The sequence below is a fragment of the Zosterops lateralis genome (assembly GCF_965231275.1).
Source record: "Zosterops lateralis genome assembly, chromosome: 4".
NCBI classification, from domain to species: domain Eukaryota; kingdom Metazoa; phylum Chordata; class Aves; order Passeriformes; family Zosteropidae; genus Zosterops; species Zosterops lateralis.
The window spans coordinates 1,029,250-1,240,000 of record NC_139765.1 but is presented as its reverse complement, the minus strand read 5'-3'; the positions used below and the strand labels follow the sequence as shown (position 1 = coordinate 1,240,000).

General features: G+C 46.8%; 4 protein-coding genes and 1 pseudogene across 10 annotated transcripts; 1 reads left to right on the top strand and 4 right to left on the bottom strand.

Moving 5' to 3' along the window:
- Nucleotides 1-2,285: 2,285 nt before the first annotated feature.
- CACNA2D4 (calcium voltage-gated channel auxiliary subunit alpha2delta 4) lies at nt 2,286-125,248 on the top strand (the record flags this gene model as incomplete). Its single annotated transcript, XM_083860114.1, has 40 exons — nt 2,286-2,398; nt 8,045-8,126; nt 12,021-12,137; nt 13,568-13,627; nt 15,518-15,680; nt 17,527-17,658; nt 18,195-18,255; nt 19,679-19,829; nt 21,766-21,840; nt 22,676-22,765; nt 30,145-30,258; nt 31,357-31,435; nt 33,529-33,662; nt 34,530-34,547; nt 36,690-36,767; nt 38,576-38,656; nt 42,205-42,279; nt 43,089-43,175; nt 46,219-46,290; nt 50,365-50,426; nt 50,911-50,978; nt 51,077-51,122; nt 52,543-52,640; nt 54,612-54,705; nt 55,670-55,765; nt 58,345-58,472; nt 61,934-62,014; nt 101,575-101,636; nt 102,735-102,749; nt 105,039-105,083; nt 105,968-106,030; nt 111,217-111,287; nt 112,109-112,184; nt 113,821-113,873; nt 114,772-114,827; nt 115,999-116,019; nt 120,981-121,098; nt 123,425-123,554; nt 124,174-124,239; nt 125,162-125,248. 40 exons carry the CDS (start codon nt 2,286-2,288, stop codon nt 125,246-125,248), a joined length of 3,318 nt encoding a protein of 1,105 aa, XP_083716240.1.
- Nucleotides 78,010-86,718, bottom strand: LRTM2 (leucine rich repeats and transmembrane domains 2). The gene is made up of 4 exons (XM_083858936.1): nt 86,636-86,718; nt 85,073-85,228; nt 80,623-81,213; nt 78,010-78,544 (listed from the first exon to the last, which is right to left on the bottom strand). Exons 2-4 carry the CDS (start codon nt 85,137-85,139, stop codon nt 78,090-78,092), a joined length of 1,113 nt encoding a protein of 370 aa, XP_083715062.1. The 5' UTR covers nt 85,140-85,228; nt 86,636-86,718; the 3' UTR covers nt 78,010-78,089.
- Nucleotides 116,404-117,816, bottom strand: LOC310908180 (annotated as a pseudogene). Its single transcript has 3 exons — nt 117,169-117,816; nt 116,830-116,897; nt 116,404-116,617 (listed from the first exon to the last, which is right to left on the bottom strand). The product of its transcript is annotated as an uncharacterized misc_RNA (transcript).
- A 4,583-nt stretch (nt 125,249-129,831) lies between the features above and the next one.
- On the bottom strand, nt 129,832-174,499 carry ADIPOR2 (adiponectin receptor 2). Of its 6 annotated transcripts, XM_083859748.1 has the most exons (9): nt 174,385-174,401; nt 165,288-165,351; nt 152,094-152,333; nt 139,367-139,486; nt 137,377-137,548; nt 136,761-136,947; nt 135,512-135,699; nt 134,127-134,320; nt 129,832-132,591 (listed from the first exon to the last, which is right to left on the bottom strand). In XM_083859748.1, the coding sequence occupies exons 3-9, from the start codon at nt 152,262-152,264 to the stop codon at nt 132,460-132,462; spliced, it is 1,164 nt and encodes a 387-aa protein (XP_083715874.1). In that variant the 5' UTR covers nt 152,265-152,333; nt 165,288-165,351; nt 174,385-174,401; the 3' UTR covers nt 129,832-132,459. The 6 variants fall into 6 exon arrangements, with proteins under 6 accessions (XP_083715874.1, XP_083715873.1, XP_083715875.1 ...); XM_083859747.1 differs by lacking the exon at nt 165,288-165,351 and having other exon boundaries at nt 174,385-174,499; XM_083859749.1 differs by lacking the exons at nt 165,288-165,351; nt 174,385-174,401 and adding an exon at nt 168,924-169,058.
- A 9,692-nt stretch (nt 174,500-184,191) lies between these two features.
- WNT5B (Wnt family member 5B) lies at nt 184,192-202,608 on the bottom strand. Its single transcript, XM_083860455.1, has 4 exons — nt 202,421-202,608; nt 201,187-201,434; nt 192,961-193,253; nt 184,192-184,756 (listed from the first exon to the last, which is right to left on the bottom strand). The coding sequence occupies exons 1-4, from the start codon at nt 202,498-202,500 to the stop codon at nt 184,298-184,300; spliced, it is 1,080 nt and encodes a 359-aa protein (XP_083716581.1). The 5' UTR covers nt 202,501-202,608; the 3' UTR covers nt 184,192-184,297.
- Between the last annotated feature and the right edge of the window lie 8,143 nt (nt 202,609-210,751).

Genomic DNA, 210,751 nt, shown 5'->3' with positions numbered 1-210,751 from the left:
TATTTGCATTTTACATTAAAATTTTGCATTTTACATTAAACCTTTGCATTTCACATTAAACATTTGCATTTTACATTGTGTTTTACATTAAATCAGCCATTTATAAACATGCAAAAGATGATTGGAAGGCACTGGAATAAATGGGTTAATTCACAGCCATGTAGCCAAGCTGTCCAACAGGTAGAGCAGTAATTCCTGCTCTCTCTGCTGCCCCATCTGTAGTTATTTATAATTCATGCTCCTCACGATGATAATGAGTTTCCTCACCCGAGTTTGACTCCTGCCATCCATCAGGTTCAGCAATTGGCCCCTTTGATCCCTGGCTCTCCAGACACAGCCCAGGGGATGGCAGCCTCAAGTGGATGTTGGCCAAACTGAAGGGCTGCCTATGAATAAATGATCACCCACGTTTGGAGGCCACCAGCTGAAACTGGCAGAGTCCTTTTCTTTTGTGTAACTTTTGCTTTCCACTGGTCGTTTTCCCTCCTCTCCCCTGGACAGAGACACAGAGAGGTGGTTTGGGGGGAGATTGCCTTGGCATTGCTGTCCTGGGTGCTGCCAAGGCTCATCAGCCCTGTGCAAAGCATCCCTGAGCCTCCCTGAGCCTTCCTGAGCATCCCTCAGCCTCCCTGAGCATCCCTGAGCATCCCTGAGCATCCCTGAGCATCCTTGAGCCTCCCTGAGCATCCCTCAGCCTCCCTGAGCATCCCTGAGCCTTCCTGAGCATCCCTCAGCCTCCCTGAGCATCCCTCAGCCTCCCTGAGCATCCCTGAGCCTCCCTGAGCATCCCTGAGCATCCTTGAGCCTCCCTGAGCATCCCTCAGCCTCCCTGAGCATCCCTGAGCCTTCCTGAGCATCCCTCAGCCTCCCTGAGCATCCCTGAGCCTTCCTGAGCATCCCTCAGCCTCCCTGAGCCTCCCTGAGCATCCCTGAGCATCCCTGAGCATCCCTGAGCATCCCTGAGCATCCCTCAGCCTCCCTGAGCATCCCTGAGCCTCCCTGAGCATCCCTGAGCATCCCTGAGCATCCCTCAGCCTCCCTGAGCATCCCTCAGCCTCCCTGAGCATCCCTGAGCATCCCTGAGCATCCCTGAGCCTACCTGAGCATCCCTGAGCCTTCCTGAGCATCCCTGAGCCTCCCTGAGCATCCCTGAGCATCCCTGAGCATCCCTCAGCCTCCCTGAGCATCCCTGAGCATCCCTGAGCATCCCTCAGCCTCCCTGAGCATCCCTCAGCATCCCTCAGCCTCCCTGAGCATCCCTGAGCATCCCTGAGCATCCCTCATCCTCCCTGATCATCCCTCAGCCTCCCTGAGCATCCCTCAGCCTTCTTCAGCCTCCCTGAGCATCCCTCAGCCTCCCTCAGCCTCCCTGAGCATCCCTGAGCCTCCCTGAGCCTCCCTGAGCATCCCTGAGCATCCCTGAGCATCCCTCAGCATCCCTGAGCCTCCTTGAGCATCCCTCAGCCTTGGGCAGGGGCCAAGTTGTCCTCACTGTCCCCAGGCTGCTGGTGCCACCCCCTGTCCCCTCCGGACAGGAGATAACGGGGGACAACCTGCCCCAGGGACAGGAGATAACGGGGACAATCTGCCCCAGGGACAGGAGATAACGGGGGACAACCTGCCCCAGGTACCCCCCAGCATCCCGCAGCTCTGGGCGGCGCCGCCGGGCACAGCTCAAAGCTCAGGTAAGCGTTTTTTGGGGGATACAGACGCGAGACCCCATTAAAGCACGGCCTGACCTCCGGCTGGAGGAGCCAAGAGCCGTCTTCAGAAATCAGAGTAATCCCGGGTGATTTTATCCCACTCCACTTCCCTAAATCTGCGGCTGCTGCTGCTCGGCCGGGGGATTAAGGGCTGGCAGGGGATTACGGAGCCTCTGCAGCTCCGGGCCAGGGGAGCTCCGTCCTGAGCGGCCACCGGGAGCTCCGCACACCCCTGGGCAGGGCACGGAGAGGAGCCCAGCACCCCTGGGTGCTCATCCTTGGACAGGGCACGGAGAAATCTGCACATCCTTGGCCAGGGCACGGAGAGGAGCTCAGCACCCCTGGGTGCGCATCCTTGGCCAGAGCACGGAAAACTCCGCACATCCCTGGGTGCGCATCCCTGGCCAAGGCACGGAGGGCTCAGCACCCCTGGGTGCTCACCCCGCCGCCCACAGCCCGGACAGCCCCGCGGCGCTCCCGCAGCATGGCCATGGCCGGGGCCTGGGGGGAGCCCCCCCGGGGCTGCAGGAAGCGAGGGAAGCCCCCGCAGGCCGGCAGGAGCCCCTGCTGATGGGCCGCAGGATGGGGCCCGCCGCCCTGCCCTGGAGGAGGAGGATGAGGATGATGATGGTGATGCTCTGGCTGCTCTGCGTCCCGCCCTGCGCCAGGGCCCAGATGAAGATCCCGCTGGAGACGTGAGTGTTTCTGGGGCTGTTGGTGATGCCGAGGGCAGGGACAGGAGGGTGGGGACATTATTCCAGGGGGGTGGCATTTCCCTGCCCTGGCAGAGGACTCAGACACAGGAACCGGGAATTTTGTGTCCAGATCTAGACTAGGATGCAACACGTCTCCTCAAGCACAGCAGTATTTAAAAAAAAAAAAAAAAAAAAAAAAAATTATGCTCATCTCCTTTAGTTAAATATTTTGACATCTATTAATGCTCTGCATAATGCACTGGGCAAAAGCAGTTTAAGACATATTTGTAAAACCCTCATACTGATGCTGCTGCAGCTTCAGGGGTCTCACAGTGGAGGCAGACAGGAGAGGCCCCAGTTTGGCATCTCCCAGAGGGGTTCCAGCAGAGGCTGCTGGGTCTCAGTGTGCCAGGAGCACCCGAGGGATGCACAGCACTGGGCAGGCTCTGGCTGTGGAGGGCTCAGACACCCTTTGATTTGTGTCTCTGCCATACACAAAACCCAGAGTGGGTTTGCAGCTCTGCTCCCAGCTCTGCTCTGGATGGTAACTGGCTGAAAAGGGTGTGTGGCTGGGAGAGGAGGGGAGAGAGAGAGGAGTCTGAATAGAGGAGAGAGGCCTCAGCACTTCTGCCTTGTGCTTGCTCCACCTCTCTCCAGAAAGGCCCTTCCCAGAGCTCTGGAGAGGAGCAATGAGAAGCTGAGCTGCAGCACAAGGCACACCCAGCCATGGTTTGTGCATGCACTGCACCTGCAGGGACTCTGATCCATTTTTGGGGTGTGGGTTTGCAGGGGCTCCCCCAGCACCAGCCCCCCCAGAGCCCAGCACCCCTCAGCAGCCCCAGTTTATAACAACTTCACCTCCTTAAGCGGATTTGGACAAGTTAAATCCTGGAAGGATTAAAAATGTCAGCGGTGCCGTGGGTAAAAGTTGTAGTGGGGCAGTTTCTGGGGTGCAGGGCAGCAGCTTGGGCTGGAGAGGAGACAGCACTGCCAGGCAGATCCAGAAGGAGAAAAGTCTGAAATATCAGCTCAGGTCAGCTTAAGCCCATTCCTGCATTTGGAGAAATGGTTTTCAGATCCAGAAGGAGATATGTCTGAAATATCAACACAGGTCAGCTTAAGTTGAATTTCCTACATTTGGGGAAATGTTTTTTATTCCAAAATTGCCAATAACACCCTCAGAAATGTGTCACCAGTGCAGCCCATCCTGACATCACCCACAGGGGTCTCAGGACACTTTGCCACCAATTCTATTCCTGCACTGTCCAGCCCTTCCCCAGCAAAAGTGCTGCTGATTTGCTGTTGGATTTCCATTCACAGAAAGGGCACAGGGGTTACACAGGATAAAATCCAACTTCTGCCAACTTCCAACCGTGCCAGCCAAGGTTCCATGTCCAGGATAAATAAATGCTGCAGGGGAATGAATACCTTTCAGCATTGTGGCATTCAGGAGCCAGCCTGTCCTTTCTGCTGTTCTTGCCACTGAATACAAGAGCAGGGATTAGAGGCAGGCAATCTCTGCCCAAATCCTTTTCTGATGTGTTTTGTTACAATGTGATAGCCCTTTACTACTGAAAAAATAAATATATTTATATGTACGTCACTTTGCACAATTTGGAACTTATTCCTGTACAAGAATGAAGAATAAACAATAGAAAAAGAGCTTTTCTCCTCTGGCACTAAAACCAGACCAAGGGCTAAATTAATCCCTGGTGTTTCAAATCCACTCACAAATTTAACCAAAACACAAAAGTCGCCCTTTTGAAATGAAATTTCAGTAGAGAAATACAGAGGCCCAGAGGGGGAGCAAATCAGCAGAAAGTGGCTGTGTTTGGTGGGTTACACGGGGACATTTTGGGGACACAAAAGCAGAGCCCTTCCAGCAGCAGCAGCTGGGTCTGGTCAGGGTGAGGTGACACAAGGCTCAGTCAGGCTCTGCTGTGTCCTGCCTGGATCACTGCCAGCTCATCCTCACCCAGCCCCAGCAGGGCACAGATCTGCTCAGTCACATCAGCACACAGAGCAGCTCTTCTTCTTCCTCTTCTTCTTCTTCTTCTTCTTCTTCTTCTTCTTCTTCTTCTTCTTATTCTTATTCTTATTCTTCTTATTCTTATTCTTCTTATTCTTCTTATTCTTCTTATTCTTCTTATTCTTCTTATTATTCTTATTCTTCTTATTATTCTTCTTATTCTTATTATTCTTATTCTTATTCTTACTCTTATTCTTACTCTTATTCTTATTCTTATTCTTATTCTTATTCTTATTCTTATTCTTATTCTTATTATTATTCTTATTCTTATTTCTATTCTTATTCCTATTATTATTATTATTATTATTATTCCTATTCCTATTCTTATTCTTATTCTTATTCTTATTCCTCTTCTTCTGCTGCTTCTTCATCTTCTTCTTCTGCTTCTTCCTCTTCTTCTTCTGCTTCTTCCTCTTCTTCTTCTGCTTGTTCTTCTTCTTTTCTTCCTCTTCTTTTTTTTCTTTTTCTTTTTCTTTTTCTTCCTCTTCCTCTTCCTCTTCCTCTTCCTCTTCCTCTTCCTCTTCTTCTTCTTCTTCTTCTCCTTCTCCTCCTCCTCCTCCTTCTCCTCCTTCTTCTCCTCCTCCTTCTCCTCCTCCTTCTCCTCCTTCTTCTCCTCCTCCTTCTCCTCCTTCTTCTTCCCTGGAAGTGCTGCTGGGAGAGGCAAAGATCCACCTGCTGTGGCCTCTTCAGGCTGCTCCTGTTGCCTTTATCCATCTGCTCCTGAGCTGGGCAGAGCCAGAGACCTTGGGAGAAATTCCTCTGCCACCTGATGAATTTCAGACTGATCTTTTCTCTCCCTTGTTTATGAAAAAAAAAAAAAAAATTAAGGAAACCTATTTAAGTTCAGCAGGCTGTCTTTAATTTCCCAGCCTTCTAAGGCTGCTCATTTCCCTGGCAAATAATTGTCTTTTAAATATATAAATGCCAGTGTATTTCTGCCTCTTCACTTTGCTACTTTTTGACTTCCATTAAATGCCAGGAGGTATTTTTAGATTTCTAGTGACACAACCTTTAGCCCTGTGACACAGGGACTGGAGACCTTTGTGCCCCCTCTGTGCCCTTTAACCTTCCAAAGCTGCCAGTCTCTGGTTCTGTCTTTGGTCTTTATTCCTCATCCCTCCTCTGCTTTGAGACCAGAAGAAATACCAGTCCCTGAGCCAGAGCAGACACCTCAAAACTACACAAATCCCATTTTTTATTCAAGTTCTGCTGTTGCTGAAAGTCTCAAGAACTTTCAAGAAGATGCTCAACTGCATCCACTAATCAGGAATTGACACCACAGACTCTCACCCTGCTGGGTGGGAAAATATTGAGGGCTGGGAGGAGAAAATGAAATGAAATTAAATGAAATTACATGAAACAGAGGTGAGGGGAGGGAAATGGGGTAAAAATAAACATCCCTGCTAAAATTACCATCCCTTCCTGTTTAGGTTCAATGAAAGGCAAGGAGAGTGGAGGATATTAGTTAAATTCAGCACAAAACATCTTGTACATAAAACTCCTGAAGCAGATGGGCATCAGGTTAAATGTTGATCCAGGGATCCTCATGCCTAAGGGAATGCATTAGTCACTACCACAACAAACAGGAAATCATCCCATGGGATCCCTGTCCCTTATTTCTTCTTTTATTCCAGGCTTGCTGGGATAACTCTGATACAGCCCAATAAATCCTAGTCTCTTGGAAAATACCTGAATTCCCTTTTTTCTCTCTAAGGATGAAATGATGAGATAAAAGCTCTGGCTCTCAAAATAAGACGCAGAGCACAATGCAAAAAAAAAAAAAAAAAAAAAAAAAAAAAAAAAAAAAAAAAAAAAAGAAATTGACTTTAGCTGAATGCCTCATTGCCAATTAAGGATTGATTTCAAAAGGCACCCACTCTCTCATGCTTTTTTTATAGCAATGGGGAGAGGTGCAGTGCAGAGCTGCAGCTCCAGATCATCCCCTGTGTGCAGGAGGGGAGGCTCAGCAGCCTCTCCTGGGCTGGAGGGAGCTCTGTGATTATTCCCCCATTTCTGGGGCTGCCTTTATTTCCCAGCCCATCTCTGTCTGGGTGTGTTATTTGTGCTCTGGGGAATCAGGGTAAAACCTGCTTGGGACCCCAAGAACTCCACTGGGAGCTGTAGGTAAAACTCTGCACATCATAAATGAGGATTCTGGTCAGTGGAGGAGGCCACTTAGTGCATTAAATAAATCTCTGAGGGAGATGTACCCTCACTTTTTTTTTCATGAGATTGAAAATAAAATAAAAAGTTTTTAAAACCCCTCTCAGCTGCCCCATCTCTGGGTCAGAAAAGGGCATCATCTGACACTTTGCAGTGACAATGTGCATAACGTGGCTTGTGGAGCAGCTTTGTGATGAATGCTCTGTCCATTTTGGGAGCCATCTGTCTGGATTTGGAGGGTTCAGTGCTCAGGATGCTCCTCAACATCCAGATTTTCCCCATGTGGGATCACTGCTCTCCATCATTTCCAGGATGGCACAAGGGTGAGGGTGATTTAATGTGGGGAATAGATTTGATTTGACAACATGGATTTGATTTGTTTCACTGTGCACAGCAAATGGTGAACAAGGCCACCAAAAAAGTCTTTTCCATTCAAGAGGGAATGGAAAATGGATTTGTAGGGAATTCTCAGAGCCCAAACAGAAGGCTCACACTGTATGGATCTGTGTGCAAACATGGAAATAAAAAATGCTGATTTAGAAATGCCACAGGATAGGTCAGACATTGATGAGAGAGAAATGAAACTGGAAACAAGTTTTAAAGGGTGGCCTTGCAAATAAGACTGGATCCTTTGGAGAAATAGAATTATGAAAGGTGCACTGTGGCAGGACCCATGAGGGGTAATTTTAGATGATTGGCTTTTAAGGCATTAACAGCAAAAGCTGATGGGCCAAAAAATGCTTATAATGTATTATAATTAGGAAATAATTTGGCTTCTGATTGTGATGGAGTGAATTGTAACATCTGTACTGTCTCACCCTTCACATGAGACTGAAAATAACATAAAATAAAAGTTTTTAAAACACCTCTCAGCTGCCCCATCTCTGGGTCAGAAAAGGGAATAATCTGACACTTTGCAATGACAATGTGCATAATCTGCTGTGGCATTATCCAGCAGCACCAGGGAGAGCAGAGAATTCCTCTGGCCTGCTCTGCTGAATGCAAGGGGTGGATGTGACACCTTCTCCAAGTCCTGACACTTATTTCTCTTCAGCAGATCTGGTGTCTGGCCCTTCACCCCAGGGCCTGTCAGGGAAGACAAATTGCTGTCTGCAGAAAGCAATTTATTTCTCTTGGCCAGCAACAGAAGGAGCTGGGCTGCTGTCTGAGAGCAAATCTGTGTATCTAAAGTGAGGTGGGACAAATGCAGCTCCGAGCTCAGTGACTGGGACCAGCAGGACTGACCAGTGTCCTGGGGGGAATGTCCAAGGGCAGCACTGTCTCCTGCCTCCCTGCTGGTCTGGCTGCAGTCTGGGGACAAAGCACTGCCCCTGTGGAAGAGCGGCTTAGAGAAAAGGAGGGGTTTGTTCTTGGGAAAATTGAGTTTTACCTGTCTGAAGATGTAACCAGGAATTACTAACATCGATTTTCCTTCTTTTGGCCCCTTTTTTCAGGGTGAAGTCCTGGGCAGACGCCTTTGGTGGGGAGCTGTACTCCATTGTCACTAAGTACTCAGGCTCTCTCCTGTTGCAGAAGGTGGGCAGAACCCCTGAGGGCTCCCTTGGCTCTGTGTCCCCTCCCCATGTGCCCCCCAAGGTTTGCCCAGGGTGGAGGAAAGGATGAGACACTGGTGTAACTGCCTTTTAAACCATGGAACCAAAACCATGGAACCAAAACCATCCCAAAAACCATCCCTGTGGCCATTCTCCAGGAGCTGGGGAGGGAGATCCATCCCATGACTTCCCTGCTTTCACCACCTTCACTGGACCCCTTTTTTGTGAAAAATGCTTTTTAACAGCACCCCTCGTGTTTCCCCTCTGATGATCACTCCCTGCTCTCCCAGGCTGACCTTTCATCCCTCCTATTTTAATTCCCTCAGCTACTCATCACTCACCTCCTCATCCTGCATCTCTCTAGCTGACACTAATTTTTTTTTTTTTTTTTTTTTTTTTTGCTTTCTCATCTGTATTCACCCAGTTGTTTATCAGCTCTTTGCATTTTGCCCTTAAGACTCTGCTTCAGGCAGAAAGGCAGAGCTTTGCTTGCCTTGCTCACCATGTAAACTCCCTGCCAGCATTCCAGGGTGAAGCTCCTTTAACAAATCTAAACAAATTGCAGATTTGCAGCTGTATGGAAGTATTCATGGTGGTGAATGGCTGCTCCTCTTCCAGACCTGGGCATCTCTGCCCTGCACCTCCCAAGTGCTGCTCTGGGGGGCTGCTGGCTGCATCCAGAGGAATTCAGGCTCCACTTTGTGCCCATCCACTTCATTTTTCCTTTACTCCTTCTCTGATTCTCCAGCTCAAGCCATGAGTTGTCCCTTGCACCTCCTGGGTGTCTGATTTCTGTCCTCACATTAGAAATTATCCCAGTGCAAAACACAGGGTTTGGGTCTCAATCCTATCAGGCTGTATCATTCCCAGAGCTGCCATCCCCTGCATCCCTCATCCCCAGAGCTGCCAGACATCCCCAGACTCCCCAAGGGCAGGTTTTTACCCTGCATCAGAGCTTTGCCCTGCTGTTATTAGAAAGCCCAAAAAAAAAAAAAAAAAAAAAATGGCAAGGAGCAGACAAACTTGAGAAGTTCAGTCAAGACGTTTTCCTGGGTGAAGAGGAAAGGAATGTCTTTCACACTCTCAATTTAGTTCCACTAGCAGTGAGTAATGCAGCCCCGTGCCCTTCAATAGGCTGGATTTTTATGGAGGTGGGGACAGGAATATCTCTCTGGTGACATCTCTCTGCTCGCAGATAAAACTCAGGATCCCGAATTTCTGGAGATTCTACTTTTAAATCCCCCACCCCCGTGCCTGCAGGAGGGGAATCTTAATGAATTGCTCCTGCTGTTTGCAGGGAATGCAAAGTGCTGCATGAATAAGGCAAGGCTTTCTGCTAGAGATGAGCTCACTTTTTGGCCTCTTTTCAACACCAGATCCTTTCAGGCAGTTCTCCCAGGCCTCACTCCTGTTCTGGAATTTATAATAATCTGATGGCCTGAACCCTAAGCACAGGTGGGACAGGATAATTTTGGCCAGCTCTGTGCACCTGAGCTGATTTCAGCATTGAAATCACAACTTTGCTGCCCATCATTGGGAAATCTTGGATGAACAATCATCAACATCAGAGATTTCCATGGCAGGAATGCAGGCATGCAGTGGTTTGAATTTGTTATATTTTTTTTTTAGTGCAGTTAGGGATTGTAAGTTTCTATATAAATTGCAAGTTTCTATATAAAGCTGTTTTAAGAATGAGAAGTTCTTTAGACACAACGATTTATTCCAAGGGTGAAAAATAAGTGCACCTGTAACAACAAGAGATTTGTGTCATGAGAATTAGTAAAGGAAAAGAAAAAGAGCTCAAATAGGATTTGAGCTCAAACTTGATGTATTCCTCAGCAATCTGGAACTTTGAAGAAAAGTTGGTGTTTTTTGGTGTTGGGGTTTTTTTCTTCCCATTTCTGGCTGGATCTCAGGCCTGATGTGTGTGCCACTAGAAACTCCTTGTGATTCCTCATGATTCCTTTTAATAATTGTGATTCCTCGTGATTCCTTTTAATAATTGTGATTCTTCAGGATTCCTTTTAATAATTGTGATTTCCTCAGGATTCCTTTTAATAATTGTGATTTCCTCAGGAGTCCTTTTAATATTTGTGATTCCTTGTGATTCCTTTTAATATTTGTGACTCCTGTGTTTCTAATTCCTGTATTAAAAGGATTCGTGTTAATAATTGTGATTCCTCGTGATTACCCAGTAACATCTACTTGTGAGGATGTCAAAAGCACATTAAAAAATAATAATAATAATAATAATTTTAAAAAAAAATTAAAAAAAAATCCCTCCTCCTCCTGCAGCCTGTCCCTGCTCCCCAGGCCTGGCGTTTTTTAATCCAGTAAAAGCCTTTGCTGATAATCGTGCCAGGCAGAGGGAGCAGCCTCCCTCCCTGCCATGCCTGCTGGGGCTGGGTGATGCTGCTGCTGCTATTTCTGGCTGACCTCCTCAGCCTGCCCCATGCTCTGGGCATTCCCTGGGCTCAGCCTCCTCCTGGATGGTCATGGAGCTTCTTGGACCAAAGGGGTTCACCCTAAAGATGTGCAAAGTCTTTTTTCTCCTAATTCAAAGGATTTGCCATCTCCTTGCCCTTTTCACCACCTCATTTTTTTTTTCTATTTATTTTTTCCCCAGCACAAGAAAGTGCCCCAAAAGCTTTTTCCCTGGCTGAGATGGCTGCAGTGCTGGGGATGGAATGGGCTGTAAACACTGCAGGCAGAACTGACACTGAGGGACCAGGGAATTGCAGTTTGCTTGCCTTGGTGTTTCCAAAATGCTCAGGGGATAAAGCTCTGTCTTTTCTGAGATAAGTTCATCATCCTGTGTCCTTTCCCAGGTTTCTTTATTCCTTCTTTCTGTTAGCTGTGGGATTTTTTTTTATTATTATTTTTAAGAAATAAAGCCCATTATTGTATCCAGTCTTAAAAGTGCAGATTGAAGGAGGCAGATTACACAATTTAGATGTACTCTTGGGTTTTTTCAATTCCTGAGTTACATGGTAAAGGACAGCCCCTGCCCTGCCAGCACATTTCCCTGGGTTTTGGGATGGTTATGACACATAAAAGTTTAGAAGGCTCTTTTATTATTGGCTGCATGCTGGTTTTTATACAGTTTTTACAAACTTTGAGGGCAACTTTTAATTGATCAATAGCTTTTTTGTTAATTATTCTGTTGGTTAGTTAAAGATGTTTTACTTGTCCATTAAATCCATTTATTCTTGGATCATGTACACAGTTTCTTTACTAATTCCAATGAGACAAATCTCTCATTGTTACAAATGCACTTATTTTTCACCTTTCATTGTGTTAAAAGAACTTCTCATTCTTAAAACAGCTTTATATAGAAACTCACAATTTATATAGAAACTTACAATTATTAACTGCACTAAAAAAAAAATTAAAAAAAAAAAAAAAAAAAAAAAAAAAAAAAAAAAAAAAAAAAAAAAAAAAAAGCTTTTTACCCTATTCCTACACCTCCCCACCTGAGCAAATGTGACACAGGGAGAGCTGCAATTCTCCATCTCCTGGCTCTTCCCTCTGCCTTGGGTGAGCTGGAGGTGTGTGATGTGTATAATCTGCTGTGGATGTCACCACAGGGCAAGGTTTTGGCTTTTTAAATGTTGGCTTTCTGCTTCTCTCTCTGATTTATGGGCACTAACAGCTTCAGGTGCATGGCTGCTTTCAACAACTCACAGTTGGATCAGTTGTTTCTGCTTGGTCAAAGTGCTTTGAGTTGTGGCCACTGATGTGAATTATGGGGTGGAAAAGGGGGTAAAATCAGAGCAGTGGTTCCAACACCAAGACAATGCCAAACAAGCACCAACAAACCCACCCCTGCCCCTGAGGACCCCCTGCTCAGCAGGATTTTCCTCTTTCCCTCGAGCAGAAGTACAAGGACGTGGAGCCAACGCTGAAGATCAAGGAGGTGGATGGGCTGGAGCTGGTGAAGAAATTCTCGGAGCAGATGGAGAGCATGCTCCGCAGGAAGGTGGAGGCTGTTGAGGTACAACCCCTGGGCTTTTGGGGCAGGAATTTGAGCCCTGCCAGCCCCAGAGCAGCAGGCACAGACCCCCCTGCCTGCCCCAGCATTGTGTGGGAGCAGGGGTTGTGTGAGGACTCCCTGCCCAGGCTGCTGGTGCCGCTGGCTGCTCACGCCGAGCTTTAAGCAGACACCGGTGGGAGGCTGTGGGCGTTCAGACAGGGGGATGCTGGCTTCTCCCTGCTCTTAAATTAGAAAAGAAGGCAAAAACAAAGTCTAGGAATAAAGATGAGGGAATGAGCGCTGTTTTAGGAGACAAGCTGTTGAGTGAAAAAATCCAGCTCATCCTCCCATTAATGCTCTCTGGCCACTGAGGAGTGGGGACTGGTTTCAGCTCTGTGTGTGTGGGTGGCTCAGGGGGAATTTCTGCAGGCAAGGTGCTGGGATTTCCAGCTGTGTACATGGGGAAGTGTGCAGGAGGTGCCAAAAGGGCCCTGTGGCTGCTGCAGTGTGGGAGATCAGAGCAGGTAATGGTCCTGGCCTCTCTCGCTTCCTGCTCCGAAGGGTTTATCATATTCCCAGTTATTTACCCACCATGAAAAGCACATTTCTGTACTCACAGAGCCTTGACTGTTTAAGGCTCCTAATGTGGAAAAGCCATCCAGAAACACATCATTTTGAACCTCCAAGTGAAATGTGGGGCCTGTTTAGTCCCCGAGCTTTGGCCCATTAACGTTAAGCTCTTAGCCAGACTTTTCCAGTGTTTGGATTCCCTCTCTCCTTCATGAAGGAGCAAAATGTATTTTTGCTGAGGCTGCAGCTGATTGTGCAGCCCTGAGAACACGTATGTGCTTAGCTGGATCCCTTCCCAGTCCGCACCAATGCAGAATTAGTGACCTGAAGCATCATACTGGAGAAAACTGGCTGCTTTTATTGCCTTCCATAAATGGGAAGAGCTTAGAAATGGCCACAGCAGTGCTGAGCCCTTTAGGAAACCCAGCCATGGTCTTTGTCTCAGTAACAACACCAGACTGAGACTCCCACAAGGCCTTTTCCTTTGATGAGACACTGACATCAAGCTGGGCCTGAAATGCCTTTCCCATGGCTTTTTTTGGAAGGGTTCATGGAAAATTAAATTAAAATTGTCTGTTGTTTCTCTATATTGACCTGTTTCTGTTTGTCTGTGTCCTGTGATATCTAAAATTGCTCAGGGGTGTAGCAGGGACTCTGGAGTGAGTAGGTGTGAACACACTTGGCAATAAATACCTGCCAATGATGTGCCTTCCAAGATGGAAAATTGTAGCCCAGAATGAGCAGGTCAGCAGGGAAGGAGGGAAGTTTATAACCCCAGACTTGGCTGTGGTGAGGGAGGCAGCCACTGACACAGCTGGAAGAACATCTGGGGGGCTTTGCCACAGCCCCCACTCACCCTCCTCTCCCTGTGCTTGCTCTAGAGGTTGGTGGAGGCAGCAGAAGATGCAGACCTGAACCATGAGTACAACTCCTCCCTGGAGGTGAGTTCACCCTGCTCAGGGACAAAAGGTGGCACATCCTCAGGGCAGGCACAGCCAGGAGCCCACCCCTCAAATTCCAGGAATTCCCTTTGTCTGCAGCACCCTCATCTTGTCCAGAGACTGCTGTGAGTCAGAGACATCCTTGGCACATCCCAAACCAAACAGATTTGTCCCTTTGCCTCTGGGAGGGGAAGGATTTGGGCAGACATTGGGCTGCACGACACTCTTGGCGTGACTTTTACTGCACAGCCAAGTTATGTCACATTTTAGTGCAAATTATCTGGCACTTTGTGGGTTACTTGACTGGAAAACGAGCTAAAAACCTAAATACCCACAGCAAATCTGTTAATCCAAATTACCTTGAATTTCTCACCATCTTTCTTACACAGCTCCCATCATCTTTTCTGTACCAGGCAGACATCCACTGGTCAGGCCTTCCCTCAAGGTGAAAGTCTGGTGCTGTCCAAGCAATTTGGCTAATTGGCTTTCTGTTAATGACTGTTTGTTGTGGCCAAGCTGTGGGATTACTGCTGGGGAGGGGAGCTGCAGTGAAAAGACTGTGGAATATTCTCTGTCTACAGCACAAGCACAGAGAGCTGAGCAGGAGGACAGGCTGAAAATACATGTCTCAGTGTCAGGAAAAATGGAAACACTCCTGGAAATCGAGCCAGTTACTGATTTCATCTCACTATTTTTATTTTTCCCCTTTTTTTTTTTTTTTTTTTAATAAAAAGAATCCCATTAGTCTTGGTAGGTGGGTCAGCTGGAGTTGAGGTGCAGGAGTCTGGATCTGCCCACTCCATTTGCACCCTCCGAGCACTAATCCTCACATAACCCCTGGCTCAGATAAAGTCAGCAAAACCATCTTAAAAACCCGGGTTATCCCAGGACAGAGAATGCCCTGGATGTGCCTGTGGATGGTAAATCCTCAGTGACCTTCAGGGGTGTGGGGGACACTGCCCTGTCCTTGAGCACCTTCTGCTGGGTGCTTGGCTCTCCCTGTGAGTGTCTACTCCTTGGAGTGACGGGGTGAGGGGACAGTCCTGCCCGGTGTCCCCCAGGGGTTGTAGCTCAGCAGGTGACACTGCACACACAGGGTGGGTGAGGTCAGCACTGGAGAACCCAGAACAGACAGACAGACAGACACTGTGAGACACCTCACCTTTCCAGGTGATCCCCCAAACACCCTGTGGGGATACAGGGGGCTCTTCCCTGTCCCTATGGGACACCTCACCTTTCCAGGTGATCCCCCAAACACTCTCTGGGGGGCATAGGAGGGGCCCCCATCCCCTGTGGGACACCAGCTGATCCCTAGACCCCTCTGCAGGATACAGGAGGGTCCCCCCATCCCCTGTGGGACACTTCACCTTTCTAGGTGATCCCCAAACCCCTCTGAAGGGCACAGAAGGTTCTCCCCTGCCCCTATGGGACACCTCACCTTTCCAGCTGATCCCTAAACCCCTCTGAGGGAACACAGGAAGGTTCCTCCTGCCCCTGTGGGACACTTCACCTTTCCAGCTGATCCCCCAAACACTCTGTGGGGCACAGGAGGGTCCCCCCATCCCCTGTGGGACATCCCACCTTTCCAGCTGATCCCTAAACCCCTCCATAGGGCACAGGAGTGTCCCCTTTGCCCCTTGAGTGACTCTTCAGCAATGCTCCTGGCACTGGCAGTGCTTTGGGTCGTATGGGCACAGAACAGCACCAACCTGACCAGGAACCATCATTTGGGCAGCTCAGCACTTGCAGTTGGCAATAAAAGCCTCTTTGTGGCTCCTTTTGAGGTCTGACTCTCCATATGTCCCCTCTTTGTGTTAAAGGGTGTTTTTCCCAGCAGTGCTGGTAACAGTCTGTCTCATTGTTTCTCTTCCCCATTGTCTCCATCGCCAGTTTGATTACTACAACTCTCTCCTGATTAATGACAAGGATGAAAATGACAATTACGTGGAGCTGGGGGATGAGTTCATTCTGGAGCCAAATGAGCATTTCAATAACCTGCTGGTGAACACAACCTACAGTGATATCCAGCTGCCCACCAATGTCTACAACAAAGGTAAATGGCCTCTGCTTCCTCACTGCTGGGAGCTTGGCCTGGAAATTATCAGCAGTAATTTAAAAAAAATAGAAAAAAAATTTTAAAAACTAAAATTAAAAAAATTAAATTAAAAATTAAAAAAAAAATAGAATCTTTTTTTAAAAAATTAAAAATAGAAAATAAAAAATATATAAAAATAAATACAAAGTACAAAAATTATTAACAAACATGTAAATAAATAATAAATAGATAAATAGATAAAAATTAATAATAGATATAAATAAATATACAGATAAATAATATAAAAACAAACAGTAAAATATTTAAATAAATAATAACAAACATATATATAAATGAATAATAAACCTATAAAAATAATAGACATATAGATATATATAAAATAAATTATAGTTATTAAAATAAGCACTAAGTATATAGATAAATATATCTATATATATTTATCTATATTTATTTATTTATTTCTATAAATAAGTAATAAATATATGAATAAGTAATATATAAATAAATAATACATTAAAATAGTAAATATATCGATAACTGTTATATAAATAAACAATAAAAATATAGATATAAATAATATATCTATATATAATATAGATATAAATAATATATAAATAAATAAATAATATATAAATTAATTTTATAGAAATAAATAATAAGTATTTTAAAAACCAATATAAATAAATAAATAAAATAGATAAATAATATATAAATAAATAAAAAGAATATATAATTAGATAGTATATAAATAAACCTATAAATAAACAATAAACATATAGATAATTAATAATATAAATAATTAATTCATATATAAATATGTAATAATTATATAAATAAATAATATCTAAAGTGACTAAAGAGGAAATGGAAGGTGAGAGCCCCACCCTTCCCAGCCCCAATACAGTTAATCCTACAATGGCCAGATTCTCATGATTCCCTGCTGCTGCTGCTGCTCTCTTTGCTCTCCTGAGCCAGCCCAGACACCAAATTCCTCTGCCTCCTGGGAGTTCCTGCAATCTGCAGCTTCCTATTGATCCTGAGGAGATGGGCCATGGTGGGACAGCCCAGGGAAAAGGGCAGGCAGAGGAGGAAAGAAATATTTGGTGAGGAAAAGAGCAGAGAGAACACAACTGTGTAAATCCTGCCTTAGGAAATGACACCCACCATCAATTCAGCCAGTCCTTGTAGTGAGGCTGTCAGGGCTGCATCAGGATCCTCAAGAGCCACAGGTTCCCTGAGCCCTGCCCAGGGGTGTTCCAGCTGTGCCCCAGGGGTGTCCCAGCTGTGCCCCAGGGGTGTTCCAGCTGTGCTCAGCACTGTGATTCCTCCCTGGGGCTCTGACAGCATTATTCCATATTATTTAGGATGATAAATAACCTTCCAGTATCTGAACAGTACCTACGGGGAAGGTGGACTCTTCATGAAAATTTGCAGCCTCAGGACAAGAGGAAACAGATCCTAACTGAAAGAGGGGAGACTTCAGCTGGATACTAAAATATTAAGATGATACTATATGTATTTTATATGTATATATACATATAAATATATTATATATACATATACATATATGCAAGACATTCTTTGGTGTGAGGGTGGTGAGGGCTCGAGGGCAGGCAAGGCTGGGGAGAGAAATGGGGTTAAGAGTGTATGACCAAGCTGAGATCACCTCTGTGAGCAGTGCTGGTGGTGGCCTCCAGCATTCACTTGGATGCATCAGTGTCCAAAAGCTTTGCACAAGGATTTTTTTCCACTCCTCCTGCAGCTGCCTGTGTTCCCACCCCTCTCCTCCATCAGGGGTTCTGGATGTCCTCCCTTTTTTCACACCCACTTTTCTCTTCCCCAGACCCTGCCATCCTCAATGGAGTTTACATGTCAGAAGCCCTGAATCCCATTTTTGTGGATAACTTTGAAAGGGACCCCACGCTGACCTGGCAGTACTTTGGCAGCTCCACTGGATTCTTCAGGCTGTACCCAGGTAAAGGAGCAGAGATTTTGTGGTTCTGTGCCTGAGACATTTTTGTTTTCTGAAATTCTTTTCCCAGGGAATTCTCTGTAAACAGGAGAAATGTTTTTGTAACTGTAATTTTGTTATTCATTCATTTTCCTAAGAGGGACTTCTTGCTGTCCCTCTGCTCTGACCAATGTGAGTGAAGAGGTTTTGCCTTTTTGTCACCAATCAAATTGGTCTGTGTGAAATGGTATGAAAGGGAGACACATCCCAAAAACAAAGGAGTCCTTTTCAGCCTTCCCTTGGGGTAGGGGAGCAGCAGCAGGGGCAGGTTCCTGCCTGCCTGTGGGTGCTGATTGCTGCTCTGGCATCAAATAGGTCTAGAATGGCATCAAATAGCTCTAGAATGGCATAAAATAGGTATAGAAAGGCATAAAATAGGTAGAAAAGGGTAAAAAATAGGTCTAGAAAGGTACAATGCTCCATGCTGTTAGAACACCCACTCAGGACATGAAGCCATTTAGTGAATTTTCCCCCTTTCTTTCCCCATTTTTCTCCTGCAGGGATCAAGTGGTTGCCAGATGAGAACGGGGTCATCTCCTTTGACTGCAGAAACCGGGGCTGGTAAGTCTGGGGGAGTTTTGGAGCCCAAAGCACCTTCCATCCTCCCTCCTTCCCTCTTCTCCAAGGTGCTGAGTTGGTGATCAGTGATTAATGTCCTGTGCTGCTCCTGCAAGAACTGGGGTGATGTGAAAAATGAGGTTGATTTTTTTCTTTTTTGGTCAGTTTTAAGAAATAGGTTTAATAAATAAAATAAATTAAATAAGGCAATTAGGAGACAGGAAAAAAGAAAAATAGGAGTAGGCTGGGTGACTTGGCAAGTGCACAGCCTGTTATTTTTAGGGTTTTTTTTGAATACTTTTTTATTGTCTTAGTTTGTTGTATATTCGATTTTTTTACAAATTAGTTTTTATATTTTAGGAACTGTTTAGTATGGGGTGTGTTTTTGAGGGTTTGTTTTTTTAGAGCATGCCTGTTTTTTGGTTGTGTTTTTGTTGTTATTTTTAGTTTGGGCTTTGGTTTTTTACTTTTTATACACCGTTGGTGTTGATAGTTGGCATGTTTGTAGCAGGGTTTCTATTATACATTAAATGGATGTTATTTTAACTAAACAAGTTGTCTAGTTATAAGCATAACTCCACATCAGCTATCTTGCTATTAAGTTTTGCTAAGAGCAGAAATAAAAACTATACATGGAGTATTTACTTTAATATTTGCAAGAAGTCAACCTTATATATTTATATAACACTATATATATAACTATATATAACACTGTATATATATTTATAATACACTGTATTAATACAACATAATTTTCTATATGTCTATATTTATAACACACTGTATTAATACAACATAATATTCTAATTATATAATTTTAATATAAAATACATATAGTATACATACAATTCTATATATATACATACATATATAATGCATATATTTATATGTATATATACATATAAAATACATATTGTATTCATCTTAATATTTACGAAAAGCCAATTCCACAATATGTATTTATAACAAGGTACATGAACAAAGGTTAGGAAGCCCTGCTAGCAATTTTCCCCATCTAATATGTGGCAAGTGGGAATTACACTTGTGTGACTGGGGATATTTAAATTTCACAACTATGGTGTGTTTATTCAGCCTGCTCAGCATGGCTAAAGCAGAAAAAATTGTCACTCTGGGGTGTGTGTGTGCAGCAGGAATTTGCATCTGGATTTGCACACTCCATTTGCACCCTCTGAGTGCTGCTGGTGCTTGAACTCTAATCCTTTCATAACCCTTGACTCAAATAAAGTCAGTAAAACAATCCAAAAAAAATGAGTTATTCAAGGACAAAAATGGCCTGAAGGTACCAGAGTGAGGTGTGGATGTCCCAGTGAGGGGCTGGGGACAGCTGTGGGCATGGTGACAGCAGCACGTCCAGCATTCCTCCTCCCTGGCTCTCACCTGCCTCCTCCTGCTCTTCCCTGTGCAGGTACATCCAGGCTGCCACCTCTCCCAAGGACATTGTCATCATCGTGGATGTCAGTGGCAGCATGAAGGGGCTGAGGATGACCATTGCCAAGCACACCATTGTCACCATTTTGGACACCCTGGGGGAAAATGACTTTGTCAACATCATTGCAGTATGTCTGCCTCCATCCATCCATCCATCCATCCATCCATCCATCCATCCATCCATCCATCCATCCATCCATCCATCCACCCATCCATCCATCCATCCATCCATCCACCCATCCATCCATCCATCCCTCCATCCATCCATCCATCCATCCATCCATCCATCCATCCATCCCTCCATCCATCCCTCCATCCATCCATCCATCCATCCATCCATCCATCCATCCATCCACATCCATCCATCCATCCATCCCTCCATCCATCCATCCCTGTGCTGAGCTGCCTCACACCCTCCTCCTCCTCCTCCGCCTCAGCAAACCCCAGTGACCTACCTACAGCAGCACCTGGTCTGGAGGGGATTAACCCAAATTTCCCTGGGGAAGGCTGCTTTGTGTGCTCAGCAGGGTGGCTGCCAGCTCATTTCATCTCTCCTCCACAGGGGAGGATGTTGGCTGCATCTTTTGGCTTGTTTTTTAGGGATGTGACTGCAGCAGATAACAAAGGGCAGCAGGGAGACACCTGGGCTAGCAGGGACCTGAACTAATAATTCACCTGGCTTGCCATAACACTGTTTTTGGGTCCAGCAGCAGCAGTGTAATCCTCAGGATAATGTTTCCAGGCTAGAAAACTCCCACCTTGTGCCTTTTTATGCACCGGCGCCCTGCAGGGCTGCCCTTGCAGTTCTGAGTCCATCAGCTGGGCCTGCAGGAAGGCTCAGGGTTCCTCTGCTCCTTTCTGAGCCCTGGCAGAGTGAGGATGGGCTGGTTTCCCACAGAGAACCAGCACCACTGACCACAGAAAGCAAAACTCCTTCCCATGACTCACAGCAAGACTGGTGCCACGTTAAAGCCTCCTCACCTTCTCATTTTCAAAGCTAATTCAAACGCCATCTCCTTCCCCAGGCTTCTTTCTATGAGAGCTTGCCAGGGCACAGCCACTGAGATATAAATTCCACTTTTTGTTGATAGCTTCTTATGTTAGCTAATTAAGAAACTCCAGTGGCAACAATTCTGTCTTTATGTGACTGGACAGATGGAAGAGTGAACAGTGTTGGCAGAAAAAATGGAAGGGGAGTCATTAAGGAGTTTGAAATATCATCTGTTCTTCAAAAACAATTCCAGAAATACCATGTTATATATAAATATATATATATATTTTATTTTTTTTTAACTGCACTCACACCAAGAACCTGCTGGCTCAGAGACATTAAACCTGCCCTGAGCTCTTATTGATCAGCTGAGCATCTTAAGGAATTGCCCTCTCCTGAACCTTGCAGGAAAAGGTTCACAGGGGCCTTACCCATCTTTACCCCACATGTACCAGCCTGGAATCATCCACATCCACTAATTATCCCAGCCCAGTGAATGTGTGCTCACTGCTTTGTTTTTGCTCACCAGAGCCTTCCAACCTCAGCCTGCAAGGTTCAGCTGCTGCCTGGGGACTCACTGAGTTTCCAGAAGTCAAAACTGTGTGCAAAAAGTGCCAGAAGCAAGGCCAGGGATAAAAGTTCATAAATTGGAAGTAAAAACTTTGTGGTGAGAGTGGGGAAGAAAGGAAAAAAAAAAAAAAAACAACTTTGTATGTGTAGATATGCTCAGCTAGAACTCAGCAAAACACTGTAATTAAAGTGTTATTCAAACAAACAGATGGTTCATCAAAATATTGTTTTGCCATGATCCCTATAAAAATATTTAAGGGAAATAGCTGTAGAATGGCATAAAATAGGTATAGAATGGCATAAAATAGGTATAGAATGGTATAAAATAGTTACAGAATGGTATAAAATAGGCATAGAATGGTATAAAATAGTTATAGAATGGCATAAAATAGTTATAGAATGGCACAATGTTCCAAGCTGTTAGAATATCCACCCAGGACATGAAGCCAGTTTGTGAATTTTCCCCCATGACAAGCCCCTTTGTTTCCCTTTTCTCTTTGCAGTACAATGATTATGTTCACTTTGTGGAGCCCTGTTTTAAGGGTATCCTGGTGCAAGCAGACAGAGATAACAGAGAGGTGAGTACAGCCCCTCTCAGAGTGACTCAGGGAGTTCTGTGCATGGAGGCAGAGCTGGGTTGGGATGCTGAGGTGTGAAATTGCAGGGAATACGGTGAATACCTTCTCAGCCTGATCCTTCAGCAGTAAGTCCTCTCTGAGGAGGGTTTTGCTGCTCTGATCCAGGAGGGTTCAGCAGCCCTGAGGTGGCCCAGCCTGTGCCCAGCTGCTCCACCACCCTCCAGGCTGACTGGTATTTTTAGCTTCTCTCCCTGATTTGTTTTATTTTTTTCCCCTTCCCCTTTCAATTTGTTTGGTTTGTATTTCTACATCCCTGTGTGCCTCCAACAACCAGAGTTTGTTTTTTTTTTTTCCCAGATTATCCCTAGGTCACAGGGTAGGACTGCATAGGGTGATTCCGTCTGCAGGGTTTCCCAAAGGATTCCCAAACAAACCAGACACTCCTTTGCAGAGAGGGTTTAATTTAAGCTCATCAGTGCTGCTTAAATCATAGACAAGCATTTAATTTTATTTTTTTTCCCCATCCTGTTGCTTGTGAGTGCACAAGATGTTTTGGTTTTTTGGGGTTTGGGTTTTTTTGTTGTTGTTTTGGGTTTGTTTGTTTGGGGTTTTTTTCCTGAAAGATCAGATAAGGGGAAAGTCACATTTCCAGTAGTTGTGCCCCTTCCATGATGTTACATGGATTGTGAGTGGCTCAGAGTGCAGAGCCTGAGAAATGCAGTCCTGCCCTGCAGAGCCTTTTCTGGGCTACCCTTTCCTCCCCTGCTCAGAGGGAACATCCTGCCTGCAACTCATCCCTGGGTTTTGGGGTCTTTTTTCCCTCTCTCCTTGCCAGCACTTCAAGCAGCTGGTGGAGGAACTGCAGGCAAAAGGAGTGGGGACTGTGAACAAGGCTTTGACTGAGTCCTTCAAAATCCTGAGAGAGGTAAGAGTTGGTGCTTGTGTGGGGCACGAGTGTCCCTTGGCCACCTCTGTGTGGGTTTCTTACTTTATTTTCTTCTGTTAGAGGCAGGATTAAATCACAGGAGTCACAGTTTCATGTTTGGACTCAGATTTTATTAATTCTTATCCATAGTACAGTCTCATGAGTTGTGAGCTTGAATTTACAAAGTAGAAAATGAATCTGTCTCTAACCCTTTCCAAGGTCTTTTAAGCATAAATTGTCCAATAATGAGATGACACCTAAATTATTTTTACTGTTAACCCAATAACCAACCACCCTTATTCCACAATTTGGATTTTTCTACCCAATTACAAAACATCACCCAGCCCATGGAGAAGAAGGCGAAAAAAGACTTATTCTTCACCCTAAATTATCCATATTGCTTTAAATATATATATTTTATTTATATATAGACACATACATATATGTCTATATAATATATATATATTTATTATATATGTTATATTATATATACCATATTATATTGTATTGCATTATATTATATTATATTATATTATATTATATTATATTATATTATATTATATTATATTATACTGTATTACACTATACTGTATTATACTATACTGTATTATATTATATATATTATATAATATATATTACGTTATATTCTATATTTTTATATGTATATATATGTTTATATATGTTAATATATATATAATATATATAGAGAGAGAAAATATGTACTAAAACCTTAAATCCTAAATTTTCCACCCTGTGATATCACACAGGGCAGAAGATTTGCTACACAGGTTTCCACCTCTTTGACCTCGTAGGTGAACATCACCATCAATCACATTTCTCCTCGCGGAGGAGAAATATGCAAACAAAATAGATAATTCTAAATATATACATAATTTATGTATATAAAGCTGTGTGAGAATCTCCACTACAAAATTGCAAACACTCAAAAGGCAAGAAAATTTAGGGTGAGGTGGCCTCAGGAGTTTTCTTAATGCCACAACTGGGCATTGCCCAGCCACCTTTACAGATAAATATAAAATACACCACAATTCTGGCTGTAAAGAACATTATTAGTGAGCAGTGATGATAATGAAGACATGCAAGATCACTCTGCAGATTTATCTCAATGTCACTTTGCTGATTAGCAGTGCTGGGGGAGGAAATCACAGGTACAGGGGAATTAATCCCTCTGATAAGAGCCATAAATGATTCATTGCCTCGTGTGACTGGGAAATTCAGTAGCCTGGGGGTAAATATGCAGTTTAATTCTGTTTCTCAAGGAATGGTGAAAAAACATCTCCAGGGACAGAGTGTTGCCCCTGCACCCCAGTGGACTAAGGTGATTCCACTGCAGTAACAGAGAAATAACTCCTTGATGGATAAAAAAAATCTTTTTTTTTTCTCTCTATTTAGCATTAAAAAATGCACCAAACAATTTCAGTAGTCATCTCTTATCTTGATTCTTGTTGATTCTCTCTTGCTTAACGAGCTCTAGACAGCTCTGAGATTGCTCTTGGACAGTGCAGCACCCAGTGGTGATAAAACCTTCTGCTGATGAGGAAAGGCATCATTTCTGTGCCTTGGACATAACACGGACCTGGAGTACCCCAGGCTCTGCCAGTGCCACAGCTCAAGGCAAAAGGGAGTCCCCTGCCAGGTGCTGGTGTGGTTTAAGGGCTCTCTGAAATAATTTCCTCGAGTTTCTGACAGTTGTATCATTAATAGCAAAGGAAAAGGGTTTTCATCAAAATCTGTGCAGTCACAGCCTGCAGAAAGGGGAACTTGGGTGGTGATGCCTTGGGAAGGATGAGACAGAGACTGGGCAGAGCCAGAGAATAAAGTAGGGATTTATTCAAAGACCTCCAGGATCCACCTTGGGCAGGACAAGAGCCTGGCCAGGGCTACACCCAAGGTGGACCCAAAATGGGCACAAAATGGACAAATGGTCACAAAGTCTCACATTTTTATAAGTTTTGGTCCATTTGCACATTGGGGTTTAATTGTCCAATTCCATCTCCAGGCTGTGAGGTCCCATCCTTCTTGTTCCTCCCTCCAGCCCAGCCTTGTTTGTGCTTTTGGGGCTGAGAGTTGTCCTTGGTGTGCAGCAGGAAAAGGGTTTGTTTTGTGTCCCTGCTGTGTGCAGAGCTGAGTGACACTGACTGTGAGCTCAGAGCTGCACCCCTGGGCACCGCAGAACCTGAAATACATGGAAAATAAAACTTGAGGCATCAGTGGGATTGCCCACCCCCTCCTCATCAGCCAGAATTCCCCCTCTCAGCTGTTGCTCACACGCAGGAGGATGAGAACTGCCACATCACACTGATGAAACAGCCTTTGCTGATTACAATAGGCAGCCTGGAATAATATCTGTAAATGAAAGTGGCTGCAAAATTTCCCCGGTAATTTTCCCCAGTCCAATTGCTCACAGAATTAACAGCCCAGCAGAGACCCACTCGATGAGGTGTGAGTAGCAAAGAGGGGTTGAAGAGGAGCACAAACCTCTCAGTGTCTTTGTGTTCCTCCATTATCCTCAAGGGGAGACAGGGCATGTTTTAATCAGGGATGCAATTTTCAGATCAGTGTCAGGAGAACAGTTAGCCAGGGTCCCCCTGTCCCTCCCTGCCATGCTCAATAAACCACTTGAACTCTCCATTTCAATTCAGCCACAAACCACTAAAATCTGCATCCCAGGGAAACCATGGACTTAAACACACGTTTATGAAGTGCTTCAAAACCCTTTGGTGTGAAGTGCTGTCTTTTGATGCCCTTTCTTATTTATTAAGTTTTAATCTGAAGTGCTGTCTTTTGAGCTCTTCTCTTATTTATTAATTTTTAATCCATTTCTCCGGCTCCCTTCTCTTCCTTGCTCTCTCCCTTTTTTCCTGCAGGGTTTGTACCCCTTTGTCCTGCCTGCCCTGAACACACCACCCTCCCAGCGTGTGAGTGCTGCAGCTGAGAGCTATCAGGTGCTAAGCAGAGCAGAAAAATCGCTTTCCCTGTTTTACACACCGTGCTCCTCTTTAACAGGACTCAGACAACAGCTCCGCTGTTTTTTCCAGGCGCTGTCACATTGTTAATTCCTCTCCAGATGATGTGTCTCCCTCCCCAGGCAGCATCCACCCTCCTCCTCCTCCTCCTCCTCCTCTGTGTTCCAGCCACTGTGATGTGTGTGTGTCCTCCTTTCTCAGGAGACACTCAGGACAAGCATTTTGGAAGATGTTGCTTTTCCCCACCCCGTGGAGGACAGGAAAAGCCAAGTTCTGCTTTCCCAAGGCCACCTTGGAGTGATGTTTGCTCTTAATCAGAAGTCACAGACACCTTGGGGTTAATTGGGGGGGTCATTCCAGGATGGCTATAGGTAGAGAAAAAAATTATGAAACTGGTGACAAACTGGATTTCAGTGAGACATAAAATTCTGAGCAAACTGGTGCCATACAAAGGATGAACCTGGGTGCTGAATTAAGTAAATAAAGGCTTGTGGCCCCTCGTGTCTCACTGGTGTGTATTACATTTACACACTCACCAGATCCATGTGTCACTAGCTTTTCTAGCAGCATGCTGGATGTTTAGGGACAGTTTATCCACCCATTTTCTGTGTCTTCTGTTGATTCCCTCTTCATCCTTTGGGATTTGTATAGTCCCAGTCAAGTCTCAGCCCATGAGGCAAGGAGTTCAGCTACACCTTCTGCAATTCTTTCCCTTCAAATTATTCAAATGCTTTTAATTGTTGTTTTTTTCTTTAACCCTACCTCTTTGTGACCCTGCCTCTAATTGGTTTATTCTTTTCTTATTTTTGTATCATTCCAGCAGATGCCCAACCATTGCAATATTTTCCTTTTGATGATAAAGGATGGAGGCTCCAAAGCATCTCTGCCTCACCATCTCCCTCTGCTTTTTATCACATTATTTTTACTCCCTTTCCTGCTTCTTCTCTGAACACTTAGACATTATTTCTCGATTCCAGTCACATTTTTATGGACCTGGATCCTACAGAGTATTTTGCAGGATATGCAAAGCTCAGAATTTCCTGTTTACCAGTTCCTACTCTTTTGCTTGGTGCCCTTTCTCATTTCTCCTTCGCTGACTTTATTTTCTTGCCTATTGCTGATTTTCTCTCCATGAGAGGCTTTGCACCGAGTTTGAATTTTCAGTAGTTCTGGAGGCCATTCCAGAGGCAGGTCTGCATAACAATAGGACAGAAGGAGATGTGGAGGGTCTCTCAGTGCTCTGGCCAGGCCTGCACACCATCAGCACGGTGCCTGCACATCTCTGGGCGATGCTGATGGTTCCTGTGCCTGCCCTGGGAGCTCTGAGCCAGCCTGGAACTGCAGAGTGAAAGGCACTGAGCAAAGCAGGGAGTACAAGAGACTGTGACCCTGAATTAATTAGATTGTGCCTGTTAGTGCTGGCAACGTGACTGGAGTTATGCAGGAGCACACACAGCCCTGTGCCTCCTCCACTGACCCAGCTCTAGCCTGAATTCCTCCAGACATCTCTGCTGTGGCCAGTGTTATCCCTCATCTCCCCTTCTTTCACGCTCCCGAGACTTCAGTCAGAGCAGGGAATTATGCTCAGAGCTCGCTGTGAATGCTGTCAGATCATTTGCCACAGCTGCAGCCAGTCACAAAGGACCTAAAAACCAGGGATTACCTCTCGTTGGTTTGTTTTCTAAATCTGTCCTTTTAATCTCCATTTCTATGACACTGATGATCTCATTTTCCCTGCTGAAAATATCATCTACTCCTGTAATTAGGAGATTGCTGGTTCTGATACAGCATCTAATTTCTCAGTATCTCAGTATTATGAGGTCTGAAGTAAAGCTTCATGAAGAGATCTTGGGTAGTTTGATGAAACGGGGACCTTCATTAATTGTTAATTTAATAATATTCTACACAGACATACTGTAGATTGCAACAGTTTGGAATAAGCTGCTTTTGTAACCACAAGGTTCCTATATCTGTGATCTGGGCCTCACTCTGACAGCACCTCCTGCAGCCTGAGCCTCCCTGGTGGGCACTCACACTGTTCTCTCTGCTAATCTGCACCCAGTTGATCTCTGTCCTAGAAATACCTCACTCGAGGCTCTGGTTTTTTTCCTACTTGCTGGTCTTTGGTACAACTAGTTAGAAATGTTCCCATTACAGCCCCCTTATTGTTGGAGCCTGGGGGCTGAGAATTTTGGGATTTTTGTGTTAAAAGGTGCTGACCCTCAAACAAGCACCACATTTGACCTGATGCTGTGGAAAAGGCTTTGAAAATTGAGTGACAGCACTGAGATTGTGGGTGTGGAGTTTGGATAGAAGTGTGTGATATCACAGGGTAAAAAACTTAGATTTAAAGGTTTTAGTATATAGTGATATATATGGGGAAAGATGGAGGATTTGGGGAGTTGTCTAAGTCCTTCTTCTTCACCATCTTCTTCTTGATTTTGTTTTTTTCTAACTGGGTGAAAAAGGTGCACATTGCAGACCTTGGGTAATCATAATTGGGTTAAAAGTATAAATAATATAAGTGTCATCTCATTATTGGGTAATTAGTGGTTAAATAACCTTGGAAAGAGTTAGAGACATCCATTTTTAACCTCCATTTTCTACCTTGTTAGTAGAGCTCACATTCATGAGACTGTGCCATAGATAAGAATTAATAAACACTGAGTTCAAACAGAAAACTGAGACTCCTGTGTATTAATCCCAGCTCTTAGAAGAAAAGAAGATAAAAAACACCCACACCTCAGTCTGCTCATCTGTCCTGGCTCTGGTCAGTGACACCAGCAGGGGCACAGCCAGGGAGGGGATTGTGCCTGTGCTCACTCAGCTGTGGAGTTCCTGCAGCAGAGCTCCAGGCACTGTGTAAAGCTGGGGGCAGGACTGATAACACAGGCTGATAACACAGGCTGATAACACAGGCTGATAACACAGATGGTGGCACAAGGTGATGGTATGGTGACATTGGCACTGAACCCCGTAATTTCATAATAAGGGACAATCACAACATAATTGTGGGAGTGGTGAAATTACTGGGGAGATCTGGGCTTGGAGCTGGCTTTGAGGTTTCCATGGTCATGGTGTTAATCTGCAGTGGAGCCACAGGACCAGCCACGCTGGTAAAGGCATTTGTCTGTGGTAACAAAGTGTTACCAAACCCCAAAGGAGCTGGGAATTGAACCCTAAAACATCTAAAAACTCCCAGTGCACTGCCTGTTCTCTTGTTCTCCCATCCTGGCATTTCATTCTATGCAATTAATCTTGCCACTTGGATACTTTTTTTTTTCTCATTTATAAGATATAACCATCGTCTCCAGTTTAAAATTGCTGCTGTTTGATGTAACCTCAGTCACCCCTCAGTTGGTCTCCTGGACACTCTTCATCTCGTGCTATTGCCTCTCATTAATCTTTGTTAGCAGCAGACCTGTCGTCTTCTCTCCTTCTTCCCATCATTTTTTTAGCTCTGCATCAGTTTCTGTGCCCTCCTCTGCTGATCAGACTTTTCCCTGCACACAAGGAGAAGCACAGGGTGGCACAGACCAAGTGGCTGCTCATTTCTGTCCCTGGGATGTCCCCAGCTGCCTCTGCTGCTGGCTTTGGCACCGTGGTGGTGCTGCATGAGGCTCTCAGCTCCCTGGAGCAGGTACCTGAGGCATGGGGAGCACAGGGAGCAGGAGACAGGCAGCATTCCAAGGCTGTTCTCCCTGGCTGGACAGGCAGGCTCTGGCTCCAATGTAGGAGCACATCTGTCCAACACCTCTGCAGGTGCCCTTGGGAGCAGGTCAGTGTTTGTCCCAGAGTCCTGGTGCACCTCTGCTCTGCCTTAAATATCATTTCTGCACAGATAGCAGGTCATCTGTCATGTCAGTGCATGGCCTCTCTATCTGGCACATCCATAACCTTTCCCAGCTCAAATGGCAGTAGCCTTCTTTTTTTTGCATATGCTCCCTGCCTTTCTTTGCTGTTCTTTGGCAGATTGATGGATTCACCCTGAAATAATGAGTCTGATTTCCCACTCCTCTCACATTTCCTGACACAAGAAGTGACAGTGCTGTCAATTCAGAATTGCCATGTTTATGGTCAGCCTGTGGTTGTTTTGCATAAACTAATGCGACTGTGCAAGATGGGAAGCAGCAGGGAATCGCACCCTCCCTCCACAGCACTTATTTTCTCCTCATTATTTTTACTTTCTGCAAAGCCTCCTGTGTCTGCATGTGCCAGGCTGGGCTGTATAAATCAAAAAATCTCCATGCAGCATGGAGAACACACAATCCTCTTTCCGAGCAGTGTGAGGTGTGTGAGTGGAAGTCAGAATGTGGCCCACTGTGAATAAATAGAGTTCCTCAGAAATAGTCTGGGCTGGGATAAGCAGCTCTCTCCCTCTCTGCTTTGCAGTTCAGAGAAGCTGGCCAGGGGGGTCTGTGTAACCAGGCCATCATGCTGATCACTGATGGAGCCGTGGAGGATTACGAAGCTGTGTTTGAAAAATACAACTGGCCCGATCGGAAGGTTTGTCTGGGAAGGGATGGGCAGAAAGGGGGGGGAAAGGTGCTGCTCTGCTGTGCTGGGAGTGAAAGAGCACGAGCCAGGAAAAGCCCAGCATTCACATATTCCACCCTGAACACCCATGGGCACCTACCTGAGTGTAAATGCAAAGGAAACAGCCAGGCAGGAGCCTGCTGTGGTGATTTTTGAGATGAGAGGATTACAAATGCGCATCTCTAGATCAGAGAAGCTTTTCCTTTTCATACACTTTGTTTTCTAAAGGTGTGGGCAATCAAAACATCCTCCTGATAAGATTAGAAAGACTGAGCTGAGTATTTCCAAATTAAAAACCAACTTTTGCTGAGAGTTTGAATCTCACGCAGGACTGTTTATAATTGGTCCTGGTTGGAAAGGTTTGGCTGTTCTGAGTTCTTTTGGTGGCCAGGGGAATGATCCAGACAGCCTCTCCAGGTGCCTTCCAGCCCTGTTTACTCTGATGTCTGTGACTACAGGCTGGCACTGGCAGAGCTGGCTGTGAAAGTGGAATAGACCACTGCTCATCCTAAACCCGCCTGATTTATTTGTTTGCCTCATCCCAGCCTGTGCAGCCATGCACAGGGAGGGAAGGGAGAGAAGGGCCATGCAAAGGGAGAGAAGCAGCCTACTGAGAGACCAGAGCAGGGGGCTGTTAAAAGAGCTTATTTCAGGATTGGCTCCTTTGTTGGTGGTCAAACAGGAGAAATGGTAAGGCTGTCTCTGAATGATTCATGTGGCCAGCTGTTCCCCTGGGTAAAGGATTCCTGGGAGCTATAAATCTCTCTGCATGTGGTTTCTGACTGCCTGGCAGAGCTGCTATCATAAAATCAAACAGAGTTTGCACTTTTTGCTTTGTTATTCAGATGAACCCGGGTGCTACTTGGCTTTCTGGGTTATTGTAATTGGAAATTCAGTTCCAGGCCACAAAACAGGAGACAAATGGCACAAGAGGCTCCTGCCTCTGTGTGAAGGCAGAGCTATTGCCCTCACCACATCCACACCAGTGGAGAAGGGGATGCCAAACGCCAACCAGGTGGATTTGGCAACACATTCCAGCCTAATTCTCCTGCCTTTGCCTCCTCCCAGGTGCGGGTGTTCACCTACCTCATCGGACGGGAGGTCACCTTCGCCCCCAACGTGAAATGGATCGCCTGCAACAACAAAGGTGCTATGCAGGAACCCCGCAGTTCAGGGTGGCTCATGTAATGACACACACAACTCTGATTTCTTCAGAGGGCTCATAGCAAAGTTTATTGTAAGACACATTATTTTATATATTCTTTTATTGGGTACAATGAATAGGATTGGTCCTTTGGACACCACCTTTTTGTGAACATCTCTACCAAGTTGGAGAAACACCAGGTATCAGGAGGATGGTATCTACAAGATTGTTTTGGGTTCCTCCTCACAATTTCCCAGGCCAGACTGAGAGAGTTTTGTCCTTGGTTTTCCCCCAGGCTTCAAGGCACTGCCTGGAGCCTGAGAATCCACGTTCTGACCACTGTCAGCCCCCACATGCCTGTGTCCAGCTAACACAAGTCCTCCATGCTGAGCCACCACGTTGTGCTGTCACCGTGCCAAGGGACACCGTGACCGAGATCCAGGCTGGCTGTGATCCACCTAAGTCCCCTGTGCTCATTGTGTCCCAGTTGCTGGCTTTTGACAATCTGTCTAAAGCTCTGTCAGAGAGCCGGACATCTTTTGGCTGAGTTGTAAAACAAACATTGTTACTCTAAAGATTTGACAGCGATTTTTTGCAAGGTTCTGCAGGTTAACCCCCGTGTCCTGGCCAAATTCTTTGTGTGTAAGTGATTTTCACTGAGGTACCAAAATAGCTTGTTAATCCCACCCCAAACCCACTGTTCTCTCTAACTGGCATGAAATTAGGTGAATGAGAAAATCCATCCACAGTAGGTGAGTCACCTCTGTGCATTTGGAGGCAGTTAAAAAGTCAAGTTAGCACTGTCAGGGTCTGCAAGAGTAAAGGAAGAAAGGGAAGGGGGAAAAAAGCCATTTATGTTTGGGCATGACCTGGCCTTTGGAGACATCAGTGTCCTGTTTGAACAGGGAAAGGAAGGGGAAACTGAAGCTGGGTATTGGATACAAACTGTTTGCAGTGAAATTCATTTGCTGCTGAAGAGAGTTGACAGGAGAGTTGCTGGCCTGTAGAATGTCTGTGAGCCGGGGATGCTCAAGGCTCAACATTCATCTAATTAGCACTGTGAATTGCACATAATATTTTGAAACCCCTGGGTTTCAGATCCTATATTCAGCCAGGAGATCAGTGACAGAGAATTCACAGTACTGTTGGTTCACCATAAAATGTCAGAATGCTTTCTCCTGAATAACCAGGTAACCAAAATGTGCTCTTTGCACTTGCTTTCTCACTTACCAGATTTGAGCTCTGCAGAGGGCTCCTCCCTGGTTTTGGTCCTTCTGTTTCAATGCACTGTAGAACTCTTTTCATCCTTGTTTTCGAGCACATTAAATCTGTTTTCACACCACAAAGCTTATCAGAACATGAGCCCTTTCACAGGACAGTATTTTCCCGGTGATAGGAAAGTTTTCCATCTATCTGGCATATTACATCCTGTACCAAGTACAGCCAATGCCTGTGGTGAGAAGCAGGACACAAGAACCCCCATGACATTACTCTGTGTTAGCACTTCTGAGGACCTTTTGGTAACTTGGCAACATCTTTCCCCTGTACTCCCTGTTGCAGTTTTAGGCTGCTGTGGGTCCAGCTGCAGGGACAAAGTTTGGAAACAGGGAACTTGCACTTTTTTTATTCTGCTTCCAATGCGTAGATGGAAGCAGTTGCCATCCTTGGATGTAAAGCTAGGCAGACTGAAGAATGCTGGAAAAAATCTGGGAGAGGAGGTGGGAATTTTGGAATTTGGTCTTAATATAAAATTGAGTAGGGCAAGTGGGTAACCTGGTGAAAAACTTCACTAAAGGCAATCTGATTAGTGGAAGGTTTTTCCCGAGACCCAAAGCAACATTTTGCATCTGCTTTGCAAAAATGTGGTTACATAAAGACTCTCATCTTGCACTTTGCTCCAGAATTTTCAGAAGAACAGAAGCACTGCTTTGAAACTCTAGATTTCCACAGGTCCAATGTCCAGGCCCATTTTCCAAAGAGCAGATTTCCCACCTAGGCAGATATTTGACATGCAGTGTTCTGTGAGCTTCACACTCATTTAGGAGCAGGGGAGATGCGTCAGCAGAGTGGCTCACACCTCTGTTTCTCTCATGAAGGCTACTACACCCAGATCTCCACGCTGGCAGACGTCCAGGAGAACGTCATGGAGTACCTGCACGTGCTGAGCAGGCCCATGGTCATAAACCACGACCACGACATCATCTGGACCGAGGCTTACATGGACAGCGCGGTGAGCACCAGCCAAAACCCAAACTAAGCCCTCACACCCAGCTAAAACAAGCCAGGAGCTGATGGGTTGATAGAAATCACTGCTCTCTGCCTCTGCTGACACAGACAATATTCCTTTTCTGCTCACTCCTGGAGCTCAGGGGTGTGTGCAGACTCAGACGTGGAGTGAGCATCACTCACTTCTCGTGAGTGCCCTTATCTGCAGTGACTCCAGTGCCCAGGACTGATCACACAGCCACAACATCACCTGAGATGTGCTTCTGTGCAAGCTGGTCACCTTCTAAAGGATTATTCACACAATAACTCATGGCTCAGGGCAGGGTCACAGAGGCTGATTCCCTCCAGCCCAGCAGCTAACTGCAAATTGCTCCTCAAAGATACACGTTTCAGCAGAGGCAGCAGGCTCACTCTTTCCTTCCTTAAACCAGCAAGACCTCACTCACCACAGTGGTCCTGCCCTGTGGGCAAAGGATACAATGCAAAGGACACATTGCAAAGGACACATTGCAAACTCCTTTGTTTTATTCCTGTGGGAAGACACTTGGCTCTGTGAGGAATATCTTCTGCTGCATGAGCTGTACCAGATGAGGGCTGGGACATGGTATTTGATTGTACTAATCAAAGCCTTCAGAAATGCCACTAATTACCCAGGAAGTTTATTTTACCAGCAGACTGGCCACCTCTGGCTCTGGTGTGCAGGGTCACACTCCCCAAGGCAGCCACAGGCATCTGTTTGCTGCACATTTTATTTCTGCGTCTTGTGTCTTGTCTCTTGTCTTGTTCTCTTCCTCTGTCCCAACCTCTCCTGTCCTCGGTTCATTCCTCCATTCATGTATTCATTTGTGTGTTCATCCATGTCTCTCACCAGCTGCCCCAGTCTGAGGAGGTAACTGCAGCCTGTGTTTTGTGCTTGTGCTGTTTCCCTTGTGCCAATGCCAGCCCTCACAGCCACAGCTGGCCTGTACATCTGGAGGGGGTGGGAGAGGGTGTTGCAGCACTCAGAGTCCTCTTGCACTGGCAAGAAGAGGAGAGGGAAGTGCTGGATGTACTGGAGAGCTGTGCTGTGGGTTCAGAGTAGGTAGGGCTGTCTGTGTTGTGCAGTAGTTTGATTTACCTGATCTCTTTCTCCAAATGTCCAATAAGTGGAAGGGACGTTTACTTGCTGTGTGTTAGTGTGAGTGCTGCTGCGAATGGGAAGATTCCACAAAAAAAAACATCCAGAGAAGTAACTCAAGCTAGCAAGTCCAAATCTCCACCAAGTGACTGGATTGTTGACTTGCCCCTCAGTGGCTCCCAGCCTGCTCTGTAACAGGGACAGGAGGTCATTTCCTGCCTTGCTCCTCATCTCACCAAATGAGAAGTGGAAGGAGTGATGCTGCTGGCAACAAAGGATTAGAATCTTTTGATAGCTAGGCATGTTTGGGAGACTCCTTTGTATATGGCTTGTCTGTTTTACCTCCTCTCATGTGCTATTAGACCATCTGTCCTCTGTGGATTTGGGAACACCTCATCCCATGACACATGCATGTCCTGTATCCCTCATAGAGAAAACTCTCTATGGTGTATCTGTTTGGATCATGATTTTGTCTCTTTTTCCTGAGCTTAGATGGTTGAGTGACAAGTGTATATAAGTAGGCTTTGTGTGTATTTGTGTCATTTAAATATTTGTCTGTGGTGTTTCTCATTTGTGGTATTCAGTATAGATGATGCCTTGTGATTTTGTTTGTATTTGTGTTGCTTTTCTCTGTTCTGTGCTGCTTGTGTTGATGGGTTTTGCATTCATTGTGTAAATGTTCACACTCATGAAGAGTGGTGGGTATAAATTGTGCCACCACTTCTACAGGTTCCTGTCCCTTCATTAAAACAACTCTTCAATGCTTTTCACTGGCTTCCATCCCATCCTCACCACCCCACATGAGCAAGCATCCATCCATCCACATGCATCCATCCATCCATCCCTCCATCCATCCATCCATCCATCCCTCCATCCATCCCTCCATCCATCCATCCATCCATCCATCCCTCCATCCATCCATCCCTCCATCCATCCATCCACATGCATCCATCCATCCATCCCTCCATCCATCCATCCATCCATCCCTCCATCCATCCCTCCATCCATCCATCCATCCATCCATCCCTCCATCCATCCATCCCTCCATCCATCCCTCCATCCATCCATCCATCCATCCATCCATCATCCATCCATCCATGCATCCATCCACCCATCCATCCATCCGTCCATCCATGCATCCATCCCTCCATCCATCCCTCCATCATCCATCCATCCATCCATCCATCCATCCATCCATCCATCCATCCGTCCATCCCTCCATCCACCCATCCATCCATCCATCCATCCATCCATCCATCCATCCATCCACCCATCCATCCATCCATCTATCCATCCATCCATCCATCCATCCATCCATCCATCCATCCACCCATCCATCCATCCATCCATCCATCCCTCCATCCATCCATCCATCCATCCATCCATCCATCCATCCATCCACCCATCCATCCATCCATCCATCCATCCATCCCTCCACCCATCCATCCATCCATCCATCCATCCATCCATCCATCCATCCCACAACCTCTTGGACACAGAGTATTTAGAAGCACTGCCATCTGTTTCCTGAGAAGTGCGGGAGGCCAGTTGCAGTTCACATCTGGGATCTTGGGAGTTCCAATGACTGCACTGGGGCTCCCTGGGCAGAAGATACAGATCATGTGCTGCTCAGGGGTTAAGTATGGGGTCAGTGGGCAAAGAAACCTATAGAGAGGTCTGGGGGATGAACAACTGGGGAGGGCAGGGTTAATGAAGGAAGCAATCCAAGATAGATTTGCAGTAATTCTGCAAGACACCATGAGGGAAGTCTTCTCTTTCACCCTAGGCAGGGAACTCCATGGTAAATCTTCCCAGAGTGAAGCCTGGAAGTTTCCCTGTGGGGGTTTTTAGGGTTCTCACACCCCAGGGTGCTGCCCTTGCTAACAGCCTGCCCTTGCTCTTGTTCTGTGGCAGCTCTTTGCATCGCAGGCACAGAGCCTGCTGCTCATGACCACGGTGGCCATGCCAGTCTTCAGCAAGAAGAACGAGACGGTGAGTGAGGCTTGGGAGGGAGCTGTGACCCTCTGCCCCACAGGGGACAGCAATGAGACTTGGTGGGGTTCTGTTATTTTTATCTTCTTTATAGAGCTGGGATTAAATGTGCGAGATGATGTTTCTTATTTGGATGTTTATTAATTCTTATCTACATTAGAGTATCATAAACCGTGAGTTTTACAGCACTTCTAGCTCACAAACTAAAAATGTAGCTGTCTCTATCTCTCTACAAGGCTTTTTAAGGATAAATTGTCCAATTAAGAAATGACACTTAAATTATTTTTACTTTTAACCCAATAACCAACCACCCCTGGCCTGCAATGGGGATTTTTCTACCCAATAACAAAACACCACCCAGACCATGAAGAAGAAGGTGAAAAAGAAGGACTCAGCCTCTGCCCTAAGTCCTCCACCTTGCTTTATATATATTACTATATTCTAAACCCTTAAACTCTAAGTTTTGCACCATGTGATATCACACACTTCTATCCAAACTCCACACCCACAATCCCAGTGCTGTCACTCAATTTTGGGAGCCTTTTCCACAGCCTCAGGTCAATGCAGTGTTTTCTTGGGGGTCAGTGCCTGTCAGCACAGAAAGTCTAAAATTCCAAAATTCCAACAGGGTTCTAAAGCCAAAGGGTCTCTGAACCAACATCCAGCCCTTAGGGAAGGCAGCAGACCTTGGGCAGGGTGAATGGGTGATAATTTATCTGTCAGAATGACAGTCTGTCATTTCTTTTAAATACCCCTTAAATATGACACTTCTCCTTGGTTTATCCCTTCCATTTTCAAACCCAGCCTGGTTTACACACTCTGAAATTTCAGGCTGGAAGAGATCATTACCTTGTCTAGTCTGCATTTTATTGCAGACCTTTACATCTCACAGTGATGAGCCAAATACTCTGCTTTTGGCAGAAGTTTGGCAGAAGTCATTGAAGAAAAGCATCCAGGATCAAGCTCCCTCCATTGTGGTTTCTAACTCTTCGTGAACAACTGGTGTCTAAATTCTGCTTTTAATTAGTCTGACCTCACCTTCCTGTCATAATGCCTTCCTCAGATTAAAAAGCCTGTACCCTTTAGCAAGTTCTCATGGGAAGCATCTTCTACACTGCCATAAAATCAAACCTACCCTGATAAGATTAAAAAGGTTGAATTATTTAGACGGTTTGATAAGGGCATTTCCTCTGGGGTCTGAAACCCTTTAGACACTCTTTTCTGTAGCATTTCTAATTTCTCAGCATCCTTTTAAAATGGAGAATGGCACCTTAGCAGTGCTGTACAAGGGATAAACTCTTCATCCAGGTCCTACAAACGATTTTCTGCCTGCTCCACCTGGGGCTGGCTGTAACACACTGCAGTGTGTGTAATTTTTTTTCCACAGTGCTCTCCAGATGCTTATTGAACAACCAGATCCCCATGTCATGGAAAGGAGGGGAATTTCCTTTTTTCTAGGTTAACAGTTTTGTTAACCTGGATTTTGATTTAGTTGGCCCAATTTATCGACCCATTCATGTCGGTTTGCATTATTTTCTTGACCTTATTGATATTTACATACTGAATGCAGGGTTTGCCCTCAAAACTTGTTTTCAGTGATTTTATGTTTCTTCTGAATCACAGCAGTAAATATTCCATAATCACTGGAATAACCTCTTGGGACTTTATGAAGTATGGAAATTAATTTTGAATAACCAATTTCACATAAGCCTAGAGGGTGAGAGGCAACTAGGAGGACAATGATGTGTTTTCAGGTAGAAAACGACCCAGGTTTTGCCTCTGAAAATGGACTCTCCTTTGTTTTAAAGCGATCCCATGGCATTCTCCTGGGTGTGGTGGGCTCTGATGTACCCCTGAGGGAGTTGTTAAAACTTGCTCCACGCTACAAGGTAAGAAGAATGAGATAATTCAGTTAGTTCCTTAACACACAGCAGAGTCACTGCTCACACTTCCATGGGCTTGACTGAAAAATCTTTTTTTTGCTCTGCAGGAAAAGCTATGAGCACAAGGGAGGAGGTTTTGGATGTGGTGGTGTGTGGTTTCATTCACTACCACAAGCTTTTATGCTGCTCCAGCAACACAAGGACTGGGTGATCCAGTGGGCTGGCAAAAGGTCATGGAGCCTTTACATCCTGATGGTCACCAGCCTTGATCCCTCAGAGATGGCAGCGATTTCATTCTTCTTTATATTGGAAGAATTAAAGTTTTATATCCACGTCCCAGTGGACAAGAGTTGCCATGCCAGCTGGCAAAAAAAAAAAAAAAAAAAAAAAAAAAAAAAAAAAAAAAAAAAAAAAAAATTGCACTCGTTTCACTGTCAATATTCTTAGCAGAAAAACCCAAGGGCTGAATGGATTGTGGAGAGCCAATTCTCCTGTCATGCCTGGAGGTTCCTTTCTCCAGATCAGCCTGATGGTTTCTTGGCAGGACAGAGTACAGAAAGTTGGCTCTCACTCTCTTTGTGCTGTACCTGGAGAGAGCATTTGCTCTCCAGAATTGTTAATCAAAAAACTTTCCATTAGCTCTGTGTTCAATGTATCTTAAAAAAAAAAATGTTCATCCATAGGAAATTGCCCCAGAGATGCTCTGTTTGGTTTGGTTCCTGCTGGAAATTCCAGGCAGTGATCCTTTTTTCAGTCAGGCTGCACAGCAGGGGACAATGAGCACATCCAGGGACCACCATGAAATCTTGGCAACTCCAGCCAACGTTTCAGGTCTTTGGTTTCTCTTAAATAACTATCAGACAGCTACTACCAGCGAGGCAGTGGTCCAAAATCTGATGGCTGAAGACTCACAGGACTGAAAGTGCTGTCAGGAGCTGTGAATTTCTGTGGCACTTCCAGACATGGATGCAGGGCAGCCATAGGAAATTATCCTGCAGAAAACCCTGGAATGGGTCAATTTTTATATTATTTTCTGCATAAGAATAATGCCTTTTCATCTCCCTTTCTCTATGTCAGTCAAACAACAGATATACAATAGTTTTTTTTCTTCTGGGCTATGAGGGTCACTGTTGTTTCCTTCAAGCAGCGCCAGGAAAGGAGGGGAAAAAAAATTTGGATTTCATTATATCAGTGGCAGGACTCATCTTCTCAGTAACTCCTCCAGCTCCAGACCAGTTTGGAAATTCAGGATCCTCAACTTGAATTCCCTGGCATTTGGGCTCCAAAATGACCAGTTCCAGCATTCCAGACCTCTGGAGCTTCTGTATTAGTGATTGTGCTTTTTACTGGGCTGGGAAATTTCAGCTTCAATAGGCCAAAAAAGAAATTTGCTGATCCAGTGTCTTGGTTTCAGCCTTGCCACACTGACTTGAGCCAAGTGTGTTTTTCAAAAAACTGCTTCACACAGAGACAGTCCAAGGCTTTGGTCTGGGATGTGTGAAATACAGAATTGATTTCCTGACTGCACAGACAGATTGTAAATGACTTACCTCCTCACCTCCCTACTGGTATCCCTCAGGATTGAGAAAATAGAGTTGCAAAATTTTTTTTTTTTTGAAGATAGAAACTTTATCCGTGGTTGTTTTCCTTGAGACACCTCTTGTTTTGGCAAGCACGGGCTATCTGCAGGTTGGTGTAGCTGGAATTTGCATTATCCGTGGGCTTGAGCTGAGTAATTGCTCTCTCAGAAATCCCTCCCAGATCAGGTCAGCCAGTGTCTGCTCTCCTTAGACTGTGCTACTCCTTAAAAAGCATTTTAAGACTCCAGGCTTGTAGAGCTGGCCTGGGTTAGGTCTGGTCCTGCCAGCACTGAAATATAACACAGAGCTCCTCTGCAGCCTGTTCCAGGGGAGCATCTGTGAGGTTGCTGCTCACTGTTCACTCACTGCTCTGCAGGGCACACAGGGCTGTCACCACTGCTCCTGAGCTCTGTGCAGCCTCCCCCAGCACTGCCCACTGCCTGCAGCTCTGCTGTGAAAAACAGAGCTCACTTTCCTGGGAAATTTTAAGGAATAGGTTTAATAATAAAAGAATAAGACAATTAGGGAACAGATTAAGCAAAAGAAAGTCTGGCCAGTGGGATGACTTGTCATTCAGCCAAGTCCACACCCTGCTATATCAGAGACATCCTTTAAACACCCTTTCCATTGGATCAATCTGTTGAATATTCACATTTTTCCACAAACTAGTTTCCATATTCCAGGAACTGTTTTGCATGGGCCCTCCTTGGGTCTGCCTTTTTAGAGCCTGTTGTTTCTGGGCTGTGTCTTCATTATCACCTCCAGCTTGGGCTCCATACTGTCTTCAGATGGGAGATGCTGATAGTTGGTGTATCAATAGCAGAGTCTTCTTTACATGTTCACTGGGTGTTATCCCAACCAACCAGACAGTTTAAGCAGACTTACATTAACTACTACCACTATACCTAATTTTCTTTACTAACAGCAGAAATAAAAGCTTATATCCTTACCACAACATTATTAATCATATAGCACACATCTTGCAAAAAGCCAACTTTATAATACACATTTATAACAAGGCTCAGTCTGCCTCTGGGTGTTAACTGTCCACAGTGACAATCAGACTGTAGGAGGGTGTATTTTTGTGAATATGGACACAAACCTTCTGCCTGCACATCCTTTTGTGCACCCAAGCACAGACAGAGCAGGCAGGAACCCACTCTGGGATGGATTCCATTTTCTGCTGGTCAATACCTTTAAATGTGTGAAAAACGAGGTCCACTCTCTTAGAAAAATTTATAAATTTAATAAAAATAAAAACAGGCAATTAGGAGATAGAGAAGCAAAAGTTCCAGTTGGGAAAGCACACACTTCTCTTTCAAATATTGTGTTTTAAAAATCGCTGTGTTATATATTCAATAGACCCTAATGCATGATTCAAACATTCTCTTCGAGTTTAATCTGTTTCAAATACCCCTAATCATTTTATCTGGTAGATTCAACTGTGGGTGGCTCCACTCTGTCTGGTAACACGGGTCTCATAGATCTTTCTGCAGAGGTTTTTTGGTTATCCTCATTTGGATAAGAAACAAAAAGTCAGCAGCCTTTATGCAGGGATACAAGGTGACTCCCCCCATACCTTCTGGTTTGGTCAGTTTAGATGTTACAAAGAGAAAAAAAAACACAGGGTTTTTACTGTTAACTCTCTGGTACAATCAAAAAATATACATTTATTAACTTTCTAAACTCTATCAATAAAACACAATACAGCACAATTATATATATATATAATATATATATTATATATTATATATATTATATATATATTATAATATTATATAATATAGATATAGTTATATATAATTATTTGCCAATAATTAAATAATTTGCCAATTAATAAATGCCAACTTTATAACATGCATTTATAACAAAAGAAAAATATTTCTCAGCATTGGTGGTGACTGCAGCACCCATCACACAGCAGTGCTTGTATCTAAAGCACAATTCTGACTATTCTGATGCCTCTCTCTCCAGCTGGGTGTCCATGGCTACGCCTTCCTGAACACCAACAACGGCTACATCCTCTCCCACCCCGACCTGCGTCCTTTGGTAGGTACAGCTGTGCACCTGAGAGCCTTTGCTGAACTGATTTTTGGGGGTTTTTGGGGCAGTGAGGACCACCAGCCTCTGACACACAGGCACCAAAGAGCAGGAGGGCCAGCTGGCCTTTTGCTGGGATGCTCATGATGATTTTACATTTCAGCACCAATCCAGCAGCTCACAGCTGTGGTCAGCATTGCTGTGGTCACCGCAAGAGAAAGCTGCCATGGTCTTCAAAAAGGGCAGCTTTGCTCAGGGAGATCACAGGAACCAGGAGTTACTGGAGTTGTGTGAAGAGAAGGGACACGCTGTGTCTCCAGGGATGGACAAGGCAAAGCCAGGCCAGGGCTCTGCTTTATTGACCTCTCCCAGCAGGATTGATGCCTTCTCCTCACCCCAGGGATTAGTGGAATTGCCCTCCTGCGTCAATTAGCTGTAGGTGAAAAGCCTTCCTCAAAGCCTGACTCCCACCAGAAAAGATCTCCTGCTGGTATTATGATGGTAATGGGATTATACTCTTAGCTGCAGAGAAAACCTGATTTCCTGCAGGTGAGGGTGTTGCACTGATCTGTTTATGAGAAGGAGGCCACAGCCTTTACCTGTAAGTTCACCTGTGTCCCTGCCTGTCCCACGGGAACTCCCCTAGAAATACATGACATGGGACCAAGAAGAACTCACACAAACTCTGCCTTCTTAGTCAGAGGAGAAATGAGACACCCCTGTATTTCAAATTACACACCAATTCTTACAGGGTTAGTTTAGGAAGTGATCTACCCACTTACTTGATTTTTTTTTTTTTTTTTTTTTTTTCATGCCAGTACAAAGAAGGAAAGAAACTGAAGCCAAAGCCCAACTACAACAGCGTGGATCTCTCAGAGGTGGAGTGGGAAGACCAGGATGAAATAGTGAGTGTCAGAAAGTGGACTCAGCCATCCTTGTAGCTTTGTGTGCCTGTGTGGAAGGCGTGGGGGGCCCTCCTGTTGTTTTCCTGTGCCTGACTGGCTCTGACTAACAGAGATGGGCGGTTCACAAGAGGGCAGAGCATGAAGCTCCCCTGCCAAGTGCTTGTCTTCTTCCCAGTGTGAGTCAATAACTGACCAGAAGGAAAAGATTTTAAAAAACCCTTAAACTCTTTTCTACTGTCTTTTGAGCAAAATGATGAACAAGTGATAAAGAAGGAATAACATGCACCTTTAACAGCTGCACAGTGCTGCTTTCACATCCAGGACCGCAAATAAAATGAGAAGATAGACAGGTTCCTCTGTGGCTGGTGTTATTTTACTCAGAACTAGGAGGAAACAGATCCTTAAATTACTGAGATAAGTAATTTGGAGTAAGATAGAATTAGCTGTGAGACACCTGCTTCTGGATTACAGGGGAGACTGCTGAGATAAAGGGATCTGATGCTATAGATATCCACTTAAACAGGTAGGACAAACAGAGCAGCAAGAGGATCAAAGTAGCTACTGCTACTAGTGTAGGCCAAGTATAAAGGTGACATCAAAGGAATTTAGAGGTGGAAGAGTGGCAAATTGTGAAAGGGAACACAGCAGAACTATGTAACGTGGAAAGCAAGACAAAAACAAGAGGTTTTACATGCAGTGGAACCACCAGGATGCAAGTTGTCAGTGTCTTTGTGTAGGTTCACTGGTCTCTTATAGGACTTTGCTCCCATTGTAGTTTTCTCTCTCACTGGAGCCACTTTTAGAGCTATTCCTCTTTGCCTAGTTTGCTATTAAAAAACAAAATAATAATCCAGGAAATGAAAGAAATTTGCTTTGCTCCTATATCTATTTGGCCAATGAGTTCCTGTCTGACCATCTGACACTGACACCTGAGTGCAAATACAACACCAAGTGTAAGGTTTCTGTCCATGGGCTATCAGAGTAAAACTATCCAGAGAGGGAGGAAAAAAAAAATAAATCATGAAACCATCATGAGAAACAAAAGCCACTTTGTGTTCCTGCCCTGCATCTTCCAGAAGAAAGGAAGGTTGCAGTGACAGAGGGGTGCAGAGACATTCGGTGACGTGAGCGATATCTGCAGTGTGACTTCAGCAAGTCTAGAGGCTCTCAAGATACACCCACTGCAGCAGAAAGCTGCCAACATTTCAGCACTCATATTTGTAGCTGTGCTATTAGATCAGTGACAGACTCAACAGCAGTTGCAGTATAATCTCAGCAACACTGATAAGCAGCACATTTCAGGCTGGGAAAAAAAAAAAAATATATATATATATATATATTCCCAAAGTGTTAATGATGTGTAATGCAGCCTTGCTGCCAAGAAAAACCAGGGAGAGGGAAGTTGGTTGGCATGGTCTGAAAAAAAAAACAACTGATGCACAGTGGTGTAACCTGCAGCCAGGCAGCAGCAAGGGTTTGGAGCACAGGGATGTTCTCAGTGGGAGGGGGAAAAGGGGAAAAAGTGGAAAAAGTGGGAAAAGGGGAAAAAGGGGGAAAAGGGGGAAAAGGGGGAAAAGGGGGAAAAGGGTTAAGGGTCTGGAGGGGAAGCCATACAAGGAGTGGCTGAGGTCACTTGGTCTGCTCAGCCTGGAGGAGACTGAGGGCAGAGCTCATAGTGGATATTCAATTTCCCTGAGGGGGGAAGGGGGGCAGGCACTGCTCTGTTCTCCCTGGTGACCTGTGACCCCAGGGGATGTCCCGGGGCTGTGCCAGGGCAGGGTCAGGTCGGGAATCAGGGAAAGGTTTTTCCCCCCAGAGGGTGTCTGGGCACTGGAACAGCTCCCCAGGGCTGTGGGCACAGCACCAGCTACCAGAGCTCAACAAGTGTTTGGACAATTCTCTCAGGTTTATGATGTGACTCTTGGGATGGTCCAGGAGCTGGACTTGATGATCCTTGTTTCCAATTCAGGATATTCTATGATTCTAAACCCAGAACTCATAGCAAATCCTGCAGGCTGTCAGACCAGAGCAGAGAGTTTTGCTGAGGCTCTGGAAGGAGGTCAAACACTCTTAGCCAAGAAGGAGTAATAGTACCAGTCAATGTTTTCATTTCCAAGATGTGGGCCTTGGGAAACATGAGCTCCATATTCCAGGTCTGTAAATAACCCACATCAAAGAGCCATAATAAACAACACCGTGGCCTTGTAGAGCCAGTGCAGTTGGGACTGGCCAGCACCTGAATGGAGCCCTGTCTCTGCAAGTAAGGAAACAATTTGTGAATGACTAAGTGACTTCCCACCTTTTTTTTTTTTTTTTTTTTTTTTTTTCTATCCAGCCTGAAGCAATAGACTTGATATGCTCTGGCAGGGCTGGATGTGAAGTGGAAGCCTCTGTACTCATGGAAAAAAATTTCCTGGATCTTTCTTGCAAGAGGCTGGGAGTCACTGTGAAAATTACATTTTGCCTTTGGAACCTTGGGTTGAATAAAGTGGTCTCCTCACTGCCTGCCCTGCTCTCATACAGATTTGCTTTGCTGGGCTAAAGGGCTGCTTTGCTGCCCCTCAGAAGTGATGCTGAATGCAGCCTGTGATTTATAAATCAGTTTTTAAAATGTCAAAGAGCTTTAGATTCAGTCTGAGGGAGTTGGTGGGTTTCTCAGTTTTCTCCTCTTCCAGGCTCTCAAAGCACTGTGCTAATGAATTTCTGGCTGCCAAACAGTGAAATCTGTAACTGGGACTGGCAATTTCATAGATTCCAGATACTTTCTTTTTTTTTTTTTTTTTCTAAATGACATATCAACAAGCTTTCAGGATAAACTATTACTATTCTGTATCACTTATCAGCACGACTGTCCAAGGATTCTGATCACTGCAAAGATGATTTCTGTTTAAAAGAATCCAAGGCAGAGCTGGGGAGGAGAGGGAACCAGCAGTGACTCTTTCTGCCAGCCCCTGTGTGCTAATGACAAGTGGCTCTGTTAATTCCTGCTGTGCCCTAATTCCTGCTTTGGAGACACTAACACCAAACTTATTCACCTCTGCAGCTGAGGAGTGCAATGATCAATGGGGAAACAGGCTACCTCTCCATGGATGTCAAGGTCCCTGTGGACAAAGGGGTAAGGAATTATCCTTCTGCTCACACAGGGGAGTTGATGGGAAGTAAATGCTGAAAACCCACAAAGGATGTGGTTTTTAATGTTCCTGAGTGTGATGAGGATTTTATTGTTTCACCACATATATAACACAGGAGAGCATCATTAGAAGTGCTCGTTACACTTACCAGGATTTCTGCTGGAAATGTCTCTCAGCTCCCTGCTTTGTCCAGGCAAAGCCAAAAAACACCTTGTTCCTTGCTTGTAGGGCTGTGAAATGAATCAGAGATCTTCAAGAGTTAGAATAGGGGAAGACTCTGCTGAACTGACTTAGACAGAAGATTTGGAGGCTGTTTTGCCACCCTCTTTTCCCTACCCAAAACCACTCGTGAAAACTTTGTCAGAATGAGATTCCCTTTATCCAGGTCCAGGATTAGATTTCTATGCAAATATTTGCAGACGTTTTATGAAAAGTCCCAGTGAAATGGAGACTTTTGAACACTCCCCACCAGCTCCAGGGCAGGGTTATACATCTTCCTTTGGAACCAGCGCAAAACTATCTCGCGCATTTATGTTCACTGGTACTTTTTCATTCATGTTTATTTAACTCTCTTGAAGATTTTTGGCTTTCATCATTTCCTGTTAGGAAGTATTCCAGAGTCCTGCAAGTTACACTGCCCAGAAGTCTTCTATATTTCAGGAAAATTTTCCATCCTTCATGGAGAGCATTTTTATTTTTTATTCTTTTTTTTCAGTGGCTGGCTGAGCTGCTCCCATGCTCAGCCACAGTCAATACCAATTCCAACAAACCAAATGCTCACAGTCACTGCTGAAATGGGGACATTTCCTAATGGGGACACCCCTCTGCTTCCTCTGAATGGTGTGTCCTGCTAGATCTTGTCACTAGATGTTTTAGATCTTGTCACTAGATTTTTTTAGATCTTGTCACTACATTTTCTAGATCTTGTCATTAGAATTTTTAATTCTTGTCACTACATTTTTTCTCCCTGTTCTTGGTGTTTGCAACTCCCTATTGACAGCTCTGCTTTTCTTCTCCTGGGCATTGCTAACACCTGCATTTGAAATATTTGCACACTTTTCAGCTCTTATGGTTATTCCTGTTGGCTCTTCTATCATTTCTGGTGCCCAAGTGCCAGGGCTTCACTGAATTATGTCTGTGTTTCCCTGTGTTGTTCTGCACAGAGCAGCAATTCTCTGCAATAAGATATTTCTAAATAGGGAGCCTCCAATCTCCTTTCTGCTGTCCCTTCAATTTTTATTTTTTTTTTCTCCCTCTCTAATTTTAAGGGCTGTTGAGACACTTTTTTCAGTGTGCAGAGAAATGTTCTATTTTGTCTTACAGATAGATGCCTGTGCAGAAAGGCTGCTAAGGCAGAGTCTGTTCCTCCCATTGGATTTTCTTCCCTCGACAGCCTGTTGTTTATGTTGATTTTGTTTACAGCTCTGCAGCTGGTTCTCTCTCCATATCTTATTTAAGCCCACTTTAACTGATTATTTGGAATAAAAGTTCTTGAAGAGCTGTTTCAAGTAGTTTATATAAACCCAGACATATTGCCTGTTCCTTTATTTCCCTTCATCCATTACCTTAGTTATTCTATCAGAGAAGTAATCAAGATTTCAGAGAAAAATCTATTATTTGTAGGTCTAGATTGCTTTTTTTGCCAGCTTAACCCCTTTGTGCCCCCTCAATAACACTTCATCTGAGTCATCCTATGGTATCTTTCAGTTCAATATTTTAGAGACATCCTTCTGCTTCCCTCACCCAGGAGAAAAAAAGAAGATAACAAAAAGTTGCTTTGGTAAAGAGATATTTGTTTGATTCTGCAGCTCTGGAAACCTTATGAAGCACAGCAGGGGAGTGAGGCTGAGTCTGTGACAGTTTCACTATTATCAGAATACACACGGAGTAGAAATGAAGCTCAGTAATTCCCACTAGTACTCTGATGAGGCAGAGCAGCACTGAAACAAAGGAAGTGCTGACAGAGCCTTGAAACAAAGAGAATGAGGCAGCCAGACTGTGGGGTGAAGGCCTGAGTGAAGGGGACAGAAATTATCCTGTCAGCTACATAAATGTCAATACCCCACATCGATTTCAGGAAGGTGTTGAGGACAGAGTGAAACAGAGAGGAAAAAAATAAGGAATAAAGACAGGAAGAAGCTGTTAGGGAGTTCTGGGGGCAGAAATGCCTTTGCTTGCAGCTGGAGTACAGAAGGGCTGTGAATGTGAAAGCAAAAGAGAGAGGACATGGGTAGAAGTTGTGGGAGACCTCTGGTCTGGATGGGAATCCAGTGTGGAAATGCAGGTGTCCCCAGGCTGCAGGGGGTGGCAGTCAGTGACATCCTGTCACTGTGCCAATGTCCCCATGGCTCTCCTCCCTCCATCCCTACCAAGTCCTGCCTGAGCATCCTCAGCCCCACTTGGCTCAGGGGTGTCTCTGCTGCTTTTCCATCCCATGGATAAGTGGTGGTACCTCCAGCTGTCTTGGGGATGGCTGAGCACTCACCAGAAAAAGGGCAGATCGGGGGAAAAAGGAGGAGCAGAGCAAGCCCTGCTAAAGGAAAGGGTGGCCACATCTTTTCTGTGCCTTCATCATCAGATCAGACAGGCAGGAAAAGGGAGGGTCAATACCTTTTGTACCACCCACAGCCACCAAAACCCCACCAAGGGATATTCCTTGGGGGTATCACAGCCCTTGGGAAGATCTTGCACGTTAAGAGAAATAACTTCATGGAAAGGGTTGTTTAAAAACTGCAATGGACCCCCCAGGGAGGTGGTGGAGTCACCACCCCTAGAGGTGTTCAAGAAATGACTGGAGGTGGCACTTGGTGCTGTGGTCTGCTTGACAAGGTGGTGAGAGGTCCAAGGATGGGTTGGGTGATCTCAGAGAGATCTTTTCCAACCTGTGTGGTCCTGGCCCAGCAGAAGCCCCTGTTGCCATGTGTGGAGAGAGAGGGGAGGAAAGGGGTTAAGCCACCTGCCACCTCCTCCCCTGACAATATCCTGAATCCCCATCACACCTAATGACACCCCCCATCCCTGTCAGCACCGAGAGCACAGACTTGGTGGAGCTGGAGCCCTCTGAGCCCTGTTCCACTCCCAGGGCTGCCCAGCTCCAGCAGCTTAGAACAGGCACCACTTTCCTTGGGGAACATTGACTTTTCTCACTCCCCCTGTCTCCCACACACATCCTCTCACCTCGTTCTCACACTGGGTCCAGGATTTTAAACATATTAGGGTTCATATACTGGCATAAGGCTTGGATAGAAACTTTCCAGAAACTTTTCTCTTTTGGAAAAGCGTTCCACTGAAATCAACACTTTCCTACAGGAAAAAGGCCAGTCTGGCAAACAGATGAAGTTCTGAAGCAGCTTTCAATAATCTGAAATGTCTTCAGTTGAAATGTCAGTCTGAAAAAGATATTTGTGTGCGAATCAAAATGGCTTGGATTTGAAACAGCACTTTTTTTTTTTTCTTTTTTCCAATTTGAAAATGTAAATTTTTTAAAGTGATTTTTTATAACAAAATTGCAAGATGCTAATGTTTTGTCCCTACTTTGGCACGAAAGCAAATGTCAGGAATATCAGCGTTTCCTACAGGAGTGGGGAGACTTGGCCCTGGCTGCCCACCCACACAGAGCACAGAGGATGGGTTTGCCATTCTGCCTCTCCCTCAACTCCACCTCTCCTTCCTTATCTGCCCCTGAGCCCTCCTCCTGCTGGAGATAATGATGATGATGATGATGTCAGGGTTGCTGTAGAAGAGCAGCAGGACCCCAGCAGTGCTTGGAGGGGGTGAGAGGGAGGGCAGCTTCCCCCCTCCCCTTCCTGCAGCCAGTGCAGGAGCCCTGGAACAAAGAAAGGTTTATCTGAAGCCCTTGTTGGAAAGATAGAGTGGCTGCCTGGATCCTGAAAGTCTCGAGGTGCTGGATATGCTGAATGGTGCACATTGATCCAGCCTCGAGCCAGCCCAGCAGGGTGTGGGGTGGTGGCTTTGCTCAGCCTTGGGGACATTACCCCAGTCCCCATCACCGCTGTGCCTTTGCTCTGTCAGATCTCTTGTTCATTCTCTTATTTCAGAAACGAGTTCTCTTCCTCACCAATGATTATTTCTTCACGGATATCAGTGGCACACCCTTCAGGTGAGCAAGGACTCCCAGGGACAGCAGATCAGTCCCTTCTCCCCATAAATCTTGCCACAAGTAATGAGTAGAGCAGTAGGAATAACTGACTTCTTTGTTCCTATTGCCATTCAAATATTATTTTGGGTCCATTCAAAAGGAATATTATGATTTACCTGAAATTCAGAGTCCAAAAGCTATACCTTAGGTAAAGGATGTTGTTTCATTTCAGAGAAGTGAGACAGCTTGAGTTTTCATTTCCACTGAATGTGGTACATGGTTCTGGTGTATGGATTTTAAAAAACCCCAACATTGTTATACACTGAAAATTACAAAACAACAAATGAAGCAAATGGGGGGGTGTGGGAGGGAGGGGGTGTTGGTTTTATTCCCCCAACTGAAATGGTTTGAAACTGGCAGAGATTTGAGAAATGTTATGGTTGACCTGAACCTATGGTTGACCTTTCTTTGCTGACAAACCCTGTGTGTTCCTTCTTCCCGGCAGCCTGGGCGTGGTGCTGTCCAGGGGACACGGGGAGTACATCCTGCTGGGGAACACCTCAGTGGAAGAAGGTAGGTTAACCTAAAATGGACAACCAAGCCATCTGGATGTCACCATGTCCCCTTCAAAGCCTGTGAGCGTTTCCTCACTGAACACTCTCTGCTTCCAGGTTTGCACGACCTGCTCCAGCCAGACCTGTCCTTAGCAAACGAATGGTGAGTGGGGGAAATCCTGTCAGTGACACGGGGCTTTGTCATGATGTTTGGGCAAAGCTCCCAGAGATCTGGTTTGTGTTCACCACCCTCTGTTCAGGTGCTGGACCTGATTGTCTCCAAGCAAATGAGTTTCACCTCTTCCTCTGGGAGATCCCACCAAGGGCAGGCACATTCCTCTCCTAAGAAACAGCTGAGATTTATCCTCAATCTCCTCTGCTCAGATTTACTTTGTTCCTCCTGGTGTTGCTCAGAATTGTCTTACAAAACCTACACCATGTCAGACCTGTTAGGGAATTTAGTTGCAAGCCTGGTGAGAGATTGAAATGCTTTTTTTAAACTCCCTAGTTTATTTTTGGTTGGCATCCTTCTGAACTGAGCCTAGACCTAACTTCTAGTGAGATTTATGAGCCCTGCTTCAATAGCAAGCAGAACTTAGGGTTTTGCTTGGATTGGATATGAAACAGGGTGAAGCACGGCACTTTCCATTTATTGCTGTGAGGTTTGGGGTTTTCATGAGCCCAACATTCAGTCCCACTCAGTCACATGAGCCCAGGCTGTATGGGAGCCAAAATAACTATATTGGAGCAGCCCTGCAGCCCTTCTCACCTCTCATTACACTGTCAAGTTTCACAGGCAGCACATTTGAGACACAAACAGCGACTTCTCCTTCTTCTACTCCTGACTTCAGGTGTCAGCTTACCACACTTTACATATTCATTTCTCTTAGACTTTTCTCATAAATCACTCCTTTCAGCCCCTTTATGAGTTTTAACTCTCTCTTATAACCCCTTCCTCTCCCTTGTCCTGACAACGGAGCAGTCAAAATTGGAAGCAGGATTGGAAGACTGGTTTCCTTTATAGCACAGAGCATTTCTAATACATTCTAATACATTCTTCCACTTCTCCCCAAACTGTGTTCTCCTGCAGTTGTGTCCCCGTGGGACAGCTTTTGTTGTCACCATATCACACTGCAAGATAGATCATTCCTCATCTCACACTTTGTTCCTCTGTCTCTTGTTTTTTTCTGCTCCTGCTCTGGTCTCACGTTGCACATCACCCTCTGCTTGTCAGGTCTCTCCATCACAGAGTTATTGTCTGTACAGGCACAGAGACACACCTTACACACCACAGCACAGGAAAGTGCTGGCAGGATTTGGAACAGCTCTGTTGCATTGTGAGCTCATGCTGGAGAGCCCTGCTGAGCACAGTGGTCAGGTTAATTGGTGTTGGGTTCAGTGCTGGGGTTTGGCTCACAGCCACACTGTTAGATTTAGAGTGGGCACAACACGCAGCATTGGTAAAGATTTTGCAGACCAAAGTTTCTTGCTGATTTCCTTTTTGCAGTTATTATCATCCAGGAGCATTTGTCTGACTGTGGTTTCTCTTTGCCCTTTGGGGTTTCTCCTCCCCTTCCCACCAGGATTTACTGCATCACAGACATCGATCCCGACCACAGGAAGCTCAGCCAGCTGGAGGCTGTGATCCGTTTCCTCACTGGAGAGGAGCCTGACCTGGAATGTGAGTCCCAGGCACTGAGAGTGCCCTGCTGGGGCTTTTCCTGTGCCCATCACAGGGGAGAGGGGACTGTGACAAACTGATTGGTGTCACACTGAGCCCCTGTGGCACCTGCTTACACAGGCAGGACTGAGCCCAAGCCCAGATTAATTCACAAGTGGAAATGAGCTGAGGATCCACCTCCTTGTCTCCACCAGAGGATTTTTTTTTTTTTTTCCATTTCAATGCTGACACATAACTCAGCCTTGCTGGAGGTCTCAGCATAGGAAATAGTGGAAAGTGGAAGTCTTGAATGGAGCTTGGCAGGGGCTGTACAGCAGGATTAGGACAGACTGGCTGACTGGCCTAGAGGGGGCAGTGGCAGGAAAAGCTCAGTTTCCCAGGGACACAGGCATCATCCTCCAAGGGCTCTCTCAGTGCCCTCTGGAGGGATGGGTTCTTTCAGAACAAAGATTATTAATTTTGTTTTCCAAACACAACCGGTGACAGATCCAGGAGGAAAAAATGGTTACAGGATTATTATCTTTCCTGCTCCCCCTGCTGCTCATCCCTGGCACCAGGTCCCATTGTCCTGCAGCTGATCCAGCACCACTGAAGAGTGGGATCTCCTTCAGGGGGCAGAGATGGGCAGCTGTGCATGGGAATTCCCTACAGCAATTTGATTTTAGGGTGTCCTTCAGCCCCATTAGTTCTGCTAAAAACAAGCTTTTGCATGTAATGCTGCACCTCAGAGGCACAAACCTTTGGCATGAGGATGGGAATCTCTTAAAAATAAAATCAACTGTAACCCAGTAATCCTTCCTCTCTTGCACAATGTGAGCAGACCCCTCCTGGCTGTCCTTGGAGTGGGCTGGAAAGAGGAGATGTGTGAGCTGAAGAGGCCAGGGAGGAGGAAAGTTACAGCACAGCTGACTTGGAGAAATATGCAGGCTTGGAAGTGCTGTAGAGGAAAAGCAAATATGATTTGAACACATGAATCCTGGACATGGGGGGCCTGAAGAGGGAAAGACCTCGTGGTGGGCTCTGATTTCAAGGCCTCAATAACAACTATGGAGAGAAAGATCCTGAGATCTGTGACAAAGAAATTTAAGGGACACCTGGAACATCAACCCAAAAAGTTTCAGAGCCAGAAATATTGAAATGGTGGGGTGGCTCCATCTAGAACAGCACTGAAAGGGGCATTTCTGCACCATGATGGTGACAATGTTCTCACAGATTAGTGCAAGCAGGGCAGCACAGAAACAAAGCAGGTCAAAGAAATGGGGTTCTGGGCCACGTCATTTAGCACATGATGATACCTTGAACTTTCCTAATCTCTTCTTAGCTCCAGTCCAAAGTGGATTAGACTGGTAGCCCGGACTGGCTTGAGCATCTGGTGAAAAGCAGGACAGGAAACTCACAGGAAGGAAGGAGGGCTGACAGAGAAGCCAGTGAGCAAAGGGACACAATAGAGGCTGTAAAAAAAAAAAAAAAAAAAAAAAAAAAAAAAAAAAAAAAAGTCTCTAGTGGCTTTGAAGGAAGCTACTTGAGTGGAAGGTGTTGGCAGGGGAACTGGTCTGATGGTTGTGAACATTAGGAAGAAATTCTTCACAGCAAAGGGGGATGAGTTCTTGGAACAGCTGCCCAGGGAGGTGGTGGAGTCACTGTCCCTGGAGGTGTTTAAGGGAAGGCTGGAAGTGGCACTCAGTGCCCGGGTTTGGTTGACACGGTGGTGTTGGGTCACAGGATGATCTCAGAGGTCTTTCCCAGCCTCATTGATTCTGTAATTCTGTGATCTGGGCTGTACCATCTGCTGCTGTGTTTTCCACCACCCAAGGCTTTAGGACTTCCTCTCTGCCCTGTAATGGGAAGACTCTTTTTTGTGCCACATTGATCCCTTCTCCTGGACAGACAGATGCTCCTTTCCATCTCTAAAACATCTAGGGAGAAACATGCCTTTCTCTCCTGATCTTTGTTCTTCCTTTTTCTCCCTAGGTGATGAGGAGTTGGTGCAGGAAGTGCTGTTTGATGCAGTGGTCACTGCCCCCATGGAGGCCTACTGGACAACACTAGCCCTCAACATGTCCTTGTAAGTGCAGGAGACATAAATATAGATAAAACACCACTGAAGATGCATCTCCAGGTGCTGTGGGTTTATGCAGTGCCTGAAATAGTCACAAACTTTTGCACAGCACACAGGAAACTGTAGAAATAGCTCAAAAAGTTGATATAAGCTGGGCCTCCTTGGGAGAGTCTTTACTTTGGTGAGGGTTTTTCTAGTAGATAAAAGGAGTTTGGTCATGTCTCTAGTGGTGGTGCATTTAAATTGAACCTCAGGAAGATGGTGGACAGGCCAGCTTCAGTAAATAGCTTTGTATTTTATTACTTCCAGTAATAAAATATTACCTGTTGCTTGTGGTGTCTTGTATCCTGTCACACAGATCTTCTTCCAGCAGACAACATGTTACCTACAGATAAACATGGCCACTGGACTCCTGTCCCCATTTCAGCTCCTTGTATCCCTACACTAACAGGAGCTGAGCCAGTGACAATCCTGCTGGGACACCCAGTTATCAGCACAGCTTTAAATAGCTACACCAACACACCACATCCTGCTACCCTGGCCGTTCTCTGCATCCCTGATCCAGCCATTCTCCTGCTGCAGCTCCTCTCCTGCACTTCAGCCCCATGAGAGTAGCTTGGAGCAGAGCTAGCAGGGGCAGAGGAGCTTATGGCCTACTTAAAAGAGACTGAAATAAGCAGAATTCAAAGGTTTAAATCTGAGCACAAGTCCTAAACCTGCCAGTTGCCATTAGCAGGGAGGAGCTGGTATCACCCCTGGTGTAAATGGGTTATATTGGAAATGAAAATGGGTTATATTGCAAATGAAAATGGGTTATATTGCAAATGAAAATGGGTTATATTGCAAATGAACTTGGGAGCAGGTCTCCAGATGTGGCTTCAAGTTTTAAAAGCCCTCATCCTGGGGCAGGGATTGTGGCTGTTCTCCTGACAACTGTTTGTTTCTGCTCTGTGTTGTTTGTGTTCCACAGGGACAGTGAGGCAGGCATTGAGATGGCATTTCTGGGCACTCGGGCTGGGCTCATGAGGAGTGCCCTGTATGTGGGCTCCGAGAAGATTTCCAACAAGTAAGTCCCTAAAACTGCATTAAGGGCTTTCTGTCAGTGTCTCTGAAGGGGCAGCAGAGATCACCACCAGCCTTAGAAATGCATTTGGGGAGACAGAATGGAAAGAAGCAACACCTCGATGGCATTAATGCTGATTCACAAATCAGAGTAGGGAGGCTTTGTCTTCCTCTGGTCCTTTAGAGATTTTTTTTTTTTAAATCCTGTCCCAAAGTGCATTCATCTGAATGAAACCCCTCAACCATTCCCTGACACAGAAAATGCCCACAGTCACTACATACCCCCAGGATTATTCTGCAGTGCAAAGGCTCTGCACTCCAATGCCCCAGTGCCATTCCAGCTTGGCCGTGTTTGATCTTTCTGTCTCAACTCCTCTCCCAGATTTCTGCTGCTCTGCCTCTCACACGGCAGTGAGGCATTAAGTGATGTGACTGACATCTGTCACATCCCATCCCCTGCCCTGTCCTCTCCCCCAGGGCAGGAGTGTGTGTGCACTGAAGGGTTTTGACGTGGAAAGGGTAGTTTGCATTCTGCTGCAGTTTGGATAGGCAGGCTGGTGCAGGGAAGGACAGGTCACACCAGCAGATGGAACAGAAAGGGACCATGTGGTGGTGGTCATTGGCTTCCTGGCAGCTGTTTCACTGTCCCCAAGTCCCCCAAACATGAGCCCTACACTGCTGTGCCTGAAAAGTGACACTCCTCACGTGTTTGAAGCAGTCTGAGCAATTCTGGCGACAAGGGAGAAATGCCGTGTGCTGCAGGAGGCTGATGTGCTGATTCCTCATTCCCCACTGCTCATCAGCAGCACTGCTCAATGCTCTAAACAGCCACAGCCACCACACTGCAGAGAGACCCCCACACATCCCACAGGAGGAGCTTCTGCAATGCCCTGAAAGGAAGGAATTACCATTACGTCAAAATACACAACAAAACAAGAGCCTGAAAACAAAGGGATTTGCCAGGGAAGCTGCATGAACCCCCAGGGAAGGAAATGACCTGATTTTCAGGAGGTCTCTCCTGCACACCCACTGCCTGCCTTGCCCTGCTCCCAGGACACATCCTCTTGCCTTCAGAAGCACCTCTTTGCTCAAGCACTTCAGTTCCTGCCTCTCTAGGAATCACAGAAATTTTTAAGGGGTTGGAATGGAGCTTAAAGATCATCTGTTCCCAACCCAGTGTGCCTTGGGGAGGAACACCTCCCACTAGACTAAGCTGCTTAAGGCTTTACCCAACCTGGCCCTGAACACTGCCAGGGTTAGGGCACCCACAGCCTCCTGTTCCAGCTTCTCACCAGCCTCACAGTAAAAGATTTCTTACCTAATTTTCCCCTCTTTCAATCCATACCCATTTCTTCTTGTCCTATCACTACAGTTCCTAACAGAGTCCCTGTCCATCTCCCCAGTATCCCCCCTTCAGATACTGGGAGGCTGCTATGGGGTCTCTGCTCTGAGCATCTCCTGAGATGAGGACTTTACACACAGTTGCATGACCTCGCCTTTGGGGCAGGTGGTTTATTTTTGTAGAATGCCTAACCCCATTTTCTCCAGTGCTCCCCATGCCCTGCAATAACAAATTGGCCAGAAGGCAACCTGTGCTTCCCTTGCCCACCTGCCCACCCTCGGGCTGCCTGTGGGGTGTCATTTCCAGTAACCCTGACAGCCTGCCTGGTCCCCTGCCATCCTGCCCGGTAACCCTGCCCGGTGTCCCCCCTCTGTCCCCCTGTGTCCCCCTGTGTCCCCATTGTCCCCCTGTGTCCCCCCCCGTCCCCCGCTGTCCCCGCCGCCCATCCCGGGTCCTGGGCCGGGCCAACAGCGGCACCTGGCGGCGGGTGCGGGGAGCGCGGCCGCCCCTGCCCCGAGGGGACACAGGGGACAGTGGGGGACAGCGGGACAATGGGGGACAGCGGGACAGTGGGACACCGGGGGACAGCAGGACAGCGAGGGAAAGCAGGGGACAGAGGGGGACAGTGGGGGACAGTGGGGGACACTAGGGGACACTGGGGGACACTGGGGGACAGAGGGACAGCGGGGGACAGGAGGACAACGAGGGGACAGAGGAGGGACAGAGGGACAGTGGGGAACACTGGGGGGACAGTGGGACAGCGGGGGACACTGAGGGACAGGGGGACAGTGGGGGGACAGCAGGGAACAGTGAGGGTCAGTGGGACAGCGGGGGACAGTGGGGAACAATGCGGGACACAGGGGGACACAGGGGGACAATGGGGGACAGCAGGACAATGGGACAGCGGGGGACAGCGGGGGACACAGGGACAGAGGGGGACAGAGGGGGACACCAGGGACAGCAGGGGACACTGGGGGACACAGGAGGACACAGGGGGACAGCAGGGCAGCGGGGACAGCGGGGGGACAGCGGGGGACAGCAGGGGACAGCGGGGGACACTGGGGAACACTGGGGGACACTGGGGACAGTGGGATAGCAGGGAACAGCGGGGACACCGGGGGACACCAGGGGACAGCAGGACAGTGGCACACCGCCTGCCCTCGCCCGTGGAAAAGCCCCGGTGCCCCAAGGAGGGCTGCAGCTCCTCCACCCCGCAGACAACGTGTTGTCTCCCCCGGCAGGAAATTCCTGACCCAGAAGGACAAGGAGAGCATCTTCACCATGGACCACTTCCCGCTGTGGTACCGCAGGGCGGCCGAGCATCCCCCCGGCAGCTTCATCTACAGCATCGTCTCCGAGGACGAGTCAGGTAACCCCAGCACAGGGTGGGCAAAGAGGGGGGGAAAAAAGGCTTTTCACACCTCCCATCCCACACCTCCCTCCATCTCTGCCTGGTGGGAAGTGCTGAGACCTGCCTGCTCAATGTTACCTTTGCAAGAGTGAGGGGCACAGAGATATGGCCAAGATATGGATCACAGCGGAGAGATGGAGATACGAGGGGTGGGGAAGGCAGCCAGGAGTGAGGAATGGCAGGGCTACAGAGCAGGAGGAGGATGGGAATGGGAATGGGAATGGGAATGGAAATGGAAATGGGAATGGAGAAATGGAAATGGGAATTGGAATGTAAATGGCGAAATGGAAATGGGAATGGGAATGGGAAGGGAAATGGAAATGGGAATGGGAATGGGAATGGGAATGGGAATAAGAATGGAAATGGGAATGGGAATGGGAATGGGAAGGGAAATGGGAATGGAAATGGAAATGAAAATGGGAATGGGAATGGGAATGGGAAGGGAAATGGAAATGGGAATGGGAATGGGAATGGGAATGGGAATGGGAATAAGAATGGAAATGGGAATGGGAATGGGAATGGAAATGGGAATGGAAATGGGAATGGGAAGGGAAATGGGAATGGAAATGGAAATGCAGGGCTTGGGTAGATGGAAAGGTTTAGGGAGGCAGGAGAACACAAGGTACTTGTAGGGCTGGAATACATGTGAAAGGTGAGAAGGGAACAGGGTTAGGGTTAGGGAAATGGGAATGGGAACGGGAATGGGAATGGAAATGGAAATAGAAATGGAAATGGGAATGCAGGGCTTGGGTAGATGGAAAGGTTTAAGGAGGTGGAGGAACACAAGGTACTTGTGAGGCTGGAATACACATGAAACGTGGGAAGGGAACAGGAAAGCTATTGCAGAAGGAATGACACACGTAGGGATGGGCAGGCTTGGGAGGGAACAACATCAGCCCTGCTGGAGGACAGTAACCGCTGGCACTGGTGAGGGACCAGCAAACAGCCAGGAAGTTCAGAGGGTGTCATTTTTTCCATCACAGGAAAGGATGGGTTTGTTATGGAAGGTGGTGGAGGAAAAGGGTGAGGGGAAAGCTTTTCCATAGCATTGGTGTCCTCCATCCCTCTAATTCTAGAATATGACATCCCCTGCTCAGCAAAGAAGTTCAAACACCATAGGAAAGCAAGGAATGCCTTTTCAATATCTCTTGCTTAGGGTTGTTGGCTCCTGTGAGTATGCAAGGCCAGCCAGGACCTTCTCAAAGGCTGGAAGAGAGCAGAAGAGCCTAAAAACAAACAAGCAAAACAAAATATTCGTGTGAGACTCCTCCACAGAAGGCAGAAATCCCCTCTGTGCTCCTCCCTGGCCCCTAGCTCTCCCTCTCTGTCACAGAGCTCAGCACTGGAGCTGTTAAAGCTTTTTGTGGCACAGTGGTGGGAGTCTGGTGGGTGGGGAAGCAAGTAGCAAAGAGAAGAAAACCAGCCTGAGAGGCAAGAGATGAACCAGGATGTGAAGGGAAAGGAATGGAAAGAGAAAATACTCAAAACCTACAAAAGCCTTTCTCTCCCCAACACCCTTAAATCTCACTTAAAAGGCAAGTGTGGAGAGATGACGGGAGGGACCTTTTACTCCCCTGCAAGCCACGGCATCTTCTCTTGAAAACAGAAAACCAGGAAAAGCAGGCAGTGACACCCTGTGAGACTTCCCAGGGCAGCCATTAGCCAGGCCACAGTGGCCACTGCTGGCTCAACACTGGGGCTGTGGCTTGCTGTGTCACAGCTGGCTTTGCATAAACACAGAAGACAAATAGCTGGCACTGTTCTTTGTTTTACATGGGTCAGAAGCTTCAATCAAGTCCAGGACCCCACCTGGACACCCTGCAGGCACCTTGTAAGAAGCAGCACTTGGCCCTGCAGACCTTGTGCCCAAAAGTGTAAGGGAGATTATTAATATTTAGGCATGAGCAGCTCTGCTCTGAGAGACTGCGATCCATGGGATCACACAATATGCCTGGAAAGGGTCAGGAAAACATACCCAGTGCTTCTGAGAGAGTGGGTCACTGCAAAGCAGAGTCCAGGCCTTTTCCTTGACATCTGATGAAGCAGGGCTGCCCCACATTTAAGTCAAAAATAGGCCACCCAGTTTCTTATTAAATTCCCTCAGATGCTGAAGTCTCCTTTTTCATGTTTTTTCACAAGTCCCCTGCTGTGACAGGAGGTTTTCGTGGCAGATGGGCTTCTAATCATCTAAGAAGGGAAACCCCCAAGAGCTCTCTGTTGGGGAGGAAACCTGCAGGAAATGTCTGCAGGTCATCAGAATCATTTATGCACAGCACCTCCTTCCAGTGTCCAGAAGCCTCAGAAATAAAAGGAGAGCAGGGAAGCCTCTGCATGTCAAGTAGTACTGTTCTTGTAACCCAGATTTTTCATGTGTTGGGTGGGATTTTCTAGAGATCCTAAGTGTATTTTGCTTTTTTATCCTATCCTTGAAATTCAAGACATTTGGGGTTCACCATGAAGGCAGGATCATGCTCAAGGCGTGTGAGTTGTGTATTTATTTCACAAAGGTTTTAACTGCTTTTGACACACTCGGGCAGGTTAATCTGGCTTCCATCAAAAAAAAAAAAAAAAAAAAAAAAAAAAAAGGGAGCCTCCAAGCTACACTGTGGTAGGCACTGAACTCTGCTCTGAGCACACCCAGAATGATGAAGGCAGACATGGGAAGCATGGGAGCTCAGAGATCAGCACAGGGATGGCAGATGTGTCACAGAATCTACAGGACACTTAAAGCAGCAGCTCAGGGATAGTTGGGAGACCCCGGGGCATAAGGGAGTTTAGGCAACAAAGTCCCAGAAGAGTTTGTTTCTGAAATGGAGTGTGCTCTGGGAGCACCTGGAGGTGCTGTGTCTGCAGTCTGTAGTGCTGGCCTGGCTTGGATAAGATTTAGACATAATTCTGGTCTTTGCTAAGTGTTGTCAGAATTACCTGTCCTGCTTCTCCTGTCCCCAGAGTTTAGATGGTGCATTGAGCAGAGCATCTCTCTGGCCTCAGAGAAGCTCTACATGCCCAAAATCGAGGAGGCCAATCCTTTATATTTTATCCCAGAATCATGGAACGTTTTGGGCTTAAAGGTCACTTAGTTCCACACCCCTTGCCTTGGGCAGGGATGTCTTCCATGAGACCAGGTTGCTCAAACCCTTTCCCCCATCCAGACTTGGACACTTCCTTTGTGCTGAGGATGCCACTTTCATCACGAACCCTAGAGAAGAGAAAAAAATAAAATAAAATAAAATCTACATCCCATTAGGCTGCTTTTGTGTCTTGAAAGATGAAGCCCTCAAAATTCTGGGATGTTTCAGAGTCGAGGCATATGTACACACTGTCCTGGATGGGGAAATGTGTGGGCAAGCTGCTCCTGCTGCATTTTATTCCTCTCTGGGGGTAAGCTAACCAAGCCTGCTGTGTTTGTGTCTCGACAGAGGGGGGTGGCCTGCCAAAAGTGGTGACAGTGAGCACGGCTGTGTCTGTGTCTGTGGATGGCAAGATGGGAATTGCTGCAGGTAGGACATCCTGGTTTCTCTTTTTTTTTTTTTTTTTCTCTTGAATGAAATGGCTGCATCTTGCATGGAGTGTGGGAGCTGAGAGCTGTTAGCTTGTCATTCAAGGGGAGTGACAGGAGTCACAATAGCTTGTGGTATTGAGAACTAGGCTAAACAGGGAATAATGGAACAGGTACTGAATGGCTGACAGGCTTCTGAAAGGGAAATGGGCTCTTTGAATGGATCTTCCCATCTCCAGTGCTGGTGGATTTGTGGCTTGAGATCCTTTCTCTGGAGCAAGAGTGGGTTGGGAAGTCCATGCAGGTTTAAAACTTTGCAGGAAACGCTTTTGGCTTTGGAACAGCATCATGTTTATGCATTTCCACTGTTATCTCAAATGGAAAATAATTTCTGCTGGTGGAATGGGCGTGTTGCTAGACCTCCAACTCAGACCTATAGATTGCCAAACTTACTGCTGTATCTGAGCTTTAAATTTCTTTTGGCAGCCCTTCACTAGGCTGCATCTTCTTTTGGAAAATTCATGCAGCACATTATTTCCAACAGAACCCCAAAGCTTTTGAAGATTTACCATTTTCTGTTCTAATTTCTTCAACCCTTATGGAAGTACAGTGAACTCAGAGGCCATTTTACAAAACAAAGCAGCATTATCAGTAACCCTGGCACCATATCCCACTTAGCATAGGAGGACTGGGCTAAGAGAAGATGTAGCTCCATGGAAATGGTTTTAGGCCTGGAAAAAGTCACTAAAGGAAGAGGCTGATGGAGTAATTAAATGCTGTGATGCAAAGCTTCTTGGGAAAGAATGGTTAGTACTAATGGAGCCTTGCCTGGTGGGAGGAATGACTGATAGAATGGACACTCAACAGCAGAAATCCATGGAAGTTGAGGCACAGAAATGAATTTTTAATTGGCTTTTGTTCCTCAAAGGTACCATGGTGTCTGTCCCTAGCAGGTACATTAGGTGACCTCACCACAAGCATCTTCTGCTATCTCACACATGGTGGGTGTTCTACATTCCTGGCTTTTTACTCTGTGTTGAGAACAGCCCATCTCTGATCCACAGGATGGGTGGGATAAATTATAGCATCAGGACAATCACTATCACCCAAAGGGTCCAGAGCTTTTCATGTCCCCAGCTGTAGCCTGCACTGACTTCAGCAGGAGTGCAAGGGTTTGCTGAGGCAAGTTCCATGTCCTGGCTTGGGTGTCAGTTTACACCATGTTTGGGGGGTTCAGGGAGGAAAAAAGTGCTATATTACCATTTTCTCTGTTTCCAGTAGTGACAAGGTTCATCATCTGACTCTTTCATATTAATAGTCATTTTTTTTAAAAGGGCAATAACTAGTGGTCACACTACCAATAGAAATATTTTTTTTTTCTTGAGGATGTCAGCTTAGAGAGTAAGGATGTAGATCTCACTTCATTTCCCCTCACAGTAATATTATCATCCTGAATGGTTAGATCCTGATTCTGATTCTAGGGGACTGTGGGGGGCTGGAGCAGAAATAATCCTGGGCAGAGCTGCCACACCATCCTGAGTCCAGGAGAAGGGTGAAGGAAGGGGAGGGAGTGTGGAGGCACACAAGAGGCAATCAGAGCAGAATGGGATACAGATTGTTATTCTTGTTATTCTGATGGCATCAGCCCTTGCTAGGATTGATACCATGGTAATTTAGTTATGAAACTACCAGAAGTTTGGTACCCAGCACTGGTTCCCAGAAAGCCAAATATCAGGGTAGACTTGTAGTTCCTGAATAAAAGCAGCCACAGTTCTGTAAAAGGGAAACAACAGAGACTTTTTAAGTGCCCCTATAAAAGAACAAGTGGTATGAACTGGCCTGTCATTCTGCCACTGATCATTACTGTCACTTGTTTGACTTGATGGTGCTTGAGGGGATTTGTGAGCACTTTGAAATGTTCACTGTGCATGCAGTGAAGAATTAAGCCCCAGGATTTACAGCCGTGCTCGTGGGGAGGGAGCACCCCCAGAGCCCCCACGGGGGAAATGCCACTGACAGGGACCATTGGGCCCCTTTTCTTCTGGCAGATGAATGGCAGTCCCCAGCCAGGGCAGAGTAAGGCAAACTGGTCAAATCAAATGCCCAGGAAGATGAGAGAGGCCTGGCTGCTGTCAGGGAGTGAGGGAGCAGTCAGATGGGATTAGAGAGCTGCACAGTCTGGAGGGCTGAGAGAAGGGATGGAGGAGGAACCATAAGGGCCTCTTCCTCCCATTTCAGTCTGTGTTAGCTCAGTGGGAAATCCCAGTGGGTTTGAGGGGGAGTCCAAGCTGCTCCTCTTGCCATTAGAGATGCTCCTCCATGCTCCAGGTGGAGAGGTGGCCAAATTCAGGAGGGAAAGGAAGTGTCCTTTGCCCTGCCCTATCCTCACCCCTTTTCATCCCTCCCTCTCATTCCCCCATGGGGCTGGGAGGGGAGCACAGGGGTGCACACAGATTTCCTGGAGGATGTGGTGGAGCTAAGGCAGAGTTTACTTTTGTGAGTTGAGTGGGAAGCCACACAGGCAACCCTGCCTTGACTATACCTGTTCCTTGGAATGAATCCTATCTACCTGCTGTATTGTGCCTTGGCACTTCAAAGCAGTATGCAAGCATTAAGTAATGGCTGGATGATTAATTATAATTAATTAGAAGGCAGCTCTTCTCCTGGGATGTCAGTCCAGTACCTTTCACGCACACTAACTCCGCTGGAAAGGAGAAATAAGGGATGGTGATGGCACTCTCCCCAAGCCATGTCCTGCCCCAGATAGCACTGTCATCTGCTCCCTCCCGTGAGTCAGTGGCCTGGGGCTTCCTCATCCTCAGGCTGCAAGGCAGAAATCACATGGAGCTGCTGACAGAAGCTTTCAGTGATTTAAAGGCTCAGTGAAACCGCTGGAATCTGTGCAGGAGTTCAGCTGTCACTTTGGGCTGTGGATGGCATCTCTTCCACTGCCTGACCTTCTGGGGCTGCCAGAACCAGCAGGGACAGGTAGAGTTGGGTTCAATAGACAATGGGGCATGCATGTGGTGCCCAAGGAAAATAACCCAAATGGGCACTTGGGAGATGAGGGTTTATTTTATACAACACTTCTCTCCTCTCTTGGTATTGGAAGTAGCTGTTCTCACCAGCAGTTATTGGAAATCATTATCCCGTGGCACCAGCAATTCATGCAGATGGATTTAGGGAGAGCCCTGAGCAAGCTCAAGCCAGGGGCAGAAAAGAGAAATGTTGTCTCTGTTTTAAAGACAGAGTTTTGGACACTGAGTTATCAAGACCAGTATTTTCAGAAAAGCTCTGTACTCACAGCAGGAGCAGATTTAATTTTTATTTTTTTTTTTTTTCAAAAGTATTTGAAATCAATCAGTCCGAAAAGTAGGAAGTGGGGAGTATTTTTGCCATTTTACCTCTGGTTAAAATCCAGCCTCTGTCAGTCTGATGGAAGCTCTTCATTTGAAAAGCAATTCCTGGCCAGCTTGATGTCTCTCCATCTCTCCCTTGGTCTCCAATTTTGGCTACCTGCTGTCTGCTGCCAGCAAGCAGGAACAGGAGGTACAGGTGGCTTTTTCAGCAGGACTGTTGCTGTGGCATCTTTTCAAGCTAATCTGCACACAATTCCATATCCCTCCAGTTTTGTTGTTTGGATGGATAAAAACATTTCATAAAACCTTTTTTCTGGAAAATGACAGTAGCATCAGGAGAAGCTGTTAAAATGGACAGAAATAAGCTCTAATAGCATAAGCACCTTTTCCATGGAAATAGCTGCATATAAACTGGAGAATTAAAATTATTTCACTAGGCTGGTTCAGAAAGCAGCATTAAGATGCCCGTATAAAATATGAGGGTGGCTGATCTCTTGAATGTGTGCTGCAGTATTCAGAATGAATGCTGCCCCTCTTTTCATGCACAAGGTCGTGCCAAAGTTGTCTCAGTGCAGAGACTTCTGTGAGTCCCTGAGGCATCACCAGGTGCCTTTATGGAAATCGTGGTCCCCCCAGCATGCTGTGATAGGAGGGACAACTCATTTTCAGCCCCTTCTGGCAATCCCCAAAGCTTCTCCCACATCCATTTGATCCAACAAAATCAGAGACATCTGAAGGGGCCGTGCCCTGGAAATGAGTCATGGAAAAGTGTTGGGGGCACTCAGGAAGCAGAAATGCTGCTGATTTTAGTGCTATCAGCAGCTCTGCCTTCTCCAGCTCTCAGGACATCTGTCTGGAGGCTGGACCAGGGGGCACACACTTGGCTGGCCCATGTCACAGTGTCCCCATGACATATTAGAGTGCCAAAACCAGTGTCTCCTGCATCCTCCATCCCCTCATCTGCCTGTCTGCCCCCCATTGCATTGTGCTCACACACTGAGCCTTGGGGGACACCTGTGAGCACCCAGGCTGCTTTTTTTGGGGTGTTTCATACCAGACAAAAGGGAGGTGGTTGGGTTATTTTGTGCTGGCTCTGGTCTCACAAACTTTGCCTTTTTGTCAAGCTTTGCCATCAGTGCTGGGGCCACATGGTTCCCTTTCCAGAGCTGTTGATCCTCCAGCCAGGTCAGTGAACAGGAGACAGCAACATCTGCCTGCGGAGCTCCACATAGATGTCTCCATGCATAGACAGTAACCGGGGACAAGAGGGACAAATAAGTCTATTTTGACCTCAAAAGAATGCTAAAAATATCCATGTGAGGCATCTTTCATAGCATTCTGCTCACCCTGGCTAGACCTTAGCCATCTCCTTTTCTCCCATGGTGTTTGTGCTGTCTGCATAGGCTGTGAGATCTCCAGCACAGGGACTGTGTGTGCAGACATTGTCTATTGCCTTGGGATGAGGAAAAACCGAAGACAATAGCCAATTCTGCAGAGTAAATATTTCTTTGTTGTCTCTGCTGAGTGCCTGACTCTGCACACTGCATCACTTACCAGGGAAAAGGCTCTAAGGGGGTGAGCCCTGCCTTCCTCAGGCCCTGTGGGCAGGTTCCTGCCCTCACCAGCATTTCAGGGAATTTTCTCTGTGGGACCCCAACAAAAAAAAATTGTGAGTTTTCCCATTTGGGCTCTGATGAGGCATTTGATATCCCAGGATATCCTCAGCCCTGGAGGCTGTCCCAGGCTGGAGCTCCAGCCCAGGAGCCCGTTCTTGCCCTGTGCATGGCAGAAATCTCCTGGCCTGAGGTTATCCATCACAGCTCCTCTGATTGCCGTGGCTGTCACTCTCAGAGCAAAAAGAGCCCTTGACACTGACTCAGGAGAGACTTGCACATAGCTGGATTTTTTAGATTGGCACCCAGCGCCTTCGCTTGTGAATTATTTGATATCATTTTAATTCTGAGCCGAATTAGAGCAGCGCACGGGTTGCCATAGCAACCATTACCTTGTGCCTTTTGCTCTGACTCATTGCAGACAATTACTCTCGGCGCTCCAGGATTCACAGATGTGATAGGAGAAGAATCATGTGCTGGGCTTTCAACTTTTTTTATATTTTTTTTTCTTATAATTTCCTTCCTGGTGTCTCTCCCATTAACTCCTGCCCAGCCAGCCCCAGCAGGGATGTGTATCCCCACCCGTGGGAGTGGGTGGGAGGTGTGGATAAAGGATGTGTGAGGTATTTTGTGTCTGCATACACAAACAGCTGCTCTGCAGCGTGCTGTGACATCCCTGGGTGTGTGCACAGCTCACTGGGGACGTGCACAGACACTCAGGGCCACAGAGCAATGTGCACTTCTGCTGCCTGTGGTGTTTGCCAGGAAGGTACAGGATTGATCCCTGTGGTGTGCAGGGGCTGTCAGTGAGCACTGGGATTTTAGGGGGAATGACAAAGTGCAAGGGTCAGGAATGGTGCAGGACCTTCCATATGAAGCTGTGTAAAGACCCACAGGCTTCCCTGACACCCCTGACATCACCTAAATCTCTGTGTGAATGCAAGGCTGGTTCATTACCCTGCTCACACCTATCCCCCCAGTGTCCCATGTCTTCTATCCAAAGTGCATGGGGTAAGGTGCTGTTGTCTGTAGGCTCAGCACAGGTAACAGTGATGTCCTGAGCGCTGTTAGCACCTGGAGTTCAGCACAGGAGCAAAGCCACCTGAGAAGATGCTGAGAAGGATCACATCAGCAGTCTGTAGATGTGAGGATGAGGGTGGTAAATGTCACAGCAAAGGAGGTTATAGGAAATGTCTTGGTTTAGCTTAAATTCAGCCAAGGCAGAAAGAAGGAGACAAGTTTTGCAAGGTGAGAAGCACAGAAAATTAACAGATCTGGGTACACCTCCAGCCTCCTCCTAAAACACATTCTTTTAGCCACCAAACTCATCCTGAATTCTTTTTCTCCTGCCCCACGTATCACCTAAGGCACAAATCTCCCTATCCTAAGGCTTTGTAATGGGACTCTGGCTGCCATCCCCTTTCCCTTCACAAGACCTTTTCCTTCTCTTCCTCTCCCTGGGACACAGAAACCCCACTGACAGGATCACAGATAATTCTGGTGAGATGGCACCTCTACAACTCTGCTGCCCAGTGTGTGGAGGGTGTTCTGCTGCTGACTCAGGCACAGGCAGCAGTGCAAACTCTGGATTGTGGTGGAGGGAGCAGTTGAGCTTTTGGGGACAGTGTGAAGCACACATTTCTGTCAGGATCCTGACTCTCTTGCCCTCCATCTGTCTGTGATGACAAGCAGCTGCTTAAGCTGGCTCTGCAAGACAGCAAAGAAGGCTGCCCTGCCCTGCCCAGCCCTGCCCTGCCCTGCCCTCCCTTAGAGGTCAGAATTGCAGGGATAAAGTGAGGATTGCTTACACATCAAGCTGAGCTAGACCTTGCAAAGGAGGTTAGAACAAACAGCATAATATTCTTTGGCTATTTGGGGAATAAAAAAATAAAAAAAGGAATAAGTAGGGCCACTTCTGGTCAATAAGAGTGAAGTTGGGATCAAGGAGTCCATAATCTGAGCAAAAACTAAAGAAGACTCAGTGCCCAAGTTATTGATAAGGACAGAAATCTCATCCCTGGGGAAAGAAACAAGCTGAGTGCTGTGAATAAGCAGCTCAAGCTGATTAGTGCACTCACAGTGCTGGGCCTGGGTGCTCTGTGGCCCTGGGAGAGCAGTGTGGAAACACACAGAGCAAAGGGCTTTTTTCCACTCTGCACACAGTGGTGACACCATGCAGCCTGCAAAAGGGACAGTTCAGCAGCCAGGATTAGAGAAGGAAGAGAAATAAATTTGTCAGTCTCAGAATTTTAAGCGTGACCTCTGCACTTTAGAGGAGATCTTCAAGGAAAGGATGATTATTACCAAGCAGATAGGGGGAAATTGGGAGTCAGGCAATGTGAGTTTATCAGTGCTGGGTAACACCAGGCCGAGCCAACATCTTTCCTTCAGATGATTGTTTTCCTGGAAGGCAAAATTTCAAAGGTATTTCAGTAAAGCATTGATAGGTGCCACATCAGAAACAATTAGACTGGAGAGGATTAAGTGAGGCAGAGGAGTTGTAAGGGGCAGGGAGGGAGAAGGCAATCAGGGAACACAGCAGCAGCAAGATCACCTATCAAAATCTAGCAAAATGTTACTTGTTACACTGTCCATGGTCACCCATGGGATTGCTGATATTAACCCAAGACCCTGACTCAGATAACTGTGAGAGGGAGGGAGTGTCCTGAGGATTCAACACTAGAAGGCATTCCTAGTGCAGGGAAGGACCAGGATGTTGGAGAGGAAGCCTTATTTGACCTTGGCAGGAGCAGCAGAACCAGAATGGATTTCAGTAGTACGACAGACAAGGTCATATGCCTGACGACTAATAATAGAAATCTTCTGTTAGCTGGGAACTCTGAGAGATCTGGCAGAGAGCACAGCAAGCAGGACTGGAGGCAGTCCTTGTCTTCTGGGAACTGTTGAGCCAATTTTGCCAAGTCTCAGTGAGGATCCTCAGTGTGGATCATCAGGGTAAGCTCTACTGCTCCCTGATGCCCACCTTAAAATCAGGGAACCATTGTCATCTGCTGAAATCTGTCCTGAGACCTTTGCTGAAAGGCAGCTGGATAGATTTAGTGGTAAACATATCCTGAGAAAGCTCAGAGAAAAAAAAAATGCTGGGATCTTCTATATCAGGTGGTGGTGGCATGATGGTGAGTCACAGCATGATGCACTTGTGGACAAAGCAAATGCTGTTCTAGTGCTTAGGGGGCTGTTCCCAGTGGCAAAATACATTGATGCTGCCACCCCAAGCCCTGTGAGGCCTCTCCTCTGGTCTGTGTTACACTTTTGGTCAAAGGAATACAGGCTGAGACAGGATGGGCAGATGATGAGAGGAAAGAGGAGTCTGACTGTGAGAGGAACCTGGGAGCAGCCAGCTTGTTTAACCACGGGCAACCAAGGGCAAGGCAGACAGGATTGCTGTCATGAATGCACCACATTTAAACTAAACCCCATGGTTGGTATGGAGATGATGTAGTACAGACAGCCCAGCAAAATACTTCAGGTGCAAAACTAGAAGTGGATTTCCTATCTGTTAGGGTAATACAGACAGGGCAGCAAAATATTTCAGGTGCAAAACTAGAAATGGTTTCTATGTGTTAGGGTAATGCAGCTTTCCCCAGAATGTGAAGTGTAAAGACAAGGGATTTAAGCTGCAGCTTGAAAAGTGTGTAAGAAAGTGGTGGTGTCTTGGATAGGAAGAACTGAGACTCTGTTGGCCTGTAGTCCCTTGACCAGGGAACAGCTGAAGTCCCTGGTCTCACCATGTCACTGAAGAAAAACCAGCAACAAGCAAGGTAAACACTCAGGGAACTTTCCATTCCCTGCAATATTCCCCTCAGACTGGGCATTCTTACCCTACACTTCACACACTCCATGATTTTAGTCATGACTGAATAATAAAAAAATAAGCTCGTTAATGCAGCTAAAAACCACAGCACAGCACCTGAGAGTCCAAAAGCTTGGGCTGACCTAAACCCCTCTCTCAGCCTTTGACATTGTGGTGGCTTCTCTCGATTGCTTTGGGTTTTGCGAAGTAAAGACCAGTGAGTAGAAAAACCCCAATTTAGGATGACAAACCCTTTAAAAGCAGATGGGGATGTGGGGGCTGGTGTGGTTTGTGGTTTGTGACAGCTGAGTAGACCAGAGCAGGGAGAATCTGAGAAGCAGCTGGTCAGAGGCACTCATTGGAAAGGGGATGATCAGTCACAAGAAGACAAAAATAATGGAGAGAAAGAATAACTGGGGGATCCAAGAAAGACATTTATGTCCAGTGAGAGATATGTGAAAAATAACCATATGAGGCTGTGAGGGATGAAAAAGTGGAAAACGCTGGAAAGGGATCATCCTTTTAAATAAAGGGCTGGATTTTCTCTTGTCAAGACTTGTATAAATCTGGAGGCTCGTGTTTAAAATGCACTGAATTTTTACTGCTGTAAAGGTAGGCTCAGAACCACTTCCCCATAATCTGCCTCCCTCAAAATTACTTGTTAGGGTTTTGTCCTAACATTTACATTTGCCTCCATCTTTAAAGCAGGAACAATGTTGACACAGCCTAGTGAGTGTGCTGTGAGACATTCTTTGGTGGGAGGGAGTAGAGAAAAATGGCAAAAAGTCGTGCAGTGTCTGCAATATAGAGCACAGATACTGCTGGAAGAGGAGAATACTCCTAGAAGGAGGAGGAAAAGCTGGAAGCAGTGTGACAATAGGCTCCAGTGCTGTCCCAGAGGTGAGAAAATGTTGTCAGTGAAAGACTTAATGAACTCAATCTACCTATTGTACCTATAAGAGATTATTTGATTTTGAGCATAAAGTGCCTCCACAGAGACAGCTGCTGGTTACTGGAGGTTTGTTGGGTTTTTTTTGTTTTTTTTTTTTTAATCTAGGGGAGAGAATAACAAAAACTGTGACAGAAAAACCCAACAGATTCAAATGAGTTAGTAAGCATGAGTGCTAACAATGAGAATGAATAGGTTTTGTCAGAAGATACCAAGGGAAACAATATTTTCCCCTTCCTTAAGTGTTTTTTCAAATCAAAGGTAGGTGCCTTCCTGGCAGATTCAACATAGCTGCATGGAAATACTCACTGTTGGTCTTTCTAGCGGATAGCTTCTCCAATTTCTGTTTCATAAGCCAAACAGATTGGGCTCTTTCAGCCTTTCACAGGAAGGCATTTTCTGCCACCCCCAAATAATGCTGGTGGTTCTTTTCTACACGATCTCCAAGTAGCGTGCGATACACAGAAGGTCAGCCTGGATGATCCAAAGTCCCTTCTGGCCTTTATGTTCTCTGAATCTCTGCCTCTGTGAATTCATTAATGTTTGCAAGCTCCCAGAGAGCTGCCAAAGGCAGGCACTATAGAAATGCAAAGCATTGTTGTTGCTCTGCATATTTCCCTGGAGCTGGTTGAATATGGTCTGTGTGTATTCTCCCCAAATGAAATACCTGCATTCCTCACTCCTGCAGTGCCCTTTCCCGAGTTGATTTTTCTGCAGCTGTGCTAACAAACAAGTTTATTCCCAGGTCAGGACTTAGAAAAGGCAAATGTGAGGGGGTAAATCTCTGCCTGGAGCCCCAAGCAAAGGGCACCGTGTTGTTGTCCTGGCTCAGAACCTCCATGCCAGGCAGAATTGTTATTATTAGCATCATGCTTGGCTTTCTCCTTGGCTCCAGGTGCCCTGCACATGGCCTCTGCATGGCTACAGCACAGCAGAACTCTGGGAAAGACAGATCTGGCCCTTGTTGGGTGCTTTTCCCCCATTCTCTAAAGGGAGAAGGGCTCTGAGGATGCTGCCTTGTCCTCAGGGCTGTGACAGATGTGGAGAGCACCCCAGAATGACACAGGAAGTGTTGATTTACTCACATTTCATCCTGTTACTGTATTCATTGGTGAATGCTTGTTGTACTGCCCATTATTCTTGGAGGGAAGTTTTTTTGCTCTCATAAATTCCATGCTAGGACTTGATTTATCTGGTCAGAGGATGGAAGCTCTGACCTGTGCTTCCAATCAGTGCTAGCAAAAATTCTTCAAGCCAGCAGCATACTGAGGAGGAACCCTATTTTCTCTATTTTACCTGTTATATGTACAGAAATACATGGTTATTATATAGAGTGTTACATGTGTGCATGAGTAGGTATGTAAGCAGGACAAATACATTGGTCAATATCAACTAGGAATCAAATTATAATAAATCAAATCGCAGAAAATCTCAGCCCACTCCCTGATAGTTCATGAACTGAAAAAAAGCCTAGAGTCATCAGATGAGTGTGTTGGCTTTGCTTTTTTTTTTTCCCTGCTCTGTGTTTCTGGTATTACATGAAGTGCTGAGTCGTATCTGTGTGCACTCCCCTACCTACCTGGCAAAATGAGATTAAACTATGTGTCATAGACACCGTGCTATTAAACAATAATGGTGATTCTCCTGCAGCACACAGAGCAGCTGCCTCAGCTGGGAGAGGATTAAGAGGAGCTGGGTTCTGCTCCCAGCTTCTCTCTGAAGAGCAGGCTGAGCACAGCAGTGTGAGCAGGGTGGCACAAGGTGGTGGGGTTTAACATCCTCTGTGGTTCCATATGCGTCAGGATGAGCTTATTATTCTTACAGCAAAGGGACTGTGGTGAGCTGTGTACTGAAAGTGGCCAAGTGGGGAATTTAAACTTCTTAGCTGTGTGTGATAGACCCAGCCAGGGAACAGCTGGTGGAGGGACTCTTTTAGCTCCAGGGGTGACAGCTTGTGTACTTGGGGGTGCAATAGGATTAGACAGCAATTTCCATCCGTTTCGAAATAACCTTGCACAAGAGGGTCAGGAATCTGGAGGAGATGTAGGAACCCATAGCTCCCTATTTGTTACATTATGTTCTAATTAAAAAAAAAAAAAAAAAAAAAAAAAAAGAAAAAAGCTTTTGGAATCAATTTTGACCTGAATATAACTCCGTTGGCTCCTGCGTTCTTACACTAGGGATTAATTTGGCCCTTTCCACTTTTATGTAATGAGCTGATTGCCACAGTATCTTATCCTTGTTACACAATCACCCTTGTCTGGCTGTGCCCCTGGAGCATTGTGTGTGTGTGTGTGTGTTTCTAGATCTGGGGTCTCACCTTCACTGGCTGTGTGTTTAGTCCTAGAGCCTCACCCTGATTTGCACTGATATATTGTGTGCACATTTACTCCAGCTTCAAAAAGTGTGTAGAGACAAGAATTTATCTCTGGGAATTGAGGGACTTTCTCCTTTCTGTGTCCCTGTGCTGTTTGCTTCTGCAGGGGATAGGGAAAGAGTGAGTGCTGCTATCAGAGATCTCATTTAAACAAGAAGGAGCATAGGAAAATACATTCTTTATTATTATTCTGTAACAACAAGCCAGAAATATAATATACCTTTAAAAATTTTCTGTCTCATGCCAAAGAAACCTCCATTCAATCATTTTAGAAAATCTTGTCTCTCTCCCTCGAACGGTAACAAAAAAAAGAAAAAGGAATTACAGGTGCCATCAGTTCCCTGCAAGGGATGTGCCTGCCTGTCCCACATGGGGAAGGGGAGCAGGAGGGGTGTTCCTGGTGGCCCTACAAGCCCCTTTCCTGAGGGCAGGCACCTGCATGTGGCACTGGAGCAGCTGCCTGCAGCAAAGGTTGCACCCAGGGGGATGGATGCAAAGGGTGCATTCCCCAGCACACCTGCAGGGACACCTGGACAGGTGTCCCCAGTCCCTGCAGGGACACCAGGAGCTGCTGCTGTCCCCACACAGCAGAGGAACCCACTGGCTGGGCACACAAGGAGCCGCTTTGGGTCTCACTCTGTATCCATTATCCCGTTCTGTATCCAGCCCTGTTCCTGCTGCTGGGGATGCTGTGGTTCCTGCAGGGCCTGTGGGCAGGGCACAGCTCAGCCTGGCTGCCAAGTGTGCTGGGGAACACAGAAAGAGCCTGTGCACAAACAGTGCCATGAGGAGGGCACTTCCCAGTGAGCCCTGTGTGCAAAGGGACAGCTCCTCATCCTGCCAAACTGAGAATTTGCTTTCCAGCAGGACTCCTCATAGGCAGCCTTCGTGTTTCCCAGCAACACTCAGCTCTCCCCTTTCCCGTCTTCTCCTTTCCTGGGTGGGTTTCTAAACATAGCAGTCCCTTGTCTAGGGTTGAGATAAATCCAGACTTTCTGCTGTATAAATTAAAACAAAAAAAAAAAAAAAAATGGAAAGGATGGGCAAGGTCATCACCAGCCCCACGACACAGGATATAGAAAATATTATTAGCAACAAAGAAAAATTGGTCAGGGCAGGAGGAAGTCACAGGGAAGGTGCAGGGGAAGGAGGATTTCACACCCTCAACCCCTGCATTGTCCCCTACCTTCTTCCCATTCGTTTCACCTCTAGTCTGTTCCCTTAAAAACAGTCTCTCTCTTACCACACACACACACACACACACACACATATATAGATCCCATTTTTTTTGTGCAATATGTCACCATTATTTGATGCAAGTAAAATATAGATCTATAAATATACCGCTCTGACTCAAGTCCCATTTCAAGTATGATTGCGGAGTCCAGTGTGGTGAAGGGAGAGGTTCCCCTGAGAGGGAGGCTGGGAAGGGTTTGGATCCAGCAGGCAGAGCCTGGTCCTGGCTTGCTGGGAATGTGGAGCAGCAGTAACACGCACATGGAGTCTGCAGTGCACCAGTTCTGCCCTTCAGAGCAGATGGGATGGTTGGAGTGGCTGTACAGTACATGGGGGAAGAGTCCTTCCTCCTCACATCTCACCAGCCCCCCTCCTTCTCTTCCTCTTCCCCACAGTGTGCTGGGAGCGAGGGGAAAGTGTGTGCCACACTGGTGAGTGGGCTGGCTGCTTCTCCCAGTCCTTCCTCCATGGCAGCCTGGTCTTCTGCTTCCCTGAAGAACATCCTCCTCTGCCCCGTGCATCCCCAGCTGGAAGGGAAGTCATGTTAAAACAGTGTCTCCTTGGCTCTGGTGACCCTGGCTGGAGCAGGAGGGGTTTGGCCACTCCAGGCTGTGATTAATGATGTCGTGGTCAGTAGAACCACCTGTGTGGGGCCAGAAGGAGTGAGGAGCCAATGTGCATTGCATCCACAGGGATCCAGTCACAGGAGGGCTGCGAGGTGTCCGACAGCACTGGGATTCAGGTGGAGCAGGTAGAAGAGGTGCTGTGCCCCAGCAGGATCCACCTGCAGAGCAGGCAGGGCTCTGAGCACAGGTTGCTGGCTGAACACCCTGCAAAGCTGGGCTGGCTGCCAGTTTGCTGATGGCAGGGATCACACCATGCACAGGCACCGTGGATGCACGACCTCCGGTGTCATCCTCCTCGCCCAGGAATACCCACTGTGACGGGTTAGAGCAGGTTACCATGGCAATGTGCGCTCTCCCCTGGAGACAGCATTTTATCCCACTTCCAGTGATACAAAATGAGTCCTTATGTTGAGTTCCTTTCATATTTTTTTTCCCCCTCTCTCACTTTTTTTTTTTTTTTTTTTTCTTCCCTGTCAGGTCAGAATGAGCTAAGACTAATAGGAGGCACTGCAGTCTGAGGGCTTTAAAATCTGCTTGGGGGAAGTCACCCTACGTGACAGTGGCAGTGTGTGGGCACACTGGGGTGCAGCTGTGGGTGTCACTGGACACCCCAGTGATGGTGAAGGGAGTGCATGTGGGCTCTGCTGCCTCCCGTGCCAGACCCTGCCTGGGCTCTCCCAGCTTCCAGCCTTCACCTCAAGACCCTCCAGAACTCTGCCCACTCTTTTTCGGTGACCCCAGCTGCATCACCCTGTTCCACACACCGTGCTGGCCCCTGTGCCAGCCATGGCAGCTCCTGGCTTGTGTGACTCTTCCCCTGACACCTTTCCCTAGGCTCACACTTCCCAGCACGGCTTACACTCGTGGTAAGCCACCTCCTCCTCCTCCTCTAGTCTTTCCTGATGACCCACTTCTGATCTGCCAATCAAACATTTCTAAATGGAGGCTTGATATCCTTACCCTCTCCATTTATTAGAGAAGACATAAAATAGATAAGAACACACCTTCTTTTTTTTTTTTTTTCCACAGACTGGTGCTGTAATCTCAATAACTTTGCCTCTCTCCATCCTCTCCTTCCAGTTCCCACTGGCTCTGCACTATGGCTGAGATGTTTTTGTTACTCCTCAGTAGCGTGTGCATGGTTTGTTTTTTTTTGTCTGAAGCAGAAGGTGATAAGCACTACTATGATGAGGGAAAGTGGCTGGATGTGTCCATGGCTGCATGCAGAGGGCAGGTCAGCATGGGCATCAGTGACAGCTCTGCATGTGCAGGTGGAGTGCCTGGATGCCTGGAAGTGGGACTGGCTCTGTGTGTGTGTGTTGGGATCAGGATGAGTCAGTGTGTGTGTGTGTGTGTGTGTGTGTGTGTGTGTGTGCAGGAGGATGACTCTGTGCCTGTGCACCTGCAGCAGACCACACGTGTGTCAGCTCAAAGGTTTGGCCTTGGCCAGGAGCAAAAAGAGGGACACTGTGCTGCTCCCTGGCAGTGTGTCAGGGTGGTACAGGTATCCTTCCACCTCTGAAAGTAAGAAGGGAAATCTCCCACCGACTATTGCCCTACCACAGGGACCTTGCCTCCCTTCTGATGTAATCTTGGCAGCACTGATTTGTAGGGTAGGCAGCAACTTGGTGTCACACCACAGCAGTGACCTAACAGTGAGCCATGGACACTTCCGGGGTCCTGCTCCCACAAAAGGTTTCCCCCAGCTGCTCTCTGTTTGCAGAGAACTCTGGACAGGATACAGGACGACTCAGGACCGAAGCTGAGAGGGTGACACAGGTTCCCAGAAGGTGCCAGCTGCCTTTGCAGCAGGCGTGTGGGGGAAGCTCTGTGCAAGGGCATGAGGCACAGCAAGCACTCGAGGTCTGACTCTACTTTATTGGTCTGGGAGGGCCCAAGGGTGAAAGGGCACAGAATGGGCCTGGGGCAGAGGAAAAGAAATCGAGCCAGGCGCCCTGACCCCCCAGAAGCATGTTGTACTACTTGGGTGAGTGGAGCAATAGCACAGTCTGTCTGGGAAGATGTATTTTTGGGAGGACCCCATGCTTGACTGCTCTCAGGTACCTTTTCTCATCGTTGTCCCTTCCTTCCTAGAACAGTTTTCACGCCACGGACGAGATTTGTTTTTGTTCTTCGTGTTCCCCTTCCGTGTCACCCATGAGTGGCTGCCTCTTCTTCAGCTCCCGGTGGTACTTGGCCATGAGGGAGGCATAGATGCAACCATAGGCAGCTGCCACCACCATCATGATGCAAACGATGCCACAGACCACCCCTGCAATGATCACAGTGCCAATGGCCCGGCGCACGCTCACGGGCCGGTACCGCTGTTTCTGAGGGCATCCCACACTGGGCTCCACTTCTGTTTCTGGGCCTGATTTAGATTTGGAAGGAGCAGGGCTTCCTTTAGTGCAAGGCGGGCCAGTATTGTCCAGCACTGTGGAGCTGTTCTCGTCGTCCAGCTGGGAGCAGTAGTTGAACATCTCCATGGGCACCATTCGCATGTCCTTTCCTTTCAGCTCCTTGGGCAAGGTGCAGGCCAGCTGGTCGATTTTCCCACCTGTGCCAACAGAGATCACAGGAGTCAGTCACAGCTCCATCCCCATACAGAGACAGCAGCCTTAAATCCTCACCTGGGGTGAGTCCAATCATACTTTTCCTTGCAGAAGCTTCAACCATATCAGCTACCAACCTCTGCCTGGGTTGGGTTTGACACTAGAACTCCTGGTGCATGTTATCTGCATATCCCAAGACTTGGAAGCCCTCTGAAACCATTTAAGTCAGCCTCACACTGTTTAGTGAGTTATATAAGTCTCAGTAGAACCACTTTAGAAAAGGAGAAATTAAAGCAAAAAGATAGGACCGGGCTGTGCCTTCTCAAAAAAAAAAACCCACAACAGATACACATCCCATCTTCTGACAACTAATCCATCTCTGTGAAAATAATGACAGATGTTGAAACAAATGCTTGAGTGAGTTTGGGCAGCTTCCTTGGAAGGGGAGGAAAAAAAGCAAAATGATGTCTGCCTGCTTTGCACTGACTTTGTGATATGGTAGTTAAGAAAGAAAAACAAATCAAAAAAAAAAAAAAAAAAGTGGAAAGTGGCACTCGTGTGCTTGTTTGATTCTGCTCACACAAATGCATATTTCAGACTGCAGTGTAGCCATGGGCAGAGATAATCTCCTTGCAGCATGGCTGTGATCAGCAGGGATGTGACAGCTGACTGTTGCTATCCGCATGATTTGAGACCCTTTCCTACTCACTGGCTCCAGAAACAGAAGGTCAGGCCTTCACTCCTCACTCCTGCAAAATGTGCCATATCTTTCTTTGAGCTGCAGCTCCTGAAAGCATGTCATCCCATCAGCATTCCTGATAGGTGACATTGTACCTTCCCTAGTCTTCTGTGTTTCAAGGAAAATCTGGAAATGCAAACTTGTCAAAATGCTCGGTTTGAAATGATGATTTTACAGCCAGTCTGACTTGGGGCCTGCCTTGTTAATTTGAGCTGTAGGTTGGGTTCTCCAATATGAGTTGCAGTGTTTTTCCTAACTGTCACTGTTTCCTAAGATTTATTTTTTTTTTGGCAGCAAACTTGATGCTTTACAGCCAAATCTGACTTCTAATTCTCTCAGCTTAAGAAAGAGAATAGAATGGTTATTTCCAAGTGTGAAAAGCACTTCTTCCCTTTAGACAGAAAGAGTGAGGTGAATTCACAATCCTAAAATTTTTAATGTTAGTTGAGGAAAATTCTTTCTTGTCTCAAGATTAAAAAAAAAAAAACAACCAGGTAATAGAGAAACAAAACAAGGAAATAGGAAATTTAGGGCTGCTGGGGACTCCACAGCCTGGCAGTGTTGCCCTATGAAGGTGCAGTGGCACTAATGGTAGCAGGGTCCTCACCATGCTCTTCGGCTGAGAGCTGTCCTTGAGGTCAGCCTGACCTGCCAGTTGTACCTGCCCCTGTCTCTTCCCTGCCTACCCTTTGCTTGCCTTCCCTGGAGGAGCAGCACTCCTCCACCTGCAGCACGAGCACCTGTAGGAGCATCCATGGACAGCAGGGAGAGGGAACTCTGCAGGCCTGAGATGTTCTAGAATACATGGGTTTATTGCAAGGGTTGTGGGTAAAAAGGGCTTTGCCTTCAGCCCCCAGCCTGGGCTGGAGGGAACCCCCAAAGAGAGAGGGGGAGAGAGGGGGTGAGGTGAGGGAGATAGCAGGGGTAAGGGAGGTAAGAGAGTTAAGACCTTGTTACAATCCATTCTATCTCCTTTTGTGTTGAATATTCTAATTTACAATGACCAACTGGCACGAGATACAAAACCTACAGACTTTACTTGCAGCCTATAAGAACTACTATATTTACATATCATCCTGTATTCTAAACTCTAAAGACTACTTTCTTATCCACCTTTTCCCTGATGCCTTGGCAGGGTGGAGAGGAGCTGCACCCTTGGGTCCTTTTGTTTTCTGTCCTTCCACCCATCTCCAGCTCATCCCCGTCTTCCTGCCTGCCATGATCACACCCCAAAGCTGTCCTTCATTTCTATTTCACTCATAGGTTTTACATCTCCAGTATTCCTTGCCAGGCAATCCTATTTGTAGAACTTTTCCTGTCCCATCTTTCCCAACGAGCACCCACCTCGGTAGGAGAACCACTCCATCCAGTGCTTGAAGTCTCGCAGGTTGCAGTCGCATTCCCAGGGGTTGTCCCCGACCTGGAGCTGCTGCAGGCTGGTCAGGGGCTCGAAGGTGACCCTGTCCAGGCTCTGCAGGCGGTTGGACCTGAGGGAGAGGGAGCGGAGAGCAGGCAGATCATCAAAGAGCCCCGAGGGGATGTGGGCCAGGCCATTGATGGAGAGGTCCAGCTGGCGCAGCAGGGCCGTGTGCTGGAGCAGGTCCTTGTCCAAAGCCCTGATGCTGTTGTTCCTCAGCTGCAGCTCCGTGAGGTTCCCCAGGTCGCTGAAGATGTTCTGGGGCAGCTGGTCCAAGAAGTTGTTGGATAGGTCCAGCCTCTGCAGGGCGGAGAGGTTGGAGAACACTGCTCCCGGCAGGATGCTGAGTTTGTTGTTGAGAAAGAGGAAGGTCCTGGTGTTTGTGGGGATGTCTGAGGGGATGGAGGAGAGGCCCAAGCCACTGCAGTCCACTTCCAGGTTGCCGCTGTTACACTTGCAGGAGGAAGGACAGGCAAAGAAGGACTCAGCAGCACACAGGGAGAGCCAGCAGCCAAGCACTGGAAGGTGAAAAGCAGGGAAGGAAGAGGGCAGGGATTAGATCAGTGCTTTCCCATCCTCACCCACCACCAACTACAGCACAACCTTCACAGCAGGGCCCTTCACTGCATTGCCCTGCAGTGAAATGAGTTTCCTCACAGCTCCATCCCATTACTGCTGGCCTGCATCCTGACAGCATCACTTTTCTCTTAGCCTGTTTTTTTTATATGAACAAGCAAGTAAATATCCTTCCAGTTTCACCACAAAGGCAGAACAGAGCATCCCAGTGGGCTTTGCCAACAGATACTGGTCCCTGTCAGAGGAGAATGGAGCAGAGAGTGGTGGGAGGCGTCACCTCTGACAAAGGACAGCTCTTTCTAAACCAGGGTTTAGAAAGGTCAGGGTAGAGTCAGGGCAGTTTTAGGGTCAGGGTAGAGAGGGAGGGCCAAGTATATTTAAGAAGTTCCAATTTTTCAGGAACAGATATCTTATCAAAAAGCTTTTAAGAAAAATTAAAATAGCCTACATTTCAGTTTGAATCCTAATATTTGTGACAGATAAGACTCAGATCCAAGACTCTAAATCAGGGCATCGTTTGCTTGCCATATTCACAGTGTGTCATATGGGCCTTGTGTCCACTTTTTAATGAATTACATTACAAAGGGATGACCAAGACAACTGCTGAAAAGTAACAAGGAGTCCCTAAATCACTAGACACCTGGTACTTTGCCAAAACTCTCAAAACAGTTTTTAAATCCCATAGCAACAGCCCCAAAAGTATCTCTGAGTGGCCAGTGACCATTCCCACCCAGAGGTGGTAACTGAGTGCAGATCCAGCAATTGTTCTTATTAAGAATTTTGGATATATTCTGGACAGTCCTATGCAAATCATGGGGCAAACCCTGAATCATGGTTGCCAGACATGTAAAAATCAGTTTAAACCACATCTGACCAAAATTGCCCACAACAATGGAATGAGGAAAATAAGTGTATGTTGGTAACTGACAAAAGCAGTGTCAGGAAAAGGGTTAACACACACACCCCCTTTCTCCTACATTATCTCAAGGTTGGACAAACCACAAATCAGCATTTTTTAGAGCTGCTCTGGATTCCAGACATGGATCCAGATCCTGCCAGTGGCACCAGGGCTGCAGTTACCAACCTTCCCTGGGAGCCAGTGGCTTTTGAAGCTCTCATTTTTATGACAAAAAAGCATTTTCGACAAGAAAGCAAGCTTTGTGCCTCGTCATTAGAGGAGTGGGAGTTATGTTTAAGCAGACTATGTAAAACATTTGCATCCTTCATCTTAGCTCCTTTTGTAGAATTGAGGTGGCACAATGAATTCCACTATTCTCCAATGTGGGAAGCAAATTCAGCTCCCTCGCAGTTTTTGAGGTGACGAGTTTGAGCATTTGACTAAAACTGAAGCAGGTTTGTCTGTACATCAAGCCCGTCCTCTGCCTTTCTCACTTTTCTTCAGAGAAGGCAGTCACTTGGGCTGGTAGAGTCTTTTGAGGGGTGAGTGGTGGCTAAAGGAGATGCATTTATTGTCTGGCCCTCCTGAAGTGGCAATCAGGTTCTTCTGTCCTGCTTCTCTTCGAGGAACCAACAAGCAGGTGTTTTACTTCTTAATCCTGAAGGAATTGTGAAAGAGAGGGAGCCAAGAAGAGAAGAGAGAAGCTCTGCCTGGAGCAGCTTTGCAGTCAGCCATGCTCTTCCTCTCTTGCCTTGTGCCACTCTCTGGAGTTTAATCTGACCCACAGCCCATTTTTTTACAGCCCATTTCTTTGCTTCTGTCAGCGTTGTGCCTTCATACTCCAGCCCTGTCATCCTGCACAGGGCAGGGTTTGTGTTCCCAGTGATCCTTGTGAGAATTGGCAGATTTGTGGATTGCTAGTCTAAGGAGAACTATCCCCTTTGAATCCTAAGCTATATGACTTTATTAAGGACCAAGGGATAAATGTTCAGGGATAACACATCCATTCTCTCTCCTTTCATCTGTCTTTCACAATTCTTCAATAATTTTTTACTGTCCTACAGTTGAGATGTCAGGTGTGCATCAGCCCAGGCCATGGCAATAAATGTGCCCTTTTAAGGAGCGTTATGGATCCTCATGGTGAAATGCAAGACAGATCTTTACCCAGAGCACCTCTGTGCTTTCTTATCATGCAGAGGCTGGGACACACAGCAGAAATTGCCATGAAAGGAGATCACAGCCTGTGGAGTACCGCAGTACAGGTACTGACTGCCTGGCTGACATTTAATTCTGTCCAGAATATGTCACACTCTTGTCGTAAGGGAGAGAATAAAGAAAGAATGGGAGCTATAGTGGGGAAGGGAAAGAGCCATGAGTCATTCGAGTGACCCCCCTGTCTTTTCCTGGCCCGCTTTAACAAAAGCCCAGCATTAATAATAGATTGGCAGCTGTGATGATGAGATAACAGCTGCTTTGTACACCAAGAAAGGCAAGAGCAGGCCGTGTGTAATGCTATCCAGGTGGCATTCTGCTCAGGGCTTATCTCAGAATTCCTGGCTGGGTGGCTCTGGGCTTCCACCAGTGTGTGTGTGTGTGTGTTCTGGCAGTGGCTGGCAGCAACAAAGTCTCAGGCAGCTGGCTGTGGTTATGTTGAGGAAATGGATCCGTGCCAAGCTTCTGCAGCCATGTAGGATATGCCAAAAAACGTCTTGTTGTCACCCATACATTGCTGTATGCTTTTGGAAATATTTTACTGAAGTCGTACAGAAAAGAGATTTCGGTTTCGTTCCCCTGCAAGAAGTACATCCATGAGGATGTGAGCTGGGGCCAGGGAATTCCTTGTGTTGGTTGAGATGCAGCTCTACAGGAAAGAGAGGCAGGGAAGCAATAGACAGGACTTGAAGCCGTTTTCTTGCCCTACAGAAGGAGGGATAAAAAGTGGTTTTGTGTTTGGGGAAGATCAAGTTACTTTGTTGGGTGTTTGGTGACTCTGGTAGGTAGCAGAAAGCTGATCCAGGTATATCAGATGAAGTCAAGACTCAGAAGCACTCCTTATAAATAATTTACACAGTCTAGTCTGTGAGGATGGATTACAAAGATGTTTGTTTTCTGGAGAAGGAACTAATTCCCCCAGCTCCTTACAGCTGCAGCTCCAAATGTGACCAGGAGGGCTGGAACAAGGGAAACCACAGCCCTGCCTGGTGTCTGGGCATGCAGTAGTGAGGGACACTCTCCAAGTGTCCCCTTTACTCTGCTGTGGTCCCCAGATGCTCCTCTGGGATGCAGATAAATTCCCAGGAGCCCCATATCACCCTGGCAATGCCTGCTCTGCACTCAGGGGTACCATGGCAGCTGCCCCAGCCCACTGGGAACATGCACAGGCTGAACGTTTACAATTTAATTTGAAAGAGAGCTTCTTTATTTACTCCTTGATTTTCACTCCATGTGGCAGTGCCCAGTAGGAGAATTCTGCCTTCACATCCTGCACTTCCTTCTAAAATCTGTTATGACTTTTGCTGTGAGGGGCTGGGAGCCTTGCTCAGCTGCCTGTGTCTAAAGGCCAGGCACAGAGAGGAGTCTGCAGCTCACGGGATACTGATCTGAGAGATGCTCAGGGTGGATCTTTGTGCAGTGGTGTCTGTGGTGCTGTTCCTCACCTGCCAGGCCCGCTGGAATTCAGAGGCAATCATCACTGGCTGTCCCACTTTAAGCCCATCTTCAGCTTTAGAATATCACTCTCCCTCCCAGCTAGCCTGGCCTCTAAAGGAATCAGGAATTAGTTCAAACATCTCCATTCTTAGCTGTCCCTCTCCCCTGTTCTTAACCCTGAAGTGACCTATTTTCTTCCCTCTCCCTTGACAAGCAGGGATGGTGTAGCTGCCACCTGAGCAGGCATTACTTACGACAAGCCTCCTGCCACCTCATGGGGAACCTGCTCCTCCACCGGTGGCCAGCACTTGCAGGCAGCATCCTGGTCTTCTCCAGCTCTTCACATCCACCAGCCAGCCTGGCACACGGCCCCAGAGGGAGAAGTGACCTTGTAACCTGCCTGCCAGGTCCTGGAAGGGGAAAGCAGAACAGAGAGGATGAGCTTCACCTCCCTGGGCTGAGCTCAGTGCTGTCCTTTCCCCTCCCCAGTTAGCATTTTGCCTTGGAGGCACTAGCTCTGTTTTGGAGGAGAAATGGAGGATGTTTCAGGAGGTGCATCGTGCTGAAGCCACAACATTAATTCATTCTGAACCTCAGGGCACAGAGACAAAATCCCGTTCACCCAAGTGCCAGGGAGAAGTTTGTGCTCCAATAACCTGCTGTGGTACCTACATCAGCCTCACGCTCAAGGTTAACCTGATGAATTGCTAAGGTGACCCTGGCAGGGCAGCTCATCTCTGTCACCTCCTGGCAGGCTGGTGCCACCTGTGCATCCTCCGCCTGATGCACGGCTGGGCTGGCTGAGATCTGGGTACCACCTCCTCATCCTCATCCTCATCCTCATCCTCCCGGCTCCACCACACCCCCTCCCCATGCTGTATTCCCTACCAGCCTGTCTGGTTTAAGGTAAAATGGATGTGGTGGCTGGAGCAGCCTGGGGATTTCCCACTGCAGCCACTGCAGGAGATGAAGAACGAGAGAGCCTCGGAGGAGAGGGAGAAGGAAGGACCCGAGGCGGGGGAGACTGAGTGGGAGTGTTGAAAAGAGAGGGATTGCATCTTAATTAGTAGAAGGGGAAAAAAAAAAATCCTCAGTCTAATTAGAAACCCAAAGACCATAAACTCTCCCCTGGCAATAAGTGACTGACAACAGGTTTCAACTTCCCTCCCGCTTCCCTTTTGGATACGGGGAGGCAGGAAAAAAATGAAAACACCACAAAACCCTTCTGTACTCTCTGACGTGCCACCCACAGTGACAGCAGCAGTTCGATGGACACATTTCAGGCAGAGGACAGAAATGAGCCGTTCTCCATCCCCTCCGAGGGGCTCTGACCACATCCACAGGAGATATTTTATCTGGGAGCTGCTCTGCCACCAGGACACTGTCCCCACACCCCTGCCAGGTGCTGCCCTCCCCAAGGCTCCCACACTGATTTATTTTACATGGGAGTGCAAACCACCGGGAAATATTAAAACCAGCATCCTGATGAAAATGATGAGCAGGTTCAGCGTCTAGACCAGCACATTTACGAGGCTATTTAGATCATTTATCTAAATGCCAATGCACCAAACACCTCTCGTGGTACAGAAAGCAATTTAACCTTCATCCTCTGCAGCCCCCCTCTCCCCAAACTGAGCTGGAGCCTTTTCCCTGCAGTCCCCACCAAAGGAGAAGCTGCAACAAATAGCTGTCCTCATTTGGTGCCTGTGCTAGACCTGACCCATAGAAACCTCTCTCCATCCTAAATGCCACCCCTGCAGCCTCCTGTCCCCGCCTGTCCCTGTGCAAAAGGAGGATGAAAAGCTGCAGGCACTTACCTGGAGGGGCTCTGCCTGCAGCCACTTCCAACCGGCCACTGCCCAATTCCAGCCTCTTCCTTCCCTCTCCCTCCTTGACTTTCACTCCCCGGCAGCAGGGCTTTTTCCGTGTGCTCTATTTAACTCCCTACAGCACTGGAATGGAATAAACGGCGGAGTTAAGCTGACAGCCACAGAGCCTTATCTGCCTGCTGGATAGCGCCAGTCGATCAGCTCCAAATCCCGCTGCCAAACCATCACGTCCTTGCTCTCAGCATCAGGGGCAGCCTCCTGCGGTGCTCTGCCTTTTCCCCCTTCCCCACCTTCCCTCCATCCAACTTTGTCAGGGTTATAGATAGCTCTGTTCCTTGTGCTCCTGCCTTTTGGCTCTGTTTTGTAACACCCCATCTGTATCAGCTGGCTTGCTTCCAATTAGGGGGGGCTAAGCAATTAAAAAAGAAAAAAAAAAAAATCCCTAAAAGCTTGGGTGGTTTGTGACTCAGTTTCCCTCTGCAGTGCCCCCTCAGCCCAGGATCCCACTGGGGCTGTGCACTGGTGTCTGTCCCACTGTGCTCTGTGCAATTCATGCACAGTGTCTGTCCCCAGGCAGCAATGGGGGCTGGCACCCCCAGCTGTGAGGATGGGACAGGGTCAGGGCTTCCACCACTTTCTGCTCCAGCAGGGCAAGTCCAGCTCCTGCACTCATTTCTGGTCCCTCACGGGCGCCTCTTTCCCTCAGGCAGCACCAAGGCTCAAGCAGAGAGCGCAGGGTGGGAGGAGCAGCCATGTATAAATAAGCCTTTTCCCTATGTTTAGAATTTATTACAGTGCATAGTGATTAACACCTGTTCAGGCTTTAATGCTGTCTCCTGCACTGCAACATGCACTGAGATGGAGGGGCCTTGATAAACCCAGGATTATTTTAAAGCATGTCACATATATGCCACACTCCCCAGTCCATAGATAGCAGCCACCCTGTGTGCACCCATACACGTGTTCCCAAGACTCAAAAGCAGCCACCTTCATGTACAAATGCACAGAGTCACCAGCCTAGCTTACATTTACAAATGTGTGCACCGAGCTGGGCTTGCACATGGGCTGGGGACTCTTCTGTAACCCATATTTATTAACCTCCATGTCTTCCACAAAGCTGCCTGCTTCTCCAAGCACACCATATGCCCAGGTGGCAGAGCAGTGGATTTGGAATGCATAGAAAGGTGAGGGTCAATGAGCTTCTGCATTTACACTTGGAAGAAATATGTTCATGGAGAAATTTGAATTCCAAAGATCCCAGTTTCTCCCACGCATCTACTGCCCATAAGAACATTATACCCTTTAGTGATTAATATTCCACAGTCAGGAGAGAGCAAGGAGGCAGAGAGGATTTTTGGGAGGCAGAGAGGATTTTTGAGAGTTTCTTTTTTAAAGGTTTCCTCTGACTTGTCTTGGATTCTGACTTAATTAGCAGCTTTCTTGTGGCCCAAGAGATGCCTTCTGCTCTGCAGAGCACCAAGCCAACTGCACCCACTGCCAGTGCAGCACTGGGGATGTGTGATCCTGGGGCAAATAACACCTGCCCACACCTCCAGCCTCTCCAGAGCAGCACCAGAGGTGTCTGGCTGCTTTCAGCAGGGGATTTTTCCAGCAGTGAACACTCTGCCAGACCTGGGAGTGCTCCCTGTATGCCCCCAACTCAACAGGAGAGGCACAGTGCCATCTGTTCTGAGCTTGCCTGGCAGTGCTCAGGTTTGGGGGCTCAGCACTGCTGGAGCTCTGAATGCTTTGAAGGCACCCAAGGGCTCCACAAAGCAGGCTTTAGTCTTTCTCATGGGTTTTCTAGATGCTTCCTTCTCCCCAGAGCAACATGTCAGCTGAATGCCCTGTGGTCCATTGGGGCAACAGTGGTCAGGGCTTTCTTTCATGTGCTTGGGGTTGAATGTCTTTGCACATTCTGGAGGAAACAGGGTGGCCCGTGGGGCTGGTGATGGCCTTTTCTTATTACTGTTTCAAATAGGACAGTAAAAGACAACTTTTTTAGTTTCAGCTCAAAGCAACGAAATGAAATCATCCATTTCTGGCCCATGGGCTCCAGTGGCCAAAAATACACCGAGCTGAAGTGCCACTTGGACATTTGGCCTGCTGTCAGACTCTAGAGGACTCTCTAATGAGGATTCCCCTAATTAGATTGAACAGCCAACCTTACTGCTGGGGGCAGGGGGAGGGAAAGAAGGGGGGGATGCAGAGAGGGTTGTAATGACTCTGCAGCACTTGCCAGGGCCTGGAAACTACAGCAGGCACTGTGCCTGCTCCTCTGTGCCCAGACACCAGCAATGTTTGCAGTACACCTCCAAACTTTGTGGGGAGGGTCCCAAGGAGCGTGCTAGGGGAGCAGGGAGGGTTTCAGTTTATTGTAGCCACATACTGGCTTAGTAACTCTTCCCAGTTCTGTGTCACCTTCTGGCCAAAGTCTGCCGTGGGCTCCATGAATGGCTCTTCCCATAACTCTTACCACCACCATAAGGTGGTGTTATTTTGTGTTTCATGACCCCCAGGAGGAAGGCTGAGGTAAGAGCCAGTGATGCTCCTGCTCTGGGTAGGTGGAGAAACCTATCCCATTCTCCAGGCAGCAGCACTGAGGCTGGAGGCACAGGTGACTGTGTCACTGGGATGAGGCACACTCAGAAGGAGAGCCCAGCAACCTCTGATTATCTCTCCAAGTCCCTTGGATCATGGCTGAGGGATCAGACTCCGTTAACAGCCTGGCTTATGAGCACTGGCAGGGCATGTGGGTGACCCATATTGCACAAGGGTAGGTAGCAAAGACTGCAACAGATGCCAGCAATAAATTATCAGAAAGTATGCACAGACTTTCATCCCTCCCCCACACTCTCCTTGATGGCAAAGTCCCTTTCCCCTTTCCAATGCTGAATTGCTTTAGCCTTTATCAGAAAAGCAGCAGCATGAGGGAGGGCATGGAGGACGCTTTAAGGAGATTATCTTCTTTCCTTCCCCTTTCCTTGGTGCTTTTAGGATTCATGTTTTATTGCTATCACCCCTTAATGGATGGGGACAGTGGTGCTCCAGCATTTAGTGACTAAATCATGTTGTTCTGTGCGTGTCCCTTCATCTGCCCTTGGCAGGACAAGTGGCAGCAGAGACACATAATCTGTGTCTCATAATCTGACTACCACACCTCGAGTGGCTTTAAATGGCCTGGAGATCTCCCCCATTCTTGGTCCCCCAACAGGACTGCTAATTGTGCAAATCATTGATCCCAAGAGGTCACATTGTCTCAGGGGCAGCCCCTCTTTGTCAAGCACTCAGAGGGGGCAGAGAAGCTGAGCAGTGCTGTAGAAACATCCAGTGTGTGTCACTGCCCCAGCTGAAGAGCTGGGGGCTTCACTGGCAGCACTTGCTGATTTATTAACACGTGTGTTCGAGATTCATTAGTGCTGTGCTGCCACAATCAATGGAAAGCACATTTTAAATTCGTACAAGAAGCCCAGCTGCAGAGGAAATAGTGCCCTCTGACTTGCAGTGATCAGTCACAGCTTAGGGAAACACCTCACACAGAAAGCTGGAAAGGGAGGAGAAAAAGTGTAAAACCCACTTGGATTTGAAAGGGACTCTGCCACATTCCTGGCCTGGTGTGAATAAAAACCTCACCCTTTTCTCTGTGATGTGAAAAGGTCAAAAAGATTCTGATTTTTTAGATTGGCAATGAAGGCACCTCTGAAACGCAAATGTGTTGATGGTAAAAAATGTTTCCTCCAAGAAAGATCAACTTTATCCTCATTTCATGGAGGAGTAAACTATGATGCAGGTAAAGCTGGCTGCTGATTTTGGCTGGCTGAAATTCCAGCTGCCTTGCTTTTGATACTTCACTGTTAGACCACATCAGTTCCCCACTCGCTCAGGATGTTCAAAGTGCAGCGTTTGCACCTGGGCTTGTCAATGCTCTCCTGTCCTGCAGAGAGTATTTGTAGTCCTTATCAAAGTTACACAGAATAAAGGGCTTTTGGCCAGGTTTTCCCAAAGTTTCCTGACAGGCCTGTGGCAAAGACAGGAGAGAAGCCAGTTTTCTGGATTCCTCATTTCCTCAAGCAGAAAACACTATTGGCATTCCAATCCTCCCTGACCAATGCACAATAATGAGACTGGGAAATTCTGGAAGAGCTGGAAATACCAAGAGCACAAAGCCTCAGCAAATCCTCTGAGAAATTACAGAGGCTGGGAAGGGGAGACAGGGAGGGGGTAGCACTGCTGGGAAAGACCCAGATTGCTGTGGAGATGTGGAAATTCCTGGGGAAGCTGCGGCAGCAGGTGGAGAGAGAACGGGATATCCAGCCAGGAGTGACAGGAAAGTCCCAGCACAGCCAGAGCGCGGCATATGGAGGAGGCCCAGAGCAGCAGCAGGAGGAGAGCTGAGGGGGCAGTTGACAGGAAGGAATCCAGCCATGTGTGTGCCAGCATCTTCTCCAAGTCCTGCCGAACGCGCCAGACCACGTGCGCCTTTCCTGCCTGCACAAGGGAGGCAGCTGAGAAGGGAAGCGGGTGAGGGAGTGGGAGAAGGGGCTCAGAGGAGGGACACGTGAGCTGACTACCCAGTTTCCTCCTCTCATTCTCTTGCCACGGGGTGATGTTTTCCTTCTTCTCGCACTGTTGGCAAAAATTGGTAACCAAGCGAGATGTGGAGGGGGGTTCTACATGGAGGTTGAGATAACATTTTCTGATCCAGCCGGGAACAGTTGGCTGTGGGTGGTGGCTTGTCACCAGCCCTGCCAGCTCTAATCCAGATCCCAGGTTTTTTTTCTCATTCTCTCAGCTGTGGAGTGAAGAGCCTTCCCTACAACTTTAATTTCCTGCAGGGGTTAATCCCGTGGTCAGTGGTAGCTCAGGCCCTTAATCCTTTTGCACAGTCCCTTGACAGAAGGGCTGCAGCAGCTCCTGCCCTGGCAGGTCTGACAACCCTTCTGCTCCCAGTTCCTCCTCTCCACCCCACGAGCATCCTGCAGCTCACTGGCATTTAAAATGCTGCTCCCCCCTTCCTGGCAAGCCTACCCCGGGGGTGTGGGTGGGTGGTACAGCCAGGGAAAGGTTGCAGGCAGAGAAGACAGCTTGGTGGGAGAGTCCTGGTGCTCTGGTCCTCATTCCCATCACTGCTGTGCTCGCAGGTATTCTCTGCACTTCTTGGCTGGACAGTGCTCTGAGTCCCAAAGTATTCTCTTCCTTAGTTTTATTCAGGTGGTGTTCAAGAAGGAAGGTGTGTATGGGCCCACAGTTTTGAAGGATTCTTTGCTGGGTCAAAAATTTTACCTTTCCCTGGGTCTCCTACTTAAGAGTCAAAGGATACAGCAGATCTTTAAGAGGGAAGGTGCCAACCTGTCTGAGATAAGAGATACATTTACATGCACAGAGTAGTAGATGGAGGTGCATGCATTTAGCAGCAAGATAGGAAAATGTAAGTTTTTAATCAATATAAGCTCTGTCCCTGGAGCACTAGGCCAGATGTCTGTTAATCAGCATGACCAGACTGCCAAATCAAGGGGCTTCCACATCAATATTCTGGTACATCTTATGGGGGTCAAAGCACTTCAGCCATGATCCTTTCTCCTTGTGATTTCTCATTCCAAAAATGAGACAAGCTTTTGCAAGCCTGCGTGATGCCTTGCACACAAAATGTCCCACACTTGTTTGTTTCCCATCATTCATTTCTGCATTAGCCCAAAAACTGGTTTTGCTCTTTTCATTGCCAGCATTTTGAGATACATTGGGCCGTTGAGCTCACTGGGCTTCCTTATCCTTGACTTGTTATTCTTTCTTCTGGTAGAGAAGACAATGTGGTGAAGAACTGCTGCTCCCCCTTTTCCTCACTCCCCTCATTGTCTGTGCTTCCCTTGGTGTCAGCCTCCCAAAATGAGCTGTAAGGGTGGTGCCTTGTCACTTTGGCAGCTGGAGCAGGAGGAGAGAGAAGATGTAGATAACACTGGAAAAATGGAAGAATTTAACTGAGGCTGTGCCCTGGGCACGTCCAGAGGGGCAGGGACCATCCATGGCTGCACAGTGGTGGGGCAGAGCACGAGATGCTGGCAGGAAAAATCCCCTCAGCTCTTATCATAAGGGATCAGTGACCCAGCATGCACAGAGCTCCCGGCAAACCTCCTGGGAGAGAGGCTGACTCCCACATCATTCCCACACAGTGCATTTGTGCTGGGCTCTGAAGGAGACCTTTCTCTGCCTTAGTGAGCTGTAGAGATCTGTCTCACTTGGTTGCCACTGTGGCAGGAGGTTGCTGGTGCTGCCTGTGAGAGCCTGGAGCTGCTCTATGCTGCCCCATCACCTTCCCAGAGCATCCCAGAGGGGCAACTCTGCAAAGTCCACACAAACTGCATGGGATCTGGGCTGCTGCCTTCAGCTCCAGGGGTGCCTGTGAACCTCTGGGACACATTTGTGCTTTTTACAAGCTGGGAACATTGCCCATAGCTCGACGAGATGTGGTGACAGCTCTCCCAAGCCAGAGCTCCAGCCAGGATCTTGGGATGCATGTGGGTTAGCACACAGATCACAGCCCCATGCTGCAGAGCTTGCCCAGGCTGAGGAAGGGCTGCAGATTTGATGTGACTTTAGTTTCACACAGGGTTTGCAGCCACAGAAGAGATGCCTTTATGGCAAAGTTGACATCCCATGGAAATTCCTGGGAGGGGTCCACCTTCAGCCTCTCTGCCCCCACCCAGCAAAGTCACACCATGCTTTGGGCAGCACTGACTCCAGGGACTCTCACCAGGAGAGGAAAGGCAGCCCAAGACATGAGTTCCAAGCCAAATTGCCTTTAACAGCTCATCTCCAGACTCAGGGTGAGCTCTGGCTTTTTGATCCATTGTGTGAGAATATGTTTCATGGGGAAGGACTCTTCCCAGCCTGCTTGGAGTGAGGAGGAGTGTGGTAGCAGGGTATCTCTCCCAAATAACAGCCTTTTCTTGCAGTCAGTTGAGAAGTTCTGGCTTGTGTGCCTTTGCTGTAAATGTAAGTCTCAGTCCTCCCTGTGATGGGCGTGGGGCATCGCAGTGCATAAATAATTGACAGCCTCTTGTTTTCCCCATTCATAAAAATATAACGGGGAAATTGTCGTTTTCATTAAAAGAAGAAAAAAAAAATTGCCATATGATAAAACAGGCTTGCAAAGCCAAGGACTTAGATGTGAGATTATACTTGCCCAGCCTTCATTCAGGCACTTGCAGGGATGCAGCACAGCACTGCCTTTGCTTTCCCAACCAAGTGCTATTTCTTTTTCTCACAGCACCTTATCCCTTACCCAGTGCAAAGGACACATGATACTCCAGCTAACAATGAGGGCGTTGTAATAAATAAGGCCGTTTTTATATGGTCAGAATTAAATATTAAACCACAGTTTTGTCAGGAGGCCACAGTCTGTACATTCCTAATTTTGTGGGTGCCCAACACGAGACCCCAGGGGCCATTTTGCAGAGCTGCTGAACACTCACAGCTGTTTTCCAAGATGCTGGCAGCTCAGCCAGCAAACTGGTACAATCTCCAGGACTCAATAGCACTGAGAGCCAAGAGGTCCCAAGCTCTGACCCTGCACCTGCTGCTCCTTCCCCATGTGGTTAAAAGGGGAAAACTCTTTTCCCTTCCAAAGCCAGGAAAACAACCAGCTCCCTCTTGCCTCCTCATCAGGAGCATAAATGCTCTATCATCAGCTACAAGGCAAGTGTAGCTGCAAACATCTTCAGAGCACCACAAGACAATGAATAGTGATGTATTGCCTGCAGGGCTTGCTTGGCAGGCAGTAAACAAACAAAACAGGCACACATTTTGCAGTACCCAAAAAATAAAATAATATTAAAAAAAAAAAAAAATGACAGCCCCCTGCTTCACTCCTTGAGCACCATGTAGCCAAGTGCCCTGAATGAAGCAGCTCATGAAAATACAGGATGTGATCCTACCAGTCAGGGCTGCAACAAAGTGCAAGTGGCACACTGCCTCCAGTACCAGTATTTCCCAACTTTCAGCTGCTTGTTTTTGCAACATGAATTATATATTTCACACAATCCAACCCCTCGCAGGTGAAGCAACATTTTCTTCCATCTCTTGAGTCTGGAATTCAACTAGTTTATAGAAAAAAAAATATATAATGCACATTTTCTTGCTGTTATCGTACCCTCAATCCTTTTTGTGAGGCAGCATTTTGGTGAGGCCACAGCAGGAATAAGGTGTGTGTGACAAGGTATTTCCCTGCAGCAGGAGGAACATCCCAGAACTTCCACTCCCTGTCCTCTCCACTGAGAACTGAGCGTGTAGCACACTGAGGCATCACCCAGCTGGCAGGAGCATCCCAGTATGGGCATCTGAGTTATGGGTTGAGGCACCCGGGGCTGGGACACTTGTCAAGCAGTGTGAGCAGCTGCTCCTAACCAAACATGGCAAGTGAAGGAAGCTGACTGCTCTGGCTTTTGACTCAGCAACAGGCAAGAGCTGGAGAGTCACTGAAAACTGCCCAGAAATGCCTGAGCCTCTCCCCATCCTGTTCCAGCCTCTGTTGCGCCCTGAATGCTCCTGTCCAGGTATCCCTGTGGATATCCCCTGTGCTGCTGCTGACCTTCCCAGCCCTGCTGAGACACAGCTCTGCCTTCATCAGGCTTCTGTGGTGCAGAAGAGCCTAGAAAATCCTCTCTGCATCAGGCTTAAAAAAAAAAAACAAATAATAATAATTAAAAAAAAGCCAGAGGAAGGGCAGGAAGCTGGAGTAACTCTTAGAGGTATCTGAGCTGAGAGTCACTTTGCTGGAGGAAAGGGTAAAGCTGTGATCTGGTATAGAAATTACATAAGAAGGCTTCCCCCCTTTCCCTTTGCTGCTCAGCCCCTTTGCTGAGGGTTTACCATCATTCCTCCAAGTGGACAGGAGGCACTAACAGAGGCAGAGCTGATGTCTGACAGGGAGACAACTCCCGCAAGCCTCTCGCTCATGTGGAATAATTCCCTTGCAAATGTTGTTTGCCCACAGCAGTCAGAGGAAGATCCACCCCCTCCACACACCCCCCCAACAGACCTGAGCAGCAAAGCTCAGAAGAAAAATGGTCTGCAGCTCTGGGAAGGCTCCCTTCTCCTCACTGCTTTGGGACAAGGCTCTGTCTGTGTTTAAGGGCTCCCCTGTGTTTTTAGGGTTTCCTTCACCCATAATAGCAGCTGCTCCAGTCCTTCCCCAAATGAGATCTTAATTTCTCTCTCTCCATCCCTGAGTGGCAGTGCTGTATCCTGCCATTCCCATCAGGGCTGTGCTGGATGTGGCACATTCAGGTTACCTGGCAGTCCATGTGCTGGGCCTGGGGCCCTGCTTGGTCATTTGGAGCAACAGCTTCAAATCCCCTCTCTCCCCAAATCAGGAGAGCTCCAGTCTAACACGTCTCTCTCAATTAGCAGGAGATGATTATTATTAGCAGGAGAGATTATTATTATTACTGTCCCAGTAATAACAATCAGTATTATTATAATAATAATAATATTAGTATTATAAACAGTAATAAAGTGGCCAGGCAGAGGGAGGAGGAGGAGGAGGGGGCAGGATGCTCAGTGTGGGATGTGTGTGTGTGCACGTGTCTGTGCACATGTGTGTATGAACACACACACAGGCTCACACTGACATATAAACAGCCCTGTCCATAGTGTGCTTCACTCGGCTCATTTGGGACCTCAGCCTTGTCCTCTCCCCCCCATCAGGGCTGGAAAAGGCTGGGAAGCTTCTCTGGGCTGTGTTTCACCCAAAAGTTCAGGAATCCTGAGATGCTGAGAGCAACTCAGGACTTATTTTTGGCTCCACTTGTGATTTGGCATCCCTCACTTGGATGTCCTGTGGTCCTGTCCGTGAGCACACACACCCCCCCACACACACACACACACATACACCCCCCTGATCCTAGAGCTGTGCACCCAGTGCTGAGCCGTTTTTTGGTCCCTACTTCTCCATTTTAGGTTGTTCTTACTGAGACAGCAAAATGATAGCCAGCAAAACCATCACAGGAAAGTGGGGGCTTCTCATGCTGACCCCTCTGAGAGCCCCGAGGAGGGGACAAAAAGCAGGACCTGCCCCAGGTGACCCCAGCAGCGAGTTCTCAGCCCTCAAAGCTGCACACCTGAGCGGTGCCAGGGGAGCTGTGGTTCAGTTCTCAGATGGGAGAAGTTGCTCCGGGCTGGCCGCACCAAACCGGGGCTGGGAGTGGTACCCAAGGAGATGCTCGGGGGGTTTTGCCCTCCTGTAAAACGGGATGGGGAGATCGCTGCCCGTGTGTCGGTGTGGCACAGGGGAGCGCTGAGCTGTCTGTCTGTCTGTCTGCCTGCCTGCCTGCCTGTCTGTCTGTCTGTCTGTCTGGCAGCCACCCTCCTCCCCGGGGGAAGCCGCTGCCTTGCGGGGCAGCTCCGCGCATCTCTCCCGGCCGGGGATGGGGATGATGGAGAGGGGAAAAAAAATAAAAATAAAAAAAAACCCACAACGCCAAAGGGACACGAGTCTTTACTCACCTCTGTCAGGCCGGAATGGAGCCTCCCGTGAGAATGGCAGCCCCGGCAGCTCTCGGCAGGCGGTACAATCCCAAAGCAAAGGCAGCAGAAAGTGGACTTTAGCTGGAGGGAGCCCTCCCTAGGCGGGCGCTCGCCCCGCGCCGAGGGCAGGGAGCCACGGCGGGGTGACAGCGTGGGAAAGGGACCGTGATCCGCCGTAAATAACAAACAGGGGGACAGGGGAAGAGGGAGGGAGGCGGGAGAGGGAGCGGCTGTGCGCGGTGCGGTGACAGCCGGGGGCACATCTGCGGTGGCAGCAGCGACACACGCACAGACAGCCAGTCACCCCGCCAGGCGGGCAGGACCTGCTCCCAAACACCCAGAGGAAGGAGCTGGGGAGGTTTCCATCCCTCTCAGTGCCTCCTGGAGAAAGGGCTGTCAGTGCCGCTCTCCCCCTCATCCCGCCCTCGCTGCCATCCCTCCGCCGGCGGCAGCAGCCAGAGGGGCTCGGGGAGGGATGCGAGGAGATGCCGGGGCGGGAGGAGCTCCCCGCAGCCCCCCGGGAGGTGGATTGGTCATGCACAGGTTAGGAGAGAAGGCACCGAGCCGAGCACTTCCTCCCCTCCCTCCAGCTCCCCGCTGCTCCGGAGGATGGCAATGAACTCAGGGAAAGGGGGAGAACCCCGGCTTTTGTGCAGCAGCGATGGAGAGGCAGCAGGGGACAACCTGGGACTTGGGAGAACCCCACCCCAGCAGGGGATAACCCAGGGGGCTTGGGAGAACGGCACCCCCTTCCAAAAAGTGCTGCAGGGACGGTGATGGAGAGGTAGAGCATCAGCAGGGACACCCCCAAGAGGTGCCCAGCACAGCCCTGGGTCCCCTTCCTGTGGGATGCAGGGAAAATTTGGGGGGGATGTTAGGGGGTGCTGTTAGGGATGAGGGGAATGGGTGAAAGGTCCATAGTTCGTTCCCCTGAACTTTGTGTGCATGTGTCAGGTGTGGTGACATCCATCAGTGACAGGCAGTTCCCTGCCCTCCCTGACATCTCCTGCTGCTACAGGGATGCAGGAAACAGCCAAATCCACCCCACTAACTCTGTTGGGATTTCCTCTGTGTTCTCCCATGGCCTCCTGTAGCTTTCCCCTCCAAAAATCAGACCCTTATATTGCCTTCTTCCATCTCAATGAGGATCTCAGTAGCTCGCATTTGCAATAATTTTTCTTTTGTTGATCTACTTAAACTGCCCCTTCTATCAGGTCCAGTATTATAAACAGGCTGTTTATAATAGGAACAGGAAGTTATCTTTTAATATGTTTATAATATAACAGGAAGTTTTATTAAACGTTTATTAAAATGTTTATAATATAACAGGAAGTTATCTTTTCAAGTCAAATTTTTTAGAGGATTCAAATTAAAATTTCAAGTTACTGACTCGAGAGGGGGAAAATAAGAATATTTCAGAAATAGGGAGTAGAGAATGCAAATTTTACTTCTTAAGTCAAATTTTTAGAGGACTCAAAGTAAAATTTCAAGTTACTGACTCGAGAGGGGAAAATAAGAATATTTTAGAAATAGGGAGTAGAGAATGCAAATGGATGGCACAGGCATGGCTGTTCTGCTGTTCTGGTACCTTCCATTTGAATCACAGCTTTTATGTAACCATTGGAGCGCCTGCCATGAAAACAGGTTGTGAATGGCAAGGTAAACCTTGATAGGCACTCTGCAGGATGCAACCTTGAGGCTTTGTTATGCCTTTTTTTGTTGTTGTTGTTGTGCAGCAGGGCCCAGAATTAAATCTTGGGGAAAGCTCCTTAAGCGAAGAACATATGGATAATCAAAGAGAGAAGGCAGAGACACTGCAGGCAGAAAGAGAGGCAGGCAGAGGATGAGCTAATGAAGCAGGCATGCTCAGCAGAGGGATGAACAGGTGGAGGGGAAGGCTCAGCTCTGCACAGGAGCAGCAGTGCCCAGATCCAGGGAGGGCCCACTGCAGCCATGACTCTGCAGGCAGGGTGGGAAGTTGTGCACAGCTTTGGGCACCGTGTCCACAGTGATGTGTCACCTGTGCCAGGTGTCCAGCACTGCTTGTCCTCCTGCTCTATTGCATTGCTGGGCTGCTGCAGTGGCACAGGTAGATTGCGTGTGAGGAGGAACAAAACTATTAGCCACAGTCTCTCTGGAGAGAGCAACAGCTCTGCAACAGCCACTCATCATCTCATGGAGCTCAGATCTTCCCCCTGATGCAGCATTCTCTTTGCCACCAGAGCAAAAAGGCTCATTAACAACCAGTTACTCTTTGGAACCAGCAGAGAGGAGTAAATTCCAGGTTTTTTCCCTCTCACTTGAGCTCTGGCATCATCCTTATCTCAGGCTGAATCACTGCTTTCCTCCTTTCTCCTTGACCTCACCTACAGTGTGAAGATGCACAGATGACTATTTGTTACTAGCACAGGGAGGGGGGTTGATTTTGGCCTGTTTCTCCTCAGTTCCCATGTCTTACTCAGGTCACCCAAATGTGTTAAAGTTTCTCACAGTTCTTTGCCAGTAGCTGCCACTTTCTGTCCCTCCCCCTGGCCACCAGTGCAACCCCCCAGGTTTTCTTCTTCATCATATTGCAGGCAGCTCTGTCCAGGCTGGGTATGTGCTACTTATGCCTCCTGGGCAGAGAATTTACAAGAAGAACAATTTTGACGCCAAGTGTTCCCCCTGGCAAAAACACGAACCACTGAGTAGGTCTGCACTGCAAGGTTAGTCAGGCAGGTATCGACTCCTCTTCAAGTCTCATGAAAACTGTATGTCCTGGGTGATGCTCAGTCCCATTGATGTGATCTGCTGTGGTAAGGGGGATGACTGACTCTGGAGCTGGTTTGGAAGGATGGGTTTATTTAAAGCACCAAATTGGGTGCGTGGGCCCCGTGGGACTCGGCGGCAGCAGCAGCAGCACCGCTCGCCTGCTGTCACAGAGTGCCAGTTTGTCAGCAGGGCCACCCAGCCAAACCAGATCCTCCATGGGGCTGGGGGATCTTAGCCCAGGCCAGACCCAGTCCTGTCCTTCTTCCTTTGTTTGCATTCTTTGTCTGGTCTGTGCTCTGCGAGGCTTAGGGCGATGCGGCTCTACAGAATCATCCCTTTCCCCCACAGACAGGCAGTCAGATTCACTTTGCAGCAGGGAGAGCTGGATGAGAAATGTGCCCCTGATACACGGGATTTGTAAGATGTACCAGCAGCAGGAATGTGACAAGGACACTGGTATAAAAGGCAGAGCTGATGCCAGGTGCCAGGGTCTCTGTACATGAGGCGAGGAAAAATACCCATTGCACACTCCAGTTTTAATTCATACCCATCTGAATTAGAGCATCAGATCATACTGTTAGCTTAAAAGCACCCACACGGCATGATTCAGATTTAAAGGATCTGTCCCCCCCCTTGAAGCTCCTTCTAATTCAGAGGAAATCTGTAGAAACAGCAACACTTCATCCTCCTGATATTGGTGGCTGCGAAGAAAAAAAAAAAAAAAAGGCTCCAGATCTCCCTCCCTTGTATTTCTTTTTCTCCTTCACTTGCACTTTATATTCTATTTCAAGGTCCTGCTTGAGGCTGTAATTCCTCTTGGATTCAACTAGTTGACACACAGCCCAGTTGTTCCCCATCACCATGGCAGGCTGTGCACGACTGCACTGGTTATTGTGTGTGCTCACAGGGACAGCCAGCTTGTCCTGCCAGGGAGACCCTGCACCCTTCCCTCTCCTCTGCAGCTCTGCCTTCATTCAGGAGCTCCATGCTGGGAATAGAAGGGAAATGAAGCCAGGAAATTAGGACACACTTCATTAAGGAACACAGATACACACAGAGCTCTGTTTAGCCCACCGTGCACTAGGCTGGGACCAGGTAACAAATCACTGCTCACGATCCACACTTCCTGTCAAGGTGCATTCCTGATTCTGTGCTTTTGTAGTGGCTTAGGAAAAATCCAAATCTCTGTGCTTCCCCCTTGAGACAGGTGGGTTTTCAAATTAATCCCTTCCTCACTGGCCTACTTTATTTCTGATTGATGCTGCGTGGTTATAGGAGTTGAGGCTGGGGCAATCATAAACATCCATTCTGGCCAGGCAGATCTGAAAAAAGACAAAGGCAAAAGCTCATGCCACACTGGGGGGCTTTGGGGGGATTTTTTGTTGTTGTTGTGGTGGTTTTTGATCTGTTAGTGTGAGGGAAATCTCAGTACCTCGGTGCAGTCAGTGTCCCCTTTTCCTCTCCCTTGCTAAACCTCTGACTCTCACTTGGCAGTCTTGACTCAGCACTTACCATTCACACCTGGGAGCAGATTTGTGTTTTACAATTGTGATTTCCATCCCATCACCTCGAGTGAATATTTACTCCTCTTTTCCCAGTTTGTATTTGTCTTTAATGCCCCTCTTTTGACGCGCCCCTCCTTTTGTTCCCTGCAGCGGTGGGCGTGCAAATAAAACTGGATTTGCTCCAACGCAAGTTTTGGATGGCCATGCAACAGGTAGGAGCATCAGCAACCCCTGCAGGGACACAATTAAATGTTTCTCCTCAGCAAGGTCGATGCCGTGTTACATCACACGCAATGGCATTTTAATGAGGGCTTTTGTGGAATTCCCATTAAAAGATTCATGGGGTAGATGAGTGTGAAGTCACACATTGGTGTGATCCTCTGATGGCACCAATGCCGTGGTGACAGTGTCAGCATCCTGGCCTGCCATTAGCTCTGCTGCATCTGACACATTTCATTGTGGGAATATGCCTTGTGCTCATTCAGCCTTTCAGGAGCCTCGTGGAAATCTGCAATTTGGGACACGCAGAAAAAAAAAAAAATAAAATCTCCTGCCTCCTCTTATCATCTTGATAATGATAACAAAGCACTGCCAGCTTGCCAAAATAAAATTGATTTGCTCCAGGGGTAAGCTTTTGGTGTTGTCCTAATATTAGATATTCTTCTGGAGTGAAAGACGTGGAATAATTAAAATAATTCCCCTGGTCTGTGGAGAAAGAAAAATGAAACATCTTTCCCTTACCAGCCAGGGGCTTTCTCCCCAGGCTTTCCTCCCAGGGAGCTCTGCTGGAGGGCTGAGCATGACAGGAGTGTAGCAGCACACACACGGCACAAGTGGCTCTCTGCTGTCAGGAGAGGGAACTGTCATCAGACAAGGATGAGACAGAGGAGGTGGGAGGGCAGGAAGCTGCTCTGTGGAGGCAGGAGCATCCTCACAGGTGGGGGGATCACAAGAACCCAACCTGAGCTAAAAAGATTTCTGCGAAGCACATGAGCATGTACTGAAACAGCAACAGAGAGCTTCGTTTTAAAAACCCTGCTCAGGCAGTTCTCACTCAGAGAAGCCCTCCTGGGTGTTTGGTGCAGCTGGGAGGATTTATTAGAGCAGGTGAAGGAGGCCTGTGTGCCCAGTGCCTGCCAGCCCTGGCCATGGTGTGTGCTGGTGTGAAAAAAGTCTCCCTGTGCTTGCCCAGGGTGTGAGAGCGCTGTTGGACAGAGGAATGACTAACAGATTTTGTTTTCTCTCTCTCTCTCTCTCTGCTGCCTCCCCTGATGCTGTGCTGCTCTGGATGGCCACGCTGTGCCTCCCAGCCCAATGACAGTGATGTAAGTAGACAAAAGCTGGGGCCAGGGAGGCATCCTGGCGTGCCTCACCACAGCCTGGCTTCCTAATTGTGTCATTTGTGTGCCAGCACATTATAGGCACTGTCCCTTGTCTGGAGCCACTGGAGAGGGTCCAAACCCGTCACAAGCTGTGTTTGTCTTCACAGTAATTAAGTGTCTTTGGCAAAGCTCAAAGTGCTCTGTGTCACGGGGACCTGACCAGCAGCAGGAGGATGCTCAGAGGTGGGCTGTGCCCATGGAGCAGCAGGTGTGGTCTCAGAGCAGCCAGGGAGCTCAGGCTGAGCTCTGCCCCATCTCATTTCAGCTCCCTGCAGGCTGCCAGTGCTCTCACACCAGGCTCCTGGCTGTGCTGCTGCTCCTGTGTGTCCAGCCCTGCACCAGGCACTGCTGGAACTCCTCCAGGTCTGGAAGTGCAATGGCAGTGAGACTCAGCCCCTCATTCTGCTGAGGAGGATGTGTGAGACACGAGCCCTCCTTGTGGAAAAGCCCTGTGCTTCACCTGGCTTTGTGTTCTGATATCTGGGCTCTGTATTTGTTCTCCCCCAAGGCCACCAGTGTGGTTTGTTGTGACCAAAGGAAGGAACCTGCCAGGGTGAAGCACAAAGCCACCTCTAGGAGCACATCCAGGGAAATAAAACAGCCCCGTGCTGCTCTGTGCTGAGGCAGGGGTGAGGATGGTGCTTGCAGCTGTGGATAAAGGAATTTTTTTAAGCCATCATCCCTAGAGTCTCCAAAAGCCAGCTGGATTCAGAACGTGTGGTATCACAGAGCTGTGGGATTTGAAACAAGCTCAGGCATCCACAAACCTCTGAAGTCAAACAGAGGGACAGAAAATGGGGTTTGTTCTGCAAAGCTCAAGGGGAGAAACAAATTCTAACTGAAAGTTACTGTCTTGTTGTGGTCTGGAATGGCCAATTTACCCCTTGTTACTGAGAATCGGCCAGAAAGGGGGTTGGATTTTATGTCTAAGGGTTTTGAGAAGCCAGTGAGGGCTGGCTGAGAGCAGACAGGCTGTGTGCTATCCCAGTGTCCTCCCCTGACCCCAGCAAACCCCTGGCAGGAAGGGGACTCCGTGCACAGAAAAGGCAGCACCGTGTCAGCTTTCCTCCCTCTGCCACCGGAGAAAACAGAATTAACAAATAACACAAAGAGACAGGCACACACGCAGCCACGGTGAACTGTGAACAATTATGAAATCAATAAGCACCTGAAGGGCTTTGTTACTCAGCACTTAACCCCTGGTGTCCCCAGTTCAGTGCTCAGTGTTGTCAAACACACGTCAAGTCCGCGACGCAGAAATTCTAAATGAAAGAAATGGATGCTGCCTTGGGCTACGTGTGCACCATTCACATCCTATTTTATCATTAGAGAATAAAGAAACCAACAGCAACAACAACAACAACAACAACAAATCCCTGCCTGAGAAGAACCCTGATCTAAAATACCATGCTGTGTTCTCAGTCCAGATGCTAACAGATGCTGAAATGAGTGCTGGGTTCTCCCTGGTGCACAGTAACCTTTGCTTTCACCCTTTCTTTACAAATTCCTCCTCTGCTTGGAGTGCACAGGTCCTGCTGGGGGCATGTCAGGGAGGTGCAGGTGCAGGATCTGAACCTTCAGGAAAGGGGATGTTGCTCATAGAAGAGGGGAGAGTTGAGTGGCTGAGCTGTCCCTGCTGTGCTGGTGGCAATGCCAGCTGAGCTGCAGAGCTCTCTGGGATCCTGCTCTGGAAACCTTTAGCCAGGCAGTCCCAGGGGGAGGCAGGAAGATGAGTTTATGCTGGGGGACACACTGAGTGCAGGGGGAGCTCTGGGAGCCCCAGGCTGTGAACTGGCACTGACCCTTGCACAGCCCAGGGGACAGTGGCACAGCCAGGTGTCCAGCCACCTGCAGGCACAGCAGGAGCAGATGTCACATCAGGGCCACCCCAGACCATCACACACATGGACTGGGAGGGTATAAAAGCCTCAGAAATTCCTTTGTTCAGGGCCCCTCCTCAGAGGCACCAGCCTGAGTTCTTTCTGTGTTGCTGCACCATTTATAAATTGCTCTGAGGTTCTGGATGTTCTGATGGAAAACCTGGAGTTGAATGAGTAAGGAAAACTTGTCTGGCTGTGTGTGGGGTGTGTGGGGAGTGAAGCAGAGACCTGTGGGGTCACTGTAGCTGCTGCTGCCTCAGGGCCAGAGGGGGAGTGATGCCAGAGTGGCTCCTGCATGCTCAGCCTGGAGGTTTCCTTCCCACCCTGGTTCATTCTCTGCTCTCCCTTGCAGTGCAGTGGCGTGGATGGTGCCTGCCCTCTCAGCTGCCAGGATGATGTAAGTCACCTCAGTCTCTCCCCTGTACCTGGGGTGGGTGTGATTGACCCCCTGCTTTGTGGAGATCTCTGTCTCCCCAAAAAATGCATTGCCTGTTTTCTCCTCACCAGAGCTTGCCCAGCTGGGGCAGAACCTCATATTAATGAGACAATTCCACAGTTTAGGTCTTCCCCAAGCTGGGCCAGGACAGAGACATTGGGATTCCAGCCAGTGAAAGTCCTTTAAATCTCTCCCTGACATCCCAGATCTTCAAACAAACAGTGGCTGTCAGCATGACAGGCATGCTGGACACCTCCCTTTGTGTTCATGCTTCAGCCTTGCTCTCAGGAATATGTGGGACAGGAGCTCCTCTGCCCTGAAAAGGGAGATCATCAGAGATTTTTTTTGTTGTATGTTCATGCAGAATTTTCTCTGCTTCCTAGTTTTTCCCTGCAAGACCTAAAGGTTTTCACCTAAACTCTGTGCCTCCGTTCCCTGCTTTGCAAAATAAAAATGAGCTCAGCACTGATACTCAGTGGTGGGGAGAGGGTTGTTTAGTGAGGTGGTTACAAAAGTCTGAAATCTGAAGATGGAAAGCATTAAATACCATATTACTAGAGAGAAGAGCACTCCAAATATCCTGTCTCTTCCTGAAGGATGTTTTGCCTTTAGTGTGGCTCAGGCCTGCACAGAGCCCTGGCTGGAGACAATCTCTGGCACAGCCCATGAACTCAATATCTCCAAATGGAGGCAGAGAGGGACAAGAATTGTGTCAAACTCATGGCAGCCGAGCAGTGGGGCTTGGCATGGAGATGGCTCATCATCACAACCTCACACTGCTCCATCCTGACCACCAACAGGGGAAAAAAATAATCTTTAATATTGCTTCTCTTCCATCTCTGCAGATCCTGAACTGCTTCCTCATCGACAATAATGGCTTTATACTTGTTTCCAAAATACCTGAAGAGGTAAGAGAGCAGAGGAGAGTGGGGTTTGCTTGCTCCTGAATAACCCACCTAAAAGCTGCCTAAACACAAATGAAGTTGGATTGTGTAATAAGGGTGGCTGTGGTGTAATTAAATTCAACTGTGCAGTGAGGGGGAAGGCTCCCAGCAGAGTGACAGCACACCCAGGGTGAGGAAGGAGTTTGCAGTGATAAGGAAGGAACTAGTCAAAATATCTTTTGATCAGAAGAAAAGGAAATTAGACTCAGTTCCCTTGGCACAGATGCTGTTGAAGGATGATCTGAGACAGTCCCAGAGGGAAGGGAAGGGAAGGGAAGGGAAGGGAAGGGAAGGGAAGGGAAGGGAAGGGAAGGGAAGGGAAGGGAAGGGAAGGGAAGGGAAGGGAAGGGAAGGACAATTTTGAGTGTTTCCGAAGTCAAAGCAGGCACTCTTCAGGAAAGGAAACTGTGGGGGATGGTAAGAGCAAAATGCTAAAGGCAAAAAAAACAAAGAAAAAATAATTTCAGCAAATTGGAAACAGGAACACGCCTAAAGAATTGGAGAAATTACTGGAGTTGCAGAGGAGAAAAGAGCAAGGGAAAAGGCTCAGGATAGAAATAGAAATAAAAATTAAAATAAGGTGTGTGGTTCTAGGGAGCTGAATGGGTACAAGTGTGATGTGACATCCTGTGCAGCTGGGTAAAGTCAACACCACCAGCCACTGCATGGTTGAGCTGCACTTTTCTGTTCCCTGATAAATTCACCACAGAGCTACTGCTTTCCAAAATAATTAAACCCTGCAGTTGTGGATGTCAGAGAGTGATATGTGGGAACAGTCTCATAACCTACAAAGCAATAAGTCAATAGTAAGAGTGGGCTCAGGGAAGAAATGGGAAATGAAGGGGGTTTGTTACTGACAGAATGGTGGAGTTTCATTAAAATTGCCATTGCACTGGAGTTAACAAATGCAGCTTGGGCATTTCCAAAAGGCACCAGCTCCAATCCCAGAAATTACTCCCCTCAAGATGTGACAAACAGGTTGAAATGGGAATTAAGGCAAGAACTCCTGGTGGATGTGATTGGCACAAGCAGCACAGCTTCCAGGAGGAGGAAAACTTAGCAGCTGGAGTTCTTTGAAAGTGTGGCAAAATCAGGAGATAAGACTAGATAACCTATTGCATTTCAGTTCTCTTCAGCCTTGAGCAGAGTCCCTTGCAAGAAGCTGGTGAAACACTGAAGGATGAAATAATCACCTTGATCTCAAAGTAGCTGGGACGGAAGAAGAAGAATTTTTGGACAGTTTTTAGATGGAAAACATCAGCTAGATGAGAACTGTGGTTTCCCACCTGGGCTTGGGTTGGTTAGCACATTCAGAGTGAGGCTGGCAAAAGGAAAAGGTGATTCTGTGCACTCTGCAGGCCCTGCACAGTGAGCTCAGAAGGGCTGAGATGAGGCTCATGAGAGTCACAGAGCAAAACCAATCAGCAACACAGAGACACCGGGGGGGATACAGATACCAAGGGGAGCTTATTGCAAGGCATAACCCACATCTTTTCTGCAGGGAGGTGAAAAGTGCCCTGCCCAGCACACTGAACAGCCCAGTAGAAGTGTCCCTTCAATGATGTGCTGTGCCAAAAAGACAGAAAAGCAAACAGAACTTGAAAAATAAAGGAGGGAAATGCTGTAAAAGTTGTGTTGATTCCCTGCTCTGGGAGGACAGGTCCTGCAAGTGTTTGGGGTGGGCTGGTGGTCTTAGGGATTGCTGTTTTCTCATCTGACCCTCATGGCAATTCAAAGATGCTTTACTGAGTCCTATGACTTGTGTCCATCAGTGGAGAGACAGCTACACCCTTTAGCTGCCATGTCACCTGTGTGCCCACAGCACTGCCCTCCTGGGCTCTGCCTCTGTGCTTTTCCCTGCATCCTATGGAAAATGGGCTTTCCCAAAGCTCTTCTCTGAAAGATCTGACTAGGCATTATAGTGGATTTGGGTAAATTATAAACATCATCCACAGGCATTTTGGCAAGCACCAGAGCTGTCCTCCTCCAGCTTTTACCTTCCCTCACCTCACAGAGTTCACCACTGCTTTTTTTTTTTTCTTTTTTTTTTTTTTTTTTTTTTTTTTTTTTTTTTTTTTTTTTTTTTTTTTATCCTGTTCCAGTTACTGTTTTTATTTCCTGGTGGCACCATGAGTCTCCACAGCATTAAAACCCTACAGGGAATTCAAGACAGCAGCACTGAATCAATCTCCTGGGTTTCCTGGCTTTGCCACCTGGATGTTGCTGCTGTGTGTCCCTACCCCATCCTGTAATCTTTCCTTAAGGCATTCTTTAACATAATGCCTGAAAAAATCCTGTACCTGAATTTCTGTGGGTATTTTGTTTTTTCTGCCTGTCAGAGCTGCCTGCACCTCCTTCCCTGGGTGACCACACTGGAAATCAGAACAGTTTCCTGCAGGATCAGGGTGAGGACAGTGTGGCTCAGGCCCTGCTCTCTCTGCCCTTGGGATGGGGGATTGGCTTTAATAACCTCTGCATGAAGGCAGCAGGAAGCTTGCTGGAAACCTCCATGGGAAAGGGACTGGGGATTTTAATGAGTGACAAGTTGGAAGCTCCCTGCAGGATTACTTGGGGAAGAACGGGTAATCTCTTAATTCAAGCTAATCTCCCCACCCAGTCTCATCCCAAAGGGAGCAAAGAGTTAAAACACACACACAGGAGAAGGGAGTGAGTGAGGACCAGGTGCTCTTAGAGGAAAGGAAAATGAGTGGCAGGGTCAGGCTATGCTGCAGCTCTGTGTTTTCTGCCATGCCTGCAGCCCCACAGCCACCCCTGGGGTTTTTGGCTGCCTCTCAGTGCCAGTCACAGGCACAGCTGTGACTCACAGGTCCTGAGCTCCCTCAGCCTGCTGCATCCAGATGTTCCCTCGCTCACTAAACCTCTTTTTCCAGGCTCGCTGCCTTCTGCCTGAGGCATTTTGCGGAGGACATCTGCACGCTGTGCCCCGGTGGGACTGCAGGGGCAGGGGGCAGGGAGGCAGCCAAAAGGCCAAGATGCCACCAGAGCTCAGAGCTCGTGGAGAAGCAAGGGCTGGCTCCGAGCCATGTAGCAAGGAGCCTGCCTGCCTGCCCAGAGCCTGGGCAATTTGGCAGATCCTCTTTGTCTACAGCTTCTGAGTGTGCAAAAAGTGCAAATTGCTCAGTCAGCCAGCAAAGCAGGGATGCATGTGAGCAGTGATACACTTTGTCTACGGTTTCTGAGTGTGCAAAAAGTGTAAATTAATCAGCCAGTAAAGCAGGGATGCATGTGAGCAGTGATGCAGCCTGTGAGTCATGCATGCTCTGGGTTGCATTTCTTCCCTGCCTGCACACGTTCTGTGCACTCATCAGCTGCAGGGCAGTGACACAGTGTGTGTCACACAGGATGTCACAGCAGTCATGCTGTGCCAGCCTCTGAAAGGGCAAGGAAACGTGCCCAGAGATGGGAGTCAGGAGGAAAACCCAGCAGAGGGGTGCCCAGGAGAGCAGCAGTCACTGGGGGAAGCAGGGTGTAATGAGAGCTGCTGTACAAAATGTTGCTGTGGTACAGCCCCACTTTGGTTCCTCCTCAGTGATGCTTTTCTGTGTCACTGCTGAGTGCCTGAGTTGGTGTTGGAGGCCAGTTTGCTGATGTCTCCCTGAACACACTCCCTAGGCTGTACTCTCACTAATAGCTCCTCATTTTTATACCTATACAAATGATGTCCTACATGGAGAAATTCAGCCAGGCATCAGCATCCCTTGACAGGATGGGACACATTTCCAGCCTTGCTGAGCCCCCCTCTCCTTGCCCCACTGCCTGCAGTGTGTTAAATCTCCCTGCTGGGTCTGCAGGCTGGTATGAAATGGGAGCAGCTGGCCTCTTCACCACCCTAATCAGATTGAAAGAGCGAGGGAGGTGAAAAAAGTTCCTGCTTGCTCAGGCACATTGGACTGTCTGAGACGATTACAGCCTAAATGCTCAAAGGGGAGTTGATGTTATGTATCAATTTATACAGTGAAATGACTTCTAAAGCCTTTTGGGAAGAGGCTCATAGCCATGTAACACTACTGTTAGATGATTACCATGTGCTCTTAGGTCAATCTGCCTAAGAGTTGGGGTTTTTTTCTTGTGGAAATGTCCCACTCAAATAAATGAAGTCATCTGTCATCTGCTAATACATGCTAAATGACTGCCAGCCTATCAGTGGGAAAGCAAAACATCCCAGGCTGTGTGAATGCTTCCACATAACACATGGGAGCTATTTACCCTGTCAGGACCCATGAGCCAGGAGAACAGACAGGGGACAGCTCATATCCTCACTTCCATTATTTACAAACATTTCATTCACTTGCCTGTGAACACAGCCCTGGACTTGACAGGTCTGAAGCATTTTTGCAATAGATTTGTCATGGTTTAGTAATCAGGAAGGCCAGAATTGTTTGTTTGAGGAAATCTTTAAAGCAGCAGTTACCAGATTGGAGAGTGGATCTGTATTTGAGGTTATTGACTCCAAGGCACATATGGGACCACAAGCCCCACCTTTAGTTTGGCCATGCAAACAGGACTGGGGGGTTGTTGTAACCCCAAATGCAGTTTAGTTCTCTCTATGCCAGTGCACAGTGTGTGAGCCACAGGGAGGGATGGGTTTGTGTCATGCTGTTGGGGTTACTGCCTGCCCAGAACTCACACAGCACTGAGATGTAAAATTGCATTTGCTACCTAAATAAATGTGTCCATCACACTGGTGCATGGTGGGCCAGCTCACCCAGGGCTGCAGGAGAGCAGAGACTCCCAAAACCACTGTGGACACGAGTAGCAGAGAGGCTCAAATGGAATATTCAGGTCCAGAGAACATGGATTGCCAATAACCCACACGAGAGTCCAGGCTCCCAGTGATTCAGCATCCCTGGGTCCCTGCAGCTTGAGAGTCTGCCTGTTTCTGACACAAGCTGCAGGGACTTACGTGGGCTAAATCACTTCCAAGCGTGGCAGGGATGGTGCAGGATGCCCAGCTGGTGATGGGGGAAATCCTCCCTCAGGCTTTGCAGCCAGCCAAAGGACAAAGCTCAGCATTGCCTCCTGACAAAAACCCTCCTCATGCACAGCAGGCCCCCAGACTGGAACCTGGATCGAGCAGATTTGGAAAATTTACAGTTTTATTCTGCTTTTCCCCTTTTTTGTGCTTGCAGACTGGAAAATTTTTTGGTGCAGTGGATGGCTCGGTGATGACCCAGCTGCTAAACATGGGCATGTTCAGGAGGTGAGTGGGGGATCTCCACACTGTTCCTCCCTGCTGTGTGGGTCAGAGCATGTTGGTCCCTCTGAGAAACACTTGAGCAAGGAAAATGCACATGCTGATGGTGCATGTGAGTCCCTTTTTCAGACACAAGAGCTCCTTCAGCTACCTGCCCCCTCTGCTGACTGGCTCAGCCACCATCAGCACACACACACAGATTGTTTCTCCTCAGCTCTTGCTCTTCCACCTGCTGCAAAACACAGAGAGAGGCAGAAATTTCCAATCTCTGTGTGACCAGAGAGCAGCTGCTTCTCTGTCTTTTCCAGGGCAAGATGTTATGGGAAACATTTCTTGGTATTTTGGGGTGTTTCAGTTCCTCCTGCCACTGGAAAGGCTTTTGGGGAGAGGTTGTCTGAGCCCCACAAATGCAGCATTGCAGCTGCTTGACCACATTTCTCTTAAAAATCCCTCTGCTCACCTCACTGCACTCCCTCAGCCAAATGTCAAAAGAGAGTTCAGAGTTTCAGTGCCTTGAAAACAGGCTCTGAGGTAGCTACAATTATAATTCCTCTGCTCCATAGCCTGCTTTACTCACTGCCTGAAATTAGGGACATATTTCCTCCTGGACTGACCCAGTTCCATGAATCCAGAGCCTGTATTTCTTGCTCTGCAAGATCCAGCCCTGGCCAAACCAGCAAAGCCACGTGTAAACAGGTCACTGCTTTAGCAAATCCAGGAAAATTGTTCATACATGACATTTTTTGGAGCAAAAAGCTGACGTGTCTGTCCCGTGGGTGTCTGCAATGCCTGTTTCTGACTGTTTGCTTGTTGTGTTTTGCCTGCAGGGTGACCATGTATGATTACCAGGCCATGTGCAAGGTGCCCTACCACCACCACAGCGGAGCCAGGCCCCTGCTCAGTGTATGTATTGTCCCCAGAAAACCCTCCTGGGCTGGTCTCCTCCTGCAGGGCAGCTCCAGCAGTCCCCAAAAAACCTCAGGAGATCTTTGCTTTCAGCTCCTGGCACTGCCCAAACTCACCCCAGGCAGATTCCTGGAGCAGTGGTGGCCACTGATGTTGGTTTCCAGTGTTGCCTTAAAGGATCTCACTGGGGAGGGATGAGTGAGCTTGGGGCAGGAGAAAGAGCACTGGTAGCCCAAGGGAAAAAAAATAAAATTAAAAATAATAATAATAAAAAAAAAAAAAAAATTAAAAAAATAAATAAATAAATAAATAAAGTGAAGGGTTTTACCAATACCCAAATATAACCTCTCTTTAGGCTGATCCAAACTCCCACTCTAATCCCACTCCACCTTCCCAACCTTGCCTCAAGCAAGCAGAACAAAGTAACTCCTCAGCACTTCAAACTGCTTGACACAGCCCTAAACAGGGATATGTTCATTATTGTTGTGATCCTTTAACACTGGAAGGAGGGCAGGAAATACTCCTTACAGAGTGACATTGTAATTTATTTTTTTCCCAGTAAAAGAATTTTCAACAAAAAATTACCTTTTAACAATGTTCTTGATAATAACACTTTAACAATGTCTGGTTTGCAATGGCTGTACTTAAGCTGGCCAGATAACATGGTGATTGTAGTGAAAATATTTGTTTGATTATATCCTCCAATTCTGATCACTGAAAGAAATGTCCCAAACTATGAGCTGTCAAAAATGAGGTGAAATGGGAAGAGAATAAAAAGGTGAGCATCCAGCCTCCATCTCCCATCTCCTCTTAGCAAAACCCTTGAGAAGGAAAAAATCAAGAAAAGTCAGTTTTTCATGTATAGACATAAAAATCACTCAAATTCCCAACCATCTCTACATTTTACTATTTGCTGATTTATTTTGGCTGAAGAGAAGTCATCGATGATGGAACATTATCCTGCATCCTGTGATGCATCTGTTTTGGGTTTGAGGACATGATGATGAGGGAGGGAGATGAAAATTAGCTGTGGTTACCACGAAGAAAAGAAGCAGCAGTATCCTCTGCCAGATGAATTGTCCCTGGGATAATGCTGGATTTCCAATTTGTAGCTGAAAAGCAGGAAGATGATAGAAGTCATGCCATCTTGAGGACGAGCTGGATGAAAGCACAGTTCAGCATAATCAATCAATGGCAGATGATACCAAATCCTGGGCAGTGCTGTCACTTGTCCCAGAAAACACCACTGGCTCTCAGAGCACAAAAGCATCCTGCACTGGTGGTGTCCCATTTAGCCGTGTTTCTCTCCTGCTCTGAGCTCTGAAGGTCATCCACACTGGAGAGAAATCATCAAGCAATTACATCTTCAAAGTCCTTCAGACATTCCTGATAAACTCCCTGACCCTGATGGGGAGGGGGTGAGGAGGTATTATTAGTAGCAGGGCAGCTCTGCTGGTTTTTGATGTATTTTGAACATTTTCCAGTGATGCCCAGACCTTGAATTTCCAGCCTGCCTTCCAGAGCCCTGATCAGTGGAGGGAGACTTGGTGTAAAATGTGGGGTGCTGCATAACGATTATAAACTCTCTGCCCGGGTCCTTATGGCATTTCTCATTTCTCCCTTTGTTCCCCAGCCAATTTATGCCTTTGTAGCTGCAGTGAAGTGGCTGATAAGTGATTTCCTCATGTGAGTACCAGAAGATGGGGATGTTTGGGAGGCTCAGAGCAGGAAGAAGGGGAAGCTGTGGGTGGCAGCCCCTGCACAGGGCATTGCTGTCAGCCTGCTCCTGACATTCAGCTCTGCCCCTGGGACACACACACAGAGCTATTACTAGTGCCATTTTGAGAGGCAGAGGCCCACAGTGGGGCTGGGATTTACCTGAAATCACTCAGTACAAAGTGCCTGAGGCAGAAATAGGACTTGGGTCTCCTGGGGCTCCTTGGTGCAGAGTCCTCCTGCCTGGGAGGAGTGAGTGCTCATCTTCCTCTCACGGGGGGACAGGGCTGAAGGCAGCTCAGCTCTGAGTGCCAGGCAAGGAGGGAGAGAGGGGAGGCTCTCCTCTGGGTCTGGGTTCACCTCAGACTTATGGGGTGAATCAGAGTTCAAGCTGAAGTCAGGATGCTCAGCTCACTGGGCATGTGAAAGGAGAGATATGATAAATCCCAGCTCTGAGGATTCTGCTGCTACAGAATAATTCCCTGTAGTCACTTCCAAGCAGCCAGTGTGGGTTTCTGATGGCCATCATGCCTGCTCCTCAGCTGGGTCCTGCAGTGGCTGAATCCCCTCCCAGCCTCAGGAATTATTATCTCCCCATTCTTGTTCCTTCCTACACTGGCAAGCCCCTTGCACAGGAAAAAACCCATTCAGATCTTCCACAGTACAAATCCACAGAGCTACATTCTACCATGTGGAGAGGGGAGAGAAAAAAAATTAAAAATTTAAAAAAAAAATCAGACTTGCACTGCCAGAAATTTGTAGTAAACATTTTAGAGCTGATACTCACTGGGCGACAGGGCCATCTCCCTGACACCTGCATCCTTCCAGGCTGCTGAAAAAGCATCCTCTGTTCTTGCTCTTTTGACAGCTTCCTTTTGGAGTTTAACATGAGTAGCTTCTGGCACTCAGACAACTTGGCAGATGGTGAGTACACCAGAGTCCAGCAGCCCCACAGCACGTGAGTGTTGCAGCCACTGGTGACAGGAGAAGCTGCCTGGGGAAGCCTGGCCCTGTGCAGGGAGCCTGCCCTGTGCCCCACACCCCTTCCTGCATGGACACTGGAGCCCAGCTTCCAGATCCCCCCATTCCCACCCCCATTCAGCAGGGTGGTCAGGGTGAGGTGTGCACACTGCTTGCTTCCCTCAGGGTAATTTGCTGAGGAAAGGGGAGACACTCCTTCCCTGTGTGCAGTGGGGTGAGAGAGGCCATCAGCTGCAAAGAACTTCTCTTGGAAAGCCTCCCTTCCAGTCTGCTCCAGGACAGGGCAGAGCAGGGGTGCAGCAGGAGTCTCCCCAGAGTCCAGCAGACAGAAACCTCAGAGTTCAATAACACACAGAGGGTCTTCACTGCCCCACTGGACCTGCTCCGGAGGAGAGAAGAGGATGGCACGTGGTACTGCACAGCAGTGGCTTGTCCTGCAACAGCCCAGGAAATCCCTGCAGTCCCAGCCCAGCCCCTGCAGGCAGGGGGGATGTTATTGGCCCTGAGGAGACTCAGAGGGGAAGGGGAGGTGTGCCCTGCACAGCCAAGTAGGGGCTGTAATTAGTCTTGCTAATTATTAACCACTGGTGGTGCCTTTAGTGGGGACAGTGGTAACTATGCCAGCTGTGGATCTTCTGCACTGAACTCTCCTGGCAGAATGAGGAAACAGTCATTTTTTGAAAGTGAAATTCCCCTCTAATGAAGGAGGTAGGTGGGTCCCACTCTCCAGCTCCAAAGAGATGGCAGCTGTCCCCTGTAACACACAGCAGGACATCAGGAATTGGTGAGGAAGAGTCAGATGAGCAGGTGCAGTGCTCATGGCACTTCAGGAGAGGCTGTTCCTCCAGGGGAACAGGCCAGAGTGATGTTCCTGCTGTGGATGTTCTGTGCCTGCACTCTGGATCAGTCTGTGCCTGAGGAGAGCAAAAAGGGAGGGGGGATGCCACTGCTGTCCTGCTCATCACCATTTCCTTTTGTGCTTCCTTCATTCTCTTCCCCACATCACCTCCACGGCTGCTGTGTGCAAATCCACATCTCCATGTCACTGCCATCCTGTGAAACTGCCACGTGTCCCCATTGTCACTGTGTGTCTGTGTGTCATGGACCTCTCCAGCCAAGGCTGTCTTCCATCACTGTAAGTAGAACCACCTCACAGTTATAAAAAAAAAGAGAATTATAGAAATTCCTAGGCTGGGAAAGACTTTTTTCCACCTTTTGTACAGTGGGAGACTTGCAGAAAGGTGTGGCAGGGCCAAGGCAGAGCCTGGCTGTGTTTCCCTGGTGCTGCTGCTCATTGAGCTGGCTGAGCTGGTGATGGAAGGTCTGCCACTGAGAAGTTGATAAAAGAAGGAGCACAGGAGCCTCCTGAGGGGCTGCAGTCACAGACAGCATCATCACTCATTGCTGTGGCCTGGCTGGCCCTGGGGTTCCCAGCTGGCCCATTCTCCTCACTGATATTCTCAAACCAAAGACCAACCCCTGCCTTCTCCCAGGACAAGCTACACAGCTCTTGGAGACTTCAGTTATTAACAAGCAACTGAAGTCTTCTTTTCCACACACCATGGCTTAGCTCCTTCTGATAAACCCCAGCCCAGCTCTGGGATAATGCAGGAGGACTTTCAAGCATTTCAGCTGATAAGTATGTTCTGTAACTCATAAATCCACTCCTGCAGGCAAGTGAGAAATTCCTCCACGACAGAGTCCAGGCTGTGCCTGTGTTTGGATCTCCATATCTGCCTGGTGTGTGCCAATTTACTCTCTGCCCAGCGAGATGTGTGTGTGAGACAGAGATGGAGAAACAGACACAGTTGGAATGTGTCTCACTGGATGGAGAGGAGGAAGAGCAGGAGAGGGCTGTCTGCAGAGGGGAAAAAAATGAGTGTCCATGTGCGTGGGGGAGTAGCAGGCTGGAAGAACACTATTGGGGCTGGGAGAAATGGATTGCACATGTTGTTAAAAGGGGCTGTAGGTTTTTGCCAGAGACGTTAACATTTCCTTGACTGCGCGCCAGGGCTGGTGTGTGCGAGAAATGTGAAGCCAAGGAGACATTTTGTGAGGGAGAAATGGAGCACACACATTTTTTCCGGGTTGTGTGCAGAGGAATTAACCATCAAGGGTCTATTGCTGTCCCTTGCCTCACTGTGCACCTCTGGCTCTGCAGCACTGAGCCTGTCCCTGCCTCCCAAATCCTCCTTTTTTTTTGGGAAGGTGAGATTTACCGTTGGAATATGTATTCAGACTGCACTCATCACACAGATCTGCCTCTCAGAGGTGCTGAGAAGACGTTTGCTGCCACAGATTTTTCTCTGCCCTCAGCATCTCAGTTTCTCCCTGTGTTCATAAGGGCTTCTGCTTTTATGGACATCAGCACAGGTTTGAAAGCTTTTTAATTAAGCCAAAAATACTTCCAGCCAAGGCGTGCAGCCTAGAAAGAACTATTTCTAGAATTCTGTAGATCATAAAAGTTTTTGTTTGGTTGGTTTGGTTTTTTGATTTTTTTTTTTTGTTGCTTTTTTTTTGTTTGGTTTTTTGTTGTTGTTGTTGTTGTTGTTTTTGGTTGGTTGGTTGGTTTTTTTGGTGTTTTTTTTGGTTCGGTTTGGTTTGGGTTGGGTTGAGTTTTTTGGGGGTTTTTTGGGTTTTTTTGTTTTTTGTTTTGGGATTTTTTTGGGGTTTTTTGGTTTATTGGGGGTTGTTTTGTTTTGTTTTGTTTTGTTGTTGTGGGGTTTTTTTGCTTTTTTTACTGCACAGTAACATACACAGAAAATATTTTCCAAGATAATTGGTTAAATTCTCCAGTTTATATTGGTAACTAGGCGGCAGATTTTGTGTCCCAGGGTAAATCCTCTGAGTGGAGTGCATGATTTGTGCTGGTGGGAAAGAGTTCACAATCTGGGCTCTACACTCCATAACGAGGCACAGCAACTGCCTTTGCTGCTCAGAAAGATTGGTTGCCAAATGTCTGACAAAGTCTTTCTGGAAGTGCAGATGGCAGCAGCGACAGCCTGGAATTAACTCACTCTTTGCTATAAAGTTTGCAATTTGTTATCAGCTCCTCTGGCTGTTTACTAATCCCTGACCAGCAGACTCTCAGGGCGCTGATAACATTTTGATGTCCAGCGTGTGCATGCAGAGGCTCAGCCTGAGCCTTTTGCTGATGATGGACACGCTGCTGGGCTCCTCTGAACCTCTCAATACTGCTGCCCCTGCATTGCTTCCCAGAAAATTAAGTGGCAGAAGGTTTAAGCATAATCTCTGTCATAGGTCTTGTCTCTGTGCAGGAGTTGGATTTTTTTTTTTTTTTTTTAAAGGAGTGTCTTTTCATTCAGCTTGTGCCAAAAAAAAAAACAAAAACAAAACAAAACAAAACAAAACAAAACAAAAAAAAAAAAAAAACACCTTAAGGTCTGTGCAGGCCACTTGTGCCAGTTTACAAACACACCTTGGTGCTGGCCACATTTATCTTTAATTGACTTTTCCCTTGTGGGGCCTGGTTCTCCACACCCACTGTGACAGCCTTTATCCCACACTGGCTGAGAAGCCTCAGATCCACTTCCACTGTGCCTTTTCCATGCTGATGGTCTCATCCAGCCCTCCCTGCACCCTGTCCTTCACACCACTGTGTTTTATGGCCCTTGAACTCCATCTGCTTTATTATAACAGGAGCTAGTAAAGAACATGATATAATAACAGGAGCTAGTAAAGGATGTAATTCTTGACCAGGGACAGGGGGAAAATGAGTGTCATGGCTCTTGGCCACTCCTGCCATGAGCCATATGTTCAATTCTTGCAAGCAGTTTGCCCCAACTTTTGTGGTGGCCACAGGGATTGCTCTGAGCAGGAGCTGCAGAGCCCTTTGCCAAGGGCTGTGCTGAAGGGGCAGTGCTGTAAATCCAGGGGCAGCACTGTGGTGGTTTGTGGCTGAGGGACCAGAGTGTCCCTGCTGCAGGCTGTGATAGCCTGGCCACCTGTTTCAGGCTTTGGAGCTGCTTTCCCAGCCCCCAGTACAGTGAAAGGAATGCTGCTCTGTTTCTCACACTCCTTTAGTCTTAGTTTGGGAACTTTTCCTGGCCAGAACACACTTACCAGCTCTGCAGCTGCTCAGAGCCAGAAAAGTGTTTGCAGCTTCTCTCCTTCCAGCCTGAACAGGGATATTCCCCATCACAAGTGTCAGAAATTCACCTCGGAAAGGGGGTCGTTTTCTGCCCATCCCAGATCTCCCCAGGACAGTCAGCCCCTGTGATGGGCAGCAGGAATGGGAGAGGCTTTTCCCTGGGGTTTGCACAGAGGGACAGCAAAGGGTGGCAGGGCAGAGCCAGACAGCTCCAGGCTGGTGGCAGAGCTGCTGCCGGCCCCTGGAATGACAAGTGGGGCTGATTAATTCAGTGTGAATCCAGGGTGAATACAGAACGAGGAGTGGTGCTGCACTCTGTGCTTTTGAACCCGAGCAAAACGACCCTCACAGTGTCACCAAAAGGTGGGTGCCACAGCCTGGGAGGATTCCAGCAGGGAATTCCAGCCTCCTGAGCGCTGCTTTTTGAGATTTCTGAGCAAAAAGCACCAAGTGCAATTACCAGAGACTCTCTGCACTGCAGGGAGGGGTTTGAGTGCCCATCACATTCACCCGGGCCAGGCATTAGAGGCAAGATTGGGCTGCAGCCCCTGACTCTTAATGAACTGTCTTGTGCTGCTGGATTGGCGTGGTGGGGAGAGAAATCAGAGCAAAATCATGCGGGTTTTGTCTCTCCCGTGTAACCCACATTGTGTTCAGAGGGCAGACTCTGCTGCTCCCTGCCTGCTCCAGCAGTGCTGGGGGAGAGGAGCCCACTGCTCCCTGCACTGAGGAGTTTTACAGTGATGTAAATCACTGGTGCCCTAATTTGCTGATTAAATCACACTTGCTGCATTTTTCTGTAAATCCTCAGCACTTCTGCTGCAGGCTGGGCATCCTCCAGGTGAGGAGGACCCTCTTCTCTTCTCTTCCCTGCTGGTGCCCCCAGGAGCTCTGCCTCTGGCTGTTCTGTGGGTGGGAGCTCCAAACTGAGCTTTTTGTGCTGATGTAGAAACCATTCCTGGTCCTGGCTGCTGGCTGAGCCACAACCACCTCTGCCCTAGCAACAAAAAATCCACATTTCCAGCAGCAGCAGCAGCAGTCCCCTGTGTCCTGCAGAGGCAGGAGCTGCCTTTGCTGCCTCCAACTGCAGGAAATAATTGCCAGGAGGGCCCAAGGCGGTAGTTCCAGGCAAGACAGATCTTGCTGAACTCCTGGAAAGAGTGTTCCTGCTTCTTGAGGGAGGCTTAGGGAAGTGGTTCAGCTCCCCCACCCCATCCCCAAATTAGTTTGGGAGCCCCACAGAGAGTGACTGATGAGTGATGGAGCAGCTGCTCCCTCCAGGAGCCAGAGCTGTTCATTAGCTGGGGCTCTGCTGGTGCTCCAGAGCTGTCATGTGTCTCCCTGTGTTCTCAGGCCAGCTCTGCTCACTGCTGGTGATTTCTTCTTAACATGACACGTATTGAGCCCCTCCAATTTCCTGCTCTGGGCTTGTTGTGACTGAATGTCCCTGTTCACCTGGCCAGGGAGTTCCTGGGGTGGCCAGGGAGGTCTCTGGAGTAGCCAGGAGGTTCCTGGGGTGGCCAGGGGAGTCCCTGGGGTGGCCAGGGAAGTCTCTGGGTGGTCAGGGCAGTGCCTGGGGTGGCCACAGGGGTCCCTGGAGTGGCAGCAGGGTCTGGCCTTGCTGCAGGAGGCGATCTCGGAGGCGATTTCAGAGGATTTTCTCACCATGGCTGGTTTTCCCACACCACCTAGTGGGAGCGGGGATCCACTGCCTGCAGCTTTGGGCAGCATCTCCTGCCCCTTCCCCTTCCCCATCCCAGGCGTGGGATGTTCCCATCCCCGTGTGAGCAGCCCCAGAGTGTCCCTCACCTGTGTCCTGGTTTGTCCCTGACCCCTGTCCTGGTGTGTCCCTGTCCTGTGTCCCAGTGTGTCCCTGACCTGTGTCCTGGTGTGTCCCTCACCTGTGTCCCGGTGTGTCCCTCACCTGTGTGTCCCTCTCCTGTGTCTCGGTGTGTCCCTGACCTGTGTCCTGTGTGTCCCCACAGCTCACAAGCACAAGAAGCACGACATGCTGCAGCCCTGTGACACCGAGTACCCCGTGTTCGTGTACGAACCGGCCATCAGGGAGACCAACGGCCTCATCGACTGCGGGGACTGCCAAAAGTAAGAGCTGCAGCCTCCCCGGGCAGCAACATCAGCAGGTTCACCTGCTGCTGGGGGAGATGGATCAGGGAAACCTTATAAATATGATATATATAAATATATATAAATATATTATATATAAAAATATATTATATATATTATATATAATATATATTTTATATATATATATATATATATATATATAAAAATATATATATAAATACGATTGCTCAGCAAAAGATTCTGAAACTATGACACCTATAATCGAAATAGAAATGAAAGCTTAATTTGAGTTGTAGGCTACTAAGCCTTATTTACTATATCACCTGAAGACAACAGCCTGGGCAGCTGAAGGAGAATCCCTTTGCATTGAACAAGACCCTTCTGCTAAATGAGAGATCCAAAGGTCAATGGAGCAAAATAGGAAAGTCTAAAGAGCGGGTTTTAGAGTTTAAAATATAACACAGTGTGGTGATGTAGTGGCTCTTACAGGCTGTATGTAGATTCTATAGGATTTTGTGTCTTGTATTGGTTGGTCACTGTAAATTAGAATATTCATCACGAAAGGAGATATAATTAACAAAAAAAATTATAACCATCTGTTAATAAGCAGAGGTGGCTGGAGAACAATTTAAATGTGTATATCTTTCCATTCTGAGATTTCAGAAAGGAGTTTTTTCTGTTCTTTCATGTTTCTGGCAAAGGTTTTCTTCTTAGAAAGTTTTCCTCTTTGCAATGCTCTTGGCTTTCCTTTTCTTTTTATTTTCTCCCTTTTTCTGTATTTCTACAGAAACAACAACAACAAAAAATCCAAAACAGGGATGGAAAAAAAAAAAGTGTTAGGCTGAAAGAACTGAAAACAAGGGTCCACTTCTTTATTTCCCATTTTCATTGTAAATGAATGGAAAGTCAAAAGTAACAGGAAAATCATTGTGAAAAGAGGCTGTTTTCAGTGGTTGCACGCTGCCATCAGCAATCATATGTGGAAAGGTGACAAAAAAAAAAAGATGAATTTCCACTGACCCAGCTTTTCCTAACGTGAGGAGGCCAAACAGATCTGACTGGAATTGCTCCTAAAAAAAAAAAAAAAAAAAAAAGCAATCCTACCTAGTCCTCAGTATTGGATCAACTGCAGGAAAGACTTAAAGGTTAGAAAAACAGCCTCCACTAGTCAGCTTGGCTCGAGGAAAACCAGAGCCTTGCCAAACATTGTTTCAGAATGGGTTGCAGATTTGATGACAACAAGGTGTTGTATTAAGCTCTGGGCACATCCAGAGGAACTCAGTGACCTTTTTGGGTCACAAGCAAAGCCTGGCACTGCCCCTTCCCTGGGCTGGGGCTGCAGGTGCTGTGTCCTGCTTGGCTCCTTTTTAGTTACAACCTAAACTAGGTTGTAACTCCCAGGTGCCTCTTGTGCATCTTTTATCCAGATATTTGGGAGAGACTCCCCCCCCCTGCCAGAGGAGCATTATCTATCCTGGCCTGCAGGAATTCCTGATCACATCCCACAGGAGCAGGGGTGGGCTGGGTGCTCCATCCTGGGCACAAAGGTTGCCTTGGGGATTGATGGATGCACGGGGCACCTCTGTCCTGCAGGCTGAGTCTGTGCATGGGCCGGAGGATGCTTCTCAAAGCTCAAAGGGAGCACTAATGAAATGCTCAGCTGCTGCCTCTGGCGTTTGCACCTTTAAAAGGGGACACAGGAATCCTCAGGGGCTGGAAGGCAGCAAGGCCAGGTGATGAATAACCAGGGATACTGGGAACTCCTCCAGCACAGTCAGCTTGGCCAGAGCAGTGGGCACAGCCCCACAAACCTGTATTTCTGTTCCAAGAGCCCTGCCACCAGTGTGGGCAGGCTGAGCCTGATATCCCCAGCCTTCTCTGTGCCCAGTGGCTCCAGGACATGCTGAACACCCCTTGGGCACTCCCATCACACCAGTGTAGTCACAATCTTACTGGGTTCCTCTATTCCTCTCTCCAGGAACATGAAATTTAGCACAGCTGTGCTCCTCCCAGGACCACAGAGCACAGACACCAGCACACACATAAATATGCATTAAACAGGCACTGACAGACCTCTGGGGGAAGCCAGGCTTTGCTCAGTGCTGTGATGTGCTGGGGAGGGCTTGGGTTTGGCTGGTTGGGTTCTTGGGTTGATTGTGCCTAGCATGGAGTTGTAGATTTGAGCCAAAAAGAGACAAAAAAGGGGTGCTAATGGACTTCTCCCTGTTTATCCTGGCACTCTGCTCCCAGTGATCTCTGTTTTCTTCCCATTTCTTTGCTGTGGTTCAGGCCATGCCAGGGCTGCTGCTCTGGCTGGAGAGTTGTGCCTTTTCTCCCTTTGCAGGATGTTTGTGGCCCAGCAGATCACCAGCAGTAACCTCCTGCTCCTGGTCACGGACGCCGCCTGCGACTGCAGCGTCTTCCCACCCGTCCCCATGGATGCAAAGGAGGTCAAATATATCCTTCCATGCAGGGCAGGGCTGCAGGGCTCCACAGGCCCTCTCAGCTCTGTGTACCAGGGTGGGAAATGCACTTCTGCTCCCACTGCCATGGGGTGGAGAGCACAGCCTGGCTGGGGCAGGTCTCCCTGCCCTTCCCTCATCCTGCCTGGGTGTGCAGGAGTTTGGTACCTCTGTGCCACCAACCAACAGGATTGAGCAGAAGCCACTTATTGTTTACATTAATCTATATTTATACATTCTAAGGCTGCCCATCACACATTATTTGGTTGGTCTCTCTATCCTGTCCATGCATCCTGCACTCACCTTTCAGGAAATATGATTGGTTAGAGGTCATCTCTTCATGGGCCCCCTTTATCTAATTCTTGGTGCTCTGCTTCTCAGGCTTTTCTTTCTTAATTTAGTCCTGTTTGTGTCTCAGTAACTGTGATAAATTCTTGAGAGTTCTTATAAGAACTAGAGATGGTTGGGCTGGTGCACATTATGACCTGAGCTGATCAGATACATCATGACAGGGCGGTGCAGCTACACCCAGCCGAGCTCTCCTGGGGTCCCCGAGGGTCTGGGTGGGTTTCTCCCTTTTCCCTGCCCTCTGTGAGCCCTTGACAGCCCGGCACACAACGCCTCGGTGAAGTGCGAGAGGATGCGCTCGCAGAAGCTGCGCCGGCGGCCGGACTCGTGCCACGCCTTCCACCCCGAGGTATCCCGGGACAGGGGGGACACCACGGGCTGGGGGCACCAGGAGCATCCCAAAATAGGCCTGTTTCTCCTCTTGCAGCATGGGGTTGTGGTTTGAAAGCAAAACGAGTGAGAGGCTCCAAGTCAGAAATATAATTTAATAAGAAAAGAAAAGGTTAAAAGGTAAAAATAAAATAAAATAAATGCGATAACACAAAGGATCACTGACAGAGTCAGAATACAACCTGAGCAGGGTGGTGGGAGCAGTCCAGGTGAGGGGCTCTTCCTGAAGCAGTGATCCCACAGAAAGGTCTGGGAGCTCTGCTCCTCTGGGAATCCAGTGGCTCAGGGCTGCTTGTCCTGTCCCAAATCCCAGATTCTCTCCAGGTGGGAATGCTTGGCTCCTCCCCCTGGGCAGAGCATCTCCCAATGGGATGAGGAGTCGTGCAGTGGCTCCTTGATGGCCCATTAAACAGAGAGAGCTCCTGGACGGAGTTCCCTGTGAGTCCTGGGCAAGGCATTGATGGGCCATGAGCAGAGACAGCCCTACACTAGAGCGCTGCCCCACTTGGTTTCAACAGTTCATGAAGATGGTGATAGAATAAATACTTTGTGTACATCCTACACTGCAACCCAGGACACATGGGGTGTCCGTGCTGCTGGCTGGAGCAGGACACGGTGAATCCCCCCTAAGGGGCTCCTACAGGAGGATTTCACATCGGGAAGGGCTGGAGCTGGGAATCCACAGGGTCAGGAGAAGGGACACACACACTCACACACCCTGCCAGGAGCCCAGTGCCCTCCCAGCCCATGGGGGGCTGCTGTGGGCGACAGGAATCAAACCTGAGCCTTCCCTGGCTCCTGGTGTGATCTTTTAGCCACATGCACTGCTCAAAGGGCATCACCCAAAGGTGACAGGCTGACCCTTGTCTCTTCTCCTGCAGGAGAACGCCCAGGACTGCGGTGGCACCGCCGGCATCTCCTTGTGTCCCCCACTGCTGCTGCTGCCCCTGGTGCTGCTCCTGCGGTGACACCGCCCAGGGCGGGGGACGGAGCAGAGCCAGGGATCCCCTGCTGGGACACCCTCTGCGGCTTCCCCAGCTGTCCTGAGCACCAGGAGGGCCAGCACGGTGCAAAAAGAGGTGGCAGAAGCAGCAGGGACAGCGCTCCAGGCCGGGAATGATGCGAGCATCAGTACGGAGAGCATCCCACACCACCTGCATCCCTCCTGGGCTCCAGGAGAGCTCAGGGGACACCAGCGGGATTCTGAACTCCCAGGGCATGTCCTGGTGCTGGGGGTGCTCCTCAGGGGGATCCCAGTGGGGGACACAGCACCAGAGCCTCAGCTGCAGCGGGACTGCAGAGCTGCAGCCACTCCAGAGCTGCCAGGACTTCTCCCAACAGCAGCATCATGTCTGCATTGGACTTACCTCTGGGCAGGGGTTCTCTGTGAGACTGAGCTGCTCTCCTCATGGCAGGAGCAGCTGAGGGACAGGCACTGTTCCCCTGGGAGCAGCACTGCCCTGCTCCCTGAAGCTGCCCTAGGCTGTTCCCTGCCCTGGGCTGGCACTCCCAGCTGGTGGGCACAGGCCACTTCTCACAGAGCTTTATGGACAATGGGTGGGGAACACCCACTTTGCTTTTTTCTTTTTTTTTTTTTTCTTTTTTTTTTTTTCTTTTTATTTTGTATGAACTGTTCCATACCATCTCATTAAAAAAACAAATCCATGGCATATTCTACATAGACACTGTAGTTCCAGCATGTCTGGTGGTCATCACAGCCCTACACAAACCCCAGAAACTCCTGGGGACAGGGTGTGGGGTGTAGGGAGTGCCAACACAGCTCTGGGGCCCCAGGGCAGCAGGACAGAACCTTTCCCTGGTCACTTTGGGAGCAGAGACCTTCCAGGACCTTAGAGTGGGGTTTTGCCTGGCTGGAGGTGGTGTCACAGCAAAGAGGAAGGGAACCTGGGAGTCAAAGTGGAGGAGGAGAAGGTTCCAGGAATCACTGCAGCACTGGGAGTCAAAGGAGTGGAGGAGGAGAATGTTCCAGTCTTCAGAGGCAGTGACCTTATCAGAGCCAGCTCAGGCAGGAGGATGAAGGATGAAGGCAGGACAGAGGGAGAAGGGGCAGCTGTCAAGGCCCAGGAGCTGCTCACAGATGGAGGAGCCCAGGGCAGGCACAGCTCCCCCAGCTCCAGAGCCCTCCTGCAGCAGCACTCTCAAGGATGACCTCCCTGTCAGGAAGGATTAGCAGCCCCATGTCCACTCAGCTTAAACAGGACACACAAATGCACATTGCTGTGCTGGGGGTGAGCCGTGCTTGGCTTCAGGTGCACTAATCCACAATAAACACTGCCCTGCAGAGATACCTGCACTGGGGGAGTTATACCTGGCTGAGGTGGCTCAGGGAGTTGTCCACAGGTGCTAACTGCAGGGAATGGGACAGGGGTGAGCACTGGATTATTTCTTAAACTGAGAAATATGAGCAGAGGTTTGCCTGACTCAAAACCTGAGCACACACCAGGAACAGCTCTCCTGGCTTTCTTTCCTTTTTGCAGCAAAGCAGACCGTGAGCAAACCTCCCCAGCTCTGGGCTCCAACATGGGCTTAAGCAAATTCCATTTCATGCTCTGACAGAGATAGTGACTCAGGGCCCTTCAGCAAGAGAAAAATCCCCAGGAAGAGCAGCTGCCTCAACTTCTTCAGCCATGTGCTGGGCACTGCAGACGGAAATAGGTCAGGAAAAGCGACCAGCGAGCTGAGGCTGGAGGATCCATCGAGCAGCTGTGAGAGGAGCCATCCCTCACCTCCAGCTGAGCAGCATCCTGCTGCCATCCTGATCCCACAAATCCCAGCTGTGCCTGTGAGCACACAGAGCAGGGGCAGCAGGGTTTGCTCTGTCAGGGGAACAGCAGTGGGAGGAAATGCTCTGGTGGTGCTCTGCAGGCTCTGTCCATCAGAGCCACCTCTCACTGCTGGGGCTTCACCAGCCCAAAACCTGCAGCTGATTTCCCCTGGGAGCTGGGAAGGGACCTGGATTCTCCCTGACACTTTTTAGAGGCTTCAGGAAAACCCCAGGGCAGGCTGAGGTAAGGCTGGCTGTGCCCCAGGCAATGTGGTGGATAGGGACACACACCTGGCACAGTGTCACACACCTTGGCAGGGTCACACACCTTGACAGTGTCACACACCTTGATTGTGACACACACTTGGCACAGTGACACACACCTGGTACAGTGTCACACACCTGAAACAGTGTCACACACCTTGCACAGTGTCACACACCTTGACAGTGTCACACACCTTGCACAGTGTCATATACCTTGACAATGTCACATACCTGGCACAGTGTCACACACTTGGCACAGTGTCACACACCTTGACAATGTCACACACCTTGTACAGTGTCACATACCTTGACAATGTCATACACCTGGCACAGTGTCACACACCTTGACCAGTGTCACATACCTGGGACAGTGTCACATACTTTGACAGTGACACACATCTTGACAGTGTCACACACCTTGTACAGTGTCACATACCTTGACAGTGTCATACACCTGGCACAGTGTCACACACCTTGACAGTGTCACACACCTTGAGTGTCACACACCTTGACAGCATCACACACCTGGCAGTGTCACACAGCCCTGCCTTTCCCTGGCTCACAGCTGGGCACAGAGCAGGCTCTGGCTACACCTCCAAGTGTGGCCTCACAGGCATGACCTCATTCCACACAGCAGTGGGAAATCAGCCCTGCAGTTACAGCAGCTGTTTGCAGTTGGGATCAGGCACAAAAGGAGGCTGAGCTGGCCAGTGCAGGGGCTGCCAGCCTCACTGGGGGCCATCCTCACACCAAGGGAAAGGACAGGGAAGCCCCACACCAGTGATACCAGGCAGAGCCCCCAGCTGCTCTGCTTGTGTGTCTGGGCCAGCAGTGACTTTGTTCAGCCCCTGGCAGAGGGGCTGGAGCCTGCTGTCACCTCCTCCTGCCCAGCCCTGGGGGACAGTGTCACTCTCAGGCTGGCAAGAGGCTCCCTGGCAGAGGCAGCAGTCCCAGCCTGGTGTCCCTGCAGGTGCAGGAGGGGGAGCAGAGCCAGGACAGAGCCCCGGGCTGGCAGCACGGCCAAGGGCCAGCAGGGAGGTGGTGGCAGTGCCTGCTCCCTCCAGGCAGGGCTGGCTGCCCGTGCCAGCAGCAGATGTCACCCCACAGCCCCGTCTGCCAGGGCCAGCCTGGCCAGACAGAGAAAACATCGAGCTGGGGGAGCCCAGTGCCAAGACAACTCCCAAAACACAGGCACGGGTTGGGCAGGGTAGAGGTGAGAGCAAAGCCAGCCACTGGAACTGGCTGGGGTGGCATTTTCCTCTCTAAGGGACACACACCACTGCTCTGGGAACTCAGCCAGGGCAGTGATTTTCCCATCTCATTTACAACCAGACCAGTTTTTATGCTGTAAAGAGACTCTGTGCTCAGTGGTGCCACTACAGAGATGGAGCTGCTGCTAAACGAGATCATGGTGAATCTCCAGTGCATCTCCCAGCTCAGGAACACCAATGCTGCTGTGGTTAAAACATGAATTTTACTGGAGAAAGGCAAAGGTGAAGCTTCCAGAAACGCCAGAAAATTTCATCACTGTGAGGGTGGTGAGACACTGGCACAGGCTGCCCAGAGAAGCTGTGGCTGCCCCAGCCCTGGAAGTGTTCAAGGCCAGGTAGGTGTGGTTGGAAAGGTGTCCCTGTCCATGGCAGAGGGGTTGGAACTATGTGATCTTTGAGGTCCTTCCTTGTACTTCATTTATTTCCAGCTTGTTAGAAAGTCAGGCCATGGCCTCAGACACTCACCTTGATTGCAGCACTTTAATCCATGCTCAGGGTATTTGGCAATGAATGAAGCAGAACATGAACACAACTACACACAGAGGAGGTGGGACAGGCAATTTTATCCTGCCCAGACAACTTTTAAATATCACTCTGCTTCTGGAAACAGAATAAACCCAATTCATATTCAAATGTGGCAGCTACTTTTAGTGTAATTTGTGTGAAATCTGATACTGACCTTCTCCATGTTCCTTGAATTTGCTTTTCATTAAAATAACAGTAATAACAATGGCAATAATTCTCCATCCTGAGACATCCATCAAGCTGTTGAGGTCATTAACAGGAGCTGTCTCTCTTAGTCACTGCAGCTCCTGAGTGAAGGAGCTGACAAAAAGCACAGCCCAGCTGTGGACACCCAGACCTGGTGTGAGCCAGCACAAGAGCAGGATTAGGTGTTATCTTTGCAGGCAGTTCCCAGCCCTCAGCTGACAGCCAAGGAACAGCAGAAACTGGGCACAGGCTGCTCTGGCCACCCCCAGCCCCTCTCCCTGCCCAGTCAAACCCCACTGGTGCCAGCCCAAACCTGCACACCAGATCAATCCTCTCTACATGGACACAGGGTGGGAGGCATTTCCTCTGCACCAGGAATTTAAGTCCAAGCCTCCTGAACTACTTTTATCTCAACTCACCTAAAATTTTGCCCATGACCACCAAAGTCCCCAGCAATGAGCCTCTCCTCCCCCAGCTCTTGTGCTTTTGTCCCCTCAGAAAGACGCAGACCAGACAATAATCAATTTGGTTCTTTTATTAGCAGAAGTTAAGAATACAGCAAGTAATAAGATCCCATCTTATATGGAACCATCACCAGAGTCCCCAGCCATCAAAACCCCAGAATGTGCTTCATTGCTTCCAACAGTAAGCAATTGTTAAAAAGAAATATACTGAACAAGGCCACTATTTAATGGGGAAGGAAAGAAGCTGTAGGTCCTAACTATTCTATGGCAATAACCTGCACACAGAGCAAGCAAGCCTCTGACTGCTGAGAGTAAGGCATTCAGGTGCCAACCTGGGAAGAGTTCTCAGCAAAAGCTACAGAAAAGTGCACAGCTAGGTTGTTTTCATTGGAACACACAAACTTCTTGAACAGAGAGACTGACTGGGTTAAGAATAGCAGGTGGAGTACTGTGTTTTTGTAATAGTTCTGTGCTGTTAGGACCAGGTTACAATCACCCTTGGAGGAGTGAACGTGGGATGACCCAGGATGGAGGCTGCTGCTTCTGCTGGTGCTGTTCAGAGGTATCCCAAAGCACCTTCCAGCCAGCTCTGATTCTGATATGTGCCACACCTGGCTCAGACACTCTGGGCACCTCCCCAGCCTTGTCTGGGGTGCCAGTGCTACCAGCCCCTACCTCCATGAGAATACTGCCCTTTCCTTCATTTAACCACCACAGACCTGGGATAAACTCCTTCCAGCCCTACAGGCACCCAGTGTCAGGATCCTACTGGGAACACATCCCTCTAAACTTGCAGCACCTCCTCCTGCAGCTGGCCTTGCTCCACTCCAGGAGTGAAGCCTTAACTCAGCTTCAGGAGGGCATTCTGCTTCTACCTGACTCCATCAGACAAAGCAACTCCCCAAAACACACTGTGACATCCATGGGGAGATCTCTGCAATCCATCTCTTTCTCCTGAAGAATGCAAACTGAAATTTGAGGGAATCTAAAAAAAAAAAACCAACCCAACAACAAAAAAAGCCACCCCACACAACAACCACCCACCCTTTACCTTCCTTGCCTGTGAAATACTGCATGGTATGAGCTGTTTAACTCATCTGTGAGAGAGGTAATTGCTCTGAATTTCCAGCTAAAGCCTCCAAGCAATACCTGTGCCATAACAAACAAACTGTTCACGTTTCACCTTACAACTCCAAAGATTCTCCCTCAGTCTGGCTTCTGACTGGGCTCCAAAGCTCAAGCTACATCAATTACACAGGAGAAGGGTATTTACCTCCCCTTATATAGGAGGTGTGTCTGCTCCACAGCAATCCAACTGAACTCTCAGGTTTAGGCTTAAGAAATACCAGCAGTCCCACTGCTAAAGCACAGATGGAAAGCAGACCTAAGGACAAAAAGAAATTAAAAAAAAATAATAATAAAAGGAACTGCACTGGGCTGGTTAGGGATCTATTCCTCCTAAAAAGAAAAACCTGCAAACTGCCTTGGCATATGGAGCCTGACACACAGGATGGTGATGTGCCTGAGGTCTGCAGTGCCTGTTAACTCCAAGTCCTGGAGCACACAGCTTCCTCTTTCCAGCCCACCTTAACCCCACCTCTGTTTCCCCTGACATGCTCAACGACCTCCTGACAAGTCTCTTGCCATCTCCCCTCAGAGCAAACAAAGCCAATGACAACCATCCTGTCCCTGGGGCCTCTGGCTGCAGGCAGGCACTGATGGAGTTGGACTCTTTGCCACTTCTCACGCATTCATCCCACCACGCTCCAGCTCCTGGGATGGACCTAAACCAACCAACTGGAGCATCCATGTCCCCATGGAGCATCCATGTCCCCAGAGCTCCCCCTGCACAGGGGCTGGGGATGCAGCTGTCCCCCACACCAAGACAGGGAGCAGATGCACCTTTCCACTTTGACTGGAGCAAACCCATTTGCTCACACTGTGACCTGGATGACAGCAGGATCAATCCAGCCTTCAAGACCTTTGTGTGCATGTCCTGAACCTACTCCAGGTGCTGGCCAGGACCCCACATTGATGCCCAGGGCATGCTGGCCACCAGGAAAATCGACAGGGCCAGCGTGCTTCACTCCTGGGAATTTTACCTGGTCCTCCTGCAATCGTTTGTTTTGTGCAAAATTGAAACAGTGTGTGGTACTTGCATGTTGCATTCTTTACAAAAACCCTTTTCCCCCCACCCATTTTTTAAAACATTTATATAAATTTTATTTAAACAGAAAGTTAGAAATCTTATTTACAATTTGTTTTTTTCTCCCAAAACAGCATCTAAAATCAACGCCCAAACCCTCCAAGAGGATATAAATTTAACCTTGACATTTTTTTTCTTTTTTTTTTTAAAAAAAGGAAACTGCTAAGCTATCCCTCCCCAGTTCTACAAATAAATATGGCATTGAACAGAAGCCGATTTGGAAAGGGTCCTCTGTAGCTCAATCTGTAGATCCCAAGAATAAATTAGGTTTTCAGAATTTCCTGGTCTTCAAATTGATTTATTCCATTGCTTGAGGTATAGAATTTATCTCGGTTAGTCAGAATCCCCATGAAGCTCCACGCCTCATCAGTTGAAACTTGGATTCTTCTTAGGTATTCCTGTTGCTAAGTAGCCTGGATGCTTCACAGCGGCGGCGGCGGCTCCTCTTTTGGTTGTGCTGCGGGGCTGGGGGCGGCTCCTACTGCATCCCGTCCTCCTCCGAGCAGCCCCCGCCCACCGTGAAGCGGAATTCCTGCAGGTTGGACACCCCGTGGAAGTGCACGAAGGCGCCGGCCACCACGAACACGTGGAACAGCTGGTGGGAGTGGAACTGCGGGAAGGAAACAGCGACCTTCAGCCCTGGGGCAGTGCTGGCCTCAACCTCACATTCAGCTGGAGTACACAGTAACATCGAGCAGTGCCTCATATTCAGCCTGGAGTACCCCAAAACACAGAGCACTGTCCCATATTCAGCTGCACAGCTCTCCAGGTTGGTATGGCAAAGCCCACCCCTCTACTGTCTTTGGCAAAATAATAAATTCTCTGCACGCACACACACATCGCCCCTCTTCCCTCCAGAGTCATCTGAACCAGCTGGTCAACCAAAAAAATGGGCTACAGAACTGCTGTAACTCATCAAAGGGACTAGGAGAATTTCTGAACTTTAGGCAAAAGGCTTAAGCAGGACAGTTTTAAAATTAGTTCTTCCACAGGACACACACGGGTCGTTCATGGACAGAAAGGGTCATCTCATAACCATAACAGGTACAAACTCTGCCCTGGTCACAGGCATAAGTTTTACCAACTTCCTGCATTCTGGTATTTTATTTCTCTATCAGAACAGAAAAATGTGGTATTATATTAAAACCTAGAAACAACTGGATGCTGTGAATGAATGCCCAGGATGTCACTAACTGGAGTAGAGCAGAATGAAAACTGTGAGGGAGCTACATGACAAAGCATGCCCCTGTCTGAGGGAAGCCATATCAATATGGATAATATTCCTACAAATGTGTATTTGCAGGCTGCATGGGAAGCTTGGAAAAGAGCTGGTGGTACACCAGTGCTTTTGGAGCTTAACTTATTAAAGTAACAAACAAACCAGGCAAACTGGTGCTGTGCACAAGCTGCTCAAACAACTCAGGTCTCATTTTCACTTTTAGTCTTCTTTAGGGGTCTTAAACTATCCTAAAAGTGCAACTACTGTGGCCTTCCAAAGGTCCACTTCCCCTCATCTCTACTCTTGCTCCACCTAGCTCCTTTCCCTGCACCTTCCCCAGGTATTTCTCCTCCAGTCTTCACAATTCTTTCCCTCACACCAAGTTTCCTCCACTCACCCACTTCTGGGCTCACCCCACTATCCTTTCTCCTGGGCCAGAGATCCCCCAAAGCCTACCATCTCTGTCCAAAGCCTACCATCTCTGTCCAGCATTTCCACTGGCTGTACAAGATGAGGAGCCAGACATGGGGAAGATCCCAGAGAACACAATGAACATCAATGAAATAACCATGTACTGCTCTCTAGAGAAACAAGGTAAAGAAGTGTCTTTGCAGGATCCTCAACACACACACACACACAAATGTTTGCAGCCCATCTGTTTAAGCTAACCATGAATGTACTGAGGTGAATGTGCACACCAGCAGTTACTCAGACCAGCCAGGCTGTGACAATTTGGGAAGAGAGGCACCAGCTAAGCCAGGCTCAGAGAGCCCAGAGCCTTTTGGCCCCTTGAAGACCTAATTGCTTCTGGTGCAGCAGAGTGTGATACTCGCAACGAGAAAACATTGACACGACATCCTTCAAGGCTCAAGGGGAGCCAGCTTTCAAAGCTTTCAAATCCTGCTCCAGGCCCTCAGTAGACTCACCCAGATGTCACACTTGCCAGGGAAGAATCTCTCCGGGATGCGGGCAGCATAGAGTGCAGCACCAGTGATGTACAGGCATGCCATGAGTGCCAGCCAGCCTATCTGCCCCATGGTGGCTGCTTTCAGGAGCCCCTCAGAGATGACAAAGTGCAGGGTGGGAATTACCCCACTAAGACCCAGACCTAGAAATACTCCTGGGAGGTAAAGAAAATGCGGGAGAAGTCAGGTTTGTGGTGGCAAAGGGAGACAATGAAAACACAAAAGCTACGGAAGGAAAACTCAGCATTTGCCAAAGCAGCAGAGAGGTGACAGCTCTTGAAGCTGCAGGTCCCCAGAAGAGATTTATTGGAAAGGAAGCTAAAGAAATGCACAAACTTCCTTTATATATCAGAAGCTACCCAGTTCTGTGTTGCAGCAGATAATTATTTGTCTGGAATATTTCATTTAGTGGCTGTGCCTGCAGCTGCAGGGTATGTGAGGCCAATTCCTGCTCCCGGCCTGTAGAGGGAACTGAGTCCACACAGACCGAGCCTCACTTCACCACAGCGGCTCAAGAGCAAGACAAGGAGACACAACAAAGAGACTGGTTACCACATCCTGCACAAGTACTCCTAGGAAACAGAAAAGCAGCATCTGTGCTCATCTGATCTGCCATATAAGAGAACGCTGCTTGTTTGTTTAGATTTTAGCAGCGAGGACAGAAAACTTGTAAAAACAGTGGGCATGGGGGGAATATTCATGTCCTGTACAGAGATTTTAAGTTTGGAAAGCTGAATGCTCTGAAGGTACCCAAACCTGTCCAGGAAATCTAGATTTACTGTAGGCAGCATGTGCAGGTTAAGAAACAAGAAATATTAGTATCCAACCCAGCTGTGTGCACATTCCATAGCTGCCCCCTAAAGCTCTCTTTCTTCCTACCTCAGAATGTGAAACCAAATCTGGTTTTGTTCTTTTGATGATGTGAAGAGAAAAATAAGTCTTTATCTTAACTCTGTGTTTTAGCCAGGCAAATCATTCAGATTAATTCAATCATTCAATGATTTGCTAATGTTATAAAAAAGGCACCAGTACTCATACACACACCAAGCAGTCAGACAGTTTTTGAGAGAGCAAAGCTGCTGGATGCAGCTAGAAATCCTTTGCAGCACTTTTCCTACTGCGTGTGTTACTGTCCATTTCAGGAATGCACTTCCAGGACTTGCACCAGCCCTTATCTGTGCATCCAGCTGGGTACAGTAAATGCTGAAAGAAAACCCATCAAGCTCCCAATTCAACAATATTAGGCCTATAAAATTTAAGCTCTCCTAAGTCTTCCCAAGGTGGTTTTTTCAAGTGGCAAGTAGGAAAGGCAGTCAAGAAGCAGAACAGTTAACTCCAGGTCTTACCTGCCCTTACACCCCGGTATTCAGGGGTGGCAAACATGTCCCATTGTGAGACAATTATGGCTGCAATGCCCAGGACACAAATCACAATCAAGTAGATGAAGCAAGGCTGAGGGTTGCAATAGAAGGAGTAGTACAGCCACGGTACAAAGCTGCCCATTATGAGGAGTGCAATGCCAGAATAATCCAGCCTAGAAGAAAACAAAAAAAATCAGTGACATAAGAAGCGTGAACCTTTGGAAATCCTCACACCCACACAAATCTTTAGTAGAGCAACTGTCTACTTCTCACTGCAACTAAATTACCCTCAGTACTGCAGCTAAGGTCCTGATGGGAACTCTTCCACCTCCAGTAATGGATCACCTTGACAGACAGCCAGGAAGGCCAATTTTAAGACAGTCATCAGCAAGACCTTCAGCAGCCTTCAGGCCAAAGTTTTCCGATGAAAACTCACATTTTAGTTTCAGATGAGGAAAAAAGCAGTGCAAGAGCCCTCTAAAGACAGGGCTCAGTATGTTCTGAGAACACAGCCAAGGCAAACACTTCAGCATCTGACAAGAGTGAGTTAGCTGGGCATCAGCTTCAGTGACCACAGTGGAGTAATGCTGCAATTTTTCAACCACGCTGGTTTTTTGTTCACCCATGTAAAAAAGGAAATCTACAGCCACTGCTTTTTACCACGCCCTGACAAAATACTCCTGCAAAAGTCAGTGGAGTTGATTTTTCAGTAGGGGATTTTAACTGCTGGGCTACTCTAGAGGTGGTCTTGCAGATTACAGAATCCTAAACTGAGCAGTCTTAGGAAATATCAGATATTCAGCAGCCAGCCAAAAAAAGAACGTGCAGTAAAACCAAAAGACCAAGACATCTTGATACACACTGTGCAACTGTCTTACAGAAGTTTAAGGTTCAAAGTTAGTCAGAACAGCTGAAATGACAAGAAGTAACTAGAAATTCAAAGTCCTGCAACTAAGCTCAAGGCATATTACTTACAGCAGCAAGATGCAAGAACCATGCCTGCCAAACAGCAGAAAATGATGGAGTTTTAAGACTCAAATGACAGCACAAAAACTCATGCTGAAACAAACTATAATTAGAAGAAGCTGCCTTAAATCTATGCTCAACTCTGTTCCAAAGTACATGCAGTCATGAAATGAACAACTCCCACACTGGGGCTCCATCCAGGCACAAATCCCAGCCCTGTTTTCCCACCTGTTTCCTATTTGGCCTGCCCTGTTCTGCAGGCACTTACTTGGAGAAGAGCCGGGAAACACCTTCTGAGTGGCAATAAACTGTGTGGAAGAGCCATGAGAAGGAGAGGCAGAGGATGGCTCCCAAGAAGAACAAGCCAACCACCACTTTCTCCTGCACAGGTGCTACGAAGGACATGTTTGGCCGGAACATGTAGAAGATGCCCAGACAAAGGAAGAACACGCATCCTGAAAAACAGCAAGGCACAGAGGTGTCAGGTTCATGCATACTGAAAGCTTTTCTTTCTAGAAGCATCACCACCTTCCCTTCAAGGCTCTCACAAGTTGAAACCACTCAGAGAAGCTACAACATGAGCATGTTCCTGTGGCAAGAAACAGTTTGGCAATCCCAATTAACACCTCCACACTTGGGAAAAGAAGGATCTCACAGTCATTTACTAACAATCAGGAAATGTTTAATGCATTTGTTTGTATAGAATGCCATAATTAAGCAAACTCTGATGGGATAAAATTAGGAGAGGGATAACCAAGCTGCTAATTGAACAGGTCACTAGTGCAATGACAATGCTGACAACCCCACAACACTTTCTATCTTGTTCTCTTTGAGAGCAATGAAACCACTGGAGGAGATTTAGGATCAAAGCAAGCTGGGAGTACCCAGGAGATGTGTCCAGATGTTGCCAGTCTCTGTGTGTATTCTGAAGATGCTCTTGAAGCAGGCCCTGAAGGAAGGCATGGGTGGCCTGTGTCCGTGCAGCAGGTAGTCGTTGTCCTTCAGCCAGTCGGGCAGCACGTCGTGGGGAATGACTCTCCACCGGCCCTCCCACACCTGAGGGGAAAACACAGCACTGAGAAACAGGGAATGGAGCACCAGCAGTGCAGGGAATAGCCACAAAACACACATTAGTGAAAGTGCTGGAGTTAACCCATGAGTGCACTGAATGGAAGTGTGTTGATGGGACAGCTCTGGGGAAAAGGTTTTATACCTGAACTGTCATGCTGAAGTCACTGTTCCCAGTTCAAAACTACTGCTATGAACTGCACCATCAGAGAAATACTTCAGCATTCCATTGGACAGGAAGGCTACGGGGTGTTTTTACTGCTGATAAAGAAAAACCATTTAATTCACTTCCATGTCCTGTTATTTTCCAGGCCACCTTCTCCATTTAACTGCAGAAGCCTACACCTAGTTCTCTCCAATAAACAAATAAATAAGCCTGTTCCTCCACCTTGGCTTCCTCCACAAGAAGACTGTCTATCTGCTAGCATTTGGGGCATGCTAGCAAAAGAAGCTACCCATTAGCACTGACAGGGGCCAGAAAATGTGAAAGAAGAGTCCAACCCCTTATTCAGGTCGAGCAAAAAATGCTCCCAAGCTCACAAACAAACTGTGACAGAGCAGTCAAGGCAACCAACAGACTCATGACTCTCAATTCCATGTGATTTCTTCTTTAAAGGGAGAGAGAGGGGGTTTGTGCACAGAGCTGTTCTTGCAGCTGGCTCCAGAGGAAATAAATGTGCACAGATGTTCCAGCACTGCTTCAGGCACATGGAGGCTCCAGTGTGGCAGCACCCCAAGGGCAGGGGGAGCAGGGAGGTGCTTTATGTACCGGGGCTGTTCCTGCAGGGCTCCTTGGGCTGGTCGGCGGGCTAGAGTTACAGGAGCAGGGCTGAAGGGTCCTGAAACACTGAGTTCAGAAAGCTACATTCTTATTTCAGTTTCAACAACAAAAGCCAAGAGTTTTTGAATCAATTCTCCACACTCGTGCACGGAAGCAAAACAAAGCCATTCAGAGTAAGCAGCACAGTTAAAGGCTGGGTTCTTAAATGCATTAAACAAGGAAATAACTGGTTTAGTTCATGAACAAAAAAATGTCAGTTGAGGTAGAAACAGAAGGAGGGAATTCATTTTAAACAATCCACCCTCCAAAATATTTTAAAAGAGGCGAAGATGCATAATAAAAAACCCCAATGAAAGCAAAACCAAAATGACCCATACACAAAAGACCACCAAGTAACCATGGTTCCTCTGTAAAAAAAAATCAAAAATAGTTCATAAAACTGGCAGGAGGCAGTGTAATAAGGGGCAGCATTCCTTTCAGTGAGAAAGGAGGGTCAGAGACTGACACAGCTCAGTGGCTCTAAAAAGTAGCAAAAACTGAGCCAAGGTCAACAATTACAAAATCTACAATGGATTTATTTACGTATGGTTTCAATACAGCATTGTTTTCACATCAGGGACAAAGCTTATTCTACAATAGATGAAAACGGTGCTGGAAAAGCAAAATATTTGCAAATCTGAAGAAACCTGGTCAAATGACCTTGTAAGTCAAAGTGCCTCGAACCAGAAAGGCTTTTGTTCTGCTTTGCACTCACAGGTGTTTCTCAAGGGACACACCTGAGTTGCATGATCAGCTCTGGAGTCTCAGAGGTAAATCCTTATTGTCCCATGCCCTGCAATTTAATCCTGCATGACAGACAGATGCTGAGCAAGTGCAGTATTGCTATTTAGAACATAAAATGCCCATTTGGGGACAAGTGAGAACCTCCTTTCCCTCACATTAGCACTGCAGTTGCCCCAAGTACAGTCTGCTGCCCCCTGGAGCTTCCTAAAAAAGGAAATTCAGCAGTTTCCACGTGCCCTTACCTTACACACAAATTCTTCCATTCTCTCCATGGCATGGTGGGCTTGTAGAAGAGGTGACATAGCCATAAAACCTTCATCTTCTTGAGGTGGCTCATCGTTGTGTTTATTACCCTCAGAACACTGGAGGGGAAAAAAAAGAACAGAGAAAATGCTTTGTAGAAAGGTGAACAGAGGAAGGTGATGTTGTTTACCCTACAAAATTATAATCTGAGGTCTTGGCAAATAAAGAAGTCTCTCCTTGCACGGCGCTGAGAAAAGAATTCAGAAGAACAAGCTAAAAAATGATTACATTCTTAGGTATCTGAGAACAACTCACATGTCTAATCCATTCTGCATATGTTTCCAGCAGGTTTGGAAGCCAGCAGTGCTCCTCTAAGTCATGCTTCATTAAATCCCAGATACGGAGTCTGAGGCTTGCAGCCTCCCCACCTCTGGGGAAGGATTACTCCCTATTTTATGTTTCAATGTCACTGTGCTGGTGTTAATGCCTCTATAATGTATCTGGCATTTCAGGGTAATAAAAGGTAAGCCAAGGAGAGGAATCCCTTTACTTTGTTAGAAATGTTTCTCCTCGATTTGCAGTCCAAATCTGAAAATCTATTCTGTTTAACTGACACTTCTGTTCAGCTTGTAATCCAGTACTGGAATTTACTCATTCCTTTGATTTTTTTCAAGGCATTTCAGAAACTACAACGAAACTTCTGCCAGTCAGACAAAGACAAGTTATCAAAGAAAAGCAGTAACGGGGATCAGAGTTTTAACCAAGTTCAAATAAAGAGAAACATTCATTTCCTCAGGGTGTACCAAGGGAATTATGAAAACTAAAATAATCCGCTGAGCTGGGATATCAGGCTGGTACACATCATTAATAACTTTACAAGGAACAGTTTGGTATTTTCTGCTCTATCATGACTTATCACATCATCTGCATATTTTGATACACTCTAGCTTCCCATGGAGGAGAAAAGCAGGGGTCCATGGAAATTCTACATTCCTCTTTGCTTCCTGCAATGCTCATGGCCCATCAGAGACTCCAACCAACACTTCAGCTTCCAAGGTAAACAAACTGGAGGAAGCCAGGAAGGAGAGAAGGAGCTTTTTGCACCCTTCAGGCTGGATGCAGAGAGCTGCCACACACCCCATGGCCACGCCAAGAAAGTTCCACACTCAGCACAGAGGGAGACTGGCCTCCTCCACATCTCCCAGAACATTTCCCCCTCCTATTCCCACACCATGGTTAACAACATTATTAAAATCAAGATGATGTATCAATAATACCATCCAAAGTGACTGAGAATATAGTATATAACCTCACTTACTTTATCTGCAGATTATTATCAGTAATGTTCAGATTAATATCCTGAATTTTCAAGCCAGGGATGGGAGCTGGCTCTGCATCTGTCCCATGTTACAGCTCTCCTCAGTGTCAAGTCTGATTAACTATTTCTGTCAGGTTAACTCAATAAGCTGCTTAAAATTCTCCTTTTTGAATAAATAAAAGGAGATTTCTTCCAGCCTACAGAGAGATATCTGGAGCCTTCAATATTTTGGGGGGTTTTGACGGAGAAATGTCATGTTCATACCTGTTCTGTACCCAAGTCCTGCAGTAGCCACTGAAGCTTCATCTTTCAAAGAGGTCCCATCCCAGTTCTTGACCCAATTTTGCTTGCCCAGAATGCATTTTTTGGTATTTAATGCACAGTGCACATCTTTCAAGTTTTATGTATGAGCCCACATTTGTCCAGTCTAGGAAAACTTGATTGCCTAAACAAATTTTTTTGTAGATAATCCCATGTCCCTTGTACTGTCTACTCACCTCCATTTATCATTCCAGGGAGCAACTCCTCTGAACAATATCTTGTATTTTACAGCAATGAGTGATATACTGACCAGCTCTAAGCAGATCCTCCAGCAGAAAAAGACAGTATTAAATACACTCACTCTGCCTAGGTTATCCCATTAGTCCTATTCAGAAAGGCACCAGGCAACAGCAAGATGCAAATTTGTCTAATATCCTTCTAAAACAGGCACAATTCCTGCTAGACACAGGAATAAAAAACAAATTTGGGTTCATTCTGACTCAACAACATTCACTGAAATCGTTTCCCCACACTGTCAATTTTACTGGCTTTTCCTGCTAATGGAGCTCTCCAGGATTCTCAGTTTTCAATATCATAAATAATTAACTCAAGGTCACAGAAACACAGAGTGGGGTGGGTTGGGTTGGAAGGCAGCTTTAAAGATCAACCAGCCTAAGTGCCCTGCCATGGAGGTCTGGAGAAGATGCTCACCATACTCTGCACAATTTAGAAATCAGAAAAAACCTTTGGTTTCCAAGAGGATGCCTTGTGGAAAAGCAAGGCTGGCCCTGAAGTTCCAGTGCATTTGACAGAAGCAGCACTGCTGTGGCTTTTAGCTGCTCTACAATTCCCTCCCCCAGCAGCACACAATAACCAGCTCAAATGGGGTGAACAAGTCAGTAACCCTCAATTTACACAACTGGCTGGACTGAAGGAAAAAAAGGTCCCTTAAAGAATCAAAGCCTGTATTCATTGCAGTCTGCACAGTGACTCAATGCCAAAAAATGTTCATTTCCCCCTCTGCACATACTCCCATTTCTAGAATGATGGGAAGGCTTAAATTTGAACAGACTGTAAAGCTTGAAGAGCACAGCTATTTCTGAGCTAGTCCAAAATCTTTGCATTTTGGCCCTGTGCCTACAAACAAATCATTACTGAGCTTCTTTTGGTGATAAAAGGAATTCATATCATATACACAGTCCAGATTACTGCCAAAAAATGGAATTGATTTTACTATCTCCTTCCTGCCATTAAACTGCAAAATTAGCATTCAAGGGAAGAAAACTGAGGCTCAGCTTTTAAGTCCTTTTCTTGCTAAGGAGGCAAAAGGAGGCCTGTTCTGGAACACCCATCCTCCCTTGACTCCTTCCTGGAACATTTCACTGGGAAGAACAGCAAACTGGGTTTGTTGAAAGCCACAAATCTACAGTGGAAGGCACCACCACCAGCAGATTTCACTTGGAAATCTGATGGAGCCTGTTGACCTTCAGTTCTTAAGGCAATGTCTGAAAGGAAAGAATACCACTCTTCTGCTCAGAAGGCAGATTGTAACTTTTCCACTGTCACTAGGTCCTTCATATCTCAGCACTCACATATTTTCTCCTCCTCAGCTGACTGTATCAGAAATTCAGGAGTAATTCTAGACCATAACAACATAAGCACATTCTTTTAGGACACATTTTCTAAGTCCTGCCCACAGAATCTCATTCTGAAATGAGAAACATACAGGGTAAATAATATCCATTGCCTAAAACTGTGCAAGAAATGAGAGCCTAGAAGAAAACTCTGATACTCCCACTTTTTAATGAGCTATGGTATACCCTGAATTAAATAATTCAAGAATAACTTTTGCCTTTGTAGACCATAGGCCAAAGGGATTTTCACTGGGCTGATGCCTCAGATGTTTCACATCATCTAATTTACTCAACTTCTTTTAAGGCAGCTCAGATTTGACTAAATAATTCTGTGAAGCCTTCAGAGCCTTTCAGAGTATCTTTAAATAAACCCCCTGGTTTGTAACGAGCAAACTTGTTACAATCAGCAGCTGTCACTCTCCTGCTGAACACATGCAGCAATGCCTACCATCAGTCTTTCACATTAACCAAAAATCTTGGCTTCTGGAGACTTACACTCTAAAAAGTCTGGACATTTAACTCTATAGAAATGCCAAGCAATCGTTCTAGTTTTATTCCTACCCCCTTTGCAAATTCACAAAATGTTAAAGCTACCAAAAACCAGTATAGGTACATGTGAGATGGAAATTATCCATGTATAATGGATAAACACAATCTGAGTTGAGTAACGGCACCAGAGGATAAAATAAATCTGAAGGACAAGTGAAAATATCCACAGGAACCAGCTTTACTGGTTTATCCATATTCACTGTATTTCAATAAGTGTTACAGCTTCTTTTGTGATAACAGTAACAAACTAGAATGTAAATGAAAAAGGAGAAATCAGACTTAATTATATGACTTTGTATAGAGAACCAGGCAACACACTTCCAGGGACAGATCATCACCTAAATGAGAATTGCAGAGCATATTTTGGTAGGGATCAAAAAGGTTTAATACCAAACCCAAGATTCAGAGCACCAGAGCAAACAAAGGGCAAGAAACCCAAGAGCTCAATTGCACAGTGCTGATCATTAAGTAAGTTCAACAGTAAAATTTCACTTTTAGAGCAACGGCACAAAAGGTAAAAAAAAGTTTACATTTAGTACAAGAATTTCTCATCTGAATGCAGTCCAAAAATGTCAGATCACATAGCCAAAGATCCTGTTACAGAGAAAAGTGCAGTAAAACCTGCTCTAGTAAGTGCAACATACTTCTCTTGTCTACTACAACAGCTTATCCTTCTCACACAGACTAACAGTTCCTACACTATCACTCTCAAATCTGTTAACTGACACGCTGCTTAACAATGTCCTCACTATGGAAAACCCTGTCAGAAGTCGTCATAATTGCAGAAAAAAGTTTCTAGAAACATTTTTCCCACTTCTGACTGAGTTATGTCCAATGGACTTGAAGCAAAGTGCAGTTTCTTGATGTCAGTTTAAAGATTTCTAGAAGGTTTCAGAGTTTGCACACGACTGCTCCTTGCACATGAGACAAACAAGTTCTGGTTCACCACTTCAGAAAGTGTCACCAATGTTGTCATTTGAGTGTGTGACCTAGAAGATGAATGAAATCTGAATGGAGCCACCTTTTACTCTAAAAAGTGGTCACCATCTCCCTCTCTGCCACCTTTCAGTGCCCATCCTATGTCCCAGCAGAGACCAGCAGCTCCCAGTCAGCTCCCCCCAGTTTATGGACTGGGTTCCATGGTTTGGAATATCCCTTTGGCCAGTTTGGGTGAGCTGTCCTGGCCACCCTCCCTCCCCTCACTGGCAGAAAAGTCCTTGACTCAGGGTAAGCACTGCTTAGCAACAATTAAAACATCAGGGTGTTATCAGTGTTACTCTCATTCCAAATCCAAACCACAGCTCTGAACCAGCCAGTAGGAAGGAAATGAGCTACCCTAGTCGAAACCAAGTCAACTAGCATCTGTAATAAAACTCTCCCAAGCCCCAGAAAGGGCACAAGTCTTCTGCATTAGAGTTTCTTCTCAGACAGAGTCATTACTCAGTTACCCAGGAGTCTAACTGACCATGCACATACCTATGTAGTATTAAGCTCTGGAGTTAATGAACTCCCATGTCTCAAAGTTCAACTGTCAGTGATGCCAATTCACCACCAAGATGTCAGCAGTGCTCTGAATCTACCATCAGCAGGAATTTTCAGAGCATGATGCAGTCAGAATCTGTTCTAATATTCCTGCTTCCTTCAGCTGCTGACAGACACTCCCCCACTGCCTTCTTCATCAGTGCCCTGACAAAACTCTGTGCCTTGGAAGGGACACAGGCAAGATGGCTCAGAAAAATCAAATGTCTTGATTAACACTGAGTCATGCCATATTATATGACACAGTACTTACACAGTTTTCTTCTTAAAACTCAAGTTACAAAACATATGTTGCTGCATTTACAATACCACTGTTATCCCCCACATTAAACCGAAGTCACAAAGTCTAGACATGACTCTGAGTTTTTGCTCTTGTTTATCTTGATCTCATCAGATGAATGATTAATAGTGCTTAACACGACATTCAAGTCATTTTATGTTCCTTGGGGCAGCGTGCCAGATTCAGTAATTCGAGAGCTTTCAGCGTAATGGCCAAGATACGTTCAAGGCTATAATATAAAAATGTTATTTCTCTAATCACAGTTCTGTAACATCCCTTTCAGCTGGCCAGATTGCTTTTTTTCCAGCAGCAACTCCTCTGTGCCCATTCTGCCAACTGACCTTTTATCAACCAGCCTTTTGTAAGGGGGAAGCATCAATAAAAGTGCTGCCATGCCACTTCTCCTAAAAGCCTGTTGCACAGTTTTCAGAATTTCATCAACTTATATTCTTTGGGCTATAAGAAATTAACTGGAAATGAACAGCAGCATAAAACTTTTCCTGACTTCCCCTAAGTCCTGCACAGACCGAGTTATTTCAAAAGAACAGCTTTGTCCTTTAGAATTCACATTCTCCCTGACAAGCTTATAAACACAGCCACACCACCATTTCCAAAAGGCTGACCACACCCACCCCCTAAGCAGAGTGTGCAAAGCTGCCTTTGCTGTCACTGGACCAAAAAAAAAAGTCTTTCATTAGCACAGTGCCAAAAACCCTTTAGGCCTCTTGGTCAAAATGTCAAGTACTTGGAGGTTCCTGGAGTTTTGTGTTTTCCTTTTGTAGGTCACCTTCTTATGAAAGATACAGTCCATTTAATAGAGCACTTGAAAACAGCTTTACACAACTGGTCACGGGTGACTGCTTGCTGGCACTCATTAAAAACAAGCACTAACATTCAAAACTCATTTAGCAAATAGTCCTAGGACAAAGTCACATTTTGGTTTCAGCAGCCATGCAAGAACACTCTGATTAGAACTATTAAATATCTTAAGATGATAAGGGTCTATTGAATCTCTGAGCAGCAGCAACTACTGATTTTTTCTGTCAGTGCCCAGTATCTCCCAAGGCCTCAATGCCCACAATGTGCTCAGCAGCAGTTTGGGGCAGAGCCTGTAGAAATTGTTTCTACTGCAGAAAAAAAGTCTCCTGTGCCTATTTCTGCTCCTCTGCCATTGTTAATCCCGACAGCAGAAAAAGAAAACAAGCATGCTGGGCTTATGGAAAAAGAAATGCTCTGTTACAAAAATAAACAAAGAGAGATTGAAAGTGTACTGCTGAACTTAACAGCAGAGTCAATCAATCTGCAACAGTTGGAGGAGGATGCAAGTTAACCCACCAGTACAACACTATTTTTTTCTCTTATTTCACTGTAAAAGGTCAACACACCCCCCTGCTGCTGCCCAAATCAGGCAGATAGGATCTCCAGGAGAACAAAGGAATCTAACCCCTGTCCAGGGAAACTGTTGTGCCAGTGAATTATAAACAGAACTACTCCCTCTCTCTCCCAGTTTCAACACAGAGCACAGCAAGTTACAAAACCTGCTGGCAGGCAGCAAAGTGAGCACCAACACAACACTTCCCCTCCCAAAGCACAGAAACGCCCCACAGGAACAGGGCACAGCTGAAGGCAGCTGCAGCTCAAAGCCATCACCCAGCACAAATCCCTTGGGACTTGAGGGAGTTTTCTGGGAACAGAGCAGATGCAGGGAATGTTCCTGCATGTTCCCAGCCTTCGGGCACTGCCCAGGCATGGCTGACTGGATCACCAGTTTGTCTTTTCTGCACTTTCAAGCCCTGACAGCCTGTTCATAACCCAGGCACACCAATAGCATCTGACCAACTCAGGCCTGGAGAGCTGGAAACCATCTCCATAAACGTGTCCCATTGTCTTCACACTGTCTAAGTGGGAATATTTGGAGATATTCTGCTCTGTGTATCCAAAAATGTTTTTTCTGTAAAAAAAAAAAAAAAAATTTACTATATTCAAGCACTTGCTTCAGTGACTAGCAGTCTGAGTGAAATTGTGAAATTCACATTACTTCCAGTTCTTAGAACAGCAAGTGAAGGAGAAATGCAGATGTTAAGATCTTTTGATCTGAAGCAAAATGTCAACCCACATGCTTTCAAAGAAAGAACATTTCTTCCCAAGAGTTGCAAAAATGAAGGAAAGGGAGAGGTGATAAATCTACAGAACAACATCACTTGAACACAATCAGCTTTAGAACAAAATGAAATGTGCTTTGGTGGGACCTCAAACTTGATTTTAGCAGGCCTTTTCCATTCACACTCTACCAACAAAAACCTGCAATTGATGGAGGAAGAAAGCAAACACAGAAGCAAATGCCAAGATTTTAATCAGAACCCCAAAGAACCAACAGGAAAATGCCAGACTGAAAAGAAAGTTGAATGGTTTGAAACTTGCACGTAGATCTACAAAGGATGAAATTTCACACAACCAGAATTTACAAATATTAGCTCCAGGAAGACTATTCTTAAGACTCCAATGTCTCCCTTTGACCTTCAAGACTTCACCTGTCTTTTTCACTGTCATGGACCAGAAAGTCAAGTAGACAATTCCATTTATTTACATGCACTCTTCTGCAACACCAAAAAGTCTGTCTGTGCTCTGCTTTTGTAGATAATACACACTTCTGTAGCAGAAAAGGCTTTGAGTAACTTCTATGATTCAAGTTAAAAGACTTGAGTCATTTGCTCACCCTCAATTACTCTAAAAACTCTCTTTTGTACCTGAAATTCTGTTACATCCTCCTGCCTTCCTCCTTCGAGTCACTTTGGTATTTATGCTCTAGAAAGACTCCTGCAGGTACATGGAGATATCATTAAATTTGTCAGAGCTCAGCTAAATTCTCCTTTCAAAGCCCACACTCCCTGAAAAGCAATCCAGAGGAGTATTTACCCAAATTTCTCCTGCACATTCAGATGGCTTGAGGGCTACACAAACCTCCTCCCAGAACTTTACTGTGGGTTATCAAACACTTCAAAGCAACAGGTTGAACATTTTGGTGCCACGGGGAACAACTGCACAACAGCTCAACTTCGTGAAGATGAAAGGGATCATCATCCAAGCAGGGAAAACCCGAGGACTAGAACAAAGGCAAAAAAAAAATGTTCTTTTGTTTCCTCCCTATCAGTGACAGGTTAAAGTACAAAAGGAAGGAGTCAAGCACAGGGTTTGGGGGCTACATAAAGAGCCCATTCATCACAAGGTAAGAAGTCAGCTTAACAAAGTCACAGCAGGAGAGATTTCTCCAGGAACTATCCCTGCTGGAATTACAAAGGCAGTTAAGACACAGAAACTCTGGGACAGGAGAAAGGATGCTGTCCCAAAGGCAAGGCAATCCAGGATGCTACAGGAGGGAAGCACCTGCTGAAAAACACTTTATCAACATTTAGTCTAAGCCAGAAAAAGGAAAAAAGGTTTGCTGAAGGAACGAGAAGAATTATGCAGCTTGATCCTTTTGTCATCATCAAATGTTTATGGTGCAGACAAATGGTTATTATCTGTCCAAGTCACCACTCACCTGCCACTACACTAATTTCATCTTTAAACACAGCAAGATGGGCATCCAGCCCTTGAAACTGGTACTGGGAACAGGGGATGATCTATGGAAATAATTGCACTCTAGGAGAGAGCAGAGAGTTATGGAATAAAATACAGACTGAGTGGTTTGCGTATAAAAAGGATATTGATGTTATATGGTTTGTATCTTCTCATAGCAATTATTATAAAAGTGGCAGATTAACAGCACTGGCAGAAGGATGCAGCTGTGTTGTTATTATTATTATTGTTATTATTATTATTTTGAATAAGCATGTTCAATATAGCTAGTAATTCTTTGCTACATATATCTACTGAATGCCACAATTTACAGAAAGCAGGATTTTAATCTTTAGTTCACAGCTATGCAACCACTCCAGGTAGATTACTGGTGCCAGAGTCAAACGCCTCAGAAAAAAATCTTTTAGGAGTAAATCTTATTTGTTAATGTCATCTTCATTTTCCTAGCAAAAAAAAAATGCTTTATTACTTATGAGGACCAATATTTTGGTCCATCAAAATTAGAAGTACAGAGTATACAATGCAAGCTGTGAGGAAGATGGAAATTAATTCTGAACAACATAATGACATGCTTCCATGCCTTGCTTCTTAGAAAAGACTATTAAAATAATTCATCAAAAATTCATCAACTACTACCTCTTAAGAGCTCAGGCTGCTTAATTCTACAAGTGCAGCAGGAAGTGGATATACAAGTAGGGAAAGGAATCTTGTATAGGAGAGTTTGGAGAAGATTTTATAGAAGTAAAGAGCTGCAATATAAGCAGGGGAATAGGAGGCAATGGGAAAATAATGTCATATTATCACAGGATAAAAATACACATATTTTTACACTAATACCTCAAGTCTTAGGCTCAGAACATTTTAGAATACATATTTATTATGATGAAAGCTTTTCCAAAGTAGAAGCATTTAAAAGCATATGAAATGATGATGGTTGTACTGTCAAGACACTCCACAGGCCTGATCCAGCATGGAATGGTTCCCATCAGCTCCATGGTGGCTGCATTTAGCCCTGGAACACTGATGGAGTGGGCACTCCTCGAGATCTTTTATCAGGCTGTGTTTAGCTTGAGTGCCTGAGCACCATTGCCATCCAGCCAAGAACAACATCCTTTTATTACTGTTATCTAAACATGATATCTAAACTCTTCCAGAGCAGAGCAAAACGAGGCTTTTGAACTTTTTAAGGCAGGCTAATGAACTGATAGGTCTCTCTGCTGAGACACTTGCACAGAGCCAGAACTGCACGGCAGAGCAGGGGAGGGAATCTGAGCTGACATTTGAGCAACAGCTGTGCTGAGCCTTGCACCAGGCACAGGAAGATGGACAGCATAATGTTTTTTCCAGATTATTTGGAACACTGAAGGATATCACATAATAAAGGCCATTTGGCAAGCCAATATTGGTACTTTTGACAGCAAAGTGTTTGGGGATGATCCATTAGAAGCATCAATTACTCAGCCTTTTAAGATAAAAAACAATTTAAAGACATCATACCAACAAATCCAAGAAATCACAGAGGACAGGAATAAAAGGATGAAAGAAAAATTCAAAAAAGCAGGAGGCCATATCTGGCAGAGAAAGTGATGCAGATTAAGATAAACAGCAAGGCCCAAATGGCAAAGACAAATTTCTGTGATGGCACTTTAGAAGACCAGGAAAGAGAAAAGAAATCAAATACGAGAAAGCCAAACATTTGTAGTGAGCCAAAATGGAAAAAACACAAACTTTTGTTGTAGGGATGAAAGCAAAAAAATCAAAAAGACAACATGTGCTACCAATGGCTGAAAAAGAGAATGAAAGTATTTCAACCATTTCATTGCCAAAATGTTAGAACTAAACACCGACTCATCCAGATAATTTCTTTTTTAAACAAATGTACAGGAAGAATTAAAGCACATCATCAATTATGAACTTTTACCTTGGGTATTCCATCCACAGGCTACAGGTAACTCTCATTATTCAACCAGGAAAGTCAGAGACGAGAATGAAAATAACCAAGAGATAAACATGGAAATTCAAAATACCTGCTAGTGCAACTCAACTTTTCTTTTTTTAACTAGTCTTAGCCAAGACTTTGCACCTTAAACACATGCTTCACAACCTTCCACAGAATGGAAGAAGACCCTGGGTGTTTCCCTTATCAGGATACTGAGAATGTCCTAGAGAAGTTATGGCAGTACAACTGTGAGTGCATTGGCTTGGCTTGCCAGACATGAATACCACTCCTGACTCCTCATTACAGGAATGCTCACAACAGAATCCTGTAAGGGCTCCAGCTCATCCAGCTGAGAAGGCAAATACCAGTTCTCATGGCAGCTGATACCCAGAACTTGTGGCAAATGCAATTCCAGCCACAGCCCAACATACATTAAGTAGCACCAGCAGGTTTTTGCTGCTGGCTAAAGGCACAGAGTTGCTGTGACTTGATACAGTAAACTCATTAATCCACAATAAATTGGATAGTGAGCCTAAAATGAATGCCTCTTCCACTTTACTCTGCTGATATCCATCTGAATATATCCTGGGAGAAGCATTAATTACAGTTCTGGAACTGTCTAACCAGAAGGTACTTTTGTCCAGTGCTTGGGCATTGTCTTTGTAGAACACCTAATTAAGCTGCAGGCGCCTTTCTGCATGTTGTGGCTGCTGAAACTCACAGAGCACCAAAAACTTAATGACATTAAAGTGGCTCAGAAAATCTGTGAGCCAGCAACTGCTGGAGACTGGGAGAGAGCCCTAAGCAAGTAACACAAGGTGCTTCCCCATCCTTTTACTCTTCCTTTTGAGTCTCTTCCTGGCTACTGTCTGAGATAGGCTATCATCCACTGTTCAGTCTAATTCCAGCAAGAATGCTTGCAAACAGATCCTTCTGTCCTAATCATCAAAAAGATACCAATTAGCCAAAGTTCTGATTACATGCAGCCAGAGCCAATGCTTCTCCTTTCACTTGTAATTAATTGGAAATTACAGAACAAAAATCTTTTTGTATGAGCAGCATCTCAGCAGAACACAAACCAGTGCAAGTCCCATTTGTTTGAGGACAAAATAAAAACATGGTACAGCTAGTTATGCCCAGTCTCTTGTCACCCAAGTTCCCATACATTCAGCTGAATACTTCTGGAATCTGCCTGGTATTATTACAGTTATTTAGCAGGCATTAAAAGGCTGTAGGCTCACGGTCCACATTTCCAAAAGTTATTTGTCACCCTGATTTTTCAGCCTTCTGATTGTTTCTCATTTCTACTGGAGCTTTCTCACACTAGTGACAAAAACAAAGAATGATATTTTGTACACAACACATTCTTTCCAGGGAGAAAGACAAATTGATTGACTTCTGAGTTGACCACTGGGGTCAGAGGGGTGTTCCTCTCATCCTCTAATCCCTGACCAAATCCCAAAAACTATATAAATTGAGATCCCCAAAATAAACTTCCCTTTTCCTTTTCATCTCACATCCTGATGGGTGAGTGTGGCTCTTTTCGTGTTCCCTTGCGACAGTTATTAAAACACTGAAGCGCTCAGGTCAAAACTCATTTTTCCCAGGAAATCAATCCCATACTCACATTTTCCTGGTCAGAAGAGAGTGGTTTCTCCTCTAGAAGGCGGCTCTGCTCAGAGCTGTCCTCCTCACAGGCTGCCTGTGTTGCTGTTGCGGGGTCAGACATGTGTCCTTTCCTGAGCCGCAGAGCTGGCTCTGGGGAACCGGCATGATCGAGTTCCGTTGGTTCGTTCATGAGATGCTGGGAGCCTTCTCAAATACCCTCTTTCCTCTTGGTTCAGCTTGGCTGGTTGTGTCCCTGGCTCTGCAAGACAAAAAATCGCTTGGGTAACTCGACTGCAGTTAAAAAGAGCAGTGCAAAGGAAGGAGAGCTCGCTTGCAAGCTACCAAACAGCTTTGACAACTGCTTTTATATGTGCCCAAAATCCCACAGGATCCATTACAGGGATTTCTACACTGCTGGATAATGAAATCTCATCTTGAGACCACTAACGGTTTCACATCCTAACACAAGTTAAACACAGTTTTGAAAGATGACAGAAAGTGAGTTTCATAAGACAGCAAAACTACAAAACCACAGACGATTTTTAGGAATTATTTCTGCAAAATTGCAAGCACCAGGCTGTTAATATTATTTAGAAATAAACTATTTATCACAGGTAATCTATAATTATTGTATTTTTGTAGGTATGAAGCTCATACCAAGCTCCATCACCCAGTTTAGGTTTTACCAAATTTAGGATATTAAGTACAGGTAATAGCAATCAAGCAAAGCTCAAGCAGAGCTCAGGCAGCAACTAATTTTAGACAGACTGCAAGGAGGGCAGTAGTACACAGAGTGATTATGCCTCCCTTGCTTAAATTAACATGGTCACAGTCACTGCCAGGAATGGCTTTGTACCTTTACTTGTGCAAGGAATTAGAGCAGACAAATTTAAACACTGTTCATTCCATCAGAGCAATTGAAAACAGGTGAATCCCCCAGAAAACAATAAGTCATGATTTCTACTCAGAAAAGTATTTTACAGTTACAATGGCACAAAAAGGATTCAGGGTAAATTTAACTCAAAATGCCAAAGATTTGATCAAATTCACAAAAAATTGGTGACAACTGTTAATCTGAGCCTTCATCCAGGAGTATTATTGGTTACCCACTTGTTTTGTAGATCCCTGTGGTGTCACCTCAGCAGCCAGCCCAGAGAGACCTGTTTGACACTCACAATCTCCAGAGAACTTTGCAATCTGAGTGCCAGAAAGCATCAGAATGTCTGATGAGAGTGAAGCCACAGCTGGGGCTTCAGAACCACTCTGAACGAGGATCTATTCGTTTTGCACTAATCACCTGCTGTCACTCTTATTGCTGCAGCACCAAAGTGCTCTGATGTGACTGACACATAACATTAAGACAACCCATCTAACAAGGTTTAACTTGCCAGTGTGCATAATTAAATTGGAATTTTAGTGCCCAATAAAAGATGCTGAAATTTGTCATAATGTAGGAGGGAAAATTAAAAATATAAGACGGGGAATTGATATTGGCAGTTTGGTAATAAAAAGTCACCTCCAAAATGCCAATAAATAATGTATTCTGTCCTTACGGGAACTCATTTCATCTACATGTGATCACTGCAAGATAATTCTCAGCTCTGACAAATGGGCTATAGATAATTTTGCTGCAGCAGTTTGTAATATTATATCCCCTCAGCTGCCTGGCAATCCTCAGAGGAGAGAGCTGCTAATGAGCAGGTAACAGACTCTGCAGCACCAAAATGAAACTTCAAGTTGTCCGAGTTCAGTATGGCACAGTGCTTTAATCACCCAGGATGGTGAGGTGACAATGACAGCAGAGCAGATGGCATCCCCACCTTCCTGCTACCTCCACTACAGGGTCAGCAACCTCCATCTGAGAGCAACATCTAAAACAGCCACAGCTGTTTACTTGGTAAACACCAGAGCCACAGGAGAATTAGGAGGAGGTTTAGCAACATCACACAGGAAGCTCAGTGAAGAAGTTGAGCAAGTAGATTTTAAGAGCAGGAACAAATATTCAGGAAGCCATAGAACTGAAATCTTGACTGGTTTTTGTTATATTTCAAGCAGCCAATTCACAATTCTATTTTTATGCACGAAACATGAAGACATAATCACACTGCCATTTGGCAAAAACTGATGTAAGAAAGAAAAGAGTAATCAACAACTACACTTTGAAATGAAGCTAATGGACATCTTAATTTAAAAAGCAGTCTGTAAGAGATAATTTCAGTACAGCATTATGCTGGTTTTGGCTGGGATAGAGCTGATTTTCTTCCATGGGATGGAGCCTGGCTTTCCTGGGGATGGTCTAAAACTTGCCTGCCCATGGGAAGTGGTGAATGGATTCCTTGGTTGGCTTTGCTTGTATCCACAACTTTTGCTTTACTTATTGAACTGTCTTCATCTGAACCCACATGTTCTCTCCTTTATGATTCTCTCCCCCAAGAGTGAGCCATCAGCTGTGTGGGGCTTAGTTGCCTGCTGGGGTTACACCACAACAAGGAGACTGAACCAAACTGAAGCTGTAGCTAAACCCAGAAAAATGCAAGCAAGCAGAGCAGCTGTTTATAAACAACAGTTACTCACAGGCACACCTCCCTGCCTGCTGTCCCACACATTTCAAACAGGTAGTCAGTAGGAAACAGCCCTAGTTAGCTCCACAGATTGGGCAATTTCATGAGACGTTTAACCAGCGAGTTTTGCTGGTTCCTCCTTCAGCCAGATTTAAGCAATAGCATTGCCACTGACATTGCCCAATGCCTGTCCTTACATCACCTCTGTGACATTGTGGGAGCAATGCTCTGGGACACAGCACAGCCACACAACAGGCTGAGCCACTTTTGGCCAAGCTGCTTGCAAAAGGCTCCTCTAATACAAGCAGATACAGGAATGCCAAGAGACTTTTACATCAGGCCTTGAGGATTTACTTCGCCAGCACTCGCTGCCAAGCATTCGCTGAGGTTAAAAATAAAAGATGCATTTCACCTCCAGCGAGGCAGATTTGCATTCAGCACTAGAGCTGATCTTCAGAGCTCTGCAGAAATGGAAGTTGTTGTTTCTTGGAGTTACTAAGATGTTTCCATGTGGACTAAGATGTTTCCATGTCATTCATGCAGGATCCTCAGAGTGCTAAATATGCAAAGGCGGGCAAGATAAAAACTAATCCAAAAGCATCACTGCTGGGTTTTACCTCTTTTTAAAAATCTACTACTGACTGAATGCAACTGGAAGGTGCCAACACAGAAGTGCAAACAGCCTGAAATATTTGTTCACAAGTGAAAGAAAGCAGTGAAGATTATGAACAGGAAAGGGATAGGTGGTTTTTAAGTTCTATCACAAAGTTTCCATGACTCACATTTCAGTGAAGGATGACCTTTTCCTAAGAAATTAGGAGGTCTATATATGGTCAGTAGCATTAACCAGAAGATGATGGTTAGAAGATAGTAGCATCTAACCAGAAGAAGCATGGTGAAGATACTTACTGCCCCATTCTGTCTAAGACTGCACAGCTCACAAAAGCCAAAAACTAGAAAAGAAAAACTAGGAAAGCTATAGAATACTTGAGGTCTTGGAAAATATTGTTTTGTGTCTCATTGAGGTTATAAATCTCATAAATGAAGTCCTTCAACATTTTTTGTAGCATGCAAATTAAAGGTTTTATTAAAATTAGCTTCCATTTAAAGAGGAAGTTGCCATTATGACTTAAAATCTACTTAATGACTGCACACATAATATCAGCCTGTAGATGAATCAGTGAGTTCCTGCTGTGCTTAAAATAAGCTGAGAAAAGCATCCACAGAGTTTGGTCTGTTGGGTTTTTTAATACAGAAAACTTCTAAATGCTCCATCAGCTTTTGGAAAGGACTGAGCAGTTTAATGGAAGCCGGGCTCTAAACACAAAATGAGGCTTTGGTGGATTCAGGGTGCTGCTGCCTTGGCACAGAGCCCCAGAGCAGCCTGAGCTGCTCCCTCCAGCCCGGTTCAGCAGCAGCCAAGGCCACAGGGGCAGGGGCAGTGCCAGGCTGAGGCTCAGCCCTGCCACCTTTCCCAACAGAACTAAAGGCATTTAGGATTATTTCAGCACCCCCTGCACTTGGGCAATGTCACAGCAGTCAGTCAACACCCACAACTACAGCCTATTGAGGACACTGCCTCACTCCTAAAGATGATAAGGAAAGGCCAGTTACACAAACTTAAGCACCAGGGGATAATGCTATTATTCTCTGAATGACACTCCCTGGGATAAGCACCGCAGCCTTTCTAAGCTCCCAGAACTCACCTGGCACAAGGACTGATTTACTGCCCCAGCTAAACCATGACACACGGTAGTAAAACAAAGCCAACACATTAACAGTAGTGTCTGTAATTAAATTTACAAGACGTGTCACTCCCTTTTGAGGATAAAACACAGTCCTGGATGGTCAGGCTACCTCCCACCACCCCTAAGCAAAGCAATCTCTCCAGTTCTCCACTCTTGTCAGTATGTTCTTTCCTGTAAGCAGCATGAGAATGATCCTCAAAAGGTATTTAATTCTGTCTGTAGCTGGTATTTGGAAGAGGAATGACAATTGTTTCTCTCTACAATCCCCTCTCAAGTGCCTTACTGGCAGGAACATTCCTGTTCAGGTAGGCAATGGCATCCACTGTATGCTCTTTCCTCTCCCAAAGCATCCATTAAAGCAGCATGAACAATGTATACACGGTGGATGATTCCTCCAAAGATTAGCTCATCCCCCCTAACAGAACTGAACTTATCAAAAGAACAAAAAGACCATCATGAAAATTTCAGGCTACGCATTTCTCAGAACATTCATTAATGCTTAATATTTAATGAAGGGCTTGAGCGCCTGAAAAATCTTGTAGGAGATGGTCTATCAATCTACAAATTCTGCCTTGCCTGTGTCCGTGTGTCAAGCCAGTGGAATGGCAGAGCTGAGTGAGCAGTGAGACTTCACCAAACCCCAAGGTGTTTAGGCAAAGCCTCAGTACCAGAACAGGCACAATTCCCCTCCCAGGACTGCCAGCACAGGTACAAATACAGAACATTTCCACTCCAGGCCACAGACAGACTGACTGGGATAAGAACACAGCATATAATGGGATTATGGGGAATTCCGTGCCTATGAAACAGTCCATTCTGCCTACCTTGAGTGAAATACACTAATATAAAATGCAGTTTTCTTGGCACACTGTATTTCTACTACTGTTGTCTGGTAGGGAGGTTCTGTCACAAGTAGTCCCACACAAACACTATTGTAACACCAACTCGAAATAAGGGACTCTTGGCTTCTTTTATTTTTATTTTTTATTTAACAGTCTTTCAACGATTGTGCTTTTTCAATTCAGGAGTTAAACATTCACAGTTAACATTCCAAATATTCTCTAAAGCTGCAGTCAAAAAACAAAGCAAACAAGGGTATGTACAAACGGGAGGAGAAGGAAACTCTCCCAGTAGACTTTGTTTTCCCAGTGTACCCTAAAGGAAAAGCACGAATCAGCCTGTAAAAATTCTTTGGAGGTCATCTTTAACAATGAGGAACAATGAGGAAGTAATCCAACACCTCCTTTTCTTGATGTAATTTCCCTAGATAAAGAAGCATCTACAAAACAAAGATTAGGCTCCCGCAGAGGGTCAGTGGCCAAAAAGCTGTCTTGGTAACTTGTAAACTGTCACTGGACTCTTGAGGCCGGGCTGTGGCACAGCAGGCTGCAGAGGCAAACAATCAGGCACATTCTGATGCATTGGGATCCAAAGAAAGGGAACAAGGCAGCAGCCTGCCCGCATTACCGAAATGCTTCCATTTCAGAGGATCCCATTACATTGTTACAGCGTTTGTCCAATTTGTACTGCAAATTGGACCCCGTTTTTTTGTTTTTTTTTAAACTGAGTTAAGAGTTGTGTCAGAGGTTGGCACAATGAGCACAATGTCCGGCCCTGACAGGCTGGATGGCTGCTGTAAATCAGCTCTGCTCCTCAATAAACCAAAACCAGGGGAACTGGCACAAAAGCAGTACAAAACTGAGAGAGGAAGTTCAAGTTCTTTACACGTTACATTCCACAAATATCCACAGCCTAGACCTGGAAAACTTCCTTTGGGTTCGTTTTTCATTAAATGGCTTCGTTTCTCCCCCATCTTTTGCTCTTTTATGATTTTATTTCTATGGCATGCTACTCACACCAACTTGCTTCGTGGCTGCCAACAACAAAAAGATGCAGCTCTTCTATGTTAGTAACACTTGGGATCACAGACTGTCTAAAAGTGAAAGACAGAAATAAAACATCACTCCCCTCTTAAGTGAAAATTCAGAATAGATGCTTTTAAGTCCTGCCTCAAGGACGTCCAATCCACAAAACTGTTGGGTGAAGATGAAGAAACCAAAGTATTTGGAGCAAGGCATTAAAATCCAGAGCTAGACCACAAAAACTGAGGTTACATTCCTTTAACCCCTTCACAGAGAGAATCTTTGCATGGGAATGTAAAGGGGCACCAAGCCAGCAGCAACCCAGAGGCAAGGATACTCCTACCTTTCCTCCTAGGAATCCTGAGTTTCAGTCTCTAAAAATTCAAAGTCTTTTACTGCTCAAGAAAATGCTCCAAAACCCGGAGGAACTGTACAAAAACAAACAGTGCAGCCCTGCTTTTAAAACCAGAGGAATTTGCACGTTTCAGGCTGCAAACTTCCAACAGCACATCATCAGGACAGCTGCCTCCAGTGCTCCTCACTGGCCTGGGTGGACATCTCTTGATTTATTTTAGATGCCATCCCTGAGCAGATTTAAAGCCTGGCTGGTGCCCAGAGGGGGCAGCTCCACTTCTCCCCTGTTTGGGCAATGAACAGCTCCACTCCTCCCATCTGTCCACCCCAGAGGCACTGGGATTTTGTCACAAGCCCTTCCAGGTGACAGTGGAAAACCATTAACCAGGGGAGGGGAATGAGATCATCACCTGCTGTCAGACACTGAACTGCACTAGCTCAGAGCACTGGTGGGGAGACAGCGTGGACAACGTGACAGCACCCCACCTCCAAAGGTCTGACTGCAAATATTACAGGCACTATTTCCCTGACCTATGAAAAACTGGCACTTATCTGTTGGCCCTAACCTTTAATTGTTTTGTATGTACACGTCATGGTCTTTATCACGAGCTGCTGACCACACCTGGCACAGCAAATCAGACCACTCGTTTTAATAGAGTTGTAAAAAGCTGACGTTCTACCCAGTTTTTGGAAGGACCTGCTCTCTAGTTTTACTGACTATCTTGATGTGCTTTACTCATGAGGTTGTGAGCTTCCTCATCAACAGATTTGGTTCACAAAATGTTTGTATTCTCTTATTAGTAAAAAAATAAGAATGAAGCAAAGTCACTGCCTCACTTGCCCTCAGCAATGGCATTTCTTCAGCTGAAAGCAGCACATTCCCATCTCCTCAAAAGCCATGCTGTTGTTTTGCCACAAGTCAGACAACTAAAAAGTTGCTACTTTCCTGCAGTAAAAAGAACACTGTAGAAATAGCATCCACAGCCACAGAATTGTATCAGTCTGGGATCAAAAAAGGGCTGCATTATCTTTCAGGTTCCTTCTTAACAACCAAAATTCAAGGAAAAGAGGTTAGAAAAGAACTAGACTGCATCTAATTTATGTCAATTAGAAACAGATTTAGTCAAGTGGCTGAAGTTCCACATAAGACCAGGTAAAGCTACTTATTAATTACTTCATTTCCTTCATGCAAATAGCCAGAGAACACTTTTGGTTTTAAAAGACAGATACTGTTGAGAATTAGGAAAAGTTGATGTGAATGTTTAGTCTCCTCTACATTTAGTGCCACTTCTTCAGACACCAATTTCTTTCCTGGTAACACAGCTTGAAATCATCTTGAATTCTGAAACACAGTCAAGGACACTGATCTCGTAAGACACCACCGATGCAATTTAAACGTAGAAATGTTAATCTTTTACTTTCTACTGTCCTATGACTAAGGGGAGATTTCAAAACACCCACAGTCTCATGAGAATACTGCTAAAATGAAGTAGGGCTGTACCTTGAACTCCAAACACATCTGCAGGTCCTAGACCAAGAGACCCACACAAAATGTCACTTTGCTGTGGTTAGTTGGACTAAAATACTTTCTGCTAGCACCACTGCGTTCCCCACTGAGGTTTTTGCTGCACTCTGTGGTCTGACCAGCACAGCTATCCCAGTGTAAATTCTAAGTTTGAAACAGTATTAATATCATAAGCATGTTTCATGTTAACTTACGAGTAATCAGGAAGCATTTTGTGAATATACATCAGATGTTTTCCATGACTTAACACCACTTCTTGGTACATTCAGACAAACATTTTGGAATGGGGGGGTTTATGTGTGTGATACACATCTTTTTAAACTCAAAAAAAAAAAAAAAAAAAAAAAAAAAAAAAAGAAAAGCCCCCAAACACACAAAGAAACCAAGATGAGCTGGGCAGTGAGGAGCACTTAGCTTCTGGATACTTTCAGTGAAAAAAAAAAAAAATTTAAAAAAAAAAATCATGTCCCTACTTTGAAGCATGTAATTGTCATCCACCCTTTGTAACAGAGCTACACTGCTTGTAAATACTGAGAACTGGCTGTAACATTGGATTAGTGACAATCAGCACCATTCCAGGAAAATAAAATTATTTTTTTCTGCCAAGCTATTTACAGAAGATAATTTACAACATAAAACTCCAACAACAGCAGATTAAACAAAAAAACAAAACTCCTCAAGGGAAACAGACACGAAGTTTACACTTACGAAAATCTCTTATTACAAAACAGGAATAAAGGCTTAATTTCACATAAACTGAGAAAGCTAAAGTGAGACCTCCAGGTTACCTTAATCACGGGTAGAATGCAGCATTTACTCTAATTATGAAATTCACAAAAGAAAACACAGTGAAGCATTTCCAGTAAGCAATGCTGGATGGAATATCATAGTTAAGCACTCCTGGCTGCCCTCACACCTACACAAGTCCCCACAAGGCAAGGTAAGATGGGAAAGTCGAGAGCCTGGAGTCATAAAAGAGGGTCAATCACCCTTCCCAGACTTGCAGGTGACACACAGGGACCTGGGGACATCAGACAAGGTGAACCATCACCCTGTGAATGCAGCAGTGCCAGGGCCAGCAGCAGCCACAAGCAGCACTGAGCTTTATCAGCCTTCCCCTCAAAGACCTTCAGCTTTTACACAGTTTACTGTGACAGCAGCTCTTCTAACTGCCCAGGTGCCATTTACTCTTGTTTACCTTGGTGGGGTACACCCTCTAGTTATATTCCACAGAAAGGGGAATTTGCAGTGATGCTGAGAAACACTGGCCCAGCATGGCAGCAGTGGAGAAAAGCAGGATGTACAGGCATGGGATATGAGACAGGACACAGCCTTGCCTCCAGGAGATCCCACAGCTAAAGAACTAATTAATATACAGTTAAAAAATGCAGCTGGGCAAACCCGGCTTTATGGGAAACAAAGAAATTGTAACTAAAGGGCATCATATATAATAAATTCAGAGATAACCTGAAGCATTAGACCAACGAAGAAATGAGGAATAAAAACATATTAGCAAAGATACCAAGGAAACTCAAGGGGATCCTAGAGAGAGGAAAAAGGAACAGGCAACAAATGAGTCCTAGGGCTGATAACCTCCCTTGCCCTCTCCAGCAGCCCAAAGCTTCTGACCTAAAGACCCAGAGCAGCAATGGAAGGGTGAAAATAAATCCCAGAGAAGGGACAGAAACCAAAAAGTCCATGTGTTACAATTTTAGCTGCATTTGGCAACGTTTTCGTGTTTGCAACTGCAACATTCTTCTTAGAATCATTAGTCAGAGGTTCCTAAAGGAAAACTGAGTCACACTGTTAAGACTCCCATTGTACCAGCAATAAATTCTTGCCTTTACTTGCATGCATCTTACTTTTATAAACAGACACATGCACAAGGGGCACTTCCTCTTTGGCCACAAACAAGAACATAACAACAAAGGAGAAGGAATGCAAGACTCCAGCCATTGTTGGCTTCGAAGAGTTACAGGAAAATTACAATAGAATAACAAAGTCTGAAACAGCCTTAGGAAAAGCAACCAAATGGGCCACCTGAGCTGGTAATATTCTCTGCCCAGAGAGGGGACTCTGGGCTGGGGTGACCTGTCTGGGTTGTTTTGTACCTAAGGGCTTTTTATCCATGTGTACACGTTCCTACAACAGCACCCAAACACAGAACAGTGAGCCTGGCACGCACTGTCTGTGCTTTCTGCTTGCAGAAACAATCTCTAGACCTCTTAGGAGACACTCCATTTCTTTAAGAAACCCTAAGAACAGGAAGGAAACACAGCCCAGTCGATAAGCCTTCACGATTTTAAGAGTAGGAAGGGTAGGAATTTCTGTTGAATTCCTGGACAAGGGCCCAGACAGGAGGAACACGAGCAGAAAGCAAGAACTGGGTCAGCAAACTACTGAATAGTTATTTGTCCTAGTTTTCAAATACTTACTGAAGGTATCCTTGCCCTAGCTCAAGTGCATCTGTAAGGGGTGTTAATACACATAGAACTACACAAACTGCTCTGGAAAGAAGAAAAAAAATACCTTAGGCTGACACAATACCTACTGTCAATGGATTTAGCAAGTGAAGGATCTCATTCTAGGGTGAGTTTGTTCTCTCTGTAAGAAAAATAAGCTATCTAATATAATTTTGATGTGAACACAAGCTGCTGTATCCATGAGTGTGACCAAGATACAATACAGCTCTTACAGCTCTTTAGATTGGCCTGGTGTGCACAGACAGACAGACAGACAGACAGACAAGCTTCTCAGCAGACTGAGTGCTACATAGAGAAGCCAGTCACTAATCTGTATGCCAGAGATGTGCTCAGCTGAGTCCTCTGGCTGAGAACTCCACACAGGGGGTCAGATCTGAACAGAGCACTAACACCACCTTACCCACTCGTATCCCCAGGTAACACCACCATGGACAGCATGAAAGGCTCCTCCAGTATTGACAGCACAGCAGTGGCACACAGGATTTTGGGAAAAAAAGGAGATACTGACAGGCTGTAAGTCCTAAAAAAGTCAATAACCAGTGCTGTGAATTTAGTACATTAGAAAAAAACAGAAGGAAAACCTTGGAGGACCTTCGACCTGCCAAGATAACCAGGCAAGTCCTGACCAATGTAGATAAGAAAGCAGCTGTAACTGAAGTAAACAAGTAAGAAGTGAAACAACCCTTGAACTTACAAAATATAAAATCTGATATCTATTTTTAATATGTGCTAGTTAATGTGTAATGGTTTGTGAGTTTTACATCACATTTTACACATTTACTAAATTATTTGAGATAAGGTTTCCTTTGGGATAGAAAAGAAAACTTCATGTCAAACTTTGACCACTCGAAGCTGCAGTTAAGATTTCAACACAGCACAAGGTTTCCTAATCTTTGTGTCCATAACAGCAGCACCACTCCAAGCAACAATAAGAAAAAGTGAAGATCCCAACTACTGCCCATCAACCAAGTCGAGGTCACACAGAGTCAGCAGATCAGGCTGGGCCACCTCAAACACACAAAAAAAATGATTTTTTCACAGCAATAGGCAAACCTTGGAACTTTTTGCTACAGGATGAGGATTCACAGGGAAAATGGACAAATATACAGGGTAAATCCATCAACATGAAGCCACCTTTAGCTCTAAAAACCTCTGAATACCAGTGCATGTCCCATGTTGCTTGAACATTCATGTTTAGAAGCTGTTTTCTTCCTTTGGGGATGGACATCCTCACTAAAGACTCCCTAAGAGAATTCTCTCTGAGGAAGAACAGCAAAGGGCCTAATGCATACAAACAAAATAAAACAGGGAGGAAGTCAAATTATTAGGAGATAGAAGAAAGGATGAGGGCTGAAACAGCAAATTTCCCAGGGACAGCAGGAAAAGCACCCCAAAGGCATCCAAGAAGGCAGCAGGCACTACCCGGAGGTTCTGTCCTCTTACATAAGAGGACAAGGGCACAGAAAAACCCCAGGGCTGCCAGGTTTCTGCCTCCTCCCCTGAATGGGCAGCTTGGCTGGGACTGGAGGGTGGCCCTGCAGCTTGGCCAGGCTTCAGACTCCGAGGGGAAAACTGCAAAGGTCAGGGACAGAGCACAGCCAAAGGCTCAGCTGGAGGTGCTGCAGCCTGGCACAGTTGGCATGTCAGGATTTCACCCTGCACAGCAGTGCCATGAACACAACTCTTCACACTCCTCAGCACCAGGGACACACACAACCAGCACAAAGCCCCTTGGTCCCTCTGCTTCAGGGAGCTCGTGTCACTTTGGGCACAAGTGACACACACAGGGGCAAGAAAACTGAGCAAGCACAGGAATATAAAGGTTTTTCTGCAGCAGGGCTTGGAGAAACACAGCTGGAGATCACACAGCCTGGATTACACACAAGAGGGTGCTCAGAGAGTCTCAGGGGGCACAAGGCTAAGCAGCAATTCCACAAAAAAGGCAGAATCCTAAGCCAGAGGTAGTTTTACTTGTTTATGTTATAGCCCTCCTGGAATTTTCAATTTTTGAGTTTGCTTTTTTCCCAGAGACTTAAGGAAATCAAAACACTCGGTGTGCCTCAATTTTTGTTCCTACATACAGATTAGATAAAATCTGTTAACTATGGTTTTTGACTTCTTCCAGGGATAGTGTTTAAAATGTCACACAGCAATTTGATGTCATTGATTTCCACTGACAAAAGTCAGAACAGTAGGTGTAAATGGAAAAGGAAAAAACTAACCAAAAAAACCCCACCCCATACAAAAAGAAACAAAACCAAAACAAAAACCAAATCTCAAACTCACAAAACTGAAAAACAAACAATATAAACCCTTCAAAAATTCATTGCTACAGTTTTCCTCCTGAAGGGGAGAAGGATGGCATATTCCAGTCCTGTCTCTGACTGGTTTATATTCTCCTGCAGCTCACCTCAACAATCAATCCCAATTTGGAAGCCCCAGTTGTTACACTGTCACCCTGTTACAGAAACATTCAAATTTCTCCTAAACCTCATTTCTGAAAAATACAATAGAGAACAATGAAACAAACAGATTTTGTACCTTCCACATGGAGTAACCCACAGCAGTTATCCTGACCACTGCAATCATTTTCCCCAACACACCAAGAATTCCTGACTCTTAATTTGTTACTGCTCTCTCACCAACAGCTGTGCTACCTGCAGAGATCAGTTTCTCTCACCTCAAATTCCTCCCTGCATCTTGATGTTTGTATTCAAGCTTGGGAAGGTTACAGTCCCAGATTCCTACAAGAAAGATGTGTAATCAATATCAAGGCTGTTTCTCTAAGAAAACTAAAAACTAGATAATAAATTTACATAGAGAAGGAAAAAGATCTAAAGAGTGTGTGTCTTACACAGCAGCTTGTAAACATTTACATCACGCTGGATGACAAAATGCATGCATTCATCTAAATTAACATCCCTCCATTTTTTTAGGCTCACTCACCCAGATAACTTTTGACTTAAACTCCACACAGTTACAGCTAAATTGCAGAAAGATGCATCAGCACAAAACCAAGGAAAGCAGGAAATTTTCAACCATCTCCACTGTATCGTTCTCTACAAAATGTTCAACTTAACTCCAGATATCATATCTTATCCAAACCCTCTGCCAAACAAATCTCTGCCTCAGTACTTGTTAAAGCTGATTTATTACTGTCAAATACATTAATCTGCATGTTAATCTGCCTCAGGTCACTTGAAGTTAGTGAAAAGGGACCTTTGTCAAGCCACATAAAATGTTGTTGCTTTTGGTCCACACGGGAGTTTGAAATCAGAGCTTGGGAGAGATCCTCTATGACATAAATATTACAGCATGAAAACAGCGAGGAACAGCAGAAGTCTTTTCCTGTAATCCATTTCCATTTTCTCTGCTTCACTTCGTGGCATGTTGTTAAAGCCTAAAAATTTCCCTAAACGAAGGCTGAGTTTATCTTAGGATCCTGTGTGGCTGGAGTTGTAAAGCACCAGCCTGACAGCTTCAATCTGACATTCACTGCACTCCAGTGGAGGAGGGAAGCCTCGTAATTCATACAACCTACTTCATCCATACTGCAAGTAGTACACAAGGCACAAAATCTGGCTCCAGCATTACACACACTGCATTATGTACAGTGAGTGCTGGTAATATTTCTGTACAGCTTAAAACCTCCCCAGTTGCGTGGCTTCCTTATTCAGCATTTCCAACAGAAAGCAGGACTGGTTTCTACCAGCAGACCACTCGCTTCCTAATATAATCAATTCTCTAGACAACTCACCAGACAGATCCAAGATTTCAGTACAAACAAATCCAAAGTTCAAAGATGAATAAAGACTGTTGGGCAATCCCTGAAGAGCAGCAGTTTTAACATACACATCCTGTATGTTTGTTTAGCAGCTGGATCACCATAAGCAGCACAATCTGTTGGTACTGGTCTATTACCTGTCAGATCCCCTGAAGAGGCAGTCTGGGATGCCAGCAGCAGCAATGAGTGTATTCCCCACCTTTCCTTTTTATGTTTGCCCAGTAATTAACTTTAAGTGTCAGTAATTCTGAATTGCTCCATCATTAGCATGACTAAATGTCCTTCTACGACAGGAATTATGCAGCTATGCTTTGGTCAACCCCAAATACCACCACTGTTACCTGTGACTCTGAATGTTCTAACAAATAACATGCTCGTGAACTGTTCGTTTATTGCAATGACATTACTTCCATTACTGTCCAATTCACGAGTCCCTTCAGTTTGAAATGAGAAAGTGTCACCTCAAAAGAGGATCTTCAAGAAGGAAGCAGAGAGCTTTAAGGAAGTTTTAATTTTCTGCATGTGATGGTTTCTCAAAATGTAATGTGATTTCAGGTGGTAGGAGAAGAACCACTGGACACATCACAGTTACTGCTAAAAGAACAGGAATGTGGAATTGTGCCTTTTCAAGGATGGCCTTAGCTAACAGAAAACACCCTTGTGAGTCTTGCAGGCAGATAAGCCCTCAGGCACTTGTATAATAATGAACTATTGAAGCCGAGCCAAGACATGAGTTTCCAGAGGAAAACAGTCATGGGTTCTGCGATCATGCTTTGTTTCTCACAATGACTTTACTGTGATGTGTAACAAGGGGCTGTTTGATCCAGTGAACCCATCCAGAAAAAGTCAGCTGGAAAGGGCTTACACCAGGGAATGAGAAACTCGTGTGCTTTGAGAGCATCTTGTACCACCTTCCCAACAGCATTTCAAGCCTCTGCTGCTCCCACCCCAACGCGTGCCCTGGCTACTCACAGTCCTGCAGAGCTGTGCTGCTCCATCAGCCCTGACCTTACCTGAGCATTTGGGATTGAGGAGTATCATCTCCCAACAGTCTTGTCCACACTGAGCCTGCACCCTGGAGTCCTTCCAAATCAGTTGACACAACTGGCATTTTCAACAGCATCACGCGCTGCTTGGGTGCTCAGGACACAAACACTTGTGCCAGGGCTCTGAAACCTGGGCAGCTCCTCTCCCTGTCCATCAAGGACAAGCTTAACTTAAAACTGAGATTGTCTTCAAGGCAGAATACATACTACCCTTAAAGTCTAGAGCACAGCTTCAAGGCAAAATTAGAAGTTTTACAGACAAAGTAACTGAAACCAACAGACACCTCCTCAGATACTTAAGCAACAAGTCACTTCTTACTGAATCAAAGATTTTTTTTGCAACCCAGAAAGTTTTAACGATTTATTACTGACCTTTTTTCTTTACAGTCCTGGTTGATATAAGAATGCCACAACAAACACCTATGAAAAATCCTAGCAGAGAGAAAGGAGGCCTTAGCAAATTATACTCTGTGATTCTGGTGGATGATCTAAAAAGGGAACAAATAATTGGTATATATTTATATTTAAATAATATCATACTTATATTTAAATTTCCTGTTCTGTACCAAAAATGTACTTGAAAATTGCCCCTTGAGAAATACCTTACAAATCAAGCCTGAGCTACCTAGCAACTTCCTTCCCTGCATCAGTGAAGCTCGTAAAAAGGAAAGGATTTTTATAAAAGATCTATTATTGAACTATTTCTGTAATGCTGCAGATTTCACATGGTTGCCAATTATTAAAATGCCACAGAGCAGGAAGTCAAAGAGCAGTTGCACTTAACTGTGGACATTAAGATAACCATGACACAAGCCTTTTTCAGCATCCTCCTTCTAGCTTGAATATATAAAGGTCAGAAAACCACTAAGTAAAGCTTTTGTTGACTTTGTTATGCTTTTCTCAACTCTCAGAACACTCACCTCGGAAAATAATCCATTTTGTTCCCCACTGAAGGTACAGCAGGCAGAAAGCCAATAGTTGGCACTTTGTCACCTAGCTACTTTAATAAAAATTATGAATAGGCTCTTACTTTTATTTCTACAATCATGCTCCATTACAATAAAAAACTATTTGCCTAAAAGATTAATACTGAGAACAGCAGAACATTGCTGTGACCAGCCTTGCAATGCCACATGCCATTCTAGGGAATACACAGACACACAAATAATTCTTAAACTAACACAATTTGCATAAAGCACATTGTTCTTCACTAGCAAATTGTCTGTATCACCATATAGGGTGTGAAAGTAGCAGGTTCCACCACCACTAACTTACCTCCACAGCTTTAGTATTTACTTATATAAAAGTAATACATGCCCATAAATTCCACCAGCCATGGAGACAGACACATAAAAACATTAAAGCATTAGGGAAGAAAAGAGAAAAAGTAAATCTTTCAGTCCACACCAGGGAATGGCAGGGGCTCAGCCCCAGGAGCAGCCCACCAGGAAATGCAGTGCAGAGCTCTTCATGACCAAAGCCATACCTAAGGTGTCAGCTGAGAGATGCTGAAATGCATTGACTCCTCAGCCCAGGTCCTACCAGCCAGCCACCTCCTTGTTCCTTCTTCCAAATGCTGAAATCCCTTTCCCTGCAGCTAAAAGCCTGCCAGGATTCTCAGAGTCTCAGCTCTATTTATCTTTGCACTGTGTGGCTTTTTCAAACAGCTCCCGTTGCTGTCTGGGGGACACAGATACCTTTCTAGTACAAGCAAAAGTTAATCTTTAACTTACTGAATTTTACCACCAGCTAAAGGAATTTTACCATTCGGATTTAATCTATGTAGCCAGAGTTGGTATTTGCTCTCAAGAGACAGCTTTTGCTGCTTCTATTCAACTATTCTATTCTCATTCCCATCACAAGGTCTGCATTTTACAAAGAACAGAAACAATGTACTGATATGTGTGATCTTGAAGTCCTTATCATGGTTACACTTCCCAAAATCTACTATCACCTACCAAACAGTTTTAACAAGAAATCAAAGGAGCACAACGAAGTGCCTTTACTAAAGTCTGCAGAATTACATGAAGAAAATATTTCATAGAGCAGGAAGGCCCATGGCTCGTTCCCTCCAGGAACAGCCTGTTATTCAAATATCCACAAACATCCAATTTACTAACACACACACTTATGACAACATTTTGAGAAAAATCAAACCTGACAAGTAAAAAACATCCATCAGTAAGGAGCTAAAGCAGGAACCTCGCCAGAACACTGTCACTACAACAGAGAAAAGCCCACTAAAGGCTCCTACCAGCAAAATGACCTTAATCCAGAAGTTGTAGAACTGCTTAACACATCCAGTGATCTCCTAAAAAATTCCACAGCACACAAATTGTCATCCTCTAGACCTAAACAGAACAGCACAATTGACCTTGGCTCCCAATAAAGAATGGCAGCCTCTGCAACCCTCTAAGCAGATGGAACCAACAGGCTGGGGGAAAAAAGAGCATTTCATTTGGTTAAGAAGAGAAGGAGGAAAACTAGATGAGAAGGAGGAAAACTAGATGAGAAGAAGGAAAACTAGATGAACAGATATGAGAAACGACTTTGGTGCACTTATGATAAAGCAGCCTGGTGACACCTTATCTTTGAATACCTGCAGATGATCACAGATACCTTTAGAAAAACAACCATTCCACAACAACAAATCACTTTGGCAGACAGCTAGGCTCTTACGGGATTTATTCAAATGCAGGCAACAACGTAACTTATGAAATCTTTATCTGGTGTACCTTTGGTTTTCACCATTAGGTGAGAAACATGAACGTTTAGCATTTTGAGATAAAATACTAGCAGAAAGAAGAGAATAAAAGGGCAAAAAAAAGGAAAAAGGAAGTGGCCTTTCCCCTAGCAGGTTTGCAATGCACTTAGATGTGCTGGCAGAACACTGAAATACCCACTCTGAGTATTCAGATGTGACTTTCAGCCCATTCTGCAAGGAAATTGTCTGCTCTCTTGCCTTCTGCTGTCTAAAGGTACCTCGGAGCCAACGATTACAGCTCTGCCTGTTCCAACACTTCCCTCCTGTAAATAGTGCCTGACTATTTTCTGTTCTCACAAGGGCTTAATTAGTCCTGTTCACAGAGTGCTACAGCAGCTGGCACATCCCAGCAGTCTCCATTGCACTTGCACGGCTACTGAAATCCATCTGAAACAGGCAGATAAATTTCCTACACTAACAAATTACGTGTCCTGGGAAATTTACATCCACCTATACGTTTGAAAACTCCTTTCTGCGGTCAGTTTAACCAGAGGACGGCCCTGAGGTGTCCCAAAATCACTGACACACATGCAGGTCACAGAAATCCTGGTCACAAAAAGAGATCCTGTCCTACAGAGCAGCAGAGATCTGCAACTCCAGAATACATGACTAATCACGCTAAACCAGAAAGCAAAATGCTATTTAGACGTGTAATATTTGCTTTTCATATTTCTAAGCACCTTAATTTTGCCAGCTGGCTTCGAGTTCTTTGCTATTTCTCAAAGCTCCTTTGCTGAGAGAGGCTGCCTGCTTTTCACCACAGCAGCTGCCACATCCCAGTGTGGTGACAACCTCTGGAAACAGACTCTGCCACCCTGTCCTCAAAGGGAACCTTGAGCTTCATCATCAAACTGGATTAAGATTATATTTTTATGTCAAACCATTGAGACAAACCTTCCAGAAAATACCTGTAATCACTAGGCAAGTTTAGTTTTACAGTTACATGATGGTAAAAGTCTGCATCTCTCACTCCACAGCACAGAAGGCAGGAGATTGTTCTCTTCAAAGCTGAGTAACAGGAACTGTGTGAAAACAACTCACCCCCTGCTTATTATTAGCTTACACACTGACCTGCAGCATCCTGCTTCAAAAGTCAAATGTTCCAGTAGTGGGAGCATATTCAAATAAACAAATGAAAGTTAAATTGATTCAGTTTCCTGAAGAATCAGAACTAGCATCTACTTGTTTCTATATTCTTAATTTTTGAAAACCAGTTGTTTGCTAAACTTGTCTTGACAGAGTGCTTTAAAAAGCAGAGGCAGACAGTCAGCATGTTAAGCACAACCAGCTGAAAAAGACAAGGCATTTAAACCAAGTTCTATCAGAAAACAATAGTTTAAAATAATAGTCCCCTCCTTAAACATCGTCCCAAATACTTTTTTCCTAATCACCACCATTATCTTGTGTAACGTCTCTTCAAATCTACCAACACCGTCATCAGAAAATTCACTGAATGACTCAGACAGACACTTTCAAATCATAAATACTCAGAACTGCTGTTTCCATCTCAGAACTACTTCTGTTCGAGGATTTGAACTGCTGATGGCACAATAACCTCCCCAAGTTCCCTTATCAAGATTTTCCTCATGCACAAACAGCATGTCCACTGACGAAACAAGCCTTGTTGCTCTGCACAGTGTCTTGGACAACACGGTTATGCAATCCAAAACCTGGAAAACTGGCAAAAAATTTAGTGCCTAATACTGAGTGTGTTTCCTACATGAATGCTTGACACAGCTCCTTGAACATGCAACTGAAGACAGGAGATAACAGCAGAGATCCAAGCACTAAAATCACTGGCATTACATGCCCTGCCAATTCCCATTAATTTCCCTTCATCACAGGCCTCCAGAAAGGCTTGCCTGGAGCAAGCACAGGCTTCCCAAAGCCCAGCCTTCTAATCCTGTGTCCAGGAGTTAGGTTTCCAGTCTGAATCTCACCCACATTGCCAAAACCATTGGTCACCAGCCACTCGCCAAACTCATAGCAATGTCACCAGCTCAACAGCACCAACCCAACTCCATCAGGACAAAGGCTGGGCTCAGGGGGTGATAGATCTCCCTGGATTTGCCTCTCTTGTCTCCTTAAGACAATCCTTAGATTGTCTCCTCCTGTACCCATGGCATTTTAAATCTGTGTTTGAGAATATATATATATATATAATATATAATAATCTGTTGGAGAAGTTTTCACCATGAAAGGTTTTGCTCGAAGAAGTACACCAAAAATACACTCTTGTCCTTCACACCACGTTGTGTTTTCATGTCTGATTTACACTCAGAAAGCATCATTTTGAAAACATGGGCTGGGTTAGGATGCAGCTTTTAGCTCCTCCATCCCTTATTCTGATTCAGTTTTCCACATTAGCAACTATCCCCCATGGCTTTCACAGCAGAGCTGCCAACAACCTCGTTCACAACCATATTTAGTTGTCAGCTCAGACAAGGGAATCATTTCTGTATTTTATCAACTAATCTCACACTTGCAACACAACAATGACCTTCTTTTGAGTTGCCTCCTAGCACACATTTACAGCCTTCATGCAGGTTTAAGTGTCACAGAACAGATGAAATTCACACATTGTTAATAAGTTATCCCTATAAAGCAAGAACCACAGCACAAAAATCTTCTTAACTGCAACTGGCTGCCAACCCTACAGGAAAAGAAAAAAAAAAACAAAAAACTCAAAAACAAACTTCCCCTTTCCTATAAACAAGGCTAGGTCACAGCCAAAGAGAACAAGGAAAACTGGCCATGTTTCATGACACAACACCTGCTTTTGTCGATTACAAACGTATTTCCCTCTGTTACAGCAGCTATCACAGATCTGGAGTGGCCTCAATAAGGTTCTGCAGCAAACAAGCACCTCCACACTGAAGTACTACAAAAAGGCCTCTGAAACCTGTGGATTTTTACAATTCTGAGAGAGGACACGCAGCTCTTCCCTGACTTCCAGAACAGGCCTGTGAAGACCAGAGCCAGGATGGAGCCAGAAATCGGATACTCCCTGACACTGACTACAGCAAGGGAGTGAAAACAAGAGTTTAAATTACACTCTGAGACATCAACTCCTGAAAACAGATTATGCCAAGAAGGGTTTGCCCAAGAGGGCCTGGTCAGTTTCATAAAATTCAATTTATTTTTAAAAATACACAACGCGGTTGTGATACACAAGACAATTCAGCTGCCTGAAAAACTTCAATGCTGCAGGAAGAACACAAAGTTTCTTTAAAGGAGGGGTAACATCCAAAAGCTTTTCTGCTGTGTGACAAGTGCAGGATAGTTTACACACGCAAAGTGACAAAGCCCGCACGACAAAAATAAAAAAGTTATAATTTAGTATTAATGGTTTTCTCAAAACAAATGCCCACACGTCTACTGAAGCCACAAAATCAACTGACTTGAAAGGGTAAGACAAACACAAAAAAGAAGCTAACACTGCTTGAAAACCCCAGCAAAGAACAGCAGCTGTCATCTCTTCTTTGTCTTCCAGGCGATTACCATATGTTTCAACGTCTTTGTTGCTCATCCTAAGCAAACAAGAGACGAATACCTGATTTTCTCAGGAACAAAACAAAACAAAACACACACACAAAAAAAAAAAAAAAAAAAAAAAACCCAACAAAACTTTTTTTAAAGTTTCTTCTGATGCCGTTTGGGAACATCCAAACTGTGGTTTACCTTAATATCGAATATTTACAATATATTATCTACCGTTGGTGACTCCAGTGTTTATAGATATATGCGCTTAAAAACACTCTCTGATGGCACAAAAAAAAAAAAAAAAAAAAAAAAAAAAAAAAAAAAAAAAAAAAAAGGAAAAAAAGAAGAAGAAGTTGCAAGCGGAGGAATTATTATTTATATCACCTCCCTAAGAAGATTTCAGGCGCAGCAGAGCAGATTTCCCTCGCCCTGACAAGCAACAAGTGCAGGGAAGGCAATAAACAAGCCCCACTCAGGGTGCTCCTGACCCACTTAGAGCGCTCCGGTGGCCTAAAGCCGCCTCCTCCCGCAGCCGGTGCCCCGGAGCCACCCTGGCCGCCTTCCCTCCTTCCTTCCCTCCTTCCAGGCCTAACCCAGCCCGGCTGGGCTCCCTCCAGCACCGCCGCCAGCCCGGCCCGGCCCGGGAGCGCCCCGACCCCGCGGGCAGCAGCGCGGCCGGAGCTCCCCGGGGCCCGCTCACCTGGCAACGGCCGGCGGAGCTGCTGCCGCCGCCCCCGTCCCGCGGCCGCCGCTGCCGCCGCCGCCGCCGCCCGCCCGGCCCGGCCGCCGCCTCCTCCTCCGGCCCTACGGCGTCACCATCGCACGAGGCCGCCGCCGCCAATGCGGGACCCGCCGCCGCGCCTGCGCGCCCGGAGCCGGAAAGACGCGGCGGGGCCGGCCCTGCCCAGCCCGGCACGGCTCGGCGGAAACCGGGGCTGGAGCGGGGCTGGGGCCGAGAGGGGCCGGAGCGGGGCTGTGTGTGCTCCCCTCGCTCACAGGGGCCGGGAGCCCAGCGGGGCTCTGTGTGTGCTCCCCTCATTCACAGGGCCGGGAGCCGAGCGGGGCCCTGTGTGTGTTCCCCTCACTCAGCGGGGCTCTGTGTGTGCTCCCCTCACTCAGCAGGGGCCGGGAGCCGAGCTGGGCCCTGTGTGCCCCCCTCACTCAGAAGGGCCAGGAGCCGAGAGGGGCCCTGTGTACTCCCCTCACTAAGCGGGGCCATGTGTTGAAGCATTGATTTAGAAGAATTGAAGACTTCTTTAGTCAAAATAGATAGTGCTGAGATAATGTAGCTAGGAGTTCCCTTTTTGCTAACAGAAGCCAGACTGAAGGAACTGATAAATCATGGAAGGAACTGATAAATCAGGGAAGCTGTCAAACTAGGCTTTTGCATCCTGAATAATCAATAGACCCCGTGAATACAATACAATCATAAATCAAACAGTCCTGGAAAAAAAACAGGATTCAGCTGTCACTAACACTAAAGGTTAAAAAGTCAAGGGAGGAAGACCCATCTTACTTCATCATTTTGGGACCCCACCCTATAAAAAAAGACCACCGACCCATTTTAAAGAACAAACTACGCATGCTTAATGGATTTTTGGGCTAATTACCATACGAAGCGGGGAATGGGATGTACCAGAGTTATGAATATGCATTTGTGTTTTGGGTATTCAATACTCCTGTAGATAAAACTCCCTGTGATCATCTGTAAATTGCGCGTGTGTATTTGGGAACGATCCCACACTGCCCAGCGTCGTAATAAACATACACTTTCTAACTTTAAACTGTTAGAGAGTCTTTGTCTGTCATAGTTGGATATTGGTATTAGGTTAATATCCATAGTTTTTTAATAAATCAGTGTGCTCCCCTCACTCACAGCCCAGCGGGGCCCTGTGTGCTCCCCTCACTCAGCAAGGCCACATGGTTGTGGACCCTCACAGAGGACAGCAAACAGCAAACATGGAAAGCTTCTTTGTTTTTCTGACTCTGTTCACTTATATACACTTTTTACAGAAGGCCGATACTGCCATAATCCCCAGCCTTCTGATGATATTTTACATACCTTCCTGCAAAGTCTCTCAAAACAATCTATATTGTTTTCATTCCTCTCAGTGATGGACTTCTGTATTGACCACTGGAGTCAGAGAGGTGTTCCTCTCAATGACCAGTCCTTGACCAAATCCCAAATACTATATAAATCCTAAATCATAATAAACCTTCCTTCTTTTCCCTGCTTCTACCTGATGGGTGAGTGTGGTTCTTTTCGTGTCCCTAACTGTGACAGGCCAGATTGGCCCAAGGAGGTCACAGCCTCATGACTCCGTTGGTCACTGTGACCATCAGTCAAGTTCTCTCTCAGAGAAGAACTATGCAAAACACAAGATAATTTCTAAAAATGCATATAGTTTACATCGAGCAGTGTGAGGATCATGCTGTGAAGACCCAAACACTTGAAAGCAATGTGTGCTAGACCCTTCACCGGGTTCACTCCCCTTCCTGAACTGAAGGCCCCAGGACTGGACCCAGCACTGGAGGTGCAGCCCCACCAGTGCCCAGTGCAGGGGGACAATCCCTGCCCTGCTCCTGCTGGCCACACCATTCCTGGTCCAGCCCAGGTGCCTTTGGCCTTCTTGGCCACCTGGGCACACTGCTGGCTCATGTCCAGTCATGGTCCTGGTGACCAACACTCCCATGTCTTTTTCCAGCTGGCTTTCCAACCACTCTGCCCCCAGCTTGTCCTACATGGGATTGTTGTGGCCAGAGAAGGGAAGGGATTGGCAAAGAATGGAGTTTCCAGCCCCCAGCGATGGCCCCTGGGTGGAGCGGGGTTTCCTTTTTTACCATTTCCTGTGTGCCCTGAGCAGGCAGCAGAGTGTCACCCTCTCCTCTGGGGATCAGTGTCAGGGGAAAACCCAGCCCTTCCATGGCGGAGAACAGCCAGAGCTGTGATGTTCACCCTCTCCTCTGGGGATCAGTGCCAGGGAAAACCCAGCCCTTCCATGGCAGAGAACAGCCCAGGCACACCACAACTCACTGCAGGGAAGGTGCCCAACAGAACACACACAACAGAAAGGGCAAAAAGAGTCATGATCAGCAGTTGTAAATCCCCAAATAACAATAATAAACCCCCTGTTATAATACAGTGATCACGTTGTGTTCATGCCCTCCATCCATCAGTCCTCTCCTGCAGGATCTGAAGCTGTTCCTATACTCTCCTCTTCCTTGGTTCTGTTTAAATGATGATTGAGATCTATTATTTTTGCACTAGAAGAGAACATTGGGAGGGAACCTGATGGGGGTCTGACTGTATCTGGATGGGGGTTCCAAGAAGATGGAGAGCTGGGGTCTTCTCAGTGATGCCAAGCAATAGGACAAGAGGCAACAGGCAGACACTGATCCCCAGGAAATTCCACCCAAACATGAGGAAGAACTCCTTTACTGTACGAGTCACCATGCACTGGAACAGATTGTCCAGACAGGGTGTGAAACTCCCTTTAGGAGATATTCCAGAACCATCTGGACACAGTCCTGTGTGGGATGGCCCTGCTGGAGCAGATGACCACTGTGGTCCCTTCCAGCCTGCCCCAGGCTGGGACTGTGTGTGATTCTGTGGTGAGGACATCCCCTGTGTCCAGGGCAGCTGGAGGAGGGGAAGAGACCCCACTGGGCAGGCTGAGCTGCCTGCTCTGGGCTTGGCACAGCTGGGACAAGACCAGAAGGATGGTGGAAACCAGACTGTTCCCAGGGCTGATGTGGCAGGAGGCACCTGGTGAGCCTGGCTTGGGTGGCAGAGCCCAAAATCCTGTGTCTGGTGTAGAGGCACAGAGGGGGAACACCAAAGAGAACAAGAACTTGCCCTGTTAAGGAATGGGAAGTGTTGGCTGAGCAGCAGGAAAACCTATGTGACATGGAGATTTCACCTCCCAAAATAGTGTCCTTGGGGAAAACGGGGGAAACCCTACACCTGCATGTTTTACAGTGAGACCAGTCAAAACACCAAGGGAACACTACCCTGTTAGGGGACAACCTTAGCAATTGAATACTGGATGATTTGGAGAGCCTGTCTGTAATTTGTGTGGCTCTATGTACTTTATTTGTGTGCTCAGCCACACTCCAATCAATACACTTGTCCCCACACCCAAAAATTTTAGCTCAAACCAGTGAGTGTGAATGAGATAGTTAATGGAATTAAAATTATCCCTATAAATTCATATTTGAGTTGTTTTGATCCCCAATACCCACTAACAAAAAATACATCCTGTCCATTCTTTAAAACTTTATTTATAAAACTCTGGTTCCCTATTGTCTCCTTTAAAATACACCCCATCTCACACATTCATTAAAGTTTTTGTTCTTCTGAAGGGAGCCAGGTAGTTGCTGAACATCACAGTTGCACTCTTACACGTACTTAGGGTTTTTCTCATCAGTCAAAATGTATTTTTTAGCCATTGGGGAGCAGCAGCTGCAGAGGCTGCTCCAGCTCCACCCCGCGCCTGTCGGATGAAGTATTTCCTGCCCCGTCTTTCAGGATTTCTCTCTGTAAAATGGCGCTAATGATTTAAAAATATTTTGAGCTTCACTGACGAAAAAAAGATGTGTAAAAGCTGCGTGTCGTTTTCATTCTGGCATTTCCTGTCACCAGGAAACTGAACGTGTACACAGCCAAATGAGAGGGAAAATGAGATAGGAATATTGATTCTAGAAATATTAAATAAAAGGAATTTGGGTCGTTTATTCTGGTTCAAGAGCCTGGAAATCAAAAGGCAAAGATGTGCCCTGCAATACAGCAAAATACACTTTCAGAAACAGAGTTATGTACTGCCTGGGCATTTGCAGATGATTCCTAGAAAATGTAGCAGTAATAAAGTGTTCATTGCCTTAATTCCTTCAGAATGAGTCTGTCCTACATACACAGCCCTGTGATTTGTGGAAGTTGCCAGGTCATTGCTGGTTAACTCTGCTGTTCCTGAGCAAGAGAAAACAAATCATTTGCCTGTGGCAAACGAAACTGAGACTGGCCAGAACCACCAAAGTGAATTGCAGAGAAAAACTGCTCTAGGTGTTTGCTCAGGCCAAGAAGATGCTAAATACTTGTGCAGTTCCTTGAGGCTGTGGATGAGACAGGGTTACAATCAGCTCCAACACTGGGTCTATCCCACATATTTTAATTTTTCCCTCTGAAAGGCAGTGTCGTCCTTGCATGGCAATGCCTCATCCCGCCCATCCCACATAATCTCCATGTTTTGGGAGCCTTGTGAAGGGCTGACACAGCGATTTGGCACTCTAGGAAGAGCCGCAAGACAAATGATGATTCACAACAAAACTGCCTCAGGGTAAGGAAGAGCCTGGACTTTTTTTAATTTTTTTTTTTTTTTTCAGGATGCGTGTTACTGCTGCAAGCCTTTAAACTGCTTCATCTCTGTTGGCAAGCACACCTGAGCAGCTCCCACCTGAAGTGCCCAGGACAGAGACCACCATGGGACAAGGACTGGGGGAGGCACTGCAGCCTCCCAGCAAAGCAGCATCTGCTCACTCTCCTTGTATTCCTTATCAGAGTCTTCCTCTCCTCCCAAATCCCCACCCTCAGCACACACAGTGCCTGCTGCAGCCACCACACTCCAAACAGCTGGAACAGCTGCCAGCTCTGGAGCTGGGAGGTATCAGAGGCAGCTTGCCATGGGTGGGGAACATGGACAGCGAGCTGGGACACTCAGGGCAGGTGTCCAACTCGAGTGTCACAGGGCAGTATTTAAGAGTTCTTTTTATGGCTGCTGCATTTTGTCACTGCTCACAAGGAGAACTTCTGACCCTGTTTGCTCCCCCTTCTCTCTTTCTTCCTTTTCAAGGAAATGCTAGCATGTAGATCATAACTTTTTGAATTTTAATGTAAATAATAATAATAATAATAATAATTTTAACTGTCATTTAAACAGAGCTAAGAAACCAGAGTATAGCAACATCTTCAAGTCCTGCAGGAGAGGACTGATGGGTGGAACACATGAGCATGCTGTGATCATTGTATCATACTAGGGAGGTTATTATTGTTATTTGGGCATTTACAACTGATAATTATGATTCTTTTTATCCTTTCTGGTACATGTTCTGTTGGGCACAGCAATCTAACCTTTGCTTATCTTTGGGCTGGTTATATTTAGACTTCAGAGTTGGTATGCTCAGAAGGTGACCCAATCCCAAAGCCTGGAGCTGGGACAGGCTACACTCCACAGTCTCTGCATCCACAAGGCTTTGCACACACAGTGTTGGTGCCAGGGAGGCAGGACATGGCCAGGATACACATCTGCACCGAGGAGATGGGATGCATCTCTGTGTCCCAGGGATTAGACACAGCCAGAGTCTGCCAGTGAGAAGAAGGAATATTGTGTTCACATCTGCTGTGTCTGTGACAGCTTCTTCACAGCCTGCCCTTCAGTGAACTTGACTCCACAGAGTATCTGCTAGAAACTATTTAACCCGAAATGTAGTTAAACAAAAGCTAAATGAAAGTTAATGACCATATAAGCAGCTGATTCTGGAAAAGCCTTGTGACAGACACTTGAGAAATGCCCTGTAGTCACTGGAAGGTATTTCCCAAGGTCTCCTTGGGATGTTCTGTGGCTGTGTCAGCAGATGAAAATACTGTCTATATTTCTGTAGCCACAGGTGATGAGGAATTGCTCCCACAGTGTAATTTAAACCTACTGGGCTTCTCCCTGGATGGGGTCAAGTGAGCAGAGACTCCTGCATGTTTGATTTAGTGTGACTGAACGAGATCTGCTTCGTTTGTGCTTTGTCGGGGTCCATAGGGAGCAAACTTTGCTCCATATAGAAAGTTACACCAGGGCTGCATGTCTGGATTCAACGTGGCTGTTTCCTGAATTGCAAAAGGCAGCAGCTGCTCTGCTACACTGAGCTCTGAGCAGACTCAGACTTTTTGAGGACAAAGAATGGGAGCCTCCAACTGATCCAAGTGGCCTGAAGTTCAGCAGTGTTAAAAGGTCCATTTAAATTTTCTCACAACCCTGCCACCTTCTCTGTAGCATGATTAATATCGACTGAAAGTTTCTGTTCTGGGATCAGCTACTGCTTAGCTTACCTTGCAGCAGAGCACACTGAGGCCTCATTCATTCCCACTCTAACTGAGGCAGTGGCTGCCAGCTGGAAAATGATGACAGATTTGCATCCTGTTCTGCTCCGTTTAGGAGCCCGTGTTCACTGCCTTGCAGTAACAGTATATTTGCATAGTGCCTTTTTAAGCCCAAAATATTTGAGTTTTACATGACTTGAGGGTGGCCATTTCTCTCAGCCTTGAAGTGCAGGGACTTGAGGGTTGGAATGTGGCAGCCCACAGTGTATAACAGTGTCCTGTGTGAGCATCTTATCCCCATGAAACTGCAAACAGAATTCCAGCAGGCAGAAACCAGGCTGACCTCCCTAAGCCTTCCTTTAGCTACAAGATCTTCAACTGCCATAAATAAACAAGCCCTGAGTTGACCTCTGTTTTGTAGCACAGTGCTTCCTCCAGAATTGTGCCACAGCAATGCTTTGCTGCTGCAGACCCTTTGAGCCTCCCTGTGCCAAACTGAGAGTGCCCACAATGTGGATACACCTGGCAGAGTTAATGAGCAGAGGACCTAGGCCTGCAATTAAACTGTTTTTCATCCACATTTCTCAAAGATCTTTGCAGAAAAAGGAGGTATCCTGCTCCTTGTTTTATACAGAAGGAGGTTAGAGGATAAAATGCAAAGAAATTAAGTAACTATTTGAAAATTACAAAGCAGATTATCAGCAGAGCTCAGAGTTAAGCTTAGCTTCCAGCCCCACAGCCCTTTCTATCACTTTGTGCACAACTTAAAATCCACCACTTTTTGACTTCCATGGAGAACAAGCAGTTCTGCTGCAGCTTTCTGTTGGACTTCCTTTGGATTTGCATCAGGCCAATCTGGCTGTGTTCTTATTTTATACTTACACCACCCTGTGGAGGTTCTTCTATGTGTGAGTGCCATTGAAATTACTTTGAAATTAAGGATCAAATTTTTGGATACAGAATTCTCAGAAAACCTAAAATACTGAAACTTGGGTCTTGTGAGAAAAAAAAAAGAGGGAGGAAAGAAATCTAATGGTCACTTCTATCAGTGTATGGTCCCAGTCCAATAGGAATTGCTGGCTCCAACCAGGCTGCCAGAGGTCTGGAATGCTGGGACAAAAGGCCAAAAAACATCTTTTTTTTCCACCCAGTCAACATTTTAGGTGGAAAAAGAAGGACATATCCAGGGACACCCAGATGAATAGCAGCCCCAACAATGCCAACTTTCCCGCTCCCAGGGTTGTTTACACCCACCAAATTAATTGTGGTGCCAAACCACAAGGAGAGCTGCGACTCCCTAAAATGTGTGGTCTTTATCAGAAAGGCCAGATGAAGTAATTTTGAGTTATTGGACACATTAACAACGCCTGAGGGTGTCATATAGAGAGAGCTGACACCTCCAAGCACTGATGCAATGAGGATGGACAAAAACTCGAGGTGAGGGCGGTGGGAGGAAAGGTCTTTTTCAGATGTATCCAGGGTAGAGCAAGTTTTATTACTGGGCTAGAAGCAGAGTATCCCAGGAGTGAATAGCTCACACATTTGATCCCATCTTGGGCTCAGTCCAGCTCCCACTGAAGTTTAATGGGAGTTGGATCAGGCCGCTGCACACTCACATTTTTTCCATGCATGGAAAACTATTTCCGTTACTTTGAATTACAATACCACTGGCTTTGGATTTTATATAATAAAGTAAATCTAGGCCACTGTTTATATTCCAAAAAAACTGCATTCTGGGATGCCAGCAAATATATTGCCTGTTGGATTAAAAAAAATAAAATCAAAACTGGACACGTCGGTTTAAAAAAGCAACAGCTCCTAATTATGAGGCATAATTTCTCTTCCTTGTGCTTTCCTGGAGTCCTCAAATATTTGAAGTATGAAAGGTACATATAAATTCTTCTCCGGTGGTTGAAATGGTGGAATCTGTAAAACTGCAATGTTTTATAAGAAACAGAGGTTTAATATAAAAACAAAAATCTTCATGACTGGCTCATTGCTTATTGGCATATTTTGAAATTTACAGGGGGAAAAAAAACCCCAACAACCTTGCAATGTCAGTAACAAAGCAGATGCAGATTAGCAAACCCTTATATTTTGGGAATTGGCTTCTCTTGATTGTTCTGACTGCAAATGAACTCTGCAGATGCTGAGAGGTACAGGAAATGTCTTGTGCTAGACACAGCATTTGCTCCCTGCTCTATGAATTGGATTGTACTAAAATCCCAATGTGGTAAGACTGATGAGCAGACTTTGGTAATGCCTTCTGCCCTGGTACAGTTTTATTACAGCTTTTTTTATTAGCAAGGAAAAACACAGAGAAGACTTCTATGGTGAACACAGACCCACACTCTGGGAGCAAACCTTCATGTGGTGAGCTTGTGCTGGGGAAGAGCACAACCCCTACCCTCTGAAACACAGAGCAGCAAAATAAAATATTTTATTTTGCCCTCACCAAAAGAATGAAAGGAAACACACATACACAAGCAACAGAGGGAGAGAAATGTTATTGAGGGGCATTTAATGTTAAAGAGGAACTATACAAGTGGGCTGGCAGTGAGGATTTGATAGAGCTGAACAAGGTGACCACCTGCATCCACTTCAGAGAGGAGATGGCAGCAGGATGAGGAGCGCAGCCCTGTGTGTTTGTGTGTGTGTGTGCAATGCTGCTTTCCACTGACAAAATGTACTCTGCAAACAGCCCTGGCACTGGCAGCTTTTCCTCTCTACTGAAAAATGAAGTTTCAGCATGGGATTTCAAGGAAAAGAAAAAAACCAAAACCCCTCACATGCACACAGCCATGTGGTTTGAGCTGGGCAGATTTCCCTCTGGCCAGATGGTACAGAAGAGCCAGCTCCTGGCTTCATGGGCACTCCCAGCCTGTGCACTGGCCAGCCACAGGTTGAACCTTCCTTCCTCACAACAGCAGGCTGTGAACTTTCCTCTACCCCACTGTGGTCTGGGGAGCATCCAGGAATGCTTTACGAGGCTGTGGGTTTGAAGCCATACCCTCGTAGCCTTAGCTAACCTTCCCTCCAACGTGACAAAGCCCTGTAGAGGGACCAAGAATCAGTTCCAAATTCCCCAGTGCAGGATTTGAAATCTGAATAACTAGGACTCTCACCCGTGTCTGGCTGTAATTTCTCGTGTGAAGTAACTATTGCAAAATGCTGAGATTTACTGGTCAGAGAGAAGAGAGAACCCACTCCTCTTTTTCTCACTTTCTTTTTGTAATGAAACAGCATGTGCTGGTGTGCTTTGCCAGCACCTCCTCAGCTTCTTCACCCTGAAACATGCGAGGGGAGATGCACCCAAAGACAGATTCCCCAGCAGAGCTGAAAGAATGTCAAATTAGCTGGCCTGATGGCAGGGGATGGGGGGGCAAATCTCAAACCCAAAACGTCTCTTAAATAAAGCTTCTTTAATTAATTATCACCATCTGTTTATTTATACAAATATAAAATATATTTATATAATAGATTTTATAATAATATAGATTTGTCGCTCTGGCGGGCCCCTCCCCGTGTCTCACTTACAGACGTACTGGTCGACGATCTCTGTGCACTTTTTACACTTGACGTAGCAGCACCAGTGGAACTTGCAGTGGCAGCGCTCCACCTGCACGCTCTTGAACTGGTCGTAGCCGCGCCCGCAGCACATCAGCTCGCAGCCGTCCATGCCCTCCGAGCTCTTGTTGCACAGCCTGCCCTGCGTGCCCAGCGAGCCCGTGGTCTCGTTGGGGAGGCAATAGTCCGGGCTGGGGTCCACGTACACCAGGTCCTCCTGGGTGGGCATGTTGAAGCGGTTGTTGACCAGCTCCAGCTTGCCCTTGCGGCTGATGCGCATGGCGGCGGCGCTGTCGTACTTCTCCTTGAGCAGGTCGCCCACCTTGCGGAAGTCGGCCAGCTGCAGCCAGCAGGTCTTGAGGCTGCACGAGCCCGACACGCCGTGGCACTTGCAGGCCACGTCCGCCAGCTTGTACACGGCCTGTGGGGAGAGGAGGGGCAGTCAGGCAGGGTCAAAATCACAACATCGTCGCTCTAATTTTCAAGCCTTCTGATCTTGTTTACGTATTTCTCCTAAAGTTTTTCAAAGCGAACTAGATTGTTTATGCATTTCTCTCTGTAATAGACTGCTAGTCTATAGACTAGCATTCCTCTCTGTAATAGACTGCTATAGTCAGAGAGGTGGTCCTCTCATCCCCCAATCCTTAATCAAACTCCAAATCCTATTTAATCCCATCCCAAATTATAATAAATTTCCCGTCCTTCCTCACTTCACCTGACCGGTAAATGTGTAGTTCTTTCGTGTCCCTAACAGTGACATGACGCTCACTCGACAGATTGAGAAGTGAGGAGAAAAAGAGGAAGTTTATTATGATTTGGGGTTTAAATAACATTTGGAATTTGATCAAGAATTGGGGGATGAGAGCACCACCTCTCTGACCCCAGTGGTCAACTCAGAAGTCCATCACTCTGTCCTTCCCCCTGGAAAGGGATGCCTTGTTTACCAAACATGTCTTTGTTCATGTTTAAATAGTAAGAAAGCTCCAGTAGAATGAGAAACAATCAGAAGGCTGAAAAATCAGAGGGACAAGGCAGGGCTGTGTTTGTTCCTGCTGCACTGGCAGCTGGCTTAATGACAATGGATTGGTGGTGCTCTCAGAGCCGCTTTGATTATCCCACAGTGTCTGTTGTTTCGCCCTTCAGAGGAGACAAAAGGTCTTCTCCTCCCCCTGTTGCGGCTGCTGTGTTCCTGTTCCCTAAATATTTCTATTTCTGGTCATGCTGCCTGCAAACACGACTTCCTCACCCCACCTTCTCTCCCTCTGGCAGATTTCTGGCTTGGCAGCAGGGTCAAGAGCGGGAGAAAAAGAGAAGGAGCCCTGTTTGCTGGACTCTGGAAGTTCCCCTGCTCACACACCACCGGGGTGTGCCGTGTTTTTCCCATTCAGCACTGCAGGAAGGGAACACCTGGGGACCAGCCCATTTCCTACGACTCTATCATGCAGGGATACATCTGCATCCTTTGGAAATGAACCCACACCCTTTCCCTTCACCCTCCCTGGGAGGAGCTCGGTGTCCAGGCAGGGTGGTGGTGCACAGATGGACACACATCCCTGGAAGGCTGCAGGAGGTGCTCCCCGGAGCCCTGGCTGCCTTCCTGTGCCATCTCTCTCTGCCAGCAGGGCTGCCTGTGGCCGGGCACAACAGCCACCATTCCCCTGCTGGGCTTTTCCCAGACACCTCCAGCTACACTTTCAGGAGCCTGTGGGGGCTGCAGATGCATTGTACCCCTGGAAATCCAGCAGCAAAGTTAGCAAAGAGTCTTCAAAAATTCAGAGTGTAAAACCCCCATGAGAGCGAGCACAGAATGTGAAGGGAAACTCTGCTGTGTTTACTCCTCCTCACACTGGCTGGGAAGAGAGAGAAATGCTGAGAAATAAAAACCAAGGGAAGTAAACTGAAATGCAGGTTGGGTTTGTTCTTCCCATCCATTTCAGAGACAGGTACAAAAGTGTAAGCTCTTGTCAGCTCTCAGGCACTGATAGAGCTGGCCAAGCAAGAGCTGGGCATGCCCCCACCACCAGAGCTACTCTGTGTTACAGCTGCTTGATCCCCCAGCCCTTGGCTCCTCATCCTCTCACCATCAGGCTCACATCTGCTCTCCCAAGACCCTCCTGCATCCTGCAGTGCTTTTGCCAGATCCTACACATGCCAAGCGGAGATGTTTGGCATCAGCTGCAAAATTACCACCAGCTGTATCTGCTGGGGGAGAGCAGGGAACACGGGAACAAAACAGGGTGCTCTGGAAGAGATGGTGATGTGTCTTCCAGCCAGGCTTTCTGCTGGAAAAAAGCAGCCAAACACAGAGGTTTCTTTTTTGCCTCACTCACTGACACAGCAGCAAGCTTCCCAGCTCTCTGCCTTCATGAGCCAAGGTGATTAAGGCAATTGAGCATATTGCAGGCAAAACCTTCTGCCTACAACAACGTTCTGGACCAGCAGGGAGAGGTCAGAGTTCTGCTACAGCAACTGGTTGCTCCTTGCCCAGCTAATGTCCAGTGCTTTTGACAGCTAGTGAAGATTCAATTTGGCTTAATGGCTGAATCACATGGAGGCCAATCCGGCTCCTGAGAAAGTCAATGGAGTGAGTCCTTAGAACAGAAAAGCTTTAGTTCTGCTCCTCAGAGCTCAATTTACCAAGGCAATCCCTCCCGGTGCAATGTAACAGCCACAAGCTGGGAGTTAAGCACTTGTCTTGGATCAAACTCCAACTGCAGAGGACCAACCACACTGTTACTTAAGGATTCCTGCTGTACTATGACCAGACAGGCTACAGCTGAATTTCCTGAGCACCAGACACTTACTATATCCTCACTGCACTGCCAGCCTGCTTGTTATAAGCCTGTGTTAGCACTTTTTGGTTATGGTTCTGTCAAATCCCAGGCCACTCGTGCCTCCCTTGCCCTCGCATGTGTTTTTATAAAGTATTATGATTCTTCCTAATCCCGGGCTTTGTTCCTTTAGAAAAACACTGCAACTCAATCCCCCTCAGTTAAATGTCATGGGAATGAGTTCACTCTGACTCGGCTTTAGGCAACTGATGCTCAAAACATCTGGCCCGTGTGGGCAGTGGCTGTTGTGGGGAAGGAGAGTGCTGCCAGTGATCCCAGGTGAGCACGGTGCCCCTCAGCCCCCCACCCCTGTCCTGTGGAGCCAACCATTGCTTCAGCTGCTAAATGACTCTCCCACTCTCCCCCTTGGCCGCCCAGATGAGGAGAAGGCAGAGGAAATTGGAGAATTCCTCTCTGACCAGGCTCGGGTCAAGGTAAAGAATAACAGACCCCACATGCAGTTCTAAGGGCAGGATCTGATCGATGGCCATGCCACTTAAACAGGTTGAGAGAGCCTCTAATGGAAGGGCTGAAAGCCCCTGCCCATAAGCCCAAGTTCTCTTCCAACTCTTTTTGTGCAGGAATGGGAACAGGAAGAGAATTAATGGGTAACTCCCATGTGGTCAATCAGGCAGCCCCCCTTGCAGGCTGTCCTGGCAGTGGCTGCAGTGACTGATGACTGAGGGCTGCCACATGCTGCCCGGGTAAACAGCCTGGAAGGACAGACTGCCACAGCCTGCCAGACAGAGCCACAGATAAGGGAGGGGGGCAATGCACAGGGTAATGGAGGCCAATTGGAAGGAAAGACAGATGGAAGGAAAGGACACGTTGAGATAACAGCCAAAGACAAACAAACAAGAGCAATAAAGGCAGAAACCACCACCACAAGGACCAGGATGTGGAGTGAAGGGGTGATGGGGTCAGGACTGCCTGGAAGATGAAAGACCTCTGATTCCCTCCTGTCCCCACCCAGCTCCTTCAGAGAACCATGGGGAGAAGGGACAATCCTCTCTCCTGCCACCACAGCTCTTCAGGATTCAAGAACTTTCTCACTCATAGTGAAGGGACATGCCAAAAATCTGCCCATAAATCAGAAGGTGCCAGGTGAAACCCTGGCTGTGAAAGCAGTGGGTGGCAGCTGGGGGTCAACTCTGCAGTGCTCACTGCTGGGTCTCCAGCAGTCCTCTCTTCCACATAAACTTCTGGAAATGAGGAGTTACACATGCACCTTCCTACTTACAAAACCAGTGCCTCAGCAGTTTAGGAATGCAGGACTAGACAGCAGCTCCTGGGTTATTAACTATGATCTCTTGCTATTGCAGGCAGTGCTTCAAGAAACATTTTCCCTAAATGCACAGGATGCCCCTTTAAAAGCTATTAGGTTTTCAGCTACCTTTATTCTGATTACCATTCCAACAATAAAATATATTTTCCTGGTTTCCAGCCTATATGTATTTACTTTATGCCCATTTGCTATTGTGCCAAATTGGCCCTTTTGCTTAAAAAGTACTTTTCCTTCCCTGTTATTTCTCCCACAAACACAGACATCAGTCATATCCTCTCTCCACTTTCACTTTACTAGGCTAAATATGGCAAGCTGCTCCAGCACACTTTCTTAAGAAAAGATTCCTATCCCCTGGGTCAGCCCTAACAAGCCTTTCCTAGTCTGAGGTCATTTTACTTGGGAATATGAGAACACACAATACTTTGGGGCCTCACGAGAGCCTAATACAATGGCATTAGTATTCCCCCATGCTGAATAAAAAGACTTATGTCTAGTGTGTTACAGGATATTTACCACCTTCCAAGCCACATTACTCCTGCAGTCATTGGCAGCCCACTGCTGAGACCAATTCTTTCCTACTCTTTTCCTAAAGATGTATTTCATACAAGGCCTCAAATGATGCTCTTAATGCTGTTTTACTGAGTGTCATTAGCTGCTGTACAAAGTTCAGATCCTCCTCTGCAGTCAGAATACCTGCCACCTCTGCATCAACATCTTCAGCCCATTCCTAGTGCTTGTGTTGAGGCTGAGAAACAAAAATCCTAAGGGCGAGTCCTTGATGAACTCTGCTCATCAAGCTCCGTTAAAATTGAGTTCCATTCTTTCACACAACTTACTGATGTCTTTCCTTGAACCAGTTTCTTGTCCATCTCACAGCTACTGCAATTTTCATTGTATTTCCCAGTTTAACCAAGAATTTCCCATGGGGGAAATACCTCCAATGTTTCATAGAAGTTCACACAGATGAGACCCATCAGATCTAGTCTGCTTTTAGAAAATCGGTGATGTACTAAATGATTGTGTGATGGACCTTTGAAAAAGTATTTTCAAATTATTTCCTATTTTCCTCTGAGATATCCAAAGCCCCCCACTCCAACTTGAAGCCCCAGGCAAAGCACTCACTCACTCTGGGTACCAAAACTTCTCTGCCTTTAGACCCAGCCCCATCCTCACTGCTGCCTCCTTTCTTCCAATCTCCTACAATTTGCAAAGTTTAAAAAACTTCTGCTGTTTATTTTATTAGCCTTTGCAAGGCCTGACTCAGCATGATTTTTCCTGTTCTCACCTCCTCTTTACACTTCTAGACCTCGAAGAGCTTTTCATTATTTATTTGCTGTATTTTTTTTTTCCCTTCCATTCTTAGTAGGCTCTTGGTCTATTCCTAACAGCTTCTCTGTGGCAGTTATTCATTCAGTGAGGTCTGGATATTCTTCCTACAACCTTTCTTCTCCTGTTGGCATGCAGAGTTGTAATGGCTTTAGCATCTTTGACTTGAAAAAGTTCCAGACCTCCTCCACATCCAGTTCCTCGGCTGAGCTTATTAACCAGCTCCCTTAGTCTATCAGAGCTTTTTGTTTGTGGGGGTTTTGTTTTGTTTGGGTTTTTTTAATCCACAAGTTTAATTACACACTGGTTTATACTCCCATTTAATTTAATCTGATCTAAAATGACTTGTGTTCATTTAATCCATGTTACTGCAGTTCACCTGGCACCCCAGACATGGGGCCATACTCTGTCTCTGCACCCCTCAGGGCTTTTGGGGTCTCATGTTCACTCCTTGCTTTAGGGTATTTATTTGTAAATAAATATGTAAATATTTGTAAAATATATTTTGTAAATATTTGTAAATTATGTATTTGTAAATATACAAATATTTGTAAATAAATATGTATATACATTTGTAATCCACATTCATGCAGGATGTTCAAAGCAAGTAATGCAGAAAAGAATGTCACATTCAGGCTACTACTGCACCACACACATGCCCTGTTTCCAAGCCAATGCAGAGCTTCTGCCCATCCAAGCCAAAAAAACCCACCCCAATCCCAACCCAAAACTCAGTGAGTTATATGGCTTTCAAGTCCAGTTTGTCACCTACTGCAAATTTACCCCCACTTAATTTTACAAAAGAACTATGAAGTACTTGCAATACTTCAACCTGACACGTTGATTTCACAACCAAAAAAAAAAAACTGAACAAATCATCTTTGGTGACAAAATGAAGCTGAAATTACACGTGGAAAAGACAGACATCCACGGGAAAGGGAAAGATAATTCAGTAACAATTAGAAGAAAGAAAGGGCAGAAAATTGATAAGGAAACGAAGGATATTAGTTAGGAATGTGCAGGAGAGCAAGACTAAGTACACTTAATGGGATTTTTTAACATGAATCAGAAATAAAATTAACCTTTGAAAAGCTTACTTCTAGGGAAGAATGATAAAAATTTAAAACACCCTGGGGAAAATGCACAAATGTTCAAGTTGGTATTCCTGTTCTACTTTTGGAAAGAGGCAGGATTACACAGCTGCACTGCATATGAATGATGCTACACCTTCCAGGCTATTAATCACAGACAGAGGAATTGTGTGAAAAGCAAAAGTGCAGACACTGAATGCACACAAATGGGGTATGGGGAAAATTGGAAAAAAATCACAAAAGTGACAGGAAAATGATTTGATGGCTGATGAGAACCTCTGAAAGTGAGTCTTCAGTGCTCAATCTAGTTTGTCAAGAAAGAATGGTGAATAAATTACAGTAGATAAATACTTGTGTGCTAAGGAAATTCTGATTACTGAGAGGGTTTTGGATTTAGCTGTAAAAGTCAGAGAAAGAACTGACTAGAAGCTGGTGCCAGATAAATCCAAATGATTATTAGGTTCAGTGCTGAAACAGTGATTAATGCTGGTATCACACTACAAAGGGAAGTGATGGATTCTCCATCCCTAGGGGTCCTCAGATCAAAACTGTGAAAAAATGTTTTTCACCTAGATGCAAACTATTTATTGTGCCCAGCACCAAGGGAACTGAGCAAGGCCTGAGTTCCAGACACAGCCAGGCTCCTGGCCTTATATTCCCAAAAATCTAAATAATGGTAGTAGAAGACAACTCTACACGCCAAAAGGTTTTTCTTTTCACCACCAGCCTGTCACTCCCAGAGCTCTGGGAAGCTGATTTCTTAGACATAAACCTTCAAAATGGGCCATGACAGCACTTAATTTATTTGGAAAGGGCTTAAGTGTCTTAATATGTGTGCCATAGAGTATCTCAACAGGACTCCAAAATTCACTGGCTTTAGCTGGAAATGGGAGCCTGACATTAAACTGGAGCATGACAAGCCATGGAAGCCTGACATTAAACTGGAACATGGCAAGCCATGGAAGCCTGACATTAAACTGGAACACTGTCAATGCTGTCTGTAACATTCACAAAAGTGCAGAAAATGTGACTGTAGGCTTTTACCAGGGCATCACTGCATTATCCCCTGTAGCCCTGGTTTTGTACCTGAGGTGTTTTGGTTTCCTGATATTCTTTTCCCAAAGAATTTTCTGTAAACAAGAGACATGTTTTTGTAACTGTAACTCTGTTTACATTCTTTCCCTAAGAGGGACTTCTTCTTGATGTCCCTCTGGTGTGCCCAATGTGACTGAAGAAGTTTGTCTTTTTGTCACCAATCAAATTGGTCTGTGTAGAATAATATAAAAAGAAAACACATCCTGTCACACTGATTTTTCAGCCTTCTGAATTGTTTTCATTTCTACTGGAGTTTTCTCACCAATTGTAAGATAAACAAAGACTGATGCTTTGTAAACAACATTCTTTCTAGAAGGAAGGACAAATTGATGGACTTCTAAGTTGACCACTGGGGTCAGAGAGGTGGTCCTCTCATTCCCCAATCCTTGATCAAATTCCAAACCCTATTTAAACCCCAAATCATAATAAACTTTTTCTCTCCTCACTTCTCAACCTGATGGGTGAGTGTTGTTCTTTCATGTCATGATTGCGACACACATCCCAAAAACAAAAGAGTCATTTTTACCCTTCTGAAGTCAGAGTCTTTTGTCATCAATCCCCCACCCAACCTTCAAGGAATTCTGTCAATCTAAGTTTTCTTGCTTTTGGATTTTATGTTTGCAATTTTGTAGTGGGAGATTTTCACGCAGCTTTGTGTAAAGTACGTATATACTTAGAACTTATCTATTTTGTTTATCAATAAACTATGTATATATTTAGAACTTATCTATTTTGCTTATCAATGTTGGTGTGTGAACATCACCATCATTGCTGGTGGTGTTCACCAACAAGGTCAAAGAAGTGGCGACCTGCGTAGCCAATCTTTTACCTTCTGATCAAAGCGTATACAAGATAGAGTCCAAAAATTAAAACAAAGCTTTCCTGTCCAACCTTCTGCTGCCTGCCTCGTCCTTTGTGTGTCTGAAATAGCGACACAACTCCACCTCCAGCTGCCCTCATCCTCGTGAGAGGAAGGGAAGGGCCACCCTGTTCTCACCCTGCGGCCGGCCTCGTTGTTCTGCAGGTTCATCAGCATCCGCGCCTGCTCCTCCGAGCCACGCGCGTAGTTCTTCTCCCTCTCCTTGGCGTCCACGAACTCCTTGGCGAAGCGGTAGCCGTAGTCCACGTTGTCCCCGCAGCCGCCCCACAGCCAGTCCCGGGGCAGGTCGCGGGGCCGCGCGGCGCGGCTGCAGCCGCACGAGGACAGCTCGCCCTCGCGGCAGGCGCGGCTGATGGCGTTCACCACGCCCGCCGCGCTCACCGCGTACGTGAACGCCGTCTCACGGCTCCCTGGGGGGAGAGAGAGAGAGAGACACACTTAATTAACACCTCTAAATTAATTAACATCTTTAAATTAATTAATGCCCACAGCCCCCTGCCCGTGCCCAAGATGTTTTGTTTTTTTTCTGAAATTCATTTCTGCAGCGATGCGCGATTGAGTTTTCTAAAGTTTTGTGTCTAAATCATTCTCCTGCCCTCCTCCTGGGGGTTTTAGCTAGCTCAGTTATTAGGAGGATTTGGAGAGGGCCAGCCTGGCAGACATGTGGCTAATATTAATTAGAGACTGCATGATTGAGTGTGCCTTGAAAAATCAAAGTTTTAATTAAGAAGGAAGAGAATACATAAAGCAAAAACAAAGCCGAGCACAGCACAGAGAAAAGTCTCCTACTTGCTACAGCACCTCAAAAAGCATGGAGTTTCTTTGTTCTCTCTTTAGTACTCAACAGCCTAGGTGGGCTTTTTGGCCCTTGGCCCAATGAGATGAACAACAGACTTTGAGTTGCATTCCCCGAGTCCAATCCACACTTTTGTGCTGGTTCCGAGCCAATTACAATGAGAGCCCACAGAACTTTCCAGCTAAACTCCCTAAAACATCTAAAGGCAAACTGAGACTCTTTCCCTGTTTGGAAGCACCTGCTGGAGGTGTAGGGATTGCATCACCACAGATCTCCATCATCATTATTATTATTATTACTATTATTATTATTCAGGACAGGGGTCATAATGGTGTGTAGGCTCCAATCTTCTTGAAGGGCTTAAAAGGCAATGTTGATTAAAAGGCACATCCTTTTTATACAGAGCTTCAGTACAACTGGACCTGTAATAAGTGTCTATTATAAAGTTGGCTTTTTGCAAGATGTGTGCCATATGATTAATAACTTTGTGGTAAGGATATAAGTTTTTTATTTCTGCTGTTAGTAAAGAAAAGTAGGCATAGTGGTAGTAGTTGATTTAAGTATACTTAAACTGTCTGTTTAGTCAGGATAACATCCAATGAACACGTAAAGAAGACCCTGCTATTGATACACCAACTATCAGCATCTCCCATCTGAAGAAAGCCTGGACCAAGGCCCAAGCTGGAGGTGATAATGAACACACAGCCCAGAAACACAAATGCTCTAAAAAGGCAGACCCAAGGAGGGACCATACAAAACAGTTCCTGGAATATGGAAAATAATTTATGGAAAAATGTGAATATTCAATAGATTGATACAATAGAAAGGGTGTTTAAAGGATGTCTCTGATATAGCAGGGTGGGGACTTGGCTGAATGACAAGTCATCCCACTGGCCAGACTTCCTTTTGCTTAATCTGTTCCCTAATTATCTTTTTTTTATTATTATTAAACCTGTTTCTTAAAATTTACCAGGAAAGTGAACTCTGTTTTTCACAGACCGATTGGTCGTTTCAGACCAATTAGTAAAACATCTCTGCAAGCAAACAAGTCGGTCAGAAGGGCAGGTGCAAGGTTAGAAATTGTTTAGGATGTCTTCTTATGGCTCCCCCAGATCAATGCCTGGGAAAATCTGTTTTCTCTCAGGCTGCCTGAAGCCCAGAAATTCCTCTTTGGCCACTGTCAGTTCCTACAGGATCTCACTCCGTGTGCCACACACACACAAACAGGAACTCTGGTGTGCTCAGGGAAGGTGCTCAGAATTTACTGGAACTAAAGAACACCATGGTCAAGCACAAGGGCTCCATCCCACTCTGGACAGCAGCTCCAGAGGCAGGGACTGCTCATCCTCTTTCCCCTTCACTCATCCTTTCATTCTAACCTGGAGGAAACTCTCAGCCAGCAGGAGAGTTGCTCACTTGCTGAAAATACAGCTGCTGACTTAGCCACTGCATTTGCCAATAATCATTAAGAACAAGGAAGGAGGTTGGGTCTGTGCAAAAGGAGTGCTCTGGCTGAGCCAGTTATCACTCTGGAATGGTTTTCATTTAATTGGGATGTGCAGTCTTTATGGGCTCCTCTTCATTGAACTTATTTTAGTTTACATAAGGTCAGCTGAAAATTATTTATAGGCAAAGTGAAGGAAACTCATTTTTACACTGCACCATCAAGGCAGGGGCTCTTCCACTGCCTGCAGCATTTCCACAGTGCTGGAAGAAGCAAAACTCCCATGTAGACCATAATAAATGAGAAGACTTTCCATTAGCAGGTTTCCTAGAGGCTGCTCTGCCTTGTGCATGGCACAGGCAGCTCAGCAGCCGAGCCAAGCAGCTGGATCAGGTCTCCAGCCCGGTATTCCTGGCAGGAATTCAGCCCCAGTGTGACCGGGGCACCGGCACAGCCAGAGCCCTGCATGAGGCCAAGCAGCAGAGTGCTGAGTGTCTGCAGAGGGGCACGGGGAGAAGGAGGAATCCACACCTGCACTGGTACCACAGGTCTAATAAAACAGCTGAGCCAACACCTTCAGAGCCACTGTGCCCATCATCAAACTTGCAGGTGATAAAGAGAACAACTGCCAAAGCTCCATTAGACTAAGCAATCTAATTGTGAAGGGCTACTTACACCAAACTTGAGAGCAAGATGCTCCCGAGCAAATTTGGGATGACTTCAAAGGGCAGATCCTCAAAGGATACTTTATCAGCAGCTCAGGAGGCTCTCAGTGCCAGCTCCCTCAGCAGGGCTGAGCTGAGGGAATTCGCTGTGCTCTTGTTCCAATTTGCACGTGCTAAAAATCCCTAATTAATAGCAGCTTATCACCAGCTTAGTGCTAATGACCCAAGACAAAGGCAAGGCTGTAAGTGGCACCCACCTTGAAGAACAAGCTTTGATTTTTCTGACCCCACCTAAATGAGAGATGAACACTAAGGGTCTGTGCTCTGGCACACATCTGATGAAGTGCTCCAGGACACACCATGCAGAAGGGAGGTCCTTACTCACAGCTCATTAGAGAACTGTGCTCACCAAACCTCCCTGGTCCAGGAGACACAGAGGAGGGACTCCTGCTTAAGGCAGCTCGGATGAGACTGGCCCATAAGGGAGTCAGGGTAATTCTTCAGTAACTAAAATCAAGCTTTTACTCATCTAGTTGGGTTTTTTTGTTTGTTTGTGGTTTTTTTGGTAGTTTTTTTGGTTTTTTTTTTTTTTTTTTTTTTTCCGGTCTTTTAAGGTACCAGTCCAGTGTGCAGTTTTGCCCCTACCTGTATGGAGAAAACCCCGAGGACACACCAATCATCCTTTTGAGGAGAGCACTCCCCTGTCTGTAGAGATTAAAACACACGCAAGGAAAGGACCTCACACTGTGACAGCAGAGCCTGCACGACTCCAGGTGCTCAGCATCCTTACAGCCTGACTGAGACCCCTGAAAAAACAGCGGGATTTACACTTTTACTGTCCATATTTAACCACCTCCACCTGCCAGATGTAGCAGCACAGCTCCCTGTGCAGCCCCTGCATCTGCCTGAGCTGTTCAGGCTGCTGAGGATGGGGCTGGGACAAATCACAGCAGGGTAAGAGGGGTTTTTTTCCCCTCTTTGCCACCCACAAAGCAAATACTCAGAGAATTATTTGGCTTTTTGCTCACCCTCTCCAAGCTCAGCCCTGTTGCACAGCTCTGTGCTGTTGCTCCAAAGGCTTGGGGAGTTATTGCAGAGTTTGCTGTGGCCCTGAAGGCCCTGATCCTGAAAATAACTGCCCGTGCACTTCACTGTGAGCCTAAAAGCCCCCGTGACATCATGGGCAGGATCAGGGCCAAAACACTTGGAGGTTAACATTTGAAGAAGACGATTCACAGTGAGCCTCTAAAATATCTAATGTATCAAATGCATGTGTTGGTGAGGAAATATATATTTTGCCTCACTTTTTTATATATTTTACCTACACTTTTGTCAAGCAGCACTTCCCTATTAATTTCATTGTGCTTTAGCCATGGTGTTAAAATAGCTTCTTGAGAAAGGACATGGCTGTTTTGTCCATATTTTAACAACATGCTCTCACAAAAAAATGCAAGATGCAGGATGGAGGAGCTGTGCCCGGTGCTGTGGAGTTTTGTGGAGCTTTGTGGAGCTGTGTTGAGCTTTGTGGAGCTGTGTAGAGCTCTGTGGAGCTGTGCAGAGCTGTGTGGAGCTGTGCAGAGCTCTGCTGCCCTCCTGTGCCACCCGCCGGGGAGCCGCTCCAGGAGGGGATGGGAGAACAACAGGACACAAAATCCTGTTGCTTGAATTTTTTCTACTTTTAGTTTTGACTTGTTGTTTTTTTTTAAAGGGTTGCCCCGAAGTTTGTCGATTGCAAAGAAAAAAAAGGGGGGAAAATTCTCTTTGTTCTCTGTTTTTATGACTGTTCTTTTTTTTTTTTTTTTTTTTTTTTTTTTTTTTTTTTTTTTTTTCCTTTTAGCATTTGAAAAGGCAGAAGAGATAAGATCTTTGGCTCCAGAAATGACTGGACTAACCTGGAAATCCCAGCCTTGCATTTAGGATTCCTCAGGAGGAGATGTGTTCTCTCTCCTCCCCTGAGGAAATTCTAATGTGACCTTTTGGGGTGCTCTGTCCTCTCCCCCTCATAAATGTAGCAGCAAGGAATGTGTCTGTATATAATGTATAGAGCTATATATACACACACATGTGCAGCCTAAAATCTGCACTGACAGAGCAGGAAGCAGCTTTGAAAGGATAATTTTTTTACATCATTGAGCATTGTTGTAGAATAAACCACATTTAAAAGCCGAGAGCGAGCCTCATGACAACACAAAAACAGCAGGAGAAAAACAATGCTCCAAAACAGCCTTTTCCAGTGCTCTGGGTGCCCCTCCAACAGCTCTGTGTCCCTGGGCTGCCTCACTGCCATGGAGAGCACAAAATGAAGGTGTAATGATTAAACACAGACCCACCAGCTCTGCTGCTCCTGAGCTCAGTCAAGCTCTGAGAAGGGGAAAAGAAACTGATCTCCCAGGTTTGGATCTCCCAGGCTTTGGCCACGCCAGGCTCTCCTCCCCTCTCCAGAAATCACGTCATCTGTGCCATGCTCACATGGCTGGGTGGGCAGAGAGGGCTGCTGGCACACTGAGCACCTTCTGGGGCCTTCTTATCTCCTTTCCCCTCCCCTCTCCACAACAATCTGGCATGTCTGTGCACTCTTGCAGATATTCTGGTCTCCAGACCTCGCTCGTGCCATTGGCACGGAGTACAGAAAAAGGGCTGTGCTCCAGATTTGGGGCTCAGAGGTCGAGAACAGGAGACAGACACACAGTGTGAACCCAGGGAAGAATGACTTTATATCTGGCATACCCTAAGAGATTGAAAGGCTTTGTCTTCTTCCCCCAGTGTGGGAAATATATTTGCTGAAATGATAAGCAATGACTCATTATGAGGTAGGAAAATGTAAAAGTGGAGGGTGAAGCTATAAAAAAGAGGAGAGGCAGCATCTCCCTCCACAGCAGCTTATCACTGACATAGATAAGAGCCATGAATTACCAAAGAGCCTGGGACACCTGCGGTGACATTTTTTCCTTTGTGCAGCCTCTGTGCTGGAGTACAAACATCTGACCGTGCTCTGACTGAGCAGAAAATGGTTCCAAAACTGTTGGGATGGGTTTTCAGAGAGAGAACAACTGCAGGCAGCCACCTCAGCCACTGCCATCAGCAGATTCCTACCACAGATACAGCAGGGCTCAACAAGGCACACAACACACAAACCAAACAGCAGGAGCAGCACTAATGGCCATACCCTTCACACACTTATGACACCTCTGCCTCCAACAAAACACACACACAAAAAAAAATCTACTCCCAATCTTAACTCATAGGATCAAATTCATTTTAGAGGGGAGAAATCCTCCCACTTCCACTATCCACTGTAATTCCTTCTTCCTCTACACATTCTGATTCTTCCTGACAGCTTTTCATCCTTCAGCTCTGATCTTTGCTCAGCTCACCCTTATTTCTCTTCTCCATGTGGGGACCCTCTCACCACACCAACCCAGAGCTGCAGGAAGCTACTGGAGAATGGGGATTGCTCCAGAAGGGGAGATTCCTGTTTTATTGCATCCCTGTGGAGTCACAAATATTCCTTTGGGGATTTGAAATTTACACCATTATTTAGGAAAAGTTACAAGTGAGGGAGAAAGGAAAGATGGAGAGAAAGGAGAGATGGAGAGAAAGGAGAGATGGAGAGAAAGGAGAGATGGAGGCATGTTTTCTGTCCTTTGGTGGATGAAATTTCACTTTTCATCCCCCAAAGCACAAGTTTTAACAATCTGGGATCGCCTGCAGCCCCATCTGGCCACCAGCCTTGCTATCAGAAAGTGAGAGATCAAGGATGCACAGATGCCTTGGATGTGTGACAGGGACTGGAAGAATGTGTCAGGAAAAGGCATTTCCCAGGGGAGCACCCCAGAGAAGAATCGTTGGGGTATGAGCTGGGCAGAAAGGGAGGAATTAGAATAACTCAGGAATTCTGCAAGATTAGCAGGGGCAGAAATATCCCTAGAATTCTCTAGGACTGCACATGAATTTCAGGATCAAACGGAGGCGATCACAGGGCTTTGTGCCCTATTGCCTAAATGCCCCAGAGGTATTAAAGATGCATCTCTTGGCGTCCTGCTGCTTCTGCAGTTCTTTTGAGAGTGAAGCCAAATACAAGTGTGAGCAGTACTGGGGGTACAGGAGCTGAAGGGTTTTTTTTTTTCCATCCCTCGAGTTCACAACCGAGAAATAGTTCTGATTCTTCTGTGTAAATGATTGCCTTTGTGGGTGGGAAACAAAACCTTCAGACGGGGCTTGTGGAGAGTGAGTGAGTGTGTGTGTGTGGCTGTTTTAACACCTTTTCTTTATTGGCCTGCCTGTCGGACATATCAAACCCAGCCCGGATTTCTCAGTTTCTTGCCATCAGATGACTGCATTTCAAAAGGAGCCGGGACAATGTAGCTGGGTCACACCTCAATTCAAGTGCAGCAATGGCCTGTCAATGTGCCTCTTACGGCCAGCGGGGCAGGAATTATAAAAATCCCTTCGCTTTACACAGAAAGTGGAGAAACGGGGGGAATTTCCATGCCCGGAGAGTTCGTATTTCCCACATCTCAGGGCTGCATTCCCTCCCTGTCTGAGATGCTGGGAATGATAACACGGGGGCCACTGTTCCTTTTCCTGACCTTCCCATCAGGACGCCCCCTTAGCACGGCTCCCTCCAAAGAAACTGTGTCCTGCATCCCTCCAAAGAAACTGTGTCCTGCATCCCTCCAAAAAAACTGTGTCCTGCATCCCTCCAAAAAAAACTGTGTCCTGCATCCCTCCAAAAAAAACTGTCCTGCATCCCTCCAAAAAAAACTGTGTCCTGCATCCCTCCAAAAAAACTGTGTCCTGCATCCCTCCAAAAAAAAAAAACTCTGTCCTGCATCCCTCCAAAAAAACTGTGTCCTGCATCCCTCAAAAAAAAAAAAAACAAAAAACTGTCCTGCATCCCTCCTGCTCCTCCAGAGCACCTTTAGGAGCTGTGCTAAGGGGGTTCATCCCTCCTGCTCCTCCAGAGCAGCTGTAGGAGCCGTGCTAAGGGGATTCATCCTCCAGGACAGCTTTAGGAGCCGTGCTAAGGGGGCTCATCCCTCCTGCTCCTCCAGGGCAGCTTTAGGAGCTGTGCTAAGGGGGTTCACCCCTCCTGCTCCTCCAGAGCACCTTTAGGAGCCGTGCTAAGGGGGTTCATCACTCTTGCTCATCCAGGGCAGCTTTAGGAGCCGTGCTAAGGGGGTTCATCCTCCAGGGCAGCTTTAGGAGCTGTGCTAAGGGGGTTCATCCCTCCTGCTCCTCCAGAGCACCTTCAGGAGCTGTTCTAAGGGGATTTATCCCTCCTGCTCCTCCAGGACAGCTTTAGGAGCCGTGCTAAGGGGGCTCACCCCTCCTGTGTGTGTCTAAAGGACAGGACAGAGGCGCAGAGAGACAACCACCCTTTGCCCAGCCCCTCCCCGTCCTGCCAGCCGTCCCTCTGCCCTCCCAGCTGCTCGTACCTATTTTCATGACTCTCCCGAAGACGGAGGTGTTGTCCACCGTGCTGCAGTTCCACCGCCGCTGCCGGAACTGGTACTGGCACTCCTTGATGGCGCTGCGGGCGCCCTCCCCGATGAACACCATGTGCTCCTGGTAGAGCTGGCAGAGCTTGCGCTGGCCCGGGGACAGCCCCGGCAGCTGGCTGCACACCGGCTGCGCGCCGATGATGTACATCTCGGGCCTCTGGATGGGGTTCATGGCCAGAGACCTGCCAGGAGAAAAACATCCCAGGTTGGGAGTTTTGGAGGGAGAGACCCCCCCACCCCACCCTGTCTGACACTTCTCCCCAGCCCAGCCCAGCCCAGCCCAGCTCCAGGAGCATTTCTCATGTCAGCTCTGCCAGATGTGAGCCTTTCCCACTGCTCGCTCCTCTGGAAGCCGAGTTTTAAACACAGAGCACACCCGGGATATGGATGGGGCAGAGGGAGAGCTCAGCGCTTTCCCCGCAGAGAAAAGCAGCGATTTTGCCCTGCCCCGGAGCCCAGGCTATTTTCCGCTCCTCGGGGCTTTTGGCAGCGGGTCGGAAACCTTAGCCATCCCCTCCCTGCGCATTCCCCACATCCTACAGCCCGGGCGGCATCTCCCGCTAAAGGAGAGCAGAAAACTGCAGGGGAGAGAGAAGGGGCTGCTGAAAACGGGAAGGGACAGCGGGACGGGGGAAAAATCCCGGAGAGGAGAGAGGGAAAGGGACAGAGGGATGGGGGAAAGGGACAGAGGGATGGGGGAAAGGGACAGAGGGATGGGGGAAAGGGACAGAGGGACGGGGGAAAGAACCCAGAGAGGAGGGAAGGAAAGAACACGGAGAGGAGAGAGGGAGAGAGGGAAAGGGACAGAGGGATGGGGGAAAGCAGCCCGAGAGGAGGGAGGGAAAGAACCCGGAGAGGAGCAGGGAAAAGGGACAGCGGGATAGGGGAAAGAACCCGGAGAGGAGCGGGGGAAAGGGGCAGAGGGATGGGGGAAAGGGACAGGGGGACGGGGGAAAGAACCCAGAGAGGAGCAGGGAAAAGGGACAGCGGGATGGGGGAAAGAACCCGGAGAGGAGCGGGGGAAAGGGACAGCGGGATGGGGGAAAGCAGCCCGAGAGGAGCGGGGAAAGCAGCCCGGCAGGCGGGGCAGGAGCCGCCGCACGGCTCGGACGGTCCCGGCGGGTCCCGGACGGTCCCGGTGGGTCCCGGGCGGACAAAGGACACTCACCACCAGGAGTTGGCGTCGGCCAGCGGCGAGGAGCAGCTGCAGAGCAGCGCGGCGGCGAGGGCCAGCCTGGCCCCGGCCATGGTGGGCTGCGGGGGCAGCCCCCGCCGAGCCGGCCGCCGGGACGGGGCGCCCTGCGGACAACAGAGGAGGAGGAGGAGGAGGAGGAGGAGAGGAGAAACCCTTGGAGCGGGGCCCTGCGAGCGGCGGGGGCGCGGCGAGCCCGGCCCCGGCTGCCGCCCCCTCCCACCCCGCAGGACCCTCCTCCTCCCCCCGCCCCCGGCCCGGGCTCCTCCAGCCCCGCACAGACCGGCCGGGCTGTGCTCAGCCCCCCGGAGCCCCCCGCAGCCCCCGGGTACAGGTGTGTGCGGGGAACAGCGGGGACATCAAAGCTGCCTCGTTCCCCAGCCGCCCCCTCCCCAAACCCCCTCCCCAGGGGCCCCACGGCGCGGCCCCAGCCCCGTTCCCCCAGACGGGGCTCTGCGAGGCTCGGCCGGGCTGGCACCGCAGCCTGATGGCTGGACGGGCAGGGGAAAGGCTGCAAAGGCAGGAGCCCCGCGCTGTGCAGGTACTGCTGGTGTGCTCCTCGCACCCTGCCTGCCTCCTGCCGCAGGGGAACAGCCACCTCATCCGTGCTGCCTCCATCCCTGCAAGGCTTCCCCCTGTCCCATCCCGCCCGGCACCGCACGGTTCCCACCTCTTTTCCAGGGAAAAAAAATGCCCCTCAGGCTCCTGAGCAGGCTGGGTGTCCCCCAACCCTGCCCCTGCCCCTGCCCCAGCAGGATCCCCCCAGGCTGTGGGGCACAGAGTACCCAAACTCTGCCCCTGCAGGATCAGGATCCCCCAGGCTGTGGGGCACAGAGTACCCAGCCCTGCCCCTACAGGATCGCCCAGGCTGTGGGGCACAGTGTACCCAAACTCTGCCCCTGCAGGATCCCCCCAGGCTGTGGGGCACAGAGTACCCAAACTCTGCCCCTGCAGGAGCAGGATCCCCCAGGCTGTGGGGCACAGAGTACCCAAACTCTGCCCCTGCAGGATCAGGATCCCCCAGGCTGTGGGGCACAGAGTACCCAAACTCTGCCCCTGCAGGAGCAGGATCCCCCAGGCTGTGGGGCACAGAGTACCCAAACTCTGCCCCTGCAGGATCAGGATCCCCCAGCCTGTGGGGCACAGAGTACCCAAACTCTGCCCCTGCAGGATCAGGATCCCCCCAGGCTGTGGGGCACAGAGTACCCAGCCCTGCCCCTACAGGATCCCCCCAGGCTGTGGGGCACACCAGTACCCAAACTCTGCCCCTACAGGATCCCCCAGGCTGTGGGGCACAGAGTACCCAAACTCTGCCCCTACAGGATCCCCCCAGGCTGTGGGGCACACCAGTACCCAAACTCTGCCCCTACAGGGCCCCCCCAGGCTGTGGGGCACAGAGTACCCAAACTCTGCCCCTGCAGGAGCAGGATCCCCCCAGGCTGTGGGGCACAGAGTACCCAAACTCTGTCCCTACAGGATCAGGCCCCCCCAGGCTGTGGGGCACACCAGTACCCAGCCCTGACAAGCAGCACCCCAGACATGAATCACCAGCCCGGGCAGCTCAGACTGCTGGAGTATATTTTTGATGGAATTCCTCGCACCCGCCACGGTGGAATTGCTGTGTTTGTTTGCAGCACGCTCGGCTTCCTCCCCCCTTGCCAGATGTGCTGTACCTGCAGCTGGTGGCCCATCTCACCTGGCAGGCAGATGTGGGGCTGCCAAGTGCCAGAATTAGCCTGGGGACAAAAAAAGCCTTGTGTGACCCAGCACCTCGGCGGGAGGGGAGTTTTACTGCCTGGGCACAGCGGGATCCATGTCTGAAGAAAACAGGGTGACTTTATTCACATCTCCTATATCCTCCCTTTCCCTCCTGGGGCAGCCCTGAGAGGTGTGTGTAGCCAGGCATACATGTTTGGGGTCTGTTTCTATAGGGAATAGACAGAATGGAAAGTTTATCTCCCCGAGTCTGGGGAGGAAGGAAGTTGTGTATGGATGAATGGCTTTTCCATGACAAACAATGAGTCTGCACAGACATGGTGTGATGTCACCTAAAGAATTTCCAAGCCGGCCTGGGATACAGAAAACCTTTTCGCTGGCAGAGATGAGCGTGTCCCACCTTTCCATCTCGCCACAGCCAGAAAGAAGAACTAGGGCAGGGGGAACAAAAATAAAAGCCCTCAGTGTCTCACACACACACACAAGGCATGTGCCATGTAAATAGATGACATGATGGGAGAAGTGCATCTCCAAGCTTTGCCCTCACCCTGCGGATTCTGAGGAAGGAGTAAACCATGGCCAGCCGCCCGGCCGCCTCTCCCAGCCAGGAATGTGAGACAGCAGCAGCTGATGAGGCAGTTCCACAAATACAGGTGATGTCAATGTCCCTGGGAGCTTCTCTGAGCACTCTGGGGCAGCCAGGACACGCCAGCAGGCAGCCCTGCACTGGTGGAAACAAAAACCTCTCCAGCTGGGAAAGCCTGGGAGATGCTCACGAGAAACTCGGTCCAGGAACACATGGCACTAATTAAATATCTCATTTTAAGCATTAATATGCACAGGCAGACGATGATTAACAACAGTAAAGTGTTATGAATACCGCTGGTAGCAACCTGACTGCCAACAAGCACGAGCAAGTGCTTGCCATCTTATTTTGAAACATGAGACATTAAGTATTGCTGAATGGGATAAGATGGCTTATCCAGCCAGCCCAATATCCTGTCTAAGGTGGCAACTAAAGCAGTTCCTGCAGCAGGAGAGGTCTCAAACTCTGAATTCTACCCCAAATCTGCTGCTGGTGAAAGCAGCTGCCATCCAGCTAATAGTGAATTATGGAAGCGAGTCCTTTTCAAGATGCTGGAAATAATTTCTTCACTGGCTGTGTTTATGACTTCAGATAAAGTGATAATAGCAGGTGAGGCACTGCTGCAGGGATTTAGGCTCAGCCAGCAACTTCCACAGCAAAAGCTGAAAAGCACTTGGCTGGTGGTCTGAAGAATGTGGTCTTCCCCTCCTGCGCCTGTTTCTACTTGCCACCAAAATCCTCTATGAGAGGTTTTGATTTTAGAAATAAAAAGCTTGGCTTATCTGTTAAGCCCAACTGCAGGGCTGGTCCAAACAGCTTAGTGGGGTTGTTTGCCCAAGCAGGGCTGGGTGGGAGGCAGCAGTGAAATTCTGTGAGGATGAGAGGTGGGGTGAAGTGGGCTGGGATGAACGGAGTCAGAAAAGCATCAGGCAGGACAGCCCAATCCCACTGCAGGAGACCATCCCTCCTGGCCATCATCCCTGTCCATCCTCCCCCATCCCAGAGATCATCCCTGTCCATCCTCCCCCATCCCAGTGACTCCCACTTTCACCCCAAACCATCCTTCCCCTGCACCAGCCCACTCACACCAGCTCAGACCACTCCTGCTGCACTAGGGGATGAAGGAGCAGGAGGAAGAACTCCAAAACCACAGGCTGCTCTTATTCCTGTGGAAAAAGGTCCCATCCCACCCCTTGCAGCAGCCATGGATCAGTCAAACAGCAGAAGTGACCCTGCCTGAGCACTGCAGGTCTGATGCTTGCACCCAGAGTGCCAAGGATCACCTGGGCCAAGTTGCCTGAAAACAGGACATGAATCTCAAGCCTTAGATTAAAGGTCTGATGCCTCTTGGAGGGCAGAGCAGAGGCAGCAAGCCTTCATCTTCGTAAAGCCTTGGCACTCTGCTGCATTCAACAGTCTGCTGCCCTAGGCAACTGTCTACTGTGTTGGCTGCCTGCCTGAAATTTGTACCTGTGCTTGCCTTTGTTCACTTTTCAGAGGTGACAACTGTGCACGAAGCATGAATTTACACATCCAGTTTCCAAAGGCATAGCAAAGCTGTTGGAGAGCTCTATCAGTGCCTTCCCAACGCTGTCCCTGCCATGTCTGCTGGAGGGGAGCTGCAAGACTCCAAGAAAGGGAGGTCATGTCCATGAGATCATTTGCAAAGATTTGGCAGACCGTGAAAAGAGTTGAACCCTTGCTGGAAGACAGCCCTGATAAATGAGAAAGGGAGGGTTACTCCCTTTGCAAATTCCCTGTCCTATCCTTATTGTTTCTTAAAAATTTGGGACGTCCCCAGTTGTGACACAGATCTTTACTGAGTGCCATGAGGAGTGTTGAAAGAAGAAAACATCACTTCCACATAACTCCAGTGCTCCTCGTTTCTGCAACTCGTCTGATTTCTTCTGGTCTGGGGAGAACTGGACTAACATTCTTCCTGTAACAATCAGGAGCTTCTTTGGAGTTCCTGTTTACTCTTGCAGCTTGACTGCAGTTCAATGCTTGCTTTTAAAGCCTCGCAATGTCCAGTGCATCCAGAAACAATTGTTGCTTTTTCTGGGACAAGACACTCACTCAAAGATGTGAAGGATATTCACTGAAGGAGAGTCTCCCCTGCTTAAGGACCCAGTAGAGATGAACTGCCCAGTGTCATGTTTAACCCCTCTTCCTCCTCTTTGCCCCAGGTTGTGTTGCTGAGCACACACCATCTGCTCTGGGGTGTCCCAGCTGTGCCATCCCCAGCTCCCTGTGCTGCCCCAGCCCCTCACTGGCAGGAAAGGCCTTGGCTCTGTGTGAGCCCTGCCCAGCAATAACCAAAATATCCCTGAGTTATCAGTGCTGTTTTCAGCACAAACCCAAAACACGGCCCCAGAGCAGCTACTATGACGAAAATTAACTCGACTCCAGCCAAAAGCAGCACACCCAGGAAGGAGCTTTCCATGTGCTGCTCCAAGGGGAATCCCTGCCCTCTGGTTCTGTGCCATGGACCTGCTGCTGACAGCACCAAGAGACGCATCATAACGTCCTGCTATCCATCTGCTTCTGGCAGACAGGCTTTAACCACAGCTCTGACTAAGACTTCAGGAATCTCATTAAAGTCACATACTTGCCCATTCAGCTGAACCAGTTTTAGAGGGAGTGTAGATTAAAAAAAAAAAAAAAAAAAAAAAAAAAAAAAAAAAAAAAAAAAAAAAAAGGAAGAAAATAAAAAAAGGCCAAAAAAAAAAAATCACTTGAAGCTAAATTGCAGTCTTCACACAGAAACCTAAATGATCTTTTATCTCACCACTCCCTGACTAGTCTGGCTGTGTGCTGCTCCCCTGCTGCCAGCCTGTCCTCTCTCACACTGCACCACCACTCTGCTGCACTGGTGTCAACCCTCCCAGATCTAAATGTGTTTATTTTATTTACTTGAGCAGCAACTGGAGCCACCTCCACGGGTCCAGACACAGCTGGGGGGTTACAGAAGGTGCAATAAAACCTTGAAGTATCCCAGCACATCAGCCCTTCACGTCTGCCCTTTTGTCTTGACATTGCCTTGCCTCACTGAACTGTTACACACTGTCTCTGCTGGAAAGGCAGATTATTCCTGCTCATGTCCTGCTTGTTTCTCTTGGTACTTACAGACTGGGTTTTATCTCCTGATGTGCTCATGCACTACCTGATTCTGCATCTCATCACCTGTCACCCCTGCTGACAGATCCAGATTTCCTTTCACCACTACCTTGCCCTTTCATTTTTCCATGACTCCCCTGGCCAGTGACACCCAGCCTCGCTGTCACCAGGGCATGTAGTGCAGCAAATGCCAAGATATACCTGCCAGTCTCAGCAGCCCCAGTGACAGCTGTCCCTGAAGTGCCTCACCAAGGAGAACAGGAATGGAGGAAGCTTGCAAATAAAGCAGAAGTAGCAGACAACAAAAAGCTGCCAGATACAAAATATTTTCACCATTTAAAAGCAGAATATGGATGATGATTCTGTGAATAAAATAATCTCTCAGTTGTGAAAGATACAGAATATATGTGTAGCCTAATGCACATTGTCATTTTCAACACAGGATTTCATGACTTCATGATTTCAATGAGCTCACTTGGAGCAAGACCATCTCACCTGCTACAAGAAAAGAAGCAAACTACAAAGATTAATCAGGACACGATTCTCCTCCCTCCCAAGGGGATTCAGTGGTACTGGTACTCACTCTTACAGCAGATTGAATCCTAGAGTTGAGCCAACCAGGTCCACTGAGACCAGCACAAAGATGTCCCAAGGGAAAGTGCAAGAGACTCAGCAGAAGCTGCATATGCTGGAACGAAATTGATTCAGATTTTTTGAAATCGAGAAAGCAGCAGCACAGGCCCATCCCTGCAGGTATGCAGCTGTCTGGAGATCTCCACATTTATGATATTCCCATGGCCAGTTCCAAGCCATCCAGTTCCATTTCACATGAGGGATCTATTTGCATGTTGGCAGCCTGAGCTGAGAACCAGAGTCCTGAACCAGGACATGTCTGACCCAAATTCTGCCCTCCTTGTTCCCACAACTGCTGTAACACCAGGGCTTCTGGGGCTGCAGCAATCACCCAGAATCACCAGCTGAAACCTTCTTAGCATCCTCTATTTATATGGGAAAGTCCCATAAGAAATCAGACCAGTTCTAATATGTATAATTATAAATCTAACAAACCACAAGATAGATGCATTTGAAGGAAGCACCAAGCATTCTCCTCTGCTGACCCATCAGCAGCTTGTTTAGGATGCCCAGGGTGTCACAGCTTCCTTGCCAGACAAGCACACCATCTCCTTAAATTGCACCAACAATTTCATCTCCAGAAAATGTTCCCCTCAAAGGAGCCATGGGGGGATCAGGTTGAAAACACAAGCCCAGGCAGGATTAGGGAGCCCACACTGCTGCTCCCCAACATCAGATTTCCAAGAAGGAAAGATTCCATCCCTTAAAGGCCATCTAGCTTTCCCAAATGTTAAATTTACACAAATGATTAACCATCCTGGAGGGGAGTAAGACATGAGAAAAGTGAAAGGAAGAACATCCATCCCTCCTTTGTCACAGCAGCTTTAGTGTCTTGGACCTTCTGCACCTCAGTGCGGGTCACAGGGACCAGCATCACACTGGGTCAGCTCCAGACCCTCCTGTCAGTTAAATCACTGCCAGCAAAGCTTTCCCAAAAATGTGCATTTCCAAAGGAAACAGTAAACCATTGGCATAAATCCAAATTCATTATAGTTTCTTCTCCTTCCTAACAGACTCTTCTAAGAGGTTCTTACAAAGTCTAGTCTAATAAAAATAATAATAGCCAGCTTTTCCTCCACTCCAGACTTGCAAAGCGAGCACATACACCCATCCCTTAGATCCCACAACCCTGAGAGCCACTATTTTTCCCTTAACTTAAAGAAAGGGAAAGAGAGGTGGAAGAGGAGGTGACTGACAGGTTGAAAACAGTAAAATCTGTGGTGTGGATTTACCTCCATGCAGTAAAGCATTAAACCAGGTGCCTGAGAGTAAATATATCCTTACTCATTTTTGCTGATCAAAATTAAAATCTGCTTGCTCTTTCCATTCTTTCAACCATCAAATACTCCTGCCATCAAGTAAATATTGTTCCTGCTCAAATACAGTGGGTTCAAATACAGAAGATTTTGGGAATAATGCACAGGTGCATAATTGCATCATCTTCATGGTTTTCACAAACAGTTTCCAAAACAAAGAGAAAAAAAAGACACTTTTTTTTTTTCAAGCATGCTTATTGTGTTTTATATTAAAGATAAACTACACTAAAGGTTGAAGCACTATAACTAAAGCCCTGTCTACATCAGGAGATTACACCAATTTAACCAATTTCAGAATTTACCTTCTGTACTGTCACACTTCACTGAGGGAATTTCCTGATAATTCTGCATGCAACAGATTGAAGCTAAACATACCCAAACTGTCTGGGGAATACACTGCATACATATATACATATACATATACATATACATATTTATATATATATATATATATATATTTTTTTTTTTTTTTGTACCAAAAAGGAGATCATTTTATAGCTCAACTTCATTCTAGCACCAATCACTTATGTGCAATTTGAACTGCAGCAAGTAAAGGTCTCCTGTTACAGATGTTGTTTGTGAGTTCACTGCCACAGGCCAAGGGCAAAACTGCACAGAGAGTGAACATCAACCTCCTGGACAGGAGCTACAAAAGCTGTGAGGCTGCCAAAGCCTCTGTGTTATCAGGGCAAGGCCTGAAGTGCAAGAACATGATAGCAAAATAAGGGGAAAAAATATCTGTGTGTTAAAAAAATAGATAAAGTTTGAAAGATGACTCTGTGTAAAATTACCTGATTTGTAACAGATGAGGTTTCCAGTATTTGTGCTGCATTTGCTGCTTTGTAAATTCTTCCCAAAAAAAAGAAAAAAAAGAACAACTGGGAAAGTAACTGGAGCTGCTAGTGCACTTCACTCAAATTTGTTCATTTTCATTGACTT

Bases quoted from the DNA above. Each gene is read 5' to 3' on its own strand.
- LRTM2 (XM_083858936.1), bottom strand. From the start codon at position 85,139: ATGCTGCCTGCAAGTGCTGGCCACCGGTGGAGGAGCAGGTTCCCCATG. The intron at 81,214-85,072 runs GTAAGTAATGCC...TTCACCTTCCAG, and splicing joins GAGGTGGCAGGAGGCTTGTC to TGCTTGGCTGCTGGCTCTCC. The intron at 78,545-80,622 runs GTGGGTGCTCGT...CTGTTGGCACAG, and splicing joins GGAGTGGTTCTCCTACCGAG to GTGGGAAAATCGACCAGCTG.
- WNT5B (XM_083860455.1), bottom strand. From the start codon at position 202,500: ATGGCCGGGGCCAGGCTGGCCCTCGCCGCCGCGCTGCTCTGCAGCTGC. The intron at 193,254-201,186 runs GTACGAGCAGCT...CTCTCCCCCCAG, and splicing joins CGGGAGAGTCATGAAAATAG to GGAGCCGTGAGACGGCGTTC. The intron at 184,757-192,960 runs GTGAGAACAGGG...CTCTCCCCACAG, and splicing joins ACAACGAGGCCGGCCGCAGG to GCCGTGTACAAGCTGGCGGA.
- ADIPOR2 (XM_083859747.1), bottom strand. From the start codon at position 152,264: ATGAACGAACCAACGGAACTCGATCATGCCGGTTCCCCAGAGCCAGCT. The intron at 137,549-139,366 runs GTAAGGGCACGT...TTTTCCCCTCAG, and splicing joins TGGAAGAATTTGTGTGTAAG to GTGTGGGAGGGCCGGTGGAG. The intron at 134,321-135,511 runs GTAAGACCTGGA...TTTACCTCCCAG, and splicing joins ATACCGGGGTGTAAGGGCAG to GAGTATTTCTAGGTCTGGGT.